Genomic DNA, 288,358 nt, shown 5'->3' on the forward strand with positions numbered 1-288,358 from the left:
CCTGCATGGTGTCTCCTCTCTCATACCAACCATCGATGGCATCTTACTCACAGAAGGAGCAAGGATTCCCCCGGGACCCCTGTCCCACCCACCCAGCACAAAGGGCTGCTCAGGCTGCATCAGGGCTTTCCCTCCAGCGACAGATGCTGTTGTTCTCCAGCACCGTCAATCCCTTTCAGGAAGGGACAGGGATTAGATGGGGTAACAGCTCTTAAGGTAATTTCTGTAAATGGTATTCTGCTGGCCAGCTTTACTGGCAGGAGCTTGCAGGGGACTGATACTGCAGCTCGCTCTGCAGCCCCAGTGAGGCCCTGTGCAGTGGCACACAGCTCTCTGCAATGCCACAGTGACTACAAAACCTGTACACGGCCCAAAGCAGATGGAAAGGTGACAGCAGGGAGGCTGGAGGCAGAGCTAACAGCTCTGAGATGCTACATAGGAAACAGGACTGCTATACAGAAGCACTGAGCTCAGATCTCTTCTATTATTCCACCACTTGCAAGTTATTGCACTAGATGAACCAACACTGTGGAGCACAAGCAGAACAGATGCCAGCTATGCAGAGGGGGAGGTGGCGACCCTAGGAAGACCCTTGGCTAAATAAATATTGCTAGGGGCTTTACTTTGCACAAAAAACACACCACTTAGGCAGAACACTGCCATTGGAAGATGGCAGGAAGAAAGTTCTGCTCTCCACAGTTTTGAAGTAGAGGGGGTTCCTCCACACCCACATTTATTATTGTTTTTTAATCTCAGCTCTCTCTGCGCCCCAGCCGAGAAGGAGGAACAGGAGGAACTTTTCTGCTGCACCTGGTAGCATCTCACTCAAACCTAGCAGGAACACAGATGCTGGGTTGAAGAATGATCCTGAGCAAAATCCAGCCCTCAGCAAGGTAGCTGTGTTCCAGACCTGTGCCATAGAGATAGAGGAGATGTCAAAATCTCCTCTGAAGAAGCCCCCATCTTCCACCACTCGATGCCAGTTCATTTCACATGAAGCTCAACGCTGGAAGCTCCTTGCTCTCTAGCTGTCCGAGCTGCTACGTTTCCCTCGTAAGCAGGCTTTGTGCACCCTATGGAAGCAGTTTTAACATTTTCTCTCCAGTGCCTTTCTGTAGAGGTTGGCCTGCTTCCTATATAGGGAAGACAGAGACTAAGGAACATCCTGGATCATAGATCTGCCCTTCATCCCCACGCTTCTACCGACGCAACATCCCCCGAGTTGTTACACACAGCTTCTTCCAGCTCCTGGACGAGTTTCCACCCAAGAACAGGTCTCAGCTGGAATAAGAGCACATGGCTGGCAATTTCAGGAAGGAGCTGCAGCTCACCGACTGCTCAGCTGTAGGGGCTCTTGCTTTCCTGCCTACAATTACTGCAGTAGAGCTACAGCTCTAAATTCAGCATTTACAGTGAATCAAGGGAAGGCTAGGAAGCACGAGTTTATAGGTCTGTGGCCAGGGATGGGATAGCTTGCATTATAGGCAGGTGATTACAGGCAATGTAATCTGTCCTAATTTGGAAAATAAAAATAAAAAATGCGAGCTTTCATTTTCAAGGTATTTTTGAAACTGTGTGGCTCCTGGGGTCATCAGGTCACTCAGGCAGGCTGCAGGCTCCAGCAGAAAGCCATTACAAAACCCCTGCTTAACCAGCAAACAGCTGCTGACTTTGGGACAGACTTCGCTCGAGATGTGGCTTGTCTTTTTCAGTCCCAACGTTCAGCAGCACTTTTTAAATACTTTTCCGTAAGTAGCAGGTTTTGACTTTTATTTAAACACTAAACTCCAGCTCAGAGGCATGTTTATACTTACTAGAGTAGCAGGGATGTGGAATCAGGGAGGGACAAAGAAAAACAGATTACAAAACAAGGTTTGAGAACAGCTTCAGACTTCAAGCTACTGCATATTATTCCCTACTGTTTACAGACAACTGTAGTAAAATCTTCCTGTAGTATTTCCTGGAAAAGAGACTAAGTAAACTAGTTAGCAAAAAACTTGTTAATGCCACTAATTGAACCGAACAAAGGTAAATATAGCGAAATAACCTCTATATGCAGCCATTCTAGGGCAGTCTTACATGTCCAAGGGTGATTCATTTACACAACGTGATTAAGAAAAAAAATATGAATTCAGATTTCTGAATTTCTGGTGGTATCTGAAGCATAAAAATATCCTAAATCTTTAAAGGAAAAAATAAAAATAAAAATGAGGGAACGGACATAGCTACAGACCACCTTTCAGCAAAAAATAACAAACATAAGGGAGGGAACATTTCTAATCAGACACTACATGAGCCAAGACCAGGCAGGCAGGAGCTGCACAGCAGCATTAACGCTGGATTTAAAGCTCCAGGTAAGCTTAAAGCTTGTTCTAAACACCCGTCCGTCAGGCAGTACAGCAAGCTATTGATTAGCTTCTCCTCTGCAGCTATAGCAGCTGCAATAGCCACCACAAATTGTCCCTCGCCCCCGCTATTATAAAAGGAGAATAGAGCAGACATCTGCCCTACTGCATACACTGGGGTCTGTTCTGCAACTTGCAGAGGAACAAGGCAAGGCCTGTACAGTGACACACTATCGGTTTTAGCATTACTCCAACACCAGCTGACGAGAACTAGCCAAAACTCGCAGGTCCTGTGCACGCTGCGGCACAGGGGGCTCCGAGCTTAAGTACAAGTTGACAAACAGCACTTAGCTTATCTCAAGAAGAAACTTGAGCACTCTCTCAGCAGATGGCTGGGCTCTAAATCATGTCCTGTATAGCCCTGAAAGTATCATTAAGACAACTTGACATAGTTTGCATTAGGTAAGAAAATGCGGGGCTTACAGCTGTATAGATGGAAACATCTCACAGTCCTGTGTACGTTCTGTGTCCATCTCATAAGCCTCTGTCTGTTTTAGAAGGGCTAAAATAAGTGTGTCACCCCCAACAGCCTTAAACTCAAGGGCAAGCTGCTTAGTTGTCTGTAAGAAACCAAGGTCTGAAGCTGAACTTTAAATATTAAGGGATAACTTTTGCTCTTCTGTCATATTCTGGTTTCCTGACACCAGAGTGTGACCAGTCCAGGGTGTGAATGGCACGAAGCTGTGAACTGGGAACAGGACAGCCTGTTGGGAAAGTAAAGTTACTTGTTATTGATGCTCAAGTCAACTATCACCCAGAACTAGAGTTTGGGGAAGGGGGAAGAATCTGAAAATTATAAAATCATATTTATAGGGCTGGAATATATAGTGCTTTTTTTTTTTTTTTTTTTGGGGGTGGGGGGAGGGGGAGGAGAGAGAGGGAGGCTATTCAGAGTTTCATTGATTGGTATTTAAGATTTGCATCATTTTCACTGGTGTTGACCACTAGTCTTTGTTAAATTATGAGCTTTAAGTTTGCCATAGAAAAGAGTGAAAAGGCTGAACCTCTGTAAACCTGAATAACAGGGGGTGTTATTGGAGCATGTGCTTGTCTTGGCCTCTTCAGCACCAAACAGTACATGAAATACCCACCTCAATTTTGGCTTGCAAAAGGAAATCATGCATGTCAGTGAAGAGCAAATAATAGGACAAAGACTGAGGTTACTGGAATCAGCAGATCTCTGAATGCTGCTGTGTGAAATACTGAGACAAGGTAGAAACAGAGCAAGAGCACCACTATTTAACCAGACTGCTTCTCCTGCTCCCTGGTCCACATTTCACTCCCCCTCCTCCAAAAATGTGTAGGCTATGCAAATTCAAAACCCCAAACTGAGCAAAATATTCCACGAAGAACCCAGGCGATGCCTGCACTACAGCACAGCGCTCAAGAAGCTACCTCATCGCAGCAGCCTCCTGAGCCCCGTGCTGTTGCAGTTACTATTTTTGATACAAACCAGACCTGATAACTCTATGCTCCAACTTTTCCTCCGGCTAAAGGATGAGAAAGTAATTTCAAGCGACTTGTTCGTTTTTGGAGCAGTTGGGTGTTAAATGAAAAACTTCCAAGCACCCAGCTGGGGGCAAATAAAATCTAGGCGCTGGATCAGACCTGAAATTCTAAGCAATAACGTCACCTCCGTCCGGGAAAGGTTAATACTGCTCCAGTCAGGCTGAGGGCTGCTGCTGGGTTTGGTTTTCCTGCTTACAGACTCACAAGGCAGAAAGGCAGAGGACCAAGCTGGGCAGCTCTTTTCAACCAGAAGGGCCAGCTTTAGAAAACAAAGACACACCGGGGTTTCCACGGGGCCTACTGAAGCCACAGAGAAAGCAAATTGAAACTCATGGACCAAAATGTTTCGATGCTAATTTTAGTAAGTCAAGTTTTCCAGAAAAAAAGGGGATTGCATCCATATTTAACAACTGTTAACACATTTAAATGGCACTACAGAAGGGGTGGTTTATAGTCAAGAGGAAACATGTCAAGTGTTGAAGTTCTACCTGTTGGGAATCCAACCTTTCTCCCTGGATGATATTCCAGTTGACAAAAGGGCCTTGGTTCAGATATCTGGGATCAACTGAATACATTTATTTAAAAGCAATTTTAAATATTAAAAAAGTAGAAATTAACACATACAGTACTCAAAAACTGTCACATTAAATACATGTGAATAGACATGTGTACTGATGTTTTACCTTAACATTCAATGAGAATTCAAGATTTTAACTAGTGGCATGATCAGATCTGATTTCTGTACATGTGATGTTCAATGTAATAAAAAAATAAATAGCAACTGTTGTTCAACAGTAAATAAGACATCTGCAGAGCATACTTCCCCCTCTGGGGGCACCTTCCCCTGGCCCTCCCCCCAGCCCCTATCAGCTAATTTTCCATAAAGATTTAGACTTTCCAAATACTATGTCATGTACAAAATCGCAGACAGTGGCTCATTGAGTTCAAATATAATACTGTACTTAAACTCAATCAATATCATACATTTTCAGATTTCTTATGACCCACAATAAGCCAGAATAAACAGAACTATTGTTCCCGATGGAACTCATTTAATTTTATAAAATGCATATGTATACTATTTTAAAGAGCATAGAAAAGAATAGACATTTGACTCTACATAATTTTACATGCCTAGGTTTTCTCTATATGGTTTGCTTTTTTATCAGTTTATTTCAAGATCACTTAAAAATACAATTGACCACAAAAGTGAATAGGTTTTGTTCTTTAATGCAACTTAAAACATTGTATTAATGGCTAAAATGGAATGCTAAATAAATGCTAATCCTGACTTCCTTTCCATAAAAAAACAGAGTAAAGTCTGAAATACTGGAACTGGTAATACTGAAGATTAGATGCCAGCAGGCTTGCTCACTCATTGTGTAATTTTATTTTTTTAATAAACTTTTATCATAAGTGATAAAACCATTAACAGTTGATAAATGTTTTTCCATTTTTTTCCATCTGGGGTTTAGACTCGTATTTGTTTCCATATTAACCACAAACAGAATTAAATATTCACTGACTACAGTCTTGTAAAACTGAATTAAAAATGAAAGCCCTCAGAGAGCCTGAGATGTGCTTTTATGAAATGAAAATCTTTCCATGCAGCCAAGACAATCTGCTTTGAAATCGCACTGCTAGGTACTGAAGCCAAAATAACATTTAACACAAGTAATGCAAAGCTACGTATGGAAGTTATGGAACCCGCTACAGACAAACCATGGGAAAAACCACAATTGCATTATGTTTCAAAGTTAAGAAATGATCTTGAAAGTGACACAGTTAATGAAAGTTTTCGGTAATGCATGTAAGTTTTTTCTGGCAATGCAGCTTTAAACCAACTTTCAAGAAACCTCAGGTCAAATGCAGCCTTCTAATGATTTTCTTACCAATTAGTTTTATAATAATGTTTGTTAGCTGGTGCTTTGAATTGAGACTACTACAGTTACTGTTTAGTGAACTTTACTAAAACCAGCTCGATACTTGTCATCCAAGTTATTAACAGCCTGATCAAATGCATGAAAGGTCGTATTAACTTCCACTTTCTAAAGCAATTAAAAATAATTTAAATTTATCCTTATACCACCACTTAAGAAATTTTATTTAGATAACTAACTTTTAGCAAGGTTGAAGACAGAGGAAAAAGAACCCACAAAATCATTTTTCAAAGAGCCAATTTAGCTATAAACAAATACTGTTGCAAGCTCACATTAATCTGAATAGCAATTAAGTTAAAATGTTCTCTTCTTCAAATGTAGCTATATGACTACAGTACTACTTTTGTACAAAGGCAGGTTTCAAGTAAGCATCTAAATGCATGCATAATGTCAACAGTTAACATTTTCTAGAAGTCCTTGGTTACTAAGAATTCAGTGAAAGAAACCAGCAAATTTCACATATATCTACGAAAGAACAATGACTAATTTTCATTAAAATAAGTTTTCGGATGAAATAAATTTGTAACTTGTCAAAGTGAGGTAATATCACAGGGGAACTGCAATCACAGTTTGGCATAGGTCCACATAATATAAACATGAAATGCTGTATGCACACCATAAAACATTACTGTTATCTGTAAAGTCAGTGAATATTTGTCTTCATAATTACACTTAACTGAGCACTATATTAAATAAATACCGAAGTGGGTTTCATAGCTGTAAACTGCATACACTTAGAAACTGCAGACTGATTTTTAAATTGTCCAAAACCATTCACTCATTCTAACTTTCTGCTAATTGTATATTGAGAATACCGAGTTATTAGGAACAGTCCTTTCTGTACAGTTACATGGTTGATGGAGACCACCTATGTTTGGAAAGCTGGCAGTTCATACATATTTTTAACAGCTTAGACAGAGATGTAAGTGCTAGATGCCGAGGATGGCTTCAACGAACCCAATAAGGCGTGCCAGGTTCCAAGGCTACCATAATACTGGCAAAGGCAGAATAACACAGTATATTTACAAAACATATAATTCAACCTCATGAGGTGAAACTTAAATGAATTCTTAATTTGTAACAGCAGCTATATATACAATTGTGCACAGGATTACAGGGAGGCAGCAGCGTTTGCTTTTGCTAAAAAGCCCGTCTTGCATGAAGAATGTGCAATGCTCAAGTTTAGTTCTTTTGTTGTTTGTTTTTACTAGTCTGACAGAATGTGCACAAAGGACACTGGAAAGACCCCTTTCCTCTCTGGCTGTCCTTCGATGTGGCCAATCTGCAACACAAGAGAAAAAAAAATGTAAATCTGCATACATATCTTGTTCACAAACAGCATTTATTCCATTAAAAACCAGCTGAATTGCATAGATACTATGGAGCCTCCGCAAGTTCTTTGATAGTTTAAGGCATACATTTGAATTTTGTAAAGGAGCAAAACAAAACCACACGAGCATATTATAAATAAGACAAGCCAACTACAGCTAAAGAGAGCAAAGCTACAGCTGAATTTAGAAGCCTGTAGGGGCTATATACACCACTGAATTTCAAGAACCTCACCAAAACTGAAGGCCGACTCTCTATTTTCTGACAGATTAACTTGCAGTAACAAGGCACGTGTCTCTCAGAAGCATTCATCTTAGTTAACTGAATAATGCTAAACATCTCACTTGAGGGAATGCCTGCTTACAATTGTGAAGTTACTTATGATAATCTGCATTGCTGGATACAATAAATCCTAGATAAAATTCACTTATTTGAAGTGATAAAGGCCTAGCTGTTTGCTCATTCAATTATAGCATGATTTCTAACGATTTATGTGCATAGTAGTGTTTGTAACAAACGACAGCATTGTCTCATTAAGCACTTTCCATATACAATTTCTTACATACTTTGAATAATAGTCATTTATAAAGAAATTTTCAAGCAACTTCTAACAAAGACAGCACTTTCTATATGAACTTTTCGCGTTCAAAATGCCTTATCGTAAACAATTGTCAAACTGATAGCACGGGGGTAGCAGTCTCGACTGACCACATAACCCTCTTCTCATCCTGCTACAGCACTGCTCACTACTTTCAGAATAATAATGTGCCTCCTTCCTCTTCCACGAACTAACAAAATGGGAAGGGGAAACATGCAGGGCTGGCCATTTCCTCTTGTGGAGCCAAATTTTTGAAACGTATGAGTCAACAGCACTCATTTCCCCCCTCAGAAATGCTCGAACCGGAGCGCTTCATGGAATTTGTCAGGCATGTGGCTTCATAAAACCCCTGCGTACTTCACAAAACAGAATCAGCAGCTAACAAAACTATAATCGTGGACTGAATGGTATGGCGAATACAGCAGCTTTTTGCTGCCTGTTGCCCCTTTGATACCATCTTTTCAGCTGAAACTTTTCCACATTTCAATGCCCTGCTGATCAGTGAGAGGAAACCATGCAGCTAGAACCAAAACAGCAAAGATTGCATCGCACTTAGATTAGGAAATCGTAGGCAGCACTGCAAGAAGAATTTGTTTTAATCAAATTGAAGGCAACCTGTCTCATTTTCCCCCGTAATAACTCTCAGGTGGGGCAGTTTGATGCAGGAGGGCTTTGGAAACAACAATTAGAGTTTCAAGGGAGGTTGGAGCCCCTGAGCAGGGCTGAGAAAGCCTGAGGTTAGCACTAAATAACCAAAGACAACAGCATAGAGAAGGGGGGAGGAGTATGATACAAAATTATGACACAGGATGGGAGAAAATGTTGATCGGCTACCTCTCATTTAGGGAAAAAGAATCAGCAACTGGGAGCACTAATTTCAAATAGTTTTTCAGACTCCCAGCAGCCCCTATAGATAAAAGTTATCATTTCTGGTGCACTGCAGATAATTACACTTCCCATTTTTCATGAAGAGCGTAAGCATGCTAAACAGGGTGAAGATATGACACATCCTCTTTACTTGATGGAAGGCTAGAGTATGATACAGCCCAATTTACGTAAATAAATAAATTTAGATGTGTTGTTATGAGCCTGCGATAAAGCCAAACCTAGTCAGAATGCTGCTAGCAGACTCCCAGGACCTTGCAGACCCTAAGAGAAAAAGGGGGTCTCTTCTAACATGAGTTTAAATGCTGGACATCTGTTTGTGCAAAACAACCTGCCCCTGCTGTGTTCCTCTCCTCTTCCTTCCCAGTAAAAAAAAAAAAAACAAAAAACAAACAAACAAACAAAAAACAACAGAACAACAACTACAAAAAAATATAAGAAAAAAGAGGCTGTCCTTTAAAAGTCGTAAGGAAGTTTTGTGGAGCTATAAAAGGCAAAGATACATACCCACCACTCTTGGTCCTCTTCACCAGTTACAATAATTACTTCTCCTTCAACAAATGTGAGCTCATCATCGTTATCTGCCTGGCAGTCATAAATGGTCTTCACTCGCCTAACCTTGTTCTTTCCCTAAAAATACAGAGAAGTTTTAGATGAAAGACATGAGGAACAGCGAAAACGTACCGAATGAGTTATACCTTCCAGTTATGCTTTGTGTTACGAAAATGTGAAGCCCACCAAATTTCCTTCTCTGTAATTAGGGCATGAAAATCTAAAAACTACAATTCAACAAGGAAAAAAAAAAAAGAGAAAAAGGAAGATACCTACACAGGTCTAGGTTTTTTCTTAAGATTCAGAACTCCCAAGAGACTTTTATACCTAGTGCACTGCATAAGTATCCTACACATCTTCCATCAAAGCTTAAATAAAGTCATTACATTCTTCCAATGCACAACCACCCTTTCTCCTACAACACATACATAACTAAAAAAAAAAAAAAGGCAGAAAATGAATTCCAATCTCCTCTGAACACTACAGGAGTGGTACAGACTGAGGAAAATGCTGCCTTTAAATCCCAGTATTCCTTTAAATTTGGGGTTTGGGTCTAGCAGGAAAATACAGTATCCTCTGACTTCAAATCTGCTTATAGTATTGAATCTGGAAATTATTTCTGAATGGGTTTTGATCCATAATGTTAGTGATTTCTTATTAAAAAGAATCACAATTTCAGATGGCAGCATTATTTTGTGATGATAGTTTCCAATAGATATTCTCACAGTTCCCCTGTTTTGAGTCCAAGTATTTTCTAGGTCATATTTTGCTGCATGCTGCTAATTCATGTGAAAAAGCCTGAGCCATGGACTCCTCCCTGAACATATGTTTCTCATGGCAGGAAAAATGCTTTAAATTATTTCCAAATAGACTAAGTAAGCAATGTGAACAGAAATATGCTGCTACTTTATATTCACAGAAATATGCTGCTGCTTGAAAGTCCTGTGTTTTTATACCCACACTTCTTCAGAAACTGCAGTTCCTCTTTGAACAGAAGTAGTCAGAAAACAAGAATGCAAAAAACAAGAAGAGCAGAAGGAGATGAGAAGCAGGAGGGCTACAAAGAAAAAGTCAGCAGGTTTAGAGGAATTTGCGCCAAAAGTAACTTCACTGAGGAAATTTCCTAGGGAGTCTTCTCTTTGCTGTTACCTACCCTCTGCGTTTTGGCAAAAAAAAAATAAAAAATGCTTGCAGTTCAACAGCAGAACAGACGCATAGCAAGCAGCACTCACACTGAAGTTATAGAAAAACAACAATTACATACGTAAGAGGTGATGCAGTGAACACAACGTTAAGACTAGAAAAAATGTACTCTTGAGACAAATGAATAGAAATACCTTAGGTGAAATTCATATGAGATCAAAAGAAGGTTTTTTTGTCCCCCTCCCCCCGAAGGATTTACTGCAGCAAGAAATTACTTCAAAAATGCTTTCTCTCTTTTTTTTTTTTTTTTTTAATAAATTCAGGTAATTTGAACAGAAATCTTAACTATCGCAAGGGATTGAAATTCAATTTTAATGGATATTTGGAGCCCGTCCCAGCTTTCAACTCCAGAGAAGCTTTGCAAACAGCTCCAATCAATGCTCACTGGATGAAGGGACACAACTACTTTTGACAGATAAAAATTGTATCATTCAGCAAGGAGACTGCTAGAAGTTTTATTCCTCTAACCTTAGAGGACTGTGTGCAACTCTGTTTGTAAGAACCCATAAAAAAAACACCTGAAGTTGTTCCTGGTTCTTTTTGCCTAGTACTAGAGACAACATTTTAATATTTTATTCCTTTCAGCTAGAAGAGAAGTAGAAAGAAGAATTCGAGCCTGAGGTGGTATTAAACTTGGGAAGGTTTACAAAAGGATGGATATGAAGAAAGTGTATGTTTTTAGAACAGAGACTGGGGTACTGGTGTGTGAAAAAAATGAAAGTAATTCCAGGGCATGTAATTTGCAACTATAAACAAAAAAACACACAAAAAAAATCACAGCCCTGTATCTCAATATTAGTATCTATTCAGAAACACGGTATTTCTGTTCAAGACCAATTATTAATCAGCTGTTATAGTCATTAAATAATCCCTTTATGTTCTTATTTCCACTCAACAATTGTTTAAAAAGCATTTTTTTCCTCTATAAAACACACACAAGTGTTCAATGTTATTTATGTTATTTTACAAGCATTCAGAATAGGCTTCATTTCTCGAAAAATATCCTTTCAATACCTTATGTGTTATCAGTGTTGGTATTTCTACCTAATAATTTTGAACAACCGGTTTTCTAAAACTTCCGAAAACTAATCTTTGCTCCTCTATTTGGTAGCTAAACAGGCAAAAACAAGACTGAAGTACCCACACGTACTTGTGGCTGTTCTCACAGGTCTTAATGTTGCACTGTCATGTAGTATTTCATCAGTTTGTGCTGAGAGGAAATAGCGACAGGTTGAAAGTGCAAGCAAAACACATTTAAGATGAACTCTTGCACATTATTGCTGGAGGAAAAAGAAGTGCAGTGGACAAGAAAGCTGTATGTGCATACACAATGCTGAGCAGAGGAGTGGAAGGTAATTATCATGGATACATCATCATTTTGATCACTCCAAAAGAGAGGAACATTTAATGTACTGAACATATGAAAACGGCTGAATTTGGAGAACACTGAATTTTTACTCGTGATGTTTCTGTATAAAATAGGGGAAGAGTTTAAAAAACACAAACCCAAAAACCTTATCCACCATTTGCTGTCATTCCCTCTATTAGAAAGGGAAAATAGCTGACCAGTGTCATTTGCTTCCTTGTATTTAAAAGCACATAAACAAACAAATCATAGTTGCAGACACCTTTTGATCAGATCCCTGGACTTTTTTATTTTTAATCTAATCTCCAGAGTGATCAGGAAGCCCTAGCACCAACTGTCTTCCTCAGCTCAGATAGGAAGTTACAGACAAGTCAAGCACAGAAGCCAGGCAGAATAATGGCCCTACACAAAGTGTTCTTTCTCAAACAAGCACACGAAGGGAGAAACTCACCCTCTGCTTTCACTACCAGAACGGAAGTCACATTTCCTTTCACATAAGTGCTTTGCATAGCCAATTTGACAAGCAAAACCAGCTCCTTTTTGATGTATTCTTAATGACGAAAATCTTGAGAGCACTCTGGAGTTTCATAAAACGATTTCAATATACATATGCATGAAAAAAAAGCCTCCGTTGGATGGAAATTGCACTTGCTAGCAAGATGAATAGCAAGATGAACTGGGGATTGAGCAAGGAGACTTGGAACCTAGTTATAGCCCCAGCTCCGTTACGGCACACCATCCAGCCAGGTCTATTTTAGAAATTGAGCAATATATCTGAACTTCTGTTAACCACATAAGTACACTTACATCAAATATTCATGACAGGAACATTCACAAGTTTGTCACAGTTTACCTGTAATTTACTTTTTTTTTTTTTTTTTTTTAAAATCTACCGATTAATATCGGTCAGCACTAATAGGTGCTAATATAATTTTTAACAGTTACAAAAATCAAATATATAAATATTCCAGTAATCCACAAAGCAGTCAGCAGACAGCAGAGAAAACCAATTAACTCAGAAGTATGACTTGCACAGATAGACATGCCCAAGTTCCCTAGTAAATCTAAATACATCAGCATGCTCCCAAGACTACCATTTTATATTACTAGTATTTGCTTCAGCATGCAAGAGGCCTTGTAAACCCCAAGGATTTGCTGAAGCTGCTTGGAAGTACAAAAAGAGAACCTCATCCCCCATCCCAGCCCATAACTTTACCAGCTTTGTGTGCTTAGCTCAAGGGCTTTCTTTTTTGCACAGATACTCCTATGAAAACTTCAAAGCCTTGCATGGAAGATTTTAACTAGCTGGAATAATACCTACCATATTTATTTTCCTGGGAAGTGGCACAGGGGTTTCTGGCAAGGTATGCGTTATGTCATTAGACTCTTCAGATGCTTGCTTTTGGACGGTGTCTCTAGATTGTACATTTGGAGAAAGATCTAAGGAGTGAGATTTTTGATTCGCCTCTGAGGGCTGAGGCTTTGGTGATGCTTCTCCACCTTGAGTTTTAGCCAACAGCTCTCCAAGCTGAGGTTTTGGAGGAAGGTCCTTCATTTGCGGCTTTGGAGGTAAGTCTCCAAGTTGCGGTTTTGGTGGCAAATCTCCTAGCTGAGGCTTTGGGGGTAGTTCTCCAGGCTTCGGGGGTAAATCTCCCACTTGAGGTTTCTGAGTTAGTTCCAGAGGCAGAGGCTTTGGGGGCAAATCTCCAGGTTGTGGTTTATGTGGTATATCGATGGACAGTGAGGGCTTAAACATTTCCGTGTGCTGATTGGATTTATCTATTGAAAGATGATGACTGGTTTCTATTTTTCTTAGTGCCACTAAAACAAAAGAAGAATGTTTATTCACAATCTCATTTTAATATTAAAGAACTGAGGTGCATATCAAAATCATAACGGTATAATGACCATATGTTCACCGAGCTCTGATAACTACCCATATGTCCTCCTAGTCTGTGACAAACGCACAACAACACAACTTCACTTAACCCTCTTTCGCTGAGGACAATGCTAGGTCTCATTTCATTGCCCCTACTGGAGGCCAGGAGTGCTTAACCCAACAGCTACTAGGTATCAATTTATAGATTAACCACTTGTGGTGAAATAAGGTGATTGGTACTTAGACTCGATACAAAAATATAAAATGCAAAAAAATATGCCTTTTGCAAAGAAGTCTATCAACCCGCTGATGTGACTGCAATAAAAATTCTTTTTAATGCCAATTATTCATACATACAATTGAACTTCATACAAAAACAAAATGAAGTCTCGGGATTAGTATCTATAAAATCTTAAGGAAGAGAGCAAGCGACCGTGTATGTGTGTACAGCCTATACAACAAACTGGAATATAGATTTTCAAACTAAAACTAAAGTGAATGATTTTAAATGTGTACAATTTACTAACGAGGAGATATTCTACAATAATGTATTTTATGGAAAGAAAATGAAAATAGCTTTTCCTCGGTGTCATGCGCTGATTCTACTGCTTATTCCCTTAAGAAAAATTCTAATGGTATAATGCTACTTGACTAAAATCTACCTTAAAAACTTAAATTGAAGACAACAAAAAGTCCCCAAGCCAAACAACCTCGTATTAAAGGAGATGCAAGGGAAAATGAGAGAAAGAAGAAAAAAGTTGTGATCCATAACTAAAGTAACAAATTTTGACTAGAAGAAATCATTTTATATTGTAATCAACATTGGTTTATTGTATTGTACCAGCCAAAAAAGGTGGTATGACATTTTACTAAGAAAGCAACACCACTCACTTTGGATATCACCTACTACAAAGAACCTTTTCATGCTGTTTTATGGTTATTTATACCAAAAGAGCAAAAATTTGCATAATTTACATGGAGAAACTGAATAGCTATTATCAGAAGCCTCAATTAAAACAGCTACTAGACTTAACTAGTAGGAAATGTACAAGCACTGATCATCCACATTGGTTTGAGACTTAAATAAATAAATAGTATGACAAACCAATGCTAGCCCTTATCAAAGCCTTATGCTTTGATTGATCCCATATTAAAATGATATAGATGGTTACAGGTGAAAATTTAAGTCAAAGAAATGTTGATTTCATTACTCTACTGTAATGTAGAGTAATACTACTTTTCATATGCTATCATACCATTAGTGTCTCTTTCAAAAGATGATGTAATATCATAATTATCATTTAATAATTTCACATTTGCATTTTCTGTTGAACTCGTTTGTGCTCTACAGTTCAGCCATCTAGTTTTAAAAGTTTGGACAGGCAGTATTCACCTCCTGATCTTCAGGCTCTATAATCCTGAGTAATCATCCACTCATACACGCATAATGTATTCTTGATGGATTCTGTATTATGAGGAAGTAGCAGGTATGCCTGCTTACTATTTTATAGTCTGATGCAGAAGTGCAAAAAACCTTTGAACTCGTAAGGCAGGTTTTATTTAAAGAGGATAAAAAAAGCATTTCTAAAAAGAAAAAGACCATAAGGTGTTGACTGGGATGATGATCTCAGCAAGTTTGTCACTGATATACATACGTATATAAATGAGCACATAAGAGTACCAGATTCCTTTCCAAGTAGTTAAAAAGACAACAACCCTGTTTTCCAAAACACGACAATGGACGCACTTGTTTCAAAGATATTAAGAAATTGGACACATGGATATTAGGCAAAGAATTCAATAATAACAGTTGCCAAAGATGAAAAAAGGAGTGCTGAGAGAAGTTATCCACCCAGATACTCAAAAAGTGGTTGCAAATGGCATTCAACAACCTGCTCTTGTGTCAAAAAGTTCATAGGATCGTAGAATCATTCAGGTTGGAAAGGACCTCTAAGACGATCTATAGTACTAGTTTAGTTTTTAAGTTGTCCCTGCTCTGAGTGGGGTATTGGACCAGATGACCTCCTGAGGTCTCTTTCAGCTTCTATTGTTTTGATTTTTTTTTTCCTTCTTTCACTACGTTTTATAGATCTAACTAACTTTTAGTTTAATAAAAAGTTTCCCAATCTCCAAAACCTTTTCAGTTAAAGTTCCATGTAAAGTTCCATGGTTTGTGGTGTTTTGGAAATAAAGCTTTTGCTGAAAAGACCAGTATATTTGACACAAACACATACTGTCACACACATTTAAGAGAGAATTATGACAATACCCACAAAAAACAGTCTTACCTTTCTGAGGTAGTTTGGGAAGAACTCTAGGGCCAAGTGCAGTCTTTGCAGTCCCAGTGCTAAATCAACAGATGTGAATTATTAGTGCAATTGTTATAAAGTGTATTTCTTCTATTTTTTTCCCCTACACAACCATAATTTAGAAAAATCCACTTTTTTTTTTTTTTTTTTTTGTATAACCAATTTGTCACCTTCTCTGTGCAACACTCCCAAAACTCAAAGTGCTGTTAAGAACAGACTGCTTTTCTAAACAGAGAAAGGGACACACAAACACAACTCAGCTCTACTGCTACAGGGCAGATTTATTCTATAAACAAAATGTGCAAAAATGTACTCTGAAAATGGATGAAGCTGAACGCCCAGACCAGCTCAGTGGAGAGACCCTGAACTTGAAAGAATCTTCAGTCTTTCAATATTAAAATAACTATATAGAATCATTTAAAATATCAACTGTCCTTTACGTGAGTGGTTTGAAGTTTTCCAGGACTGGGTCTATGCCTTGCATGAGTGTAACTGCACACAAAACTGCAACTGCATTAGGCAAAAACATATCTGCTACTCAAGTACTGGTACCTGCAGGCAAGCAACACCCTACATCATTGTCAACTTCTGAACTTCTGTTACAGCCATGTTAGCTACTCATAGTGGTAAGCAACAATACAAGCAGGACAGCTGGGAGTATTTCATTACAGTACAAAAATCTGAGATAGTTCCATATTATCAACTTTCCTCCTATGCTTTCTTTCCACTCTGGACTTTTTTTTTTTTTTTTCACCCCTGGAATTCATAACAGGACATCTCAACTTTGCAAAAATTGCTACGAACTTCAACAAAAAGAGAATCACAATCCTTCCAACAATAGCATACCTTACTCATTTTTATAGAAAAGGACTGGAAAAGAATTACACAAATCTGTGCACATACTTGTATGCTTTTTAGAACTACTCTTACACCAGTGAGTAAGAAACACAAAGATGACGTTTATAAGACCACCACACCTTGACTAGCAGATTGGAATTTTCATTTTTCATGTGGTCAATTTACACATCAATCACAGGCACTGAATTATACTTTCGTAACTTGCTGTCAGCAGCCAGGTCTACCTATGTCACAGGTAGCTCTCCTTGAGACACATACTACACTCACTGTCTTAGGACACTGAACCCTATGAGGCTTTGCAAATATCAGTTACAAGTATGTATAAATAAATGGTTGTGATTCCTTTTGCTTTCTATACTCAATTAGGAAGAGGCTCCCCAGAAGAGCTACTTTTTTATTTGTTTTAAAACAAACAATGCATTAAAATGAACTCTGATCTTTAAGGAAATAAGCTATTTGTTGAAAATGTTTCGCCCCTGATCCAAACACAACAGTGACACCTGTTTCCTCAAACAAGCAATCTTATAAAATACTTGCTTCCTTAACTCAGTTTAATCCTAAACTACCATCTGGCTTGGCACCAGCTGAACCCTGCCATAAAAGGGAAAATAATCTGACAGGTTGTTCTGCTTTAATGAAGCTACAATTCTGACGAGGTTTGTGCCTTTGGACTCCAGCCTTCTGAACGTTTTGCTAGGGTAACTTCATTGCTTCTCATTTAGAGGCTCTTTAAGCATAGATGATGAAGTAATAGCTAGCTCTGCTTCTTCATGATATATTTACGTTGATTCCAATTTCCTTCCCCAAAAAAGCATTACAAAAGAGACTCAAGGCATGAAAAAATTTGATCAATAAATAAAAATCAGTATAATTTCAGAGTAATTACTCAAACAAGGGAGGGGAGTGACGAGCTCGTCAGTATACATTTAACAAAGCAGAGTCTTCTGCTGCATCAGCAACCTTGATCCCAGTACTCCTTGTTTCTGAAGGTAACTTTTGAAAATGAGCACAATGGAACACTAAAGCTTAATTTCCTGGCTTTAAAAGCTAAAATACATCATGACATAAAACTGTAAGAGCCAAACTCAATCTTCAACATGTAATTACCCAGGCCTTTAACTAATACCATCAAGCACATCTCTCACACTTTTACCGTCACCTTACACATATCAAGTATGGCACCAGCTCCTTGCGATGCAGAACATCACCACTTTTTCTTTGAATACCAAATGACACTTAGATGGATTCAGCAAATATGGCAAGTCTGCTGTGCTACCAAGAACACAAACACAGCCTGTCCAGGCAAGGCAGATCTCACATTGAGCATGTCCACAAGCTCCATCTGCACATCTCCTGTGACGTGCATGATGTTACGCATCCATCTCCATGTCCTGACCACACACATCTGTGGCCAGAGAAGGATTCCATCATCCTGCTTGAGGCACGTGTTTGTTACCACTACTATGCTTTGAACCTAAGGACTCTGGAATTGCAACACAGATGAAGTAACGAACAGTGACAGGACTATGTGGCTATCCTTACTAGTCCATCTATTGAAAAAGACACTTAACTAGTGGCCAAATGAATGTTTTGTGTTCCTACAGACTTGTGTGTCAGCACATAAACCTAGCAGAAAGGAAGAGAGTCAACCTGGAGGACCGAGACGATCCCTCTCTGCTATAGAGCTAACTTCTATGTCTACCTATATCAAGAGTGACACTGTGAAATGTTTTGTTTTTCCACAGCTATGGGTATGAGACCTCACATTAAAGCAGATAACATGAAATGTCAGGAGACATGGAAATTAAACTTTTGTCCTGCCGGACTGTGATCCGAGGCAACATTCCCTAGCTCAGGCCTCGCTTCTGTAGGAGCAACAGGCAGATATTCTGGTACAAGTCATTCTGTCCATCCTGTTCAAAGGGTGAATTGTGTACGGGCAGCCACGAACGAAGCGTAGGAGGCTCGATGAAGCCAAAGTATTTGTATGGCAGTAATGCATGCAGAAAACTAATGAAGAAGCAGCTAGGATTTTACTTCATACAAAAGACTTTTTTTTTTTCCTAATTCACAGATTAGTTATATTTAGATAAATTTTCATCTTCCTTTTTATATGGAGATGTTTACCTTGACTGCTGAGACATCCCCTCAAACTTATTTGCAGCCTTAGTTGAAGGTGGGCCCAAATCATTACCTGAGGCGAAAAAAAACAATTACAAAAATGAACATTAGGATAACTGAAATACGATCAGCAGAGGGTGCAACTTAAAGCAAAGTCCAAAGTCTTTCAAGTATGCTCTATACAACGCCTGAAGATTTTAAAGATCATTCTTTGCTAACAATTTAGTAACTGAGAAAGCTACAGGGACCTCAATAATCCAATCTGACCTTTCATATAGCACATTTCAGAATTCACTGCTAGCTCACATCTGCTGTCAAGGGAAGACTGAATTACATTGCTGAGTTGATGCTGTAAGGCATTTGTTTTGAATACTGTGTTTCAATTTTCTCTGAAAGGGAGATACTGCAGGCCAGTATCCAAATATATTTATGGCAGATGTTTACATTTTGAATTATAAGGCAAACCGTTATAAAAATCAACGCAAATTTGATTTTATTCACAAAGTATCAACTTTCTAAGGACTGGTATTTTATCATACAGAGTCATTAAATCAAAGGCTATTCTTTAAGCCTTGTTACCATAATGTTACCATAAATTGAACGTTAACTCATGGTAAAAACAAGATCCTGGGTATATTCAATTATATCAAAAGGTAGTAAAATCCAAACCCACATTCTTCTCAGCTCCTTCAACAGAAAGCTTTTCTTTCATTAATCATTATCCAACTACTTTGTTTTAGTGTCTTTTTTGTTCCCCCTTCTCCCTTATGTTACAGCATATCTCAACAGCCTTAAAGCCAACTTCAAAAACGTTACATCTATTTCAGAGACAAAATTGACTAAAATGGCATTTAATGATCCGAGAATGCACAATACTTCCTATGCAAAAGAATGACATACCTTGCTAGATAGCATTCTTACTGCATTGAGGTCTAAATGAAACAGAGAAGGCTGAGCCTCCCTAAAAGTTTTTGTTTATATTAAAGAAAAAAAGAAAGGAGAAGTACAAAACATTTTTAAGACTAAAAACAAACTAAGCCTTTCACATAGAGATCCTATGGAAAATAAAAATATCTCACGGTTGCTATGGAAATCCAGCATCATCAAAAAGACATTTCTAGAACATATGTGAATTGTAACTTAATTTGCTTAGACATAAGCTAAGGATTGTTCTGCTTGAAGCCTCAGCTAATGCACAGACTTGACAAAAGCTGAAATTCAAAATTACAAGAAATATAGCAACACAGAAAAGGAGCTTCTGAAAGGGAAAGCAGTGAGCATCTTACAACATTCTTACACCAAAGCCACAAAGGCTCGTATCTACAAGGGCCTTCCTCTTTTATAAACACAAAACTTAATACTTGCTTCAAATCCAAATGGACTTTGAAACAAGTTTTGTGCAGTTCTCAGCTAAGAAAAGGAGGAGAAAATGCCCCTCTTCTATCCACTGAAGTTTAGTCTATGTAGCATAGGCAGAAAGACAGAAGAAGCAATGTTCCACTACAAAAAAGCCTAACTCCACACTTGCACCTTCCTGTATTTTGGTTTCCTTCAATGGTTACCTGGTATTTTTTAAAAGAAAAGTTGACGCTAACTTAGCATTGGCTCCCACCACACCTTTCATTCTGTTAGTGTTACATTATGTAATATTCTAGTGTATGGTATTCTAGGAGTTGATTTGGACTTTAAACAAAAAAAAAGTTTTTAAAGTCCAAGCTCTTCCTACGTCTTTACTTCCTCTGAAATAGTAGAGGACGACTATAGGAAACATTTTTCCTTATCCCAGATGTCTGAAAAAGTAGATAATCAAAAAGATTGCCATTTTGTACTCCTTGAGAAAAAAGTTTCACTTTTCATTGGACTCTGTATTTCACTTCATATTAAATCCTAGATTAAGTCAGATAACATTCTACACGTGAGCACTACAGGATTTAACACATGTAACTCACTTTGCTGGGGGAAGAAAAAGTGCTTTTATGCATTTATGATATTAATTTTGTGTTGACATGCAAATAGAAAGAGGACACTCCTAAGATACGAGTAGTGTATGAATGACCCCCTTATGGAAGTAGTAGATTCCAGCTCAAAAATCTATGCATTTATGAAAATCCTGCCAGGAAGACTAAAATTACAGAAAATTACATAGGCTTAAGATTGATAGCTATAGGGAGAAGTTGACGGCATACAGAAACATTTATTGCAAAGAGGAAGAATTTGAGTAGAATGGAAAATAATTTCTAAAAAGCCTGTGTCAGAAAGGTATCCTGTTAAAAAAAAAAAAAAAAAAAAGTGCTGTTTCTGTATAACTTCTGCTGGTAGAAGAACGCAAACCTATCCGTGTTTGCATACAGACAACATCACAAAACCTGAAAACGTAAGACAACACATCCCACCAGGTAGGTGTGAACACTGTACAGGAGAGACTTGGCACAGAGCCCCAGGCCACGAGCTGTTCTGGGAATCAGGTGAACTGCACAGACCCACCGGGGGGCATCCGCCCCCAAATCGAGATCCACCCAGACCAATTGGCTGGTCAGGGCAGCAGCAGGGGTGAGAGAACAGATGCAGAGAAGATGCAGCAGATGAGAGGGATGGGGTGAAGCAGCCTGGGAAGCTAAGGGTAGAGAGAGGGAGGCAGCAGAGGAGACTGAGCTGGGCCCCAGGGAAGCGTGGAATATTTTCAAGTTTTCTCAAGTGAGACTCAGATACAGAAGCCTGGAAGCTACAGTGCCCAAAGACAGAACTGTTGATTTATCTGAGCTGACATTACATCAAGCTGCAATCATCGGAAAGCAAGTACCAGGTGAAAGAAACCAAAGATCATATATCATCCAGCATAAAGGCTTTTCCCCTGCCCTTTTTGTTTTGCAGTTCAAAACTCACCCCAAGGAATTGGGCCCTTATTCTGGGGTCCATGAGGTAGTGGGCTTGGTGGGTCAGAGAGGGTTCTTTTGTGTCCTGGGGGTGGGGGAGGTGGTCTCTTCTTGGAAAGAGTGGAGCTGCCACTAGAGGTTTGAGTGCTTAGAGGGAGGGTTGAAGGAGGGCCTGCAAGATAACAAACAACCTTCTTACAAATACATGTGCATAAACAGCAAAGCAGCACCGAAAAAAAAAATCACAGTCAGACCACAGTGAAGTGCAGCAAAGGACTAAAATCAAAAGACGAGCCATGCCAAAACACCGTTTGGATTCAACGACACATTCACCGCATTTGTAACCAGGTTAGCTGTGGGGAGATAAGCAACTTGACAATAAAACAACACGCATACTTATGTTTGAAAATACAGGATTAATTGCTCCAGGATTTCTAATTTCAGGTATCGTTTAAAAAAGATCTTAAAATTAAGTAACATTTAGCAATTGGGGTTTCACTTACTATTTACTCATACCAGAACAAAATAGCATCCTAGATGTTCAATTATGTGACTAGTTTTGTTGTTGTTGTTTTTTACCTCCTTTCTCTAGGGCATGACATACCAACTCTCTAAGAAAGTGGAGGGGGGAGGAAGGGTAGAGAAATGTATCTTCAAATTTTCTTTGCTTTGTATTTTGAAATAAACCAATTTTTTTCCTACAGTTATTTCCCATTTTTTTATTTCTTAAACACATTCTTAGAGCAATGAAAATTGTTGAATGCTGCATATATATAAATATAAATGAGAAAGACCTTTTGATCAGGTTGAGATTAGATAGTTAAATTTGCTTGTAGGACCTTACACAGTCACCTAAACCCTGCATGTCCCCCAAATCAATGTTGGCACAACTATTAATCAATACAGCGTGTTCTACATGCCACAGGAGCAGATACTACTTAAAAGAAAAAGTAACCCCGGGGAAGACAAGAGTTTTCCCTATTTAACTTCACCATTCACCTTCAAAATATCTTCAACAAGAAACTGAAGGAAGCAGGCAGCACAAGGCACAAGCATGCAGCGAGGAGACAACTGCTCAAGTCAGCCATCATTACTGCCAAAACAAATTATTTGTGACACTTATCTAATTTAGTTCTACATTACTTTAGATTAGCTTAAAGTTCATTTGTTTTTTTAATCTTCTCAACTAATAACACTTCCCTGCAGTCATGATCTTGCAGTAAATTCTGCATGTAAGAGAGCTTTGTTATCACAGACTGTGGATAAATGCAGAAGACTGACCAGACAGCCTTAAAAGCCAAGTTTATTTATATCTGAAATTTCATGTCTGTCATTGCATGCTTTGTAGCACTATAAAATCAGCTTATTTCTGAAAACTCAGCTTATCTGAACAGCATTTGAGACAAGACTTTATTTTTTTTCATCAGCACATACCCTTAACCTGCATACAGAACTGGATTTGCATCTTTAAAAAAGATTTGTCTGATCTCTATAGGCAGACAGAAAAATACTGAAGTCTGCATTCCTTCCCAAATATGTACCATAAAAGTATTAAAATCAGTGAATTTTAGCAAAGATTATTCTTCATTAGCTGAAATACTGAACATTGAGAAAAGTAGCTTCAATTACCCCATAAACATGTGCACATTTGCCAAGTATTTTCAGCTGGTGACCTTCCTCTTTCTTCTTAACCTCAAATAAAATGTTAACAAGACTGCCCCTAACGATCCAATCTCTTCTAATCCAGAGTCAAGGCCTTTCACTGCTCAGCAGAATCTCTCACCCAAAACCCCAGCAGGTATTTTGGGCCTGGCTTTTTATTACTTGCTCTTTTGAATCAAATTATACATTTTTCAGTTATCCCTCTCTATTTAATATACTCCCAAGTTCACAAAATAATTAACAGAAGCAGCAAATGTAAATGCAAATTCGTAAGACTGTATGCTCTTTTTATTTTTTTTTTCTGTGACCTTAAGTTATTTAAGAATGCAAACTAATTTAAAGCATGCATTTGAATGTTTCTCACATAAATAAATAAAATAAAAATACTGTACTGAAATTTGACAAGCAGTTACATACTTTCAAAATGTCTGCAAGTAGCCCTGGCTGGCAATTCATCCATTCTAGCATGCCACCACCTGGTGTCCTGTGCCGGGAACTACACTACAGCCTCACCGCGCAATGCTAGTCCTCCCCGTCCCTGCTGCAAACCACAAACCGTGCAAAGTTTGCTTAAAGAGAGAGAAAAAGTGCAGGAAATGCACTGAGGTAGTATTGCACATTTATCTGTTACAATAAAAACCTTCAGAATTGAAATAAACTTTGTACTTATTGCCAACAAAATGAAGAATTTTTCACTGTAACAATAACATTTAGTAGGATTAAGAACTCTTTCACTATGTTTATGAAGACGTATTTTACTCTTTGCATTAGTAAGATGTCGCCAGACATCAAAGTTTAAAAACACCCTCCTCTCGTTGCTTTAAAGCATTCACACGGTATACAGCAATTACAGGAAAAGGTGTTAAGCTATTAAAAACAGGACATCTCTTCAGACTCCTGGCCTATGTTCCTATATTAATTTCACAGGCGAGTAAATAATAACTTCGAATTCATACACTAATGATCAGATGGTTGAAACACCACTTTCAAATGAACAGTAAACAAAGGAAATCTTCAAACGTCTTTTCAGAAAAAGGTATAAAGTCACATGATGTTTTGCATAAAACAGACATGGGGAATGTTCTCAGATCTAAATCAGTTTGGGGAAACAGCTGATGGAATAATAAAGAGATCTGATTCTGTACTGTTTGTAAAATTATAAAGTATTTCATATCACATAAAGAAAATCTCAAAAAAAAAAAAGTTATTTTTTAAAATTAGCCTTATCTAAGTAATAATCAGAGCAGTTGCTTTTCTAGATCAAAGATATTTTGTGATTCTAACCAGACAACAAGTAACCCAACCATTTCTTCTCCACAGTCATCATAACGATGTTTTCACACATCATTGTGAATTTCACGTTTCACAAAAAACATCTTCCTCCCAAAGGCCAAAAAAACAAAGAACCCTCTTAACCTTTAATTTTGTTTCCACCGGGCTCTCCCCTTCAGTGAGCTGGGCAGTTGCTTTCAGAATGAAGTACAAGCTAGTGGCAACTTTTATGACTTTCATCCATTACAAGAACCAGATTCACGTGTGAACAGACCATATAATCTTAAATATTATACTACAGGAAATAACTGGAAAGAAGTCTGCAATTAATAGTGCACTGCGCTTCAGCTTTTGTGCCGTTAGTGTATTATCTATTCGTGTACAGGTGAAAACATGCAAAGCTGTTACCATCCACTCAAGAAATGGTGGGTTTATAGCGTAAAAACCTCACATTTCTATGCGTTTTTTTTTTTTTTTTTTACCACTTAATGAGAGAGATGGAAGAACCAGTATTCCAGTTAATGGTAGAACAGGTACTGAAAAGGAAAGTAAGTTTATAGTAAAAATTGTATTTTTATTAACAAATGTTGGTGTTTTTATTTTTCAAGTTCTAATGATTGACACTTTTTGCATAGATATAACTAAAAGCCTTCTTCATTTTGTCTTACTTTAGACCATAATTAAAGAAATTGATCAGTCAATGCAAACAAGAAAGCTAGGAATACAAACTGATTCAATATTAGCACCTGAAAAGCCAATGCTAGAACCCATCCTGTTTAAAAAAAAAAGTACCAAAATTTACATTAAACAAATATACAGTTTGGGTTGCTGCCTGAACAGAAGAAAAGCAACACTTTTCAGTTATCTCACCCTTTTTATTATGGTACTAAAAAAATGCAAAATTGGACTGGAATAACTATTATTTGACTTTTTTTTTTTTTTCTTCACACTTCTGTAGATGTGTTGTAGTAACTTCTGGTTAAGTCTTTATATGCAAGAGACCTGTAGAATCTTGACAGCATTCAAAAGAAACAGATGAAACTGAATGACCTCAAAGGCTGAAGTAAGATTATTTAAGAAATATTAAATATAATAATGTAATGGACAATGTTAAAATTCTAGAAAAAAACACTGTCATTACACTTCCCAGTCCCTTGTAATCCAGAAGGTTTATTGAAACAGAAAGGTATAGAGAAGGGCTAGCATGATGAACAAACAACTTGAATTATAGCAAAATAAAAATACTCTATTAGAAAAAAAAGAGCTGTTAGATTTGCTTAGTCTAACAAAACAAAGACAGAGACTTGTATGATGTCTCTCCAGGCATCATACACATTGATACAGACAACGAAAGAAAAATCACTGAAGGTAAACAATAATGTTGATACATGAAGTAATCTACTGGGCTTCAGGAGACTTCTAATCTTATGAGCAATGCAGTCAGGCAACTTGTAGAAGTCACTACTGAGTTAATTTGTTTAGAAACGGAGTCTGATCAAGAAAAGCAGCAGATTATCTGACATGGTATCTGGAACCACAGAGGTGTCCTCCAGTTTTATGTACCTACTACTAGACCTGCAAGAGAGTGTAAATGCTTCAAAGCCTGCAAATTTTAAGATCCAAATTTCCTGACGTTAAATTGATCCCTGACCTCCATATTCAACCCACACGAGAGAAACAGGGAAGACCACTGAAGACCAATTAACTTTCATTTAAAATTAAGGAAACCTGGCTTAGGTTTTCTAACCCTTCTACAAAACCAGCAATGTTGCCCTCACTTTGGATTTGCAATTAAGCTTCTGCAAGGGTTTCTTTAGCTATTGTTCTGATTCATTCACCTACTTAAAGACATAATGCAGCCATAAGCTGGAAAGTTTAATGAAAAATATGATTTTCAAACAGTTACTGATCACAGATGACTGTCAAGACAACTAAGTTGAACCTCAATAAGGTTAAACCAACTACTGGAAAAGGCATAACCATGGTGGCTTATGCAGCTACCGTACTCATTCTGCATTCTTTATTCTCTTAAGATTAATTAAATCCATAGCAGAAAATGTGAAAAGTAAGATGCATTCATAAACAAGCTGCTTTAGTGTAGAATACATTGGCTTAGCCAATATTCGTTATCTGTTAAGGCTCACTCATCCTCCTTCGCACAGGTACAGCTGATAGGCAGGCACATCTGTTGTGCTGCAGGAGCCTTCACTTCAACACTGACAGCAAATGCCTAAGGAGCAGTGAAAACAATCATTCTGTCTCGCTGCTTTGTGAATGTAAATAAACCTGAAGACAAATAATCTTGGCTCCAGCAGTTGTTTTTTTGTTTGTTTGTTTTTTAAGAGTTATCAAACTAGAAAATTTGGACTTACATTACAATGATGTATGGATAAACTTTTAAAAAAAGTCCCATATACACATACTCCAACAAGTTTACTTCCATCCATACCATTTTTTGATGAATCAAACTATTTTTTAGACATCATATCCACTAAAAAACATGGGTAAGAGTGGTGTGCATTACATTAATTGCTTTAAACTCACCTTCTTTCCCCAACACAGAGTTCAGACTCGATGGCTTCCACTCCGCTGTGATATCTCATCAAACACCATGGAACCTTCCTACCAATGAACTTCACTGGCAAATGAAGCCAGCTTACAGAAGGCTAAAGGGAGGTGGTTTTGTTTAAATACAAAACATGTTCTGGAGAGATTTATCATCTGTATATCCCAAAGGATATAAGACATTATGAAACTTTCAAAATGTCTCCTTCTAAAACAGGGATCTCTTCAGCTATTAACCACCCCCTACAGACTGTCTCCATGACCTAGCAGTGTCCCATGGTATCTGTTGGGGCCTTGCAGCAGAACAGGAACAAGTAAGAGTTTACATGTGGGGACAGAAGGTAAGTTTAAATTTAGATTCTATATGGTAAAATACAGTAAGGTTTTTTTCTTAATCAAATAAGAGAAGATTTATTTCACCTACCTAACAAAACCAGATTTGATAATCAAACTTGTATACTTAACTTTGATGTAAGGGATACACTGTTACTACATCAAAAACCCATCAGATTAAATTTTGAAGGACTATTTTTTCCCTATAGAAACAAAATTTTGAAACAGTCTGACACAATTAAGATGTGTCAGTGTCTTATGAAGCAGAGATACTCTGATTTTTTTCTCTTGTAAGTGATGTGTTCGGGGAAGTGTGTGGGTTTTTTTTTGGTGGTGGGGGTAGATAAGGTGCAACGATACCACTAGAATAACTCTTCCACACAGATGAATGTTCTTAGTATTTACCATTTCGTTCCCCTGTCCTTTTGAGTCTTTAAGTTATTCCTGTAATTAAATTATTCCTACACAGACAGTGCAGATTTAGGTATTTAATGGATATTTCTAAACAATGATTAGATACTTTATGATGTTATTCAATGGAAACCAACCCCCAAAAAAACATTACTCACAGCCTGAAATTCTGACATATCTGAAGCAGAGAAGTCCAGTGACTTTAACTTAACAATAGTTCCATCTAATCTATCCCTCAGAAAGTAAATCTGGCACTTTCCACTTGGATGTAGTATTTAACATCACTATTATCATTAGAAGGCAATGGGTCTCTACTTTGTGATAATATCATATTATATTGTTGCAATATGAATAAGGATTTCTTGTGTATACTCCAAGACATGAAAGCACAAAAGAATTCAAATTGTCATTTTTTCATTTGATTTTATTTTTAGTTTCACGATTGTGTTGATGCACTCATCTGGCAAACAGTTTGCAGAAACACCTAGGAAAATACTTATTTCTGAAACTTGATTATATACTTGGAATGAAATATGCAGGCAAATATTCACCTTCCTGGAAAAAAGACAATTTTCTGAATACATCCATATTAGAGCTATAATGCTAAAGAAATTATGTTCTTTATAATCCCTTGAAGCTGACAACATACTAAATACATATACTAAGTAGAGACAGATGCAAGACGAGCTCCTTAACCTTCTGAAGGAAACGGGATTGACAATTAGTCAGGGTTCCAACTCTTGTAACTTTTATAATGACACACACACACAAAAAAGAAGTTATTCTGGGTCAGACTGAAGGAACAGCTATGCCAATATTCTGTGTCTGGCAATGGAAACTCAGTAGCAGTCATTAGACAGAGAATATAAAAAAAAAAAAAAAAAAGTGGGGTGGGAGGGAGGGGAAAGGTTATAAACTTGTAATGCCCACAGGAAGCTCAACACAGTGAAGTCACAAGCAGTACAAATGAGTCCCCAAATGAAACTGATATAAAGAAGTTCAGACTGTGAAATCTGATGTGAAAAAAGTATGTATGCCCTGGCAAAATTGCTTTGCCTTTTAATGGAAAACAAGCCTGTATAAAAAGCAGAGCCAAGGGATTCTGAAGTTGCCAGTACATGACAAAGACTGATGGTGGAACAGTAGTTCTTAAGTCCAGCATCTGAATTGTATAAAAACTGACATTTGATGTCAAACAACTCTGTTCTGTCCATTTTACTCCTTTACTTTTCTGAGAGCTTTTCACCATTATTTCTGAGAACAAAGTTGACTACAAGTTAAGAAAAGAAATATGAATTTACAGCAGTGCTAACAAAAGAGGCACTACCACTCAAGCCTTAAACTATGTTGAAGCCTTTGTAACAACCACTTCTCTCTAACAAGTCTACTACAGAAGCACAATTCAGTTATTTCTAAATTAAGAAAAATAAAAAGATGATTTTTTTCTCTAAAGCTATATTTGCATAAATTATGGAACAACACCTGTTATATTTCCTCTAACTTCAAAATTAATACTTATTTACAGATAAAATCATAGAATGGTTTGGGTTGGAAGGGACCTTAAAGATCACAGAGTACTAATCTCCCTTTTCCATGGGCAGGGACACCTCTCACCAGACCAGGTTGCCCAAATCCCCATCCACCCTGGCCTTGAACATATCCAGGGATGGGGCACCCACAGCTTCTCTGGGCAGCCTGTGCCAGTGCCTCACCAGCCTCTGAGGGAAGAATTCCTTCCTTAGAAAGATAGGTATGTTACAGAACCACTATCTACATGACAGAACCACAACAGCAAGACTAAGTCTCACGTAAAAGTAAATTCTCTTCCCTTTCAAGCACTACCAAAAATGTCACTATTATTAATCACAGGAGAAAATGTAACTCACTCATTTTGACTGAATGAAGATTGAAAAATCAACCTGTAGCACAAATACTCCTTATGGGTAATTCTACAAAACCTTCTTGCCCTCTGCAAGAGGCTATATCCTATAGCCTCTGCCAGAGGCATCATCCTATAGCACTACAAAACAGCAACCTTTTTCTAAGAGACCCATATTCTTGTGAATAAAACTGGTTTAAAGTGTTTCTCCAAAATATAAGAATAATTTCTACATAAAATGAATCAACTTCTATTTAGCAAATTATTATTTTATTATTACAACATACATGAATGAATGAAAGATGAATGAGTCCATCCATCACAAAGTGCCCTTTGATTTTGAGAACATGCATTGAATCATATTAAAACATCAACATAATAAGAGAACTATGCTACATCTTGAAAAACTGTAATGCATTTGATTAAAGGAAGGACAGCTGTGGAAAAATTACTGCTTGCAAACAGTTTCAGAACAGACTTACCTTTGCCAGCATTTCTAGGAGGAAGAGGAGGAGCATCTGCAGTTGGAGAAGTGGGTGAATCTGTGCTTGTAGAAGCAAAAATTTGATTGGTAAAAGCTCCATAGGAGAGTCTCTGTTTGTCTCTAGGAGTGCTAAATCCAGGAAGAGTCATTTTGTCTTGGGGGGAAATACTTGAAGAGTGACAAAAACTTTGGGGTCTTGGAGATCTTTCTTTTTTTATAGGACTAGGCTGTAAATAGAAAGACAAATATATTATACAGGTGTCTAAATACTAGATATAGTTCATATGTTCAGGAAAGAATAAAACAGAACATATTCTAACAGACACGAGCGTAACTTTATTGTACAAATAACCCCATGTTCCTTTCTTTCTCAGGATCAAACCTAGAAGATCCTTTCCTCTGTAACTGATAAAGATTGTAGAATCAACAAATCTATACACAGAATTATTACTAAAGCAGTAAATATATAATGTATTAAATAATACACTAATAAAAGCCCAGTAGTTTTCAGATTGTAACAGTAATTGTTAGTTCAAATAGCACTTTACTCAGACCAGACACTTAACTACAAAGATCAACAACACCCATTAATACATATTTAAAATTAAACAACCATTCCTGACACATGAGATTTGTTTACTGAAGCAGCAATATATTCAGTGGTATGGCTCATCTTTTAAGTGTATATAACTGTTCTTAACAGCTGCAAACAGAGCTACACAATCTGCCTCATTCTAGCTCTGGTTCAGGCAGGTTTATTACCTCCAGTATAGCATTAGTCATCCTCCTGAGGATCCTTGCACAGATTAACATTTTGTTCTCTACTGTCCTTGAGGATATGTAAATTATTTGGGTTTCTGAATTTTTCAGTCCCAAATGTGTTTAACTTTATTATCTGTGAAATTTCTTTCTACAGCACCCATGTAAAATATGAGAGGTGTATTCCCATTTACTACAGAAACAGAGCACAGAGTAATTAACTCACTTGCTAAAGTAGGACATTGAAGCTAAGTTTTGACATCTTCTCAGATGGCAATTATCCTATGCCCTCAAGTTCTGTCTTTTCATTACTTCTTTTTAAATCAGGAATAAATTGCACAGCACAGTTTTTGAAAAAATACATAAAGTTACTGATTCAACAATTAGGGTTTTTTTTGTTAACTTATGGAAGAAGTAAGTATGCAAGATGTGGATTTCCTTCAGCTAAAAATGTAAAACCTAGAATTCTGAAGGGAATAGTGACCACAAAGTAATCTACGTTTATTGATTTGTATTCTCTTGTATGTCTTGTCAAAGCAAAACTTCTGAACCTCAAGCCTAAAATAATTAGGTTGACAAAGTGCATTTAAAAAGCACTCTGGCAGTCTTTAAGCAGACCTTAAAACTAACTTCTCTCCACAGCCCCCACAGTATCTGTAAGGAAAAAAAAAAGTTAAAATGGATATCAAGTTTTCACTCATTTCCACCGAATGGAAACACTATCAGCTTTTTGCAAAGTCGTATCAGTAACTCATGTTTACCTTATCATCTAAGTCATCATCACTTTCATCAATTTCTTCCTGCCGAAGATTCCATTCATACTCTACGTGGACATGTGGGTTTAGCTTTCCTGCCTTGGCTTGAGAAAGCTGAAAAAGTAATTCATATTAGAATACTTGCTCTTCCTTCAGTGTCAATGAAGTTAGCTTTGTAATAGCAAGCAATTAATGGAAATATTTAGTTTTAACATTTCCGAGACACTACAAAGAAAATTTCAATCAAGGCAATCATACAAACCTCCTCCATTTATTTGAGGTACTGAAGAACTGCTAAAATCCAAAAAAAAAAAGGAGGATTTTATAAATATGTGTAGAAGATGTCATGTTTGGCAAGCATTTGAAAAGATGGTATGGAGAAAACATACATGCACAAAAGCAGTATGCATCTGGAGACTTCCTTTCCAAAACAGAAGGGCAAAAACTGTTTATGAAGTCTTGTACCTAAGACTACTACCTCTCTAAACTCACAGTCCTTGTGTTGGAATCACAGCAAAGGTACCTATCCTCATTTAAGTATTCAAATGTTCTTTACCTTCTCCTCACTGGGATTAGGCCAATTCCTCTACTTTGCCAGTCCAAACAATGTATTCACATTCTTTAAAAATCTACTACTACTTCAGTGATCAGAAAAAAAAAATGCAGTTCATGGTTATTCTGAGGATATAAATCTTCTGAAGTAAATTCATTGATTTCCCGTCATTATTTATTCCTTCACATGCTTTAAACGTAGGCTACTAAGAATCATAGAAGAGCTTGCGTTGGAAGGGACCTTAAAGACCATCTAGTTCCAAACCCCTGCCATGGGCAGGGATGCCACCCACTAGATCAGGTTGCCCAAAGCCCAATCCAGCCTGGCGTTGAACACTTCCAGGGGATGGGGCATCCACAGCTTCTCTAGGCAACCTGTGCCAGTGCCTCACCGCCCTCTGAGTAAAGAATTTCCTCTTAATCTCTAATCTAAATCTCCCCTCTTCTAGTTTAAAACCATTCCTCATTATCTGGCTGAGCAAAAAGTTGCTCAGTGTCTTTTTTATGATCCCCCTTTAAGTACTGAAAAGCTGCAATGAGGTCCTCCCAGAACCTTCTCTTCTCCAGGCTGAACAGCCCCGGTTCTTTCAGCCTGTCTCCATAGGAGAGGTGCTCCAGCCCCTGATCATCTTCGTGGCCCTCCTCTGGGCCTGCTCTAACAGCCCCACATCCTTCTTGGGCTGGGGGTCCCAAACCTAGATGCAGGGCTCCAAGTTGGGCCTCACAAGAGCAGAGCAGAGGGGGACAATCCCCTCCCTCTACCCTGCTGGCCACCCCTCTGGTGATGCAGCCCGGGACACAGTTTGGCCTTCTGGGCTGCAAGCATGCAGCTTGCAGTGCTTGGTACTAACTGATTCAGGAGAGGCTGTAGCCAAACAAGATCTTTTCTAAATAAAATTTGCAAGAGAACGTATCTACAATCTCTTATGCAAGTATTAGTAATTATCAGTAAGTAACTAATTTAGTTGAAATTTAATGTAATTACACAGTTAAGACTCCAAGCAACAGAAATTAGCTCAGTAGATCTATTATTTTGCAAGCATTTAGATATTTCTTATTTCATCTTTTGTTTTTGCCCATGGCAAACAAGATGCTCACTCATTTCTGTTTCACTCCTACCCTCATCTCATTGTTACTTCTGAGAAAAATGCTGATAATTTTGCTCTTCAAGAATGGATGATATGGAAATAATTAAATGAAGCAGAGCATTTACACTAACTATAATAGATTGAGGTATTTGCAGAATTTCAATTACAATAATCAATGCAATTATTTGCTAGATAAATTCACTGATAAAATCCATTTTTTTTTTTGTGTTTCTTCTTTAATACAATCAACTACTTCACTTTAATGGCAGATATTACTTTCTTAAGTATACTTTGCAAAGAAAAAAAATCCATTCCAACTGGATGTTGTAGAGCAGACCTGTTTTTCAGCTGCTGGAACACTCAAAACACTGGAAACTGCTTACAGCAGACATGGGAGTACTTGAGATGTCAGCAAGAGTACCACCTGATAAACCACTGGAAAATGTGGACTTGCGTATATAAAAAAAGAAAAGATTGTGAATTGTGAAGGACAAGCTCTCTTGATTGTGTAACAACTAATATATGACAAGAGCCTTTCATTGTCAAATGAGAGGTATTAAGTTCACTAGCTGCAGAGAACAAATAAATATCCTCTCTGGATTGTCAAAATGAGGCAGAAAAGGGCTGAGAAATACTAGTAAGCAGCCTACCGTTTTGCAAATTCTTCTGGCTTTGTCTTGTATGTGACATTTCCACAGTACTTAAGCTTTTAAATCCCTTAATAATACTTAAATTCACTTGCCTGCTAAATGCATGCTAGTCTGGAGCACATTAGAAGGCTAAGAACAAACAAGCTTGTTGCTCTGATCTAGAAACCTTATTCCTGGCTAACTGTTTCAGAAGAACACCTGGGAAACATCTTTTAAATCTAACACTTCCTTCCTCAAATAATTAAGTATTTCCAGTAGAAGTAAGTTTTTACCGAAACTGTTACAAAGAAAATGATTGTTACATTGCAAAGTTAAAAAAAAAAAAAAAAAATCTGTGGTAGGGCCTTCAGATCACAGCATAGCCAGCTGGGAGAGAAGTTTGAAATACAGTGAAAGGTATATCTTAAGTAGATCACATCTTTAAAAAAAGTGAACTTTTCCCCCACCCACCCCATTCTTACCAGTTCCTCACATTGGACAGCTTTCAGTCTTTTTGCCGTGTCTAGAGCTGTCTCTCCAGCTTGGTTTACTGCAAAATCAACAATAAGAAAGAGCAATTATTTGAGAAGTTTAAAGGATCGATTCATCATGTTTCGCTATTCTTAGCAGAGTAACTTCTAAAAGTTTTCAGAGCATCTATTTACTCTACAGCAGCTGCAGCTCTAAGACTCCACTTTAATTGCTCATGCATTTCATGTATCATCAGGTTCTTTCTGAACAGCAGCATCTGCTGGGACAGTTCCCAAATCCCTCCTAACCATCTTAACAGAGAATACACAGAAATTTATTCAAGTGAGTTTTACTGGCAAGGGAGTTGAGTGGAGCTTGAAATGACTAAGTAGGAAAAGCAAGCAGACAGAGTAAGATAGCTCAAAAGAGAGAACTTCTAAAATAAAAAGAAAAATGCCTATGTTGATCCAAGCACATTTTACTCAAAGTGATTAACACAAAGTGGTATGAAACCTGAATTTGCAGACAGAAGTTTTATTCTAAGTTGATATTAACAAATTTTCTAGCTATTTTATATTTATGAAGACTGTAAAATCTTTTACATTTTAAAATAACTCCTGGCAGAAAGGTGATTTTAGTGACTGAGCACTGGAAACAATCAAACTGAGGCCTCGTAGGTAAATATCTCTATGTGTTATGTTATACATAGAATGCCAATCATTACTTCTAGAAAATAAAAAGCAGTCAGCTCAAAAGGCCACATTCAATAACTATGCATTCGAGGAGGTTTTATACAAATTTGAAAGAATTAAGATCCCTGGAGGAAGAGAGGGCTCCTTACTGAACGATCTGAGATGGATCAAGAGGTTTAGCATACTTAAGTATGAAAACACAGTATTTCTTAACACATGTAGGTTAAGAGACTACATAAATTCTAAACTTTCAGACATTAAGAATAAACCTGTGCTTCAAGATATAAGAAAATGTGGTGTTCCTACTTGATTGTTCAAGGATTGGGGTACGGAAGGGACACCAGAAAGGTAAGGACACTTCTGAGTTCTGCTTAGGAGAGAGTGACCAGAATGACCAATATACACACTTAAGCTTGTTCAGTTAGTTTCCCCATTTTATTAATTAGGGACATACATGCTAAAAAAGGTCATATCAAGTTCTTTGACATAGTTTTAGAATCATTTCGTATTTTAAGGGTGTACTAAAAGGCAAAGATTTCTGCCATTGAGCTATGAACTTAACTTTAAAACAGTTTGTAGACTGGCCAGTGGAGGAAAATGATGTCAAAGATGAAAAAGGGAAAAATAGAAGTTCATGCTCTTCATCTTGTGCTAACTCTTGAGAAAGCTTCCTTCCTACAGCAAGAACTGACACAACACACAAGTTTTATAGAGAGATGATGACACAGCTCTTGAACCTAACAAGCTAGATTCAAAATACATTCCTACCCTCCAGCTACGACAGGGATGGGGAGCACATAGCAAATTGATTATATTAAGAGTAAGCAAAAGTTTACAGAGATTCCATTTCTTGTGAAAACTTCTGCTAAGACATGATGAAAAATGAACTGATACAGGTATAGAAAGTGTTGTATCTTGCACACAAAGACAGCAAATAGAGGAAGAAGAAAGGCAGCTGAGAGAGCTAATCCCTTCTCTGATCAGCTACTGTGGTGGCTTGGGAATGCTGGGTGAAGCCACAGTGCCAAGTGATATTAACATTAAAAACAGAATTAACTGTTGTGTACACAAAGCCCACGTGCATCTGGAGTGGAATTAATGTGAACAGCCATTTGAAGCTCCTTAACATACAAGTACTAGATGAATTTTATGATACAAACAACAAACCTAGAATCCAGAGTATTCACAGTGTGTCAGAATAACGAAGAAAAACTAGGGATTATCAATTAGTATATCGTATTAGAAATTTCTTGTTGCTAATCTTTTAAGACTAAGTTCAATTTCTTAACTGAATGCTTTCTTTAGGCTTGTTGGCGGGAAAATCTTCATCTTTAAAACACGGTGGAGGTTTTTTTGTTTGTTTGTTTTAATAAAAAAAGCTCAAAATACAGCGGGACATAAATAAAAGTGGTTGAAAATTTAAAGGAATTTTTAGGAAATCACTGTTTTCTAGTATTAAATAATGCACTTACCTACATCAATAGTTGGTTTCCCCCTCAAAAGCAATTTCAAACACTCAGGCTTGTTATATATACTGCAGTAGTGTAGAACCGTATTACCCAATGCTGTTTGCTTATCCAGGTTTCCACTAAAAACAAATAGAAAAAAAAAAAAAAAAGGAAAAGTACAGTACATGCAATTCATTTCAGATCTAGCATCTCTATAAATAATAAAATAGTTATGATTTCACTTAAATACTTTATTGGGTGAATATGAATTAGAAATAAAGGAGAAATGAATATTTTTCAATTAAATATTACTCCAAGACTATTAATAATTATGGCTCAAAGCATATTGCCTAAAATTCCTGAGCTGCAGTTGAAAATGACTGAGAATCTACAGATGTTCATAAGGGTACACAGTTAGGGAAAGACAAGCTGTGCAAAGGGCTTCACAGGGTTTTTTAATAGTGTCCTTCCTTCAGTTTTCAACTTCTAAAACAAAGGTTATCCAAAAAACTTATTAACATATATTTGGATCAATATAATACACATTTATAAAAATGAAAAGCTCAGGAGATGACAACTATTCCTCCACTCAGTATTACCCATATTGAACAGGAAGAGCAGGCAAAATGCTGAGCCCATATGGTGTAAAAGTCCTCTTACATTTGAGATTCAGACAAAAATATAGAATGCTGACAGAAGCACATATGAAATGATAGTTACCAAAAGAAACTATAAAGTTACATAAATAACATATCAAATTATAAAAATTTTAAAAAATAATCCAAAATAAAATTTTCAATAATACTCAAAATCATAACTTGGCTTCTAATACAACTATTAAATTATGGACCCAAATGGCTAGTGAATATCAGTTGCTTAGTTTTTTATTTGTTTAAATAACACTTTTATAATAGTCAATATTCCATTTAACTTAAACAAGTAGTGGCAGAATAAAGTTCAAGTGACTTGAAGGTTACAGAACTAATCTGCACAGTGCCAGAGATGATGCCAGGAACAAGGACTCTGAGTCTGCTGTTACTGGAGGACCAAACTTCCTCCCTAACGATGCCTAAATGCAGTGCGCTCCATGAACTATGGAAGGGAAGGAAAAAAACATTCACTCACTGCATTTCAAATAGCAGGTATGATTTCCTGTGCTCAAGGGGAAATAAATCATTCCTGAAATCAAACACCCAGCCCCTAGCTCAAGCATGCCCTGATGAATCTTTTAGGTTTTCCCTCACTGTCCAATCGCTCACCTTTCTGCAAAAGCCAAGCAATTACCAACTCCTTTAACTTAACACAGTTAATGAACTACTAGATTTACTTTGAAAGAGGTGTTCTAACTTCTATTCATCATTTTCTGATAAAGATCCTTGTTTTCCACTCTGTTTCCTTGTGTTTGTCCTGTATTTAGAAACTTGTCATCCATACTTTATCTGAACTATTCATTTTCATATGTTCTAAATCAATTATCTTTTTGCTCTACGTAAATGAAATTAAGATTAAAACAGAAACTTCCTTCTGTTTTTATTCTACTCTTCTTTCCTCCCCCTCTACTGACTAGGAACATAAAGGTCAACTCAAAGGTATTAAATTAAGCTTTTTTGAAAGATATGGAAGGATAATAATTCTAAGTGATAAACACCATCCAAAGCATTGCAAGGATGGCTTTGAACACCTACATTTTCTGTAATTTTATCAAAAATGTGCAATCCATACCAGTTTTGTACAAGGAAGTCAACCAGATGGAGAGAGGTTTGGTCAGCAGTCCGGACTGCTAAATGAAGTGCTGTTTCACCTGGCTCCTAAACACATGCAAATAAAAGTTAGATTTTTGCATTTTTTTTCCCTGCAGAACTTATATCAGACCTGAAATATGTCACTTTTTTACAGTAAGTTATTCTACAGAAAAATATCCAGAAATATCTCAAAAACAGACACTGCATGCTTGAAAGGAAATGGCATCACTCTTTCTGAGATCATAGCTTGATCATAACCAGTCCTCTCTTTGGGTGGATAATGATGGATAAAAAAATCCCCAAAAGCCTTTAACTATTGAACTTGCTAGTAACTAAAAGCATCCAAAAGTGTTTCCATAACAAGCATCCTGTGGTATCTCCAGTGCTGGGGCTATATTGAACTTAAACTCTCAATACCAGCAGGTGCTCTGACCTTTGCCAAGTTATCTGCTTTCACAGAACTTGCTGAGAATGTTCTGAGATCTCTCTATATTGAGTTTAAAAGTAATGGGAAAAAATTTGGCTGATCAAGTGGTTGCACAGCATTCTATAAAATCTCTACAACCTCTATAAAATCAAGTTATGCTGCTCTAGAGTAACATTTCTACATGGATACTTGAAGTGAAACGGGACTGATTTTCAGAGAAACCATTACTGACTTCAGCAGGAACTGTTAAGTATTCAGAACTGTGTTAAATAAATTAAAAAAAAAAAAAAAAAAAAAAAAAAAGCCTTTTCCTGGCTGATAGAATGATAGAATTATACTTTTGTAAATGTTTAATTATAAGCTGTGCAGGCATTAAATTTATTGCTTCCTCCTATAGAATACACAGAGACCTGTATACAGCCAGTAATGTATTCCTTCAGCAGCTACTTCAAATGCAGATGTGATACTGCCTGTGGCATCAGCTGACTCTGGGTTCTCTGGGTTAGTAATAAGCCAAACCCTCTCTGTCTGGTCCTTTTCCTAAAAGGAACATACTGCAGAACCCTGCTTTTCAACATACTAAAGCTGTACCTACAATAGTGTATCACAGTACTATTGCATCTCACACTCCTTCAAACTAACTGCTGGCAACACACACAGTCTTCTATTGTCCCCCCACAAGGGCATCACATTAAGGAAAGCCAGAAAAACATTTTCATCCATTTTTTCTTTTAGCAAAATAGGCAGCAGCCTGCAGTACCGGACATTTTACAGATATACTTTACTTAAAATACTCAGCTTTGTTTACCTGATAAGCTTACCTGTCCAGGCTCTAACAGTGGCTCCATTAGCTCTACCCCCTCTGCATAGACTTGAATTAGTGCAAGTAAATCCCTGGATTTGACAGCCTCAAGTAATTCACTCAGTTTAGCTGCTGAAGATGCACAAGTCTTCCTAGAGAACTTATGATCTACATATTTAGCAGTGATAAATTCTTTACGTGCAGTCCTGTGGGGTGTGAAAATAGAGCTTGGTTTAGAAATTTTTAGAAAAACGGGTCAACAATTTAAATTTTAAATCACCTTGTCTAACTCAGTTTTCCCCCTCCCTTTAGAGTTTCTAGCAGATGAAGACTTATTTATTACTGTAACATATGCTTTTCTTGTAAACAACCCTGAAATAACGTATTTGTTCAATTGTATCCTGCATTCTTGCTAAATATGAAAGTTACTTTCACTCTGGTAACTAATATCAAAGATAAAAACAAAGCCTAAAACATGATTTCTCATGGAAACACACCTACATATTAAAAATACAAGCATGAAAAACAGGCTCAAAGAAAAAAACATACGAAAGCAGCTACAGAACAGCCTAACAGATGAAAAGGTCTTCTGGCAAAACCACATCTGTTATGCTCTCTGTTCAACTCCTACACCAGGGAAAGGAAGAGAAAGCGTGTCACAACCTCAAGACAGTACTGAAACTAATGTCAGCGTAGTCCAAGGGCATTACCATTTGAGGTTGTACTACAAAATTGAAAAACATTCAAGATTCAGTAGCATGCTCTATAGAAGTCCAAACTTACAGTTTTCTATAGGGAAGCTCAAGTAGCTAAAATGCAACTAGATAGCAGAAGACTAACTTTTAAGAAACACCACAGATGGAATTAAAAAATAAGTTTTCTGCCATTGTAGTCTAGCTTCTAGCTTTTTTTAAGCTTTTTTTTTTTTTTGATTAGCCTCTAGCTTTTTTTTTTTAAATTGCTTAAGACATTTTACAAGCACGTATATATTCCATGGTAAAATTAATATTGAAGAATTTAGAGATTCAAAACTTACATATCACTTGATGGACTCGGTTTAGGTGAAGGACTAGGTAAATTCCCTTCCATAATATCATTAAAACTATTATTTCCTACATTCTTGGCCAGCTGCAATAAAAAGAAAAAAAAAAAAAAAAAGGTTTTTGTTGTCTTTTTTTTTTTTTTTTTTTTAAATACCAGAAAGCTAAAACCTGGACTAGTAATATGCACTTTCCACACTATTAACAAAAAGTAGAACACAAAAAGTTGCAAAATTAAAGCACAATACTTACGTTAAAATGGAAAGCAATTAAAATCAAGTGTGAATCAGGATTTTTTTGTAAAACAGACTTCTCAGCCACAGCTAATTATTTGTATTTCTGGATAAACTGCCTCAGATACAAAAACAATGAAAAACTAGCAGCATGAACACTGGAACAATGCTGGTACTCTAATCTGGAAGTTCTGGAAAAATGCTCAGACTTAACAGAAACTTATGCTTGGCAAAATTTGCTTTAAGTGAATACTAACTTTGTGAACTCACAAAAAAAAAAAAAAGAAGAAAAAATAAACTTACCAAGAGTTCAGACGTTCCTAATTTGTCTAATTCCAAAGACTGGATTCGAGAAATATGGACACCCATTTCTCTGTGTATTCCAGAACACTCTATGCAGGTTAAAATGCCCAGATTGGTTGATAGCCACGTTGGATCTGTAGAATTGAAAAACAAAATATTTAGTGGAAGTTCAAGAAAGGGTTTTCTATGGTGGAAAGAAATCCAAATGTAATCCGAAATAATTCCTCATTTAACCTTTTAACAAATGGAAATAAACTAAGAATATCTCATAATTTTCCCCAAAATGCAGTGCAAGTATAACCATACATTGTGACCAACAGAATTTGTTTTTTCAGATTTAGTGACAGTCCAAACGGCACTGAATTTAGACTTCTAAATCCATAATGTATGACTACGTTAACACGTATAACATTTGCTTCTTCTAGAAAGAGGGTTAGCTTTTGTTTCCCATTTCTAAAAATAACAGGCATCCTACATTCCACTGCTGACAACTTCTGAAGTCTTAATATTTACTTCTTAAATAGTATTTCTTCATAAAAAAATTGACCATAGCATTCTGCAACACGTAGAATAGTAATATGTTGTGGAAAATTTAAGGAACTAAGGGGTTAGTCCAATAAAAAGAAGTGCACTGTCGTGGAGATCTCCATCCTCAGATTACAAATGTTACTTAAGGAGCAAGATCAGTCTTTTGAAGGAAAAATAGTAACTGTAGACATACTTTGTATACATACGTGTCTTCAAATTAATCTTCCTTGTCCAAAATATTAACAGATAAAGCATTAAATCAAGACTTTAAAGCAGAGAGCTGGGGTGCAGGAGTGAAGCTTAAAACTCCACTATAAATTAGAAGATTAATTAGAACTGTAATCCAAAATTTCTGTAGCTTTACACAACTAAATAATGGAATGAACCAATTCTAGGACTTGACATAATTAATTTGCAATATTCTACTTTGTGTTTCTATCTAGGTATTTCTCACGTGGATCAGTTCTGCATCAGTGAGCATCTCCAAGATACATTCTATCTACTCAGTTCCCAGTGAAGATCATCTTCTTGAATTACCTCCTTAGATTTGAAAGCTGTAACAGCTACCAAGTACCATACCAATTCAGTAGTCCTATGCCAAGCTGCTGCTTCTTAAACTCCAAGTGACATATAACTGGCCTGTAAGTGTACTTCTGAAGATAAAATTGGATAGGATTCTAACTCTGGGTCTCATTTCTTTGCATAAAACTACTTATTCCATCTACAAATATTTTTTGATACTGCAATTCCAGTAGTCTCATGCCAAGATAAAACCTCAGAGTAAGATCTGGGCCAGGTCAAGTTTTCCACAGTCATTTACTAAGCATTACTCACTTCTACTTAGTAGCATGCACAGGATCAGTGATGCCAAGCAACTTCCATTCAAGTGCAACAAGCATCTAGAGACAGTGCAACAAGAACAGTTCAAACTCCAGAGGGGCTTGAACTGCTGGAAGTAAGCACAGACAACACACAAAAATATTTTAGTGAATTAAACAGAACTAACGTATGAAAGTCAATATTTGTTCTTTTAAAAGCAGGTTGAAGACTGATCAATATATTGCTTAAAAATTAGTTTGCACCTCCAAAGAAAACACTTTGCTAGCAACAAGAAGTTGATGACATTAGCAAATTGAGATACCTGGTGAGCCACAATCACAACAGACTTCATTGCCGGGTAATCTCTGTATGTCATCAATAATGGCTTTTGTCAGATCCTCTAAACTGTTCTCCCCTGTGCTCTGCTCTCCACGGAATGCCATATTTAATGCTTCTTCTTTGCTGTTAGTCAGTACTGATATCCATCTAGCACAAGATAAAGACCTTAATGAAGATCTGCATTTGCAAATACAAATTTATCTATAAACAGTAGAAAGTTTTCCAGGAACAAAATATTAGTGTTGATATAGAGGAAGAATCACATTTTGGGACCGAATAGGGGAAAAACTGAGACACAAAGGAAAAGAACTGAGAAAAGGTAAGAACAGAAAGACAGAGAGAATACAGGTCTCAAATCTAAGGTCCCTTTTGGCAATCAAATTTTAGGTTAAAGCAGTGCAGTTTTCAGTTTCCTCAAAGAAACAGACGCTGTGGAAGAGAAAGGCTGCCAATAAACTCCTGTAAATTTAGCTGTCGTAAGTAGGTGTCTTCCTAAAAAGTAGATTTTCCTAAAGCCTATCCCATTAGTAGAAGAAATTCTAACCACTATTTTCTTCCATGTACATCGTTCCTTGCAGAGGACAGAGCAAGCACATTTTGGAAGATGTTGATTGCCTTTCAAAATGCAAGTCTCAGTGCACTAACCAGAGCCAAGCATAATGGCCACATTAATGAAAATGGCCATGGCAACAAATGGGTAAGGAGTTCAAAAAGAGAAGATGACAGGAGAGTAACGATATTGATAACCAACATTGAGTTTTAAAAGCACCTGCTGACTGCAGCAAATCAAGATTCCCTAATGATATTTCAGGCATTAGATTTCCCTGTGCAGTCACTCTGCCAGTTTTTGATTACACCATAATGTTTTAATTAAAAACAAAACAAACCTCTGGCTGCTGCCTTAAAGGTCAAACCAAAGTGGAGAAAGTGATTACACTAAAGACAAGCACATTGCAGACGCAGCGTTACCTAATTTACAAGAAGAGCATGTTAAGAAATCCTCTGAAGTATAATGATTTTAGTTGGTTTTAAATCTACTTCTGCTGCAGATATTTTGCACAGAAATATTTTAGCAGTGCCCTCATTCCATTTCCTGTTTACAGCATTACAATCAGCTCCAACCATCATTCTGAAATGTGCTAGAATATCTATGATCATCCAAATACACTAATAAAAATTCAGGCTGAAGTTTATAATCTCTCCTTGAAATAATAATGCAAAGATAATTTTAAAGGGTTTCAGAGGTAAATTTATGTAAGTAGTCTTGCAATGCAGATTCAGAGCCTGAACAGGTATATGGGCGGCGTATACTATATACTTCATATAGACATGCTTCTGAAATATGTGGGCTGAGAATAATCTGGGAACTTGTACCTTAAAGAAAATGCTTTAAAGAGCTAGTGAAAATTTAATCTTAAAAATAAAAGAAATGGAAATGTTTGGAAATAACTTCGCTCCATAGTTTATAACCTGAAATCAACCTTCACATGCATTTCTCTCTCCAGTTATATGACACAGTATAAGGACCCACGCTAGATGGCACTCCTCTGCAATTTTTCTGATGAAATCTGGTGGTATTAAAATGTAAGAGGAGGCAGTGCCTTGCTTCTAATGATATAGTAATGTTGTGGTAAACATAGGAAGTAAAATAATCATTAAGCTTAGAGCAACAAAATTTATCCTGACCTTTGTTGACAGTTCTTTTCAGGGTTACGATTTCATTAGTTTGTTAAAAATTAAGAATCTGAATAAAACTCAATTATGCAGTAACAATTAAAAATATTAGATGTAATTAAAATAAACATGACTTCACTAAGCCAGCTGTTAGTTCGACACAGATTTCCATATCAAGAGCTTCTAAATTTTAAGACAACAAATTATTTTTGTTTAGTTTCCTCAGCTAGGAAGAAGCCACTGTCCAAGTCCGCATGTCCCTGGTGTCATCTGCGAGACGGTCAAAGCACGAGGTAACGCAGCGTCAGCAAGCCAATTTAACACAAAGACAAAAATAGACTTATTCTTAATAACTAATGCTAATTATACATGAAGTCCACAGTTGGTGGCCAGGCCTTCCTGGCATGCTGTACGTTCGGAAAAAAACAATTCGTATCAGTAACTATGCCATATTGAGTCAATGTCAAAAGTTATAAAAACTTTCTCACTGCTGTTCTTCCTCTTTTTCTTATCTGTACCAGTCATTTTTCTTTTCTTCCTTCCCCATTTTTTAATTTTCTTTCTTTCAATATATTTGCTTGGTTTCACAACACTACCAGCATAAAGCTGACAGTCAAAAAGCTTCAGCTAATAGCGTGGTGTTCTTTCAAATCATTTAAAAATTTCTCAAGTCTCAAACAATTGCTTTGCCTTGTATCTAACAGAATAAAATAGGTAGTCCAAGTTTTCTGCTGCACTTTTTCTGGACCACAATAGTTTCCCTTGGTCCATTTAGTTTGCTGGAGACTCCCAGATTCTCAAACTTGGAAGACTAAACAAAAATGAGGCATCATGGGTGAGCTCTGAATCCAGAGAAGGCAACAGAAGTATTTGTTAGCCTCAGGTACAACAGATTCTTACTCAGATTCCTCTTATGTCTTCAGTATTTCTAAGCTAATCGAAATCCAGAATAACTGTGTTAATAGTTTTGGTGGTGGTGTTTTGTTTTTTCAATAAAAATTTGTGTCTTCTGAAAATCTGTACCACAACATTGCTGTTTTCATGTAAACATAAACAGAACAAAATTAGCCTAGTAGTTTTCAAACTTTCAGGCACAAGTTTGTATGGAACTAGCAACAGGACCTTCCAATTCCATCTTCTCAGTGAAAGATTGAAGTTATATGTTTGCATAATAGCAGAATAGTTAATCCCACAGAAAAGGATATGCTCTTAACCTTCAAAAAAAGGTGGTAGAAAAGAACTAAAAAGTCATGCCTACTGTATATTTGGCCTTATCCACAATTATCAAAATTAGAAAGCATCTACTATTGTAAATGCTTTTTAAAAATCTGTTTAAAGTCAGAGTGTGTGTTTTTTACAATACACATACAAATACACACACAAAACCACTGCACCCCACCCTGTGCTTTATCTACTGGAGAAGTGAATAACCACCTGAGAATTCTGAAGGACAGTCAAGCAGTAATTAAAGGTCAGCAGACAGCTAGCTGGATAAGAATCAAAAAAGGCACTGAACTCAGGGAAGTATTTGAGGGAATACAGTAACTGAGCTGTAACAGAATGTGAGCTTCAATTACTTGTCTTTTAAACTGTCTGCTATTAATGTATTTTTATTTATTTATTTATCAGTGAAGGTCTATTTGGAAGCAGTTCAAAATGAACAGAAGGAAAAAGTATGCAAGGTCATCTAAATGTAAAGAAATGCATCTTGCTTTTTTTCCATTTAAACGTGAGGCTGGAAGGAAAGTGATTTGAAAATCTATTTTTACATTTATTTCTCTGTGGATGCACAAGGAAAAAAGGAGTAGTGGCAGCACTAAAATTAGGTGGGAAAAACGCAACGAAGTGGAGGAGAAAGATGAGAGAAGCACACATACAAATCAAGGGGAAATTGGAACCAGAGGGTGACAAGTATTAGCGAGGAACTGCAGCCTGTAGTACATACAGAACAGTCTTAAATCAACAAGTTTGGAAGTCAAAGGGTTCTGTTCACATGACATGTTAGATAACAAAGCTATTAAGCTCCTACTCAGTGGCTGCACAAGGAAAACAAAACATTTGGTTTTATTGTAGTTTTTCCATCAACGCATTAGCAGCCATTCTGGTCCATGAACTAAAACCATTGTACAAATGTTCTTACAGAAAAAAGTAGTGATTCCACGTGCATCTCAAATCACATAGCTTTATTTGGGGCACTACAGTAATTTTCTGAAACGGAACACTTGACTATGTAGCATTACAGTAACTTTTCGCTGGTGGCCTACAGTGCCAAAGTGCAGGCAAAATGCCCTTAGCTTCTATCAGTTTGTCAGCATGTGTTGCAACACTGGGATGCAAATAATGCCTCTTTCGCTAAATGAGACCTTTAAAACTTGCAGTGGAGTATTTTAATGTTGTTGCAAGTCCAATTTCCCAGCCTCTTTATTTTAAAACGATAAACTAGATTCTAGTGCAAAGTAGATGGGATTTATCCTTTTAATGGGAAACAAAACGAGCCTGGAATTTCAAGAGTCCAAGGGCAGCCAGCTAAACAGAGTTTATCAACCTGCCAATAATAAAAATTATTTTAGTAAGGTATTCCCCTGCTCATGCACTGAGGAAAAAAAAAAAAAAAAGAAGCTTCCTCTTGTAAACCAACATGGTAATTTATGGCCAAGACACAAAAATCTCTGCCATATTACTCATAAAGAGCATTACTGACCAGCAATATTTTCTTGCTTACTAATAAACTTACTGGAACAATTAAGTTCCAGAATGACTAAGCAAGTCAGCTTTGCACTGATAACTCATAACACACTAACTGCACTCTGCCAACATAAGGCTGTGGAAGACGCTGGGAGGAACCAGGTGCATGATGAAGAACTCTCCAAGCTTCTCATTTCACCTGCTCCTCCCAGTGCTGAGCTGTCGACATTGTTGCCTCCCACTACCGCCAAATACCTTGAATATCTATCAAACATTCTCCATAATTTTAAAACAGAGACAACAGTCTTCCATTAGAAGATGGACAAGCAATAAAAGTACAACAATCCTGAAAAACAAGGCAGCCTGGAAGGCTCAGGCTTGCTGCACTATTCACTGTAACTTTATTCCTAGGTTTTTCAGGTGATGAGCATTGGATCGTGATGTTCTGCACAACAGCCTTTTGATGACTGTGAAAGCAATATTCAAGGGAAAAAACAAGTGGCACATGGCTCTCAGGAAAAGGGGTTCTGGCATAGCAGGAAGTTTTTTTTTTTTTTTTTTTTTAATGAAATAATCTGTTTGGAAACATGCACTGATGAAGCAAGTTACTGGATTCTAAAGTACAAAATCTCAGAAATATGCTTTGTTACTTATTTCTCATCCTATTGTAGAAAAGACGCATTACTTCTAAATAATTTCTGTATGTTATATAGAGGTTGTTTATCTACTTAATGATTTTAACTTAGAGAAAAAGGCAGCATCAGAAGGATGTAAAAAAAGACATAAAAAAGGGAAGACGTAACTGCAGAAGAGAGTTGACAATTAAGATAAGAAGAATTTTAAATACTTCATTTGAACCCTAATAATCTCATCTACTGTATTAGCCAAGCAATTGGACACAAAAAATGTTCTGGAAGGGTACACAATCCAAATTAGCTCTTGATTGTTTTTGTTTATTATTTTAATGTTACAAGGTTTTCATAGCACCTTGTAGTAATACACGTAAATCTAAACACAACAGTTTACATGTATACACTCAACAACCAAAATAAGTGTGCATTACTTTTGCATTAACTGAGAAAAATAATTCCACTGCTACATACGATTTCATACACACACCTCTACAGACAGAAATCTTGAAAAAGTATAAACATTCTTACGCTACGTATTCTTGTTCATCTTCTGCTTGAAAGTGGTATGTTCTGTTATCTGAAATAAACAAACATCTTTTAATTTGACACATGAAAAAAAAAATATATCAATGAAACTGTTACTAAACCTATTCAACAACCAGAGTCTTTAAGAACAATATATCTTAACCTATGACAGTAATTCATGGCTGTGGAAGACAATTCAAAAAAAAACAACAACAACACACAGAAAGATGAAATGGTGAATTCTGATTTACACCAGGAATATGTATTTCAAAAACCTATGCTTCAAAATGTTAAAGAATAATTAGCATAAGTTGTATTTTATCTCACAATCCTTTCTGAAGTCAAATCTGATACCTCAGTAGCAGAAAATAGTTTACTCCTATCGTATTTTTCCTTCTGTCTTGGTTAAAACATTTTTCTGCTTATTAAAGAATGAGGTACAAACTGGGTATTAGCCCTCACATTCAAAGGTTTCATAGATTGTTCTTGTAAATATAGAATGCTGAACTGCTTGCTATTTAATAATGTATATGTAAATCTTGAAATCCATACTCATCTACTTCAAAAATGGTTAAAAACCTAAAGGATACAAAGACCAAAACAGGGAGAAGTGAAATCATAGAAGCTCTAATGCTGAGAATACAGAAGTTGCTACCAATTTTAGATAAAATAATTAATATTTTGCAAGGAGTATAAGAGAACAAGAGAAACTGGGTTCACCTTGCTGCTTCTACTCCCTCACCTTCAACCCCAAATAGTGCTCAATAAATCAAACAGATAACGAATTAAAACAAGGTCTTCCCCTTTACCAAGCGGATACAGCTTATGTTTAACAGCTTAGCACAACGTGTGTCCGTCTGAATTTAGGAAAACAGCACTGCATTTCATGGCTTGTCACAAATGAACAGTACTAATGTCACACACAACACGTTCTATATTTATTGGTCTTTTCAACCTGTTTTCAAAACTAGAGGGATCCAAACACTCATGAGACACTGCATGTATCTGGATACAGATCTGAATTTGAACTGTAGCCTCATTCTTGTTCTTAATGAAAGTATCTTGTAATCACAAGACTTCAAAACATTTTTAGAAATCCCACATAATGCAAGACGGTACTAAAATTGCTACATACGTGATATTAGATCAAAAGACTTCTTATCTTCTGCATTTGGCTTCACCTGGCAGGTTAATAAATTCAGTTTAGCTGGTTGCCTGTTGGACTAAAAAGAAAAATTATTTTACTTTAAATATATCTTGATTTAGGACTATTTTTCCATTCTGAGAAATGGGCATGTGTGATAGTAGTTTAAAGTTTGGACATGAATACATGTACGCCTCCAAAACAGTTGAGACCAGCATGATTGTGTCTGACCTGGCTTGTCAGAAGGGCCAGATTTAAAACAAAGCTAAAATCCTCATGGCAACTGTTCCTGACTAATTGAAAGGCATTAAAGGAATAAGCCTTAATTTAGAATAAGCTACTACTTATATCTTCTCCTGTACTTCACAAACAATGACAAATCTACTTTTTTTTTTTTTTTTTTTAATAGTCTTAAAAACTTTAAAGGGATGTTAGAAGCCGGAGATCTGGAGTTTCAGATCTTGGACTAAATATGGCTACTAAAGTAACAGCAGACAATATGACATGATAGATAAATATGACTCTAGAATAATTTTAGTATAAACAGGCTTAAAAACTATAAAGATACTGTATTTAAGTTAGCATAGCTGTTAGATATAAAATAAACATGAGACGTGTTATGTATTAGTAAATACTTCTGAACTGATTTTCGAAAATTGTTCATGCTAGAAATTGTGAAAAAGAAAAAAAAAAAAAGAAAAAGCCATGCACAAGAAACAAACTAAAAAAACTAGAAATGTAGTTCCCACATTGTCAAATGTTTGGCAGGACAAGATAATCAGCGCAGTCTTTTTAACACTCAAGGAGCAACAGTTCCTTGAAGGAGTAAATATACAATTGGATTCTCAGTTTTCAAAGTTTAGTCTCAAACGTACTGTCATGATCACTGAAAACAAGAAAATTACTTTCCACTTGGCACTACAACAGAACATAGGAAATGGACTGCTCTTTTTATACAGCTACATACAAGCAATGGAAAACTACAACTAATAGTGTGATTCAAAGAATTCTAGACTGGCAAGATTTAAGGTTCATAAAACATCTCTCTCTATATAGAGATGATATATAGATATATGATATATATGATAAACCTCTCTCTCTATATAGAGAGAGGTTTAAATAGAGATTTAAACTGAACCATTACTAACTTTACTAATTACTAAGGTATTGCTAACTACTCTCAAGTTATTTGATTAAACAACTCCTCAAATTAGGTGAGGATATATTCCTAGCCATCAGAAAAAAGCACAACCCTCCGGAGTTATAAATAACTTCCTTTTAACTTTCTTAAGAAAGGAAATTAACTTTAGACACTAATAGTCACGACCATCAGTGGAATTTAGGGAAAAGGTCAAAGAAGGGTGCTGAAATATGCCCATCTCCTTTAAAAAAAGTAACAGGAGTAAGAAGTTTGTGTCATGCTGCCCCAAGGTAATTTTAGGTATTTTTTTTTTTTGCCTCTACTGTGACATTGTTATTGCTTCCTCAAGATTTAGCATTCCTAGGAAGACACTTCAGATATATACCCAATTCCCCAAAATTCCCAACACTTGCTATGACCAAGATCCTCCACCCTCCTCTTTTTTAAATAAAAGTCTTTTTTTTTTAAAGCAATCAATATATTCACAATTTCCTTAACAAACTATTGATTAATACATTTTGAAATTCAATTAAATGTCAGAGTCTATAGAAGCAAAAAACAACAAAACATGTAGGAGCCTAAAGAGGAGTTTACCTACCGCAAATCTTCCACAGGAAGATTCGAACTAATTTCAAATTACTTTTTTTTCCCCCTTTTCTCCTACTGAGTAGTTGAATGATTGCAATTTATTTCTTTAAACAAAACCAATGTGTGGGCATTAAAGCGATTTATGTTTTTAATATCCTATGAAGGAGTAAAATGTCTGTAGTACAGACACCTATATATGAACCAGTTGATTAGTCATTCAGTACAGTCAACAGCTAGAATTGAGTTTATGACATCTCACCAAATCTGCCCAGACTAGTTCTCCAGTGGCTCAAAGAAGAGTCCATAGCATCTTGCTCTAATGCAGTCTCTTTGTAGACTGCTCATTTTAGATAGATGCTCATAACCCACTACCTTTAACTCTACTCAAAGGTAGAGTTAGAAAAGGTGTACTGCTCAAAAAAGAAAGTCCATCTAACTTGAAACTCTTCATACTAACGGTCAGTAACAGCCAAACAGTTTGAAAACAGAGCAACAATTTATAACCATACCTCCTTAACTCTATCTCCAATTTCCGATAACTCACAGAACTTTAACAGTTTGAAGCAGAAGTTGCATCTTTTTTGTAATAACAGAATGCAAACAGATTCATTGTGAAAGAGTAATCAAAATTTATTATTTTAATAAAGACGTATAAAAATAACTTACAGTTGCATGTGATATGGTAAGAATTCCATTTTTAACAGTGCACTTTCTTCTTTGCCATACTTTCCTTAACCTAGGTAAGAACACCAACAACAACAAAATCAGTATCTAGACATGATTTCAAAACACATATTAATCCCTTATATGTTTTGACAAGATTATCCTTGAGAAACAGAGGCAGTCGAAATTTTATTAAATGCCTTAACAAAACTAAGTTGGATATTTATGACAGGACTTAAGTGCTTTTCAGAGACTTATAACGACAACAGCTTTCTTTTTAATTTGACATAGGATTTTTGTTTTGACTTTTTTGTGTTTACTGTAATAATTTCTGATTGTGATCTGATTCAAACTGCAAAAATTCTTCAGTACTTATGGCAGATGTAATAGGTGAACGTGCCTTAAGCACCCAGAGTACAAAACAGTAAAAATCCATGCATAAACAAGAGCTCCCACTATGTATTATGCAGTCCAAGAACATACCCATCACTCTTCTTTAAAAGATAGCCTTTCTTCTCACTGCCATATTCCTTATTCCCCTGGAGCTGATGCATACTGTATCCTCCTTGCCTGCTCTGAGAATCCTAAAAAAAGAGAAAACACTGTTACTGTGCACATCAGGATACATTAAGTTTTCCCAACCTTCGCTCCTATTGACTTCTTGTCTCTACAACAACTTCACAAATGAATCAAAACTTAAAAAAGAGAGAACTCCTAACAGATGTTTTACATCCATACAAGAGCTTGCTTTTGCATCACCTGATCTTGAGCTAACTGCGCGCTCAAGACTATTACCTCATTAGGAGTGTTGAGTATAGTATGGATGACCAATATGTATCTAAAAATAATGCCTTTTTAAAATACGGGAGCATAAACTGCATAATCTTATAATTGAAGAACAGAAGACTGACATCAAATTTCAAAAATAAAGCAACTGAATAAAGCATGCATGTATACAGATATATACATATTTACACAAACAAAACCAAATGCTAATAACTGTTTTTTTTATCCAATTAAAAATACACATGTAATTCGTGAGTTTTAGTGAATGATGTCAACTGAAATAGCTTTTGACCTGACTTAGTGAAACGATTAGGTGGAATGGATTAATAAGAGCATCAGAAAATCCCCCAAAATTCATTAAAACATTGACTTACTCTCCTAGACTTCGATCACGAAAGGCAAAAGCAATAGAGGAAAGAGAAAGCACATAATTTTAAACAAGAATTATTATTTTAAAACATACTCCTTGAACATACATTTTATAGCCCCCATATATAACAAAACAATTATCTCCCTTTCTAATGACACTACTAGAAAGGTGGCCAACAATTCTTTATTAGGCATACTGGTGGTTTTGCTCATTAAGTAAAAAAAATGACAAAACTCTGCATGTTACATATATGACACTGACTTCATAAAAGCAACTAAAACCACTGCAGGATCAAATCCTACAAAGCGTCTTTGCATCTTTATTACATTTAAAGCGTCTAAAATGATAGCCATATTGTGTTCTCCAGCATACTGGAGCTAATTATGAACTTCTATTAAAACCCATGCCCAAAGTTAGCTTTTAATTTCTTGCAAAACTGTATAAAAAGATATAATTAAGAATACATTAATACTGTTTTACTGTAGCTGTGAAGCAATTATCTGCAAAACATCTGAAAAACACCTCCCTCCCCCCCCCAAAAAAAAAAAAAGAAAAAAAAAGAAAAAAAAAAGAATGGAAGTTAGATTACTTCCCTGGTTTCCCTGTCAGGGCACTTTTTTTTTTTTTTTTTTTTTTTTTTTTGGTAATTCATTTGTCAGATGAGTTTAGAGAGAAGTGATTTGGTAGAACTGTCAGTTGTGGTTGGAAGCATAATGAAGAGTACTACATGTAACGTGCTGCCACCAGTATTTACACTACCACAGTAAGAAGCTGATTTTTTTATACATAGACTTTGAACCCCCACTGGAACAAGAGTTCTATTGATATCAGCATTGGAAAGAACATAATTCCTGTTCTGAACATTCCTGAACATATAATTCCTGTTCTAAAGAGTGCATCAGATAAGAGATTTGGGGGAAAAATCAAAATGCCAAGAAGGAAAAAACAAAACAGACGTGAAACATGAGTCTAACAATTAGCTATACTGAAAGTAAAGCTGTCAGATGCATTTGCAAAAATAATAAAAAAAACATAAGAATACTAATAGACATGCATTTTAAAGGCTCAGTTTTCTTTGAAACCTAGAAGTGCTAAATGTTTTTAACCTAAATGTTAAAAAGCTTAACATACAAAGTATTTCACAGCATTAAAATTACACTATTATTGCTTAAAATATTTTTACCCAAGGATTTAAACCGTATTTATTTTACACAGATAGTTCTTATACAAAATTAATGAAACGATATTAAGACAGCACATAGTGGCAAAAGACATTACATGCAGCAGTGCCCTTGTAAGTTCTACTTCCCATTGTGAAGTTACAGCACCAGCACTTCTACACAAACCAACATTCACAGATTGCCAAGATATGTCCAAGAACCAGGTAACTCCAAAGATTACAGTAATAGCTTTTCACTGATGCCAAGGACAGGCACGCCAGCAAAATGTGTATGAGTGTTACAGATGTCTGTAGTGATACACAAACACCTTGAATGCAAGCAAAAGTTAAATGAGAGTTGTATTATAAAGCCTTGAAAGAGTAGGGAATACTGTTAAGTCACTTAGGGAGTTACTGTTTCTTCTGAAGTATGGGTACTGAGTGTTAGTTTCTTCATAGGTGTTATTTTAAATTCAAAATGACCTTAAATGCTTTAGTAGATTTAATAGCTATGCTATCTCTCATCATCTGTGACAGAATGTCTGACTGAGACAAGAAGGAAGTCTCATTTATCTAATGGCAATTCCAGAGAGCCTTACTGGCAGAATTTACAATCTGGATAGGAATCACAAGTTTGGCCTTCCCTTCTCTTACAACAGAAAGTCAAAGGAATTTAAACTTCGGTTTCAAACTGTTTCTCTGCCAGAATAGTTTTTAGAAGCGTACTTCTGAATCTTTACAAACCCACCTGAGAAAATCCCATTCATTTCATCTTCTTCAGCACTTTGATTAACTCACAATTGTTTTTTTTTTAATTTTTATTTTTTAATGGTGAGACTATAATGAACTAATGTAAGGGGGAGGAGGGGAGAGAATGTATTCTCATTCATAAGCAAGTAGGCCATCTGCTACAGCAGTAAATTCCAGCTTTGTGTACTTTAAGAGTCAGACACACTCAATCCTGGACAGATGACCTGAAATTCAGGCCACATGTCTTCAAGTTTCATTGTCACTTAGCTAACAAATAATGACTGCTGCAATGCTATACCAAGATTGAAATACTGAATACCTAGATAGCAGAGACATTGTTTTGTTGATCTCCTCAACGTTTGCAAGTATTATTTCTGAGTTAGGTAACGTAGCAGAATTACGTGAGTCAAAGTTCTTATGCTGATTTTGAAAGACATCTGTGATCAATTTTATCCAAAATAGTGTATTCCTGCATAAGAGCAGATTTATCTCTCTCCTGATTTGACTAAATATCTGAGAAACACAATACCGCTTCTTTTTCTTCAAAGACATGATTTCAATTCTCTTCAAGCCAAATATAGTTTTTACATTTACCATGTTTTCTATATAGATATCATAAATATCTAGTTGCAGTTTCTTAAGAGGCCTAGAACGTCTACATTATAATTTTATAGTTTATTTTGCTGATGCCTGTGAAGTTATTTCTATTACAACTTGTATCTAAGTTTCAGAATTTGACTTTTTATTTTTATTTTGAAAATGAGGTTACTTTCCACTGAAACAGAACAATTCTCGCTACACATTCAGGAAAAACATAACCAAGAAACTAACAGTACATCTCTTGTAATTATTCTACTTCTGTGATACCCTACAAGCAGTTTTTGAAGTTTGGCTCGTACAATATGCTGCCACACATGTACACTACATGGTACTTAAGAATAAAGACCTGTTTGTCCTAATTCTGAGATTCACTAGCTTGAACTTAGCACATGCAGCAGCCAGGAGAGAAGGGGTCATTCTTTTGCTTCCCACATAAGCAGCTTGTGCAAAGAAAAAGGTACTAAGAGGAGAACGGATTTTGTTTCCTGATCTTGTATCCTGAATTGACCCATAAAAACACTTCACGAATTTAAAAATTATTTCCAAATACCTTTTGAAAGCTAACGGTCTTTGTTCAATTTCTGGCAGTGAGCATGGAGAACAAGCACAAGTTACAGCCACAGCGATTCAGGTAGCAGGGAGATTACAAATGTAAGACATGTATGTGAAGTTCTGTATGTTTTGTGGAAAAAATCCACTTGGTCCATGTGCACATTGTTAGTTCTTTCCTCTATGTGCAGAGTATTGGGAAAGATAGCAGAGAATGAGATAAGGGAACACCAACTACTAGAAAGAGCTGGCACATCTTACAATAAGTTGGTATCTACTCAAAGATGCACCTGTTATCACGGGTGACATATCCAATAAATTATCAAAACCATGTTTTGAGGTTGCGTTGTCCTTCAAAGTGATGGGATTAAAGATGCAGGGAGAGACACAGCCTAGTTGCCAAGGTTCATCTGTTTCAGACGTACATCTATATTATGAAAGCACGCATATGCAAGTATTCAAAAGAAAAGAACACTAAGATAGTACTCAATCATTCCTTATTAATTGTGACTGTGAAATAATTCACTAACTTCAAGGCATTTATCTATATGCAATACCTAAAATTACAACATGCTACCTACAAAATTATGTTAAAACCCATAAAAATACTCATTTTCCCCAATTACTGAAGTCACATTTTTGATGAGGTTTCCAAAAGGAAAAGAGACATTTAGTAAGCTTTACACAACATGCAGAAAATTATGAAAATTAATATTAATATCCTTTATTATCCTTTCAGTATATATAATACTGGAAGAACTGCTGCAGCTTATGAAGAAAGGTTATGTCTTAAAAGTCTCCTGAAATTCTGTGAAAGAATCAGTAAGCAGACAGACTTGAGAAACGTGTGATACAGTCTATCTGGACTTTCAATCAGCACAATTTTCACTTCCAAAAGTGAAACAATTACAGTGCTACAGGAGCAAAGAAGTTAAAACCAGGAAATAAATGAATTTCATAGAAAGATGTGACAGGACACATGGTGTCAAACATTAAAACAATCTAGAAAAGGCTAACTGGCAAACTGGCTAAGCTGTCCAAGTTTGTTAGATGGTATTACATAATTCAGGATACCCAGGAAACTCTTTCATGAGGATCTCACAATCATGAGTAACTTGACACTAGATAGATGAAGATAACTGTAAATTAGATACTGTGAATTGGCTATTAACATTCAGAAAAGGATGCTATGGTTATAAGTTTTTGTTTGTTTGTTTTTAAATACTCTGCTGCATTAAGTGTTTGTGAGTTAAGTAAATGTAAGGACATCTATGGAAAGAAAAAAAAAAAAACATCAGAAAAGGCAGTGATGCTATCATAAATCCACAAGCACTGCTATCCTGAGAAGGGTATGCAGATCTAAAAGTTCAAAACAAATGAAAAAAGGTTGTCAGATAACATGCCATGATGGTGGGGAAGACATGGGTGAAACAGGCACTACTAGTTTACACTGCTTCAGAAAGCAACTGCACAAGTTCAAAGAGAAGAAACAATAGAAGCATTCTAAATATAAAGGTATCACTGTCAGTATGGAAACATGACCAGAATAGTCTTACTATTAACAAGAAAATACTGTGGGAAAGTATTAGCATTAATTGCTCTACATTTTACTCAAAACTCATGACTGATCACTGTTGGAGACCTTTGGCTCACTCAGTGTAACTGCTCATAAGTTCTATTCTCATGTATATTTGATACTAGTAGTACTCTCCAATTATATCCGTGCATGATCAAATATCTGTAATGGAATGATAACTGTCTAATGAATAATCATTAAATCCCTCATATTTAATAATAAATATTTAGTAAGATGAACAGATATTTGACAAATACTATTTTTCTATTTACCTAAGAAAAACATGAACAGAGGAGAATTAAGTGAACTTTTCCTAAAGAAAAGCAAAAAAATATAAATAAAAATCAGTTCTCAGGCATTATGACTTGTACCTGTTATCACGGGTAAAAACTCACTATTTATATCCTAGTTGCTAATTTAATGAGTATTCCAGAACACCTGCAAAGGACACTGCATGTTTTCCCTTCACTTCTGATACCACAGTGCAACTGATGATGTATTTTAGTTTTTAGCTGCCCTGTCTCAAGCACTTATCTGGTTCATACATAAATTTTCCTTATTATGATACAGCATTAGCAAAAGGGGTTTGGGGAGGAGTACAGCATAATAAAATCCACATAGTTGAGCAGATGAACAGTAATATGGAAACCACTATGTAAAGGCTATGTCCATGTCTACCCTGGACCACTTAAGTCAGGAAAATCCTGAGCACAACATGGCTGGAGGATGGCAGGATAAGAAAAGCATGCATCCCATCACTTTGCATTTTTTCCTGAACATTTATTCTTGATCATTGCCAAGGATAGGATGCTGGGGCAGATGAAGTATTTATATGATCCACTGTAACTGTTATAGTTAATTGGGTTTACGTGGCAAGGTTTTGGTAGTAGGGGCTGCAGACGTGGCCTCTGTGAGAAGAGCCCAGCAGCTGCCCCATATCAGATCAGAGCCAGCTCCAGCTGGCTCCAAAGGGACCTGCTGCTGGCTCAGAGCTGAGCCAGTGAGTGATATTTGCACCTCTGTGAGAGCAGATTTAAGAAAGGCAGGAAAAAAAAAAAAAAAAAAAAAAAGTAGCTGGGAGAGAGGGGTGAGAACCAGCCCCACAGCCCCCAAGGTGAGTGCAGCAGGAGGTGCTCCAGGCAGGCAGCAGCAGTTCCCCTGCGGCCTGTGGAGAGACCCCTGGTGGAGCAGGCTGTCCCCCTGCAGCCCATGGGTCCCACATGGAGCAGATCTCCACGCTGCAGCCCCCCCATGGGTGGAGGAGCCCCCAGTGGAGCAGGTGGATGTGGCCTGGACGCTGCAGCCCATGGAGAGTCCCCGCAGGAGCAGGCCCTGGGCCAGAGCTGCAGCCCGTGGAGAGGAGCCCACACAGGAGCAGAGGGTCTGGGGGGAGCTGCCACCCCACGACCCGTGCTGGAGCAGTTTGCTCCTGGGGGATGGACCGCATGGGATGGAGCCGTGTGGGAGCAGTTCCTGAAGAGCTGCTGCCTGTGGGCAGCCCCCACAGGCTCAGTTTGGGAAGGATGGCATCTCATGGGAGCATCCAAGGACTGACCACAGGTTCCCCTGTGCCACTCGGGGTCAAAAGGTGTTTTTAGTTTACTTTTAGTTTCTCACTGCTTTGTAATAGGCAATAAATTATATTAATGTCCCTAAGCTGAGTCTATTTTGCCTATGATGATAATTACTGAGTGACCTCCCTGTCCTTATCTCAACCCTTTAGCCCTTTCCCATCATATTTTCCCCCCCCTTTCCCTTTGAGAAGGGGAATTGAAAGCGCAGTTGTAGTAGAGCTCAGCCACCCAGCTGACTAAAACTACCACAACTGTAAATTAAAAGATACATGAAAATACAAAACTGTACAAAAAACATTGAATAATTTATTTTGATACATTAAAGTGAAACAGAGGATTAGTCAAGGTATTGGTTGTTGAAATGCTGTTGGACATTAAATGTTACTTTATGAAGAATGTGATGAAACTAAGTCTTCTGAATAAATTGATACACAAACTGAGAATGAATTAAACCAATTTATGAATTCAGAATTCATAAATTCACATTACCTCTGAAAATAGTACATCTAAATTATTTACCTCCTTTTGATCAAGCTGCAGAGAAGATTTTATCAAATCACGAAGAGCAGTAAGTTGTTTCTTTTCTTCATCTTGTGTCTGCTTTATCTATTGAAAGAGATTACCATTATAAACTACAAGTCGCAAGCTAAGGTAAATATACAGTTCTGTATACCCTGTTCTATTATACTTTAACGGTTCATTACATCTAACGCAACTAAGTAACTGAAATATTAATTAAATAACTCCAATAAGCTTCACAGATGACTTAAGGAATGGAAATACTGTTTAATCTAGACACAAACTACAATAGCAAATGGAATTATTGTAATTCCTATTATAGAATACAAAAGCACTTGGGTGACAAATGAGCTTTGATTCTACTTTACTACGTGACTTCCACAAACAGCACAGGAAAGTTAATTAACCCAAACTGTGGTGGTATCATCAAGCAGCTGTACATGGGAAAAAAAGTGAAAGTGGCAGCTCAAATTGGTGCTAGTAATGTAATCCAATTCAAAGATTCCCATTTTAAACTAGGTCTATTTTAAATGCAACATTAAATCAGTAGTAGAATGACAGCTGCTTTTCATTTTAACTGTAACAACAGGATATATGCTTTAAGATAGAGACAGGATGTTTTTCTTCAGTCTAGTTATACACATAGAATCAAATAACATAATTTATATGATACAAATATCTAAAATGTATCCATATAAACATACAAAAAAAAAAATCGATTTTCAGACATTCAACTATTTACAAGCAAACTTACGTTATATAAGTCAGCAGCCAACTTTTCAATATATTGTTTAAGTTTATCAGCTGTTTTCAAGCCATCTTGGAAGAAACTATAATGAAAAATACCTGTGATTCATCAGGAATACAAATAATTCATCGAATAAAGTATGTTGGTTTCACCTTTTTTTTCCCCCCTCCCATTATATTAAAAACTTAATCAGCTCCATGTTCAGAAAAAAGAACACCTCTATCCCAATGTGAACGGTTTTATTATCAATCTAACCATTTTACAGCACAGATTAGACATTCCTCTAAGAGCAGTATACTTTGAAAAGGCCTGAAGGTTGCATTTCAATCCAGAAATATTTAATTTACCTTGCTGAATTTAGTTTCACTATATAAAAATATGCGCCAAACAAGAATTTCATGTTAGTAAATGAAGTGGCAACACCTAAAGTACACATAATTCTTGCCAGATAGTAATCATAAAAGTTTAACAATTAGTCTTGTAAAATGTTACAAATGCTGCACATTCAATTAACTGCACTGCTGAATTCACTAGTTAACAGTTTATTGCAGGGCATACATGCTGTTGTAGATAAACAATTCCTACTCCTATCCTCGGGCATTTATTCTAAGTTAGAAGTGTGAAGGAAATCAATTGATTTTTATCACTGTGAAGCTTTTTTTTTTTTTTTTTTTTTAACCCCTTCAAGGGATAAGGATTTCCTTAGGAAGCTTTAGGATTTCAAAGAAATTAATGATTTTCACAACGATTTAATATAATTCACATGAGACCATTAAACAGAATAAACAAGCTACTTCTAAAATTCTGTTCTACCATGCCTCAGGAACTAAAATGAACTTTGTATGCAACATGTAGTGTTTTCCTTTGGCCTCTTTCTCTATCACTCTCCTCCACCAGTTACTTTTTACTCAAAGACTTCAGCCTAACAAATCAGCCGGCAGGTCACAATTGTGGTAAGAATTCCTAGGGTCACCAAAACAAATTCAGAACAATGGAAAGCAAACACTGATGTAAATTAAATATTGTAAATAAAGCTTAACAGCATTTCACTTACTTGCATTGTGCGTGATAATACTTAATGAGATTTTGCAGAAGGTCCACACCTTTTTTTGTCTTGATTTCATTAACCTTAATAAGATACTGTATGGACAGTGAAAAAATATGCTGATTATCATATGCCTTAGAACGTTCAACTGTTTTCAAACAATAAAACATCATTTGCTCAATTAATTAATTATCTTTGTGTTCAACTTGGGTGTTAACTCAAACTATCAGTCCACCACAGTTAAGCAAAATGTAAATTACGTAACACTTTATATGGTCATTCCTAAAAAAATTTATTCCTGAAAGCTCAACCATACACCTGAAAAATAAGAAAATACTTCTGTGGTGCATTTTCAGCCCACAAATCTTACCGTAACAATCTAAAAACAAAACAAAACAAAGAAAACCAAGTTTCAGAGTTGCTAAAGAAATTATCCTTATATTGCTGTACTATGTTACATTTAAATACACCCCCACTAAACGATAAAGTAGATTTCATCATACTTAAGACCCACAAAGCACTTCATGTTACAGTATCTTAATTAAAAGCTGAAACTTCTTACTTCACACATCTGTAGCTGAAATAGCCGCCTTTCCTTCTCCATTTCTTCTGCTATCTCAGCTCCTGTTATTTCCGTTCGTATCATCCCATGCTGTTTCGCATGCTCTCTTTTTTCCTTTTCAATTTTTGTACTGAAATTAGAATAGATTTTAGAGAATTTCTTCTACCTCGTGATCATTTGTTTGTTTTTGTTTTCTTAAGTAGAGTATTATATTAAAGAAGCCATTCTGAAGACGAGTACCCCTATAATAGTACATCCCCTCCCCCCCCTTTTTTATTATTATTATTTTTTATCCAGCCATGAAGCTGCCCTTCCTCCTTTAAATCCTTTAACTACATTACCGGGGGAGTGGGAGAATCTGTATGTAATTTTTTTTCTGTATGATGTTCTCCATAGCTGTCATCTTTATATACTGCAATGTAAATCATACATATAAAATATGTATGTATGAAAATACTGACTTGATAAGAAAATGGCAAGATATCTTAAACAAGTTTCTCATTTCCTACAGCAGGAATTAAGAAAAGCAAGATGACAGCATGAAGTTACCACAAACACCAAATGATATGACTTCCAGCCATTACATTTTCAGAGAAAGCCAACAGCGAAAGTCTGAAATAGTGAAATACAAATATAGAACTAAGACGCCATCCTGAGATTTTCTAATTACAGCTTTATCATGTGGCTCCCCTTATTCAGATTTCAGAGTAGTTTCTCTTCTACTGCTCTGTGTTTCTCAGTACAGAGTAGAAAAATCTGAACTATTTATTTCTCCTCTTTAGCCACCCTTTTGAGAAGATAAACACTGAACCTGTGCTTCTAAAACACATGACAAAGCAGTGTGTGTTTTAGACTGCTGCCCCTTGTTGGGGCAGGGAAGATAGGGGATGTGGGGATTTGTGTGTTTACTGATCTCTGAACTTTAAACAATAGAAAATTCCTTATTCCTTTCATTGATATACTGAAAAAAAAAGCAAAAATAAAGTTTTTTTTTCTTTTTTCCCCTGATTAGACGTAAGTGAAGCTAATAACATGATTATTTTGGTATCCTCTATTTCCCTTTTTAAACAAGCAAAAAAAAAAAAAAAAATCAACTCCTGAGACCTCTTTAGTTCTGATAAAGCAACTGTCGCTGCCTTGGGAGCATTCTGAACCATTCCACTAACGTTTCTGAAACTAAAGTGCTACTTGTTGCCAGCTTTCTATTTTTACAAATTATTCTTTACCCATAGACAGGTACCATAATAAGAAAACTGTATTTTTTTTTTTTTTTAAGCACAGATATTTCAGAAGTGACATTAACTTCACTAAAAAGTTTGCCTCTCAAAAATGTAGTTCTACAATATAGAATGACATAATAAATTATTTTTTTAAACTATCAATAGATTATATCCATGTGGCGTGAATGCCATCTGAAATCCCCACAATTATTTGCAGTGTTCAGTATCTAAGCATTAATTATCTTCCTTACACTAAAGAAATATTGGGTACTCTTACACAAAGAAAAGAAACTATTTTATTTCTATCAGCGCACATGATACTGGAAACACACAGATTTCTTGCTCATATTCATATTTATATCTGAAGACAAAGTACATAGCTTGGGACTAGGAGGAAAGGGAATCTAGAGAGAGGGAGGAAGGTCAAGAAACACTTACAATTTGGTTTCATAATCCTTCCAGGCTTTGTCAAAAGGCTTTTTGAGGTCCTTCGGAAACAGAAAAATTACTTAAAACATTTTTAAAACTTTGTTTTTAAAGTTAAGGTATCAAGTCATAAATTGTAACAAAAAACTTTTTTTTTTTAAATAGACTCTCTAATAACTATTGAAAAAAATCATTTCTGAACCTTGTGAATTATTGCTTTCTTGTGCATCTTACAACAAGCATTTACAATGAAATTCTAATGAAGCATCTGAAATTGTAGCCATGGCAAATTTTTATTTTCCTCTACAAAGATACTAATGGATGCCAACATAAGAAACAATCTCATGGTGAATGGAAGAGCCTGGATGACAGCAGACCCTAAAAGCATTTCCATAAATATAAAGCTCATTTTCAACACTTACCCCTTTGACACCTTTTAAGTCTCCTTTTAAGAGAGAATCCAGCGTGAAAATAACATTGTGGCTTAAGCCCTGGAGCTGAAATGAAAAAAAAAAAAAAAAACAAAAACATGACACAGCTGCTATTTAAAAGTTTATTATGATTTTATCAAACCATGAGACATGCCAACATGTCTTATAACTTCACTAATGAAGTTGCGACCATCTCAAATTTTCTAAATTAATAGGAAATGAAAGTCTGGAAAGAATTAATAAACATTCACTTGAATCAGAGAGAAAGGCTTAACAGTTAGCCTTTAGATATACAGGGTGATATAAAAACTGATTTTTAAAAAGAGCACATAGTTAAGTTCTGAAAACATCAAGATAATCTTCAGTCTTTTTAAGCTCATAGTTGAATACTGTTTAATTATTTAGGAAGCCTGTTAGCTAGGGGAGTAGGGGGGGAATTAATAATTTATTTTTTTTTTAAAAAAAAAACTTCTTGAGTAAGAAGCAAGGACCTGCTGTGCTACAGGCAGGTAATGTGCAAGGCACACGTTAATTCACCTACCAATTTAAATTGCAATGATTTCTCAGGTCTTCGACTGTTCCTAACTACTTGAACTACTTGGGAAAACTGTTCTTCTCCTTGCCTGGTGTAGAAATGTGGCATCTGCTTAGATACTCAATAGTTTGAATTTCACCCCATTAAATTACTGCCTGGTTGATTACGTATCAGTGGAAATGCTCCTGACAGTAGAAAAATCTATCACCATACTCCCATCTGAACACATGCAGGTATGTCTGATTGCTGAAAAATCAGATCAGTGCAAAGAGATGTGTATCAGTATTATTCTAGTCTAGTACCCACAAGAAAAGTGGGTTGACTCTCCTAGTCCACTGCTTCCTTCATTTCTTCCTAAATATATCTGTGAATTCTTCAGCTCCTTGCTAATTTTATAGTTTCCTCATGAGGGGAGCGGAGGGGCAGGCGCTGAGCTCTGCTCTCTGGGGACAGCGACAGGACCTGAGGGAACAGCATGGAGCTGGGACAGGGGAGGGTCAGGCTGGGTGTTAGGGAAAGATTCTGCACCCAGAGGTGGTTGGGCACTGGGACAGGCTCCCCAGGGCAGTGGTCATGGCACCGAGCCTGCTGGAGTTCAAGAAGCCTTTGGACAACGCTCTCAGACACATGGTCTGATTTTGGGGTGATCCTGTGTGGAGCCAGGAGCTGGATTCGATGATTCCTGTGGATCCCTTCCAACTCGGTATCCTATGATTCTATGATCTCAGAAATAGGACAAACAGGATGTTCTTCTTCATTGTCATGTAATGGCAACTCTCAGTTTCTTTTCCACTGGACCTCAATTTCTATTCTAGTATCGTGAACAACTTTTGTTGCCGGTGTAATTGTATTGTATTGATGCTTAAGCAGAACAGTTGGTCAACAAAGCAGACTTGCTTACAGAGAGAAAAGAGGTGAAAAGCTTTTTTGAAATGCTGCAATATTTGTAAAATAAGCTTGCTTGAGACTGGTAAATGAAGAAAATTTTGCAATAGCCAATTTTACAATCTGTCAACAAGAATTTAGGTAGATAATGTTTCATGGACCAGCTGAAATAGTATGATGTAGCCTTGAACACATGAGGTGTGGCTCAAGTTAAAGAGTTTTTTCTTCTTAACGATGACTACTTAAAACACCACCACCACAAAAACAACAACAAAACAAACAAAAAATCCTGTAATTCTTGCTTGCCAGGCAAAAGAAGATAAAAAAAATTCTGTAGAAGCCCTGCAAGAAATCCTGTGGTCCAACGGAGAGCTTCCAAGAAACGAGTTCTAGCCTCAAACTATCCAATTTAACACACATTTTAAAATACTGATTTTAATTGCATGTTAAAAGAAGCTTAAAGGAGACTAAAATGACCCAGAATGACAGAAGTCTTCAGAGAAGAAAGCAGGCCCCTGGCAGATCTACTGTTCTTTAAAATTTCCAACACTGAAACAAATGAGATGATCCTGGTAATAGGATCACTGGAATTGGAATAACTAAGAATCAGCTAGAAAATCAGCTGTCATTCCTCTTTAGCTTCTTCTGGAATCTGTAAATTCGTGGGAAAAATATGTTTTGTTGTTTTTTTTTTTTAAATCAGGTATAAGTTTTTGTTTTGTTTTGTTTTTGTTTTGTTTTGTTTTGTTTTTTTAATTAGATATAAGAATCCAGGAACAATAAATTAAACCATCAAGTTCAAAAGCAATAGAACTGATATTTCAAAGCAGTTAACTTCAGCACTCTGAAGGAACCCACCACACTCAGTGCCAAGCACAACATTCATTCAAGAAATCCTTAGACAAAGTAATGGAAATAATACCTAACAAGGGCTACAAACCAAAAGATACAGCCTCCAGCTCCAAAGTCTCAGCTGCAGATGGTTTTATGGTCACAGCACAGAAGTCAAAGCCAAGGTATCGGTTACATGGAGCTTTGACCTGACCTAAGGCAGCTGTGATTGTGCTGGGGGCTCTCAGGATTCAGAGACAGCAGCCACCAAATGCTGCAGGGGTTGGGGAAAGACCAACTCTTACGTGATTCCACCTTACACCAGCTGAAAGTCCCTGATGCAGAAATAATCGAGGACTAGAGAGAAACACGGAGTTCATTTGTGACGACAAAGAACTTCAAGCTATGAGAAGTTCTTCAAGTTGAAGTTCTTCAAGAACTTCAATGATAATTCAATCTGAATTATTTCTTAGGTGAGTAACATCATTCAGTGCTAAAAAAGTAAACAAAATCAGATGTCCCCATAACAAAGTATCTGCCTGTAACAATGATGTCCGTTTACTTGTGCCAGCCTGCACTGGTTTTGGCTGGGATAAGGTTAGTTTTCTTCACAGTAGCTGAAGAAAACCATAGTGCTATGGTTTGGATTTGTGGTGAAAAATGGTGTTGATCATACAGCAATGGTTTAGCTGTTGCTGAACAGTGCTCAAAAAGAGCCATGTTTTTTTTTCCTGTTTCTCATAATGTGGAGATGCATATGTTAGGAGGGGATACAGCCAGGACAGCTGACCCTAACCTAACCAAAGGGAGATTTCACAAAATTACAGAATGGTTTGGATTGGAAGGGACCTTAAAGATAACTTAGTTCCATGCCCCCTGTCCTGGGCAGGGACACCTGCCGCTAGGAGGGGACTGGAAATACTTCAAGTGATGCCAAGAAGGATGTCAAGAAAGCTCCTGGAAGTTTTACAGCTGAAAGAAAGGCTGCAACATTTGCTATACCTTGCATACCAAAAGACTTGGAGAGAGCCCAGCTACAAGAAAAATATAAAATTGATGCTTCCACTTTCTGAATATAATGGCAATTAAACCCATAAATTGCACATTCGCAGGAAATGGGGCTTCATTAGTTTCAGCGTTCAAAGATCTGTTTGCTGTGACTGGTTTTATTATTCATCTCTCATCAGAAGAAAAAGGCCTAATACTAATTTTAGATGAGAAAAACCTTTATTTTCATAAAAAGAAAAAAACCTTTACATCATCTTCAAAAGCCTAGTATTTAAGCAATGGATACTTTGTATACAAGAGGGAAAATGGAGTACTAACATCAGCTAAGCATCATCCCCAAATCATTAGTTTTTTCCAAGAGGTGAAAGTTTCTGTTTGAAGTAAGATAAAAACAACCATAACTAATGGTATTTTTAACCAGAAAGATTTGAAATCACAGAATAAGTTAGAATTAAGGTCCACAGAATACCTTAAATCACTTGAGAATGAAAGCTCAAGATTTTCATCTTTCCTCTTAATTGCCAATTAAAAATGAAACACAGCAAATTTCTAGTAACATTCTTTCTACAGATAATCTCTACATGTAGTATTTTGTTAGTTTCCGAAAAAAAAAACAGAAAGCATCTTTAAAATTATCAGGAACATGAAGTATAATACATAAGAATGTACTGTACCACCTTATTTTGAAAAAAAATAAAAAAACAAAAAATGAAATCTCTCACCAGGTTCTTCAGCAGCGTTGATAATTCTTTAGTAAGCGTGGAAAATTTTACAAAAGCTGTGCCAAGATCTGGATTATCCCGACTTAAAAAATTACTTCCAAATTTGTCTAATACTTGTGCATAGTTTTCTTCATTTTGAACATGATCTGCAAAGAAAAGTCAAAAGTTTCTTGTAAACAGTATTATTTTAATATAGCTCAAAATGTATTGCAATGTCGTAAAAAACAGCATTCTTTCCAAAAAAGCCACAAAATAACGCATTTACTAAAAACTATTATTTATTTATTTTTTAACTATTTAAAAGGATTAATAGGGAGACATATATGCTTCTTTTAAACCAGACACTTGAATTGGTGTGGAGTACTCGTATTAAGAAACTTCTGTGTCAGTCAATACAATAGTAAGATCAATAGAAGAACAACCAAAACAAAAATATATCCTCATTTTGTATTGTGTAAACAATTCAGAAATGTATAAAGTGCAGACTGAAGTAGACACTTAATTGCTTGCAGCACAGAATGCTTTCACAGAACAAAAAGTCAGTGGCATCAGATATAAAACCAAGGAAAACAGATCTGAGTCTGATAGCATGTTTAAAAGAAATTTGTCCTACAGGAAAAGATTCCCTTTTAACCTGCAGAACTGTGTTATCCCCACAGAATATATCCCACAGTATTTGGTATATAGCCAAATAGTTGTTTTAATAGCAAATTTGACATACAGAGAGGTCTGAACCAAGAAAATGAAACTGAAGCCAACAAAAACAAGAGAAATTCTAAACACAAAAATGAAAAAGAAACTCTGAATTACAGACCATTGTTCCTGACCATTGTTTCCTGCTTTTTTTTACCTTCCTGTCTGGTATCTCTTCACTTTTTTTTTTTTTTCCTTACTTCCATTTTAATGTCTTTAAATAGAGAATCTACTGCTACAGCCGTTTGAGTGACTTTATCATCTCCATCTCTCTTTGAGGAATTTGTTGGTATTAGTTACATAAGCATTTAACTTTAATGAGATTCCTAGTCTAGTCTTTTGTTCCGTAAGCCACAAAGACAAAACCACAGCTATTCCAACTACTGCCTGCTCTGTGCAGTGAAATGAATATGTATATCTATCTAACTGTAGTTGCCAATAGGTACTGTGTTTTTCCCCAAAGGCCCTGCAAAGTTTCATTTTCTGGTTGTATTGCCTGAAACTATCTGAATCACAAGGGAAAAAGAAGAAAAGGGAAAAAAAAAAAAAACTGAAAACACCAAAAAAACAGAAAGCTATAAATTTCAAACCAAGCTTAGGGATAATTTCCCACAGTGCATGGATCTACTTTGACATTAACTAAGAGCTGGTTAAGAGTTAAGGAACACTTCCAAGGTATTACAGACACATAAAATAGTCCACTAAGGGTCCAACAAAAAAGTGAATCTCCTATTAGAAGACCAAAAAAAAAAAAAAAAAAAAGTAAAACCAAAACCAAAACAACCACATTGCTTATTTACCAAAAACAAACCCCAAATCCCACAGCAGACAAGTAACATTCTAACATCAGTTATTAACACTGAGGTCTTCAAACAGACAAATATTTAATCATATGTTAATATAGTATCATAGCTCGAACAGTATGTTTTTAGTAGGATTAAAACTGTTCCAAAAGCATATGGTTTCGATCAAATAGGTTAGTATTAAAAGCAAGGAAAACACTATGTAAAAATAAAATATGCATTTTGTTTTGATGTAAAAGCTGCTGCATAAATATACACAGAAGGCTTGAGCTACGAAGGAGCTTTGGCTTATACAGTCCTGAGCTAATAAAAGCTCAAAAGTAACCTACTGCTTTGAGGGAGGAGGAAGGGTAATTCAATAAAGTTGGTAGGAAAGCTGTTAGATCATCAAGTCCCTGTGCTTGCAGGGACAGAGTGAAGCACTTCTGACTCCAGCATATCTCCTAGCATTTCCATTTTAAACATTGTGTGTTGTTTCACAGAGCACAGACATTTTCAAGAATAATTCTCAAGGAGACTGAAAAAGAACAAGCCCAAGACTATTTCCTTTATCTGTGGAAAGGCAAAGTAATTCTGCCAGAAAAAGGAAGCAGGAAGCAGATGATTGTCCTAGAACAATATAGAGGAAACTCTCCGGAATCCCATACCACAAGTCACCTACATATAGGCATCAGGCTGATTACAGAGGTATTCCTTTTACTTTGCACGCAACAAACACACAGCATTCAACTACTGTGTACAAATAAGGCACAGAGGTTTTTGTTTTTGTTTTAATGTAAGTATCAACATAAGTCCTGTGAAAGGCATAAAAATATTTTCTTTTTACTAAGATGCATTGTAGCTCTTTACTTGTCCTTAAAGACGCATTGAAAATTAAGTCTATAACGTATCCTATGCTAAAAAGCAGCATATGAAAACCCAGGATGCTTAGAGCAAAGACTGTTTGGAGCTCCAACTCCTCGTTCAAACACAGAAGTGACTTCCCAGTGTCCTAATGTAATTTCCTTTGCATAAAGTTTTAAGTGTGTAAAGTTCGTGCATGGCTTGATGTTTACTTCCTTAGACACAAGTGGTATAGGAAGGACTTCAGTAACCCCCCAGAAACGTGAACACTGACAGCAGTATACACAAACCATGTTTTCCTTCTCAAACTGGCTCATGTGTTCCCAATATTGTAAACAAAGCTCAATATTGTGAATATGTAACAGCTTCCCCAGACATCAACCCACTTCAGCAGCTCCCTGAGAGGTGGTACAAGGACCACAGACATTTTGGGGTGTGCTCTGCTCCCACTGACAATGGGAGCTGTAAGTGGGGTCAGGGGCTCACAAATCATCCCCTCCCCGATGTGTCCTGGCAGGGGAGCCAGTCGCTGAGCCCACATCTGGATCCCACTAATGCAGGTATGGAGCACTGTCTGTTAAGAGCAGGAAATAACAGACAAAATACAATGAAATTAAAGCCTTAACTCTCCTTTGTCTTAAAGGATTCTGTTCTGACCTGAACTTGTGAACACTGAAGAACAGAAAAGGAGCTAAATAGCTTACAGAAGAAAAATGCATAAACACAACTCCTTCCTTTTAATGATTTGACCTAAATTATGCCTGAAGAATATACAATTTACTGAATTAGATCTGCTTATCTGTTTGAGTCTGAAAAAGAGGAATCACAACTCAGAATCAACTTGGAATTGTTTTTATGTTGCATTTATAAAAGTGCTTTGTTCTCTGGGCAGCCAAAGGAAAAATAATAAAGGTCAGAGCCAAGCTGCATTTATGAATGGAAAAACACACACATGAAAAAGACTCAGAAAGAACAAGACAGCTGGCAAAGTTAAAGGGGATGGCAAAAGAAGATATTTGAAATCATAAAGCACGCTTTCTTATTTCATCCTTCAAAAAGCTGAAATGAAATGAAAAAGAGTAGAAAAAATCTTTGACCATTGTATTCTCATCTGTACTTGTTGATAAAGCCTTCTGGACTGAGATTACAGTATGCAAAATAAAGGTCTCTTTCAAAGACATCTAGAGCAAGGTGCAGCTCTGGGAGTTGCAGGTTCTCCACATCACCATGCTCTAAGAGCACCAAGAGAAGACGAGCCATACCAGAAGGGTAAAGGACTTTTTGTATTTGTGTTCATCACTAATGGGCTCAAGCAGCTCTTTGCAAGGATTTCCTTTCAATGCTGCTTCTGAGGGCTTGTATCAAATTTAAGTGCTAACAGGAGAATTCGTAGAAGCTGCAAAATATGAACAGCAGCAAATCACTTAGACCAAGATGCAGAAAATAAGAACATGTAAACTATATAGTTGTAAAGTAACGCCTCATATTTATAACAGCCTCAATATAACAGGAAAAATGAGACAAATCTAATAGCTGTTTTTAATAAGAGCTCCACAGAGAGCAGAGAATTCAAGTGCACACCAACAGAGCAGGAGCACCTATATATTACTCAGGCAAATTGGTAGGAATTACAGTGCAGAAAAGAACACGCAGCTAAATATAAAATGCTAAACAAGAAACACAGTTTTTTTTGTGAAATTTTATTTCACAAAAATATTTCCTCTCCCCTGACCTCAAGGAATTGACAGGCACGTAGGGAAAGGAATTACAAGTTCAGCATCCCATTTGGATTCCTGAAAAGATCCATCCCTCACCTAAACATCCAAAGGAACTAAGCAAAGGACAACAGGGACAAGCTGCACATACAGAAATAACTGGTCAAAAAAAGATGAGGTGGGGGAAAGGAAGGAAATCAGTTACTTTTCTCTGAGGGATGTCACCAGCGAAGCCCTTTATGAAAGGGCCCACATCATTTAACAAGATATAGTGGAATAGGAAATAAGCTTCATAGAGATAAACTTTGTTTCTTTTTTTAACATACAATACTATGGGTTATTCAGGGCAATAAAAACAAAAGCTGATTCCAGATGTGAAATTAATTTGTCTAAACAGATGTTTACAACAAAAATCCCCGTACTGGAGTTTGGCATCTACCCTTCCCTTACACTCAAGGCAGAAATTGTTCCAGTTCAGCTCATCCTCATGTGAACGCACAGGAAAGCAGATGTAGCTCACCCCAGAAGTCTATGATTTGATGGGCTGAACATCTGCATTAGGCAGCATAACGCACATGGGGAAGCCCCCCTAATTTTAAGAAATCATCATGTCTAGTTATACAACCAAGTCCTGGAGTAACAACGCCTCGACATTCAGCAACCAAGCAAAACAAAGCTGAGCCATGAGAAATGGTTAAGAAATATTAGAGGATGCTAATCCTAAAACTAGAGGATGCAACAGAGAAGGATAAACCATCCTTGTGTGTTTAAACCCTCCATACGATGCGTAGTTCCTGTCCCTGTCGCACCAAATGCTCTCTTCTTCCTTCCTCTTTAAAATGAAAATGTTATGCTGCCATTTTGGAGAAAGACAGTAAGGATGGTTGAACGTATGTGACAGTTTATGTAACAAAAACAAACAAAAAAGATATTGTGGCTGACAAGGCAATCCATATCGTTCAACAGGTAGAACAGCTGACACTGAATCTAATAGGGGTTCACCTGCAAAGACCAGTCCTCTAACACTACTCCAGCAAGTTTGGGTCTCCAAAATCCCCTACTAACTCTTATACCTCAAATTTTCCGTGGGCATTAAGAACATGGGAAAGTCCCTCAATTTCACATCAAATGGTCCAAAGGAGACATGTACAGGGCCAGTCTGCTTCTCAGGGGATTTGGGGCCTGAATAGGATGCACGGGACAGCTTTGCAAAGGAGCGAGAGTGCCTTGAATCAGACTGATTCAAGGATGTGAATGCTGAAGGTTTACATGAATTTATAATATTTTATTAATCTTGACTGAAGTAATTCCATATCTTCATAACATTGCAAGCTAAAAAGAAAAAAGAAAAGTAATGAATAACCCCCCCAATCTTTGCACTGTTCTGCTATTTCTTCAAGCATCCTCTATTTATCATTGCAGGAGACCTGATGAACTGCTTGTCCCACACAGTACCTTTGATCTTGCATGCCATTTCATGTTTTTATTTCTCTGTTGTTTAAATTCTTTTGACTATATCTGGAAGTCATACTGTAGAAATAGAACTATTAGTAATAATTAAAAAAACACTACTGAAAATCTACAGCAAAACTGACTGCAATCTACTGCTCTTAGAATTCAGACTCGATGTTATGGGGAAGCTAGTGAGAACAGATTTGCCATTAGTTCATGGAGCAGTCACATAAGATAGGTTCCTATTACACATTCCCTGTATCACGACAGAAATAAATCACAAGCTGTATATGAAAGAAGTGGTGAGAATGAGGTATTAATTTGTTATCTCTGGATTTCATAAAAAGTACTTTCCATAACAGTACATTCTGGCAGAAAAAAAAATAAATAGGAAGGGATCTTTAAGGGATTTCCACATTTCTGTGCTGGTATGATTTCATTTCCACAGGCGTAGTTCCAAATCTAAATCTGACAGATGGGGGAGGGCCAAGCACAAAAAGCAAACATCTTTGGGTGACATTTAAATTCTCTTAGTAAAAGAGGAGTGTCCCTTGAAGTTCATTATTCAGCAACAAAGAGAAAACCCAACATACCACAGGGCTGGAGTGCTCGGGTATTCTGAAGAATTGCGTATGAAACATTATACTGTGTAAATGGCACTATCCAAACGTTAACCTCAGGCAAAAACAAACAGACAAACAAAAGACACAGAAAAAATCAAATACCCACACCCTAATACAACCCCCCAAAATTCTAGCTATGACTTTTGGTAGAGTATAAATTGGTTTACTGATCTCAAAAGAGAAGAATCTGTATTAAAGCTGAATAACCATCCGTCATCAGTCTGGCTAGAGTTCTCAAAGGAGATTAGGAAGCACAGGAGATGCAAAAAACATTTCCTGCTCTAGAATTTTAGATAAGGTTTAGCAAACAATAAAGTTTTTAAACAAAACAATTTCAATTTCAAGTTCTCAAAAATATAGAGGCTTCCCTCATTGAAAATAGTCAGCTAAATTTTGCCTGAACAATGGGACAGAGCTCAATACATGACAATGCATTCCACAGCTGTTTCTAGCATGCTTTACATGAAGATAAACATCAGCAAAATCCACTTTCACCAGAGAAGCATAAAATAGATGCCTTAGCTATTCTCTTTGTACAAGCAGGAAAAGGGAGTTTGAGGTTTAATTAGCTCAATATTTTTATATCAACTTATACAAGCTTCCACACATATAATAAAAACTTCCACTTTTTTTTTCTCCTCTTACTAATCCTAGTTTATCAGTTACTATACAAATTGCCTCCTGTGCACATTTTCAAATTATACTGTAGCCTATTACCACAGCATTCTGAAGAGGGAGCTAGAGTATTAGGAACGGTATGAATTCTTTTGAAGAGAGCACTAACTTGTACTTTCAAAACAATACTTTTTAAAAAAAGAAAAAAAAAAAAAAAAAAGGAGAAAAACAGCTACCAAATTATCTTTTTAAGTTCTTTTTAAGTACTAAGACAGCCAATGGAAACCATTAACCAACCTGCTATTACTTCTACTCGATGCGACAAATTCATAACATAGCACGGCCTACTTACAAACACTTAAAATAATATTACTTTTGTAACAAAACTCAAACCAAACAATGGGTAAAAATCCCCAGTAACGTTTAAAACATGCAGAAAACTTGTCACATGTTCGATGATGCCTAGCAGCTTTAAAGTTCAGTAAATAGGTACTTTCAAATAGAAAGAGCTGCTTGGAACATCTGAGTACTTTTAAAAACATTAAAGTAAATACACATTTAATCAAGTACTATTCTCATCTTGTACCTGGCTTCACATCCTATTAGGAAAAAAACACTCAGCAGCAGAAGTTATAGAAAAGCTAATCAAAATATGATGCAAGTAGCACAACGTTAGTGATTAGCAGAAGCGTGAAGAACCTACAATTCATTAAAAGCTCACACACATCCATAAACTGGAGTCAATGGGACAACAAAAACACTGTCAAAACAACACAGGAACAGTCATTTTGGTTTTAAACTAAGGCCATTAAGAAGTGTCTCTGCAAAAGGAAAATGCTTGCTAAATTCATCATTTCTGCTGGGGAACAGGAGCTGGGATTTACTAAACCCCATTATTCACAACCAGATGGTTACTAGAAGATGTACAGCTCTGCTACCATATTTGTGTTTGACTTTTTTTTTTTTTAACCTTAAAAGAAACAGAGGTAGAAGACATTTAACACATCCTTAAAACCCAGTTTGTGTTTTGAGCGGTGTTTGATCATCATTTGTTACTGAACTCTGATTATTGATTCATACTCTAACCACCTATCCTTCCACCAAAGTCACTACTACAGCTTCAATGCAACATCAACAGCTTCTGCAAAAGTGCAAAATAATGGTAAGCCTCCACTATTTAGGCATACAAGTGAGATATGCCATTTTTATTGTGTTACTAGTAGAAAGCAAATGCTGAAGGAACAAAATACATCCAGCTGTAGATTTTTTTTTCCTACAAGTTTTTAACAAGTTATCCTTCTTATTTCACCTAGAAGTGTGCTCTATATATATTCAACCCAGGATACCACCTTAGGACACTGCCTTATAGCTGCTCTAGTTGAAGAAACCTGCTAGAAATTTTAAGGCAGCAGGAAAAAATTCCTCATAGAAATTCTCCTAGAGGCCTTTAGGACGAACTATGAGGGTGAAAGAACAGGAAAACATTGCTTCTGATTTTGCATCAAACCAAAGTAAGTTTTTAAACATTCAATCCCAACACTGGTAAACAGATAAGCATCCTACATGCTATGTACTTAAACAGCATAAATTGTAAGACACACTTTTCAAACTTGAAATCAAATTATTAGGTTCTCATGTAGAACTGGAAACAATGTCTTACCTTGGCCTGAATTATATATTGCTTTCACAGATTTTTTTACTTTCTGTAGTGCAGTTCTGTCTTGATCCAATGCCTGTGAAAACAACAAATAAAGGAACTTTATATATGTCCTTAATCAATCAAAAGAATACACTAAAACATTTAAAAACACAAAATGTGTAGTTTCACAGGCTGGAAAAAAATTGCCAATACAACACATGCAGCCTGCAGGAAGGTCTCAGGTCATTCTGCCCCTTCAAGCTGCATTAAAGAACTGATGTGAAAATGATCTGGAGGCAGAGAAGAGCAACAGTGACAAAACTAAAAGAAAAAAATGAAACTATTTTAGTTTTGCAATAGGACAAAGCATTTATTCAAAATGTAACATATTTCACACAAGAAACCACCACCAAACAACCAACAGTCAGAAGCTTCTACTGTAATGCTTATTGTTTCTGCTATAACTAAGCTGCTTGTGGACTCCATAGGTTGCCCCTATTAGCCCCGTTCCATCTACAGACACAAAATATATTCTCATATATAAGTACGTATATACCTAATGGGGGGGAATAAGAAGAGGAATGTGAAAGAAATCCATGAAAAATCCTTTTATTCAGTTATAAAAAATTTATAGCAATTACTTTGACAAATACCAGAAGTTTGCACAAGCAACCACACTAACCACTTTCCCCAAGCCCCACAACTTTTATAAATATAGAAGATGAAAATACCAAAGAAAAGGAGGTACGATCTGATTTGCACAGCACTGAAAAAGAGTATTTACAAGACTAATATTCAAATATACATTTTCAGGATCCCCTCATGGATTTGAATAGTTTCAAAATCCAGAAGATGAGGTCATTATACAATAATGATGAATTTAGATTAGATTTCTGGACACTTTCTTCTTTGTAAATAACTTAGCTTCCTTACCCTCTTGCAATCTGATGTAAGAAATCTAGTTAAGATAAGAAAGAACTGTTATGATATAGCAAAATATAAAATCAAAATAAACACTACTCTAGACTTGTGGAATGAAGACTTACAGCTTGATACTGGTGCTGTTTGCAGTGATCCAGTTAATTTTGCTTAAGTGTGAGCTTTGGACATCCTGCATGCACAGCACGTTTTACACAAGTCCTGCTGTACACGGAGAATATATAGAAAATAATTTCAACATTTCTATTTTTTCCCATTTAGATCATAGCTAATTTCCCATAAATGATGTCAGACCGATAATCTTATTTTTTAATCAAGCTGGCAGTGTTTGCCATATAATATTCCCATTCAAGTCACTGAAAATTGGATAACGCACTCAGAATTATTGTCAGGATAGCAGCCCAGCTAATCTGTCAGCTGGAGCAGACCACAAATTTCCCATGGCAGGGCTGCCTGGGTAGCTATCATTATCCACTGGAGGAAACTTGGAAGCCTGAAGCTCCTGGGGGTCTGGTATCTGAAGAGTGGTGAACTGATGCCGAACTTGTTCCTCAGCAGGCAGAAAGGCAGCCACGCTCATGGCATGATGCATCTTCTCAGAGAGGGTCACCACCAGCAATGGTATGGATGAAAACTTCCTAAGTTTTTACTGTCCAAACTGAGATGACTGCAGTGCACAGTGGTAGGCATCAAGAATCTCAAAAACAAAACAAAAAACACTACCACCAAACAAGAACCACCACAACCACCACCACCACACCACGGCAGCTGCTCCAGGACAACAGGAGCGCAGAGAATTGGAGGTGGTGGTGGTCACATACACCAAGGCTCTGGTTCACAGCAACAAGAATTTCAGTGTATGCATGAACCAACTGAGAGAGAAACCAGCTGAACTATCTCAGTTCTTTTAGGGTGGCCCAAGTTCAACAAAGCAAAGTGTATTACAATTGAACAATACATGAAAATCTGGAAGAAAAAGTAGAATTTCTGTTCTTTAACATGCAACTAAAAACCACCAGATTCTTAACCACACAAGTATTTCTACAGTTGAAATAACTAGAAAATTCGGAACCACAGAGTTTATAAAAATGTTTTCTAATACTGTTTAATCCACTTTCCATTTGCATCAGAACTAACTCAAACAGTCGGAATTAACAAATATTTCTTCTGCTCCACAATGCAATGCTTGCTTTTACTTGACTTCTAGACATCTAGACAGAAAGAGTTAAATTTTTTACATTTAATAAAATATTAAGAACTCTGTGTTCTTTTTCAAGCCAGTGCACAGCAGGCAATTCTTCTTAGATTCCTTTGCAAGAGCTGTCAAAAGCTTTGGCTTCTGTCTGCGTGCTATGCCAGACAGTCACTATCAGACATTTCCACTGAAATTCTCCATCTTCAACTAGCAGAAAAGACAGTATGATTCACTAATTTATTGAGTGTTTGAGTGCAGGGTAGTATAAGAAATCAAAATCAACATTTTGGAAAAGGACAACTGTTAAGGTTGATGAGACTCAGAAATACAACTCAGTGTGATGTTCTAATACTGAAGCAAACCGGACACCCAGAAAACAAAACCAAAGTGGAATCTTTCTTGGAGTTTGCTCCTAAAGATGTCAATCCGGAAAAATTAGAACAGGTAGGCTAGAAAAATTTCACAAATTGGACTTTGATATTCAATTACATTTAGTCACTAATATGGAGGGAAGAGGAAAGGGAACATTCATTACTTTGAGAGCAGTCACTGAGCAAAGCCATATACAGAGATGACATCCACTGCCTGAAGGAGCCAGAGACCTAAAATCGGAATGACACTACAGCTCTTTTTTTTTTAATTTTATTTTTATACTTGCAAACACAAGCTTTATATGAACTAATTTGTCACAGTCCAAAATTCTTTAAATAAAATAAATCCACACGCACTTGTAACTATATATCAGGGCAGCGCAGAAAATGCCTACCACAGATGGAACTCAATGCTACATAGGATTCTAGGCGTCCAAACCCTGTTATCTCGTTTTTGATTTAAAATACATATATATATATATATATATGTGCAGGCATTTTGTTTCTAAATAAATTACATTCCTCTTGAAGCCTTTTGCTCATAATTTATAGCTGCATTCTGCTGCCGAGGCAGTACGCTGCACTCAACGCTCGATTCCATTTTTATTCCCGAGTAATATAACCTTTGCAATATGTTAAACAAGGAAGACACAGTCTTGCTCACCCCAGTTACGTGAAAGCATGTTTTTGCAATATCTGTTCATTTTATTTTGCAGTATTTAGAATACTAGGTATTTTTATTCCCCAATGTGGAAAAGACAAATGACAATGTTCCCATAAAAGTGATGTACTTTTTTATTATTGAAATGTATCATGTCTTAGAGAACCAAGGAATTCTCTGACACAAATCTTCAGGTACTCAGACATGCTCCTGGCTACCTTCCTGTATACCTCAACTCTTCCTCATCACCATCCATTCATTCCTGGAAAATACTTCTTTCTTCATTGCTATGATATGATCTCCCAAGACATCTTTTTAACTTCCTTGGGAGAACATTTTCTTACCCTCTGAATACTTTGAAGCATTCTGAAGAGACAGATTATTAAAAGGTACCTGCAAACACAGGTTTGCTACCTCCTTGGTTGAATAATGCTTTATTCTCAAAACCAGGTCATCTTGGAGACAACCTCCATATTTATTCAAAAATAATGCAAATACAGCATTCATATAAAAAGCCTTGAGACACACTTGTGAAAAGAAAAAAACAACACACACACTCCACTTTCAATCTAATTATATAAAACTAAACAAGCAAAGCTGCTTGCTCTTCATAGCAGCAGATTTGCTATGCATGATCCCTGAGATATGGCCTGTTAAGGTTTCATCTTCCTTCACTCCCTTGGGTTGAGGCGTCCACACAGGCGCTGCTTTTGACTCTCTTTAGAACCTCATCTCTTCTGAATGAAGCATAGCTTATTTTTGGACCAAGTTCTATTTTAATAGCTGCTAAATATTAAACCAGAAATTACCCTACTGTGCAGTACGAGAAGTGCTAGATGCTGGATTTCTATCTTTGATGTACAAAACCTGCCAAGGTTGCATTTAGACAAACTACTAATTGTTTCTTTAGAAGCTTGGGCCTTTTTAGCACCCTTGTATACGTATATGTACATACATACATTTGTGTGCATGTGTGAAGATACAAATCTTTGTATCTGTATGCATATGCATGTCAGTCTATACACTAGAGACCATAATTACAATCATTTAAAGGTACTTGCTCCTAATAAGCATGAAGACATGGTTTGACCAACACAGAAATCTTCCTTTCTTGACTGACGTATAAACCACTCTTACAGGTACTGATCGCAGAAGCATTTCTTATATACACAAAATTTAGCTCTTCTAGACACTGACACTGTGACACATGGACACTGTGCTAGGGGCAGACATTTGCAGAGGATGCTGTGGCCCCTTACTTCCATTAAATCTAATAAAAACTCCAGTCTCAGTTGTTGCCTGTGCTTTGTGCACCTTTACAGATGGAAGACAAGACTAAAACTGATTTGTTTCAACCTTACAATAATAAAAAGTTGAGTGGCTCAAGATACTGACAATCACGTTTATATATCAGCAAATGTTATTATCATCTTCAATTAGACTTAATCCAGACAAAATACATTTTCCAGCTGGAACAAACTGCTCATCTATGTACCAGAGGTTTAGAATTTCACTAAATATTTAGGAGGTTAGCCCTAAAAATTTTCATGCCCAAAGCCCACCCACAAAAATAATATACCAAACCAGAAATGTTTTAAACAATTACAATATTTTGCTTAAGACAAACCCATGGCAGAAGCCTGAAGGCCATCCAAGCATGCATGTGTATTTGTGACAAAACAAAACAAAAAAACAAACAAACAAAAAAAAACAAACAAAATCCAACCCTCCATGTATTTTAAGAAATTAATTTCATATATAAAGTAATCCATGTGAAGCATAAAATATTTGAGGTCAGACATGCAAATGGGAATAATAAACACTTGGTAGTCACATGCACGTTTCGTCAGATACAAGGCGTTAAGTTATTTCACAGAAATACATGGGGTGATACATTGGCTTTGAGGGACTATGAGACATCAAAGTCTTTCGCTCACCAGCTTAACCCTGGCACAGAAGTGACTGACATTTACTTGTCTACTACAAATATGTTTCCCATCTGCTCAAGTCCCAGCTGGGATAGCCACGTAACCAAGCAGAGCAAAGGCACCTTACTGGTATTGGACAGGCATTTACCTTTTATATATATATATATATATATATATTTATTCTTAACAATAAAGTCGAGCCTTTGTGGGATGGTTAATAAATGTATATACATTTTTATATATACATATATAAATATATATATACATATACATATATACATATATATATATATAATATATACAAATATATATTATATATTATATAATAATTTGTATAATAATATATATATAATTATTATATGTATATATTATATACATATATATGTATATATAATATATGTATTATATATTATATATATAATATATAATACGTATAATAATTTGTATATTATATATACAAATATATATTATTATATATACAAATATATATATAATATACATTTTTATGTATATAAAATATACATATATATAATATATATACATATATATATATATAAATGTATATACATATATTATATATATATATATAATATATATAATGTATGTAGGTATTATATACCACTGAAACACGGCAACAAAAGAAGCCCTGATGATTTTTGATTTTTCCAGCAAAATATAACCAAAACAGAAGATGAAAGTAAGCCTCTTGTAGCCTTCCCCCTGAGAAACAGGTGGACTACCAAGCTCTCTTAGCTCTCTATATGGAGATGATTTGGGCCACCCTTCCTTGTCCTTGCCCCTCCACCCTGCTCGTGCTGGTCCTGCCAACCACAAGTTTGCCGTCTGTTTCCAATTGCTGCTCTCAGCACATGTCTAAACGACAAAAATAGGGGAGCAGTTAAGAATTTTCTAGAGACACTTAATCCCTTTGGGTAAAAGATGGATACAGAATGGTGTATTTGAACTCATCCTGAATTACTTAAAAACCCAAAGGGTCCAAATGAGAGAAAACCAAACATAAGTGCTTGATGATGTGTTTTTTCACTGTAATAACCAACACCATCATCATTTAGTACACCATTATTTACCAGCTACTCCCAAAATAAGATCAAGTTAATCTTCTCAAAAAATAAAAAAGAGAGTAATTTCCTTGAAGTTTTTACAATTTCCAGGTTGTGTTTAACCACAAACTAATAAAAAGAGCATTGGTAATCAAATTGAAGAAATATGTATCTGCAGAAAATATTTTCTTGGGGTAATGCAACGCTTTACAGACATCCCACCAACGAACTTCTCTTCTATCACATGCTGCTCGCGTTGCATTGGGCTGTGTAACAGCAGCCCCTCTCCAGGCTGATGTACATGGGGAACGCCATCAGCCCGATTGTGTTATCAAGGTCACAGCAGAGGAGCAAATCACTCGCACAGCCTCTAAAAAGAGCTGCAAAAATAACCGTCACTAGATTATTCTTCAAGCATTACTCACATGGCAGGATAGTCAAGATTGCTTATAAAATCTCTATAAAAAGTCAAAAATAGCTAAATTTTAATCTGTCTTGACAACTGCCCTTTGGATCCCCACAGGCAACCACACTCCTACCCAGATGCCTTTACCGCAAGGGCACAACAGCAGCTGCTAATTGCTATCTAGGTATGATTACTTGTAGACAACATGAAATTAGCAGCACGCTTTTCCTAACGAGCACGGAGGTGATCTTTAATCTCGTACATGCTAAGACGCATTTGGGAATATGTAACAGTATTTTGGGAACCTCCATCCTTTATGATGGATATTAATATTTGAGTTCAGCTAATTGTGTGCATAAAGCATCTTTAGAGCTAACTGAAAAACAGAACTATGACATTCGTTTCCAGATCCAGTGATGAGACAGGTAAGATTCCCTTTCTAACTGATGTGTAGGAGATGCTAAAAGCCCTCTCCTAGTGACAACACCTGAGGGGAGCCAGTGACAGATGCAAAATATTCCCCCAGGCACAAGCTCTAAAACAGCTCATGCTGGGGATAAACTCATCCGGATGATAAACATCCTTACCTTTACACAGGCATCCACGTGCCTCTGAATGTGCACTAATGATAGCACCTCTACTATCACTCATAATATCCAGATTCTCCTCATTATACCAGTCAGCTTAATCACTAATTATTACAAACCTAAGCAAGAACACTGAATGGGTTGGCTTGGAAGGGACCTCAAAGCCTGTCCATTTCCTACTCCCCTGCCATGGGCAACTTTAAAGGCCCAAAGGGAATGATGATCTTAATCCAAGAAAGAAAAGCCCATTCTCTGCTCTTACACACCCCTCGTTACACTTTTTTTTTTTTCTTTCCCCAAAGTCAGGTAGAAATGCCTGCGTGCAAATATTTTGAGTGTTTTGAACATCAGTACTGGCTACCAAATAATACTCAACAAAATGGTTTTTTTTCAGTATACAAATACGTAGTTCTGTAGAAGTAGTATATAAGTGAAGTCCTTAATTTATCAAAGATGCTTGTCATTTGGAAAAAAAACAATACCGTATAAAGCATAATTCTTTCAAAAAACCTAACCCCAAAAGCATATTTATGAAAGGCGTAACTAAATACAATTCACAACAGCCCAGAACGGAACAAGGTTATTTTCTAAAACAATCAAAAAATAAATATGTGAGATAACATCCAACAGTTGAGGCAAGGTCTTTCAAAAGTCAACTAGCCAAATAGGAGATAGCACGCAAACAGCACAAACCCAAAACCACTTTCAAAGAACAGACATGCTAGCTGACATGAATTTGTAAGGAAGTAATCTGATTCTTAGTAACTTGACTTGGAAAAAGAAAAAATAAAAGCACAAATGAAAGTCCCCAGTCGCTCCCCTCCCACCACACTTGACTGTAAATTTCACTAACAGGGGAGTCCTTCAGCTGCCCCATCACACTTAAATACCACAAAATATTTTCCTTCTTTGTTAGCTCTTTTCTCTTTTCAAACCACAAAATATTTTACAGCATGCGTTGTATTTAAACTGTTATCCCAGTAACTCACAGACATTATCTAGCCAGGGAAGCAAGAGAAACTGGATGTGGACGCGTGAGTTACGGTTATTACCACCTTCTCAGGCAGAAAAATTCTTCAAAGTGTTCTACAGAGATCCGATGAATTTTACAGGAGCTCAAAAATGACATTCAGGGATGAATAAAGTACTCACTCATTCAGCCATCGCCAGCATGACAGTGGTGTTGAAATTGCACAGTACGCTTACCCCTGCCAGCTCTAAATTTGAATCAGTATTATTATTTGTTGATATTTGGTATCAGCTAGCAGCAGAGATATGAAGGACACCAGATACACAGTTGTGGTAGACCAAGCTGTTCCAAAGGGTTACTACTCCTACTGTGGCCACTTTTTTCCCTGCAAATAAAATTGCATCAGCCAGTATTTCTTTTTCTTTACTTCAGAGCAGAAACAACCCATGTTCCTTTGCCTCCCACCTCTGAAGAAATACATAAATGCACACACTGATGTGTGATTGCAATGTTACATTTCAGCATTCAGAGAGAGAGGAAAAATATTAATACATTACAACAATTGTATATAATATTTCGACTTCTGTCTACTGATTCCTAACTATAGATTTCAAAAGTTACATTAGGTTAAAAAAAAAAAAAAAAAAAAAAAAAAAAAGGGAAGAGGAAGTAGTATTTCCATTACAGCATATCGTTGAAAACTACTGCAGCATTCTGGGACTCAGATGTTTGATTTTTGCTATTGGAGAGGACTATGAGGACAGATTCAATAAGACTTCATCTCAAGCTATGTTAAACTTATGATCACCAGCACGTACTACGAAATTCAGAGCTACGCCCAAATAACCAGCTAGAAGATTCCAGCATTTAATGCTTATCACACCCCATACAAGGCAGGGTGACATTGTAGGAGAGTAACAGGAGTGAGGGAAAATATCAAGTCCAGAAACAGTACAGAAAATAAGGACACGTTCCAACACACATTTAAAAAAAAAAAAAGAGGTGGATTACAAAAACAGAAGTAAGTTTTGCAATGTATAATGTTGTACTTCTAATTGCTATGATTGGTCTTGGGCTAGAGATGACTTACAAAACACCCAAGAGGGTAGGGGGCTCAAAAGGGGGAGATTTTTATTTTTTAAAATCTGAAGTATAATTCAGGTATTAAGTACTAGAGTTAATTTTGAATTTCAACATCATGTTCATCGATACAAACGTTCTCTGAACATACTTAACTTAATAAGGGAAGTTACACGACAGGAGAAGTGGCAATTTGAATAGCCATCACTGTGATACAGAGAACAGAGAAACATAAGGCAGAAAAAATACAAAAATGTGTTACATATGTAACAATATATATACACTTTAATTACAAGAATATTTCTATATACAATGTAAGATACTATTGAGAAAGCAGATCTCATTCAAAGGCAAGATACAGTGAAACAAGACGCAATCTCCAACCTAAAATGAAGACCTCTCATCCAATTAGGTTCTCTAGAGCTTACTTTGGAGACACAGGCACACATTGTGATCTGGCATTAAGCTTAGAAAGGAATCGCCAACTTACGTACAGAGGCATTCAGCTGTAGGGTGAAATGAAGGGTGAAAGAAAAGGGTGCACTAACAAGACAGAAATCCTATACTGTAAAGTAGTGTAACCTCCTTACAGTATGAGTTGCCCCAACTATGTATATGGCCTGACAAAGTCACTGGGACCACACAGAAACCACCGCTTTCCCTTCCATAGGAAGGGCACTTTAAATGTAGTGTTGATTTTAAAGGAACTGTTTGAAATTCACAATGAAACGTAACAGAACTTAATAGTAACATTTCCAGTATGTTAGGAAACAGTATGAGCTCTTTGTAATCTACCCATTACTTATTTCAAAGCAATTTTTAACATAGCACTGTGTTTCGGTAAAAATAGCACTACCCCATTTCTCTTTTAAGAACGTATTAGAGAACAGATGCTCTCACCAAATATTCTATACATTTTCTGAAGAATATGAGACAAGTTAGAGCCAAGATCCTAAACATGACTAAATTGTACTAGCGTATATTTAGAAGAAAATTTCTGCTGTCATATAGAAAAATAGCTGCATTGTATCCCATTTAGAAAATGCAACCATTATTTGTCTGATCACAAATTTAACTGAATATTGCTAACAGAAGTGACGTCCTATTTATAACATGAGTATACAGTTGTGACACTAACTGAATAAATAACTATTTTGTCAGGCACCACTTAACTTCCCCCAGAATATCCCAGTTTTATGATGCTTTTCAATTACAGATTAATAATTTTAGGAGGTATTATGAAGCAGCTTGTGCAAATTAAAAACAAATAAACAGAAGAGTCTATAGGATGAAGAAAGTCTTTGGAATAAGCTGGGAGATATGAGGCTGTTTGAGAACCTGGAGCTTTTAATGCATTCAAATTCTGCAGCCTAACCAGCAAAAGTTTTTCCAAGGTAACAACTTCCTCATACACACAGCACCCAAATACCACATTCAAGTTCCGTGGAGGTGAAGAAGATCGTATCTTGTACAGCCATCCCCATCTTCCTCAAAATAACGTGAAAAGATTTTTGCCCATACTTGTACAAGACTCTCGGGCAACATATCCATGCTGCATGTCAAATAATTATGCAACAAACTTTGCCCTATCAAATACTATTTCAATGAATTTTCATTAGATAAAACATAAGCTTTCCAGATAACTCTCAGATAGTAAATCATAGGCATAAGAAGCCTAAACACAGCAGTAAGTATTAACACCCCAGAAATCAATAATCTTGCTCTACTAATGGCAAGAACAGTTTTTTCCTTAACAGCCAGATTCTAGCAGCTGCTATTGATTTTTGGTTTATTTCACTTGGAGTCAAAAACAAAAAGGGAAGTCTTTCAAAATCTCATATTTTAATCACTTCCTTTTCATGCTAGATATCACATGGGAAGTAGGTTTTCCACCTGTTTACTCTCCTCACCCTTTTTGGAAGGGGCATTCCTATATCAGAAAACTGCTTCTTATTTAAGGGATTTAGAACACATAGGGACCTGGAGTGCCTCTCCTGCAACAACAAGTAGGCAAGGGGAAAGTAAAATTGGCTTTGGTAGATCATGAAACACCATTTCCAGCAGGTCTGGCTAGAATATAAATGCAAGCACTCAGGAAAAATCTGTCTGTAAATAATGCTTTTGGATACAGGACGAATCAGAAAACAGTAGTGACAATGAAAATACTGTAGGCTGCTTGTTTTTTTAATACTAATATTTTTCAAACGCATTCTTACAGCTGAAGAGGATGTACAGCACTTCAAAAGAGAACAGCTTGGCAATACTCTTTTCTCTAAAGCAGAGAGTGTAATTTACGATTTAAGACTGAAAAAGGAATCTGGGCAAGGTAATGAAAACCAAAACTGCTAACATGGAGAAACAACAGCACGTGGACAAAGCTGATCATTGCCATACAGCTGTTCATTGTTGCCCAATATATAACTAGAAGATACACATTACACCTGAGCATAGGATGAAGCAATGGCAGAGTTTAAAACCCACCCAAAATAATAGTAATTACATAATGAAATATATTTAACTTGAGACCACATCACTCATATTTTGGTCATTTTTTATTTATTTATTGTTATGTACACAATTCCCTCCTTCCCCTTTTTGAAGCACAAAATTAAGACTAATGCTAAAATCATTAATTGATGGTATTTATCTGAAAGTTACCCTGGTTCTCAAAAATGATTTATTCATCCCAGCTCACACTAAAAATTATAAACAGCTAATCCCAATGGAAGTAGTTAGTGCTTAACTAGAGCTAACACATCAGTCAGAGATGCTCAGGAAGCTCACTTTGTTGATGATTTGAAAGAAAAACAAGACAGACTGAAGTACTGAACAACAGTAGATGAATAGGCTGCTGCATTTTAATTTTAAATAATGTCACAGTAGATCTCACAAAGTTTCAAAGCAGCAGCTATGAACAGAAGATTAAATTCTAAACCTACGCAACAGCGTAGTCTTGACAAACATCCTTAGACTCAGGTGGTACGGGACATGATACAAGACCATCACCAATAAATGCAGAGCCTTATTATAACCACTTTTACTGGGCCAGAAAAATACTTCCTTCTGCACTCCCCTCCACACCCATCTTCAAGGTTTAAAGATTTTCTCTGGAATGCAGAATGGATGTATAATAGAAATGATGAGTAATATGAAAATTCAGACAGGAAAAGCTAAATGGTTAAGCAAATTAAGATCAAAATCAACAGCACTACCTCACTTATCCTTCATGTTCTGGCTGGTGTATTAGGACAGAAGCACCAGGCCAACAGGCAGCCCTGGAGATTTTTGTGAAAAGCTGGACTGCTCGTTTGCTCTGTAGGATCTGAAAGAAATGGTTTTCCTGTTTCCCTCTGCCAACCACTCGCTACCACTACCTCATTTGTACCTTCACGCTATAGTCGGAACAGCCACAAAGTCAAGAATAGAGATCAGATGAAAATTGCCCTTCTGCTGCATTACTGCCAGCACAAAGGAGGACAGCTACACACACAGTGGCTCTACCCCTTTCAGTGGATGCACAAACTTATACCAGATCAAAATCACTGTATGACTGTGACCTGACAAGACTCGTAGCATTAAATAATTTTCCCTGCACTGAGATCTGTTCCAGTGCAGCTGCATCCCTCGTAATCTACCTACATTTGAACCATGAAGATACACTTTGGAGTTGTAAAGCTTGGATCCTTAGAAACCAACTCTGAAAAGTCATCAGTCCACATGCATGCAGAAATGGCATTTACTCCTTTGCCAGCAGGGGTGACTCAGGCTACAGTTTTACTTCTCTAATCTCACATTCCTTCACTTGCTTTTAAAACAGTTATATCCTTCGGAAACTCAGCCGCTATTTAAAGTAGAGTAACTCACTGGAGTTCCTTATGCCTTTGCTTATGATCTTCATAAGTGCAGAAACTATTGCCAAAGTAGGAACTGAAGTTTTATGTTTGCAGTGAGATATGGAGCTGTAGAGAATTACTGCACGTGACAATACCAATCTAGCAAAACATGAACAGCATGGTGCACAACTTTCAGCGTGCTCTGTCGTTCACTCACTCGTAACCCAGTTTAAACACATCCTGCTACTTTGGTAAGAGCATTTATCCCCTGCACCACAGCATCACTACAGCAAGCAGCATCCCCTCTCAGCATGCTCCTCACAGAGAGGGAAGGCATTATTTAGTAAAAAAAAAAAAAAAGGCCAGAAGCTGGCCTTGGTAAGGTTTTCTTTCTGTTTAGGCCTTCAAGTGGAGCAACACAAATCACTGGAAATAGACAGCAGCTTTTCCAGAATTTGCCTTGAATTTCCTTTCACGGGGCAGCCCCCCTGAAGTCCTGCCCACTCCTTACTTACCTGAGCCTGCCAATGTAACCCCTGAGACCTCCAGAGCTCTGTGCCCCCAACCATTAAATGCAAGTGCGATCCCTTTGGCCTGCCTTGTCCTGAGCCACAAGTCCCTGGAGCTGGGAGATCGTATTGGAGAAGGTCTCCCTACATTTCTGCCCTTGCCATCTGCCCTCGGCTAAGTCAGATGAGATCCTAGGCTTTTATCAGCTTCTGTCTATCCCAGAACAGCTGTTCTTCTCTCACTAATGGTATTTCTGCTGTATAAGCTGCAATGAGAATGAATTCACCAGAAGATAACTACATAAGCACAATACCAAGCCACAGACAAACATCAATAAAAAATAAATAAATCAAGCAAAACAAACTAAGAATAAAAAAAAAAAAACAAAAACAAAAACAACAAAAAAAAAAACAACAAAGAGCCCTATAGCAGCCTATGACAATTTTTCTCTTCTTTGTGATCTAGGCTGTCATTGCAAAATCCTATTTAAATATAAACTTTTCCGAAAATCTTCCCCTTTCTAGCAATAGTTAGGTATTAACCGAACAATTCCGTTCACTGGTCCAGTGAAATATTTCATACGCTTTGGTTTTCAAACAGACACAGCCCTTATACACCAAACCACACTCCACGAATTACACTGATATGCTTTAGCAAAATCAAATGATTAAACTCACAACGGAAGAAACAATTTTTCAAACTTCAGTTTTATATTTTATGGTAGGTCTTAAAACTCGAAAGAAAACAAAAGCCTATTTTGTTTCATGTATAGAACGGGGAATGTTTGCTTTTACAGTCACACAAAAACCATAGCTCTGATTTATTGCCAGTGTTAACAAGGACAGCTGTTTGATATAGCATTTTTGCACTAAACCCACCAAGAGTTGATGTCAGTTAACTTCTTTTTTTTTTTTTTTAAATATTATTCCAGACCATCCATTCTTTATACAATCATAGGAAATTTACTGAACTAATGCATTTAATTGAAGTTCTGAGAGGACAGAGGATCTATTCAGCAAACCCTTTTGTTTTGATAAAATCCATAATCCTTTACACAAAAGATGAATTAATTGTTATCAAGCTGGTTGCTGGCTCCTAGACTTTTTAAAATACCATTTTTGTAATACAGATTTTCTTTATACATATACTGTCTTGGAAAGAACCTTGGGGCATCAAACACTGAAAAAAAACCACCAGGCTGATTCAGCCTTCATCAATCACCTTACCAATGAGGACACTTGGGGGTTGGACCCAATAATCTCTTCAGGTCCCTTCCAACCCCTACAATTCTGCGATTCTGTGACAACAAGGCATGGCGATTGAGAAGCATTTATCTTGACCCAGAATATTTTGACAAAAAAAGAATATTGGTGATTAATAATCCAATGTCTACCAGGCAAACCACAACCATATTCCAATTTACACCATAGATGGAGGGTACTGAAAACAGAAATATTAACATGAGACAGTACGCGGTAACAAGTCGCTGCCTTTAAAGTCCTGGTTCGATACACAACAGTGCCTATGGAATTCCAGCTCAAAACATCCCTGTTAATAAACCGGTGGAATGGTATAGCAAGGCAGATATCAACACATACCATTTTTGCACTCTCTCCATACGCATCCATCTCTCCCTTTGGTTAGAGACAGCCAGGAGCCTAGCAAGCAACAGTATTTATGGTCACATGAATTTAAGTCTTTCCATGTGAACTCACACAAGAATATCGTAGGATTCCATTTTTGCCTTGCCTCATTACAAGCTTCTAGTAGTTAGCAAGAACAGAGTAAATCCTATACCTGGCAACTACAGGCTCTGAAACTTTTCATGAATGTTGCATTGGCTGGCTCCCAGCTAGCAGTGCGCAGAATGCTAAGGGCTCCACTTGAGCAGGGCTGCAGGCAGGACACAAATAGGGCAGTAGAAAAGGAAGCTGTGTGCAATGATGCAAAAAAAATCCTATTGCTGATTTGTATTCTGCCTGAATAAGAGGAAGAAAGTAAGTAAACCTCCAGCTCATTCAAATGAGGAATATAAATAGAAGATTCAGTAAAGAACTATTTTTCTAAGCACTGGCATTTGGAACACATTCAAACTCCAGCTATGTACTGGATTATCATAAAAGGCAACACTTGTTAATCACAAAATTGGAGAGTCCCAAAATTTGGATATAGACTGATTTAATGCCAATGTTGCACAGTTTGTGTAACGTACACAAATAGGAATTAAAGACACGCAGTACAGTAGGCGATGGCAACCGTAGATAACTATCTCCCACGGTGGACGTGATTGTATGGTACATTTCACAATAGTTATCAAAAGATGAAAGACAGAGCTTGAGGACCATAAACAGGGGATTATTTTGCAGACATTCAACTGAAAAATCACAGGCACTGACGAAAAAATTGGTGTTAGGGAAATTATACAAACAGTGAAGCAAAATACGCTTCACAGTGGAAAAGCATTTAAATTACACCATAACAAGGAAATGACGAAGCAGAAGATTTGCAATCCAGAGAATTTTCAAGGGGTATTTATTACTTGCAGCTCACTTTCCAGGAGAGTGCACAAATACAAAGCTACCTCAGAGAGGGCGGGAACTCCTAGGTTTGCTGTTGTTTAAAGGAGGGGAAGAAAAAAAAATCAACAACAAAACCACACCACACATATTTGAGCCGTTCCATAAAATAGAACCCATATCTATAGTGACCAGCAGAGCACAGTATTAGGATAGGATCCTCTAAGCCAAACACACTTTATCCACATTAGATGCATCTCAGACAGGTTTACTCCCGCTCAGACCTAATCTGCTCTGTGGACTGAATGCTCTCTAGCAGTTGGAAGGCATCTTCCAGTTTATTTTTGTCCAAGAGCAACTCAGTTTTGTCTACTACAATACTCTGTGACATGAAACACATCGTAGCAAGGAGGATAACTAGGAAATTTACTTCAAAATAACACTCATGCTTCAAACATCAACCCAGCACAGAGTGCTGAAATCTGAGATTGCTACCAAAGATTTATTGTCAGATGAGGGAGATTTTCAGAAGATGATGGTTAGATTGCCATACACTTACTCATTCTCCAGTTCTTTAAATTTTGTGCTCATACCACACCAAGATATATCCATTCATTGCTTCTTGAAAGCGGGAAACAGGGGTTATAGACTGCACAGAACAGGTCTGCCATCACTAGGTTTATACGAAGAGTCTCTTTTGGTGTTAGATATGAGCCTTAGTACTCAAAAAACAAACAAACAAACAAAAAACCCTAAAGTTAAAAGTGATACTTGTTGCATCTCAATGGCTTGCTATCCTTAAGCATATAATTTGGTAAATAAACATCTTTGGAATCAAATCTATAAAAAACTTCATTGACATGTTGGCAACATCCCAAGAGCCACCCCAAAGAAAGCAGAGGAAAATGACAACCATACCCACAAACTCCATCCACATGGCTTATGGGTGGCTGATTCCAGCAGCTTTGCAGAAATGAGGCTGCTGCAGCTCCGTGTCCCTAGGTCCAGCCAGTGCTGAGGCTGAAAATGCATTCCCAGGATGCACACACAGCACCAGTGGCTTCATCCTGCCCTCTCTATGGCTGACCAGGACAAAAATGCATTTCTGCAGTGCAACGCGCCTCATGCAGAGGCACACGTGCAGTGTCCCAGGACACAGTGTCTCCAGTGGCCAGCTTGGACCCGCTGGTCCCTCCAGCAGCCATCTGGCAGACTTTCCAGTCCCCAGCTCTCTTACGGATGCTTCAAAACCTGCTTCCCAGGTGACTAACTCAATAGTTTAATACTAGTCCTGCTTAAGATTTGTTAGCTTAATATTGCACACTGCCATACATACCCACACAGCACGCATGCACTGCAGTCACTGGCACACAGGCCCCTATCATCCATGGTGTAACTCCAGTTTGGCCACCAACTAGTGTGGTCTGACACCAGCACTTAGAGCTCCATTTATACAGACACACATAGAAGAGCCCCCTCACCTAGGGAAATAGTTAAAAATTAAGTTTAAGGAAGTGATAGATAGACTGCACTGGTGAGACATAGGGCATGGCCAGAAAAACACGCTAACTAGCAATTTTTTGACATGCAACCAGCTCCTTTATCTCCTTATCCTTCCACTTTCCTATGCTTGTTCCTCCCCAAACCACCTCAAACCCTCCCGTTCCCCACCTTTGGTCCTGAGCACTTTGTAACAAGCCCTGTACAATCAATCCCCTCCATCCCACAAGCCTCGTGGTCCTGTAGGTACAACCCTCCCTCAGTCTGTAAGGTGATCTTAAGAGCCCTTCCCTTTCAGCATCCCGATGGGTTTCATACCTGGACAATGGAGCTGTCAGTCCTCCTGTGACAGGCTTGGGAAGAGCCAGGTCAGGAAGCTCCATCCCCGCAATTAAGATTTCCCCTGGCTCCCTTTGTGTTTGTGGAGAGGAGCATTTTATCACACAACCTAACGCTCCCCTCACTCAGGGGAAAAGCCATACAGGCCTGCACCGTCACACACTTTGTACCTCAAATACTCAGCAGTTACACTGCTGTAATATGACAAAATACTTAAAGCCTACAAATCGAATCAGAAATCTATTAGTACGCACATGCCATTTCAGATACCCTTAAAAAAAATTGAAGATAAATTAATTTGTAATGGGATTAGGACTTGCCCTATCCCATTAACCATTAATGACAGCTATCCCACAGATAGCATATTGTAATAATTCCAAAAATAAAACCTATGTCAAATCATCAGCTTCAGTAAAAGCTGAAATATTCTCTTATGCAACCGAAGTGCCCGACCACAAGCCGAGCTCCTTTGGGGTGAGAGCTCTGCACGCGCTGAGCACAGCCTTGCATCAGACGGAGGCAGCACATGAAAGGAAGCGAATATGCTTTCTTACAAAAAGAGGAGCACAACAGGACAGCACTTGATGGCATGACAGACAGCACTCTTTTCAAGTTTCTTCTGACATCATGAAAGAGAAGTACGCAACGTCTGAGCATGCTTAGGGGAGTTCCTAGCAGGCATAACAGGTATCACACAAGTCAAGGAAGCTCCTTTCAAGTTTACAAGCCAACTTCTTAGGCAAACAAGCAAAGGTAGCCAGAATCAAGGATGGATGAGAGTAGGAGACAGCACGTAAGAGACAACAGGTTAAGTGGAGAGCTCTAAGATTACTCCTCCCCCAAAACCAAACAGCTGACAATTTACATACAAGCCACCACAGCTATTTTCAAAGAATCACAAGAAACTCGTTCTCCATGGGAACGGTCTTTAAGATAAAGCACATTCTTCATCTGTATCCCACAGACCAATAAATTTGTCAAGGACCAGATTTTATTATTTTTTTTAAAAAGCATCAAAATCCCTGCGAAAGCAGAGGTTCTCACCCTTGCTAAGGTCAGACCTCAGCAAGACCCACAAACTCCAAGATACTGCATTTTACGCCCCTCTTGAAGTGCTACAGTTCCTGATGGCTGCCTGCTTGCACGCCATTCAAAATACACCACCTTGGGAAAAAATTGTTTTAACCTACTGACCTGAAGATCTGCAGTTTGCTCATGTAACTGTCTTTTTCTCTGCCTGTCATTGAGGTTTACTAGGCTCTTCTCTTTTCCAAATCCTTGATCAACTTAACCCAGCATGCCTAGTCTTTCTTCAATCTAGTCTATCTAGTCTCTTCCTTCTCTCATGTTCAATATTTCAGTTCTCCCCCAAGTCTCCATCGCTCCCATCTTTTCATTGTCACTTGATCAGTGTTTCAGACAGCGAGACCATTGTAGCTAAGCATGTTTTGTAAACTCAGAACAGGGTGAAAGCTCACATCCTTCCAAAATTGTATTAATTCCACTGCCTACCCAAACAGCTGATAGTCTAACCAACACACTTCAACACACTTCCAATAGAACTGCAGAACAGCCCGAGTCACTTACTCGAAGGCTAACCAGTTAAGGGAATTCATAGATTAACTCAGACCACAAATTTAGAACAAGCAAATGTGATGTAACATAAACCTTTACCTAAAATTGCAGTTAAAAAAAAAAAAAAAAAAAAGTTTTCCAAGGTACCACTACAGGAACAGCATACTAGCTAAATTAAAGGAAAAATGCAAGACTTCTTCAGAATTTCACATTTTTTTTTCAGCAGAACGATTTTCCAGTTAGACAATTTGCAGCCAGGAACATGCAGGAACACACATCAGCTTCAGCTGGTCCAGTGTCTCACTTGCAAGGGCAACTACTACAGAAATGTTCCCTGGGAACCTCTGAAAAGCCAAGATTTTGGTTGTGTCCTGACAGCACGATTACAAATTCAACAAATAATTACTTAAAACTTACACGTTTCATGCTGCTAATATTTACAGTGAAACAATTTTAATCCCCAAGACATTTAAATTGCAAGGACTATATCAAATTGTTAATTCAAGGTGGTTCAGTATAATAAAATCACACATGACAACAGGGCAAGGTCACTCAGGTAACAAGGCACGTTCATCTCTTGCAACTATTGTGTGCACGTTCTCACCCACAGGAACAGCAAAATTGAAGAGCTTCATTGCAACATTTCACAGCAGTTCGTAGTAACCTTGCCCCTCTGCTCAGCTGTCCACTGAGGTTAAGAACTAAAGATTCCTGTGCAATTTGTGGTAGTGCATAGCTTTATTTTGTCTAGATACTGAATGTACGAAGTGCTATTCCTGTGATGAAGCATCAGCAGATTTCAACTATGCTCACGTTATACAGTCTTTGGTGCTGTAAGGAAGAAAACCTTTCTGTGAGTTCAGCATGAGCAAGTACTTCTGCCTCACAAGGGAGCATCTTCCAATCCCTAAACGTCATTTAACAGGAATTAAACTATTACAAACTACTGGAGTTAGGTGAAGTACTAGATTATAAAGTGCGTCTGATTTCCTGGGTATCTTGAAAAAAAAAATCAGCTCTATTCAAAGCTTTGTGAAACTGGAAGAAAAAACACATAATAAAGTACTTAGCTGGAGGCAATTTTCTACTGCAGAAAGGATTTTCCAAGGATGCGCATACAAAAATACCACGGGATGCTCTTTTGGTATATATTTCTAAAACTTACAGCTAAAAAATCAAATACCTTGCAAACCTTTCAGTTTTACAGTTGAGTAGCTAATCTAAAAAATTAAAAGTTTGTTTTTCCTGGTTCTCCCAAGGCAAAACTCAGCGTTGGTTCCATTAACACCAGGGATCCAAAGTATATTCCTGCTTGGTAAGAGAGTGCTGATGCAAAACTGATACTCCAAATAAAAAGAGTTCTAATAAAACACTTTGCATTTTATAGTGATCCCAGTGGAAGGGGCATTCACATGGCATCCTGGTTTTCTGACAATGGGAACTTGTACAGACCCCTTATTCAAAGGCAGGCCTGTCAAAAACCTACCAGTACTGGGTATGCAGAAACAATGCTATTTAAAACCAACCTCTCCCCTTAATGTCTTATAGAACACAGATGTCTTGGCAAGGCTGTCACTACAAAAAAAAAAAAAGAAGAAAAAAACAAGCCACAAGCTATTCAACCAACTTCCTTGATTGTGTTACGCCTGAACAATCACATGCTCAGTTGAGACCTCTATTCTGTTTATGCCTCCAGTCAGTATAAGGTTGTTTATTAGCATCAGCAGCAGTTTTGGTTCTCTGCATCACAGGGAATCATTTGAAAACTCTTCCAGAATTCATCCATCCAAATTAATAAAAATAAACACAAGTCTTGAGAATCAAGAAATTATTAACAATTTACAAATGTCAAAACAAGTGTTTTTCTTTTTTTCCCCTGTTTATTTAAAAAAAAAAAAAAAACACACCTTAGACATACAATCACCATACAGCATCTCAATAAGTGAAAATGAAATATAAGCACCCCTGTGCATGCTCCCAGCTTGGAGCCCACCTTTGTACAGGTTACTTCCATTAACAACACTGCACAGCCACTGCAGCTGCCCAACTTACAGGACTTGACTGCATCTGTACCGCAGATTACAAAGGAATATTACAACCAGAAATCACACTTTCTGAATCATCTAGCAGTTTCCAAGCAACTCAACTGTTAGGAGGAGCATTATTTTCAAAAAGTACCACAAAACACACTAAAATGTATGTACCTGAAGGGTACCTTTTAGGTTTCATCTTCTTTGAGGTGTCTAAGTGCCAAATTGGAGCCAGATCAATCCCAACTGCTGGGAGAATGGGATGAAAAACAAGCCATCCACTGTCTTGCTCGCCTGTAAATACCATTGTCTGAGGTGTCTTAAACATTCAGGTAGAACAACACATCTGGGTGGTCTTTATATCACAGAAGTCACTCATGCAGTTACTGAACTCAAACAAGTTGTTTGCTTAACACTGGCATCAGTAAACAAAGGAGTAATGTATTTATTTTATTTTTTTTTTTAAAGTTGAACTACAACTCTTTCATCATGCACTACATCATATCAGGAATATTCTCAATAAAATATTTACTGAGATATACTTTTCTTCTGAATTTTGCACCTTATAACATTTAAAATACCCTTAGAGAATATGAGAGTTCTTCAAAGAGTAATTCTTTCCTAAGATTATGCTTTTCTTAAAAGTTGTATTTAAGAGAATTGAATGCACGTGATCCTGAGAAAAGACAGACAATTATGGATAAAACAAAGGTGTTTTTTTTGGTGGTGGTGTGGTGGTTTTTGTTTGTTTGTTTTTGGAGGGGGGTGTGGGTTGGTTGATAAATATAAGTGATAGGTCATTCCACAGACCCCTTCATTCTTGAAAAGCAGGAACAGGTTACTGTCCACTCTTCTCTTAAATTTAGGAAAAAAGGCGGAGATTGATTATCCCAAGAACAATAGATCTCATTGTGACTTAGAATTAATTCAGTACTAGTAATGATACACTTATCCCAATCAGTCATATAAATCATATAAAGTATGACCAACAGAGAATATAAAGTTCAATCGATTAAAAAAAAAAAAAAAAGGCAACAAAAACAACAACAAACAAACATTGCAATACTGCAATGCAACATGCTTAGGTGGTCACCAGAAGGGACAGGAAAATCTTACCCAACCCTCAGGCAAGTATTGGCCAATTAGCCTGTTCAACAGGCTAGTGGGCGAGACCTTGTCCCATATTTGCCTCTCCAAGGAAGAAAGAAAAATTTGGAGAAAGACTGTATGTCTAGACCTTTTCCCATCTTCTACCTTCAAGGATGAGATCAGTCACACGCAGACACCCCATACCAAGGCTGGCTGTGCTTTCTTCCAGGAGCAGCTGGGGTAAGAAGACAGAAAGAAGGCAGGACAGACACCTGCTTACCCAAATGACCCAATTGCTAACATGAGAGAGAGGGCAAGAACCCAAAGCGAAGTCTGGTGCAGTCCAATTAAGTATCACTTCCCTATTATTTATCTCACCTCCACCATTTAGAAACATTTGCGATTGTGTAGCGTAAATCATGAGTTAATGCTTTAAGATTTGCTCTCCGTTTGTGCCATTACAACAGAGGGGAATGCTACAAAACGCTCCAGCTGCCTGCTCTGTCCTGCAGAGCCCTCAAAGGGCTAAAGCTCCCACCTCAGCTGAGCAGGGCAGGCAGTGAAGGGGCAGGACAGGCTAAGAAATTCATACCCAGAAAAATTCAGGTTTTTCTGCAGCTCTTTGGATTTCCAAAGGCTTTGTGACCCAACATATGGGCAGCAGAAACTCCTACTGGGCCTGTAGATATTCAGGAATCTGGGCATCGGCACCCATGCATTATATCCAATCTGCAAGACCTACAAGGCATGCATTGTAACTCCTAAAAGCCCCGCATTTATTATCCGCTTGCAGACCAACTCCTACAAAAAGCCCATTTCTTTCAAAATTGTCAAACTTGCTACACATGCAATAATCCTGAAGAACTGATTTAAATGTCCCTTAAAAAAACTTCTCTGTAAAACTAGTTCCTGGCGAGTACTTGTAGGCGATTTCATGTCAGTCTTACAGAAAGCATTACACAAAGTGTGTGCTGATTCTGCACATTTTGATCAGCCTTTCACTATTCTGCTCTCTTATCCACATCCACATTTGACCGCCACTTGGCTACGGACATTGTCAAACTCAATTTTAAAATAACTTTACTGCTAAGTAGATGTCAAGCCTACTTGGCAGGGTTTTGTGTTTGTTTTTAAGTTACAAACTGAGTGTGGAATTTGTTTTCAATTTTGGAGTTTTTTTCTTTTTAATATTGTATTTCATTTATCATTCATTCTTATCATGAAAATTATCATTTTCATGAACTGGGCAAAGCTCTTCAGATACATTGTTTATAATCCCCCTTAATTAAAGGCTAACAACCAGTAAATGCTATTCATTAAAAAAAAAAAAAAAAAAAAAAAGAGAAACTGAAAAAATTACACACATGAAAATCAAGAATCCTTTGAAGATATGACTTCTCTTAAATAGCCCATACCGTTTCTGACTGGTCAAAACTGTTCTCAGCTGTCCCAGGCATGCACTGTGACCTGCTGAGGTTACCCTGGTTCATAATGATTACACAACCAGGAATCTACTTTAGCCATCCTCCTGTCACACAACCTAACCCTGGTATGGGTGCCTCCTCTGCTTCTGGCCCTAAGCTGAAACTGGGTAACTTCCTAGACACAGGATGATGCTGATCTTCATTGGTACTGTTGCAATATTCTGACCTTCTGGGTAAGCTCCTTCCTCTATGGCAGTTTCTTCTAACCTGTTCGGTAGGCATGCTTGACACCTGGGTGTGGTACCGGCTTGCCCACTTTACTGGACACAGAAGTTAAAAATGTGACGACTGGCGAAGAGTAAGTATATTGAGACTGGGGTATGAAACAGAAAGGAAACACCAGGCACACTTATGCAAGCTAAAAATAATGAAGTAATAGTTTCTATTTGCTGTAAGCAACAGCTTGCAGGAGTAACTACTTTCTCTCTTCCAAACTGGTAATTTAGTTTAAATGTGACAGCAATTGTGAAGTCCTGCTAATTTTACAAGGAAGAGGCTTAAAGGCAAATCCATTAGACCTAAAAACAAACCTTTAAGAATATTTGAAAGCCAAACACTGAACTACATAAAACATGAACCTAAAATTCATTTACAGCTTACTATCAGCAGAAAAAATGACGAGAACACAGAACACAGCATCCAGGCTGTAATGTTTGAAATACTGGCTTTAATGACTACAGGTGGATAACCTATTCATCCACATGCAACTTTATTATGTTGTTAATAATAATTACAGTCCTTTGAATGAAACAGAAATAACACTAACATTAGAAAAAAATCTCAATTTTTCTTTGTGTTACATTTATTCTCACATAACTTAGATTATAAATTTTCTAGTGTAGTAGCATGTCTGGAAAGGAAAAGCTAAACAAGAAACAATTTCTCCTTTTACTTCTAATAAGAGACAGTAAGACTGCAGTTTGCAAAGGAAATGACAAAAGCAACTTGATAAAGTAAACATCGCCTGGCACCAAAACAGAGCTACTCCCTAACGAACATCAAAGACCCACCCCAAAAGACTGTGCTTTTGGTATCTTTGGGCCTGACACAAATTCCCAGTTAAATCTAATGATACATTTTGCTATCTCTGAAGAAAAAAAAAAAAGCCATGTGCTGAAGATAACATGGAAGCATGACGAACATCATCTCCCAGAAGTGCATTACTTTACATTTCCAGCAAAAAGCCACTTCTGGGGCAGAGAGGATCCTTTTGGGAATTTTTCTAAATGCTTTAAAAGTGGCAGGTGAAATATCCAGCTCAGGAAACAAATATGCTGCTGGTGGAGACCTACAAACAGCCAGCCACCAGGAACAAAAACAAGCAATTGCCTTCTTCAGCAGCAAGAGCTGAGGAAGTTACCCTTGTTGTTGGACTGTCCAGTGCTGGCTGTGCAGGCGTCCAAGGAAGGTGAGAAAAACAGCCTGGGGAGAAATACACTGGGCACCCCAGCTGAACACACCACTACCACTGGCTAACTGGGAACTGTGTAACACCAGCAGAGTGGCTCACCTACCCTCTGACATAGGGATTTGTAATGAAACAACAAAGAAATGCCTTGGTTAGCGAGTTACACTTGGAGGAGCGCACCCTGTACCTCTTTCAGACCTACTACATGCAGATGTAGAAAAAGGGTAGAAAAAAGTAAAGGAAAATATGCCAAACGGGAACATGAAAAACCAAAGTCTCCTTTTTCTATGACTAGCAGTGACAGTCAGCTAAGTATTTTTAAACACACGGAGATTTTCTCCATTCAAAGCCTGGTAATCTAACCTTTACCCCTGCTGAGAAGCGCAGGGGAGGCTTGCTTTTTCTTCCTGCCGCGGGCAGAGAGCTTCACGCCAGCAGTGCCACCTCCACAGCCCGTGTCCCCGTGTCACAACGCTTCTTGCAGTGCCGCTGAGAAAGTTTCCGCTTCCTCTGCAGGCGCTGCTGCGGTTGATAGCGGCTCCAGCAGCGCAGGAGCTGCCTGGCAGCAAGGTGCCGAAGTGAGGAGGGGAAAAAAAAAAGCGAACAAAATACTCTGCGTAAAGACACAAAGACGACACTGGAAACAATTAAGGTTTTTTTGTGGTTTGCTTTTTTTCTTTTTTTTTTTTTTTTTTTTTTTTTTTTTTTTGTAATTTAACTCATCTACGTAGGTCAGAGAAAAAGCAGTTGGTGTTAACCTTACCCCTCGCTGCACCCGCACAATTCTCAGATGATGTAAGAAAGCCCTTCACAGCATTTGCTCTGCAGCAGGATATTCTAATGTGAGAAGTGCTGTGTAATTTTCCACAGGGAAAGAATAAGAAGTTTCCTGACATTTTCAATATCAGCTTGAAGGACAGGGCGAATGCACAGGAAGCATATTCTCTCATCCCATTTTGCTGGTGGATGACAGATGCTCTTCAAATAAATAATTAAAGGAAATTTAGATGCTGATGTCTTCAGCTTACCTCTAAGCTAAAACTCGTCCATAAGCATTCCACAGGCTGCCTGGTTAGAAGGTCTTTTTGCTTGAAAATTGGGTATTACCCAAATTGTAACAGTTCACTTGCAAACACAAACCTTTTGGAAGTACATTAAAATTAAGTTTAGTGTGAGATGAAACTCCTGCTGAAACACTATAAATATTTAGCTCTACCAAGTTAGTGCTTACATATAATTTTCACTGTATTTCAGCAAGATATGTTGAAGGAGGCTTTCTCCCTGATAAGCAACTTCAAATCTTTGACAACAATATTTTAAGTGATTGTACCTAAGTAAACGAATGGTTGTCATGTCAAAAACATATTGTCAGAAAGACCACAATGGCAAAAGAGCCAGTAAAGGAGACTACTAGAAGAAAACATCCTTCAACAAATTGTAGTCATGAACAAATAAGGAAATTACAATAGTACTCTGCAAATTAAATGTTAAAAAAAACACTCGGAGTGTTTATAATAACATTCTTCTAAAATACATAAACACAAGGATATTTTTCAAACACATTGGAAGCAAAAACTTTGCCTTAATTCTGCTGTGCATCTTCTCTCACTTCAAACCAAGAAAGAAACTGAAACACCATGGGGAGGCATGGACCAAAACCAAAACACCAAAAACTGGAGTTCAGTGAAGCGATCTCTCAGGACGTGAATCATTTAATAAGGTTGCCAGTAAACAAGCGGACAAGGCTATCTGACACGATCCATCTGAATTTCTAAAAATATCTAAGAATGTTTATTACCAAAGGATCTTAAAAAAAAAAAAAAAAAAGACAAAAAAAAAAACAAAAAAACAAAAACACACAAACAGACAAGACATGAGGAGAAGCCATTCTTCTGAAGCAGTAACTTTTTTTTTTTTTTTTTTTTAAAAAAAAAAAGGGAATAGATACTAGGAATAAACTGCTGGTTTTTTCATTCAAGCAAGTCATCAGGAAGTAGTTCTATGATCTGCGCAGCTCACTGTATTTGCAAGTGACCTAGAAAAGGCTGTGAATGGTGAAGTACTAAAAGAGGGTAAGTTCAGATTAGATATAAGGAAGAAATTCTACCCTCAGAGGGTGGTGAGGCACTGGCACAGGCTGCCCAGAGAAGCTGTGGATGCCCCATCCCTGGAGGTGTTCAAGGCCAGGCTGGATGGGGCTTTGGGCAGCCTGGTCTGGGGGGAGGTGTTCCTGCTCAGGGCAGGGGGTTGGAACCAAACGGGCTTTAAGGTCCCTTCCAACCCAAAACCACTCTATAATTTTAAGAGTTTTCCTGAACCATTCCTTGAATATTCAGGAGCTACAAGGACAACAAATCAGCATGCTGCAAGTCATCAGGGATGGAATAACAGCAGCACAAATGGCACGATTATACCTACATGCAAGTTCACAGGACATTTATAGTTTTTATCTCAAAGAGGCAAACAAAGCAGAATAAAGGAAGGCAGCCCGACTGACCTGAACTAGGGAGACAATTCCCAAGAGAGATGAGTTTACACATACATACACTAAGATTCTTCAACCTCAAGAAGAAATGTAGAACAAGAGAGGCCTAATATCTGGAAGGCATACAAGAAAAAAGGGAATGATCTCTTATTTTCACATGCTACACAAACTAGAGACTTCAAATGTTAGCATCAATATGCAGGCTTCATTTAAAAGTCCACCTTTTCCCCTAAGCAACGTCGAGGTAAGCCATGAAGTTTAGGTTGTCACAGACACCAACTAATTCTTTCTGAACCTAAGTAATTAGTAACAGTGAAATCTAAAACATCAGCATGTTGAATAGTTCATCACCTTCAGCTCAGGAAGTTTCTGATCTGAGAACTGATAGAAGAGCATCACAGTAAGTTTCTCTGTTCTTCATGTTCTTCACAAGGCATATCCTATTGATCTCTGATTGTCAAGAGGCAGGATACTGAGTTAGGAGAATTCATGGCTTGATTCAGCAGGGTAGCTATTTCCGGTGAAAACCTGACAACCTCGAAAACTTCTGAGAATAGTTTGTGCAAATAAATTGTTTTTACGCTTTCAGCCATAACAGCTCAAAAGTGTTTCTCAACTCACCTCCTGTATTTTAATTCTACCGATTCATTCTTGTTTCTTAACACAGGTGGATCTCATTTATGTAAACCAGTGAGCTTGAAAAGCTTTATGTTGAAGCAGCTTTGAAAATGGAAAACAGATTATAGATAACTATAGATAGACTATAGATAACTATATTCATAACTAGCACAGTTCAGTGAGACATAGATTGCCCATTAGAACAAACTGATCAGCAAACAGGATCTTCAAAGTTACAAATATTTTTAATACCTTCAAAATAAAAGCACTCTTTAAAGTGCTATATATATGTAAAGGGTTGTTATACAAGTATTTTGGAGTCCTTGCTACAAGGAGTGAAGCATTTAAAAGCCTTTCACATAAATTTGAGAGGGACCTGACATTAGGTGATATCAACAAGGATGAGGAAAGATACAACAGAAGGATGGAAAATTGCGTGAAAAACACGAACACCAATGTAAATCTAAGTCAGCAAAAGAAAGTAATTTTCTTCTTGTAAGAATTTGACTTTTACATTCAATAGCAAATCTACTTAAGATAAATCTTGCAGGTGTAATGAAACTGTTCACCACTGGCCATAAATTGGTACCTTCCAAGTGTTTCAGTCAGATCCTTCCTTTATATTCACCGCAATGTTCTGCCCCATGTCAAAGCAGAATTTCATATAACTTCAATATAGAGGAACGCTCAAGTTTAATACTGGTGAAGTTTTAAAATACAGCTTCATTTTTCCTTGATTAAAACTAAAATGAGGGGTGGGTGGGTGTTTTGTTTTTTTGCCTCTAACATCCTGAAGCAATAGCATGATGCCTCAGCTCAGTAAGTACTAAGCTGTATGCAGTCCCCAGCAGTTCCTGGAACACGATGATAATCTTTCATTCTCTACCTTTGCATTGTATTTCATCATCAACACCTCATGCAGAGTTTTTTGGAGAGCAGGGTTCCAGACAGCACAACCCATTATACCAATACATCACACACACTTTAGCAGTGCATCACTTGGTCTGCCTTTGACCTGTCATTCTCCTGTCTGCATTTTTGTTTTTCTAGACAAGCTATCTTTTCAACCCACATTTTCTTCCATTCCACTGTCAGCTCTTATTAAAAGAAAAGAAGAAAAAAAATGCTTCAAAGGCTGCAAACTCGATGTGGCAGAACAGTACATCCAAATCAGGCTCTAAAGGCCATCCACACACACAAAGTATGCATTTGTCCACGTTTATTTTTAGCACCTAAGTAGGGCTTCAAACTCAACTGGAAGTTTCTTATGAAGGCTCAAAACAGATTTGAAGGTTAAACCAAACACTGAAGCCCAACATAATAGTAACTAGTAATTCCCAGAAGCTGATCTGAGCCCACAATGTAAAACCGAGCACCTGTACTGCCCCAAACACAGACTGCCCTTAAGGTCCAGGAAGGAAGTGACATACCCAAGGCCACACTTACTCTTTGTGCACCAGCCTGATTCCAGCAAAATGCCTATTCCACCAAGGAGAGCGCGCTGATCCTCTGCTGGCCTTGCTTTAGCAGGCCAGAAACAGAAAAGCAGCAGTTGCATTCAGACGTGTATTTTGCACTCGCACAAAGGGTAGAAGAATGAGGTTAATGAACACAGAAGCCTGACCGTGGGCTCCATTCACATCTTCCTCATTACCACGTAACACACACACTGCCTCTGGGAGACCACGTGCCTCTATTTTAACTTTGCCCTGGCCCATCCTGTGTACAGGCTGGGTGGCGTTGTGTGAATGAACAGGGGTGGTTGTTTATAACCATTTTCCATCTACCCTGATCATACTCTCATTGGCTTGCCCTCTTCTTCCTTCCTGTTAAAGCTTCACGATATTCAAACCCTGCTCTGAAAACAGAAATATTACATTTCCTCTTGCAGTTTTAGGATGCTCCTGTAATCTCACAGCTTTACAAGGATGAATGAATTTGCCCGTACCTCTGTCAAAAACAGTAAAATGATAGCTTTGGGTTAAAAGCTTTCATTAATGTCAAGCACCGAGTACACAGACATTTCTTAACATCTCATGCTTTCAATTAACGCAATTAGTTGTCTTCAGGTGGAGACCTCAATATTCTCTCTGTTCAATTAAACTACTCAACTTTTTAGCAAACTCTCAGAAGCAAAAGAAAAAAATAAAAAATAACTGACACCTTGGAAGATGTCTCAAATTCGTTAACTGGACCCATGTCTCCGGCATTTGATTATTTTCATCAAGAAATCTTCATTTCTTCTTCCTGTACCTCTCTGCTTCACATCCAGGTTTTAAGGCCAGACAGGAAAAGACACTAAAAACCTCTTACTGCTTATATAAACAATAGTTTGTAATTCCCTCTATCAAAACATGGTGTTTAATCATTTTAGTTTACCTAAACCTGTGTTTAGAGTGATAAATCAAGATTATATCAATTTCTTTTTACATATGTTATATAATAGCAATAATAAAAAGTAATAAAGATTAAATTCTCAGTGATGGTCAAGCAGTAACTCCCTGTGTAAACGATTCCCACAGAAGCACCCTGAACTCTCCACGTGGTGGAGATGCCCAGCAGGTTGGCAGCACAGCGCATGCCCATGCTGACTGGGAAGTCCTTCAAGCCCTGCACCAGGTGATAACACACCCAAACCCTGATGCTCAGGAATCACAAGTAGCTATCACACTTGTATCACATGAAAGTAAATGGAGGTACCTGTAGAGAATGTATTAAAACCTCAAGCAAAGCTCCAGCTCTGCTTCATGCCGCCATACAACCAGCATAGTTCAGGTTTTCTTCCTCTGCCACACAGATGATAGGATTGTTTCATAATTAGTGGTTCATAAATCCACTTGATGAAAGATATTCAAAATGCCCTGTTAAATCGAAATCACTGCCTAAAGTTAAAGCAGAAGGCTAACGAACAAAGCCCGGCCTGCATGTTTATACACTGGGCAAAACTGTTTTGTCAGAGAGGAGGCATCCATCCAAACATCTCTGTCTTCAGCACAATACAGCTACCAGCAGACAGTCACCATCCCATCCAGCAGTTCACCCTTATAGTTTGAGTCATAAAATCAATGATTTCATGTTAACCCCCAAGTCAGCCATTATCTCCTCAATCTATACCATGAACTATGCTCAGCACCTAGCCAGACTCCCTGCATTTTCTCTCCTCATTTCCCTTTTGCTTTCCTCCCAAGGCAAAGGCACACACAGACAAAAGAGACATGGTTATATTGTTATAAAAAATAGTCACACTATGCAATGCTCCCTGCAAAACAAACAAGACCATCCTAATAAATACTTCCACACATTGATTTTATTGCATGGTTATCTTAGGATATGCAGGCAGTACACACATCTGGACCCAAAGCACCATTACTTGTAGGAATAAGCTATATGACATGAAGCAATATAGAGAGTGACAGAAAAAACGAAAAAGGTAAGACAGCTTTTTATTGTTACTGTCAGAAGACAGCAATAGAGAGCAAAAATAAATCCAATAAAGTTGAAAGGGAATACACAAAGGCAGATAATATTTGTAACTAGGTTTGGCCTGCCACAAAAACATTAAAGCCATAGAACAACGTCCACAAATGTTGTGAGATCCAGAAAGGCAGTAGCTGCTTCCATATTTAGAATATGCGCAATATTCACTGATTCAATTTAAAGGAAGCTGCTTTGCTGCAACTTGTTGCCCAATTAAATGAGAAAAACAGGAAGCTATACTGAACTACAAATGAGCTCAGCAAACAGACGGGGCTTTGCTAAGGTTACAGACATTATAATCCTGTTACAGATATTTTAACCAGAAGCTACCATATCCTATATGCATGGAAAAATAATATTTTTTGAAGAAGCTGTCCTAGACGTGCTGAAACAAAGCAAGCAAGGCAGCGTTCGAAGAACTCCAACTGGAACGGAGAGACAAGGAAAGGCAGGCAGTGAATCTGAGGGTCTGAGTCAGCAGCATCTATGACAAAGAGCTTAATTAACCTCCAAAGTGTCAGCAAAGAAATAAATCGCATTTCTTCTCACGTTTTCCTTGCCAGTTCGTACAGCAGCTTCTTCCAAGCACTTTCTGTGAAAGCAATACTAGTTTGGCAACAAGATCAGCACCAAAGGGCTATAAACATTTCTTAAAAGGGAGGCGTTGAGAGAACTAGCATCCTCTTCCCCACAGCTGTACTGGTGAACCAACAGTAGTTTGGTATACAAGCTTCTGCAGGTGACCCCCAAAGAGATGCTATTTGTCTTATATACTTAAATCACATCAGCTCTTAAACACCAGTATTTTTTTTTCCAAGTCTGTACAGACAGCCCTGGTATGCTAACACTGAAAAAAAAAATAAATAAATGAATAGGTCTTCACATCAAAGAGCTTCTTCTCTCAACCCTCATAGAAAGGGCTACAAGATGCAAAAACAATCCTCCCCCCAAAAGCAAACAAAAAAACAGTGAGAGTGCTGCAAACATGACAACATAGGACAAACTACAACACATATCCCTCTGCTTTGCAAAACCCAAAATGATTTTGCCTAAGTAATTTTCCCTAAGCCATTATCATAAAAGCCTTAATTTTTATAAGGTCTCATACCGAGAACTATTTGTAAAAGAAATCAAAGCATTGTTTAGGAGGTTAGGAAAATGTAGTGTGCAGGACCAGTTTTACAGTTAAAACCTTCAAGGCAACTTCATTCAACTTTAAAGTCGGCAGAAGCCTTAAGATCACATGATTTAACATCCTGTTAATTAGGCATCTGCAGTGATGCCTGCTGTCTGCTATACCGAGCTCCATTTGAATGGCTAACGAAAAGTGTCAACACTCTTCTAGGGTAAGAGGTTGGATTAGACAACAGACTTAGGATATTCCACTTGAGCTGGCAAAGCACCATCCCTCTTTTAGTTTCTCATTTCCCCCTAATTCTGACACTTAGTGAGGGACAAAAAAAAACAAAATGCAACCAAAAAGAACATCTGTATGTCAGTACACCTTACATTTACACCACCTCCTGAAAAACTCCTAGTTTGAAGCTTCAAGAATGCTTACAAGCAGCGCTGAGCGCTACAAGAACACGAGGACGGACAATCACAGCCCCGCACGCTCCCAACGTGGCACACACTTGCCCATCTGCTATACTTTTACAGACCACTTTTCTTGAGTTTCCAGACAATATCCTCACGGATTGCTCAACAAGTCAAGGGACTTGAATTTCCCAGACCCACCCCAGCCTCATTCAACTTCATGAAACTTGAATTTTAATAAACTGTCACTGCAATGGCTATTAACAAATAGCTTTTGAAGGCCGTAAGCAGGCACACTGTCACCACCAAATAAAAACATAGCTTATTTTAACCTCCCCATTCCATTTTTCTAGCAGCTGTCCACACTTCCTTGACGTCCATTAGAAAACCCAACAGCTCAACTACTTCCAATGCCCACTTAGAGGCAAGCAGTGCTACTAAAGGCTTCGTAATACTACTTGCCACCTTTAGGACTAAGTACTACCAAGATCAGCACTACGAAAACATCATGCAATACAAATTTGAATATGGCAAGAGTATCCCTTCTCCAGAAAATGTGTAATAACCCAAGTATTGCTTGGACAAAAACAGTCTTCATTAGCTAAAAGCCGAAGTATCTTAGAAACTCAAGTTTCTACACCAGCAGTCACACAATCTCAACCTCTTAAAACAACCTGAATATAACAAATACCAAATTCTGACAATTGCAGTGTACTCACTGAGGTTTAAAGACTGAAATTAATAAGTCAGATAAAGTAAAATACAGAACTTTGACATAGATATATGAGGAGCAGAGCAGAACAAAAATGTTACAGGAGTCTCGCAATCATTAGGGGGTTTCAAACTTGTTTTAAAGAAATGAAGACTTACCAACCTAACTCCTAATAGTGTATTAACAAGCTCAAACTCTCCTGGCGAACAATCTTGCTGTATTTTCTCCTCTCTCACCCTCCCACCTAAGAAGCTTTTCTGGAGTGCTGTGGAAAAGACTAAGTTTCCTAACAAGAACACACCTTCAAAAGTTTCCGTTTTCAATCCCAAATTCTTGCTTTGTGAGACTCAAAATCAAAAGATAATTTTCCTGAAAAGCAAATTATAACACAAGAGAAAAGGAAATTATTGAACTAATTCAAGGTTGGTGCTCTAAAACATAAAACCTAGATCATTTTATTCATAGAAGTTAAACCAGCAGAGAGATAATTAAGCTGTAACATAATCATTACTTTTTAGAATAAATTGACTTTCTACAAATGCAGGCTGATCATTTAAAAAAAAATAATCATATCTTTGTCAAACACTCAACAACTCTTGAAACTACTCTTAAAATAATCATATTCCCCTCCCCCAATTTCATAAACGTTGTGAAAAACAGATTCATAAAAATATGATTTCCATAAAGTCCTCTCCCCACTATTTCAGTAGTCCGTCATCTAAGGAAAAAGTTACCAACCCTGCTTCCATTAGTTTCACTAGGTTTAAACATGTTTTTGTCAAAAACAAGCTCAGCATAAAGTTTTAGTTGAAAAACACAAAAACACATTCATGAAGCTAAGTAACTAATTTATTCTGGCTACATATCTTCTAGAAGATTAAGTGATGCAGCCCCAAAAAAGTTAAGGAGGACTACATTTACCATCAAACACCTTTACGGAGGACTACTTTTACTATCGAGTGGAGTTTTGAAAGTCTCTGCCGCCAGAAATTCCAGCCTGTCCAGACAGCTGTTCACCAGATTCATGATTCAAAAAAAAAAAAAAAGACGAACAAATCCAAAAACCAAAGACCCCCCACATTAATCAGATTTCACAGCTTCCACGTTTCCTCCCATTACATCCCTGAAGACAGAGATAATGGCCTCCCCTTAGCCTTGTAAGTTTGGGGAGGCCAGCATGAGGATGACCTTCATCACCCCAAGAACGCAGTGATGACCCACGTTCACCTTGTCATCCATCTGTGTCCAAGGATTATTTTTTTCAAGCTTTTTTCTTGGAAAGCTGCCTCCTAGCCAGTCCCAGCCTGATCTGGTGCTTAGGGACATGGTTTAGTGGGTGACATTGATAGTAGGGTGATGGTTGGACGAGATGACCTTGAAGGTCTTTTCCAACCTTAATGATTCTGTGTATTTTTTTTTTTTTTTTCCTGGTATAGGACTTCAAGTTTTTCTTCACTCAACTCCCCCAGGTCCCTCCTGTCAGGCTCATCCAAACGGTGACTGCCTTCCAGCATAGCAACCAACTTGGCACCATCAAAATGTGCTTGTTGGAGACCACACTCCAGCTCATCATCCAGACTGATGACAGTCACCAAGTCATACTGGCCCCAGAACAGGTCCTGGAGCGATGCCACTCAGCCTGCCACCATAAGGACTTTGCTTCACTGACCAACAGGCCCTGGGCTAGGTAATCCAGCCAACTCCCCACACGCCCTAATGCCATCTTACCTGGTCCGTATCTCACCAATCTGGACAAGAGGACATGATAGCAAACCTGTCAAAGGCCTTGCATTCCTGCAGGCTTAGTTTGCAGCATCAAATTAGATTTTTAGTTCTTAGACAAGGGAAAAAAAAAAAAAAAAAAAAAAAAAAGAACAGATCCCTGGCACTGATATTGTAGAAATATTTCTAGCTGAACAAGCTAAGACTCCATTACCCTATTAATAAACACAAATTTGTGCACCAAAAAGACTTCTGTGTTTCTCCTGATAACAAATGCAATAAGAAGGATAAAAATAAGTAAGGTCAAGATAGAGGTGGCGATTAAAAAGGGGACAAAAAAGAAGCATACAACCTCTGGCTTAACCATAGGAATGACCTTCAGGCCTGTCCTTTCACCAGAGTGAAAGAGAGACTGTGTGTGTGTGGCCATGTGGTCCCAACAGGGTTTTGTTGCTTTTTCACAGCAGCTTTAAAGAAAAAGTTTCCCATATTCATCACAATTAAATCCACTGTTGTCCTCAAAAATCTCACTTGTCACACTGCTCATACAAAACCTCAGCATTAGCCCACAGGTATTAAAAAACCCACACATACAATGCAGATCAATACTGTCACTTCAGAAAATAGAATATAACTGCTACGCTTTTGAGCAGGGACTTGACTTTCAGCTGTATTCCTTCAGGAAATAAAACCCCTGCTATCATCTCCGGAGTTTCTCTTTCACACTTACCAATAACATTTAGGCCTCTCAGCCAGCATCAATCAAACCTGACAAAATAGTCCCCAAGATCAGTACCAGAGCACACAATATTAACTGGATTCTGAAAAGTTTCCCCTGAAATATAAAAATGTGCTGTTTGTTTATGGCACTTTTTCAGAGCATTTTTGTATCGCCTACCTCTGCACCTTACAATACTAACAATTAGTAGTTTGGGCTTGATTCTGCCTAATGATTTTGTTACAAGGTACTATTCAAGACTGAAGTTACATTCCTACAGTTCTCTCCTGTAAATTTGTTTCATATTTGTTTTAAAGAATTATTGCCTAACACTTCCATTCACTATTTCAGAAGTCACAGTAGTTAGCAAATGAAATCAGTCAATGTAATTCTGTTTCAAATTATTCACGTTCAGTCTTTCAGTGATGCCATGGCTAGATTTAAAACATATTAAAAACAAAAAGTGCCTTTTTTGTTTTTAGTAATAGAAGACCATTTCACTAGACTTCAGTCTGTATACGAGAACCAACTTTAAGCCATGTAACTTTAAGCAGCTCTTTTCTCAGTGAGGGCTCAATGTAGAGCCCAAGTTCCCATGACTACATGCTACACCCTCTGTTGGGATTTATCTGAGCAGCATACTGAGCAGAGGGCACCAAAAATCACCTTCACAGCTTCCTTACTGATGAGCAAACATGAAGGCGCCTGTTGGGAGTTCAAAAAAAAAAAAGAGGCAGTACTTCTCTAAAAAACATGTGAGCTACCTACCACAAAGTTATAAGTACTTTCGAAAGTGTGCCTAAAATGAATACAAAATCTCAGAAGGCAAAGCTAATTAATCTGCCATGACTGAGACTGTGACTTAGAAAGATTCTGTGATTCTGTGAAAATTTTCTTTTTTTTTTTTTCCCCTCGCATCAATCAAATTAGGGAAAATGATATTGCCTGCTTATTATAATCAATTGTTTCAACTACTATCAAATGAAGGGTAAAAACCGATTTCACACTAGATGAAAATGATCTGTAGCATCTAAATGTAAGAGCATCCTCAACTACATTTTTGTGAGACATGCTATTGTAAATATGGGATGTTGCTGTCAATATCATCTCTTTCTTCACCACATCTTCAGTATCATGATCAGGAGTCACTCCCCATGAGCAGACACTGTGGCCTCTGTTTACATTATAGAGCACTCATTTTTACTTCTTTGGTGCAATTTGCCATTCAGTGTAAGAACAGCAATCATTAGGCTAAACTTCATTTATTGGCCAAGAAACATTTTTTTTTTTTGTCTGTTTCTTCTAGGATGGTCTGCCACCGAAAGCATACTTCTTCAGAAACTGAAGATTGCTTGTGACCAGTTACACAAGAACCAGATCCTGAGTACAAAGCTCCCTGTGGTGCAAGACTGTTTCTAACTGCCATATATATTACATTACAAGGTTTGGAAAAGCTGGGTTTTGGTCTGCTGCTGGAGTCTCTAGGACTTTTTTTCATTATTTTATAAAAAATAAAGAAGCAGGATGTTATGATTTATCTGTTGCAGTTATACACAGGTGACCCTTCAATGGAAATTAAGTGATAGAAATAGTAGAAACAATCTTTCACTTCAGACATAAAATAGATCTTACCAGCACAGGCTAATGAACAAAATCTCTGCAGACTGCCAACTAAAACAGAAAGCTGACTTAGAAACAAAACGCTACTGCTCTCTTGCCTGGTTCCATCTGCCTCCCTTGATAGAGTATCTCTGCTTAAAAAGGATCTTACGTCAGAAAAGCATAAAATCACAGTAGATGAACTGACCATATAGCAGTTTCAGTGCTAACTACAGCTACATGTTTCAAGAAAATTGTGATCAGGCAAAAACCCAGTTCCCTTACCCTTGTTCTACAAGTTTTCCCACGCATTAGATTAAGGGAAATCTCACAGAAACTAAAGTATGAAGGGAAAGTTGCACATGGGAAACTACAAAGAAAGGCTATACACTAAAAACCAACCAACCAAAAAAACCCGCACGCAAATTAGAGTATGTTCCCAACTCTAACCTTACGTAAGTGTTCATGATGATGAAGCACACTGAGAAATCTTCTCCCTTCCAGTTATGTTATATTATACCAAACTGGCACTGTGAACAACAGAATTGGCTGTTTGGCTCCGGCTCAGCCTAACACAATTATTTCACTGATGTAACATGCATACATCTGTTACAAGACCAGTCCACACCAACAGATCTTCCAACCCTAGCAGATCAGCACAATGGAAAACAAAATAAGCAACAGACATTGGGTTATTTTTTTAAACATATCTGCAGCCATATTTTGTATTCCACTCACCAGTTAAATATTTATTAACAAGTGTATGACAAGAGCTAATTTTCAGACAGTGTGTTTTCAGTTTCCAACTTCTCAATGAAGAGCAAAAAAAAAAAAAAAAAAAAAAAGAAAGATACATTACTGAAGGTGATCAAGTAGCACAGGAGCACAGCAGTAAAACAAGCATCAGAAGTAACTGTGGCTCTTCCTTGTTATACCAGCAGCTTCCAAATGATCCAGGTACTGCAACTTCTTATCTAGCCAGCCTGCCTAAAGGGAACTTCAGCATTTAAGCTTAACCTCTGTATGTCATGACAATCCTACAAAACATCTGCTTTAGAACAGGCTGGTCATGATAACTGAGTTATCCCTCATGTGTAAAGATGTCCTTTCAGCTGGAGCTGGGGCACAGTGAAATGGTAATCAAGACAGTCTCGTGGAGATCCCACACGTGCAGCACTTATTCTCTGAACAGATGTCATCATTACCTAAAAATCCAAACTAGCTCACGCAGTAATATCAACTCAGGGATTAAAATCCACTCTTCAGAAAATCTATTTGAGTAACAAAGCATGGAACAACTGCAAATATAAAAACATGTTTGGTTGGACCAAAGCAGAGGCTATTACTTTAAGACGCTGCATCAGTGATCTGTCTATACCATCTTAGGATTTCCACAGTTTGATTGTTTTCTAAGTGATTAACCACCCATTTAGATAATCCACCTCTTTATGAGAATGGTATTATAAAAGCTTCTCCCACTTTCATGCTGAAATATGAATTTAAAAAATGTCTTCATCATACAAATGCAATGCTATCCTACAGAGAACAACACGGAAAGGAGCAAAGATTTCAGTTTCTCTTGAATTAGACTACAATATATGGTTTTGTTCCTTCCCCTTGGGGTTTGAAAAGAACTCATTATTTTAGCATTAGAAAGAATGAACTTTAAAATCTGTGTTTACTGATGACCAACAGATAACACTCACACTTATAAAAAGTTATGATTAAAATATTTCTTGTGGCTCTTTGGTAATTACTCAAGTAGTAGATTCCTAACCCCAGCTACAAAGCTGACAGGGTCTTTTTGTTGTTGTTGCTCTGGTGCAACTGGATGACAAAAAGAGTTTTGTCTCTTTAGAAGAAAAAAAAAAACAACTTGCAAATTTTCAAAAGTTTCAATAGTTTAAACAGTGTGAAACCTTTCTAGTCAATCTGCTACCTACTACCATGTACTTACTATTTTTTTCTCTGAGGATATTACAACAGATTTGAGTAAAGTTTAGTTTTACTATTTAAAAACAAGTCACACTGAAATCTGTTCAGAAAATCATTCCTGGGCTCCTGATTTTTTGAGGTCTGCCTTTGTATTTTGTTGGGCTTTCCAAAGACTTGCCAAAATTCTAAGGCATCTTAATTTGTGAAAATGCCTGCTCTGATACTTTACCTGAAAATTGTCCCAAAATTGCATCTAACTGGATCCCAAGTCTAATCTGAAAAGAATTATATCTGGAGAGAGTCGTAACTAGGAGAGAATATGCATCTATCTACCTAGAGAGCTGAATAAACTGTACTTCTACTGGAAGAAAAACAAGTGAGAAAAAAAAAGAAAACAACAGCAGGTGATTCCATCATCTACTTTATTATTTCAGAAAACTTACTAATTGTGATTAAGGAACAGTAAATTCACAATTCTGTGGTGCCTTCACAGAACTAGATACAGACGCACACACACAAACATGCAAACAACTATTTCTTTTTTGTCACATTCTTAATGAAAAGGTGGTTTAGTTCTTATCACTGGTCTGAGCTACAGCAAGAATTACCTCAGACTGAGAGGCCATGAAACAGATCCAACTTCTGTTAATCTGGTTAATTTCCCTAGTGTTTCAGTTCATACAAGAGTTTTAGTTCTGTCTCATTTAGAATAAAGAAAATAATTTGCTTATCCAAAAATGACCTTACAGTCTCTGGGGTAGGTGCAGCTTGTTTTGAATTATGTTCACTTTAACTTGAGCTAAGAGACTTCATGCTGCAGAGCCCTAACAGCACAGAGCTTGACATTGTCTGCAAAAGCCTACTGAGGCTCCAACCCACATGCAACATTAGGTTAAAAATCAAACAGCTGAAAGGATGGGATCATCCTGTTTGCCTTAATATAGTGGGCTCAGAATTGAAGTTCAGGAGCTGCTTGAAGAGCTCTTCAGTCATCCACGATGCACGGACAATAGCAGCTGTAATAAGAACCACATAACAGCCACTTCAACCGTTCAATTTCAATCCACTGTTCCATATGAATCACAGCCTTGGGTGAGCAGATGTACAGAAACCAACGCAGCTTTAAAGTAGCACCAGGAGAACTGTGTATGCAAGCTACAACTACAATAAAGTCATACAGCCAAAGACTGTAATGGAGCACATCACTCGCCACATTCTGCCCATCTGCATTTCTTCATGCAAATTAATACAGATGAATTTGGGAGAGTTGCAGGTCTTCTGCAGTACCTATCAGCAGCGTATATCTGCATCGTTTCCCGTTAAGTAAAACTTTCCTATACTGACATATAATCAAAAAAACACAACCCAAGTCCAGAATCAATTTAAGTAGCAGACATTAAATAGAGCACACAAAATAGTTGCAAAAAAGAAACATATGAAATAACGCAAGCACTAGAAGCACCCAGTATTCTCTTCTGCTCTGATTTCTTACTATCAAATCTACCATTAAAACTTTGAAAATACACACAATCCACAGAAATGGTTCAAAAAAAAAAAAAAAAAAAAAAAAAAAAAAAAAAAAAAAAAAAAAAAAAAACGCTGTATATTTATCTTCTATATTTAAACTGCCCTCATTTGGTTCTATTTGGAAGGGCATTACCACATTAGTACAGTCTGAGTGTATCTCCCAAATTATAAAAGCATTTTACTGTATTCTTACCCTGAAAGTCACCAGTGATGGGAGAACACACGTTTAACTCTATGAATGCTGTCATCAGTACGAGCAAATAGAGAGTGGCTGTACCTATTCCACATAGTTAAGACCAGGGGGCAGCAATACTGTCAAACACAAAACAGGTTGATTTCTCACAAGTCTACAAAAGCAACTACGGCCTAGTTACAAAAAAAAAAAAAACAGTTACAGGTACGGAAAAAAAGTTGCAGAAGTTAGTCAAAGTTATGTAATTTTTAAAAAATAAGATAAGTGATTTTAAATGCAATCTCACAGTCATTCTATTACCTAGTCAGTTTCTGTAAACAACAGCACTAGGAAAAATTTAAACATGGAAACTTTCTACCAAGCCAATATTAAGCCATTTTAGTCCTATGGTATCCGATTTCCCATATCCAGGACCACCAGAAGAACGCCATGATCGATATCCTTTCCTTGCATGCCAAATACTTTGCTCCTACCAACACATTCAGCAAAACTAAAAAGAATCTGAAATCCATCTCCAAGACAGGCACTGGCTCCTCAAATATCGACAGATACTTGTCAAACTGAGAGCGTAATCCAAAACAAGAACACATTGTGGTTTATGAAGCAACAGCAAAAAACTGTTTTCTTCCAGTGTCGTTAGGCTAGAAACCTTCAACTGAGTGCAGAGTAAGAGATGAGCTACACTTAAAAAGTCCTTTGGAAGACATTTCCTCTTAGCTGCTGACCTAGTCCCTAAGAAATCTCATTGAAACCTCAAATAGGAAGCAATAGCCTGATATCCCATAGAAAGCAGCTCTCTAACTTTGCCTGATGTAATACATACGTTCCCTGATAGTGAAGCAGGATGGACATTTAAATGACACTAATAAAAAGCAAAGAAAGACAACACCGAGGCTTCAAGGTTGAGACGATGAGACAATCTGGCCACTTCTACTGCCTTATTTTGCTCTCCTTCCACCACTTACTTTGCTTTCCTCTCTCCAAATTTACCCCTCCATCCTCCACCTCAGCCCTCAAAGTCCCCCTCCAGGTTTCTGCGGTCAGATTTCTGCGTTGCCTTGATCTAACGACACGGGGAAACCTCTCAGGCTCCCAAACCAAACTCAACCTCCAGAACACCCAACACCCACACTTTTTTCTCCCCTGCTGCAGCAGCCACCAGGAGCCCGAAGAAGTACGATGCTGGCCCCCAAGTTCCAGCAGCTGCTCCGTGCGCTGGTCTCGAGGATGTGAGGGCAGGAAAGCTTTCTGCAACTGGCTCCACACAAGCGCAAAGTCCCACGACTCAAAGAGCAGAGGAGACTACGTGCATACCAATGCCTCCAGCTCCCGTGGATTTGGGCTGCAAGCGCTGCCCCGTCCTGACGCTCCTTAGGGAAGCTAAAACATTAAATAAGTAAATAAATAAATAAAATGAGGGGGGAGAGCAGCGAGGCTCGGTTACCTCTTCCAGCAGCGTGACCGTGTTCCTGCAGTTCTGCAAGCGGGTGGTGAAGCTGGAGGTGGTCGGGGAGTTGTAATCCTCGGTGGTCTCGGCGATGAACTCCGACACGGTGATCTGGTCCGGCATGATCCTGGGGAGCCACACCGAGCCAAGTTTGTTTTTTTTTTTTTGTTTTGGGGGGGTTGAAAAAAGGAGGGTAAACGGGGAAAAAAAAAAAAAAAAAAAAAAAAAAGCAGAGGGAAGATGTTAAGAGGCGGCAGAGCCCCGCAGCATCAAGGCGGCTGAGTCGCAGGGAGAGGCTGAGCCTCCTCGCCCCCCACACCACCCTCCTCCTCCTCCTCCTCCTCTTCTTCCTCCTCCTCCTCCTCTTCCTCCTCCCGGGCAGGAGGTGAAGGGGGGCGAGGCCCCGCCGGTGGGGAGCAGCTCCCCTCGGCTGCCTGCGGGGCCGGGGCCGCCTGTGAGGAGCGGGAGGAGGAGGAGGAGAAGGGAGGAGGAGGAGGAGGGAGGGGAGGAAGGCGGGAGGGCAGCAACACCCGCCGCGCTCAGCCCCTTTTCCCCCCTCCCTCCGCCCCTCGCTTGTCCCCGAGCTGAGCTTGGGGCTCGGGCGGGAGGAGGAGGAGGAGGAAGAAGAGGAGAAGAAGGGACAGGGACAGGGGTATGGCGACGGGGGCTGGCGACAAGAGGGGGGGGGGCTCCGCCGCCGCTGACAGTCACCGGGGAGCCGCACGCGCTGCCCTGCGCCCGCCCGCACCCGTTACGTGGGCCAAGGAGGAAGTGCGCGGCGCAGGCGCGCCCGCCCGCCTCGCCCCCTGCCGGGCGGGGAGGTCGGGGAGGGGGGGGGGAGGTTGGTTTAAAATTAAAATGTTTTTTAAATTTCAAATCGGGATGTTGCTAACGTCGGTGTTGAACGAAAAGGCGGCGTGTGTGTGTGGTGGGGGGGGGGGTCGGGGGGGAGCAGGCGCGAGAGCGGTGGGTTTCAGAGTGAAAGGAAATAGTGTGAAAATGTGAACTGTGTAACTAATGGGGGGGGGGGATTAATGGCAAATAAATGCTAACTGTAAAAAGATAAACATTAACCATATAACTAATAGAGGGAAATTAATGGCTTGATATGAGCGATCGTTAATGATTTTTAATTAATAAGATCGATAATGAATGACTTAATTAATAATAATAACAACTGCTGTTGGACTGCTGAGGGCTGACCGGCTGTGACATCCCGCTCCCCATCCCGGTACCAGGCTTGGTTCCTGCATCCCGGCACCAGTGGAGATAAATCCCAGGGGTGACAGCGGGTTTTGTTTTGTTTTATTCTCCCCTCAGTCCATCGTAGGCAGTTAAAGCCCCGATTAGCACTCACAAGCCCTTGTACTCTGGGTGCTTTATGATACAAAGCATGAAGATACCAACTATCGTCCTGCAACTGCACTACTGATAATGTCATCGCCGTAAGCAACCTGTGCTGATTTTTCCCCTCCTTACAGCCAGGTACTTTTTAAGGGCCCCGCTCTGGCTCAGCACCACTCTGGAAGCCTCCAGCACCGAGCTTCTCTCCCAGTCCCACTTCTGACTGACTCGATGGCTGGGGCTCAATGGCTCTGACCCCAGTGGCAGCAGCACCAGCACCAGCCTGGAGCCCCCATCCCAGCCCCAGTATCTTCCCTTTGTGCTGCTCATCAAACCCGCACCCTTTCAAAAGCACTATTTCTTCATAAGTCAAACTATTAAAATGTCCTTTTTTTTATTACTGCATCATGGAACTCTGGGAATGGACGGACAGTGATAAGGAGGTTTTATTTTTCCATTTTTTTTTTTTTTTTCTTAAAGCTCAGATTCAGGGCCCCATATGTGCCTTTATAAAGAAGGCTGGGTCTCGGGAGACTCGAGTAATTATGGTCATCTGCCATTTCAGCCTGATTTATTTAATCAGAGTATGTGTTTTCCTTCTCTTTGTATTTGGGATGCTCTCCACAAAAGCCAGAAAATTCAGGACTGGTAAATGCCCTGACATCTGAATAATTGAAAATGAGCAATATGATACAGATACGTCCAATTCCAGGGTTTTAGCATTCTGTACGTCAGCACCTGCTCCTGTGCTACAGCACACTTAGGCTGGTACATGGTTTTCAATGTAATTCTAACAAAACACTCAGAAACAGCTTAAAATACCAACAAGAGGCTGCAACGCCTGAGTAAGCATTAAAAGGAGATACCTGCTTGGTTTATACCCATAAAAAATGATGTCACCAGCAGGATTTGCAAGCAGCTCTGCCAGCAAAAATATGACCAATGCTCCAGAGACATGGGCCTGGCTGTGGTTTCTGTGGCACAGTTGAAGCCCTGCATAGCCATGGGGTTGCTTTTGGGGCTTACTATGGCACCAGTGGCTGTGGGATGTCACAGGGCTATGAGAGGTAGGGTGGGCAAGGGGCGGAGGACACCAAGAAAAGAAGTGCGTGGGAGTTGCACTGGAAAAAAAAATTGAGCGGGTGGAAAAACAGACAAAAAAAAAAGATTGAGAAAGCGAATGGAGTAGGTAGGAAGAAAATCAATTGAGGATCGTGCTCGTAAAAGCAGTGGAGGAGGAAGAGAGAGCAAGGAGATAAAAATGGTTGACAAGATGAGGAGCAATCTGGAAAGGAGAGTGGAAAAGAATGATTGGGGGGTTTGGGCCAGGAAAGGGTTGTTAGAAGAAATAAAAAGAGCTATTCCAGCATGCCCAGCATGTCTGGATACTGGATAGCCGATGGATATGTCCCTGGGGCCAAACAGGGCCTCTGTGGTCACCCTGGGTGACCCATGGCACCCTGCGGGCCATGGCCTGTCATACAGCTCTCCTTGCCTCAGGCCCACTGCCCAGGGCCACTGCAGCCAGGGACCTGGGCCTCCCCTGACAGATTTCACATGAGGGTAAATCCATGACAGCATTTATCCGGGTTTGGTGAGCTGAGTGCTTCCACTGCAATGTTTTGCTTTGTTCTTCCTCGGGTTGATACTACTGGGCTTATGCACTGGTCTTTGGATGGTCTTTGCTCTCCTAGGCAGACTTTTGCCCGTAGAGTGTGTACAGATTTCAGGAGGGATGGGTTCTTTAATCCTACTGAGAGAAATTTAAACCTTGGAGCTGAAGAGCATTGAAGAGGAAAGGAGACAGGGCAGGGGAACTGTAGCAGCAAAGAGTGGCAGGAATGAAGGCATAGCTGGGCAGCTTATGTGTTTCCTCATCAGGCAAAAAAAAATGATCATCTGACATAAAATATTAAATATATAAAAAGCAGAGAGAATACAGAAGAATACCAGGAAATAAGGAGAAAAGCACAAGGCCTAGAGATGAAAAAGTTGCCACTAACGATAATTGCCCGGTAGTCTGTTTTTTTAACTGTTCTGAAATTGTTCGCTTTTTCCTTTATAAAGAATGTGGTGCTCAGTTCTGCTGCTTTGAAGCAGCAGTTGATATTTCCCCATATAAATGCTTGTATAGAAAATAACCCTATGGGCATGACCTCTTTAGGCTTAGATTATCTCCCCGCTTAAACTCAGTAGAAGCAGGATTAACTAATTAGTAGCATGTTAATAAAAAATAAATGACACAATTTGCCTATCAAAATGTGCTTATATTTAACCTAGTCAAATTATATAACTGTTTCAGATATCTTTTGGTGGATTTCAGATTTAACCATGTTTCCTGTTTTGAATGCGATCAGCATCTGAGATTTACTTCTAAATGTGTAAGATGCACCTCTCTATAAATTGTCACTAACTGAAATCACTGTTTCACTTCACAAATGCCAAAGAATAATCAGCAGAGTGTGAAAGTTATATTTCACGGCGTCTGCTCTAACGATGTCTGCGTCTGGGCTCCGGGGGCAGGCTCTGCTGCAGCCTTGTATCATGCAAGGCTTGCCAGCAGCAGTCACACTTATCTCACTCCTCTCAGTTCCCTGAAGGGAAAGGCATCACTGTGTCCATCCTCGGACATGGTAGCACAGGTAAGAAGGGTGCAAGCAGCCCTGGAAACACAGCTTTTTGCTGGATGATACATCACAGTCAAGGAAGTTGTGCTGTTCTGCCATCCCACCCAGTGATTCAGTTTGCAAATCCGTTTGATTCCTTTGGCCTTTCTTACCATGACTGCCACCAGGAGAGTTAATTACAGCTATAAGTGCATGTTAGCATGTTGATAATATTTCTGCAGGATTTGTGATACCACACAAATATTGCTTAGGGAGAGGCTGAACAACATAGCAACACCAGCAGAAATTACTAACGCAGGTGTTTTGCAATCAGCTGAGTAGCAACTGTGGCATTTTTCATTTTATAGTACTCCAGTCATCGTGTATTTAGATTGAGATCAACAGCTCATTCACAAGAGCCAAGCAGTAGTCATCAGGTGATGATGACTGTTATCATTGCAAACTTTCAACCACCACGGATATGGGCCAGGGGTGAACAGCCACACTGCGCTTGCACAGCTCCTCATGGCATCAGCCCCATTAACTGCTGAAACCACACAGTGGTGTGAGAGAGAACAGGAGGATTATCTTTCTACTAGATAGAGGAGGTTGTGGCTCTCCTGAAAGCAAGCAGGATGTATTTTTGGTCGTGTAGCCATGCAAAGTCAGCTCTTCAGCACTGCCGTGCTACAGCGCGTGGCAGGGCTCTGCTGGGTGTGATCATGCAGAGAGCAGCCCCAGGACCACCCCAAGGCCACTGCTGCCTGCTGCAGGGAAAACAAGCTGGCAAACACACCTCAGGTGTGGCAGCCTCCAGGTTTTGGGAAACGAGCTTGACCTGGGTCCCTGGCTGGGTGCCAAAACCTCTGCCGAGCATGCTCAGACAAGCTGCCACCTGCATCATGTGCAGCCTGCCAGCGTGACTGTGAGAAGAAGGAAATTGCTGTGTGCATGGCTGCTATGTGGATGGCTCTCCTTCCCCAGTATGGACACAGTCATGCCAGGATCTCACATGTCAAATCTGCTCTTTTTATTTTCTTTCCCAAAAAGATTATGCCACTTCGTGCCTACATTCGTTTCTTTACTTGTGAGTTTCCCATCTTGGCTATTACTGCTAACAAAATTAGTGTAGATCAGGCATTAATGTTAAATGAAAACATCAGATCATTGCAATGCGTATGTCTTTGTTAGTAAACTATGTCGTTGTTCTTGTTATGCTCCTTAGCATCTTCATGAGCACAGAGAGTATCAGAATAGCAACAGAAGTAGAAGAGTGCTAAAACCCATCAGGAAAATATCCTTAGGCTATATTACTATACTACACTGATATTCTGGACAAATCTGTGCTTTGGTGTTATATTCATGCATTTCAGCTAAACACAGCAGTCAGTATTACTTCTCATCTTCTTAGCTCCCCTGACTCCCTCTATGGAAGCACTGTGTGGACCAAGGCCACCATGGTGTCCCAACACCCAAGTGAATTGTCTCATAGAATCACAGAATAGTTTGGGTTGGAAGGGACCTTAAAGATCACCCAGTTCCAACCCCTCTGCTATGGACAGGGACATCTCCCACCAGACCGGGTTGCCCAAAGTCCCACCCAGCCTGGCCTTGAGCACCTCCAGGGATAGGGCAACCACAGTGTCTATGGGCAGCCTGTGCCAGGGCCTCACTGCCCTCTGAGTGAAGAATTACCTCCTAATCTCCAATCTAAATATCCCCTCTTTTAGTTTAAAACCATTCCCGCTTGTCCTATCATTATCTGGCTGAGCAAAATGTTGCTCTCCATCTTTTTTATGAGCCCCCTTTAAGTACGGAAAAGCTGCAAGAAGGTCACCCTAGAGCCTTCTTTTCTCCAGGCTTAAGAGCCCCAGCTCTCTCAGCCTGTCTCCATAGGAGAGGTGCTCCAGCCATCTGATCATCTTCATGACCTTTCTCTGGACTAGTTCTAACAGTTCCACATCCTTCTTGTGCTGGGGGTCCCAGACCTGGACACAGCACTCCAAGTGGGCTCTCACAAGGCCAGAGCAGGACAGACCCATGAGGGACACCACTTGTCACTGGCCTCCACCTGGACATAGAGCTATTGACCACCACTCTCTGGGTGAGGCCTTCAGGCCAATTCTTATCCACTTGCATTTTGTCAGTTGGATTGAGCCTCCCTGAGAGAACGTGTACGCCAATTGCTGTTGTTACATTTTTGTAAGTTTATTCTCAGATAACTTTTGACAAAATTAATTGGAAATGCTCTTTTAAATGTATGGCCATAAGTATTAGAGCAAGCACAAATATTTCTGATTCAACACGTCTTTGAGTTGAGTGTTGGGTTTAGGGGATAAAAGGAGCTTCAAATCAACAAGAATCTTAGCAGGGTGGGTTTGGCAGCTCACTTTGGAATATCTCCTGCATTAAAACTCAGGAATCATTTTTTGTTAATGGAACTCCCATAGCTTTGTTATAAAAAATAAGCCCACCCCATTTACGTAAGGGCATGTAACACCACCCCTTGGTACTTCAGCTGGAAACATTCAGTCAGGAGAAGGTTCACCTCCAGGAACAGCGTCCTCTCAGAGAACGGTCCCATCGGCTAACTGAACCTTGTATGAAGGGTAGCAACTGCATTTTTTAACCTGCAGCATGTTTGCACTTTTAATATCACATAAGTGCATGATGTACTCACAGGAAAAGGCAAAGTCTATTTTAGACAGCAAAGCCTACATCACACATTGTGATTGGTGCTAATTTGCTTGAAGGGAACTTGCATGGTAAACTGCAAGTGGTTTTACTTGAGAAAGAAGGCTGTTGAATTTGACATTTGCAAACAAATCTTTAAAATTATTATATTATTGGGACAGAATAGTCAGGTAACTTTCCGGTCAAGGAAAACCATTCATATCTAAATAATTTCTGTGCATGCAGAAAAGCAGACTCCAGATCCAGCAAACATGCTGATTGCATTTCTGTATTTTTAAGCTACAGTGTCCTTTAATTTGGCTCATGAAATACATGAGCTGCATCAACAATTACTGTTGTTGCTGTGACTGTTTTGAATACAAGAATCAGCTGATTTCAATTTTAATACTGGCATTTCCAAGCATTTGTCTTCATTTGATATTCAAAAGTAGGTAAGAAAAGATAAGCAACTGTCTTAGAAACTACAGTATTCATTTAAAAGTATGTTAGCATGAGCCCTGGTGGCTTAAACAAAAGCTTCATTCTGCATTCTTTCAATATTAATATGATAGCAAAAAGAAAACCCATTGTGTTCTCATTATATGTGACATTTTGGTTACATTTGTGTTTTTAACACTATATGTGCCAAATGAAAAATCCAAACATATAACTGAATGATATATTTTGCATCTTTTTTGCATCAACATTTGCATGTTACTTGAATGTCCTGTGCAAGGAGCTGAACTGAATGAGAGGTAAGCCCAAACAGCTATCTCAAAGGCCAGCTGAAAATAACAGCACTGAAAACTGAGCATAGCATTGAGTTACGCAAGATTAAACCAACTAATTTGCTGATTCAGTTTTGCCTTTGTTGTTTTGGTTTTGTCATGCAAGATCAAGAGCCATGCAGACAAACACGTAACAGCATTCTGGGCTCACAGTCACAACAAGAAGTTCTGGAACCTCTGCAGCCTCCAAAGGGAAAAAACAGCAAAATGTCAGCCAGCAGCAAGTGGAAGCAGGCTGATGATGGAAGGGATACCCACTTTTTGTTGCAGGTGTGCTGAATTTGATATTTTTGTTGCATGCAGGGTTTTTTGTTGTTAGAGATGCTCATTTATGAAACTTTACTCTAGTTCATCAGATGCATAGTACTGTGTGTGTTAGGAGGCATCAGATTCAAACACAGCCCTTAAAACATCTACAGAATATAAAAACCCAGCAGTATATTCTTACATAAGTACCATGTTTTGGAGAGTTCAAAGAGCTCAAACTCTTGGGAATGTCAGAGGAGCCTCTGGCATATGTAACCCTTGTCTGTGGTGCATGTGATAGCCTGCTCCTTGCTGATGGAGACAACCACTCTTGGGCTGCTGGCCCTATGGGAGCTGCTGGCCCAGCAGGACCTGCCAACATGTGCCAGTGAGGGTGAGAACCTGCAGGGGAAGCCTGTGCGCAGTTATCCTGACCATGACCGAATGCTTGGACGGTTTTTGGGAAGGGCATAGCAGACACATTTGAAGGCAGCAGGAGGAGTTAAATGTTGGTTAGCATGAGAGTAGGGGTTGCAAAGCACAAGACTAAGCCAGTGTAGCATGAAGGGGAACTCTGTGATTAAACCAAGAGAAATAAGAGTCTGTTCAAAGCAAGAATCAGTAGTAGCTGAATACATTTTTTAAATATGGGAAATAGCAATGACTAAGATCAGAGACTGTTACTGCAAAAAAATGAACATGTTGCAGGGCAGCTGGCATAACAGGCTCTCCAAAAGAAAAAGAGAATGAAAAAAAAGCCTCAACCCGCACTGCAAACATTTCAATATTTTCTGTTTCCCTCTGGAAATGATATAGCTGTGTCATTATCCAGGCACAGTTCTGGTTCTACCTAAGCTGCTAGATGTATACTGATGGCAGCATGAATCTTGCCTGCAGTGAAACTGGAGATTCAGGCCAAAATGAACCTGGGAAGCAGTTTGAGGACTAAATAAAGGCTCTGTAGACCTGGTGGTATCTTGTCCTTGAGCTGCCACTCGCAGCTGTGACATGGCATTTGATCACTGTGTGCATCATTTCTCTATCTGTGGAATGCAGACAATTGCATGTATTTTTCTGGGTGAAAGCACACTAGGCTCTCCAGCTGAGCAGTGCTATAGCAGGACTGAGTATTTTTATTGTAGATTTTATTGCATGAGTTTTAAAAAACAGCTGAAGGATGAGAAGAGCTCTCAGGCCAAACAATTTCATCAACATTTTATTGGACAGACAAAAAGGATTGGCAGGCAAATAAAAGGACTGCTTCTACTAGTTGTTCATGACGTGAAAACATAAAGGAAATAGAGAGTTTTATTTTTTTTGGGTGGGGGGTGGTGGGGGCTGAGCTTCTGCTGTGTTAATCAGATGCATCGAAGTCATTTGCAAATGTGCACATGTATGGACCTACTGAGCTGAAGTTCAAAGGCTGGCTTATAATGTTGACTGAACATAGTTTGTGTAATGCTCAAAGGATTGTCATCAAGCAAAAATGGCTCAGTTTTAAAATTAGGGTCTGGACATTTGTCTATTAAAACATACGTTTGAATGTCATCTTTGTGGGGTTCCCTTAAAATCCAGAACAGCAGACAAGTGTCTGGAAACTTTTGGAAGCTGGTCTTGCCACATGGACCTAGTCCCATTGATGCTAAACGAAATAAAGAACCTCAAAATTTTAGTCTGGAATTCCATCATAGCATCCCCTCTCTCTGTCTACTTATTTGCTTCTACTTTTACCCATTTTAGGTCACTAAAAAAGAGCTTGCTGCTTCCTAAGTTAACTGGTTTTCCATTGACTTCAGTGGAGCATGGTCATCAGCCCATCCATCCTGCCCCTAATGAGTTTTTTTAATGCATTGCCAATACCATAAAATTCAAAAAGGGAGCAGGAGGGGTTTCAAAATTCTTTTCTGACAAGTTTTGTGGGAAGATAAATGTGAGTGGAGAGAAAAAATATTTATTGTCTCCATGGACAGAAAAGCTTTGCCCTCATCTTGCTCTTTATCAAGAGAATGAGTATAGGAAGAGGATCCTGTGAATGTCTCAGTCATGAGAAAAGTCTCACTAATGGTTTGCAGCTTCCTGAGAGCTGCAGTCAAGAAACAAATCCTCAGGAAATCAGGTTTCATTAATTTCAATGATTTTACCACTACTTATTTGCTTGTTTGTGGTTGTACTTTGTTTTATTCCTGCAAGAAAATCTAGGAGCAGTATGACTCAAAAAAAGTAAGTCCTGTTTCAAAATCAAGTGGAAATATCAAGCTTAATAGCTTCATACTTTTCAAAAGATGATTGTTTGACTTCTGGACTCTTGCTTATTTAGGCATTATGGGCTTAAAAAGGAAAAAAAAAAATATGCATATGCTTTGTGTGACAAAGCAAATACACCAAAGGAAGATTTATTCAGTTTTCAGAAGATCAGCAGCAGTGATTCACCCTTCTTGGCTGGGCTGGAGTGCAGTATGGCCAACCTTTCCCCCAGGGACGAAGATAAGATGAAAGACCCACACTGCTGCCATCCCCAAGCGGGGAGCAGTGACCTGTGCCAGAAGAGCTGCATCCAGAGCACCAGGTACAAAGCAAACTAAAGCCTCCACTGCAAATGTTGTTGTTGTAGGGGGTTCAAGTCAGGCAATCCAAATGCCATTTTAGTGGTTCAATGAAATACAGTAAAAGCTTTAAAACAAGAGCACTCACCATCCAGAGACTGAATAAACAAAAGCATATTTAGACAACTGTGTGCTATTCAGCGTTTTGCATCACAAGAAGAAGAGAGTCTCTCCTCTTTCAAACCCCCGCACAAATCCTGCCATAGATTTTGCAGGCTGATCTCAGAGATGGGTTGTTTGCAAAGTTAAAACAACATCAGTTACCAGATCTGGACACTTGAAAGGAGTTACGGAGTGTCATTTTTATACCCTCCCCTCCGCATCCAACTTTGAAATCTATGAAAGCAAAGCAAAATACATAATAAATATTATCGTTTGCTCCAGTACTTGCAAAGGCAGTCAGTGTTTTCTAAGGATTTACTGATTTGTTTGATTTTTTGATCCTTTAAGGATCAATAGGTAAGATATTTTCTGAAAAACACTTTCTGGTAACATCCAAAGTGGCATTTAGCAAATAAAACAAAAGCAAAAAACTGGCAGGTATTGAAATTGATAAAACCAATTTCTTTGGGGCCTATTTTCCACATTTTTTGGTCTGCTTTTTACACTTCAAACCTGGTTACTTATACTTATGTCTTTCTTCTTCCTTACCGATTCCATAATGAATCTCTTGAAGAAAAACTTGAAAGCCTGGAAGCTGAAGATCTCATGTCTCATCTGTCACGACCAGAAACCTACCTAGATGAGGAGAAAAGATGGCACAAATAAATAAAATTGGCCAAAGCTGTGGGACTGACAAAGTCACTTATTCAAACAGTTTAAAGCCACGTTTATTAATTAATTCTTCAGGGACAGCAATTTATCCTATGGTATTTGATTACTGTATTTGATATTGTGAGTTTCATTAGAGTAAACAGACCCATTAGAAACCCGCTGAGAATAGCACCTTGTGAAAAGTGCTACATCATGAGAGCTTCGTTTAGCTGACTGGGGAAACTCTCAGTGTGTAACTAAAAGTGGCAGCACTCGCTCAGCTGCTGTGTGTGCATGGCAGTGAGCACTGCCTGTCCTGGCTGTCTGACACTTCCCTCTAGAAGACCCTGTTTTCAGCTATAACTTCAGTTTAACCGCTCAGGCTGAAAATTTCCATGTCAAATGCATGCAGCAAACTTTTTTTTTTTTTTTTTTTTTTTTTTTTAGTGGGGAGTAAGGGGCAGATATGATTTGAAGGACAAAGAGTTTGGGTGGAAAAGTGATGTGGAAGGATGGATGCTGCATGTAGGAGAGGGGAAGAGGGGATATGGTTGTGCCAGGACATGGACTAGTAGTTCCAGACCCTTTAATCAAAATTCTTCCCTGCCACATGGAAATGGTCCATACTATTTCCAGTTTAAGACTTGTGTTGCTCTGGGGGCAGGAAAGTGATGGAGATGCTGCAGAACCTCTGGAGGAGGTAGACAGGACGGGGACACTTCAGCCACTGGGCTGAACTCCACATTAGATCCAATAGAGGGAGGCTGCCCCAGAGCACAGCCTTCAGTCAAGCACCGAGCACAGCCATACATGACCAGACTGCCCATTTCCATACGAGCACCCCACTTAATTCCTCCGTGAGTCTTTGTTTTCCTCTCTGAGGGAAGTCTTGCTGTTGCTGTCGACCTATTTCCCTAGAGGCTGCTCTAGTTTGTTTATGGGTTTTGTCCTGTTTGTTTTATGTTTCCAAATTTGCTATGTGGGTCTGGAGGGCTGCCAACCCTTAACATTAAAAGCAACGTAGGATAATCCCAGTCTCCAAAACATATGGGATTCAATTAAAAATTGCGACATAAAAGTTCTTGGATGGGATATTACTATCTTTCTTTTCCCTTCTGTTTCTGAGCCTTTTTAGGATACTTTCAAGTGATGTGGTCAAAATATGTTTTGCCATTAGGAGGACTAGAGGCCTCATTAACCAAACAGGTTTCAGATTTTTACATATATACATAAAGGATTTGAGATTCTACCATGTGCCACCAGCTTGGCAGCACCAGAGAAAACATAGTTACAGCTCTGTCCATAAGACTGAGCAGTGCTTTAAAGGAAGAGCTGTGTTCTTTGATATGAAGTCAAGTATGTAAGGTATCTAACATACACAGAATAAGGTATAAGTTATCTACCTTATACCCAACAGAAGTATATGCCTTATGTCCAGAATATTATGCTTGAATTTATGAATGAATGAATAAATATTATATGCAGGGAAAAGACTATTAGAAGAAGAGTTGGGTGCTGCACTGTTTTTCATGGGCTGGGAAAGGCCTCCAACAGCAGATAACAGTACCACAGTCTTACAACAAAATCACAGCCACTGGCAACCTTGGATCTGGCTCAACCCATGATGACATGTCTGTTGTTTAACATTACAGCACATCTGTTCTTTTTAATGATATTAGCCATCTCCTTAGGCAAAACAGTCACCTTGATGATTGCAGGTTTATGCTATTCAAATTAAAACAATGTTAGATTAAAAAAGAAAAAAAATATATAATGGCTTGTTGTAGGGATCCACCTGGATCCCTACAAGTCCATGGGTCCGGATGGGATTCATCCCCGGGTGCTGAAAGAGCTGGCGGATGTCATCGCGGAACCTCTATCAATTATTTTTCAATGATCCTGGGAATTTGGAGAGGTCCCAGTAGACTGGAAGCTGGCAAATGTTGTGCCAATTTTCAAGAAGGGTCAGAAAGAAGACCCTAGCAATTACAGGCCTGTCAGTCTCACGTCAGTGCCTGGTAAAATCATGGAGAAGTTGGTTCTCGGACTTATTGAGGCGCACCTGGGGGACAAAGCAGTCATTGGTCCCAGCCAGCATGGGTTTGTGAAGGGTAGGTCCTGCCTAACTAACCTGATTTCCTTTTATGATAAGATCACCCGTATGGTGGACCAAGGGAAACCAGCTGATGTGATTTTTTTGGACTTCAGCAAGGCTTTTGACACGGTTTCCCATAGGATCCTACTGGACAAAATGTCCACCATACAGCTAAATAAAAACATCATACGATGGGTGAGCAATTGGCTAACGGGCAGGGCCCAAAGGGTTATGGTAAATGGAGCTGCGTCAGGCTGGCGGGCGGTCACCAGTGGGGTCCCTCAAGGCTCCATTTTAGGGCCGGTACTTTTCAATATTTTTAGATGTAGGAATAGAGGGTATTTTGAGCAAGTTTGCTGATGACACCAAACTTGGAGGAGTTGTGGACTCAAATGAGGGCGTAAAGGCCTTGCAGAGGGATCTGGATAGGTTGGAGAGCTGGGCGATCACCAACCGCATGAAGTTCAATAAGAGCAAGTGCCGGGTCCTGCACCTGGGACGGGGAAACCCTGGCTGCATGTACAGACTGGGCGATGAGACGCTGGAGAGCAGCCTAGAAGAGAGGGATCTGGGGGTCGTGGTAGACAGCAAGTTGAATATGAGCCAGCAGTGTGCCCTGGCAGCCAGGAGGGCCAATCGTATCCTGGGGTGCATCAAGCACGGCATCGCTAGTAGGTCAAGGGAGGTGATTGTCCCGCTCTACTCTGCGCTGGTGCGGCCTCACCTCGAGTACTGTGTGCAGTTCTGGGCACCACAGTATAAAAAGGACATGAAACTGTTGGAAAGTGTCCAGAGGAGGGCTACGAGGATGGTGAAAGGCCTGGAGGGGAAGACGTACGAGGAACGGCTGAGGTCACTGGGCCTGTTCAGCCTGGAGAAGAGGAGGCTGAGGGGGTACCTCATCGCAGTCTACAACTTCCTCGTAAGGGGTTGTCAAGAGGCAGGAGACCTTTTCTCCATTAACACTAGTGACAGGACCCGCGGGAACGGGGTTAAGCTGAGGCAGGGGAAATTTAGGCTGGACGTCAGGAGGGGGTTCTTCACAGAGAGGGTGGTTGCACACTGGAACAGGCTCCCCAGGGAAGTGGTCACTGCACTGAGCCTGTCTGAATTTAAGAAGAGATTGGACTGTGAACTTAGGCACATGGTCTGAACTTTTGGGTAGACCTGTGCGGTGTCAAGAGTTGGACTTGATGATCCTTAAGGGTCCCTTCCAACTCAGGATATTCTATGATTCTATGATTCTATGATTTTAAAATGAAGTGCTGACCCAGGTTCACAAGTAAGTGTGATTTACATTAGATTATGTTTTGAACTGATAGTAATTTATTTGTATTTCATCCATTTTTCAAAAGTCCAAAAAGTCACAGAATTTCCTTACTTCCGCTGTAATATGCTGAAGATTATTTAATTACCCATTTGCTATAGGCAGTGTTAACAGCATTTGCAGTTAGATCTCAGTGGCTCAGGGTGATTATATTCCCTTTCTAGGTCTCATGTTCATTTCTGGGCCTCTCAGTACTACACTAACTAGCAAACAAAGTGAAATGTGGAACAAATCCAGAAAAATATTTGTAAAGGAATCAAGTTGGTTGAAGTTATCAGGAGTGATTGATGAGAAACAACAATGAGAAGGAAACATACGTGGCTTCCCCAGAGAGAAGAGAGTTGGCCCGAGTTGAAGAAGCTCACGTGGGTCCAACTCCTTGTCTCAGTGGCCTTGGACAGGTTATTAGGCCTGCATTCAGATGGCAAATTCCTCAGGCCTTGAACGCACGAGAATGTTTCATCTTTCATAAAGTATTTCCAAGGCTAAATACAGCTTTTAATAAACTTGGCCCAAAGACAGATGACCTCTTGCCTCTCTACTTCTCGCCTGAAAAAAAGAAGGCTGCCCAACCATCCCTAGCAATGTGAGGGTAACGTTATCAGCTTTATGCAAAGTGCTCATATATGACAGCATGTGAGTGGGAGCAGGGAGTGAATAGGAAATAGAAGAACCCAGAATGGATGGAGAACAATGAACACCTGGAGCAATATGATTGCTTTTTGCCTACGGACACCCACAGCTGAAAAGAGAAAGACTAGTTGGGGCTTAAGTAAGAGAAAGAGGCCTAACGAGGAACAGGATGACATTAAAGTCACATGGAAACTGGGTGTCAACTGAGATGTGTTAATACAATAGCAAATTCTATTAGTCCTCAGATGAGGAAAGCATTTATTCTTGTGCCTGATTATGAGTACATGCAATCATATTAAATTAATTGGTGCAATCTAAGTGCTTGACTAATCCTAGCTCTTAACTAACAAGTATAATGAGTTGAATCCCCATATTTTTAAGCTTTTAGAACTGGTAAAATAGCATGGAAAGCCAATGAATACTCAGGGTAGAATATAAAAATTGCAATGTATATTGGATAACAGGCAAGAAGAAAATCTTATGCAAGGATTTTGCAGAGAAGAAGAAAATATCAGGAAATATTTTTGCAGTCTGTAATCACCTGCATTTGATACTGCTTAAACTCTCTGTGATTTCATGCATAAGTCATTTAATGACCTATTTTGGTTTGCTTTTAGTTATGGAGGATTTATTTTTGCTTTCATAATAGAATACACAGTCTGAACAACCTGGGGAGTATATACCTAAGTACATATTTTGCATGCCTAATGAATATTTTAGGACAAATATTAACCAGACGTTTTTCATGAATGTTTGAACTGGAGTTAACCCACCTAGAAAAACTCAAACAAGCAAAAGTTAATATTGTTTCTACAGTCACTGATGTAGCAATAATAGTAGTTGTACACCACCATGCTGAAAATCAACTCCCTTTATGTCCAAACAATAGCGTGAATCACAGAATTCTGACCTTGATATACAAATGTGATCATGTAGTAATTATAGCTCTTGTACTTTCTGTATAAACAGACTACTTCATCTGGAAATGCTGTAGAGTACTTCTTCATTCTGCAATTTACAGCTAATGACTGAGCAGAAAGCTTTTATATCCCAAGAAGTTTTAAAATGATGCAGGTAGAAAATATCTTATTTGCTGCAAATGAGCAAATGAAAAAAATAGGCTGGTTATTTTAACTACTGGGAATCAACTATTTGCTCTATCTAGATTCTGTTGAAAAGCATGTCTTGCAAATTTTATGATTGTTTTCAAAATCATGTTTTACAAAGATTATTGAAACTATTTTCATGACCAAAATACAGAATTAAACCACTCAATTCATGTAATAACTGACATTTGCTTGAATCAACTGTGAGATTAAAGAAAATATATTTTATTTTATGCCAAAATCTGCTATAGGTTCCTTTTGCTTGTGTCTATGTTGTTATCCTCCAAACAGCATGCAAGAAACCTATGTTCTCTGGTTTCACCCTAATCCATGATTTGGATAACGCTATTAGCATGTGGTCTAACATATGAAGGGAATTTGAGGGTATTTGTCTCTGGACATGTCACCTCAGACCTGATTTTAATATATCCTAAGCAATGAAAGCCCCATCCTGACCTCATACATTAGCAGTGTCCTCAGTGCTTCCATAAAAATACACCATCAAAGCACTGGCATGCTTATGGGAATGAGCTGAATCGTGAAAGAAGTAATAATAGAAAAGTCATCATTGAATTGCATGTACCAAGGCAGTACACATATTTCTTTGTTAAATAGTCTGTTTTACCCTGGATGTCCACACACAGCTGTCCTTACAAGAGGGCTCGAACAGGTTTTTAGGAATTGCTGTAATTAACCTCTGGGAAGCCAAGGGCAAGATGAGTTATGTGGTCACTGCCTGGCCTGAGTGCTCAAGGCAGGAAAAGTAGCACTCAGCAAAAAACACAGAGGCTGGCGACCACCAGGACTGGATTCTTTGTCAAAGCATCTGTCACTTGTCTTTCTCTTTCATCTCACAGCATCTTTCTCTTTCATCTCACCTTGTGCACTGGTACCTGCCTTACTGTGTGAGCAGATCACTGCATACCACCTGTCCTGCTCTGTGTTCACAGTGGTCTCCACTCAATTTCTGCTTGTTTTACTAGCGATACTTCTGCTTCTCTTACAAGTTATGGATGATGATGTAGAATAGCTTAGAGCCCAGATAAGACCCTGAAAAATTGAGTGACAATCTCTTTGAGTCCGTATTTATAATTGTTTCTGAGAACTGTCAATTGCTCAATTCGTAATCTATAAAATATTTACAATATGACTTTAAATACCTCTAGTTTCTTAATCAAAATGCTGCTTGGTGCCAAAAGCTCTACTAAAGTTCATACTTACTACATCAATAGTATTGATTTTTTTTTTTTTTTTCAAGAAAATATAAAACCTCAAAAACTATGAAAATAGCTTTCTTGAAATAAAATACATTTCCTTTAATTCCATCCTGGTTGCCATGAATTGCATTACTTTTCAATAATTCCTTTTGAATAGTGTCTGGAATTAGCCATTCCAGTGTTTTACAATGGATTGATGTGAGGTTGAGAGGATTATTAATCCTCAGGTCATTCTATTGAGCTTTAAAATATATTGGCAAAGTAGTTTTCTTCCATGAAATAGCCATGTGTTTGAATACATATTGAAAATCAACTTTTAAAATTCAGGTAATTCCTTGTACAGTATTCTTAGTAAAAACAAACAAACAAACAAACAAAAACTCGTTTTAGGAGATGGCATTGCTGTTAGAATGGAAAATCATTCTCCACATTCATCTGATGATACAATCCTCCTATGATTATGAAATGATTATATGATATCTGGGCTGTACAAAGGGCTATGGAATAGTTGCACTGGACAGCCTAAATCTGCTTTAGGAATTCATGCCACAAAAGTTGATAAGTCTAGGGTTTAACAGTTTTGTAATATATCACCACTGTACAATTTTACAACACATCGCTACAGCCAGCCAGAGGGTTTAAGTGCAATTGTTTGGTAATTTTCTGCAATCTTCTTCAAAGGTGAATTTTCAAGACTCAGGTATATGACACAGAGATTTGTGTAAGTATTTAGACTGAAGGACTCTGCAGTCTTTGATGCCTGTCTTTTGTTATTTGTTGAAGGCCTTCAGGACGGCGGTGTTGTGACTTAAACCTCTTTGGATCTACTTACGAGTGACCTTTTTATCACTTCCTACGATATCCATCAGCTGTTTCTTGGGCTTGGGGAAGATTTTTTATTTTGTGGAGGCAGCAGTTAATCAGAGTGCCTGATTCCCAGCTGCAGACCTCTAGAGAGCTCTCATAGATCCTGTCAAGGGTATTTTCTTATATTTGATGACAAGGCTGCCATCCACAGTCCAAGATTTTGAGTTACTTGCAATCTACTTCTGAAGCCTGTGAGAAGCTCATGACATGAGAGTGTTTTCCGCCTGCTCTGCAAGGTTAGTAACTGTTTATGATTAGTTCAGTATGGAGTCTGCAGTAAATAGTCCTGTGCACAGTATATGGATGATAGATTAATAATACAATCTGAATGTTACATCCTCTTGTCACTGTCCCCACTCATTTTCGATAGCTGTTTATTGTGGGCTGAATTCAATAACGGCAACTTGCAAATGGATTTATAGGATTGTACAAATCAGAAACGACTAAACCTGTTGTAGCCATGTTAAAAATCAGCTTCTCTCTGCATGGTGCATCTGAGCTTTCCGTATCATCCCTACTTTTCTGCTGTGTGGTGGCAGCTCTCAAGCAAAGCCAGTGGCACGCCTCCTGCTTCTAGCTGTCATCGATTGTTCAGGCACTCATCAGGTCTTGCATTGTCTGAACACATCACGAAAGTCAATGAACACATTTCCTCCTGAAAGGATCATTGCTAATTCTTCTCCAAAGACGAGTCCCACACAGACGGTCTGTAGCAGAGCCAGGAACCAGACCCCGATGTGCTCATCTCAGTCTGCTGTCTCCAGCACAAAGCCAGGCTTTGAGCAGAAGGATGACTCCACAGTGCCTTCTGCCAGCTCCTCTTGTCTCGGTACAGCTCTGCCCTTCAAACTGCCGTTTTTTTCATGCCTTCCCCTTTGGCACGTGCCAAGCAGTGCCACTCTCCTGCTTAGGGACCCTGTGTCTGTTTCACATCCTTTGGCTGGTACAGCACTGCTGGCCGTTCTGGCTTTCAGCAGTGCAGTCAGGCACAGAATTATCAAAGTCTCTCTATGGAATATCCAGAAATACAAGGCACATAGAAACCTCAATACAAGAACACAAAGATGTTCTTAAATATCCTCTCCTTTCATTCCTCACGTCTGTATCTCCTCCTGTACTGAGTCATGTCCAGATCCATGAGCATGCCTTTGAAATCATATGCACTATTTATATAGAAAAATGAGATTATCTCAAAGGAAGTGACAGAACAGAGCCTAAAACTTGATCCAGACTCAGTCCATGTTAATGGGATTCTTTACATCCACTTTAGTGAGCTCTGACTCAACTTTTAGACTTTAAAAGTGGGATGTATCTGACAAAGTGTCTTTGCCTGGGCTGTTCACCCCAGGCTCCCTTTATAGTTACTGATGATAGAGTCAATACTGTCAACTGAAACTAGGTTGCAGCTCACCTCATCCAACAAGGGTAGATGTTGAAAAAGACATGCTAAAGGAGATATCTACAAAGGTCAGATGAATCACAGCCTAAACTGTCTCTTCCATTTTACTGACTAAAAGAGAGAGTAGGGTGCCGAGCACAGAGGCAGACACCTCTTGGGGTGCTGCATGCCCCAAGTGCGTCACAGTAGGGCCCTCGTATTTCTGCCTAGACCATCCTGTGGGCATATACAAGGCTGTAGCCCTAGTTCTACATTTCAGAAGAGATGCCAAGACAAAGAAAAGAAAACTTAAAAACTAGGCTTTTTATGGAAGCCCCAGGAAATAGTATCTATTTGGGTATGCTACCATGACTGTACCTACCACTAGCAATCTGACGAGAAGTTTTAACTATCTTTAGAAATTTTTAGCTACAAGAAATTACACAAATAATATACAATAAAATTATAGTACAAGTTTATATTAATGAACTGTGATTATAAGTTTAGATACTTTGACCGAGAGAAGAATGATGCAGCTGAAAAATAAACCGCCCTTTTCCAGTTTCATTTGTATCAGTTTCCCTTTTGAGCTCACATGATGGTGGTGCTTGGACTGCTTGTCTTAGTGACAGCATGAATTTACTCTGAGACAGAAGCAATCAAGTCACATAGCTTTCAGGAAGATGGGAAAGCATCAAGACTGAGTCTCTCCAGGCTCTGATGGTAGTTAAAAATATGGAATAACTCATATTTTACCTCTCTAAACCTCCCCTATTACTTAATAAATCACTTCACAGTGAAATGAATTTGACCAATGTATTAATTAGTTAAATTGGTTAATGAGTTGCTACTATGTCAGCAGGTGACAATGAGATTATTTTTTAGATGCGCTTTATGGTTGGTGCATGTTGCAGAAAGCAGAGATGTGCATGGTGGGAAACTTGAGGTTTCTTCTGCTCTTCTGCAGCTGTAGAGCTGAGCTGCCTGCTAAGCGAATACTTGGCAAGTACCAATGTTAAAAAAAAAAAAAAAGAGAGAGAGAGAGAAGAAGAAGAAGAATAAAAAAGAAAGAGATAACTATTTCAAGGGACAATTATCTAAATGAGTTGGAGAAACCTGGAATGACTAAGTCCCTGATCTCTGGAGAATTTGTTCTGAGCACTTTGATGAATTTTAAAATGGTGTTGCATTCTGGGTTTTAATAATGTAGTCTTGCTCTTCTTCTCCTGGCTCTAGGCAACTGTTGTTAGGTCCATTTTTTACAAAAGCCTAGGGAAACTGAGTTAATAAGGGAAAGTCACTAAGCCAAGTGCTGCAAAGCTAGCTTGACAGGCACCTTGCCAGATGCCTGAGAACAGGCAACAAGGCAGGTGTCTGGTACCTTCAGCATTGCACCTCCTGAATGAACCTTTTTATCAGACATGTTACAGACCTGCTTCACTTTTACGTCAGCAAATAATATTAATTAAAAGGAAAACAACAACAACAACAAAAGTTTTGGTATCTCTAGCACAGTCAGTAGCTTAGGTAGCTTTGATTTCCTCCTCTGTTATATTCATGAACTGCGTCTGGTTCTTGACAAAAGAACACACATCTCTGATTAAAAAAAGCCACCAACACCAACAGGAAACTTCAGTCTCAGTCCGTGGCTTATAATTTTAAACTTGTCTCTTCAGTGAACAGTGTTAGAAACACAAATATTTTGCTTCTCAAGGCTGAAGCCACAAAAAAATCTGGGACTGAAACATCAACCCAAGTGTTAGCTTGGAAAGCCTCAGTCCCGGGGGGAAATTCAAAAGCCTGAGTCAGCTGCCCACGTTTCTCTTTAGCCCATATCGGGAAGGGTGGACACTCGAAAGCAGATTCACAGAAGAAAGCACAGGAAGAAGGAGCCACCTCAGCCACCTGACAGTGAACATGAAAGGCACAACTGGACTTTGATAGCAGTCTTCAACAATTCAGTAGGTATCTGTCTTTGAGGCAGACCTGTACTCATGAACCTGCCCCTGGAAGGAGAAACCTTAAGTGAGCCCTTAATATCTTGTAAAACTATAATGTTGTCTATAATACTTTAACAGTTAATGAGACTGTGTGCCATGGAGGCTCTGTGTTCAGTCTCTTCCTTGCCTGCTCAAGACCAGGTTTTCCACACTTCTCCTGTAGGCACCTAGGACCACTTCTGCAAGGTCTAGAAATTGTCAGTAGTTATGACACAATCAAGCTAAATCTTTCTTTGTGAAAAACAAAAGTACTCTGAATCTAACTCAGATTTTTCTGGGGAACATCTGATCCAATTTAATTCAGTAAATCCCATTCCAGTCATTAATCTCCAGCCATTTTTTTTTTTTTTTTAATTTTATTGCACATTATGATTTACTCCAAAGCCCTATGTTCATTGTTACGTAAAGAAGCAGTTGCTCAGATCCTCTTTCTCTTGATCTCCTGATTGGGAAAATACTGCACAGATGTAAGACTATTACTCCTCTGAGAGAACTCTTCCCCAATTAAAAATAGTGTCTCTGAGGGAAATTATGGTCTTGTAAATAGCTTCTGCTTCTAAGAAAGACTACATTAACAGTATAAATTAGGCTGGGTTTCTTTATATCAGATCTACTGTTTACTGCAAAACCAGTACAATAACAGACACAACTGATATTGAACAAATATCCCGGGAGGGCTTAAAAATGTTGAAATTGCACACATGTATCTTTTGGTACTTAAAAGAACCCGATTTGCCTCATGCATTCCTGAATGAACCTATTTCCTTTTTGGGAAGAAAACCCAACAAACGTCTTGTTTTTAACATGCACAGGAAAAGACAAAACAGAAACATAATTTTCTCATGATAACTACTGTCGAAATCAGAGGGTGTTGCCAGGGTTCACACAGATGCTGCCTGGTCACTGTTGTCCGTCCTCCTGTCTGTGGAAAACCACAGCAAAACCCACTGCAGTTTGCATCTGGAGTGGGAGCTGGATGTGACTGTTCAGTTCTGGTGTTCGTGACCACCACTCATCTCCTACTAAATCTAGTACACTAATACAAATTGCAGATGGCTAGAGGTGCTAAGGAGTGAAAACACTCAACTGTCCTTTCTGGGGATCTGAGTTTCTTTCCCTTCTAAGTTCTGGAGGGAGCCCAGCGTCTTTCTCTAAGACATGAATTGACTTGTCTTCAATGGTCTGGCCCAGCTGGTGATTTCTGTTTAGAAGGGATTTGGATTGAAAAAAACAAATGTTCTGCAGCTCAGGACTGACATACGTTGTCTTGCACTGGGAAAATCAAGTAGAAGTGCTGAACTCTTGTCTACTGAAACCTTCATTACTGGATTGAAATAATTGACCTCACTTTCCAAAGAACATTGATATAGTTTATCCAGGACTTTGGTATGAGCTGAGGCTCTGAATTTTAGGCAATCAGCTTTTGAAAATTACTGATTTAAGCATTATCTACAAAGGACAGCTTTAGCAAACAGGGTTCTCTCCTGGTACTGCTTGCCTAAGCAAAACTTCGCTACTGTACTGGCAGTCAGCACTCATAGGCCAGTAATACTGATGTTAGGATATTATTATTCCTAGGGAATGCTTTCCCTATTAATGTGGTGGATTAATGGTCCATGATATTGCAAACAGGCATGTCTTTCAAGGAGAGAGAATTCAAGTAGCGGGATAAATAACAACAGGTGTCTTTCACCTAACTCTTGTTGCTCCTAAAGCTATTCAGGTTTGCATGAACACGGAGAGAGGACTTTGGGTGATGAAAGCCCACAGAGGTACCCTGCTGCTCCTAGGGGAAGGCTTTCAAGTGGCAGAACGATGGGTGTATGGCTGCTTGTGGACTTGTACCTCCTGCGTGAATTTAGCTCTGGGTATAATGAAGTACAAATGCCTGTTGAAGCTTTTCCCACAGGTTGTAGTGAGCACAGTGCCTCACTTCCATGCAAGTTATGTCTTTCCTCTTTTTTCTCACAGTAGAAGTGACTTTTTCATTGGGGAGGAGGTACTCAAAGATAACAAACTGTTTCTTTATTCTGTCTATCTGCCTGTGTTCATGAAATATGTAGCATTTGAGTTCTCTGTTCCTCCATAAGAATTGACTGAAGGGGTTCAAAATCACAGAGGGGCACACAGTGCAATTGCCTTAGCCTCATTTATAGAGACCAGACTACGAACGTTGCAGATTTCTTAGTAACACATTATTTAATATCCATTTCAATTATCAAAGTCTCTGTGATTTATTTATTTTTTTTTCCTCCCAGAACATAAAACACAACAAGAATGTGATTGCTTTCTATTCTTTTAAATGGCGATTTGTACTTCAACATCCAGCATCATGAAAAAGCATTATCTAAGATTCCTTGTTTTCCTAAGCTTCAGCCTGGGGTCATGTTCCCTCTTGTGCATATCTATTGTAGGAGTTTATCTGTAAACCCAATTCTCTTCCTCAAGTTGCAGAGATTGAATGACTTTTGCCCTGATATGACTCATGGGACATGGGTCTACTTCAAATCCCAGCTCTCAGAAGTAGACACTTAGGACCTAGGGTCTCTTCTGGCTGTTTGGGAAAGGAATCAGTCCTAAAATGGGCAGAATTAATCTTATAAATGATCCTTGTGGCATGGAGCTTTCTCACTAAGAGGAACTTCACAGTCAGGCTGTTCTCTGAAGGCAACAAAAGGAATGAATTGTAAGAGTTTGCAATATACCATGTACATATATCTATATACTATGCAACAGTGGCAACAGTACAATTACTATTCTGAGCTTCCCAGGAACTCTAGGAAGAAAAGCATAAATCACAACTGTCAAGTGAATTCTCTAATTCAGACCAGGTGCCAGGTAGACTGTCATATGGCTCAAGCATACAGGAGCAAAACATGACTTACAATCACCTTTTTATCCTTATTCCTGCCGTTACTGACACCCATTAATTCTAATATTCTCAGTGGTATGGAAATTGGTTTCAACTGAACCCAATCTCATTTCACTGTCTAGGTGGTGAGAACAAATACCAGCTGTAGATCATCTTGTGTTAGGTGTAGATTTTTAACCCCAACATGACCAACGCAACAACACATGGCTCCTTCTCAACAACAAGTTCGTAAACACACAAAATAAAATGATAAAGTATAAATGATGCATGAGATCTAGGATTCTGGCTGACTCCTACCTTACCATTGATTAAATCTGGAGTCAGATTATGACATTAATCTAGGACAAGTGTGAAATCAAAATCCTACCTTGGTGGCTGATAAATAATTTAATGTAGAATTATAATATCCATTAGTCTTCATAAAATATTTTCAGAAATTACCAAGGTAGAGATCCCCTTTGTTCATGAATATAGATAACTGAATTGTAGGATTTTTGGATCCTGACAAGCTTTGCTAAATACTCAGCTACTAATTATGAACAGAAATAAAAGGACACCTGCTGAAATAATTATTAAAGGATATGCATCTATGACCTGCCTCTGATCAGATGGATGGAACTAGTATCCTACACCAGTAGAGAATGCAATCTTCCACATTTTATGGAGAATGTACCATTAGGTAAATGATTATATCAGTAAAATTGCTAATTTGGGTGACTATTAAACAACTGGTTTTGAAAGCAGAAGGAAAGTAGCAATATAGTTACACTCTAAATGAGATGAAATAAATCTATACACTCCATGGTGCTGGCATAGATTTTATTTACCCACAAATAAATCTGGAATATTTACACAAAACTCAATTTGTAGCAGCACTATAAAGTTACTAAATAGCTAAAAACCTCATGTAGGAGACTAGGATTGGACCCTGACTGTCAGTAATGATTTAACAGCTGTAAATTGAAGACATTTTTTTTTCCCCATGAATTTGCCTAATTGCATTTTGAACTCATATAAGCTTTTTTCATGGATGTTAAAAATGTCTATTAGTTTAAAGGAAAAATAACACATATCCATGCTGCAAATGTCTATCCAATACAAGTACAATGTAAGCATGGGCTTTGACTCCAGAAGTCTTTCAGATGAAGTGCTGGGAAACTTGGATTTTAATCTGAGGAATTATCACTATATGTAGCTCTGTTCGGCTCTTGCTTCCTACGTGTATGTTATCAGCCACTGCTGGACCAGGGTCTTGAAGCACTGGCTGGGATAGTTTTATCTTCTCATATGGAACCAGAGTATCATGCTAAGGCCTTGGTGTTATGCTGAACCTAGATACGAGAAGGTGTGTCCTTGTGCCTGAAATGTCCTGCTGCCTCACAGTCTGGCAGTTCTGGCCAGAACAAAATTGTTTCCTGTGCATTTGGCCAACTGCATTAAAAAGTGCATGCAGCTGCACCAGACTTGGCAGGAGACGTGTCCCTCTTCCTGCCCCAGTAGTTTTGAGGAGCACATTGTCTGTGTGCCCTGCATTTCCCATCTGCACACTCCCTTCTGGCTGCTCCAGGGATGAAGGGGAGGAAAGTGGGAGTGAGCCACACTTCTGCTGCTGATCTGGGTAGTGCCATGCAGTGACTTGCCTGTGGTCACACCATAACTCAGTGCCAGAAGGTGGCTGTCCCGTGGCTGTGGTTTGGCCACTAATGGCCGATTTCCTTCCTCCCCAGACTGGAGAATATAAATGGAGAAGCATGTGTAGTCGCAGATCCTGCCAGGACCCTGGGGACACAGCTTGGTTTCCAGCTGAAATCCCACCCCTACCTCTTCCACAAAGCCACAGCTCCAGCTGATGAAACAAAGAGGGAAGACCTGGCAAGGCCTCATTTGCCTTTTCTCCAAAGCAGGTTGAATTTTCAGCCTTAGGGCCTGACACCAAAAGTCATTTTCTTTCCTAGATTAAGGGCAATTCTGGTAATGGTTCAGATACTGTATTTTTAGCTGCTGAATTACAAATGAGGCTTATAGCTGGGTGAAGAAAATTAATTGAAGTTCAGTATTTGCACAAGTAACATTTAGAAACTTGTCTGCTTGTTCTCAAAGACGGGCCCTCCTGGATATAGGCTTGGGATGAACCAGAAATGAAGAGAAACTAAAAACCCGTGATCTTCTGGGAGCTGCAAACTCACTGAATATCTCACATGGGTCTCCTCCAGTTGTAGTCTTAAGATGTACTGGTTTCTTTAAGCACCAAATCCTTTAAAACTGGACATTATGTACCCCGACAGCTCTGTCCTGACAAGCACTGTGGCACGCATGGACGCCGGGCCATTTACCCCCACAGACACAACTACTCCCATCGCTTCTGTGCACATCCTCCCTCCAGCCTTTCCTCCCTGCCCAACAAATTCAGGCCTAGAGGGACAGAAGAGCATTTTTACCACCCCAAGCTACAGCAGGGCTGCTCCTCGCTGCCTTTTCCCCAGCGCCTCCTTGAGCCTCCTTCTCCAGGCCTACGCTTCCCTTGGAGATCGCCCTACAGTCGCAAGCGTGCTCTGCTTCACCGCAAAGGCCTCCCAGTTTGTTTGTTATTTTTCCTCCTGATTTATTTATGAAAGTTGTGTGCTGAAATGCTCTCCCACTGGCCGCCACCTCTTTTCTCTGCTGTGTGCTTCCTGCTGGGTGTTTCGCCCTGACACACCAATAAAGACGTGAAACATGACGTGGGGGACATCTGCCCTGTGCTGCCGTGCATCGACAGCAGAGAAGCTCCAAGAGTCACAACCTTCTTCTTTTTTTTTTTTTTTTCCCCCTCTTCACAGGACTATATTGCAGGATGTACAGGGCTTCCTGCTGCAGCCCGCCGTGGCCCGCAGCCCCTCGCTCTCGCTAACACCACCGCAGTCTGCAAACGTTTAAAGGCAGTTTCTTCGGAGTTAGCCACATGCTTCGAATTGTTATGTGGTTAACCACCAAGAACAAACCCCCACACAAATACCTACGGATCGACTTGCTCGAGCCAGGGTGGTAGCGGTGGGGGTGGAGGGGAGGGGGGGCTTCCTTGTTTCGTTTTTGATGAGAAGAAAATCAAGTTTTCTTGACTATTCCAAGCTGCTAGCAGCAGCCACATCGTGGTATGCACCGCTTGTCGTTTCTGCATTTGTTCATGTTTACTTCTGATGAAAGGAGCCTTGTTCGGCAGCCCTGGTCTTGTATGCCAGGGGCTGCATCCTCAGCTTGGTGTAAATAACCTTTCCTGGTGAATGGGAATGGAAAATGCGACTTCCTCTACGTGAGCACTGTGCGAATGAAAAGCCGGGAGAAGCCTTCTGCGCTTTGACATTGCCCTATCCCATGTCCCTTAACTCTTATAAAAGCTGAATGCTTTTCTGCTGACTCACAGAGGCAGATGGGTTTTGTTAACTCCAGCCGAGATAAGGGAGAGTACAGGGAAAGCATCACTGCCTCTCTGGCTTTGCATTTCGGGGGGATCAAGCAAGGACCCTCAGTGTGGATGGAGCTTGCCTTGTGGGTACCATGTGGATGAGAACCAGGCTGGATGGGGCATTGAGCAGCCTGGTCTAGTGGTAGGTGTCCCTGCCCATGGCAGGGGGTTGGAATTAGATAATCTTTAAGGTCCCTTCCAACCCAAACCATTCTGGGATTCTGTGTTCTACAAGGGCAATACCTGCTCCAGGCTGAACCCTACCACTTCCCATTCTCACACTAATCAGTGTCTGAAATAACAGGGCCTAGCATCCTTCTCTCACCACCTGGTGCCCTCTCCCTGAAGCACTGCTCCTCCCCAAAGCACAAGAGAGAGCCTTAAAGCACAAGTGCAAAGAGAAAAAGTGCCCCAAAACAAGAACACACCTCCAAAATCCTTGGTAATTCCACTGTGCCTATTTAAGTCTTCTTGAATTATAGAATTATGTAATGACAGTTCCCTTTGCTTGTATTTCCATCTGTTCATGTAGCACTCATGATAGTGGACCCAAATGGAAATAAGAATAATCCTTTTGCTGTGTACCTAACTTTAAGATCCACTTAAAGTTCATTTTCATTTAAAAAATGGCTGACAAAAGACCCTACAAGGTGGGTAGAAGAGGCTCAATGAAACAATTTTAATCCCAAAGTGATCAGGTAAGGAATTGCATTCTTTGCTTTTTCCAGAAAATAGCGTGGAAAGGAGGGGTTAAAAGCTTACATTGTGGGGAAAAATTTCAGGGAAAGTGGCTTAGTTCCTCTGGTCCATTCATCATCTGAGCAGAGAAATATCACTGCATGCATGAAGTTAGCTCTGCAGGACTCTCTGCCTGTCAAAACTGTTTATCTGAACTTGCCAACAACAGCAAGAAAGGCTGGAGGACTGGCGGCCGTGATGGTGAATGAGTTGGACACATGTGGAGAAGGTGCACGAGCTGAACTTCCTCACTGATGCAGAAGAGATAGAAGAAAAAGGGAAAAAAATGTGAGGTATCTAACTGTAGAGAGCTTAACAGTGCAATTAGTTACGAAAAAGAATTGGTCTTTTGCCACATTTCTCCATGGGCAACTGGACAGATAGGTCTTCGTGTCCAATCAGCCATCAATTAGCTGCCGAAGGTATGGGGACAAATGCCAACATAACCAGTTGCTGGAGGATACTGGCCCATTAACATATAGCAGTGGGGAGTTGAGCTGGGAACATTGCATTTAGATAATACAGAAATAATCTGATAATCATTTATTAGGGCACTATTCAATGCTTGGTACAGTTATATAAGAGGTACCAAAAATTCCCACAGTCTAAATCAAAGCAAGCCTTAAACCTTTGTGAGGGCTATTTGGACAAAAGAAAAAAAAATAAGAAAAAAAAAAAAAAAGAAAAAGAAAAAAAAAAAAAGGAGGGTGGAGGGGGGGAGGGAAGCGAATTCACATTTATAAAAAGAAATCCGCACACAATGAGCTGAAGGTTGTGCTTCTGCACTTCCTGGTCTGGGTGTGAGCAGAAGAGGAAATACCAAAATACCACCAGAAAAAACTTCCCACAGCATTTCCAACCTGACTTAAACCAGAAAGCTCTGACCATCCTGCAAAAAAGAGGGAAAAAAGCAACTGAACCAGTCCCAAGGCTCCTGCTCATCAGACAGCCAACCACATTTCCAAAGCTAGGGGATCTGGGTAGACTTAGAGAAGTCTTCACATTTCCCCTCAGTCTTCATCTGTGCTCTCTATTTTCTGCAGTTCACTGATCATTAGTGATGTTCCGACTCTTCTGCCAGCTTTGAGAGGAGCACGTTTCTGCTTTGGCCACTTCAGTCACAGCCATGGACAGAGCACAGCCACGAGACAGGACACCAAGGTCTGGTCTAACTCAGGTGAGGAACTCCTTGTCCCCACTTTCATTTTTTGGGGATCCCCCACACTGAGAATACACACCTATGTACACAGCAAGAACCAACATTTAGATGCATAAAATACCATCAGTTTCAGTGTTGCCCTGTGTTAATAATTAAAATCGAGTTCCTGAAGGCTTGCAGGCAAAAAGACGCCAGTTTGGTCTGGCTGGTATCACACAAACCTTCTGCTGATACTGAGGAAAGAAGAAAAGCTTGAAGAAGAGCAGCAGGATCACATTCAAAGGGTTGTGCAGAAACCCAGCACACTAGGCAATTGTTAGTTTAAAACTTCAAATTTGGAAGCTCTGGAAAGAATTTGGAAAATGTATTTTTCCCTTTATTGGTATAAAAAAGTAAGGTATTTTCTCCTGCTAAACCCCAACATTTTAAATGATGATTGATGTGCAGTATTATATGCTAGAGTTCAGGACATTTTCAGTAGTCTAATGAAAATCAGAGCTAAAGTAGAGAAAGCTGTTTTCATTATGTACATTTCCTAGTATCTAAGCAATTTCTGAAACAAGATTTTTCCCTAAAATTAGAGAACCAAGTCCCTGGAACAGGTCCAAGGAGCAGCTCAGGAATGTGCAGTGCAACCACAGCCTGCAGCTAAGGGACACAACAAAAGCTGCAACAGTGATGATGTTTTATCTTCCACATCTGACTCCAAAAACTCTTCCATGGATGCCAGCAATGAAATCTGATTCAAAGAGGTCTGAAATGAAGATTTTTTTTTCTTTTCAAAGCTGACTCACTGATTTTGAAACCAGTCAACGTGTTGCATTTGTGACCATGGTTTAACTAAAAACACCTCAGGCTAGTAATAATGCTGCCATGGGCTCTTGCATCCAAAAATGAAGTTAAAACCTTAGCTAAGCCTCATGTTTGAATATAGCTTTCCAGTTTGGAGCAGCACAGCACTCAGCATTTTCCCTCCAACAACGAAAGCCCCTTTCTGGCCTCCCGGAACATTACTGCAGAAAATACGCTTTCACTCCTACTGCAAACTTATTTAAGAGACAATAGGAGAAATAGTTATCACATGGGTTTTTCTTCAAATTTAAAACTGGATCAACAATAAAGCTTAAAAGACCAAGGAAGCATACAATGACACTCATAAAATGATCTTTTTCTTTTACGATCAAATTTCACGCAGATTGAGTTGTTGCAATTTGCTACATGTGGCCCCAATTCTGCAAGCCTTCCCTTAATACGAGCTCTTTTAAAAGCCACTGAGGTTGTTTGTGTGAGTAGAAGTTACTCACATGGGTAAGGACTGGTAGAATCTGGCCTGATAGATTTAGCTACGGTAAAGTTTACCTAGATGTTATCTAGGCTGTAGAGCAGTGTGTATTTTTAGCAATGAAAAATGGACTTAATTATTTCTATTTATTTATTTATTTATTTTTAAGAAAAGTTTTACCTTCAGCTATACCCCTCTGCTTTTTGCAGTTTGCTCAGCAGCCACACTCTGGCTGTGCTCAGCCTTTGTCCTTGTCCGAGAGCTGTACGGGACTGAGCACCCTCCCAGCCGATGCCCTGTAACTCACCAGGACTTGTGCAGGCTGAATTCCCATTCCAGATTTGCTCTTCAAACCTAAGGCCATTGTTCCATCTCAAACTAAAATGTATTCTCCCATGGGCAGCTGGAAAAGACCATTTTTCTTCAAGTTTTATTTCCCAAAAAAAAAAAAAGGAATAAAAAAGAAAAAGTCAAATAAAATTAAAAACAAAGCAAAACAAAACAAAAACAGGAAATCCAATGCACGGCAAACCCAGAGTTCTGCAGTCTAAGAGTGTTGATCTGCATCCATAAATGTCCTGACCGGTGAGGAGACACAGGCACTACAACTGGAAAGAGAGCAGGAAGGAAAGCCTACCATGTGAGCAAAGTGAAAAAAAAAAAAAAAGTTTAAAAAAAAATGTGAGAGAGAAAAAGGTCTGCTCAGTGGACAGCACTTGGGCTGATAGCAGGGATTTCAGGAAATCCAAACACTCAGACAGGAAATCTGAACACTGGATAAACACACCATAATCTCCACAGATACAGCTAACGTGCAGCCTCTCCTGTTAACCCTTCGCCTGCCCATGGTGGGGGCTGCAGCCAGATATGTGATGCCTTGTAACACAAGCTGCCGGGGGGGGGGGGGGGGGGGGGGGGGGCTCAAAACTCCGAGCCCTCCTTTCCCTGCATTATAGCATTATAGCAGGGAAAGGAGGACTTGTACCCAACCTTGCTGCTCCAGCATCCTGTTTTCCTCCCTTTGTTCCTAGATACTGATGCTTTAGCTAAAAAGTGTATAATTTTTAGGTAGGGTTTCCTCCTCCGAGATGGAGTTGATATTGCACTCGGTGCACACTCTGTGCCATCAGCTGTGGCTACCTGGGACTCCTGAACCAGTGTTACCTCTCTCTCTGCTTTCCCCCCCTCTCTTTTGCTGTAACACAAGATTTATGTGTCTGTCTGTGGGACACTTGCAGGCTGCCAGTGATGATTTACTGTAGGGTTGGTGCAGAATGGGAGGGAAGGGAACCTCCAAAATTAGAGAAAGGTCTTAAAGGAGAAGCAGAGTCTGAAAACTCCCTTTATGGTATTTTGTCAAGGAATTTAGGATTGAACTCTGCAGTCCTTAGCAAAATTAAGATTTAGCCTGCTTGGTTGCTTGTTTCTAGTGAATACACTCTCATCACTTTATTTTTTGTTTGAGTCTTCTTAATTGATTTAATTATTTCTATAATCTACCTTGGTTGAACTATAAATGTAAAAATCTTTGTTAGCTACAATAGAAAAGGAAAGCAATAGCACTTCCTATCAAAGTAGGTGTAGAACTCCTTGCTCCCAAAGATGTCATTCATAAAATGAAGTTTTTGTTGGAGTTGTCCCATTGAAATCCAAAGGGCTATGAGCACATGCAGAAAACTGAGCCCCAGGGTTTTTGCAGGATGCAGACTGCTGTGTTTTTGTAGGAGGACAATTGCAGGCTTCACCACTTTTCAGAGGTTACTCACTCCTAAGGCAAGGGCCCACTTCCAAAAATGTGGCTTCTCTGTAAAAATTGACTCCACCTTTTTGACACAGCCCTGACTATAGTATGTTAGAAACAAAACTGGTGTCTTCAGATTTTCTGATTCTCCTAAGACCTAATGATTAAAAAAAAAAAAAGTATATTGAGTTTCACATGCCCGTTTGCTAGAGAAGTATTTAGACACAGAGGTAATCTCCACTGGCCGGTGCCCTGGCTCAAGGCAAAGGCAATTAGCTCCTCTGAAATAACCTTAATGTAAGTCCCACATGCAGTACGAGCCTATATAATTTTTTAGGGTACTCACCAGGAACAAAATATGAGCACTAGAGGCAAACAATTCCTTCATCACTTTCTGCTAATTACGGCAGGTTTCTGCTTCTTATTTCAAAGAGAGAAGCTCTGGCAAAAATATAACGGATTACAGTGTTCCCTGGAAGTGGCCAGGTTTGGCAATCATGCCCGGTCTACTGAGATAGGTTGTGTTGGCCAAGTGGTGCTGTGGGCAGTCTGGCAGCAAAGTTGGAGTGGAAAGTGTGGATTTGGGGGCATCTCTGCCTTGGGAAGTCTGCTCTGGTTTCCAGTTGAGTTCTGAGTCAGGACACAACTTCCAGGTTGGGTCCTCTCATTGCCAGTCATCCTCCCACTACTTTTTAGGATGCGTGAGGCCAGTGATGGAAGTCAGTCCCTACAAATGCAGCTGGAGCGCTGGCGGCAGCATCTGTGCAAGTGGCTGGTAGAACAAAGGCTTTGCTTTAGAGGCATGAAGTCATTCCCTTTGCCTAGCACGTGCTACATGAAACAAGTACCAAATGGTTGCTTGATGATGTCAGGAGAGAACTGGTGGAAAAAAACAGGGAAAAATTAAAACATCTGAGTTTTTTTCCCTTCCCATGTATTTTGCCAGTGAACTACTTCAGTAATTCACTTTTTTTTTTTTTTTTCCATAGAAGTTTTTCTGTTGTCACTTTTTTCACCTTCCCTCTTGCATTCTCCTTTTAGTTCCACTTTTCCCAGTAGCAAAAGGAAAACAAAAACAGAGAAAAAGAATAAAGCACAGCCTTTTTTTTTTTTTTTCAGTTTAACTGGAAAAAAAAGAAAATATTCATAACCTCTCAAAATATACATTTTTTAAAAATTTCCTTTTAAGATTAAGAGACTTTTCATTTGAAAAAATTCAAGCAGCTCTACAAAAGAAGAGCTGGGGGAAGCGGGATATAATTTATTACCACTAACATCTGCTGTAAATCAGTTAGAGGTAGACAAACATTCCCTGCCAGGGCACAGTTAGGTCAAGGTGAGAGGGGATAAAGCAATAATTAAAAAGCCTAGTGTCCTCTGGCTACCTTCAATAGGCTGTGAAGAGAAGAGCAAGTGCTTGCTGCAAAACTGGCTTTTGTCTTGAAAAATTTCAAAGAGAAGAAAAAAATTAATTGTTATGTTCAATGGACAACTATCAGTTTATAAATTTTTCCAAAAATTTCTGTACAGAACTGCAAAAAGTGGTTACACTTTTGTGGTTTTCTAGTTAAAAAAAAATGACAAAAGGTTGTGTGTACTCTGAAAAGTTTCACTTGATGAGAAATTTCTATTGAAAAATTCTACAGAAAGGAGTCTTTGTCAGTCCTAGTGAAAGGGAGAAAAGGGACAGCATGGCAGGTAGTATAACAAAGCTGACAAAAATAAACCATACAGAAATACTCAGCAGAAACAAAGTAGAGAGAAAACTTCAAATAGGCCAACAATCATCGAAACTAAAAAAGTGAATGAAGATTCCTGAAAGGGCAAAGCAGCTGCAAAATCCCCACTACCAACTGAGAAAAAAAAAAAAATAGCCAGTGGCCTTACTCAAGACAGACGTGAAGATGCTTGCTTTTAAACTGGAAGAAAACAAACAAACAAACAAACAAAAAAAAAAAAAACAACAAAAAATAACAACAACCCCCCACCATGAACAACAACAAAAAAACCACCACATTAATCCTTGACGTATCCACAGCAGCTGAGATTTCTGCTCACTTGTTCTATATCCCCAGAATATAACTTTCTGTAGACCTCCAGCTGATAACGAAATTCTCACTTTTTCAACAAAGAACTCGAAAGCTACTGAATTAAGACAGATCAGTTCATTAAAGATTAAAAGGGTTTAGCTATGTATGTGAAAGATAAAGCACATGGAATTATAATTGAGATTGTGAACAAAATGCTTGTGAAAGAGTTATCATTAACCTGCAAGGCCCCAAGCTCTGTTATTCTTCATGTTTCAATGACAAGCCTTATTATAAATAGTTAGGAAAATTTTTCAGTATAGATTTGAAACAAAGATCTGTTCTTTATTTTCCACCACCCTACTTATTGGATTTGGAAGAGACTTCTGCTAAATAATGAAAACATTTGGATACAAAAAGTGATGGTCCCATTTTTGTCATTCTTCACCCTTCAGTCTCACGGAGGCTTTATACCCTTGAAATAGTGACAATATATTCACATGAAACTAATTTACCCTTTTGAGTGGAGCCAGCCCTGTGCACTCAGCAGTCCCACATCCTTCAGTAGCTACCAGAAACTGGATGCCAGAGAAATATTGTGGCACGCTTACACCAACTTCCACATTCACACTATGGCTCTATCTGGATTTACAACAACATATGCTTAAACTTAGCAAACATTAGAGAAAATGAGTAGAAAACACTAACCAAAAGGATTTCATAAATACTGACATAACTTCCCATAAGCTATAAACACTATTTTTTTTCCACAAAACTTCAGTAATTAGCTGGTTTAGAGACTTCTTGCCGTGCTACAAAACATATCTCTTTGTACACTGACTTTCAGTTTGAACATGTTTGCTTGGAGATCCCTGCCAATTTTATTACAGTCCATTCCTTCCTAAATGAGCAGCCAAGGAGGTTTACTTTTGAGATCAGCATCCCTGCTGGCACTTCTGCACCAGCCAAAGCACCGAGCCCCCTTCATCCAGCAGCAAGCCATGTGCTCTTACATTAAACAACAAATGTTGCTGCTTTCCCCACTGTTCATTCAGTGAAATACAGCAGAAGCTGTGTTTTAACAGGTTTAACAACATGTTTGTACATTTATTAAGCAAATAACACCTCTTGACGTTATGAAAAGGTCCAGGAATTGGAAACTGCCTTGACAAGAAGCACTTGACCCTTGGTGGTAACTACAGGCTGTACCACTGCACAGGGGGCTGTGCACATTTCGTTTTTAACTGTTTTTATGTTGAATAGTTTTTTATAAGGAAAAAAAGACCAAAGCATTTCATTTTTTCTACTTTCCTTTTCATTCCTCCTTCCTAGCTGTAATGGCAAAAGGGGGAATGTTTTCATAGTCCACTTTTTCTCCCTTACATATATTTTTTCTAAAATGGTGTGTGAAAAGGGAAATTAAAGACAAGTTCAAAAAAACTTTTTAAACAGTTCTGCTCAAAATATGCTGCATAGAAATGCAATCAATAAAGGGCACTAAAGAAAACAGCTGTCACCTAAAGACATCTCCATGGTGTGAACATAGCTGCAGGCTCCATTGTTTGCTATATGTGGAAAGTCCAGATAACACTGAGAAAAAAACAGAGGTTGAATTATACACCACAAACACTAGCAGCAATAAAATGCTGCCGCACAAGGAACAGGCTGATATATGAATTTCCGAGAGTCACTCTGCATTGTTCCCTGGAGGTTTGCAGGCTGGCAGCTGTGCTGAAAGTGCCAGGTTAGGAGGACACATTGGACATGCTGTGAGCATCACTCTAGGCTTGAGTTGCTCTGCTTTTGCCACCAAAGACTTCCTCAGCTTCTTTTCTAAAAACTGAAAGAGATGCCTCTTCAGTGTGTTGTCATAGGTTGGCTGCAGGAAATTTAAATGACAAATGTATCATGTGAACTTGTGAATAAACACTATGACAAATGCCCAGATGATCACCAGGTTGGTTTGGCAATTAGAGATTTCTTAAAAAGAGAAATAAACTTCTCATGATCTCAGCCTTTGGAAGTCATATGAGAAATAATTTTAAACATTTTTTTTAGGAATGAAGACCAGACATACACATAAAATTAGTGCTAAAAATCTTGTAAATCCCTTATTACTACGAGTTGAGTATTTAAAAGTATGGGTGGGTGCCAGGAGACTTGTCATAGAGATGTGAGAGTCAACACTGCTATAAATGGTACAAACTTCATGTGCTATAAACACTGTATATTTGTATACAGCATAGACTGTATATAAGAGCTATTAGCCAAGGAATCTTTAGTGGGATCTGGAAAAGGAAAGGGCATAGGGAAAAAAATAAAACATATTTACAATACCATTCATGGCTTTTGTTGGGAAATAGGTGATGACCATTGTGACAACATCTGTAACTGGGAAAACAGTGCAGTTGCCTCCATTAGATCTGATGAGTCAGAAAGTGCCGTATCTCATGATCAGAGGGGCTGCAGCTCCCCTCCTCTCTACAAAAGCATGTGGGACCATCACCACAGAGGTGTGATGGCTCATGGGGAGAAGAATGCAATGATTAGGAAAGAGACTTGGTATTGTCATGGAAGGACTGCAGCACTTCCCCAAAGGAGGAACATGCTCTGCAGATGTCTCATTGCCATCATAATCCCCATTGCTTCACTCTTGGCTGGTTATGCTCTGGTTATAGGCTTCTCCTCAGGAGACATGCCTTCAGCTCTTCTGTGGGAGGCAGTGGCTGCCCACATCTCACTCACATGCCCCCTGGGAGTGGGCTGAAGCATTCATCCTGGCTCATTCAGGATCACATTCCTCTATCTCACTTCCACTCTACCATGTTATCATCAGAAGTTTCAAACACTGCAGCACACTATGCTCACTGCACATCTGCTTTAGGGCTACACAGCACACGTGTGAAGGAGGGTCATACGACATCAAGCATGAATTAAGTCTCCTGTCTGCTTTTTACTCTGTTTTGCAACCTGCTGTTCCAGCATGTTTGCTGGTGGGCAACACAGTGGCTCCTTTTGGAGTAAATGTCTTGCTTTTGTGCCTTCTAGTTGCAACATACACTGTCCTGCTGGCTTTGTTTTTCAGAAGGAGGTTCCTGTATCCCTGGTGCTCAGGCTACTGTGGAGTAATGTTCAGGCAGTGCTTCTCATACAAATGAGGGATCATACACTTTTCATCACGTGGTGGTCAGATGAGTGATCTGCTGCTTGATCTTTGGTTACTCAGTGACTAAAGGCTTTATAAAGGTTTTATAAAGGCTTTAAAGGTTGATAACCTGTTCCTAGCAGCCTCACACCCACAGACCAGCCTTCCTGCTGCCTGAGGCCTGCACCATACTCCAACCCAGCAGTGCTGATGAAGTTTGGGGTGGCTCCCTGCTTCTGATCTCTCTCCAGTCATCTTCCCATACATAGGAAGCAGATTCTGTTGATGTTATATAGATTGTAATTCAGAATAGTTCAGCTGGACCTTCAAAGATCACCAGGTCCAACTGCCTGACTTCTTCAGGGCGAACCAAAACTTAAAGCATTATTAATGAGGGCATTGTCCAAATGCCTCTTGAACACTGACAGGCACGGAGCATCAAACATCTCTCTAGGAAGCCTGTTCCAGTGCTTGACCACCCTCAGGGTAAAGAAATGTTTCCATATATGCAGTCTGAACCTTGCTTGGGGCAGGTTTGTGCCATTCCCTCATGTCCTGTCACTGGTTACCACAGAGCAGAGACCAGCACCCCCTTCTCCATTTCCCCTCCTCAGGAGCTGTAACATGCAGTGGTTATTTAGTGAATATTACAGAGTTCAAGCTCTTCTTTTGGCCTCAGGTCACTCACACAGGCTTCATCTAAACCAACAAATCTCAGGTCACTTCCAAATTTCTGTGTCTGGTTGTGTTTTGGCTTCATCCTAACCTGGAGCCAGATCCAGGGATATGCACTAACCCCACTTTCCTCATACATCACCCCATATCTCCGGCTCAGGTGAGACACTGCCTTGGTCTCCCTGACTGTGTCTCTTACTGTGTCTCTTACTCTCAAACTATGCTTTGGTTTGGGGTTGATTTTCTCCATACAAGCCTTATGTTTGTTATATTTGCACTGTCAATTTGTGGTTCTGAGCCTGAATTCCTGTGGGTAGTGAGCCCCCAGTCTTCCTCCAGACTGAAGCCTGTGAGCAGGTCAACATCTCAGTGATGTAGATGATCAGAAGTGTCACATGCAAGCTTGAGGCCTAAGCCAACACAGAATTAAACATCTGTCTGCCTGAAATTCTCCATGTACAAATGGGGAAAATGACAGTTCATGACCTTACAACACATCATTCGGATATGGTACATGTCACAGGTTGCTCCAGGCATAGGATTTGTAAGGCCTGAGCATGTATGGTAAGCATGAGATGCTTACGATATCTAACATTTCCACTATTATCACTCTACTGGTCAACTGATTCTTCACTGTATAGGAAACTAGAGAAAATATCATAAAAAGCAGACTGGATGACATCAGTTTTCCCCCTCTTTCTTCAGCACTCTGTATACATTCAATATGAAACCCTGGTTTTGTCTCGTAAAGTGTACAATAAGTTTAGATGAGAATACATTCTTGTCTAGGGGAGCTCCAAATTAAATGATTTCTAAAATGGGCCTGGAATCAAGAGCCACTGCTGTTTGCTATGTGAAAAAGAAGAGGAATATTAACTTCTGTGGGAGGAGGAGCTGTACCTTAAAAAAAGAAGTTGCTATTGAACGCAAAGCTGGTTTGGAAAGCTCGGATAATTGGAAACACATGTTCCTGGCTGCAGGCATACAGCACATAAACTGCAGAGAAAAAGTAATAATAGAGAAGACATAGACTATTTGAATATATAGTGAGAGAAGTCAACATTTTACAACTTGCTGATAGTGACTATACCTGAAATATTGTTTTGCTTTGTTATTATTTGCTTAAGAATACAAATATATCTGTAGACTTTCTGGTGTACATGGACTTTATATTAAAATAGAGGTCCCAGGTATGTTGGATGATAGTATTACATAAGGAGAATATTTTAGTAAACTATCTGAGCAAAAATGACTCATAATGATACAGCTGAATATTTTATTTTAAACACAAAATGTGAATTACTTAGCACCTAAAAATAACACGCCCCCCTTTTAACTTTCAATGAACTGTGTTGACGTTGCAGGAGTTTCTAACTTTTTCAGTGCAGCAAATCATCCATCTTTTGTAGTCTGTTAACGCAAATATCTCTTTTCAGGCCAAAGCTTTGAAACCAAAGCACACATAAACCCCCTCACACCCACACTCCCTTCAGTTTTCAGCTTTTTGTTCTGCCTCTCCAAGACAATTCCTTCTTGGGTAGTAAAAGCCACAGGAGGAAGGAAAGGCTGTGAAAGTCTGCACAGAAAAAATGAAGATTTGATGTATGCAGTGGAATATACTGAATATTACAAGCCTGCCTCTTCCCCATCTTTGACCACTGAGTTTCTTCCCTTCCCTGTAGGATATGTGTTTCTCACTCCTTGTATCATCTGTGATTTTTCTTCCCTCACTTCTTGGCAGAAGTGAGCTTTGTAGCTCTCAGACAAGTGTCCAGCAAACGCTCAATACCAAAAGTATTTGGGGCAATTTTGGTTGCTAAAGCTTAATTTTGTCTACATTTATGCTGGCATTCAAAGATATGACAAAAGGCACACTTCTGTCTGAAAAGCCATTTTAATGACAAGTTTCAAATTCTTTTAATGGATGGAAGGAATGAAACTCCATGAAAAAGGCCTCCACAATGCTGTAACATGGGGGTGGGGAGAGGAGGTGGAGAGGGAGTTTTCTCTGCAGCTTCATCATCTGGAATGACTCAAGCCTTTAAACTTCCATAAAGAAATAATTATTTAAAATAGGTCAGCCTGAGACAGACAGCTAATGTATATAATGTGGCAGTTGCAAGCAGATGCAGTTTAGTGTGATAATTTTCTCTGGGTTTTGACATGGTTGAGGATATTTCAGTAATCAGTGGTGCTCCCTGCAAAAATTGCCATCTGAAGGCCACTGGAATGAACAGAAAACTTTCCTCAACTTCTATGATTTTCAGGTCAGCCATGTGAAGCCTTCAGTGCTATGCTTTTTATTATATTCATGGGCAATATGCCAAATATGGTGGTTGGGGAAAATACCTTGGTGCATCGAAAGCCAATTCTAGCACAACATCTCAGGATTAGCATAAACTTGCATTTCACACATTTGTTGCCTCACTTTGCTGATGTCATTCAACTTATCTTCACTGAGGACCACCTTAACTATGTGGCTAAATGTTTTCTCTTCTGCTAGTAGCCACATATATTTTCTCAGCCGTGAAAAAAAAAAAAAAAAAAGAAAAGACTTTTCAGAGGACAGACAGAAATAAATGTTGTACAGTGGGACCTTAAAAAGCCTGCACCATGTCCAGGGTGTATTTATTCCAGCAAGATTAGAAACTTATTCCCACGCCTACAGGTGTTTTCCAGCTTTTCTGCGATGAGCTCCACATCTCAATAAAGAAATTGCCTCACGGGCACTTATCCTCCGAGTCATTGTGTAACATCCCTGTGGCAATTTACATTACATGGAAAACCATACTGAAAAAGCATTTGTGCCTCTTTTTAAGAGGCCTTTAGAGGAATATGGGTATTGACCTTCCTGTAAAAGTTGACCATGGTTTCTGCTTTTGCTGTTTATCTCATCTCTTCTCCTTCCCTTGGCTCTGTTCCTCCCAAGTAAAATCCAGGATGAAAGCCAGCATACCACAGGAACAGTGAGCTCACCGGTACGCTGTGGACCACAGCTAAGGAATCTCCATCCCAGTCCTTTTCTGGTGTGAAACTTCCGTGTGACATGCAAAGTGCTAACAGGATCACAGATCATATTTAATAACCAAAATAAAAGAAAGGCAAGTCAACACCCCCAGTGATTACTTAGGAGAGGGCTTTACAGCCAAGTGTAACACCTCTCCCTGATGCACTCTGCTGTATTTTTCCAGGATCGTTTGCCCTGTTCTTGCAGAAACAACAGGATGGCACTGGGACCTGAACTCTGACTCTTTGCTGTTTCTGCTATTCTGGTTGCTGATGCTGCTCTTTCACAGCAGCTGAGTTGGATCCAGATGGAAATGTGAGTTGTTTTTTCTCTGAAGACAAAACATTAACAAAACCCCTGCCACTTTTATATAGTTAAGAAGTTGTTTCTATCATTTCTTGGCATGATAGACTGTAGACTAATTAACATAGTCTAATTACATGTGGAAATACCATATTGTTTCTTGTTAACATAACAGATTCACATCAACCTCCATCCATTTTAAAAACATGATTTTTAGCCCTTTTATGTATTTATGTAAGGAAAGTGTAAAAAGAAAAGGACCCATCTTTTTCTTGGACTAGTAGAGATGGGCATGTTGGAGATTTCAGAGTGGAATGATACATAAAGTTAACATTAGCTATGACTGCCCAGGATAATATATTAATACATGGAAATGTATGTAACTTTGTGAACATTATTCTTTTCTTACAACAAAGGCAAATCTTTAATGCCTGGTCTATTCTAGAAGGTTTCTTTAGGACCTGTCAAATGTCTGTTCCTATCATGCCACGTAGGACAATCTGGGATAAGAAAATAATGTGACAGTGATTATAGGTAGAACTACATGTAGTAACAGCAGGAAATTCCTATTAGCTGATGTCTGCTCCAGCTCCCCAACTACTTACTGTCAACTTTCATTGTCAGCTTTTAAAAATTTATTTATGTTTTCAAGAAGAGTTGTTGAATCAGTCAAAATGTGTACCTGAACGGTTGGCATAAAGCAACCATTGCTGGGAGCAACCCAGTCAAAGTTTTCTCATTTGGGACATTCTCTCTAATTAAGAGGATGTTCATGATTTCATAATAATAATTAATAATATGAGAGTTCATCTGAGCATTCTTGATCTAAGAAAAGTGTTGATGGTTTATAAGAAGGTTACAGAAAACAGGAGAGATGAATGAAACCCTGGATAGGTTTAACTTCAGATAACCTATGACTTAAGTGACTGACTCCTTATCTGAGCTCTTCCTTCCGAGGAGCTCCTGATGCTCATGACTTGGTGTGCCACAGGGCATCAGGCAATGGCCATGTTGACTCCAGAGCACTGGAGGAGGTTGGCCAGCTCCCAAGAATCAGAAGCCTCCCAAGCATGCTGCATGCTGATAATAAAATGCAGCAGAGAAATTTTCCTCTTTTACGTCCATGGGCAGGAAAACACAATACGTGCGTTACCCACATAAGATGCTGTACCATGTTCTCACCTCTTCTCTGAGCTCAGTTAGAGCTGAAGCTTTTGAGGGGATTGAAGGGAACTGTTAACATGTAATGTAACAGTTATTCCAACATCGATGAATGCCAGGGTGCCATTTTTTTTTTTCTGGAGTTTGGCATGCAGAGCAATATCTGATTTTAATGAAAATTAAAGCACTACTCAGTGCAAGTGAAGGAAGCAGTGTTTCTTCACATCGTACTCATTCCCTGATTGATCCCAGGTTGTCCGTTGTGTGTACAGAGGCACCTTCCCTCACCCATTGGAGCCACTGCAGCTGCTTATTGGTGTTCAGAAATCCAGCCGAGACCAAGAGAGAACAGGAGCCCATGTGGGGAGTGCAAACCAGAAAGCTGAAATTACAGCAGCTGGATCTTGGCCAGCAACACAAGGGCTAAAAACTGAACTCTCTGAGAAAGCTGCTGAGACCTTATGTGGCAGTCATGGGCAGGATGTTTGTTTTCCATCTCCTCCAGGGGACGGCACATCCACCAGTACTTTCCCATCTCAAAGCCAGGCTGGGACTTTTGTTCAGGACTGACTCAGAGGAAAGGGTGCCACTCAGTGAATCACCGTGCGATTTCCCTCAGTTTTGGGGTTTTCCTTAGAGACCTTAACGCTCACGCTGGAGCCATACTGCCTGATGGATGGAGCCACCAGGACGGATGCACAGAGAGCAATGCTGCAGACAGGGCACTCTGCAAGCACGCTTGTTGCCCGAGGCCTGCACCAGCAAACACATACACATGTGCTTAACTCTACACTTCTGAGGCATAATCCCATTAATTTAAATGGGATTACTCCTGGGCTTAAATTCCTGCAGGATCAGCACTGAGGTCTGTAGCTGCAGCTGCTGGGGGTAGCACAATGAATGGTGTAACAAGAGCTTCAACCGTTCTGTAAGGAAGAGCTGTTGTTGCTTCACCATTTGGGCAGGGTGGTTCTTGGCTCTCCCATGTGGGTGAAATTCAGGGAGCACTGAGGAGCCCTGACTGGCTGACCATTCCCACTGCTCATATGCTCAAGCCCGACAAACGAGCCCTTCCTCAGTTCCAAGGTCTCCTGAATCTTAGCTTTGCTTAACCTTCCTTTACCTGCAAACCTAAATTGAGCTCTCCTGTGATCTCTACCTCTTCTTTGTCATCCCCAGGCTGCACGGAGGATTTTTGTCTGCCACTGTTCATGGATCACCTTAGCTGCTTTGATCAGTACAGTATGGGGAACCCCTCCCCCTTGATTATCTTCTCTAAACAAGCATGTTTCCTCCTGCTTAACATCCTTCTGCTAATCTCCTCCATCCTGCTGGAGCAGACTGCCCCTTAAAAGAAATAATGTCTCTGCTCACCCTCGGGTCATTTTGGTCATTGGACCCTAGTGCCAGCGCAGGAGTGAACACATTGCTTGCAAGAGGAAAGTTAGTTACAGCTGGGGGTGAATAAACGTCCTAAAACTACTGCTGCCCCAGCATGGATGGATTTTTTTCTATGCAGTTGCTGGTTTTTTTTTTGTTTGTTTGTTTTTTTTTTTTTTTTTTTTAAATTATGATTATGATTATTATTTTGTTTTGTTTTTCTATCTGAAATCACCTGTCCAGTTGTTTTTGGTTTTATTTTTATTTTATTTTATTTTATTTTATTTTATTTTATTTTATTTTATTTTTAAATAAATCAGTAAGCCTGTGAATTAGTGACTTTATTTCAATAAATAATCAAATAAATTAATTAATAAATAGTTTACCTTTAAAGGTTGATGCACAATATATGTACATATATGTCTAACACATACAGATTTGGGAGAGGCAGTATCCAAGAGAAAGTGAATTTCTTTTGTTTAACTGCATGTACTTTAACATTTTAGTTTTAGGGGGGGAAAAAAATCTCCCACTGGAGACCTTTTATGCCAAGTTTGAGCCTGGAGCAACTTTTTATGGCTGAGTTGCAGTAACCCCTTGAATGTAGTGGTTTATAATGGAAACTCTGACAAACCCTTAGCTAAAGTGCTTCTAACAGATGTTTCTGTAATGAAAGGGTTGTGCAGAACAGGCAACAGAGAGCAAACTGTATTTTGTATTTTGCAAATATTACGAGTGATTGTGCACAATTTGTAAAATGATGGTGGCTTTAACCCAAAGTCACAACTCTCACACCAGGCTGCACACCGGGTGTGTGCATAAATTAACAATATCCCGTTTTGGTAAAGCAGCCAGCTGTTGAACGTAACTTGCTGCCTCATTTGTACGGATTTGAAAATACAGGTCATTTTGCTCTCCTGAACAACAATTCAACCATCTGGTAGTGGTGGTGGTGATAGCTATGCTCTTGTTCATGCCCTGGAGATGGATGCCATCAGTGTTCAATTAAACAGCTGGTCTGAACAGAAACCAAATGTACTCCTCCATAACTGAGAGCTGTCTTTCTTGTTTCTGCATGCTGCAGCATCTTATGCAGGCCCAGACGTGGCAGACTGGACCTCTTGGTCTCCTTCTCTTGGGGGTGGATGAGTAAAAGTAGGTTGAGATGCTCTGGGGATGCAAATGGGCAGAGAATCAGGCAGCCATGTCCTCACAGCACATTGCTAACCCCAGATATCCAGATGCCTTGGCCCATGGTCACTGAAAAGTTGAAGCTTTGCTAAAAACGGAATTAACAAGAGAAAAAGAACTCGAGCATATAGCTTCACCAGAAGGGCAGGTTTTAATTCTAGAAAAGTTATCAGAGGGTATTTTGTGTTTTTGTTCTAATCTTCCTGTCAGCACTCATTAAGTGGCAACCAGAGCCACTGGACCGTCACCTGAGGGTGTGCTTGATGGTGCTGCAGAGACCTTGGCAGCCAGCTACAAGCCACACAAGGCTTGCATAGGCAGGATAGAAATTATTTATGTATGTCACATGCATAGATTCGTTCCTAAATGCCTTCCTTTTTATGATGGTGTTTTGTCAGGCTGAATTCCTTTTGGGTGAGTAGTAGTGGCAATATGTAATTAACGTTTTCCTCGTTAATGCTCTGTTAATACATGGTACCCAGAAAATGCAGTGCTTGTGGCTGTATTCATCATAGCCTCGCAGGGAGTTTGTGGAAACTCCACTCTCATCCATCAGTACAATGAGCAAAGGCATATGCAGCACCGAAAGACTGAGAATAAACTGTGCTTAATACATCTTCCAAGCAACAGTGGAGAAATTGGGCCCCCGAATTACAGAATCACAGCATCACAAAATGGTTAAGGGTGGAAGGGACTTCTGGAGGTTATCAGCTCATGCAGGGCTACCTAGAGAAGGTTGCCAAAGGCTGCATCCAGATGACTTTTGAAGATCTCCAGATTGACTTTATCAATTCACTTTGAAGATCACTGTCACGTTACTTTTAAGGCCTTGATAACATGAAAGCATGTGTGTTCAGGACTGCTTGCAGGAGTGGGCTTCTCTATGCTGTTGCATTTGCTGCTGTAGTGGATGCAGGACTCCAGCTACTCACCATGATCAGGCTGCTCTACCCTTGCAGGGTAGTTTATGGCATCAGCACATCATTGTCTAAATTAATATGTCCATTGAAAGTTCTGTTTAGCCACCTGCTATTAACTTCTCAGTTATCTACTCCTTGGATGGGACTTGGTTGCAGCACTTCACAATTTTCTTGATTTTCCATCTTTGATTTTTATTTGTCATGGTCCTGACACAAGTCGAAGCAATGACCTTCTCAAATGCCACCTTTGATGCATCAGAGCTGAACTGGCGTGCCAGTTGCTCCAGCTTCCCCGAGGAGAGCACAGCCTGCCCTGGGGCAAGGAGCTCATTATCACCTGCCTGTTTCATGACCACAGATTCCTCTTTTCTGAGAAGTTCAATGTTTTTACCAGCCTTCTCTTATCTTTCTGTGGTGGAGCTGTCAAGAAGCAACAGATACAGATATTTTTTTTTTTCTTTTCCTGAGTGAAAGAAGTAAATTTGTTATAATGGATTCAAAAGTGGGGAAGTTATGTTTATCTTAGCTGAGGGACAAATAATACAGTTGTAACCATAAACAGAGAGGAAAGGAAAACCAGAGAAGTGCAATACAGGAACAGTCTCAGGAGAACACTCTCAAGCTTACCCTTCATCAATCACCATGGCTTAAAGGGATAAACATTTTATGCCTTCCTTCGCCTACGCCACAGCCACCTCATCTGCTGGCAACTTTGGGCCTGTACTTTCCTATCCTTAACAGACCCCTAATAATCCTCCTCTGGAGAACCTATTTTGATATTTAAGGGAATTACATTCAGAGGAAATAAATTGTAATCAAGTGTTCATTACTTGGACTTAGGAACTGCTGATCTCCGATGTGCCTGCCAAAATTGACTCCCTGCAAAATCTTGGGCAGAGCACAGGTGTGCAAATTTTAGTTGCCAAAAAGATCAATAGTTATTTTGGACTGAAAATTTCAGTAGGTCTGTTTCCATATCTGAACATATGGATAGCCAAATATAAGCCCACTAAAGTATTATGGTCATTAAAACACACAGACACTATGTAAGTGCTATATACATTACTTTAATGGGAAACACTGAGCAGTGTATTCTTATTGTTTAAGTGAAAGTGAAGTGAAGTGAAAGATCACTCCATCCTGAGTGATCTCTACTAGGTCAAACATGACCCATGGCAGTGAATGACTTTCACTACTTACATAAATATGTTATATTTATTTCATCCAATGCAATCCTTCCTCCCATGCTCTGTATTTTGTCCTTCTCTTCCACTGGCTTCTTGGCAGAATGCTCTGCAGTTTTCTAGAGGATTGGAGTGAACTGAACCATTCATTTGCTGACCATTTGAAATGATGTCTATCCTCCAGTCATTAATCTGTTCCTCACACAGGTTCATGCATAAACAATAAATTAGCTATGAGTGAGCAGTGATATATTCTGAAACTTTTATATGTATTCATATTCAAAGCCATCCATAAAAAGATGTTAGAATATTGCTGAAGTTCAGGATCTATTACTGTGTTGTCTATACAAAGGGAGTCTAAGGTGGTAGAGAATCACACCCTTTTAGTGCTCAACCTTTTAAAGCGTGAGTGGTAATGACAGATTTTAGTTAGCAACATCATCTTGGTTTGTGATACCATTATCTTCAACAATTTATTGTATTGATGCAGTTCATGGTAGCAAAGTGGCTATGAAAAATGAGGACCAAAGGTTAATTTCTGGATGCCTTTAAATTGATGGCAGAACTCCCAATGACTTCAAAGTGTGAAGATCTCACCTTGTTTTTCAGCTGGTGTAAGTTGACATACCTCCATATACTTCAATAAAATCAATGAAGCTCTTATGATTTATTGCAAGTGAGAATCTGGCCCTCAAGCTATTAAGGCTTGTAATTTATAAAGCTATAATTATGGAACTATAATTCCATCAAGGGCTTCTGGCAATATCATGGACCAGAGTTAAGTGAATTGTGCAAATAAATGTAATGGTCTTGAAGTGCAGTAGAAATACTGCTCTCTTTTGAGATAGGACTCTTAGCACAAAGATATTAAAATATATTTTATCCGCTCACAACAATAATTGGAAAAGAAACGCTAGCTGTAGACTGAAGATACCCAGGGCACTGAATTAAAACATGCATTTTGAAGCAGCCACTCCAAAACTGTGGAAGGTCCCCTACACTGCTGGGATAACTCCAGGCGTAAAATCTCATCTTGAAGCTGATTTTTATGTTAGTTGTCATTATCCACCACCTTTGATAACAAGGCTCTAGTTTCAAAGCTGGACATATCCAGATAGCACATAGGAGTCTGGACTTGTATTACCTAGCAATGTACACCTGTGTGCATGAAGACGTGCCTGAACAGCAGGTGTGGATGGAGACCCACAGTAGGGAGGGAACAGCATAGGTATAAGAGATTCAGGAACATAGACTGTGTATGGAGGAATTTATATTCCCCTTTTCTGCCTCTTTTTGACCCTCTTTCTCCATTCTTTATGTAAATCAGTATCTGGATAATTAGTCACCCAATTAGGCAAAGGCATATACAAAAAATCTATAATGTTCTTGCACATAATGACTAGGCCTATAAAGCTATATGTGCACCCTTGAGTCTTCCCCGTCTAAGAATCTGCATCTGCTGGTCTCTCTGCTGCCTTTTAGGTCTCTGAAACCACAATGAAACCCATATGCAATTAATCTTCATTAGAAAGATGAGTCTGAATCACTGTCCTGAATCTGAAAAAGTCTGGGGCTTGGAGAAAGCACATGCACAGATCAAGATTTAGTTTGGACCAGATGTGGTAATTTTGAGGATACAGCTCTGTTTTGACTAGCAAAGACATACTTTTTGTGAGTCAACCTTTTAAAATCAAGGCAGACCAATGAAGAAATTAAAAATAAAAGTAATAATGAAAAACTTTGAGTAACACATTGCCCCCTTCTTATTTGCTCATGTAGCACAGGATTTTTCAAGAAACATACTTAGCTGTGGGCATGAGAGACCAGTCACAGCTCCAGATGTTTGTAACATCAAGTAATTGAAAAGTGACTTAAAGTCTCCTTTGTGCCATGGTAAACTTTATTTTCTCTATATTTGCTCAGTAGGTACCGTAAGGAAAATAAATGACAGATTTTCTCTGTGGAAAACTCCCGCTGAATTAAATATTGGTGAAACTAGAGGATCTTCAAGGATAAGGGACTCTAGATAAAAACATAACTTCCTCCTGAATTCAACAGATTTTCTATTCATTAAATAGCATTTTATTTGTAACGTCCTGTCAAAATTAAAAGTATTCCTCCTCCACACCCTCCCAAAGTCTTGAAAATGAGGTACACGGTTAAAGTTAACTACCTGCTTGAGCAGTGCTTTGCTGTACCAGGCATAGGCCTGATCCTAAAATCAAAGCATGGCTTTTTGTTGCCTTCCATGGGCTCTAGGGAAGGTGCTATGACAATTTCTCCCCCGCACTAAGATACAGAATGTGTTATGCATCCCAGTGGATTTCTCTCAGGATGCAGAAAAAGACACTGTAGTTTAAGGCTAAAGTCGTGTGCTAATGAGATAAGGATCATATCTGTATTTGCAATGATACTGACCCAGTTTATACAGCTGAAGATCTAATCCTTGCTAATAATAAAACAGTTAATCTTAAAAATCTTTTTGTTAGTCTATGCTGAAGGAACCCCAAGCTGGCAATTAGCTCAAGATTTTAAATACACCAAGAACACATTTTAAATACATGCACATAATTCTGGGGAAATGATTCATAGAGAGGCAAGCAGACCTGAGGTGAAAAACATCTCAGAATAACTTGGACGGATGATGGCATTTATCAGTTCCTTGTAGGAAAAGGAACCTAACTTTTATTGAAACCTCAAATAAGGAAGCTTCTTCTTTATTTGGAAATCTTACCAGAACTGAGTGGCACTGCCTGCTTTAGTACAGGCTCTTTGATGAGTTCCTCTTACCACAGCAGACATGACTGCATATTGTACCACACACCATATATTACTGTTTACTGTCATTCTGTTGGTTTAATTGACTGCAATGTGTCATCTGATTTATTAAGCTACAGTAAGGCACATGGATACTTAACTGAAGTATATTTTACTTTAACATAGCTCTAAATGAGTGCAATGACCAGACTCCAGATCCAAATTTTCCTAGCAGTTGCAGTGATCTATTTTCCACAAGAAGCAATTTATAATGTGTGCAGGCTAGGATTGCTTTGGATTTCTGGTCAGCCCTCTCCCAGGTCTAGCATGCAGTGAACGCACAGGCACTTGCATGGGCAGTGCAAATGGGTGGTGTGGGAGGTGTGGGCATGACAACAGCGTGCAATGTGTTGTGATGCTCAGTGGATGTGTGGGTGTGCAGTGAGAGCCCCATGGCCACTGATGTGATGGAAGTGGAGGTGCTGAGTAGACTCATGCTCACATTCATAACGTCTTTGGCTCATGCAGGGACTGCTTTCCCCTGACCAGCAGCCCTACACAATTCCCCTACACTATTAGTGTTGCGGAGCTGCACCTTCAATCACAGAAGTCCTGTTGTCACCTGAATGTACTGAAGACATCTTATCTACATCCTGACTAATAAATTTAAAAGTATCGGGGGATTTCCCAAAGGGTTGGCACTTTTCTGCACTGTTATATTGTTAGAAGAAGTCTCCAGCATACCTCAGGACCCAGCATGGACCAGACACCTTTCTCAGCAGGCCATCTAGAAGATATTACAGTATTTTGGAGGGAAAAACTGTGGGACTACGAGTACAGGTTATCCCAAATCAGTTGGCCTCAGTGCTAGAGAAGTCCCAGGCACAACACACTCTCTCATTCAGAGTCGCTAAAAGAACCTGACACAGGGCCAAGCACAAGGGTGGAAAAATCACATTTTTAATGAGGGGGCTCCATGCCGGGCTGCAGGCAGCACTGGAGGCCTGAGGCCTGGCACAAAGGGGCATGCAGCCTGGGGGATGCTGGGCCTTCTGCTGAGGCAAACCTTGTGGGAGTGCTGGAGGATTACCCAGCCCCACTTGGGCAGGTGCCAGAGGCTGAACAAAGCCACTCGAGCAAGCTCAGGCTGCATCCCTTGTTTAGATTTTGTCTGCTTTCAGAGGATTAGTGATGATTTGCCGCAGGGAGCACTAGTCTCTCCTGTGCTGTCTGGATGCACACCGGCTGCCCCAGCTGGGCTCTCTCTGGGCTTTCAGGTCACTCTCAGCCCCAACAGAGCTGTGTGGACACTTTCCTACTTTATTCTTGCTGGGGAAGCCCCTGAAAAGGGCTGAACATGGCCAGGGGCTGCCCACCCTTGGCCCTCACATGAGCTGGGGGTGAGCAGGCAGCTTGGGGTGGCTGGAGCTGTGCCCCTGCCTGTTCCCCATTGCCTGCTTTCCTCTTTTTCCTGCTCTGAGGCTGTGCTCTAAGTGCAGTAACCATTTTGGTTTTAATTAGGGCTCGATACTAATTGCCTTCAATGAAGCTATTTTCACACCACAGCTGACCAAAGCCAGAAGACGTTAAGTCTTAATAAATCATTCCTCCTGCTCCCCAGGGTGGAGACAAAGAGTGAATAGGCAGTAGGCACTGCCTTAGCCTAATTGTCTCCTAAAATATGCAGGCAGCTCCTGCAGCAGTCAACAGACAGGCACGTGTGCATCTGGGAGGGGGGTGTCTCATGTTGGTATCGATGCCCTTGTGCCAAGGGAAAATTGCCAGCATCCCCCACCTGCCCCGGCCCTGGCAGGAAGGCCTGCATGTGCTGCATGCTCAGGAAGAGGAGGAGGCATCTCCTTAAAGTCAGACAAAAGAAGCCTCTCCTCACCCCAGCTGTAAAACAAAGGCTGGAAATAAATCTTCCTTTTCCACTGACTGGGCAGGTTTGGGGAGAGAGATGCCAGCTAGGGAACTCTGACACAGTTGAAAAATAAAAAGGATTCTGTGAATCAACAGTCTTGGCACTGCAGCCTGACAAATCCTCCCCTAATCCATGCAAAACCTCCCAAACCAGCCAGCAAAATGCAGGGGGAAATTCAGCTGGCCTCAATTTGTCCATCACCTTCATCATGCACTGATGAAGCTCCAACTACCCTGGGAGCTCCTGGTCCCTCCATAGCTCCTGGCCCCAGAAACTGAACTTCATGCTCAAAACCATGCCATAAATCGAGCCTGCTGAGCTCTCTGCTCCTGTAACACACACTGCCTGGCCTCGGGTGGTATAATTTGTACCAACAGGGAAGGCTTGATCCCTTGTTAAATAACAGACATCACAGAAAAATAGGGCAGGGAGGGGCTCGGAAGAGCTGTCTAGTCTCTTTCCATCGCCTCCGGTTAGCATCAGTGGGAACAACCTGCTCCTGGCAGATCTGTGCCCTGTGTCACTGAGGTGATACCCCTTGGAGCCGAGACGAGCAAACACCTTCCCTTTTGGCAGCTCATGCAGCTGACAGGTCTCTCTCTGCTTTGTGATAAACGTATTCTTCATCTCTGAATGATTATGATAATTAACAGAGGCTGAGGGCCAGATCCCCACCTGGCAGGAACTATTAGGGCTCTGGACAGGCAGTGGAGCTGTGCTAGATTAGATCAGACAAAAGCCCAACAATGCTCCTGAAATCAGTACAAGCCCCTAGAGTTGGTAATGACCCCAGACTTTGCTCTGGTGTCTGTAGAAATTGCTTAATCCAGGAGCACAGAGGAGGAAGAGCATGGTAGGTGCTCAGCACTACAGCTGATACATTACTCTGCCTTGGAGCAGGAACAGGATTAAGGCAGTGAAATCAAGGAGAGCGTTACTTTTCCCAATCTACCCCATTACAATGGAAAAAAATAACCCTCCTTTTTAAAGAGACGAAGGTTAAATACACTCACGCACACACAGAGACACACACAAAAGAGAAATATTAAAAGTACCTTCACATTTTCACAACGGTGGGATTAGATTTTCTGATTCTCTTATTTCACAACACTGCAAAGGATCTTAAAGGGATTGATGGCTCTGCAGGGCAGAGGCTGTGCCTTTATTTTCTTTGGGAAGTACCTTGCTCGCTGTTCCTTCTTGCTACCAGAGAGAAATAACAAAAAGCTGAAGGGATAAGACAAATATGCTTCTTCAAGAGTTTCTAATAAAATGATAACATTGAGCGAGGCTGCCAGTATGTTCTGTGTCCAGATGCACTGCAGCAGAAGGGAAGAATTTAACATGTTTTGAAAATGCCAATTGTCTGTTGCCAAAGATGCATATGATCCCGCTGCCAGCAGGGTAGGCGGCGGGGATTAAGATGTCAGAGGAGACGTCATTCTACCTAGGCAACGTGGGTTTCACTGAAGAAGACAATGCAAAGACAGTACTGTTTCCTGCAAGGAAGATTCCTTTTTCCCTCGTGCTTCATTCTGAGTTCCTCATCGTGGCAAAGCTACTTTTACAGAAGCCCTTCATATTCTCTGGAATATCCTGAATATCTTTACAGTGATAGCAACCAGGACATAGGATGGAGGTACTTTTCTACCTGTAAAAGGGACTTCTCTGGTCCCCCATGTCTGTGAGCATCTCCTGGTCCTCCATTTCCACCTGAGAGGCTGGGATGCATGCTAGAGTTACTATGTTGCAGAAGGAATGTAGCCCTAGGTCATGTCCAACATGTGAATCAGAACAACATGGATCTCCTGGTGTCCTCAGCATTCACCTGCCCCAGCCTGTAAGCAGGGGATTCATGCAGAATGGTGAAGCCCCCCGTGTCCTCATCTTCTAGCTGCACTGCTGCATCCCGAGGATGTGTAATCACCATGTCTCACATGCAGGGTGAAACCCAGCTTTCATGTTTGGCCCTTCTGAAGCGTCTCCTGATCATCCCGTTTCCTTCAGACTTTTTGTTTCCATCCTGGCTCTCTCTGGCACTTTTGCTGGAGGCTGGGTGCAAATTTGGATCACCGGTCTTGTCAGTGCAGACTCAGGAGGCCTTTAGGTAACCCCTGCCCAGTTCAGAGATTTTAAACATGTGCCTAAATCCCTCCCTGCTGGGCCAGCATTAACCACACTCTTAACCTCAAACGTGATTAGAAGCTGTATTTCAGTGGGAGTTAAGCATATGCTTAAATTCTGCTCCATTCTAAATGGATGCTTTCTTGAACTGGAGCCTACATTTTTTGTATGATCCATCTTTGCTCCTCCACATACCTCTCGTGCAAATTATTCTGCAATACACATATGGCTCAAAAAGTATATCATTCTATGGCTTTTACACAAAAAGCCCAATTGATACATCGCATACTTAACCTCTTGAACAAAGGAGTTAACTTTACAGGATCAATTTACATGCAGGGGCCAAAGCTTTTGGATGGAAACTAGCTGTCATGTGGTGTGCAGTCGAAAGAGCAAACAGCTTATTCATTATGATAGCATTGGATTCAGAAACAAAACACAGACGGCAGAAAGAGCCTGCCCAGATTTCCAAACATATCGCCTGTCCCTGCACTGAAGCATGTTTATTTAAACCTTCTCTCTGTGCTTGCAGTCAGTTATTAGACTTAATTCCCAATTTCCTCACATTAGGTGGTTCAAACTGGACCCTACTGCTCACATGCTGCTCTCCATCACGTACAAGCAGCTCCTACCAAAGCGAGCAGGAATTTCATTTCTGTGTCAGCATTGCCACCAGTGCTCAAATGGACATCAAACACTGGGCTCATTTGTCAGTGGAACGTGTTTGTGCAAGAATACACAGTACTCACTGGACCCACAGATTCCCAAACTTTGAGCGTGACTCTTTGAATGACATTTACATGTACATACTCTTCATATAGTATCTTCACTTTACCACTCAGTTGTCTGCTTTTTTTTTTTATTAATCATTTGCAACTCTAGGCACCCAGATGTGCTCATTTCACTTTCAATATAATGGATGTGCAGGCTATTAAGATGATGACTTAAGTCTGTTAGTGCTTGGCCATGGAAACTTAACCCCTGTCGGCAAATGCTTGGTCACAGAAATGGCCTCATTAATCTGTTGCTGCTGCGTGCATGTACTTGCTCTGTAAAGCTCATGTGGGCTAATCCCACAGGACTTGATCCAAAATTTGCTGAAGGGAGTGGGAGTTCTTCTATCAGTTTATTGAGCTCAGCCCCAGGATTTTAAGGAAAAGAGAAAACATTATAAGAATAAATTAAACTGTTTTAGAGAGAAGCTATTTATAATGTAACGTGGCATCATCAGTTGCCTCCAAATTTAATCCAGCAGGACACCTACATTTTTTTGCATGTCCTCCTACAGTAGTATCAATCGGAAATTCAAAACCAGAAAAAAAAAATGACTTATGTAGATTATTTTCCCTGTTTTTTAAAGATGTATTTAGAGAGATTTCTATCCATGTCCTTTACCACATACACAGTCTTGTGTTGCTGGTTCGTACTGCTCTGCAGTGGTGTACTGGATCAAACTCAGGTATTAAGCCTCGCATTTGTGGCTGTCTCAGTACGTCTACATGACTGCAATAAGCAGGGAGTCATAGTCGGGTGAAGCAAACATACAAGTGGCAGGGAAGGAGAGACAAAAATAGGGAAAACATGTTTTATATCAAAACCAGCCATCTGGGCTCACTGCCTGTCCAGTGAAAATGGGCTGTAAGTGGGACAGTACACGGTCTCCAGACTCCCTTGTTAACTGCAGGGGAATTCAGGTCCCATTGGGAATTCCCAGTTTAGACTTACAGGCTCAGCACAACCCGCGGTGCTGAGAAAATTCAGCTTTGGACTTGACTCCCAAGTCAGCCCCTTTGGCTACAACTAGGGAGACGCACAGGGCCAGGGCACAGGCTAGAGACCCTCCTTGGTAAACCATTAATTAGAATATTGCCTCAAAGGTTTTTGATGTTATCCAACCAGCATCGTCCCAGGAAGCCTGGCAGCACTGCTCAGAGGAAACCAGGACCAGCAAGAAGCAAGGAGGGAGGTGTTCTGGTTTGGGGGTGCAGAGCTCAAAGGACATGATCTGCATCACTTCATTTGCCCTTAAGCAGATGTAAATCAGAATCATAGAACGGTTTAGTTTGGAAGGGAACTTAAAGATCATCTAGTTCCAACCTCCCTGCCATAGGCAGGGATACCTCCCACCAGACCAGGTTGCTCAAAGCTCTATCCCACCTGGCCTTGTACACTTCCAGGGATGGAGTACCCATAGCTTCTCCGGGCAACCTATTCCAGTGCCTCACCACCCTTATAGTAAAGATTTTCTTCCTTATATCCAATCTCTTATATCTAAATCTATTGTATTTTAGTTTAAAACTTTTACCCCCTGTCCTATCACTACAAACCCTGGTAAAAATTCTCTATCCTTCTTTCCTATAAGTCCCTTTTAATTATTGAAAGGCTGATATAAGGCCTCCTGGGAACTTTCTGTTCTCCAGGCTAAACAATCCCAGCTCTCTCAGCCTTTATTCTTAGGAGAAGCGTTCCAGCCATTTAATCATTTTTGTGGTTCTCCTCTGAACCCAAAGTATCCTGGCTTGTTTTATTTACCAATTCAGATTTTGCCCTTGACCCTAGCATGGTTTTTTTTTTTTTTTTTTTTTTTTTTTTTTTTTTTCCTAAGGTTGTGTAACAGCACCGATTCTAGCTGCCATGGTGGGTCTGGCTCCTCCACTCCTGGACATTAACCTAAGGGGTGAGGAGATAGACCAGGAGGGATGTGTAGCTCCCTCCATCCATATCTCCCTGCAATACACTGAGGTCATCATCTGCCTACAAAGTCAAAGCACTTGCACTGGTCCTGCTCATGACAAAGCCCATCACCTAGACACAGTTCAGCTGATAACACAGACCCGGGCCAGGAAACAGGCACACTGCTTCGACAGAGGAGGTGTAACACAGTAGGGGCAGATGAGCCAGTTGGGTTCTGCTTCCAGTAACAACACTTGGGATCTTCACTAACAGATGGAAACTAACTCTAGATGCCTCTATGCATTTCTTTTCAATGCCGGATGAATATTTATACATATCTATAGCTTGTTCTTTTTTAGGATTTTCCTCCTGCAGAACAAGAAAAAGTATCTGCAGTGACTTTGGCACAAAGCTTACATATATCTTGTCCAGGGCCACGTGATGAGTAGGGATGTAGGTATGCTCACAGAGTTCAATGCTGTATGCCTGAGAGTGTCCTTGTGACACACTGTGTGCAGAGACACTCTATCCTTACAAGTGAGCGTAACTAAAGGAATTAACTGTCCTCTTCCTGAAAATCTTTAGGAGGTGGGTGCTTAACCCCTTACGCATTTGAAAATCCCCATCATGGTACTCAACAGCACCACTTCTGGCAGCATAAGTGGTGGTGAGGGTCAGATCTTCCAGGACTGGGAAGTGCTCCAGAAGTAGCCAAGAGCAAAATAATAGCTGGAGCTGTGATGTGTTGAAAAGCATGCCTACACAGGTAGGGTCCAGACACTGAGTCCTTGGGATGAAGAGCAGCCTCGCTCAGCGAGCTTTGAAATGTTTCAGACTGTCATGCAGGGTGAACCAGGAAACCACTTTTCAAAGCAAGATTTCTGTGCCCATCAATGGATTGGAGAATTTTTTGGGGTGCTGTATAAGGTGGGGTTTGCTGCAGCAGTCTCATTTGATTAACACCTGTGATCAGGGGTAGGAGCTGTACGCAAGTGGGGGCTGCTCCATATGCTCAGTGTCTGTGTATGCCATTGTCCCCTCATTTTAACTACAGCATCACCCCAGCCATCCTCCTCTGGATGGACGTAACCTCATGACTTAGTGTTTTTGAGGGGTAACAGCTCAGATGCTGCCCTCTCTCCTTGGTCTTGCTCTGCCCCATTCTGCTAGAGACATCTTTATTGGCAAGGTCTCCTCCGTGTCAATGCAGAGACATAAATACAGGCTGAGCTGGCTGCTGTGATTTCAGATTTGTTTGCATAAATATTCTGAAATTATCAATATGTTCTGAGCAGATCCACACAGCTTTTGTGATTGGGAAGGAAAAGAAATGAACTCCAGTCATTAAGTGATAATCACACAATTACTGTTTTACATAGGCAGACCTGGCAATGAAATATCTGTCTCGCTGGCTGCAAAGAGATCACCAAATCAATTATTTGCGTTAACATTTTATTCCTTCCCATACTAGACATTTGTTCAGCTTGTTTATACTCACACCACATGGCCACAAGCTGTGTAGTTAGTAATAAATGAGTGAATACATTTATCTTTGGAAACTTAGGCTAAGCCAAAAACTTGATCGCTTGTTTTTCTAGGAGAATAACACATGTGAGATTTAGTCAGATAAATCCCATTAGCGGTAATGGGATTGCCTATGTTAATTGCCCATATAATAAATTCCGATAAAACAGTTAGGATTTTACAGTATATGGCAGGTTTCTAGCATTAAATAACTGATGATCACAGCAATGTGGGGAAGTACCAGGACTTTATGTCTCCCTAATGGAGGTGAGTCTTAGAGGTGGGTTCTGCCCGTTGGACACCAACATTTAAACCAACTTCTGCTCATCTCCTTCATTGTCAGACCATGACACAGCTGCCACTTCACTGCCTTAGTGCTGGTCACTGTTCTACCTACAGGTGTGAATGTCCCTTCAGAAAAGAGAAAAAGGACAAGTCTTCCACCTCATCTTCTCCAACTATTGCCAAAATTAAACCCTCTGCTGAGGCTTACTAGCCATGAGAGGTCGCCTATAGGGGTGACAGTTTTTTGTTGTCACTGCTGAAGATTACTGATCTTTTTCTCTTTCCAGTTCTTGTTTATTGTGCATTTTGGGTTAATTCAGAATGGCCAGGAGATTTGGGGATGATAGCTGGCACAGCCAGATGTGGCATGTGCCTGACCAGCTTGATGTCAGTCTTGCTGCGTAGACGAATGGAAGAATCTCAGCAGTTTTGCATGTAAACTGCTGCCGCGCATGCTGTGCTTCTGCTACCCCTCTGCATTTCCCTAGGGCCTCTTCCCCCTTCTTATTGGGCTTGGCTTCGTTGTTTACCTCTCTGGCCCTATCCCATGCAAAAGGAGGCTGTAGAAGCACAGAGCAAAAGAGTCCAGTACAAGTCAGATACTGAAAGCTTACGTAGGAAAAGCATTATGCAATTTTCCCTGCCTAAGCTGCTTAAACATTGTGAGAACAAACACATTCCACTAACTTTTTTGGAATAAAACCCTATGATTGAGAGTGAGCACAACGAGCAGTTTACGCACACAGACCCCGTGTTGTCTCCAAGCTTGTTATTTTGTTGGAGTATGGTTGAACTGAGCCCTCCAGAACCAATGTGTCTTTAGAGACACACATCTTTCCTCTTCTCCCCTTCTTATAGCTTAGAGCAGCTAATCTAAAATTTAATTTCCTGAAAGTCACCATTCTCACAAACACAACCAGAATGCCCACTCTACAATAAATCTATTTATATCTCCAGCCTGAGTAAAATGAAGCCACTATTTTAAAATCTATAAGGGTAAGTGGATCCAATACTCACATGGACATGCTCCTTTTCTGCTGGGAAGCTCTTACACACAGAAACGTTAACAGGATTTACAAAATCCATCTGTTTGCAAAACCAGCATCTCCAAGTGCATTCAGATTTGTAAGTCACAGCAGGTGCACAAACTGTGGCTGACTCATGCAGCATGCAGATAGACTAGTGCTGCTCCCCGTTTCCTCTCGCTGACAAAGATCGCGTTTTCACTCCTCACATCACTGTGAACAGCTGATTCGAATTTGCCAAGTCAGAAAATTTAGAGCTCAAACTGTTTGAATCAGTGGATTCAGTAGGGAAATTTTGAAAGCTGGAGCAGAGTGACAAGATGCAAAGCGTTTCTGCTGGCATTTCCAGAGCCCCTTATGGCTGAGGATCTCTAAGCTCCTTATAGATATTAATGAATTAAAGCTGCAGCATTCCTGAGTGCTGGGTAATTTTATTATCCTTTCTGCTAAGAGGAAAATGGAGACACAGAGAAAGTGGCTGGCCTGCGGTTTGTCTGCTCAGCTGCTGGAGGAGGAGGCTGCAAGATTTCAGCCCAAACCACATGGCAGCAGCAGTAGAGGAAAAGCTGTTGCCTCTTTTGGGGAGTGGGGAAAGTGTCTAGAGAGTCCTTCTCCTCCTGGGCATACATGCAGCATATTCTGCCATCCTAATGACAGCAGAGGTCTTCTCTCTTCTCTCAGTGTGATTCCCAAAGGATCACAGTAGTTGGCTCGCGTTTGCTCTGCACAGACTCCTCAGAGAAGCTGTAAGGATAGGGGTCCCCTTCCTTAGACTGTGTGCTTACATGAAGGACGGCTGGCATTTATTTATACTTAGCTCAGGTATAGGGTAAAAAATGCCCTTTCCATCTGTTCAGCACTCCAGAACTGACTAGGGAATTTATCTTTGCTAGCACAAGTGTGAAAAGCTCAGGGCTGCTGAGGTGGTTTCATTTTGCTGTTTTTCTGAACACTATTTTCTTTCCCCTTCATATCTTTCCACTGATGTTTCCTTCAGTCAGTTGCTTTACATGTTGTATTTTGGATGGATGTCCCATGCCAGACCCAGTAAGGGAGGGGAAACCCCATTGCTTGAAGCAATATAATAATGACAAAGCTTAAGCTGAGAGAAATATTGGGAAATTATGGAATCAGACCAATCTAGCAACATATTTCAATTGCTCCAGATCTCTGTTGATTTTGATTCAAATGAAAATCTGGTGGCTAGCTTCATTCTGGAAATCACCAGATCTGGGCATCCTCAGAGGAAGAGTCAGGGGTTCATAGCTGTGCTGCAGTGTCCAGCATGTGGGAACGGGAATCGTCTCCTGTTCGCCATCTGTAACTGAGCTTGTGAGGGGCCTCCCTGCATTACATTAATGGGGAGACATCAACTCTCCACACTGTCCTGGGTTTGTGTGGCCAGGTTTTGGTAGTGGGGGCTGCACAGGTGGCATCTGGGAGAAGAGCACAAGCTGTGGGCTCATGTGGGCAGAAATTGCTCATTGCTAGACAAGAGCCAGCAGGGCAGGAAGTGCTTGAGGCAAGCAGCAGCAGTTCCCCTGCGGCCTGTGGAGAGGCCCCTGGTGGAGCAGGCTGTCCCCCTGCAGCCCATGGGTCCCACATGGAGCAGCCCGTGGAGGAGCCCCCGGTGGAGCAGGCTAAAACAGGGACCAAATTTTTGTATACTGCCAAGAGTAGCACTGGCCAGATGTAGCTCTTTGTGGCCACTGCCCATGCGAAGGCTCCAGGCAGGGGTTAGGGTTTGGCAGAGGCATTCAGCTTAGTTTAACTTTGCTGCTAGCAGGATATAAGTTGCACTGACACAAAGCTCAGAATCTCATTTACCCTCTCTCTTGGATGCTTTTTGCAGGTCACTAAGAAGTTTGCAGTGTGAATGTGGCCTGACAGACACCTTATTAATAGCAGGCTCCTGTATGCTGAGATCCACTACTCTTGCAAACACTAACTTGCATCGCATTGTGCTGGTGTCTGTGTTTTCAAAGCTTCTTCACAATAACCTTATGTAACAATATTGTAATGAAGAATTGTAGATGTCTGTAGCAGACAACTGTTTTTATATCTCTGGTCTCAGCTTATTTTCTTGCTGTTTCTGAGGGTTTCTTCTTGCTCTACTTCCTCTACTTCCTCTTTTTTTTTTTTTTCTTTATTTCTCTTTTTTTTTTTTTTTTTTTCTTTTTTTTCTTTTTTTTTTCTTTTTTTTTCTTCCCTTATTCTTATTCTGGAAAAGAGATTTGTGAAGAAGGTGAGTCATGTGCCATGCATGCAGAGAATGGTCATGCTCACAGGCTCCTTCTGTTTTCCTGTCAGGGGTTTTGAGTCAAGAAGGAGTTTTTTGCCTGGAAATGTTTTGTCACCAGCAGAGCTGGGTCAGCGAGTCCTGAATGGAGAGGCTGCTGAAGCAAGAGCAGATCCTTCATTTTTTGCCTGAAATGGATTGGAAACAGCAGACCACTTGGGTAGTAACCTTATACAAAGGGTCTTTGGCCCTTTTTTTGTCACAGGCCAGTGTTGCTCCTGGTTGTTCCACAACCACAGATCTCAATATGTTTTCTTTTGGGCTATGGCTGGGGGTGTGCACCCTGATGGAAACTCTGCTGGGACCTCCTCTCCTGCTCTCAGCATGACCCAGCTTCCCATTCAGGGTGAAGAGGAGCAGTTTCTGGTTGAAGATGTCAGGGACTGTTTCTCAGGGCTGCCCTGCACCATGCAAGATGAGCCCAAGGCTTGGAAGGTCTCATGATGGTTTGCTGGCTGCCAGGGGAGAAGTGGAGGCCTCTGATGAAGGAAGTAGCTCTTGTCTGGTTTGTGCCCTGTCTGATGTGTCTTGACTCATTTTGAAGAAGCTGATTTTCATCTTGCTGGAAGCTTTGTGGTGCAATTATTTTCTGAATTAAGTGGGTGATATATGAAACCAAAATAGAGAACAACTGAAAGTCTTCTTCATTTTCTATTGCTCTTTGCTAGATGCAAATCAGATCTTTTGGGAGGGCACCTCGACACAGCTCTCAGAGCCAATTTCCAAAGGACAGGGAAGAGAGACATGCAAATTAAAGGTCTGTAGACACTTTCCCCCAGCTGCTACCACTGTCTACTGTGGTACCCACATGAATATGGCTCTGCCTCTGCGTCATCTTCTCCCCACGCTGCCTGGAAGTACCACAGACTCCTACGATGCTAAGTAACATCTGAGGCCTTGCTCAGATCTCAGAGAAACTTGACCCAGTTTCTCTATCAAAACACCTGCATTACTGAGCTTACCTAAGTTGCAGATCACAGACTGAGCAAAATCTTAAACATTAAGTTTTTTTTTTCTTCACAGAATTAAATTTAAAGAAGCATGTGGTTGACAAACAAAGCCTTATTTCAGCTTGATTTATTCTAAGGTGCCCTAAATATTTTGCTTTCCACTTCTGTTGAGTGCAGTATTTTTACTGCAGGCTCATGGTAACATTGCAGAGATCTGGGGAAGACTGGGATTTCTGGATGTGTGAAAGCTATGAGAAGAAATTAGGTGGTGAAAAATATTCCCATGATAACAACAAAATTATTAGGAGGTGTCTGCTATGTTGGACTGTGCAAAAATAATTAATGGAATTGACATTTATGTTAGATGTAACTTAAGATTTGATTGCAATGAGATTAAATAAGGAGAAAATATTTCTTCTGAATATAAAATGCAGTCCAGCTAAGGGGTTCATATGTAGAATGTTTTTTCTTTCAACTGACTGGGCTAGGATCTTAGTTTCTTTAAAATTATCACACTTAAGGTTCTGCACTCCAGGTCAACAATTTGTTTTTTCCTGATAATGTCCCAAGTCAGGGAACTGCAGACCAGTGAGGACAGCAGGTCCTGTTGTTATGGGATATTTTCCCCAAGATGTTGTCCTGGACTTTATTTCAAGCAATGAAATTAAATAGTGACCCATAAAGAGGGGAGTAAAAGAGGTAACCTGCATATTTACTTGCAGGAGGAGTAGGCATTCCCATTCATATTTATGCAGGACTTCAGAAAGCACAGCACTCATCAGTTTTTTCTTTTGACCATGTTGGCCATGTTGGTACAGCCCCAACATTTTCCCTGGGGAAAATGGGTTTCCTTGCCCCAGTTGAAGAACATCCTAGGTAAATTGTATCCCTCCCCATTGTGCTCTTGTGCCTGCTTAGTTATGTCAGGGCTGGGCACAAATGTTTGACCTTAACAGCTCTGTTCTCCTGCCCCATGTTATGGGAATTCTTACTGGAAAAATCAAAATGCAAACACAAAAATCAAAACCTTCAAACGGCATGGCTCTTTCCCTCAAGGAATTGGTTTTATTATACCAACATAAAGATGACTTTGACAGTATAGCTATTTCATGGTTTTGGGATAGAGTTAATCTTCTTCCTAGAGGCTTGTGTGGATGCTGTGTTTGGGATTTTTGATGAAAATAATGGTGCCAGCACATGGATGTTTCAGTAGTGGCAGAGCAGTGCTCACCCAGAGCCAAGGACTCCCCAGCTCCTTGTGCTGCCCTGCCAGCGAGGGAGGGCACTCCCAGTGCCCCAGGAGCTGGAGGGGACACAGCCAGGACAGCTGGCCCCAGATGCCCAAAGGGACATCCCACACCATGAGGATGCGCAGTGATGGCAGCTGGGGGAAAGAATGAGGCAGGGGTCACTGGGAGCAGTGGCGTTTGTCTTCCCAAGACACTGCTACATGGGGAGCCCTGCTGGCCTGGGGGTGGCTGGCATCTGTCTGCCAGTGGGACAGGTGAAGGGATTCCTTGTTTTGCTTTGCTTTGCCTGTGTGTGTGGCTTTTGCTTTACCTGGTGAACTGTCCTTATCTCAACCCATGGGTTCTTTTACCTTTACATTACCTTGCTTTTAACTTTCTGATTCTCTCCCCTACCCTACCTGGGGAAAATGAGTGAGCATATGTGTGGTGCCCAGCTGCCTGCCACAACAAAACCATCAGACTAAGAGGACTTGACCAGCAAAGCTGTCCTGGGGTAGAGGTAACCCAAGACTCTGCTTCTCTTACAGCATGATGTACTACGCACTGCAGTGGCCTGGCGAGGATGCTCGCTGATGTTGCATATAACTGCAATGGACACACAGAGTATTCAACCTTGGAGAACTTTTCCTCATGTTCATGTTCATGTTTTCCTCATGCTTTATTTTGGAATTTGCTGCTGCCATGAAGATCTGCAATGTGTCCATAAGGTTTCTAAGGCAGATGCGGGATGTCTACAGCCATCATTTTCCTTATCTCATGCACCACCTGGTGTCAGACATGGCCTCTGAGGGCTACCTTTCTGCAGTCTGCTTATATGGAATGGTGTCAGCAGTTATTTTATTTGGTGAAAATTATCTTGCCAAATAAGAATTATGGCAGAGGCAAGGAGCAAAGGATTATTTTTCTCCATGTTTGTGTGACAACTCTGCCCAAGGCTATCTGGCCACACTTCACAGCACAGCTGAGAGAACTTCCCTCTCGCTCACAAATTCAGCCAGTTGTCCAAATTCTTCTCATGTTGTCCCAAGCTAAAATACTTCCCTTTTGTCTTTAAAAAAGGCAGGAAGAATTGCCAGTTCCACACATGTGTGTACTCACACTAGGACGGAGAAAGCGCTATTTAATACTCGCATTATATTTAACAGCTGCACTTCTTCAGCAAAACAGGAGTCAGACCAAAATATAGCTCATTGTTTTTAATAAAAGGAATACCAGTCTTGCCAGATGTGGTGTATGTTTTTCCAAATGAACTAGAGCAGTGTCCACAGCTGGGTATGATATGGGCTTGTGCAATAACATCACTTGTTTTTGCATGCCTGTGAATGGCAAGGCACAGACTGGTGTTTAAGAGAAGACACAAAGGGTTTTCCTCATGAGAACAGAGTGAACCTAACAGAAATGGAGTAAAGGCTATTTGCTGTACTGTTGACCCTACTACGGCAGTAGTCAGCCCTTGGATTAAGGCATGTTTCTCCCAGCAAAGAGAAACAAGGCTGACGTATCCCTTATGATGGCTATTTTCCTGTCACACTGATGAAAGGTGATAGCACTGAAATACAGAGGGAAAGCTGAGTGTGTAAGATGGGGAAGTGGTTCTGAAGAGGCCTGTTGTGTTCTTCAAGCAAAGTTATGAACACCAGAAACTTAGAGATGCACAGAGTACAGGGTAAGTAAGGCAAGCATATCGGTTTATAAGAGCATGTGAAGCTGAACTGGTCAGAGCTTTCCTTAAACCAAGAGATGAGCTGGGAAACATCACTGATGTAGGACCAGGTCTCCACCAGGTGTAAACTGTAGTAGCTTCATTGACAGTGCCTTGTCTTCAAATTCTATGGCTTTTCTAATGATTTTATATATTTATTTTGTGCTTGTGCTATAGAAGACTCTTAAGTCATCCTGGAACTCAGTTTGCATCTGCATGATGAACTCTTGTCCCAACACAAGGGGTGGATTTGTGACTCCTCCCATGTGACTATTCCTGCTACTGTTTGACATCTTTCACTGACAGTCTCTGACATCTGGAATTTGTTGGGAGTGAAAAAAGAAATGCTCTAATAACAAATAACCTCTGAAAAGCTAACCAGCCTCATTTTCTTTCCTGATTGATATTAGGATTTTGCTAAATGAAGAGGAAAGGAAGGATGTTAGGGTCAAGCAGACTGTTTGTCCTCACTGAGCAGTGCTGCTCCCATGCTGAGCTACTTTAAAACAGTTCTGCCCATTGCAGAGCAGATGGCTCCTGGAAAAGGGCCTACGTTCAGGGGAGTCCAGGTACTACTGTGCTGTAAACAAACTTCCCTTTTAAACAACTTGTTTCAGTGCTGGCTCTGGATAAACATCATCTTGTTTTAATCACTGACTCTTATGGCAGCAGCAGCACCACTCCAGGTCTTGCTCATGACATCATTAAAAAAATAAATATTCCCTCTCCTTGCTGATGTGGTGGCACTGACTAAATAACTTCACAGCTTGAAGAGGGATGTACTTAATTCACTTATAGCTGGGTTAGTGATATCAATAGGCTAATCTGGTTATTAACATTTTTTTATTTTTATTTATTTATTTATTTTTTAAAGCTAGTTGCCATAAGGGTAGCCCAGACAGGCCTGACCACAGTGATTTCAAAGGCAGAGAAGACAACATCCCTGTGCAGGCAGGAGCTAATTGCTTTCAGGCGGCCTTGCTGCAGACTGTGGTGAAGCCTCCGGGTCCTAACTCCTCTGGCTCCCCTTGCCTTTTCCTGCATGGTGTGATTTCTATGATCAGCCTTTGCATTCTGTGTATGCCTGTGAAGCTGTTTAGTGGATGAAAAAGGTGTGTGTCCTATATAGCAAAGGCATGATTATTTTAAAAATGGAGTTTTGGACGGACATGTCCTTCACCTGGACAAAGGCTAAGTTCAGTATTTGGCATGGGTGCTGGACAGGTGAGTCCCCAGACTACAAGTTCAAACTGTGCCCAAGCCAAGTGATCCCTCATATAGAATTTAATTTCTTCTGTGTTGTCCAAGCTCCTTGTTATCAGAGGCATAATCACATAAAACTCCTCTGTTCTGGTCCTCTGTGGAACCTGGGTGTGGGCTTTCCATTGCTGTCATATCGTAGGGACATTACCCACCAGAACAACTAGAAGAAGTTTACAGGGAGCAGGAGCATGGGTTTAGAGATCCCCAGTGGCCCTCACTCCCCAGGCTTTGCTTTGAGTGCTCCCATGTAGCAGCACCAGGGAAATGTTTCTGCCACACTGGCATGCTGACAGTGCAGATATGAGCTGGCCTTTCTCAGGGGAAGAAGAAAATTGGGTTATACAAGAGTTGGCTGTTCTCACTGATGCTGAAGGTTTCTATATTCATGTTGTTTCCCATGTCTCTTCATCATGGCTTGACAGACTTCAGGTTTGCTCTACCAGGACTGCCTTGAGAGATGCTTGAATCCCAGGATGGATGATTCTGCCCTTCACCCACTTTTATTTCTATTCTGCAGGCTGATGTCAGTATGAGAACATTTTAAATTTGTGTTCAGGACCCAGAGGCAGGTTTTGAAATGAGTTGCATACACAACTTTCTCCATAGTAACTTATCTATTGTCCAACTCAGAGCAGAAATTAGCCTTAGGTTGTGTATGTTTCTGTTTTATGGCAATGAAAGAGGCAGCAGTGATAAAAGCTACTAAAAGGTTTTTAGAGCAAATGTTTCATAATTGTAGGACATGGCAAAATAAAAGTCACTAAAAAATTCAGACTGCATAATCTGAACTGCTCAGAACTCAGCAGCTGCCAAACATGGAGGGAGTGAACGTCTCCTGCACAAGCAGGAGGCTGGTGTGATTGAATGATCACATAACCACAAAAGGTAGATATATTATTTTAGTTTAGCTGCAGATAACACCCTGTAAACTTTTCCTACTCATTTGCACTCTGTTGTCATAGTAGTCTATTATCTGATTAATAGCCTAGCTTTTCTTACATGTGTTCCTATTCAGGGCACAATACATTTCTAATTTTGTTTTTGGAGTCTATAATTATTGCTCATCAATTCCTCTCACAGAAGACCACCCTTCTTTTGAAAATTCTTGGAGTGGATTTGCACATCTCAAAGGTATGTTACATCCTCCTTAAGTATACCTCTTGACATACATTTGGTCATTGGAAAGAAACTCTGCAGGAGAAATAGGTCTATCATGCTTATGTGCTGAGCACAGAAGGGGAAAATGTATGTTGGTCAAATATGAGAAATAACCCATGTTCCAGACCAGTGTACAGGAATATCCCTGCTGTCCAGGTAAAACACACACGTGTCGCTTCAACAAGGTACACGTTAGTGTTGATATTTCAAGGATCTGTACAATGAGAGTATAATTTCTTCTAAATATCGTATGAGAACAAAGTGTGGGAAAATTTCAAAGGAAAATGTATGGTGAACAAAAGACAACTCTGCAAGGAAACACAAACTGAGCTGTAGTAATGGAACAAAAGCATTGCTTGAGAGGTATAACATGATAATGTAGGTAAAGACAAAGCCATCTCACTGACATTGCACAGAGTTAAAAGTGTGCAGCTAAGCTTTACTTTTATTGTAGTCCTAAGCTTTTTATTTTTAATTGTGTATCTTATTAGTTCATTATTTAAAAATGAGTTAGGTAGTTCTAGGTAGTCCAGATATTACACCGCCTACTCACAGAGCTTTCTTTTTCTTAAGTATCTTTATGGATTTTTGTAACAAACAAAAACAACTCAGGACAGATGTCTTGGAGCCATCAGTGACAGCTCTTTGAAATCACTGACTTAATGTTAAATAGAAACCAAGAAAGTCAATTAAATGGCATCATAAAAATAAAAGGGCATCATCAGGAAGGATATTGCAGACATGGCAAAGACTCTTCTTGCTGCTACACTGTTGGTGCTCCCAGCCCCTGAGTCTTGTGTGTGATCCTGGTTTCTGCATCTCAAGGCCATTAAAGAGTTAGGGGAAGTTCTGAGGAAGGCAGCCAAAATAGCATCAGAGAGGCCAGGACTTTTCTGTCTGAAGGGAAGGCTGAGGGGGAATCTGATCGGGATTTACAAATTCAGGAGGTGGTAGGCAGTGTGACTGCAGAACTGGTACTGACCACATACCACAGTACTGGAACTACTGGGCACTCACTGAAAATGGTGAAGATCTTTTAAAAACACATAAAAGAAAGAATTGCTTTACATAGGATGAAGTGAACTTCTGGTATTGATGTTAGAGGAGACTGTGAAACAGGCCGTGAACAGCAACCAGAGGGAACAGATGGGGACATATCCTTAAACATCCATGTTCCAGTGAGAGTAGAGACTGGGGAAGTACAAGGGAAATAAACCACAGGCAGTATCTGGCTGGTGTGTTCTCCCTGAATAGCATCTCCTACTGTCACTGGTGGAGGAGATGGATGGCAGATCTGACACAGCAGGGTATTTCTAATGAGCTGATGCTCTTGTGCAGAGACAGCTGATTCATTTTGACTTCTGATTAAAACCAGGGAATTTTTGAGCTAAATGGAAATAATTTGAGGGAGAATTTCAGGGAGTTATTGGTGATTTTAAATAGAAGCTGAGTAATGAAGAAAATCAGACATCTTTAAAAAGCGTGTTACCTCTTAATAGACATTCTACATTTTATTTTTATATATCGTAGAACAATAGAGTAACATTGGTGGAGACCTCTGAAGGTCTCTCAAAGCTGGGCCAGCTTCAAAGTTAGATCAAGTTGTCTCTTGTCCTTTCATCATACACCTCAGAGAAGTCTGGCTCCATCTTCTCTGCAATGCTTCTTTTAGGAATATAATCCTTCAGCAAGCAGTATAAAAGTGGATTTTGTTTCCATGTGTATTTCAGCAACAGGCTGTGACCTTTCATTAATACAAGCTTCCCGTGGATGGATATATATTCTCTGAGTGTTCCCTTCCCATCTTTCTTCCCCACAGGACTTTCCTAGTGCAAGTGTTGAGTGAATAACTCATTCCCTTGGAAAATGCACACCCCTTTCATAGGAAATTTTTATAGAAATAAAGAGGAACCTCAGGTCTCAGAACTATTTCCTCTTTTCTCCCTGACTTCTGCTATGAAGGTGGTTAGAAAACACGGACTGATTCTGATCTGCTCTGATCTGCTCCATATCTTCTTTTGCATCCTGGAAACTATGATGATTGTGCACAGCCTGGTTCATTGCATATGCAGGAGGGAAAACTGCCAAAGGTATTCTGTTAAGTAATACTCTGAGGAGGGAGAAGTGGAGAGTGGAGCTGCACCTTGCTGGGGTCTTACCAGGATATCAGTACAAACAGGAGTTCAAGGTAGGTGGAGAAAGGGGAACATGCACGTAGACTGCAGATCACGTCTCATGAGTGTAGGATGTGATGATGACTGGCTTTTGAGTAAAACAGGCAAGGACAGAAAGGGCTTTTTATGTCTTTCCACTGTACGAACATATACATGCACTTCTGCAGAGAAAGATCACATTGTCCCAAGGACTGGGAAAAATGTAAATTATTCTCTTTTGGATTTCTCATTAGCCACTGTTGGGGAGCAGGTATTTTTGACCCTAAAATCTTGTTTTCTGTGACCAAGCACTAGGGTACTCTGCAGGGAACCACAGTCATGGCCGAATCCATACATTCATCACAGGATATACAACAGCTTTCACCTTAACATTTAGGTGTTTCTGGACTCCCTGGCTATGTGAATTCCACAGGAATCATATAGGGTCTGATTACACAGGAAATGGAAGATGAAAGACCAAAAGCACTTTGGGCAGCTAGCACAGTAGAGAGGCAGGATTTGGTGTATCTGGCTTTGTCTGTTGAGGCCTATTCAGTCTGTTGGTGTGCACAAAAAGCTATATATCCCACCACGTGGTGTTTTCCACCTGTACCAAGCACCCCTATCAACAGCTCTGTGGAGAAATGGCACGTGCTGGAGCAGAGGGCAGGACATTATTGCCAGAGTTACAAGAAACACAGAGACATTGCAGAAGTGCTGATGTTCCTCTCAAAGTTGTTGCTTGCACTCATTGCAGAGTGGTGCTACTGGAAGCAATAACACAGCACTGACACAGCACTTCATGCAAACGTTGGGTAATTAATCTGCAAAGCAGCAGGAGATGCTCTTTGCAACTGGTTCTCTAAGTACGCCTAACGGACTAGAGTGAAGAGTGCTATTAAAAACCATGCTTACTTCCAAATTGTCCCTTGGCAACTAAAGAAAAACCTCCAGAAGTTGCCATGTCCTCATTGTTTTATTAGCCCTTTTAATACTCAAATGAAGAGAAAGTTTTCCAGAGCTGGTCCTCAGCCTGCCCAGCTCACAGAAGCTTGGCAGACTTCAAAGAACTGCAACAATTTATTGTGGTTCTTACTCCAGATATTTTGTAAGAATGAATACATATTCTAGCTGGAAAACATTTGTCTTATAAAGATTATAGGATATCCCAGTTAGCAGAACACTGCAGATTATCTGTTTTTATAGGCTTACCCTCTTCCCTGCCTTGACCCTTTGTAGTTAAAAGTTTGGAAACAGACTTGCTTTCGCTACTAAGTTCATTTTCCAGTTATTGAGCACTTACAGCTTTTTTCCCTTCCCCAGTGAAGCTGCACAAGAGCAGCTGTGGGAGGAAGGAAGGATAGTTTTGTGGTTACAGCTTATATTTGGGGGATGCCAGGGCTCTGCTGCTGGTCCTGCCTCTGGTTTCCATGCGACATGGAGTAAATGTCTAACCTGTTTTCCAAAGTGCTCCATAGCATTTAGTGTATCATGCCACTCTATCCTGCAACTGCATCCTCTGACTTGTTAAAAATAAATAAATAAATAAATAAATAAAAAAAATTAAAAAAATGTGATTACCTCCCAAATGACCACAACAATGTTTTGCCCCAAAACATGCAGGGAGGGTAATTATTTGCCCTCATAAGGAAATGCCACTCTTACTCTGGTAAGGGTGCATCCTTGAAAGCTTGAGCTTTAATTCCCAGGTGTGCAGTCCAGAGTGCTTTAGGTTGTGATTCTCAGCATCCATGGATGTGGGTGACTATTATTGTGCATTTAGAGCTACTTAAAGAAGGAGAGTAGCTGTGGCAGCCCTTGGTTTAGGCATTCAAGCTCTTATTACATGTGGGCAGGTATGGAGGGCTGGCTCCTTGGGCAGAGCACTCTCAGAAACCTTCCAGATGAAGCCTCATCTCCCTGCGGTGAGGACAAATCTCTTCAGGGAAATCAATCACTTCAGGGAGCTTCATCCCTGAACTTCCCTGGGGGTAAGCACTGAGTTGCAGCACAGCACAGTCTCATAGGAAAGAGAAAGAAGAGGGTCTCTGCTCCAGTAACATTGAAGCATGAATTCAAATCCTTGAGTCAAGGTGTGCCGTTATTTACAGGTAGAAGTGTTTCAGACAAGAGGGGTTGAAGTTGTGCTATCCTAGGAGGCTTTATAGATGGCTGCTCTGGTTCTCTTCTGGATGGTGGGAGGCTGCAGCTCATAATCGCCCTGCTAAACTGGTAATAAGGAAATGTGTCAATAGGGAGATTTTTGCCACCTGCCTTCATGGCAGCTCCTTGAGCCACTAGAGTTCAATTGAAGGTTTCTCTTAGGGTTTTGCTTCTTAATATGATCCTCTGAATTTTACTTGCTTTTCAAGCTCTACCCTGAACATATATTTTCCTTCTGCTTGTGTCCCTGACACCTTTATGGATTTAGCAAAGTCCACAAAACCTTTATATTAACCTTTCTTGGGGAGAATATTTAGAAATTTCAATAATACTAAATTAGTCCTTTTCAGTCCCTTTGTGTTGTTGTCATTTTCTGAATTTCCTTGTAATTTGTCAACACTTCCATTTTCCATTACAGCTCTAATGATATCTAGCACATATAACAGTCACAGAATAATTCAGCCAGCAGAATAATTCAGGAGTTATTACTCCCTCCCTTTTTCACCAAACCCCAAATTAAGAAGAAAGCTACTGAAAGCATCTCCCATTAAAAGAGCAGAGTAACAATGCACAAAGTGCTACACAGACCGTTATAAATGATCCAGGCATTGCAAGGACAGCTATTGATGTGGTTGAGATAACGTTGAGCTTCAGACAAAAATGAGCTCTAAAGGAGATAGAGAGAAATGGAGATCATTAATGGTCAGTGAAAGAAGTGGAAAAGAGAAGGACTTGGGTTCATGGTGAAGATGGCATGTGGATTGGCATTTGGGCAATTGTAGTGAAGCACAAGCAAACCACATATTTTTGGTGGGAATGAGTGTAAATGTAACTCAAAAGCAGGCCCCAGGAGCTGGTGAGGGAACTGGGAGGGGCTGAGCTCGTCAAAGTGAGGAGATGCAGAGACAGGTGAGGTACAAGCAGGATGCATGTTTGATTGGCTTCTACTTTCAATTTTCCTTTTTCTTACATGTGTCCAGAACCATGAAAATGTCTGTCAAACGTGGCTCCCCTGCTCCCTGCAGGGACAGAGCTGCATTCCTGTGAGCAGAGTTTGTTTTGATAAGCTTCCTGATGTCCTTAAATGGGTTGATAATTTCATTTTAAACTTTTCATTTGCTGTTGCTTACTGTTTCTTTAAGAAGAAAGCTATCTCTGTGGTTGCCATGGAAAGCCCTGCATATCTCATGAGACTGAATCACAGAGTATACAGTGCAGCCACAGAAAATATCTGGAAATATGTTTGCCCGAGAGCTGCGGTCCTCGGGAGCTTGGCAGCCTTGTAAATGGAGATGCCCCAGCTGGGAAAGGGGATTTCTTTTCCCCAGGCAGCTAATGTGGGCACTGGGTTGGGATGGTGCCTGGAAATCATTTGCCTTCATCAGGGGGCAGGGGAGCACTGGGGAGCAGCTCAGGGATGTTGGGATGGCGTGGTGCCATTGCCTGGCTCGAAGGCAGAGGCTCTCTGTTAAGAATGGAAAATCAAAGCAACCTGAAAATGAAGCAGATCGCAATGTGGCTGTAGCTCATTTTGGGTTTGGGGTGCGGGAAGTGGGACCCATGCAGGGTCCTACCCTGTCCAGTGAGCCTGCGTGTCACCAAATGGAAAGACTTCATCCTCCTGTCCATGGAGATAAGCTTGAAACTACCTCCCTCAAAGCATTTTCCTCCAGATGAGTTGTATTAGATCTTGTGGTTCCTCAGTGCTTCAGGATGGGGCTCAGCACGGGTGGCCCCATCCTGGTGCAGCGCCACAGGGACTGATGGGCCCAGGGCAAGCGGCTGCCTTCACATCCCGCTCACCTCCGCCGGGTAACAACTCTGAAGAGCTGGCAACAAAAGCACACACAAACAACACATACAAGCCCGGCTGCTCTGACCGCCAGCTGAAGAGCGGATTCCCACACCTTCCTCTAATCTAAAAACCACAGTTTCCCCTCACTCCAGCTGCCAAAACCTACAAGTTCCCCCACAACTTCCTTAACACAATGCCGTGTTTCATGCAGAAGTGAAACTTGGAAGTGAAAATCAATTGGGATGAATATTGAATTAAAGATAGTGCATTGATTGAAACATCCCTTTTCATGTATTTATTTTTTTTTAAAAGCCCATTAAAACTACCTCAGTCAATGATGATATTAAGGGGTCTGGAACAGAGCTGAGGCCAAGATATGCTTTAAGGCTCCCAAACTGTCCTCCATCTGTGCCTTTTTTTTTTTTTTTTTTTTTAAAGTGAACATTGCTGGTTTATTTTTCCAACTCGGGAGTTAAAGAAAAAGTTCAGGAGGGAAAAAAAATCAGAAGACCAAAATTCACCTCTAACCAATCTCTTTCTGAGGATGGATCCATTAATGTTTTAGTGTATCTGCTCTGGATGACAAGCAAAATTTCACTTTAATGAACAGATTTATGCAAAACTCAGGACACCCAATGCCCTCCCTGGATCGTGAAGCTCTTGCAGGAGTCTATACAGACAGAGCAGTTGTACAGTCTTCTCCTGCCCCTGCAGCACAGCTGCCTCCAACCACGCTGTGTCTCGGGTTTCCAAACATTTCCACTGTAAGACTCTGCTTTTAAAATACAGCTGCTTTCACTGAGGGTCCACCTAAAATGACATTTTCTAAACATGTCAACTGAGGTACTTCTGCTGTTCCCAGAAATTATGCTGGGATATACAGCATGACCTGGGTGCCCTTCACACAGATCCTCTGCCCCTGGAAGCTGTTTGAGATGCCTTGTGCCCACGGAAGCATGAACTGGGGCCAAATGAGAGGTCTGAAAGGGACTGGTTTGCTCAGAAAAAAAGACATCTTCCTATTTCTGCAGCACTTAATGCTGTGCACACAATGAAAAACTCCACCTGCAAAAGAGCCTACACAAAGAGCCTACACTCCTACACAAACCACCTCTGTAGGGTTGATAGGAAGTTGAGGAAATTACTTGTAAAAGATGTCAAAGTTCCCATTACTCTTCTTACTCCTTATCTTAAACCATCTGCTGAACTATGAGAGGCCTTTCACACACACATGAAGGTCTCCTCAGCGTCTTCTCAGCCCATGTCAGCTCCTGCCCCAGCTCTCTTTCTCCTTCAGGAGAGCAGGAGGCTGTAGAAAATGCTTTGGTGGAAAGCAAACTTCTCACTCTTGGGCTGAGCTGACCAGGCTTTTCTGCTGGTGCTTCTGTGGTGTTTCTAGATCTACATCTAGCCAACATGTACTAGTTTTGGTCCTGAATTCCCTGAAGGCCCTCAACCCCTGCAAACTGCCTTGACTCATTACATCTCTTTGGGAGTGGCTGGCCCAGCTTCTGGACATGAAAGGACTGTTTTAATTTATAGTTCAAATTACCCAATTTCTCATCCGGACTGAACATTTCACCATTTCCAGAGCCCAGATTTCTTCTTCACGACTTTCTCCCACCTTCGGCTGTGGCTATTTCCAGCCAGCCCACAGCATGTACAGCCTCCTTCCCCTGGACTTCCAATCTGTTTTTCTAGGCCTACATCAGTCTCTGTCAGGCTTGCTCCCAAAAGGGCTTTCCTATTAAACCAGCCAGAAAGCAGAGTTTTTGCGGACCTGGAGGAAGGACAACAAAACTCCTCTTAATATATTTGGTCTGCTGTAATCAGGCCCTGCTGTTACATGGCACCAAAGTCACCAGCTGGAAGGTGGGCAAGTGAGCAGAAGGGGCTGGACACTGCTCCCCCTCCAAGGATCGTTTACCACCCTCAGTTTTTGGAAAAAGAGGAAAAAAATATATGTTCTGAAGTTGGGTCATGACAGTTTAGTTTCATTTTCTAAAGAGTTTCACTAAGGAAATGCTTCACTCTGAACCTGATAATATGACAGCATTATGAATGAAGCCTGAAAATCATCTCCAGAAGTGCTTTAGATTTAAAAGCAAACAGAAACCATGTAAAATTTTGCAAACATTATCATCATGTGATTTTCAAACTTTGAGTTGAAAATCTTTTGTGCTTGAGGCCTTGGCTGAATCACCATAAAACCATATGTGGTAGCCAGGGGTAGTGCTACCTACAGTGTGACACACAGGTTTGCCCTTTTGGGTACAGCATCAGGCTGCAAGCCTTTGCAAATTGAGAATTCTCCTTCTTTTGCATTTCAATAAATTCCCTTCTTGTTTCCACCTGCTGAGTTTGAGTTTGCTTGTGGCCATCACATTTATATCAGAAATCCCTCTTGTAGGAGCCTCTGGCTGGCAGGTAATTTTGATGACATTTAAAGCCACTTGGATGACTTGTGATCATAGTTCAGCTGCTCTCTCCATTTAGCAGCACTGATAACACCTTGGAAGTCCCAGCAGAAATTAGCTGTGTGGGGCTGTCTCACTCCCAGGTCTGACAGAGCCTTACCAGAAGCATGCTTCATGGTGGAGTTCAGCAAAAAAACTCCATATGTTGTATGCAAAGAAAACATTACTTTTGGCATGATTTTTTGTGCCAGAAGCCAATTGCCATTTGAATACAGATGCAGAAGTTGCCAGAACAAATCTAATTGCAATACTTAGGAGGTGTTTTATATTTTTCTTCCTAACTGGGTCCAGGTGTGTTGAATTGTTTGAGGGAAATTCATGGTGTTGGGAAACAGAAAAAGGCTAACTGTTTAACTAATAATGGGAGCAACACATTCTGCTGATCATGAATCCCTGAGCTGATGTTTTGCTTTGTTGTTTCTAGTTTGAGTAGCATAAAACTAAATAAACAGCATTACACAAAACAGCTACTTCTGAGGTGCTTGCTATTGTGGTTCATGGAAACATTACATATATGATCTAAGTCATTAGTAAAGCAGCACTAGTAGGTAAAAAAAAAAAAAAAAGATCAGGATTAAAAAGAAAAAAAAAATTCATGTACTTAAAATAAGGCTTTTGATGAACTCAAATAATTTTAGGATTTTTGATCTATGAAATATTTTAATTATTTTAACTTTTCATTGACAGTTTCATTTCATTGACTTTTCATTTTGGCCTATGTAGCCCTATACAGCTATTTTTCTGAGTACCTGAAAATATTTGAGTGAAAGGGAAGTTTTCTCTTATAATTTATAAGTTACTACAAATAGGATACCTGAGAAATGAAATATCCTGAAAGTAAGATATAACCCTCCAGTGTTACTGTCCTATAGTAGTTTCTTCATTGGCAACATGGAGGTAACCACAGACTTTTTCCTTTGCCAAATACTTTGCAATTTGCCAGCACACACAGAGCTCTACTTAAGAACTGGAAAGCGTTGCTGTTACCAGCCATGTTTGAAGAATAAAGGAAAAGTAAATGCTGTGGCATGGGGCAAAAGCAGTAACTAAGAGAAATGTGGAAGGTAGCTGTTTTCTTTATTTGCATGTAGATACACAGGTTTGTCTTGCAGGGACTGTGCACACACAAGCACATTTCACAAAACCTACTCAAATCACATGAAGAACTCACTGAGTCCAATTGCACATATCAGTTTCATTCGCTACCAAAAACACACATTCATCTCCCTGGAATGGACTGTTCAAAGAGCAAGAAGCTATTAAAGAACAGTTCCTAACTCTATTAAATAGGTATTGTGACTTTTAAACTGATGGTTATCTTTTTTTACCTGTGGAATTTTCTGCTGGCAGGTGGCTGTCAAATGCAATTATCTGCATTATCTAAGAAGAAACCCTGCATCCTGACAGGCAAAAGGAGAAGAAATGAACAACCTCTGACATTAAGACACCAGATACAGAGGAATATATTTTAAAGATAGCAAAGAACTCCTGTTTTCTCACACATAACTGGTGGTTTTGGTTATATATAGTTGGCAGACAGGTTGGTTGCAAATAAAATCCTTGGACCTCAGCGGAGAAGTGGATAATTGCCTGTTGAGTCTCGGGTTATCTTGTTTCCCAAAATGGGTTATGCTACCACAGGGGAGCAAAAGGGAGGAAAATTGCAGGCAAAAATGGTTAAAAAGCTTGTTTGAGAAAAGAGAGATCTTCTTCACCTTCTCTGTCCATGAAGCTGCTGGCTGTGTTTCTCCAATCACCCAGTAGCTTGGGCACATTAACAAGGATGCTGCAGAAGTGGCTTTCATTCAGCACAGTGCCAGTGAGGTGGCCTGGTGGTAGCAGACATGACCCCAGCTTTCATATGTGAACTGTCTGGGGGAAATCTGCACAGCAGCCTTGCACATCACTGCAATATAGACCCTAGTCAAACTAAGCTAATATTTTGGTGATGATGATTGGTTGCTGTTTTGGCATTGATTTACTTTATCTTTCTAAAGCATTCCTTGGAAGAAAAAAACAAAACAAAACAACAACAACAAAATGAAACAAAACCAAACAACGCTTTCAAACCACAGATAGAGGTACGAAAGCACAGAGACCACAATCCCATTGCTCAGCAACACCAATTTTGATTGAGATCAAGCATAGAGAGACAAGCATGAGAAAGACTTTTCCATTGAATTAGGTGAGCACCCACCATGAAGTTCAGTCTGGCTTTGTGTTTTCATGCTGGGTTAAAGCTTGGCTTGGGGATGACAGAGGTCTATCATCAAGTTAAGCAGTGGAAGCAATGATTACTTGTTCTAGCCTAAAGTTTGTCAAGATGAAATTAACCTGCCCACATTTTTTTGAAGAAATTTGAGATGGCAGAGTGAATTTTTATCAGATGTTTTGTATTATGAAGCTACAGTAGCCTTTATTTGGTACTAGGTGTTCTAAAGCCAGATTTATTTATTGTCAAACCCATACAATTTGCAGCTTTTTCCTTGTAATTCACAAGGAAAATAAAAAATTCAAAAGTTCTGGTTTTCTCTGAAAGCTCAATAAAACCTCTGGTCCAAGTAAAGACCGATCCATTGCAGCTTGTTACCTCTTATAGTAGTGTCTCTACATGGTTTGGAAAATGTCTTTGCAAACTCATTAGTTCAGGAGTAGTGTTGTTTAGTAGAAGCTGTGCTAGCAACATCAAAGCCTGTGACAATCCCTCCTGTGGAGAGATGGAAGGTTTTCAATTGCAAGGCTGTCTCTGCTATGTTTCTCTATCATTAAGTCACTTAAAAAGACAAGCAAAATATTGCTTCTAATTTTTCTTAAATACAGTTGGTGCATTTATCACAACATTTTGCCTTTTCCTCTTGTTTGGTTTCGTTCCATGTCTGTCTTGGTTGCGTGGGTTTCTGCATTTCTACGGGCTGTCCTTTGACTAGTGCTGTCACAAAAACTCCAGCTCATTCCTCCTTCAAGAATAACTTCAGATATTTATACCATAAAACAAAGCTTATGTTGTGAGTGCCAGTCACTGGTTCAATTTCTACCCAATACTCATGGTGTTGAATCAAAGAATGAACAGATTCATGGTTTTTATTAGACATTTTGTACTATTCTATAAACCAGATAAAAAGCTTTATTTTATATTTTTTTTAACTTTCTTCCTCAACTCAGAATTTCCTTTCCCTTTTCACAAGAAATCTCTTTAGGGGAAGGTGAGTAGAAACCCAGCTGTCTCCCTTGTTTCCCTGGAACGTCTAAAATACCATGGTATTTCAACAGATGATACCATGGTAACATTTAGCATAATGTTGGGGTCCAGACAAAGAGACCCTGCTGTTCTCAGTCTGAATCAGGCTTTGGGGTTCCTTGCTTCCAAGCAAAGGTGAAGGAACATCACCAAGGATGACCACTGAGTTACAAAGGCCGGGAGTGGACCCCTACCAGTGTGCAAGCTCAGAAAACTGCCCAGACCAAGTTATTTCCTTAGAAGGATGTGCAAGGAACGTGGACATCTGCACTGTACCTCCAGAAACCTACTGTGATGTCTCCTCACTGGTTGCAGAGACAACAGCCTGGTCTCTATACGTTATAAAGGAAGGATAGCACAGAAAATCAAAGTTGCAGTACCCATGGGAACACAGTGAGATCTTATTGAACGTGTCAGAAAAACACTATGATGGAGGGGTGCACACACTTTTGAGACTGGCAGATGTTCCTCAGGACACATCTTCATGTTGTTTTGTTCCTTATCTGACAAATCCTTGAGGCTACTGAGTTTCCTTTGCCACTCACTCGGGGTAGCATGGACTGAGTCAGAGTGTTTTGCATTTTTTCTCTGCCCTGCTGCTTGCCAAAATATTTGAGAATATTTTGAGAAGAGTTAATGTTCGCAGCACTGCTCGGGCGTAGCGTCCAGGATGTGAAGACAAGCAGGCTGGATAGGAACTGACTTTTTAAAAACAGCCTACTATAATTTCATGGATATGTAATTTGAATGCCCAGATACAGAGAAAATCTCAGCCTGGGTGCCAATAGCTTTCTAGAGAATTATTTTCATCTCAGGAGAAAACGCTGCTGAATGGAAGTGAGGTCTTGCTCTGAGTGTATCTGACTGGTTCACCCCAGCGATTCCCCACATGCTGAGTAAAAGCTGTAGCTCTCCCTGCAGAGAGATATCATTCTTTCCATTGACTCTCAGCAATCTGGTGCATAATTTAGTTGCTTGGAAACATCCTGTTGAGGGCAGGCACCTTCTGGACAAAAGGATCAGTGCCTTCTGTAGGGCACTGAAAGCAGGGAGAGGAAAACCCTTGTTACTTACTTAGTTTCTCTCTTTTACCACTTTGCCACTGGGCAATAGGTAGAACATTTGAAAAGGAAGTGTGAGGCCTGGGGTGATGAAATAACTGCAGATGAGACAACAAAAAGTGCTGGGCTCTGGAGTGACCATCTGTAATCCTCCCCCACACTGCCTTCCACTTACCTCAGTGGCTGCAGGAAACGGGATGCAAAACATCAAGGGAAGTTGCAAAGCTTAAAGAGCTAAAATCTGGAACATCTTGGATATTTCAACAATGTTAGATGAGACTAAAACTAAAATGTTGACAGAAGAGAAATATTCATTTGTCATCCTCCCTAGAAATATTTCTGAAGAGCAGATTTCCCTTTCACAGAAGAACAGGAAGCCAAATGTCATCCCCCTGGGGAAAACGAAGTGAAATATCCTTCAGATAAGCCTGGAGAACTCCAGAGCCAAATGTATTGTGGAAGTCTGGGTTCAAGGGTCTATCCTATTTGCCTGTTTTTTGTTCTGCAATCAGTCTGGTGCCATTTGGATGGGCTGTGGGGTTAAATGCTGGCCCTGCAGATTTTGGTGGCAAAGCATGCCCCAAAACACATGCCCCATGACAAGGAGTGTTGGAGGATGGGGGAAGAAAAAATTAAACTGCTCTTGCCATCACAGACACAATCACACATCTCATAGGTGAGCCCTGGTGGGTCTGACTTTGAATGACTTTTTGAAAGCAAGTCGTTGTTATCTCAGGATCAGAAATGATGCAACCTGAATTCCTCTTCTGCTTTGAGGCTTATTGATGTTTACTTCATGATGCTGCTTCAAACATTGATGAGATCTTCCTCCTGTATTCAGCAAGGGCTGAGCTTGCTCTGCAGCCTTCTCCTGAGCTGAGTGTCTCACCCCTAATGTGGAAAACACTTCAGGATGTTATGTCCTCATCCAGATTTCATTGAAATTGCCCCGTGGGTTCAGGGGATGCACACAGAGACATATGAGAAAAGATATGTCCTCAGAAAATCCAGTCATAGTCATTAAACAGAGCTGCCAATGCTAAAGCCCAGCTGGTTCCTCAGGAAAACGCAGCAGAGATGGGTGTTAACAGGGGAACTGATGGATAAAACCAGCCTGAATGTATGGATAAAGGCAGGGAGGATGTAGAAACAGGGCAGGGCAGGCCGATGATGGAGGCTGTGACCTTGGGCTGTGGCTCCTTTTCTCTCTAATCCTTTTCTCCCTAATTCTCCACCACATCCATCAGGCTCCATGGCACACCCCAGCTCTCCTCCATGTGTGATGGACCCAAATGCTGACAAGCAGGAAGCTGAGAAACTGTTGGCACATCACCAGCATGAAAGAAGTGTACGATCCCACACACAGGAGTGAGAAGGGGATGTGCCAGGAGGAAAGACAAGGTTTTGAAGGTTGAATTTAATGTAGGGAGGCAGGAAGACAGAGCTGTGACACCCAGCGAGGGCTTGTGCAGTGAACTGCCTTGTTGTTTGCTTTCTTGCCGATGTGTGAAAAATGGGAACGCCGCAAAAATGACACCACCTGAGGTAGTGTCCTGAGCTGTACTTTGCACTTGGAAACCCATTTCCGTCTGGGGCTGGGAGAGGGCTGCGAGAGCCCGAGAGAGGCTCATTTTCTGCAGCTGCAATCCTACTCACTGCTCACTGGGAAAGTGGTGACCAAGTACTCCTTCAGCTCAGCAGTTTGAAGAGCACAGGATGACCTTGCAATGTGGGGAATAACCTGCCAGAAAAATGACAAAGCTGTGGACAACGCAGTGTCTGGGGCAACCTCTTATCCACTGCGCTGAAAAAAAAAAATAAACATGCAAGACAACCAAAATAACATCCTTTGGCAGTGTGTGACCCAGAAAGATTGCAAATGAAGAGAGAAATGGGATGGAGACAGAAAATAGCAGCAGTTTTGAAGAAATTCATTAGTGGTGACTTTTGATAGTTCTGAGCTGCAGACAAGCCCGTGCTTACATGGCTGGGAGCAGAGGCTGCTTTGGGAAGCGGGCACAGCCTGATAGCAGTGTCAGGGCCATTTTCCAGTTCACGGTTCTCCTGCTTCACAGCTGAACACAAGCTTCCCCACAGCGCTCAGAGGCCCTGGATCATCACTTTGGGGAGCAGGGTCGCCAAGTCAGAGGAAAGGGATTTGTTTGCCTGGGACAACCAGCATCTGTTCCAGTTCACAGACCAGTGCTTCTCACTGGGTGTCTCTCTGAGCATCCTGGTCCTGCAGTCTGAAAGTGAGCCTGTGGCCATGGGCTGCATTTCCCCCCTCACTCAAGGTTATTCTTCAGCCCTGACTTGCTTCACCACCCACCAGCACAGCCAAGTTGGCTGCTGACTCTTTAATGCTCTGAGTGCAGCCATCCTCCATGAGTGGCTGCGGTGATTTCAAAGGAGCAGACGTGAGAGTGGCAGGATCTGTTCCTGTGGGAACAATAGGAGCCGCTCCATTTTCTTACTCTTAAGTCAGCCGTGCTCTTGGCAGCTTTGAAACCATCTCTCCTGGCCATCATTACAGTGATTTAACACATTGCGGAGTGCTTACTGTTGTGCCTTGGGAGACACTGATTTCATAATTGATCACCACGGCAGGAAAGCAGAGCAGGGCAGCCCCCTCGCTCCCCCCTCTGCGGCTCTCCGTGCCATCAGCAGTGCAGTGGGGACAAGAACGCTTGTGGGAGAGCTGTGATGGGTACTGAGGGGCTGAGGAAAGCCCTCTGCCTGAGACACAGACTTGGGGATTGCTCCTGTGCAATTGCTGAGCACTTACTCTTGTGATCAGGCATTTCAGACAAGTGGCAATTTCTCCTCTTGCATACTCTGGGGCATGAGTTTCATCAGGTTAAGGGCCAAGTTCCCACCACCCTCCCAATGAATGATATTTTTGAGAAACCACAAGGGCTAGAAGGAGCATTTCTAGGCTTTTTACCCAAGGCCAGAAGAGGTTTGAGGACAGCCTGGCCTTTGCCACCTCCACAGACCAGGAGAGGCAGCACGCTGGCTACATTGCTCTCAGCATTGCCTGCTGATAGGGCAGCACAAACCAAACCCATGCTTGTGCAAGATACTCAGAGCTGTTTTCATAAGATTTGTGCCTTTTTTTTAATTAATTAATTAATTAATTAATTTATTTTATTTTCCCTGAGGCAACAGTTTGTAGGCGACATCTATATTTTTGACAGAAGCCAGGCAGTCTCTGCACCACAAGGCAGAGCTGTACCTCAGCTCTGTCTGCTGGACCTGAGCCCTATTGTGCTCCAGAGCCAAACACCACATCTGGCCACCTCCCCTCCCACTCCACCACATCTGAAGCGAAAAGTGCGAGTTTTTCTTGAAAATAATGATCTCTTCCCCAGAAATGCATATAGAAAGTGACAATGATAGAATAGCTGATGTCAAACCAAATTGTTTTCTGAATCAGCCCATTGGAAATCTTTAATAAGAAAGAGCTGTTTCATCAGTAACAGCAATGACCCTTAGCGTGAGCACGAGATGACTGCTGGAGGTATGGCGTGGGGACCCTGGCCACCTGCCCTACAGCCAGGCCTACAAGCAAGCTGTTGGGCACATCGACACCCTGTCAAAACCAGAAAAATCCCACATTAGTCGCGGCAGGAAGACAAACAGAACAGCATCAGAGTGCTCTGATGTATCCAAGTGGTTGGTGACTATTACAGGCTTGACAGTCTTCCAGAGCAAAAAGCTGTACGCAGCAACAGTGCAAGCCCAAGACAAGAAAAGCAGATGTTCCCAGCTCCTCCTCCATCCTTGTTCCCATATGTTGACTAAGAAGGTTCTGTAAAACAATATGCTGTAAATCAGAGAGGGGCAGAGTTCACCAGTTGGGTTGAATGTGGCTCTTCGGGGTGCACAAGTGAACCACAGTAATTTAAAAATAAGCTTTAAACTTCTCTGAGTGAACATGGGATTAAAGTGAAGTATGCTTCATAGACCTAGTCTTTACACTTTCAAGACTATTTCTATGTAATCTACTTTTACTTGGGTTGGCTGTGCACTTGATTTGAGTAGGGATCCTGCTCTGTGGTCACTTGAGCCAGAAGTTTCTCAACAAGAACTTCTTGATCCTGCCTGCTTTTTTTTTTTTTTTTTTTTTTTTTTTTTTCCCATGGCTCACATTTTGTTTGTTTGTTTTCAGGATCAAACCCTCTCATTTTGCCTGTTTAGTGTCAAACAGTTCACGTTGTTGTGATTTTGAGGAAGACCAAATTAAAAACAGTATTTGAGCAAGGACTTACTCTTAGGATGTGTGCGTTTGTCTCATCAATACCAGTTTGCACAAGAGCTTTGGTTATTTAAGGATATTAGAACAACAGAAAATATTCCCAGACAACTTGAAATCTTTGTTTAAAAGGCTTCTTTATTTATTGTTTTAGTGTTCAGGAAGGTGCTTTCTCCTGTGCACATCCCTTGAAGCCCCTAGCTTCCTGTTGAGTTGTCATATCGCTCTGCAGCTTGGACCTTTTTCAGACGGTCCCATTGGCATCTCTGCAGAGAGGGCTGGAGGGGGAAAAATCCCATCCAGGAAAATCAGGCAGGGAGAAGACCCATAGAGCTTCTCCTGGCTTCACACAAAGGTCTTCCACAGCCTGAAGACTTGTTTTCACAGCAGACTGGCCTGGGTGTGATGCTGGAAACCTGCAGTCTTGCAACTCATGCATTTGAAAGGGCTTCTTCCTTTGACTGCATTGACTCCATCACTTTATTAAGATTGATAATCCTGTATTGAATATATAATTAGTAGTTGAAAGATAACTTCATAAAATCAATACACTCTAATGTACTTCAGGTAATATACTGCCTTTTAGCTGTATATGGATTTTCTTTCTTATGAATGTTTTATCCCTTGTATTTCCCTTTTGCATATTTTAATGAAAAAATTAGAAACTTTAAAAATTAAAGTTTCCTATGCAAGGAAAATCTGTTATTGAAGATAAAAGTGAGCTTGATATCTTCCAGTATTCCTTTTCTTTTCTTATATATCAACTGAAAAAGAAAGCTGTTTTAGTAAAAAAAAAATGAAATCATTCATTTAGAAGTGTGATATTGAAAAGAAAAAAAACTGAAAAATTCTGAAGGAAAATATGCTGAGAGTGAACAATTTTAGTCTAAACAATGTTTACTTTAAAATCATGTATTTTCATAAACAGATTAAAACATTAAATTTTAAATGAAAAAAAAATCAAAGTGACTGAGATCACATAACACATAAAATCAAAATCAATTTGTATTCTAGTGTCTTAGTGACAGGGTTTTTTTTTTTGTTGTTCATTTGTTTTTTTCCAGTTCAAGGTGGGAACATATTTTAAATGCTGCTGATTCTCATGAAACAGAGAATCTGCTTTGCCCAAATTAGTTTATTTTTTTAACTTACAATTTTTTATTTACAATAGACATTTTATTACACTTAATACAAATTAACTTATAATTTCATTACAGAAACACATCAGTGGTATTTTAAATGGTGTATAAACATTCCTTTATAACCTCAACATGACCCAAATCACAGCATGAAGCCAATGTTTGGGAGAATGAGAGAAAATTTATCTCTTAAACAGGCGAAAATAAATAGCAAAAATATTGTCCACTTTGACCTTGAAGTTAAAGAGACACAAAAAATAGGGTCCATTATGTTTGGAATAAATCAGAATTATTTTTTTTCTGGTTTTAAAGCCAGCTCATACCTGGGACAGCTGTTTGCACACTGGTGTCTAACTTGTTCACCACCAACCTAAGTAAGGTGAAAATCACAGAATCACAGAATCACAGAATTTCTAGGTTGGAAGAGACCTCAAGATCATCGAGTCCAACCTCTGACCTAACGCTAGCAGTCTCCACTAAACCATATCCCTAAGCTCTACATCTAAACGTCTTTTGAAGACTTCCAAATGATATATTTTGACCTGCTGATCAGAGGACATTGGTGTGCTGATGATCTGTACTGCAAGGCCTGAAGTTTGGGTGCACGTTCATGGGCTGAGCAGAGCTTGGATGGAGGTGAGGACCACTCCTTCACTAGGATCCAGTACAGCTTGGACATCTGCCCAACCCTTATGCTGTGTCTGAAGCTGTGTCTGAAACTGTTACACAACTCCTGGGTAAGAAAACTGAGGATGGCATGGGCTCAGCACCGTTTTCTGCTTGTGGGCTCAGGTATCTGTGTTGCATTTCTTCCTCTGGAAAACAAGGAGGCTGGTGAGCGTCAGCTCTGGAGTGGCAGGAGAATTGCACAAGGGCAGGAGACACGGTTGGTCGGAGGCCTGCTGTTAGCTCTGAAGTGAGATGTCTGTCTTAATCAGTGATACCTATCACATCTCAGTCTGTGAAGGAGTAAAACACACTTCCTCATCCATCCTGGGTACGTGGGGAGGAATCCAGGTCTCCTTGTCTTGGGATCCTTCCCTCACTCCCCTCCATGTTGCTGGATCATCTCGATCTCCTGTGGGAGGCTGTGTCAGTCCTACCCTGAACCCACAAGTCTGGGGGCTGTTATTTTAAACCAGATCGTGGGCCTCCTGGCATGCTGAGGGGGAAAAAAAATCCATTTCTGATAATGAATCTTGTTATTTTCCTAAACTCAGAGGAAATCTGCAGCACAGCTGGTGGTCCTGGAGGAGAGTGAAGAAATACTGCTTAATGAGAACCTGGTGGGTTAATTAGTCCGTTGTATGATGTGGTTAGTCAATAGGAAAGAAACACTTGGAAGTTTTAAATGACATAATCATGAATGACCTTAAGGTAGCAGCGGCCTAATAAGCAGTTAAATGCGCCTGAGCAATAGGGGATGTTTGAGCAAAAGAGGATTAGGGGGAACTGTGCTGATGTGCCTCTGCACAGTTTGAAGCAGAAGAGCTACGAGAGTGAATATATTAGTGAGGCTTTCAGCATCAGAAGTGAGATGGCTGGCAGTGTTTCCAGCTCAATACGCTGAGTGCTGACCCACAGAATTTGTGGGTGCACACAGTGAGGCAGCACGTGCTGCAATAGCTGGGAGGGAATATGGAAAGGAAGAAAAAAACCAGGCAGCTGAGCTTCAAGTGTATGCTTCCTTTTGGCATACTCAGAGGTCCTGAGATGGTTTTGTCTTCCCCTTTTTGTCTTAACACCCCAGTCATGTGCACCCAGAGTGCCTTGAGTGACTCCTCAAAAATGTGTGCTTTTGCAATCTGTACTTCTCTCTTTCAACTTCATAACAGTTGTTCCACTAATGACTGATTAACAGCTAACGGTTGTTTCACTAATTTGATAACCTGGGGTTTCAGGTATATGATTATTCCATTTACAGTCATTTTGTTGTAACCTACTAAGTTACATCATCCTTCTCCCGTGTAGGTCTTTGATGAAAGCTGCTGCTGTCAGCACATGCTTGCTGTGAGGGCAGGATTTGCCCTTCCATGTCTGGCTGCCCCCAAGCAGCTTGGTTCTGGCCCTCCTTGGGACACGCTCTTCTCATATCTTTCATTTCCTCTGGCTCAGCTGATTGCTGAGCATCTTGCAGCACTTTCCTGGCCGTGGCCCCAGCTGTACGTGGGCTCAGCTCTCTGCCATTATGCCGCTGTTGCTACTGGTTTCATTTCATCTGCTGTCCTGAGCCTGTTGCTGTTACATATAAGCCTGCCAGATTTGCCTGCGCGATTGTTCTTTTGTCCAGATGGATGTTTAGCTCATGCCATTTAGTGCTGATCTGGTTTTCCTATTGCTTTCTGCCTACCCAGGGGAAGAGGTTTTGTATTAAAATTCTCCTGGAGTGCTGAGTCACTTGAACTCTGCTACTGTGTCATGTGCTCGGCTGTCTGAGTACGGGACCTGGTTATGTCATATCTAGCAAAATGTGTTTTCTGTTTCCCCATCAGAGTTTGGCCTGAACGTCTTCCAAATTATCCACCTACTAGAAACTGGGAAAGTTCTCCCTTATGATGTAATTCCCCTCTTAGAAGTTTGTTTTGATCTTTTCCAAGAACCTGGTTAGGATTTTATAGCTATGACGCTTTTTGCATTCTTTGCTCTTTCTGTATATTCTCATGCAGAAGGGGGATTGCTTCTCGTGATTTGGCCAGCCACGTAATTGCAAAATGCCAACAGTTTGTGCTGTTGCCCCCTCAGATTATGTTACTGTGTTCTCAGAGATGTTCTAATCCAGAAAACTCTTGGTTGCACTCTTAAAGACATATAAACGTTGCTGGTTGGGTTTTCTCTAGTGACTGACTTGGTGTTCACCAGACCCTCCCTGGGGTGGCTGAAACTAAGCTTGAGCCCAAAGAAATTCATTATCCACAGCACATCCCCAGCAGACTCATCCTGATGCAATATTCAGCAGACAGTTCTGCCTTGAACAAACCAAGTGCTCTGGCTTCACTCACTTGTAATCAGCAGTGACATTTCTTTTGCGATGCTGCTCAGTGTTTGTGGGCTGATGCAGATCCCTAAGCATCTGCAAGGCTCTCAGTGCTATCGGACTAGCGAGCCAGTCTGAGCAGGTTTCGAAAGATGTAACGAGCCATTTTCTTAGCAGCCTTGTAACTTCCTTCCTCAGTGACTGCCCTCTGCATTTCTCATCCCTCATTGGCTGCGTATTTCCTATTTATAGCTTCACTTCCTTGTCTTGTGTCCTTGTGCATTGGAGTGCTTGACCTACAGTGACTGCTGTCTCACCCTGAGGACATTTTCTGGCTCTGCTGTACCACATCAGGGCTTACATTGTCCTGCCTCCTGCCAGGTCTTATGCTTGCTTCCACAAACCCAGGCAATGCACCTTGCAAGAATTTCACATTGAGGATTTGTCTTCACCTGGTAGCTTTAGAACAGCTTTTGGTATGTCACCAGCACACAGGCACATTTCTGCAGCCAGATAATGTTCATTGTTGCTGTGATGAGCACTGCAGCTGCCTCCACTGTTTGCATGGAAATGAATCAGTTGTTGATCCTGCAGCCTCTCGGTGGGTGTACTGGTTCGTGGCTGGCAGCCTTCTTTTGCAGGCAAGGCGAGGCCACTTAAGACAAATGAATTGACGACAGTCTCTGTTGTGTGCCTTAAAGACCTTTAACTTTAGTCTGTCCCTTTCTGTCTTCATACCTGCTTCTGTCTGGTCCTTTCCCTCAGATAAATCAGCAGCCCTCACAATTTTCCAAGAATTGCACCAGATTTATGTTTATTTCTCCAAGCTTTTGTTTGTTCAGGCTGAGTTCATCCCTGAAATAAAACAGTTACGTGTGCACTATGTATGTCGACGTGTGCATGAGGTGTCTAAGCTTCCATTAGAGCCAATGAAGGTCCAGTCCACAGAGACAGTGGAGCCGAAAGAAGGACTCAGGGGGCCAGCTTTGCATGACTACTTTGAGTCTGAATGGCTGAATTGTAATCTCCACTTCAGTCCCTATTGCCTGTAATGACAGATGCGGGAATGTCATTACCTAAAACCAGTCTAGTGCTGCCTGAGATCCCCTAGGATATCTGAAACATCTGCAGTAGATTGCCCAACATGACAGAGAGCAATAGATGGAGACCAGGCCAAATATTCCACAGAACCTGAAATGACACTGGATTTGTCGGCCTCCACATACAGAACTTTAGACATCCAGCGTTCATGTAGACACCTAAATTTGGATATCTTCCTATTAGAAAGGTGTCCGGGGCTGCTTGAAATGCCCTTGGATCCCCTGCTTGGCCTCCAGTTGCTGTTCCTGTGCATCTCAGTTTGGGCAGCTGCATCTATCTCATCATGTTTGCATGGTGACAGAGCATTGTCTCCGCTGATTAATCTGCCACATACCTCCACAAACACTGTTATTTGTTTCTGTGGTGTGTTGTTTCTTCCCTTCTCCCTACTGAGATAATAAAGGAGTTTTCCATGATTATCTCATCAGTATTCAACAGTCAGATCTGAACACAGAATCATTACCAGCTTTCACTCTTTTTATGCCTGTGCTTTTACATTGTACCTTAGTATTTTCTTTCTAGAGGTCACACCTGGTCCTGTATTTTCCTGTTTATTTCCCATTTTGTCCCCATTCTCTGGCCAAAAAGACCTCACCTTTTTATGGTGTGTCACATCTAATAACATTTAGCCCCCATACTTTCAAACAGCTATTAGTAGCAGAGCTATTTGAGAAAGTGCAACTCATATTCTACCATATGTACTTGGAGATGGCTTGGAATGCCTCCTCCAGACTTTTTCTTCTTCCAGCCTGTACTTCGTTGCCCAAGACTTGAGTACATTTATGAAGAGGTAAAGTAGAAATATTTTTGCTACGTTAAAGAAGAGAGATAGCTGGCAAACATCCTGATAGCCACATTCATGAGCATTTTTTTTCTCACTGTTAATACAGTGTCTCTAGATTGCATGAAAATAAATATTTTCTTATCACAACACATAGAAAACATAAGAGTAAATATGTACATATAATGCTTGAACACTTAAGTGTTTTATTTGGTTTTCAATAGCCTCAAATGGAATAAGTAATTGTTCCAGCCATTTAGAATTAGTGTCTGACCTACATTTATGTCAAGAACTGCACTAAAACACATAAAAGTAAAAGAAAAGATGGGTTTAGATAGCTCTTTCCAGTTATTATTTGATGAATAAAATCTCTCACCCGTGCCCAGATCTCCAGTAGGTGTAAATGTGACTCACAGAAAGGGGGCTGAAAGTCTTCAGGTAAAGGCAACAACTCTTCCCAGCCCACTCATGTATGTTAATTTAAGAAAAGCAAACATTTGTAACAGAAAGCCATCCAGCTAGAAACGTTAAGAACATGTGTTTTCCTTGTTGTAGCACAGCCAAAAGAGACAAACTTCAATTTACACAGTATCACATTTTGCCAAATTAACAATAAAAGTAGTATTAATATTTAATATTTATATGACATTGTCATCAGGAGGCCAGTTGGGTCTGATCCCTATGGTGTGAAATGTGTGGACACTGAAAATGATTTTGATTCTTTTTGTTTATGTTGAGGAGCCACTGTGATGTTCTGCAACCTCATTGTGCCTGCCAAGATGTGGGCCCCAGCTCCGAAAGGCTCATGAGTATTTTAGGACAATTTACTTTTATAACTGTAAGTTCTTTCTTTGTATCTTTTTGACTTAGTAACAAAAGCTCGGTTGTGAATCAGAAAATTATGGGATCTGATTCAAGTAACACCTTTTCAGGATGTTACTGAGTAAGGAAAGAGGATGTTTCTTATGGCTAGAACAGAGTTGCAAGAGGAAAAATGCATGTATTTTTATGCATGACATGGAAAACTTTAACACCATAGTTGTTTTTGTTGTGGTTGTTGTTTTCTTTTGGAGGTTTACAGGTGTCTAAACAGACTGGTTTGGAAGCTGGTGAGAAGTTTTGATTTATCAAAGACACATAATTTTCTTCAAAGGGTTGGATAACCACCCACAATGAGGATTCCTGAATATTGTCTTATGACTTGAATGCTCCATCTCCCTCTCCTCAGGCATTACAGGGAAGGAGCTGTTTGCCAATGCATGAACTGCAACCTTCAACACAACCACTAAATAAGTAATGATCAGAATATTACTACTACTACCACCACCAATTTGCCATCAGACATCTCTCAGGTAATTGTAATATACTTACCTTAAATTTTAATAGCTTCTCTTTCAGCATAGGCGTATTTGGCCTGAGGTTCATTTAGATATTCACTGACAAGAAAATCATTCTCTGGCCAGCTGGGATGGTTGAGCCACCAACTCCACACAGCTGGATAATCATAAAAGAGTATCTGAACTGCTTCTTCATTGTGATGTGTTGTCTCCAGCATTACTGCCATTTCAGCAGAGATCTTTGCACTAATGCATTCACCTGGTCCTGCCTGGGGACAGAGCTTGAGCAGACACTAGAATGGTATCCAGCCCAGCTGTGAGCCTGTAATGCTTCAGGTGCCATCACAAAGTCATCCAGGAGGGCTCACAGCTAGCATAGACAGCTGTGCCTGGGGCTGTAAGGGCTGTAAGCTCACATCTAACATAGACAGCTGTGCCAGAGCCATGGTTTTGGTGGCTTTGGAACAGTCTTTGGTTTTATTCACCTTGGAGAGGCAGGTGATTTGATATTCCTATGAAGGACACAGTTTTTTTTGAGTTGAAAAATAACAGTATAGAAATGACAGGTTGGAAGTAAAGAATAAGCAAGCTGGTTTAAAAAGTTGGATGCATCCATTTTAGCTTTTTAGCTTTAGCAGGTGCATGCTTTTAAGTCTCTTTATTGTTCCCACTCTCCGTACTTGGATTTGTATCATGAAGATCTCTGAGTTCAAGAGCCAGATTTCTTAAGAGTAAAGTAAACCAAAAGATGTGCTCCAGGCCAGCACCTAACATGCTCCAACAACCAGCATCCTGTCCTGAGGACCAGGTTAGAGCTGTTGTGAAGTAAAACCACAACAAACATGCAGTGTGGTTATTAGGTCCTCAGCACAAACGGTTTTGCTCCAATTGCAATCTGCAATAGGATAATCTGATGCTCCTGTTGCACCATTTCACTTGCAAATGCAGACATAGCCAGAAGCTGTGTATGCCTGTAAAGAGCTCAGACAAATGTGCAATCTCACTGCCTCTATGTGACAGCCTGTCTCTCAGAACATCAATGGTTCCCCCAGTATTTATGAGCCCAGGGATTGTTTGGTGAATAAATTGCAGCAGATAGATGTGTGTGAAATTTCTATCATCTATGATTCTTAGTAAACTCTCTGAGAACTAGATGGATATATCTGAAAAGCCTTTCTTGGAGCTATATGGGGCAAGAGTTCACTGCATTTATATCATGCCTTGAAGAATTATTTTACTTGTATTACTTCCAGAATGCTTGCTACACAACAAATTCTGACAAAATAATTTGTCTGACAAAACCAATCGTATAAATAGTATATTTTCACACTGAGATTTTCAAAACATTATTTATCTTGGCCAGATAAAGAGAGATTCTCAGCTCTGAAGACAGCAGAAGAAATGTTGTCCTGATCTATGTATGCTTATCACTCGGGTCCCAGGGATGTTAGAGCTTTGAACATCCAAAGACTCTGCTACATCCTTGGCTGTTCTGCTTCTTACCTGACTTTATTTATGTCTCCAGGTTATATTATATAGGCATAAAAACAAGTTTCACAACCAAATTAAATGGTCGGCCTAAAATCTAACACTATTAGGCTAGCTACTTCATACTGGGTAGGAAAGGCACACTGTGAAGAAATACCATGCTGTGGCTTTAATGTAGCCTCATGCATAATGCAAGAAGCTTTGGTCATCAGACCATGTTGATTTTTGTTTTTATTTTTTTTAACAGAAATGCAATAGTGGCTAGGAATTTTTCTGAGGCACTTCACAAGAATTTTTCCTCTTCAGCTACTAACACCGTGGCTTTAATACATCATGGACCAATTACAGCTCCTGGCACTTTTAGTAGTAACTTTCATCTTTAAGTCTATAATCCTGTAGAATAGAAATGTGGTATGTATGTACATATATATATATATATATATATATATGTTCCATGAGTGCCAATTCTAATAGACCTCTATTTACTTAAAGTAAGATGTATTTGAGAACTTATTTAAAATAGTGCACCACTTTTCTTCCCTTGAACCCATCCACCTACTTCTCCAACAAATGAGAGATTTGCACTTCCAAATGGCCTTCTCTGGACCATTTATTCCTTCCATCACTGTTCACTAACCTGACCTGCAGTGCACAGGAAGATAAGGCGTAAGACATTGTTCAAGTTGCAGGAGGCATAGAATGAAGCAGAAACAGGATCGGTGGAATGCTTGAGTTGAACCCAAAGCTCTAAAGAACATATAAAGAACATCAAATATGCTCAGGTTTGAGTGAGTTTTGGTTAAATATTCTGCCCAAACATGACATTTCAGTGGACTTAGAACTGTTTCAGGAGTTAACATTCATTTGTCATTTTTGAAGGGCAGAGGGAGAGAAAAGTAGAGAGATACATGATGACAGATTATTTTGATTTAAAAGCCACCTGTCCCCTTTTCTTTCAGTAGTTCATTGGGCAAATGTCTCATTTAAAATGCAGGAAATAAGGCTTTAGTTTCCTCATCTGCCTGAGGAGATCTGAGCTTGCCCTAATTTCCCAGGAAGGGCCCCTAATCACCAGACTGTTAGGTATCTCCTGGTGCAGAGGGGAGACAGAAGGAAGGTTGTTCTTTCAATACCTCCAATAGAGTGTGTTCTACTTTGTTTACAATATTGAAATATTCATGAGAGCAATGTCTTGCCTCTCCACTGCAGAGCCTAAACATCATGATATAGAGCCATTCTCTCTGGCTTAATGAATATTTCAATATTTTATATACAGTGGAACAACATTAATAGGGGAAAAAAAAAACAAACAAACACACACACACACACACACACACAAAAACAACAAAACAAAACAAATTATTTCTCAGCAGAATATTCCCCTGTGCAATAGCTGTAACTTCTTTCTCTAGGTTCAGATCTCAGTGTAAAAAAATAGGAATTGAACCCCAGGCTTCTACCTCCTGTCTGGACTCTGAATCCACTGAGTAAAGTGGTGGTAGCACCTGGCAGTGGCATTTTTTAAATATTCATTGAATTATTTTTTTTTCCCCTTTAAATGAAGACAAAATAGAAGGTTTTTTTTTTTTTTTTTTTTTTTTTTTTTTTTTTTTTTTCATTTAACCAGGAAAATCTGTAAATCCTTCTTATTAGTTCATGGAGCTACACTAGGTTTTGTTCCCAAACTTGTGAAGTCAGTAATTTGTGTGTCCCCTGACTTTTAATTGTTAGAGAAATATCAGGGGAATGTAAGATAAATTTGCTCCTGTCTAATGTGAAGATCAAAAAGCAATGGTTGGAAATATAATATTAGCAATTTTGGAATTGCTTTCTGATTGTCTCTTGATGATATAAGATCAAATATAATCCATCTATGAATGAAAAGTCTTTTTCTTTTCCCCCCTTTTACTGGTAGATACAGAAATTCCACATGAAAGCTGTCGGGTTTGTGAATATGGGGAGCAGACTTTTCAAATAAAGGTTCTTTCTGAACTCTTGCTTTTCAGAGTATTGCTGGTGTTTAACAATGAGTTGTTGGATTTACTTCAAACCCCTTAGCAGAAAGATCTCTCCTGGCCATACACCAGAGTACCTGAAATTTCAGGCTTTCAGGAGGTGTTCTGCCTCTATTGTCTGATCAAAGTCGGGGTAAGAGGTCCACAATCAGATTTATTATGAACAATGCCTAACAGCTTATATTGTAACCCCCTTAATTTTTTAGCATTCTACTTTTTTTTTTTTTTTTTGTCTTAGGATGAGTTTCAATTCATGCCAAAAATTGCCCTGCCAGCACGCCTGCACTGAGGCTCCTGTTTCATTGCTTTATTAGGTCTTGAGCTACATGATTAGCCTGAGGGATAGATCCACAAATAACAGCTGCTCAGCTGGGGTGTTTCCTTAATCCATGCCTCTCCCTTTCAGAATCAAAGACATACAGAGGTATAAGAAAATTATCTCTATCCTACAGAGCTTTACAGAGCGAGTGGGAAGGAGAGTAAATGGGCATGTCTCTACTGGAAATCTTGTAGAGGCTAAGAGGAGGCAACTGCACTTCACTGACGGAAATACTCTCTGTTGACACATTTAAGCTAAATTAATTTTTTCATCTTTATGCAGCAAACTAAGATCTAAACTGTCTGGGGCATAGGAACAAGTGAACCCAGAAAGATAGCTATAACCAAGCTGCTGTGTGAGCAGCACCATGGAAGTGCTGAGGGTGTTTTTAGTGCTAATTATTGTGCATAATAAAACTTATTTATCTTCTTACTTAAGAAATCCTGTGGATATGCTGTATTCATCCATTCCCACCTCTTCTTCAATAGTTTTCTTCATTTCTCTATATATATATATTGAAATTCAGGAAATTGTACAAAATATGGAACTTGATTGATGTTTTATTTGCATTGAGGTAAATACCAATAGTTCCACTGAGATAATTGACCAAAACCTCAATTGGTGAAATTACTCTGAAGTTATTGGTTGCAATAGAATATTGTTTATTTATATTAATTTAAAAAAACCTGGTTAACTGAAGTTAAAATGGTCCAAAATTAAAGGAAATCAGAAGAGAAGCAGTGTTCATTTACTGATTTAATACCTGTTGTGTTTTTTTGATAGACTGTTGTCTGAAATAATTGAACGAGTCTCTTATAGCCAACTAAGAAAAATCTGATTTAAAAAAGTGTATTTCTTAGCTGTAACAAACCAAAGTCCTTTAATATAAAGACACTTCATCTCTGTCTGAAAACTTTAAGATGGGCTTAGGATAAATTTTGAATTATAGGAATTATTGTGCTAGTTGCAGAAAGAGTTTCTGTCCCTTTACCAGCCTGAGTTTTTAAAGCAGACCCATAGGGTAAGTAGGCATGTATTAAATCTGAAAAACAAAATAAAAGGGAAGAAAAACATTTCTCTTAATTCTTGGCCTATTGGACTCAAATGTACCCTCCATGCACACAAGTGCACTTTTGCATGTGTGGAGCTCAAGAGAAGGCTGAAAGAGCTGATGCAAGATGAATGGTTCCCATAAGAGCAACATGCCCAGTACTTTCTTGAAATTTTAAAGCATCTCTCTTCTCCAAATAAATTATTGTAGTTATTGGCCCCTCATTACTCTTGAGATCTTTGAGATTTTTTATTTATTTATTTATTTTTCCTGAAAGGATTTGGAATAAAATATACCACTGCCAGTGACATAAATAGTGTTTTATTTCTGCTAGTCATGCAGACCACCACTTTAGGGAGAGGGAAGCAGCATTCTGCCCTTCCTTTTGACTCATGCAGAGAATATCTGACTAGTTTCCCATTGAGACTTCACTTTGTATAGCTATAAAAGTGGTGAAATTGCACAGGTTGATTTCAGAGAGTGATTTGAAGCTTGGCGTAGGTCTAAGTCAGAACATACCTTCTGTCAGCTAGAAGAGGGCTGGGTAGGAATCAGCACCAATATGAAAAGTCTGAGGCAAGTCTGTAGCATTCATAAAAAACAACTATAGAAGTTCACAGACCTGAAGGGAGGCTATGTGCCTGCTAATATGTCTTCTTTTTACTCATTATCCTAACTGTTTTGATAAAGGATGTAGCTTCTGCCTGTGAAACTTTCAGTATCACCTGTCTAGAGCTGCTTTCATGTCAGATACACAGGTTAAGATTTTCTTCCCCCGAAGGTGCTACAATTTAACTGCTGACTGCTATATTTTACCTTTTCTCTGTACTTTCTGCTGTTATGCATTGGTAGTCAGGTTGTTTTCTTTTTATTATGTCCCAGTCTCAAGGAGCAAATTCAGTGCTTGCCTATTTGTCTTCTGGTGCCCCATTACTGTGGTTGTCACAGCCTGATGCCTGACTCTGTGTGGTACTCATTGTGCTAATTGCTTCTCCTCTGCATAAAAGGAGAACTTCAGGTAATTCAGTGCTGCCTCAGAGATGGAAACATTAAGAAGAGCTGAGGTTATTCTATTTTAAACATTCATAGCTCTGAATTCGTGCATTGAAAGAGACGAGCCTGATGGTGATCCTCTGGGCTCAGTGATCACAGTGGGAATTTTGCCAGTGGTGTTAACAAGGTCCAAGTCTCCTCTGAGAGCTCCAGATAGTCCTTGCTGAATTTCAGGTATTTACCCAGTGAGGCGTCATTTAAAGATAGATCTGTTTCTCTAAATACTCTTTGTTACAGACAGGCAGAGCTGGTGTATAGCTTACAGTGTGCACCTCCCTTCTACCCTGCAGCACCTCTGCGGGGGAGCCGTGGGGCTGGATGGGCATATGGTAAGAGATTGCCTTCTTCAGGGAGGCTGATTCACCTAACCCTTAAATGAAACACCACATAGAGAAGGATTCTTTAAGCTGCACATTTTTTGTGCCTTTTAATTTACAGTTTACAATTTTAGCAGAGCATATGGCAATGCAGATGAGCAGTCAAGGTCTGGACCCCTGGGATGAGTGTAGCTGCAGTCCTACCTGAGTGAAACCCAATGACTTCTGCCAGGAATGACTTGGTCCCAGGAGCCGTCTGCTTCCTTGTCGGGGAAAAGCTGTTTTGGCTGCATGGAGCTAGCTGCTCAGGAAGCAGAGCACAATGTCCAGTGCAGCCACACAGCCACCAGCATGCTCGGAAAAACAGGGAGTTGCACATGCCTGCTTTTGGGTGTGCCTAGATGTAGCTGAACCCAGACTACGTACTAATGGTTTTCTGCAGTCTCCTTGGGCAGAGGACAGGAGAATAGGCCTGTTGTTGAGATAGTCACATTTTCTTGTGCTCCTACTAAGCAATTAAGAGTATAAAGAGGCAGAAAGCCATGTCTACCTACTCTGTTACTCAATGTGCCGCCATCTTGTTCAGTCAAGGAGTAATGTGACAATAAAATAAAAATCTCAGGTTTATGCTGCTGGTTGGGGACATTTGTTCAGACAATTTACACCTCAAAAGGGTATTTGCTCCGATACTTACCTATCAAAGAAAAGATCTCCATTTGAAAATGCATATACCATAAATCTGCTATCAGGTGAAAAAAGCTGGCATGGGTTGTCCAAGTGCCTTCACTGTCTGTAAGAACTGTCTATCAGCTCAGTTTCTAAGGACAACTGCTATGTCTGCTGTGGTTTTGATCCCTCAGTTCTGTTTCTCTGTCATCTCTTCAGTCTTGCTACAGACTTTAATCTCCTACCAGTTTTTAATTCCTGTGCAGTCCTTGGACATTGTTCTCCTGCCACTTGCCCCAGCATGTGCTGAGGGTGACACCAGTTGTGCCAACATGCCAGAGCTGTTCTTCCTCTGAACCCCTGCCCTCAAGGTCTGACTTTCCCCTGCCACGTGTGTAAGAGGTAAGAAGGACCCTCAGCTCTTTCTCCAGTGCTGTGTTTCTTCTTACTACTGCTTTACGCAGTGCAAGTGGCTGGAAAGGTGTGAGTTGGGGAGGCTGAGTGCAGATGTTTTGGGGATCATTGGAACCTTGAATTTGTCCTGCGTTTATGTAAATGGCAGCAACTGCTCGATGGTGCTAAAGGACAGAGTGGTATTTTCAGAGCAGAAGATTGCTGAGACTGTAAATCCTACAGAATAATGGGATTTGTATGGGAGAAGTACCTAATCCCTTTAATAATAAACAGATCTATGAATGACAGATGTGGACAAATAATGAATGCTTCCAATTCAAGATCAAGGATTGAGTGAACACAAGAAAATAAGGTTGCAGCTCTGGATGAATTTTAAACACTCTTTAACATCTCAGAGTTCAGTGTTGGAGAAGACCTATCTCATCATTCAGTTCTGCCTGTGTTCCTTACTTTGTTAAACACTTTCAATTCTGCAGGCACTAATAAAAGTTGAGGTGGGCTGAGAACAAAGAGATGCAAATAACTACTAAGATTTCGTGCTATATCCAAAGTGTTCTGTAAAGGTTTTTCACTGTGAACACTTGAACACAAACAGTAAGTGTTAATTGAACTGAATTGAGTGTGAATGCACATATCAGGCTTGTCAACAGTAATAAGTCCAAAGAGACAACAGTGAGGATTATTATACCCAAAGAAAAAAAAAATAATTCAAGAGGCACTTAGGTTTGGACAAGTTCTCTGAAGTGTGTAAAGTGCTTGGGATTTGAGCACATATGGTAAAGTCTTAATACAAAAATTAGAAAAGGAAATAACTTTTTCTTGCTAGGTCATCTACTCAATCTCCTTGTCAATGTAGGATCTTTCTCCAAGGTATTCCCTTTGGGGTTAACCTTCTAGTGTTTTATTAATTCTAATTTTGAGATTGTGTCTGCACTGATACAGTGAATAATTAACTCAAGGAACTCCTTGCTGCAGGCTAGCCTTGGAGCAAATTGTTTGGTAGCTTTTGTGAAAATGCTCTGATGCATTTTGTTAATAGCATCTGCACCTGCGCTACTGGCAAATGAAACTGAGACTATCAATCTGCAGGGTCTGGTCTCAAGACAATTTCCTTAATGGTATGCTAGAGCTGGATTATAAGGCATTTGTATCGGCCTCTGAAGGACCTCTCCGTTCACTTAGAGACAGGAAATCAGGTTTTCTAACCAAGCTAATGTATGAGGTTTTCTAAGGCATCCATCAGCTATGTAGCTAAACTGCCTGTGTCAGTGCAGCAATAAATATGAGTGCAATCATGTTAAAGGATGCACGGTGTGATTAAACTGGCTGCATGCTCAGCACAAAAGATGGCCTCAGACCAATCTCGCAGTTGATGGGCCACATCTGCCATATGCTAAGGCAGGAAATTATAGACAGGGGCGCAGGCTGCAGGTGAGCTCCTCATGGCTGTGTGTCTGAGCATCTTATTGTGTATAGAGCAAGGTGAAGGGCTGCTGTATTCACAGCAGTAAATTGAATGGTGTTAGGGAATGTATCTGGGAACTGGGACTGAATCATTTGTGCTGTGAAACTGCCAGGTCAGCCTCAGGCACCCTGATGGTTCAGTTCAAACTGGATCCCTTGTAAACCTCTCTTGGCCTTGTTCTGGGAGACAGTACGAGACAGGAGTCATTCCCTGTGGGCAGTTGGAACATGGTTACCTTACTCTGCAGGGCAAACACAGATTGCTCTCCAAAGTCTGGTGAGAAATAGTCCTGGGAACATGTGGCATGCTGATGCTGCTAAGGTTTGGGGTACCCCGTGCCCACTCCTGCGAGCTGGGGCCTCTGTTTCTGGGTCCAGCCCTTGCACTGCTCACGCCAGGCTTGGGGCATCCAGTGGCAGAGCATGTGAGAGGCAAAGCCTAGGAGGGTTCACAGGAGGATTTTAGATGTGACTGCTGTAAGGAGGGTGTTGCCACCATTGCACTCAATGTTCCATGGGGCCAGCTCCTGCCTCATTGTCTTTTCACAGAGCTTTTCACACTTGCTTGCCTGCCACAACAATCTGCTCTCTTCATCACCCTTTGTAGTCTCCAGGCTAGTGCCCATACAGCTCCCTCTGCCAAAATGTCATTGCTGTTCTTCCTTTCCTCTTTTCTGTGGCCTTCCCTGAACTGCACCCTTTCCAAAAATGCTTGTGAATCCCATGTATATATATTTATGTACATAAATTTTTAAATATATATCTCCACATATATCCATATATATATACATAGCAAGGTAAATGAAAATCGATAAGACAAAACTAATAAAGTATTTTAGGTGCTTCCATGGTCAGCTTCTCCAACAGCAACTGAATTCCTAACAAACTATGTGTTGTTATCCTAGTGATGCCTCAGTGACAAAGGGAGAGGAAACAGGCAGGAAGAAACACAAGTTGGCGCGGGAACTCGGATCAGATCCAACTTGACCGAAGCCAACCCAAGGCCTTGGGACCAGAGCATGGCACATGGGGTGTCCTTCACCTGCATACTTCTGGGTGCTGTGACTGAGTGAACAATAATAATAAAGAAAGACCCATACATCCCTCAAACCTAATGTCATGTAGATTGATGTGTAGGACCAGGAAAAATAGTTACCACTGAAGTGATTTAGGGTTAGTAACCCAGACCACCTACACATTATTGGACTGAAAAATGTCCAAGTTCAGTTTTCAAAATGCTTCTCTAAGTGTAGCCTGCATGCCATATGTCTGCAAATGTTGCCTTCTACAGTACGTACAAGGAAATCCAACAGCCTTGGAAAGCTCATATTTCATTTGATGCTGCTGCTGTGTTTATAAGAAACAGAAGAAAAATAATGATCTGATGGCAGAATATGATTTATAGCTTTATGCGTAGGAGAGGGATGAAAACCCTGCCTCCTGGCAGACAGCCTCCTGTCCTGCATCTTTCAAGTCAATTTCAACTCTGTGACAAACATCTAAAAGGAGCGGAGTTCGGGCTGACTGAGTTTTCCATTTAGAAAAGGCTGGGAAGTGGCCAGATATCTAAAAATGATTTTTGACTGAAGAATCTAGGAGCAGACAGAAGCATTTCCGTTAGCATTTTGCATTGCATTGTGCTTTGAACTACATTTTGGTTTTGGTTTAGGATGTAATTTCTGACTTTCTGAAGAGCTGACGGAGATGCAAAGTCAAACCAACATCCTGGAGAGGACATTTCACATGTGAAAGTGGCACCACACATCAAAAGAGAAGCAAATACAAGGAATTTGAGTGGCAAATAGTGGTAGTACAAGTTTCTAGGACTCCCTAAGTGGCCCAACCTTGAAACTCTATCCAGAACTGAGGCCAGTTTACACCAGCTGTATATTTCAGAAAATGAAACCACATAAAAGGCTGAACATCTTCACTACAAGATATCAAAATCAGAGGGGTTTTATTTTCACTTTTCTAATGGGGAAAGTGCAACTGACATCATTTTAGCTCAAAGACCAATTCTTGCTGACAACAGGATAAAGCTAGTTAAATAGTTTCAGTCAGAAGCAGAAGTCATTTGCAAGTCCAAATCTTTGAATTTGAATAAGATGTAAGATCCAACACCTTTGAAGTCCAGAGCATTCAAATATCTAAGACATCCTGAACCCAACTGCCCTCAATTCATGTTAGTGGGAGCTAGATGCTTATCTGGTTTTGAACATCTGGCTGGAATGATATATAAAAATTGGACTTCAGTTCTGAAACATCTTAAAGAATTTTTAATCTTTCTTTTTCAAATTGGGTAGCATGTAAATGTGGTTTGGCAAAACTTTGCTGTAAAATGAAACCGAAGGATAACTTTGGATTTTATTTTTTTCTGACTTTCCAGCATCGAAGGTGGCTTTGGTAAGTGGATATGGTTTGGCCCCATTCCTAATTCTGACACAGATCAGAGGGTACTTGATACAAAACTGGGAACTATTTTTAGAGAATATAAAAGAAATTAGTTACACAAAAGGCTCCTGTGCAGCAGAGTGCACTAAAGGGTCTTCTACGAAAAAATGCTGAGTCTGGAGGAGGGAGATATATCTTTATGACTTGAAATCCCAGTTACAGCAAGGTAAGTGTCTCCTTCACATCCCTTATTGAGGCCCTAAATAGGTGAATCACACTTGGCCATCTGTATGAACAGCCACCAGCAGATGAACAGGACAGGTCTTGAACATCAGCTGAACTATCTGTCTCTGGAGGAGATGCCATAGTCACTGCTTCCTTAAAATCCAGCTCCCTTTTGCAACCGGTTTTGCAAACTGGCTGAAGGACACATTAAGCCTTTCACAGCATTGTGAAAACAGAAAAGAATTGTTCATCAGCTCTAAAGAACATTTATCTTTAATATTGGTGCTCATGGTGCTTCAAGCCCAGATGCAGCTGTGTATAATATGCAAAGTATGAAGCCCTGCCCCATACTAACACAATACAATAAATAAACATTTAAAAATCAGCAATGACTGTAGGAATCTCCATTCTCAACTAAATCAAGTCCTGAGAGCTGTCTCCAGCTCTCAGCTACAGAGGTGTCCAGACAAGACCCATGAGTCCTCAGGCAGCTGGAAATGTCCTACAAACAAATCTCATCCCAGGCCTGAACTGCAGAGCAAGGGGCTTTGTTTGCTGCTAAATGGCCTTTCTCTCCTTGTCTGTAGTTCAAGACCAGAGAAAACACACAGTGATGCTGTCAATGTCTGCTCAATGACCTATGGTAGCAAGTCTCGAGTAAACAACTACCTAAATCACAGGTGCTGTCACGTTTGGTGGTATGAGCCACAAGACCAAAGATGCAAATAGCTCGAAGACAAAATGCTATTTTCCTGCACTGCAGTGTTTTCTGCAGGTCAGAGTGAGGGCCCATCAGTATGGGCAGCATGGGTCAGCCACATGAGAAACAGTTTACACCAGAGCAAAACCCTTGCAAAAAGCTGACTGGTACAGAACATCAGAAGGCATTTGCACAAGTGTTGTAAACCCTATTCCCATCCATCCAAAATCCTCCTACACAGAAATTCGCAAACATGCCAGAAAGAAAACAGGGGCAACATAAAAGTAACAAATTAATGTTTAACATTTAGTCTTTTTTTTTTTTTTTTTTCTTATTTGGCTGGAAATGAAAACCATTGTGACAACACTGCAGCAAGCTGTCTGTGATTTTTTTTTTTCTTTGTACACTTTGTATTTTGTTTCCAAATGAACAGTGCATCCTTTAATTAACATGGGTGAGAAACATAGTCCTGAAGTCAGAGCACTGATAAAGGGCGCACAACTCTGGACTCTGAGACAAGACACAGCTCCTCCTTCTGCCAAAAGCCTACACGTGACAGTAGTCAAGTCACTTCACAACTCCCCTCTCTCTATGGCACATTTTTCCTCTTCAGCATTTAAAAATACACTTGGGGCATCAGAGGAGTCCTGAACCACAAGCACAGTGTCATGTTTAAATCGTCACAAAAATATATATGTGTACATAATGGCTGCTGTTTGAACCACTGGTCTGAAATTAGACATGTCCAGCTATTTAACATTTAATAGAGATCCCCAGTAAGCATAGAATAGGATTTTTAAGAAGCGATTCTTTCAGAGATGAGCTATAATTGATACGTACTCTCCTTGGGTATGCATAATTATGAGGGGAGGATCTTCAATAACTGCAAAAGGTAAAACACTGGCCAAAAACACATTTCAAAGACAATGTCACCAGTAAAACGACAAGATCCAATTATATGACTGAGTGGTTCAACTAACAGCTATTTTACAGAAGTCAGATAAATGACCGAGAATGTCCTGAAAATTAAATAATTAAAAAAAAAAAAAAAAAAAAGGAAAGAAAATAAAAGAAAAGATCTCAACATATTTTCTTGTTGTCGGAAGACCTCTCATCCTTTTGGTTTAATGCAAGACCTTTCTGCCCCTAGAGGACCCCAGCATCACCCACTAGCACTGAAGAAGCAAAGGTCATGCCTGTGTTTCCATTGCAAGCCCCTCTGTCTCCCTCCCCTTTCCCTCTTCCAGCCTCTCTTTTTCTTCCCAGTTTTATAACTCAGCTGTAAGAAATTGCTTCTGGCTGAAAGCTGGCAGCAGAATTCTGGTTTCAGGCCAGGAATGACCCCCCCCTCTCCCCTCCTGATTTTCAAACCCTTTTCTTTTGGTCAGATTTAATCCACAAAAGTATGGGGTGGAGGGGGAGGGCAGTGCTGAGTCTTCTGCACAGAAGCTGGCTGGCCCTGGCTGCTTTCATAATGCTTCAGTGGATTTTATTTTTCCAGCTGAAATAAGGGTGATTTCTGCATAATGTGACGGGGATATTTTTGTGTATGTTTGTGTTTAAGCAGAAAATGGCTGAGTCATTTCAGCTCAAAAATTATTTTGCTGCGTGAGACGCTTTCTTTCTTCCCAGTTCTCCTTCATTTTTCTTTGTGTTTGAAAGGAAGGTCCAAAATAACATGTCCCTCTTTGGGTCAGCAAAAACTGCCATCACAAATGTCTGTGTGTGCTTCTGTAGTGTTGCAGCTGAACAGAAAAATGACAATGTTGGGGCCATTGTAATGGTGGAGGCATCGTAAACAACTGGCAGCACTTCAAACACTGTTCCTTGGATTATAGGAGGGCTTGAAAACCCAGACTAAAATCACATCTCATGCTGTGAAAAGGCAGCGAGGATGAGTTCTAATTTGTAAACTACCTGTCTAAACAAAAGGGAAAAAAAAAAAATATGAGGAGACGAGCTGCAGGGGCTCAGGGTGATGGCCTCTATCAGGTTCCTTGGTGGCTGTTGGCACTTTCCAGCCAGCCGGCAGCAGCAAGGTGAGCACCGTGACACATCTCTGCTGCATCTCTTCTGCTAATGTTGTAGCCAACCCAACAATGTTAAAGGAACGTGGCAGCTGCAGGTGGTGATCACAAACGGATAAGTAATACCCATGGTAAGGGTACCTGCAAAAGCTCTTCCCTAACAACTGTATGGGTGTGGATTAGGGTCCTGTGCTGGTCCACTGCCAAGGCTCCAGCAGATATTTTATCTGGTTCGGGCAGCTTGAAACCCCACTCCGAAGGCATGCCACCCGTCCCTGGGGTGACTTGTAATGCTTCTTTTCCCTGGAGCTTTTTTAAGGATTTACCACAATAGTCCAAAGCCTGCTCTTATGTGGAAGAGGGAACTTGAGGTGGGTCAGCCTCAAACCTCAGGGGATCCCACTGGCTTCAAGGCCCCATGTTCACCTCTGGACCCTGGAGTATTAAGCCATATCCCCAACAAAGGACATTGATTAACAACCAGCCATGACAAATACAAGAATCAATGATTTCCCTACGAGGTGTCAAAGAGCAGGTGAAAAGTCCTGTCTCACTGGATCTGGGGCTTCACATTCCTCAGCCATAGGAGCATCTGCTCATAGAGTCCTGCCCTGCTATCCCGGCCATTGGCACCAGGACTGCTGGGGACATCAGCCTTTGTCCCAGCACCCCACCCAGTCCCTGCACTGAAAATGATCTTTAGGTCCCAGGGAATAAATAGCATGTGGTCATCTAATTAAAGACCGTATCTTAAAGCTTATATAACATGGGGACAATTATGGTTGCCCTGGTAACTTCAATTCTGGTATTTCCAAATTTCAGGCTTCAGAAAGTTTTTTCCTTCTGTTCAACCTCTTGGCATTTGTTTGCTTGCATCTATGTATTGCCAGATCCTCTGCTTATGATCACACAACCCTCCTCCTCCCAAACACCCTTGTGCCTTCTGCAACCTCTTTTCCTCTCCTTTTAACTCCTACCTTCCAGCTACCTTCTCCTCCTTAATGCTTGGACATGGAGAAATGGATGGTTCTTTTTTCCAGTATTCAGAACCACAAATATTTGGGGTGGAACCACAGGGAATAGTTTGGTCAGCCTCTGCATCTGCTGCCCAGAGCCTGGCCTGTGCAGAAGGAGCTGTTTCTGAATTCACCTGACTCAGCAAGTCTGAGAGGAGAGTGTGCAAAAGGAGTTTTTTTCATGGTGAGCAGCAGAAAGGCACGTTCTCGCTATCCTAGTGACCTCTGTGTCCAAGTCCCTGCTTCTCGCTGTGAGGGATACTGCTTCTCTTCTTCTCAACACACTTTGTGGCTTGAAACATCCAATAAAAAGGGCTTTTTTAAAGGCACTTCTGTTTGAAGCCATGTAGGCTTCATTTCCCCATATGTTTGCTAGTATGTATCTGAAGGCAGAAGGGATGAATGTGGGGGATTTTCTAATTCATATGACCCATTTTGAAAAATAAGAGCCATAGGCTGGGTGGATTATCAACATTCTCCTGTGACATAGGCTCAGGTAACTGCTCCTTAATGCTGCCTCTTATTTGCAGAATCATTCCATGATTGCAGTAAAGATCTCTGCAGTCCTCGCTTTTCCAAGAGGCATCCCCAGGACATGGGGATTCAGCCTGCATTCATCCCATCTAAGCTGGGGCACTTTATTAATATGTCTGGATTTGGTTCACGGAGATCAGAATACTTAGTCTACAGAAAATGGAAACACCTCTGCAAAGCTATTGAATTTACATTCTGGAGAGGCCTCTGCCTCCCTCTTTAATGGTTACATAGGCGAGGCTCCTGACTCAGGTGCATTTGCTAAATATTGACAGAGCCTTCCTGCTTGGCTCATGCAATCGGACACCGAAGGGGAGGGCAGCCTGGAGGGAAGCTGTCAGCAGACTTAGCCTAGCATTTGGTTTCCAAGCATGTAAGGAGTCGTCCCTGTGGACTGAAGTTTTGCATAGCTCAGGGTTGCTGTTGTGTTCATTTTGCCTCTCGCTCAGAACTGTGAGGCTCCTTGCTGGCAAACCTCCCATCTGGGGAAGTGGGACTGCCAGCCTCAGGCACTCAGAAATCATGAGTCAGGTACCAGAAACACTCTGTGACAAGCTTAAAAGCAAGGAGGTGTTAAAAAAAAAAAAAAAAAAAAAAAAAAAAAAAAAGATGGTTCTATCGTTCTGAATTTCCGTCTGGTTTCTCAGGCTTTTAGGTTTGACTAAGATTCATGTTTTCCAAGCCTTGTCCTGCAATAGCAAGGTCTGGAAACTTAATTTTCTGCAAGAGAAGACTGAGATTCTTATGCAGAATATGTTTCTAGGAGCCGTGTCTTTAAGAAAAAAATTGAAATAATGTGAGATGTAATAAAAAACATCGAGGTTGGCAGGATTGCAGAAGAGATGGTAGGCTGTAGCTGTGAGAGCAGTGACGATGAGCAAAGTATAAAGTGTCGGTCTGAATCTGAACTCTTGTGCTTATACTGAGCTTACGCCAGCCTGGGTCTGCAAGAATGTTAAATTTCCTCTTTTTCTATGTATTTAAAACCCTGATTTTTTCTTCAGATCCTATGCAGCAATCTCAACACTTTGTTTTCGATTATTTAAAATAATTGTCACTAAAGCAGTGCTGCCCTATCTCAGAACTAGATGCTGCCATCTCAGAACTATTCCCTCTTCCTAATTAATTGACATTGGCATGACATTTATTGGATGTGTTTTTAATATTCCTCCCCCTCCCTCCCCCCCCCCCCCTTTTTTTTTTTCCAGTAGGAGTGGCCAAATCAGCCATCCTCACTCTGCTCATGTGTCGTTTGTGGGTGGAAATTTACAGCTTCTGAAGTCGAGCAGAGATGAGGCAGGGAGAGGAGTCAGGATGCAGCTGGGGAATCACGTCTTGGGCGTATCTGCTCCAAGCAGTGATGCAAAAACAGAGTTGTCCCCAGATGTGATTTGCACTGCCTTGATCCCTACCCCACTGCAGGACAAATTTCCTGGGGCACGAAGGCTAGGAGGAAGAGAAAGCAATAGTTTAATGGGATTTCATCTGCCTGTCAGCAGCACTCAGTCTGATGGGAGAGGCAGCAATGATGCACAGTCCCCAGGAAGTTTTTGGCTGCATTCACCCCTACTGTGCAGTACAGCTCTATAAACATCTCTTCCCTGGCATCTCTCAAACACTAATTGGCAAAGAGCACTTTAAAACTGCTCAATGGGCAAAAAAATCATACATATATATATAATGTATTTATATATATATATTTGAAGGAGCAGCTTATTTATATGTTTTGAACACTACTGCATAAGTGATTGTAGATACTTTTAAGAAAAATTACATTGTATAAAGGCCCCAGAGAATCTCTTCTCTGAGACCATTAGGATTTAATTGTGGAAGACAGAAGAGGAAAAAATAAAAGGACAACAAGTAATAGATTGTTATGACTCATGCTGCCTCAAAGGCTTTTTTTTTTTTTTTTTTTTAGATGGTGTTATGTTTATTTTTATTATGTTATTTTATTATTAAATATGGGTTGACTTCTTATGGTAACTTCGGGCTTAAAAATTAACAGCCTGGTACCCATGAGAAGTGTATGAAAGGTGTAAAATATTGGTAAAGGGACCCATTAAGGAGAATAGAAGTGTTAAGCTAACATAGAAGTAGTTTTTAGACATATGTTAAAACTGAAGATAGACAAAAACTTTGGGGATTTACCTGGGAAAAAAAAATCTCATTATCAAAATGGCAAAAAATCTGGCCTGAAGAAAAGCAGTCAGTTTAGTTCAATTAAAAAAGGAACAGATTTTGGGCTTCTGTACACACATAAACACAAAAGAAAGAAGGAAAGCGAGAAGGAAAGGAAGGAAGGAAGGAAGGAAGGAAGGAAGGAAGGAAGGAAGGAAGGAAGGAAGGAAGGAAGGAAGGAATCCAACAGAAAATTAGGAATACTAAAATCTGGAATTATTGTTTCAGTCTAGATCTATATGAAATGCATGGTAGTCTTACCACTGTTTACTCCCTCTGCCTCACTTCTGATTTTAAAGCAAAGTTTTGTCTCTCTTGGTGAATCTTATTTTGTGTCCTTTATTATTATTGTCCGGCATGTATTCTCCATTCTTTGGCCTCCCCTCTGAAGCTCATACATAGTGTTTTTGAGGGAAAGGATTGTCTCTCATTATGTGCTATACAGATTTGAACACCACAGAACTCCAAAGGGTCTAATCCCCAAAGAAAGATACTGCCAAATTCTTTCCTGGTGGCCCAGTTCTGATTTCAGTTTTTGGCTTGGGACTTCATTCCTTGTTGCAAATCCAATGTCTGGAACTATCTGAAAGCTTCCCAGGAGTTCTGTAGCCCTGTGATGAGGAGCGGAGGTCAGGCTACAGAAAAAAAAACAGAGATGGGAGAAGGGAAAATGTTGAAACTGAGCTGGAGAGGCTGGGAAAGCTGTACAAAGGTGATGGGAGGAGAAAAAATGGTAGGGCTTCCTCATGAGACAAGATGATAGAGTCATAGAATCATAGAGTGGTTTGAGCTGGAAGAGACCTTAAAGATCACCCAGTTCCACCCCCCCCTGCCATGTGCAAGGACACCTCCTACTAGGTTAGGTTGTCCAAAGCCTCGTCCAACCTGGCCTTCAACACCTCCAGGGACGAGGCCTACACTTTCAGGGATGGGGCAAGATGTTCTTCTCCTTTCTACTCTCTGTTTAGTAGACACTACCACCTTAACATCTCCCAGATCCTCATTCAGTGCAGCAAGTAATGGTAGTAATAACAGCAGTGATAGCAGTAGCAGCAGTAATAACGATAATGATAATCGTAATAATAATTTATATTGTCTTCTCCAGAGGCTACCCATCACCAGGTCAACATGAGTAGTCTCTCTGTGTTACCTTCTGGGGTCCTTCTGTAAAGTGCTTTCATAATACACTTAAGTGCCCCATCTTATCTGTCTCTCTGTCAAGCAAAGTCTGCATCAGTGCTAATATGAAGGTTAAAAGTAAAGAAAGGAGCATTATCTCAATTATCATTCCAGGCACGTGGTGTAATTGTGCTGCTGGCTGCTGGCCATGTGGTTCTTGTGGTAGCAAACAGTACTTTCCCTCAGCGGTCCCAACTGTGCTGTTTTCATATGGGCTGAGAAGGTCAGAAAAATCAATTAGCAATATGGGATGTTAAAGAAAGCCAAGTCCAAATGTGACTTCAGAAACACTTTTCTGAAAGATTAATGTATCTTTAAGAAACAAATGGACATCTGTATAATTTTTCAGAGCTGCTTGTGTTTGCTGCTCCCACTAGAAAAAGCCAATGTTCTCACTCTGTACAGCAATGTTGTTATTTATTTCCCATATAGTCACAGCTTGGGAATCCAAGGAGAGACAGACTGCTGAACTTGTTATAATCCAGGCAAAATCCACAAAAGCTAACCTCGGTCCATCTGACATGATGTTTAGGAAACAGACACACCAATTAAGTCAGCTGAGACAGAGGCAGAAACAACTTGTGTCTGCAGGAGCCATCCACCATATACACCATGATATGGAGGTCTGACAACACCACTGAGTCCCAGGGTGAGGGACCAGGTAAGTGGGCTGCCATAGTTCAGGTTTCATAGTTAGATCAGGGAATATTCAGATATCTGAGGTTTATTGCCCATGTAGTACTACCTTGGGCAAGTCACCTTCCTTTTAGCAGCCTCTAATAGCAATACCTGGCAGGGGCATTGTAAAGTTTAATGGAGTGCTTCACTATCCCACTGTTAGAGATGTCAAAGACTGTAAAGTATTATTAAATTCATTGTCATCTGGCACATCAGTCTTCAAATGGTTTAATTTAAATTGCATCTCTGATAGCTTTCTAAAATAAATATTTTATTTCTCTCATGCAGGAATGTGCAAAGTAAAATACAATCTTGCTGCCCACATGCACAATTTAAAGTCATATGTAATATATTTGTTAGATATTCATACTCTTCCTCAATGTTTCTTTTTCTCATTATAAGGGAAATAATTTAGAACAGTGAAAGCTACTCAAGATGTCCCCTGGGCTCATCTCTTAATTTTCCTATCTAGCTGTATCATTCAATTAGATTTTTGCTCTTTAGTAGGTATTTTATATTTTAATGTGATGAATACTAACAAAACCACACTGGGCAAAATGACAAAGACTGACAACTCCCTAAGAAAACAGTCCTACGTTTCCTAGGCTGAGACCACAGTAGCTACACAAACCACATGCACTCTAATGACATTAATGCCACTTACAGAGCATGTTCTGTAAAGAAGGCAAGAAAAATTGCCATCCAGTTGATGCGCTTCTTTTGTCTGATGCTTTGCAAAAACAAAAGCAAAAAAATCAGGTCAATTGTTTCTACCATTTATTGAACTAGGTGGAAATATGATCTCTAGTGAAGCAAGGGAGGAAATTTTGAGTAGGTTGACCCATGGGAACCCCACCACAATATTTCAGATCCCATTGTGCTGAACAATGGCTGAATGTACCCTGAGAAGTAGAAGGCTTGTTTTCAAATATGAAAACACTAGCCATACTAGAATTTAGAAGTTCTCATAGGAAATGAGTAAGCATTATACAAATAACCTGCTGTGTTTTGAAAATGGACTTTACCCTTCTTCCTCCAGAGTCTGTGATCTGTTTAAAAAGTGTGGGATTATGGGGGCTGGGGAGCATACGTCACCAGATACATCTGCATTCCCCCTGTCACTGAGGAGGAAGGACATATTAGACAGGTTAGCTAAAGTAATGCAAAAAGTAATTCTGAAGTCTCCAAGGAGAGGAGAGTGCCCTTGAGTACTGGGCTTTTAAATGTGTCTCTCAGTGAATATAAATTCACCATGAACTTGGCACAGTCTAGAAGAAACTTGCTTTGGGAAAGTTTCACAGGAAGATCATTAACAGCTACCACTAGATGGAGGCTAAGAATATTGCATCTTCTTGGAAAACTTTATTATTATTATTATTATTATTATTATTATTATTATTATTATTTTCAGAAGAATTCTTTCCCCTTATTTCTTTTTTAGGGAAGAATGAAAAGAAAAAAAAAAAAAGAAAAAAAAAAATCACCATCTCAAGACACTTAAAAAGTGTGAAGCCTCTTCCTATCTCAAAAGCTGGAAAATGATCATTAGGAACACTGATAATTTCTGTAATGTAGGGCCAGCCCTGATGCTTTGTTATAGATGACATTATCCTGGCTGGGGAGATGGCAGAAACTGTATATGACAGCTAATTATTTTAAAAATGTTGAAAGTTAAATTTTTCTCCTTACCAAACATGCAGGTACTAGGAGAGACCATCAGATCAGGGAAAGAAATGCATCTAAAACTGAAAACAAAAACAAAAACAAACAAAAAAAACAAAACCAAGACCAACAGAAAAAAAAAAAAAAAAAAAAAAAAAGCAAGAAAGAAGAAAGAACTATGTCATTTACAGCTGGTATGGTACAGATTGTCTCTCTGCTTTGGCATCCCTGGTACAATTCGATTTTGGTCAGTCCAGTAAAACAATCATTCCTTTAACTATAGCAAAGAGCAATTTACTGATTATCTGTTTCCTAAAAGCATTAAATACTGAGTATCCTGTTCCATTTCCTGTCAGATATTCACATGCAATTAGATACAGGCAGTGGGAATGTGATGTGAAATGGGTATTTTGTTCTAAAGCATGGCACTGTGCCTGTGCTCTTCCCCATCTCCTTGAGCAAAGTTCAAGTGCCAAAATGAAAGGCATGTTTAATGCCAAAGGTGATTCAAGTTCAGTCCAAAAATAATTCCAGACAACTCAATTCTGAATTCTTTTCCTTCTAAACATTTTTTTTTTGAGGGGGAAATGGAAATACTGCTGGGTGTTTGAGGCTGGGATGCTAACAGCAAAACTTCTTGCAAGCTATTCAAATGTCAGCCACTATTGTGTACAAAATCCACCATATCACTGTGGAATTTGGAAAAGGAAGCCAACAGGGCAGCCACATTTACTATGTACTTGCAGAGTTTTCCAGAGACTCTAATTTTCTCTTTAAAATATAAAAATGCTGTGAGAATATTTTCTTCCGATAACATTTTATTCCTTGCTTCCAAGAAACAGGAAAAGGTGCCCTCAAAATTTTATTTATTAATATTTGATTTTTTAAGACAGTCTAGACAGCTTAAACATGAAATTAAGAAATAATGGGTTAAGTATTGGGTGTGAAATAAAGCATATTGAAAAATCGGATTTTGTATATTTGAAGAATCTTGTTTTTTCTTGCATACTGTTGCAGAACGCCCTTGGACTTTTTCTCTTTTTATGTAGCTTCTCAGCCTAGTTATTTCAAATTATTTCTGAGACAAAGCAGATTTATTGCTCACAATGATGATATTTTGAAATATGGAGTCCAATAGAAATGAAACATGAAGCCATGGACTTTTTTGCCAGCTTCTTCAATGTGAATTTTTGGGTAAGTCCTTTCATCTGAATGGACTTTAAAGACAGAACAGCTTTCAAGACAAACAACTGATATGTGATATAGGCTAACTGCAGTCCATAGAGGGCCCTCAAAATTAGATTCAGAGTTTTGAATTAGATTATATAGCACCATGGTGGAGTCACGAAATAAGCTGACAAACCAATCTTTTTCCCTAGCTGCCCAAGAAAGGTCTTGTTGAAGATAAAATATCTGAAGTTTTCTGAACAGTTTATTTGATTTCTGTGCAATGGAATATTTGAGCAAAAAAAGTGGGAGGAAAAAGAAAAAAAATAGTCTTTTTTTTTTTTTTTTTTTTTTTTTTTTTTTTTTTTTTTTGCAGATTCTTTAACAGGGAGAAGTGGAGCCTTCTGTCCACCTGAAGAGACTTTGACTACTGCTTATTTTATCTGAAATACAAGAATAGAAGGAATCCAACGACTTTGCACCATCTTGATTGTGGTAAAGTGTGAAAATGAAAAGATACAGAACTGTGATGGGGAAATGACTCCTTTCAAAGACTTTGAAGAAAAATGCACTTGTAAGCCTCTTGGGAAAGAGAAAAAGGAAGAGCCAGTGGGCCAACCAAAGCAAAATACTAAATAAACTTAACTAGGCCAGAACAGAAGGTATAGAGGCAGCATGCAAAAAATATTCTTGCCACTTCACAGAGGTAGAGAAGCAAATAGAATGGTAGTTTATGCAATGTTGCTTAGACACCCATTTCCTAGAAGAGTCTAGCTCTGCTAATGCTATGGGGATGTAGCCGTGCGGTGGGTACAGACACACCACTCACTCTGACCCAATTCTGAGCCAGCTACATCCAAGCAACTTCCAGCAAGAAGCTGTGGAGCTCTGTTTAACATCATGATGAGCCTGACTCAAGATGCAGTATTGAGCAATTGGGCTCCCATCAAGCCCAGTGAAACCAGCCAATTTGTGTGCTGGAACCAGCTTGTCTCTGGCTTGCTAATGTGCATCCTTCTACTTCTCTGAGACATAATGTCAAAGCATCTCAGCAGGGAGACCTGTGAGAAAGCTTCATAAATAATAATACATGAAAGAGAGATAGAAATCTATTCACAAAAATGGAATAGTGAGCATGAAACAAAAATTCATTAAAAATGTATGACCAGAGTAATAAGACTAGCTTTGTTTTGGCATTGGCTGCCTGCAGGAAAGAAAAAAAAAAAAAAAAAAAAGGAAGGAGAGAATCATATTACAGAGATGAAAAGCAAGGGAGGCAGAAAAGCGGATTAAATAGATAGCTATACACTTTAGTTTTAAGGACTATCATCGAGAACCATATAAATCTGAGCACATTAAAGATCAGGAATGGCAAAAGGGGCAGTTGGAGGATGTAGAATTAATTAATGCACTTCACAGGAAACAGAAAGGAGTGCAAAATCTGCTGACTTTGGAGAAATCAACAACTGGATCTCCTTGCCAGGAGGACAGAGACCAGGGAGAAGGGTTGTGAACAGCTATCTGGTGGCCCTACATGGGCAATATCACACTGTTACTGTCAAACCTAACAGCACTTCACTTCTTCCATAGTCCTTCGGAGCAACGTTTCCCAATCTTTTGAGATCTGAGGCCCCCTTCAGGAAGACGCAGCTACCCACATCCCCATCTTGTAGCCCAGCCAGGTGTTGTGCCAGATGTTTTCCTATTAGCATCTCCCTCACTAACCTTTCCTTCTTACTGCAAGGAGGGCTGGGGGAGCTAGTGAAGGTATTTTATGATTGCAATACTTCCTCTGATTTGTTTATTTGAGGACAAATAAGCAACTAATTAAAAAAAATCAGAAAATAAATTGTCATCCATGTTTCCTAGGTGGGAAGGTCCTTAATATCCTCTAGACTGACCTTGGGCATGCTAGAGGCCACAAAACACTGCTGGTTCTGCACTAAGCGCATTATGTTGTGCAATGCTAATTGGCATTTCTCATTAGCTCTGCTCCCAGGCATTCTGGCTAGCCTCTGTTTACTTCTGCCTATCAGCACAGCGGAGCAGGCAGACCTGTTTTACATGGCACAAAATCAGCTTAAGAAGGAATTGGCCAGTAAACCCGGATTATAGCTACCACTGGGAAGTGCCAACTGGTGGCTTCTGGAGAACTTCTTCAGGCACAGTCACTGTTAGTTTGTCATGCTCTCTGGTGATTTGAATGAAGCAGGGGATTAAGACTTGAGGCTTTTTTTGCATAGGATCAGAAGAGATCCCTTTCTGTGGGCTGCCTCCCTGATTCCCAAACTCTGAGCACCCCAGGGTGGGTTAACCACCCTGGCACTAAGGGCTGAAGACTGCTGAGCGATGTGAACTCTGCTTACTTGAGTAAGCCCATGATAGATGAACTCATGGTACTAAATGGTCCGGAAAATAGTTTCTGTCCTTCACTTTTTTGGCCTCAGAAGAATATAACACAGCAGTGCCCTTTGCTGTCCTCTCCTTCACACAGATCCATTCATTTCTGAGTTTTGTCAGGAGGGCAGATGAGTATTTTCTTAATTAAACAAGAGCCCAAATCCAACTTTGCTCACATGGACAGAGATTAAAACTGAACAATGGAGGTTAATAACACATTACCTTGGTGTGAACTTGAGAAATGAGCTAGCTTGGTTCCAAAATACCTTGGTAATTCTTTGAATGGATTACAGCTTCTTTTTAAGACAGAAAACAAACCCAGATCTGCCTTGGCTAAGTTTTGCTCAGTGTGTCACATTCTACAATCCTAAACCAAAACTTCTAAGTTTGCAGTGGTCAGGTTATGGAAACTAGCTTAAATTTGGATCTGGGATGTGAAGTTATCGTGTGGCTTTGATCTGACACTGAACTGCCTAAAGTTACTGAAGACTGGGTACTGAAGAACAGAGGTACAGCAGATATCAAAAACTGCAGCTGAATTGAACTGTGAGTCCAAAGATAACAGTGCCTGAACTCAGATCTGTTCTCACCATGCTTGTCCTGCTGCATGAGGCTGAAGTCAGTAGTTTTCTGGTAAAGTATCCTCAATAAAAGCTTTGGGGCCTGACACAGACTGAGTGTATGGAGGTCACTAAAAAAACACTGTTTAAGATATTTCTGAAAATATATAAGGTTCTAGAGTCTGTGGTCTGTGTCTAGAGGAAGAAAACCTCTAGAGGATGTAATGAATTTCAGATTTTTAAAGACCTAGGAATTACCATGAGGGTTCTCGCTTAGCCAGCACCCAGCTTAAATGTTACATGCTCAGGCTGCCTTAAGAAGAGCAGAATAATTGAAGTCAAATCCAATCCTCATCTATATTCTTGAAACGAAGTAGCACCCTCACTCTTTCCTCGTAGGGAGTCCTCCTGCTGCAATAGCACCTGCAACCTTGTCTGCCTGAGGGACATTGCCAGTCTTTGCTCCAGCAGCAGCCAGAGCAGCTCTCAACAGCACACTGCTTCACTCTTCTGAGCATCTCAGGCCAGCACAAGTCACAACTTAGCTCAGCATGCAGCCAGCAGGTTGACAATAGTTAAAAATAAATGGAGATGGATGTGATTGCTTATGAAGTAACACAAGTCAGAAGCCCCAGTCCAAATCCAGCCCCTGTTTTGCTGCATGTACATGGGTAGATAATCTTTTTGTTTTGGAACATTTACTACCCAAATAGGAAGTCAGGCAAATGGGGGAGAGGAATGAGGATTCATCTTTTTCTCACAAGTTTGGAAGGGCTGAACCTACTTCCTATCACCGGCAGTCCAGGCTTTTGCCCCAGCTACCGGGGCCTCAGAACATCACTGTAGTTATTTTTCTTCCAGTTTAGCCCAGATATTCCACATAAAGGTCTCAAAACCTTTTCAAAAAAAAAAAAAAAAAAAAAAAAATCCATCAATTTCCTTGTTAAGTTTCAGTTTCATTTAAATGACATTTTCTTCGTTTCTTCGTACAATGGGAGGGGGAGGCTGGGGGGAAGAAAAAAGAAAAAGCAGAACTCCTCAGTCTCCTCTGGCTAAAGCTCACTCTGCACTAGGAGCTTGGAGCTTGATTCAGAAATGTTTCCTGAAATCCCTCCATTTCTGCTCTGCTTTCTGCTGCACGGCCTCCTGTGAGAAGCATGCTTGTTCTCCAGGAAGTTTTAACTAAATCAGAGTAGGCATTTTTGAGCCAGGACTATGAAAATTGAGAGGTTTATATTCTCTTTTTGGTTTGGGGGGATGGAAGAAAAAGAAGGAATTAAAATTCTGAGTCTCAGTTTAGCCTAAAATGGAAAAAAAAATCATAATTATTTCATTCCTGGCTCAGGAGGCTAGCTGATTCATTGTGATGCAATCTGCAGCAAATATTTGGACCTCTGAGAACTTGAAAACCCACTAGTATTTGTAAACGTTTTCATAGCTCAGGACTTGTGGATTTTGTAATTACTGCTGAGATCTCTGGTCAAATTTGTACATTCTGCTAGACAAACTGCTTTGAAGCTCTAATTTCCTTAAAACTTACTAAAATAGAAATTGAGACAACTGTACATAAGATCTGGTACTGATGCCACCTGTGTAAATTTTATGGCCAAGTTTGAATACAATGAAATGAATCTCTGATTTATTCTCAGACTTGTGAAATAATAGCCAGACATTTAATTGCACAATCTTTGCAGCAATTAATTATTTCATCATATCGTGCTATAATCAAGAAGGAAGTCAGGGAAGGAAGACTGTTGTATTTTCTGTTATACTTGGAAATGCTGCAATTAGTGGAGACAGAGGCTCATGAATAAATAAAACTTTACTGATGGTCTCTCATATATACATATTTATGATTTGAAGGAAGCAATTGATTTAGACCCAAGTGAAAGTCTGTTATGAGGACTTCTGAAATATCTGCAGTGAACTTCCAGCTTTACTCTAAAGCACAAAGTGATTAATCACAATTTACGTGTCGTAATGTTTTTATTACAAACACTTGGCTACATCTCAGTAGCTTCATCTAAATAAACACTTTTATCCTTTGTGTGGTGACTTTTTAGAGAGAGACAGAAAGAGAGACACTCAGTTTACTGAAGAAAAGTTGTGCATGTAGGTGGTGGCTCCTGTGACAATAACCTGTGACCGTATCCCCTCCAGTGAGCTGTGGTGGATGATCGGGTTCCCAGGTGAGATGTTGGGCTCCAGGTGTGGATGTAGTTTGCAGGGAGAGAGATGGAAACACTCTCAATTGTATTTTGGGACCAACCAGGTGGCAGAGGGATGCATGGAACAAGCATGGCAGCTAACAGTGTCCTGGAGCCATGTACAGCTCCTTGGACAGTGAAGGACTTGAGGACATGTTGTTCTCTTTGTTGTTAAAAACAGAACTTAGGCATGTGTTTAGATGTTTTTTTAGTCAGGATTGGATTTCATTGCATGCTTTGTCCAACTGAGACCTAAGGTCATGTAGATGTGGTTGATAGGACACAACCTATAAGCCATGAAAAGCCTGGACTGCAGGCCTTGTCCTTGAGGCTCTGGTCATGCTCATTCCCAAGTAAGCAAAGGAAATAACAAATGTCCAGGTTTTTCTAGGATTGGGATTTTAATTTTTCTTTTGTTTATTACATGCAGGCAAGTGTGTGTAAATATAATAAAGCATGGAAATATACCATAATGACTGAAAACAGAAATATTTAAGATGATCATACTTTAGAAGAAATTCATCACAGTAGTGGAACTACATTCAGTTTTTAATTCAGTATAGACTGTGTAGAAACCAATGGCATGTTAAGGATAGATGTTCATCTTACATTCCATGGATTGCCCCAAACTAGTGCCGTAAAGTGAGGTTTTTACTTGCTAAATCTTTATCATCTCTTCATTTTGACAATGTTACTCTTTGCAGCTTTAAAGCTCCATTTGTCTGTCCTCTATTAAATTTACCAGTGGAGAAAATTGATAATCTGTTATTATCCTGATGATCTCTTTATTATATTAATAGAAAATGCATACTCACAGGGTTATGTACATTATGTGCACAAGGGCGTGTGTACATTTGAGATTTCAGAACTACCAAATGTCATTTCAGTGTCATTTGCACCAGGTATTCAACATGTAACTCCCCCTTTAAGTAAAGATCAATGTAGTAATGTAGTGGTGGGACTTTGGAAGTGAGAAATGATAGTGCTGGTATGCAGTGTCTTAGTTTGGTTGTGGTATTCCTGAAGGAGCGATCACTGGTTATTGTTCAAAAATGCAGAGAGAGACCTTGCAACAGGGGAAGTCCAGATGGATGAGCTCTCTGTTCTCTCAGGGCACCTGAGAGCTTGGTGCCTGCAGCTTGGTGATAGCCAGACCTGGAGCTGAGAGGTAAAGTATTGGAGCCCCCACAGATGTCAAAGTGAATGGAAACAACCCTACACCTTCCGTGGCTGCATCACTTCACGTCACTTCCTTCACAGGGAGTAGTGACAACCTTCTTTCCTGTTTCCATTTGCTCTGACCATTTGCCCCAGCATTTTATTTTATTTTATTTTTTTTCCTGTCTGTGCATTTAATTCTGTCTGTACATTGAATTTCAGGAAGTGTTTTTTTTATTGCGTGGGCGGCAGAACTGGTACAGGGTGCCCAGCAAGGTTGTGGAAATTGTATCTTTGGAGATCTTCAAAAGTTTCTTGTACGTGATCCTGGTCACCCTGCTCTGGGTGTCCCTGCTTGAGCAGGGTAGGATCAGTTGGACCTCAGAGGGCCCTGCCAGCCTCAGCCAGCCTGTGATTCTGTGAATACCCAGTTCTGCACAGCTTTTTCATGCAGGGCTCTGGTAGGCATCTTCAGCAGCCACTAGCAAAGAAAGCATAGATTTTTTTTCACCCACAAACACTTTACCTTCTATTATTTTCTGTCCCTTCCTTTATCCTTAAAAGTGCATTTTTCTTCCACAGCTTCCATTCTGACTAAGCAAACCCCAATGCTCTGCCTCCATCTCAGCTCTGGAAATGGATGCCTTTTGGGCAGTCGCTGCATGGCTTCTTTCTTACACCGTCTCATGACTGAAGGAATGTTAAATGGTGTAACTGGAAATTAGATAGGGGAAACAGTTATTTCAGTCTTCACACTTCCCCTTCCCTTCTCAACTCAACCTACTGTGACTCATCAACAGAATGAGCCTCCTCCTTCCCATAAGTGAGTGTGTATATATGCATATAGATAGATAAACACCCAGTTTTTCTGCCTCCATTCAGCACACTGGGCAGTGGGATATAGAAAAAAATAATCAGATACTGTAAGTTCTCTTCCTATGTACCTTTTCCTACATAAGCATGAGACTGTTTGGATCATGGTAGAAAAAAATCCTGCTTATGCTGCTGTTTCCTATTGTTCCTTGGAGAACCCTGACAGATCATATACTTGCAAATAATATTTACTCCAGGGAGAAAACATAAAACATTCTCACCAATTATTACCCACAATGAGGTTACTTGACTAGCTGTGGTTATAATGAAATGTTTCTTGGTTAAAAACAAAACAAAACAAAACAAAACAACATAAAACTGCGGAAATTTACCAGAAAAATAGTCAGAAGTTCACTCAGCTGGAGACATCAGACATATGCCAAAACCAGAAGCTGATATCCAGCACCCCTCACTGAATTCAAATAAATAAGACTTCTCTGAACTTAAACTAATTCATTTAAGGATGTGGATCCAAACACCCCTAATGGGTATTTTCCACTGTGCTCGATGTCCTTAACTCCTGTTGAGGTCAACATCTGCATTTTCTGCCTTAATTTGGATGTCCCTCAGTCCTCCACTCATACCAGACTCATTTCTGCACTTAATCTAATTCCATTGATCAAAGTGTTTTGATTTGTTTGATTTAAGTATTTGATTTCAGTATTGCTGGGATGTGCCTGCCAGAGCATGTGGGACTAAGTAGGCAGGCTTTTGGCTCACATGTTGCTGCTCAGCACTATTTTCTCAACATGCATGAAATAGGCTATCTGCAAGGTTGCAGTGTGGGTGGAAGGCAAACCACACACGGCTATGAATATGGACACAGAATCCCAGAAGGGCTGAGGCTGGCAGGGCCCTCTGGGGTCCATATAGTCCCACCCTGCTCTAGCAGGGACACCCAGAGCAGGGTGCCCAGGACCACATCCAGATGGCATTTGAAGATCTCCAGGGAGGAGATTCTACAACCTCTCTGGGCAGCCTGTGCCAGTGTCCAGTCACCCATATAGTAAACACACAGTTAGTGTTGCTTAGACACAATTAATTAGATTTGGGGGCACACACTGAGGATAAGTGAAGAACAGCTATTCCTTCCAGTGACTAAATTTCTAATGCATAAATAATATTTGGCCAGAAAAGGAGAAAGAGCTTGGCTGAGTCTCAAGCCTTGTTGTTTGGACTAAGGTTCAAATTCCTACACCAATAATTATTCAGAGAATGTGGAACAGCTTTTGCAGGGGACACTGAAACACAGTCATCTCAGGACAGAAAATGGGCTGCTAAACTACTCAACAAGGTAACTGAGCAGCCAGGTCTAAGGCTGTGGTCTGGATATAGATTTAGGGCTGGATGTCCTGACTTTGGCAGATATCTTAACCGTAGCAAAAATGACTTTTCTAGAAGAGAGATAAGTGTCTGTCATTTTGACCAGAAATACAACCCCACCATGGCAACATTTCTTATGAAAATTTCATCAAAATTGGCATATTCCCAAGAAAGTATCCATTTCAACAAACTGGCATTTTCCAATGATAAACTGCATTTCTGGAAAATACCCAAATAACTCTACTGCTTGGCACCTGCTTAGGTTGATAAATATTGAATCAAGTGGTTCACATTACTGTGGAACCCCATGGCATTTTTTGTTACATGATACTTGGAAAAAAGGCTGCTGTATCAGAGGGGAATTTGCACTGGGAGTCTCTCTTTTGTAGTGCCAAAGAGCACTGTCAGCAGGGTGAAAGCTTAGGGATGATCAGACCGTTGTACATGAGAGATGTATGTATTTGCCCACTGCATGAACAAAAACTTTGATTTTTTATTGCCCAGGATAAAGCATGTCAGCCAAGCCTTCCCAAGGTATATCTGTCCTTTTCTGCTCTCTCTCCCACATAATCCCTTACACTTTCACCCATCCTTGTGAGGAACTCTACTAGGAAATTTAAGCTGACTTGTGATGAACATTGTTAAGGAATTTGAACCAGTTTTAGAAAAAAGTCCAACAGGTTTCTATGGAAGTGGTTTTGGCTCATCACAGCTTCAACAACAATTCGGCCCACATAACCGTGAAAGTCCAGCAATGAGTTAGGAAAGAATTCAGGTTTGAAAAGGGGCAAAGCACTTCTATGGGGGGCATCCTGGCTGGAGGCAATTGGCAAGTCTTTGCGATGGAAGACTGGAGGCAGACTGTGATGTTGCTCCTACCTCAACTAAATATTGATGTGAATATCTTTTTCAGCCTCTGCTTGAAGACTTGACTCAAAACCTACCAGTGTCCATAGGAATCCCTTTTACTGACCTTAGGAACTCCAGTCTCTAAAGTTATTCTGTTTTCTAGTCTATCAGTAAGAGATAAGCCAAATTATGTTTGCCTTTTATAGGACAGAAATAGCAAATCTCTGAGGATATTTTCCTGTTTTCCTTGGAGATTATGAGAATTTCTTACTCAGAAGTAAACCTTGATGGTCAGATTCATTGCTCCTAATTTTATGTCTCTAGTGCTTTTACATAACTAATGACTGTGCATGATTCATCTCAGCTACCTGAGATGCCTGCTTTGGGATGAGATTAAAGGCATGCCAGACACACCAATTCTATTGATCACCTTCCCTATGACCATTACAAGTGAACTCTCTTCCAGGTGTTGGAAAGAGAAAACAACATCTCCATGGCCATGTTAACATTTATGCCTTGGAGCTCTTAACAAGTTCCTTCATGACTCAGACAGCAGAGATTCAAAGCGGTGAGGCATAGCTAGTCTGAAAAGCTTATTTTCTCTCTGTTTATGCATACAGAGCTACTTAAAATACATACATGCAGAAAGTGCATGTTCTCCCATAATCCAGACTCTCTACTACAAAGGCTGGGCTCCCTGATACCCTTTTGAGTCCATGTGTCTGCTTACTGCTGTTGTATGTTTTGCATCTGCTTGACGCAGCTGTGGATGGCCACATTTAACACAGGGTGGCAAAGAATGTAGTTCTCAGGAGTTTTATTTCCTTTGACTGAAGATTTTTTCTCCCCTCAGTGCACAGCTACAGTGAGGATTTTCCAACAGTCAATCAAAATGTGTGCTCAACCTCCCAAAAAATTGAGTAGAGAAACTTTCTCAATGACAGCAAAACATACAGATAACTCAGGGCAGGTCTGACAAACATGTCCAGAAATCACAAGATACAGGTGAATTTCCTTTCTCCTCTCTCCCATTTCAGCAGCTACAAATTAAATGTAAATGGTTATTTTTTTCTTTAAAAATCCTGTGTGACATTTATTGACTGCAGGGCAGTTGGAGGCTAACGTTTTCTATTTATTCCGCACAGCATATGGAAGATAAACAATGGCGCAGCAGGACATGGTGCTGTAGAAAGACCCCCTGCCATTTCCAGCTGGTACCTTGGATCAATGTAAATTCATTGACCTCTCTGCCATGGCTGTTAATGTGACTTCTTACGATGTGGGTTCCTATTCACTGGAAATGGCACTCTGCTATTCGGGGTGGCATATTCTGTAGTGCTAGGATGTCCCACTGAGCAAGAAATAAATGAATGATTCTCCCATAGTTTGTTCTCTCTCTGACTGCTGGTGGGATAATTACAGTTTTAAATTACTGTTATTACCTTAATGACCTGTTGCTTGGTGAGGAGAATAATATGAGGAGTTGTATATTGGTACTGGCAAACAGCAAGTGTTCAGTCCATCTCAGGTGCTGGAGGCTGCAGATGCACGGCAAGGCTGATGAGAAAGCCCTCATGTTAGTGGACCTTCATGGTGATCAGGTTTCCTGTTCTCTTGGCCTTCTTCAGTGGCATCCCAAAATATAGAAATCTGGATCTTTTAAGTCATGTAGGCCTTTTCTGCTTCATTAGGATAAACACAGAGCAACTCAGCTACTCTTTAGGAGCTTTATCAAAGAAGCCATCAGGATTTAGGGGTGTTGGCAGAATGGAGATATTAAAATATTTTTTTACAATGCTTTTCCAGTATGTTTAAAAGTGGGTTAGTAGTTAGAAGTAAGACAAAAAGATCCTTGTGCCCTTCTGTAAGGAGGAAAAGTCAGGGGGGAATGAAAAGCATCATAAATGATCAGTGAAGAGATGGCAAGACTGGGGTTCATGTACTTAAATTAGAACGTGGTATCTTTCTAATATGACAGAGAGGACAACAACTGGGTTCGTCTCTGGGCCTTGACAGGTTTATTTTCCAGTTAAGTCACCTATTCCCAAATGCAATTAACTGCTTCATGGAAATTCTCATTTCTGCCCACTGACTATGGAGAGAGGCTGAACAGCTCAGCCAAAGCCACCTACACTGCAACCCTAGGCAAGATAGAACTTAATATAACAAGTAAACTAACAGAGGAAGCAGCTTATGGAGAAGGGAATAAGTTCTAAATTAACAGTATTAATACTAACTCCAGAACAAGACCATAGTGACCCATTTCAAAGGAAACATCACTTTTTACTGCATGAACTGATGCAGAAATGGATCAGAAACTGATGCACCACCCTTGTAGCCAATACATGTATATCACAAAAGCTTCCTGCAACAGCATGTAGATAACACATCGAATGCAGGGAAGGTCTGCCCATGGGCAAGTGCAAAACTGCTTTCTGCCCATGATTTTCTGCAAAGAATACAAACCAGGTTAAAAGTTGGCTTATTTCCAGTTAGGAATTTATAGCAGTTGAGTCATTGCTGTCAGGGCTAAGTCTCAACCTGAGGGAAGTTTTTATTCAGAAGGATATTCTTATCACTATTGAAAAAAACTGTCTCTGCAAAAACAAAATCTTTTTAAAAAATACATATATATATATATATATACATGTATATATCTCTATATATTTTTTTTTCTTCTGGAGGAAGAGCAAGGGTTAAACATATGTGGATATTTCTTTGTCACACTGCTTTCTTTGTGACTCTCACTTTTCTTACCCTTTCCAAGGTCCTTTGGGAAGGGCTGGATGCATTTCTTTGGAAATCAGGGCAGACACTTGAAAGTATGAGCATAAAATGAAAAGCTCTTCAGTCAAAGGGTTAGTTCACAGTGAGAGCTAGTGGAGTACATGCTAAACATATAAATATCAATGAGACCTCTCAAAATGCCTTGATATGCAGTTGTATGCCATCTATCAAAGGTGTTAAAGAGACAGCTAAAGTGAGAAGAAAAACCCTTAAGTTGAATAAAGTAAAAGTCACAGATCAAACCTTATTAACACCTGTCACTTACAACACCCACGTCAGAGGAAGAAATTAGCACCTCCTGACACAAATCCCACGTGTACAAAAACAAGTAATGCACACGAAAAGGCACAAAAAGGGATGAATATTAAAGCAATCACTCAAAGGGAGGATTCATCTTGCTTCTAACTACACATGAAGCAAAAAATAAAATGCATACAGAGAAATTTTATAGGCAGAAAAGCAGCTGGGTACACCAGGGACCACAGTCAAAGCGTGGAAGCTGTGAAGAGCATATGAAGAAGAACTCAGTTTCATCAAATGTGGATGAATAAATATCAGTGAACTGAGAAATAATGAGTACTTAGATGAGTAATGGGGCTAAACACTGATTTAAAACCAAGTGTCTGTTTAGAAGGAAAACTGTTCCTTTTAAAGTACCGACAAAAAAGCAAGAGGCTGAAGCCAGAACAGTGACAAATATTTCTGCAAGAGAAAGCCCCTGCAGTACTCTGTTTGGCTAGAGATAACAGAGGTAAATAACTTTAACGTCATGAATTTAAGAGATGTGCGTGTTTGATTTTCTCTCTCTTGCAGTACAGGTCAAAAGGACTGGAGTTTGCAATCATGTTGATGGAAATGAAAAGACGAGAGCAGAGCTAGGGAAAAGGAGAATTGTTCTGTGTTTAATTTACCGTGAGGTGAGGGAAAACATAGTGATGAGCCACGTAGCCTTGCTTCACCGCTTTGTCACAGTCCAGCTGCGCTAGCAATACTGATGTCTGGTCATCCGTTAACTTTTGGTGGCTATAAATATACTGCTGCCCCTCTCTAGCAGCAATGATCAAATCTCTGAAATCCTCCTACTCTCAGTTGCCCACTTAAGGTCGATTCTAAGGGCACCCCACTCTGCTCATCACCCCATTTTGATGGGCTTTGCAGACAGACACCAGTGCAAGCACAGATCAGTAATATTCTGTTGAGTGTGGGACCTGACATCCACAGGGAATCAGCTTTTCTAGCTTGGCATGGCTCTGTCTGCTGGCAGTGTCTCTTGCCCAGGGCTCAGTCGCTCCTGGCCATGTGTGCCAAGCATGACTATGTAAGTGTGTGCATGCATGTGTGTGTATAAAGCGAAGGCTGCAACCATACTTTCTACTGAGGGAATTACAGATGCTGCAGCCTACTCACTCTCTCTCTCTTCCCCTCTAATACTCCTACCCCCTTCAGGAGCTAGAAATACTCCAGAGACTGCAATAACCTACACCAGCTGGGAATAGAGCCAAAGTGGCTGTTGGCTGAGAGTAGCTGGAGTCTGCTTCAGCGTGGCCTTTCATACTCTTTGCACGACCCTCCAAAACCCTGGGGGATTAGTGCCCCTCTGAGCCCCATTATACCATCTGTCAAAGAGTTCCCCACATGAGGGAAAATCTCTGCTGGCCAAGAAGAAGGCTGGGCAGCACAAAGAGCTTCGTTCACTCCCCAGTCAAGGCTCTTAATTTTCAGGCTCGCTGACTGCATATATACAGTGCAAAATGTTCAAAGTGACTTCTTCCTAGGATTAGGAATTTAAACAAACAAGTAAACAGAGAAGTAATATTAGCTTGCTCCTGCCCTACTATTAAAAACAGTTTTATGACCTGAAAATTATACACCAACAGATTTTGGCAGGGCTTTCTCAACTAATATGCTCCACACATACATGCATCTGTCTTCTTACTTATAGCATTAGCTGTCACCATGGGACTCTGTCTTTATTTTCTTTAACAGATTTTTAGTGGGCTCTTCAGCCCTAAAAATAAACATGATCTCCTGGGGGATGTGTTTGTCTCCTCAGCTCCCATGTGCAGGTTGCTGCATGATTCCTGCTGGCTGTGTGGAGATTTATCTCCCAGAGCTGTGTGCAGACCTGCCATGTGGCAGAATGAGAGTGGAAGCCAAAGATGATTTGTGGAAGTTGCTGTGTATTTGCAGCAAAGGGAACACTGCTTTTTCTAGAAATATGGCGACTGATCTTGCTTATCCTTTTGCATTTGATACCAAAATGGTCAATCTGTTGCAGGGTACAGTGCCTTCAGCACTGTGACAGCTGGGGCCTCAGGACCAGCTCTTCTGCAAAACCTGTTGAAAAATAAAATTACCTGAGTCACTTTTTGTGCACCTGTCTCAAGATCATTCCTTTTTGCACTCACCTTCGGTTCCCTATGATTATCAAAGCCTTTGAGCCTGCAGAACTCGGAGCATTTGGATACAGGCTACAAGCCCTTCATCACCATCTGAGCTCAACTTACACATTTAGGGGGATCTATTTATTTATTTATTTATTTATTTTCATTACTGAACTTGGAAAGTTGTCCTACATGAAGAGCTCTGGATCAATCACAGAATCACAAAGAAGTCTTGGCTGGAAGAAACTCCTGGAGATCATCTGTCCTAGGCTTTTTTTTGGAAAGCAGGGTCTTAGATTAGGTTATTTAGGGTCTTCCCAAGCCAAGCCTTGAATATTTACAGTGAGGAAGATCCCACTGTTTCTTGGGAATTCTATTTCAATGTTTATTTGTTCTCATTTTTTATATCCATGTGGAATTTCTCTTGTTCCCATTGCTTCTTGTCCTGTCGTTGTGCATCCTTGTGAAGAAAGTACTCTGATCTTTATAGCTACTTTTAGGTATTGGAAGTTTGTAATTAAATTTCCCCAAGCCTTCGCTTCTTGAGACTGAACAAACCCAGTCCCTTCAGCCTTTCTTTATATGTCAGGTTCTTCAGCCTTCTGATTATCTCAGTGGCCTGGACTCTCTCCAGTTTTTAGTGGCTCCAAGGACCTGCATTGGTGTTCTTTTCTGTACTCATCTTGGCACTTACATGCTGTGTTGGGTCAGGCACAAAACACAGCCATGCATGAATATACTGTGGAAAACAACCTGTCTCCTTCTTTGTAGAGCATGAGGCACCTGTAGAACCTGTTCTAAGTCCATAGTGGATCAGTCCTGTACTCAGGTCTCTGAGAAGACAGACTAGTACACAGTTCATCTGTGCTAAACATACTTAGAAACACACACACACACACACATAAAGTCCTTCTCTTGGAAAGCTGGTTTAACTGATCTGTTTGGAATGCTTAGGCCATATGGTCCTGATTATTTATATAGATAAGTGTGTGTATTTTTCTCTGCCTAAAAATAACCAGACTTAGGGAAGGAAGATGCTTTTGTGTAAATTATTTAAAATGGAAAAGCTGCTAATCCTTTGAGAAAATCCTCACTAGCGTTGCACGCACTGCTACGAAGCCCCTAAGATGTGGGGTGTGGGGCCTGGTTGATTAACCATGATTCTCTCATGTCCTTTTACACCCTTAGTGTGACCAGCCCTGTTGCTCCCTCTTGAGATAGTGCACATTCCTGCAGAACAGCTGATGAAATACAGCTGCAGGGCAAATATAATTTGTGGCCTTCTGTGTTGTGGCTTCTTTCTTCCCTCTGTGCTCCTTGTTCTCAACAACCCTTAATAAACTCTCATCGAGTGAGATTCTCATGAGGCTTGAAGGCCAAATACTAACATATGTGACAGCTCACAGTCTAAGTTGCATCAGTGGAGACTGATCTAAACTGCCTAGCAGTCTTGTGCAGAATGTGCGTTAGGGATGTATGTGGTGAAGGATCTCAGGTCTAAGTTTAGACCTATCTAAGGCCTAAATTAGGTTGGTTGAGTGGCCACTGAATAGGCTGGAAGAATATGTTCCATAATCTTCTTCTCTTCCTTTTTGTGCTTTGAGGCTGGTGTCTTAAGCTGGGCAAAGTGTTGTCCATGTCTCCTTGCAGCCATCATATTCTCATTCCATCTATGCCATCCTTGGCTGGCTGTGCTGCATCTTGGAATAAACAAGCAAGGCAGCCATGCCATGGCTGCCTTTCAACTGAGGATGTTTGTTGTTCTTGGCAGTGAGCTGTCCTAGAAACCGTGTCCTTCAACTGCACCTATGGCTACTGAAGGATTTCATGAGGTTAAAAGCACTAACACTTGACAAGGTCTCAGATGTGTGAACATGAGGGAAAATGTGCATACTGTTCATTTTAGGACAAATAAAAAAAAATAAACTTTTAGTGTCTCCTCAGAAACAGCGTCATTCCTGGTGACATTCTTCATAGAACAGTGTTGCTTTTTGGCTAATGCTGGGCAAAAATTCTATTCGCAGGTTTTATATAGAACTCTCTAACAAGGACTTTACATGGTGCAATTCATGACCTTCCTTTACCCTGTCCCATCCCCAGCCTCATTTTGTAAAAAATTGTTTCTTGAGGGTGAAATTGTGAGGGGACCAGCTATTTCTGTCTCCCTGACATTTCTTGTTACAATCTTCCTCATTGCCCTAAACGGTTTGTTTCTGACTGTCAGCATTGCACAAACTCTTTCATTACAGTGGAGGAGAACTGACATTTAGCTGAGCTTTGCATTGGTTATTTGGGTGAAACAGGGAAGTGGATGGTATTATTAATATTATAATTTTCTGGAGTTGCTGTGGGAATACGAAAAAAATTATCATTCTAACTCTCAGCTCCCATCCTGTGGTTAGTTGTGTCCCGGCAGACTGTTGACTCACTCCATCTTCCTTGAGTTTCACAGAAGATCCAAACTTGTTTCCCATCCAGGGCTTCATATCCTACATGCTCCTGTGGCTGTCACTGCTGCAGTCTCAGAGTTTCTCCCTTTCTTCATACTCATGACATTTCTGTGAAGTGGAGAAATAGAATTATGCCCGTGCTGTACATAAGGACCTAAAACATAAGCAGACCATATAATTTGCTTTCAGTTCTGCACTGGAAGTCTGTAGGAGGTCAAAAGCTTAGCTCAAATTCCCCCCTTGGAAGCAAACAGTCTTACCGCTGGATGACCTCTTCATCTCTACAGCTACCTCCTTCAAGCCTCCTTTGCTTCTGTTTCTCAATCAGTGTTTTCACAGCAGAGCTCAACCTCAGAGCTTTGCTCTGGGCTGCCTTAGAGAACACTGAACTTGCACTTGATTAAAGAGATGACTGCCAAGCAAGCAGGATCCAAAGATGCTCAGCATCCCTGTAAATGCCAGCCAATCCCAATTCCCCAGACACACAGCACCTTCTTCCCTTGTTTAGGAGCAACGAGAGTAGATGAGACTTCCCAGATTGCTGTCAGTTGACCACAGCTATGGAAGTGATCTCATTCATGTCCGATCAGTGACTAAACCATGAGAAACCAGATCCCTCTGCATCCCATTAGAGCTCTCTGGGTTTAGGTCCAGAGGACAACCTGCCCTGCCATAGTACTGGGGTATATACATGCATAGCAATGATTACTTCGGTGTGCAGAAGTTTTGAGATAAAAATCTCAGACTAGGGTTTGATCTATGTTAAAAGATACCAAGAAGTGATGAGTCAGGACCCTCTACTCACAAAAAACAGGGTGACAGGGCAAACTGTCCCACCTTGACACCTTCTCTTCCTCTGGAAGACTCTACGATTAATTACTGATTGAGTAAAGGTAAGAAGAAAAAGCGATATCTTCCCTGCTGAACAACAGCTAGACTCTATTTTGATTCTAGCTGGCAGAACTGGTGGTATTGCTTCAAATCCTTCAAGGATATGTATTAATTAATAGCAACAGTGACTCCAGAGTTCCAGTGCTCAACTCTGGCCCAGTTCTCCAACACAAAAAAGATCTCCTGGATGAGAGAAGCAATTGTTAATTGTCAGAAATCAACTTTTTGTTGTTGTAGTTGATTTCAATGACTAAAAAAAAAGTAAAGAATTTTCCTCCAGGCAAAGAAAGGTAGCTGTAGATTTACACATGTTTTCAGTGGAAGTACACAAAATCCACATGGCTGCATTTGGAAGCATTCTCTATTGGTTTTGGACATGAAAATAGTGAAGATAAACTTTCTGTTTTACAAAAAATAAAATATAATGGAAAGAAGTCAGTTCACATATCCAAATTTGGATTTATTTTTATGTTTATTTTTATTTTTTTTTAGATTTAAAGAACTTTAAAAGGTAGGTTATCTCCAACCCAGAGGAGATGAAGAACCCTAAAAAATTGTATTCTACTTCTAACTAAATAAGAGAAAATATGGTTGTCTTGTTTCAGGTTTGCACCCAAAACATTTCCCAATTTACTTTTTTTTTTTTTTTTTTTTTTTTTTTTTTTTTCCCCCCATATAATTTGGGATATTTTTCTTTCTTGAATTTCTTTCTTTGTAGAAATGCTAAAGCTTATCACTGCGTTTAAAAGTAATATGGTTCTGCTGTCTCCAAGGGAGCCTGAGAAGCTTTCCTTAAAAGATTTCCTTCTGTTTAAAGGTTAGTCAACTGCAGGGTCTGTAGGCTGGGAAGAAAATAAGCACAGAAGGATTTTTCAGAAAGTATACCAACAAGCTAGGTTAGAGCTGAATTTAGGTTCTGTAAAATGGAGATTCTAACCAATAGAAATGTTTCTGTATTTAAGCATTCCAATGAAAACAATTTTGATTGGAATTATTCCCTTGCTGGGTTTATAAGCCAAACACTGCATCATTTTGCTAGAAAAGAAGAGCCAGATTTGTTAGCTTCCAGTAAGTTTCACAGTCTATTTTCATATTTTATGTAGAGTGAAATACAGAAAGCAAGTATGGAATGACAAAAATTGAAATGCAAATTAAGTTTTAAAAATTTGCTGTAAGTGACAAAGAAATGTAAATGCACTGAAAAATATTATCTCAAGGTTGAACATTCCCCCTGCTCAACTTCAAATCAGAGAGCAATTTCTGTACTTTCAAATTGCACCGTGAGGCTGATGTTTGCAATGCTCTCCCAGGTGTATAATACAAAGGAGTGTTAATTATTTAACGATGTGTACTGGCAGTCTGTGGGAATGGGGAGAGTGGGAAATAAACATGATGACTGTAAGGAAACAAATCTAATGTAAATAATGAAACTTATAGAGCTCTGTCCTAAAACAAAACAAAACAAAACAAAAAGTCAAAAAACAACAAACAAACAAAAAAAACAATCAACCAACCAAATAAGAACACCAACACCAACCAACCAACTAACCAACCAATCACAAAACCAAAAAAACAAATCATAAAACCAAACCAAACAAAAAAAAACCCTTCAGCGTTACCATAGCAACAGAAGACAGAAGACATGGCATGGGCAGCATCTTCTTTGTCCTCAGAGACACTTCCTTTCAGAAGTGAAGTGAACTTCTGCAAAGAGCTTTACAGACATTTCTTTTTGGTGATCCTTTGCCTGGAAGGCTGGAATCTGTTCCTTTAGATTCAGATGCCTTCCAGGAGTTGCATAAATATCCCTTCTGGCTCTCACTCCTGTTCTTTGGCAGCGCTTGGACCCTTTCCAACCAGTGACTGCTTCCTGGAAGAGTGCTGTCTACCAATCCTGAGGAATGATCTTTCATACCTACTCCAGGCTTAAAGCCAAGATAGACCATCACGGCATGTAGTCTCTACACTCAGACCATAAATATCATACCAGTGCCTTCTCACAGACCCCAGGCTCTAGCCTGCCTGAATCAGAGATGACTGGACAAGGTGAGGTTCCAGCAGTGGTACAAGATCCCGCAGTGGCAGGAATTGCTTTGAGGAGTTGCACCAGGATGTTACTTGGGTGTCTACACGGGCCTTGAAAGCCAACTCCTTAGACAACATTGTAAGTCCATTGTAAATCCATTACAAGTAATGAAATAATTTCCATTTAAACAGTTCTACAGGTTACTGCTACTTTTATGTGAAATAGCCAAGGGCTGGGTTTATGTCTTCAGTGGAAGCAAGTCTTGACCCTTACTGCTTCTCAGATTTTTTTTTCCATACATGCTAGAGCTTTGAAGAATTAAATAATTCATATACCATATTGAAATAATAAATAATCAGTAAGGGAGGCTTAAAATTCACAGTACATAAGAAAAGATGGATCATTATAGCTTATTATAAAGCTCCCCTCATAGCCAAGCCTTGGGGTTCAGTGCCATAACATAATAAAGCCAGTGAAACTGTAATTAAACTCAGCTTCCCTAGTTCCTTGAAATTCATGCGGGAAAAATGCAGGAAGGGGATATGATTCAAATGGTGATGGGAGGCAATGGTAATAACAGAGTCAAAGAGAGGTCATTCTGAAACACACCTTGGGGACAGCAGGTGTGGTAATAAATTAACTGTATATACTTTTCAAGGCAGGGCAAAAGAGACGCTGAGGAATTCCAAGGAAGAGTAAATTGCACATGGCAGAGCCTGCCAAGCAATAACCTGCTGATTTAGGGTCCATTCTTGGAGTGGCTCCATGTTCAAAATGTCTACAGACAACTGAACAAACAGGCCCAGGCTTGTTCTTGCTCTGTGGCCCCTTTCCTACACTGGTGCCTTTCCAATGCAGTGCATTGATCTACCAGTGGCTCACCCTGGCTGATGAAAGCCATTGAAACACAAGGTGCACAGAGAGGACTTTTGGATTCAACTCTCCTTCCATATGTACACTGAAATAATTACATTGCCACCTAAACTACTTAGTGGTTTATGGGTGGACACCTGACCAAGCATTCTAGAAAATGGCTCTTGGGGAACTACAGCTGCCTGCCCTTCCCAGATAATCCATACAGGAGGACATTTTTTCCCTTTCTCTCCCTTATCTCTCCCTTGATCCCTCAGGTTCTGACATACAGTAAAACTCATTATTCCCCCCTGTATGTCCTCATCCTAATGGGTGAAGAGCATAGAAACGGTGTTGCAGACATTTAGAAAGACCTAAGAATGCAGTAGTCTGGTTTGGTATGTTCACTACAAACTCAAAAAGATCGTGTAACTCAATGATGTGCACAAATAGGCTCATTACTGCTTATTTCATCCTCTCCTATGATTTATAAACTAGGTATTGAAAATCAATGTGTAAATGGCACCATTTTGAAAATTGTGTGGAGAAAAACCCAATCAATCAGGAGAAAACTATCCAGAATGAGTAATGGTTGAACAGACAATTTTATGGCCACAGCCTCAAGAATTTGGAAGAAAATAAAAGATTTTACTCATGGAATTTGATGCAGTTGAATTTGTTTATCACCCCAGACTATGAAGTTTTGTTGACATTTGTAGGCTCTGAAATTACCTGACCTAGATTCTGCATCTTCTTCTCATTTCAGAATTCCAGATTTAAGAAACATCTCTCTGTGACATTGTAATGATCTGCAATTTACACAAAAGAATGGAGAACTCAGTAGACAGCTTTTGACATTACATTTCTTGGTAGGAAGTTTTACTGTGCACTCCCTCTTTTGATCCTGTGTCTATATGCTGAAAATGTATGAATCTTTGTGTTTGCAAGGATGGTAGGATTGAATCTTTAATGGAAATTGGAGTGCTTCTCCCTTAGCGCATTTTGTTTATATAGATTCTAAGGCAAACTCTAACATAAAGGTATCTTCTTCTTGGTAGCATTTACAAACACGTCTCAGCTGAACTGAAGGAAAAGGTGGGTAATTTGCTTGTTTATATTTCTGGAAGTCAACAGTGAAACAAACTCAGCACCTGAATAGCTAACATTCCCCAATGAGCTACATTTTCCCCAAAGTCTGAAATATCAGTACCTTGCTTTAATTCTTTTTTGAGAGGGGCTAGCACATTTGTCCAGTCTCTCCCCACTGAAGCATATAAGGGGCTATGGGAAGAAAATCGTCTTTAGTTAATGGATTTTACACAGAAATGTAAAATGGGAGGAAGATTGATACCCTTGCTTTCTAGGTATGACATTAATTCACCAGCAAGTATTTGTAGAGAAATCAAAGATCAAGATATGCCTTGGATATTCCAGCCTGAAGAGAAAGAGCCTTCACCTATAAAGTATAGAAGTATTATGGTTTTGAGGAATAGCTGATCATCTTGGTATGTTCTAGGAGCAGAGCTGACATCCTTGACCTCCAGATCCAAGCAATGCCACTGCACATCCTGTCAGACAAATAGAAAACATATCAGGACAGGGAAAAGAAGGCAAAGAGACAGCTCAGAGAATGAGAGAAGAAGAAATGATGTCTCTATGTGGTTAGACAGCAGTGAACAATACAAGAGAATGAACAGGAAGACAGGTACAATAAAAATAGAAAAGAAAATAAATAACTTCTGGCTGAACTTAAACTGGGTAGCCCAAAATGTAGCTATACCTGGCCAAATACAGAGAAAAGTCTTAGGAAAATTGAGTAGGTCTCCTGCAAAAGAATGTATACTAGCCCAGCTATTTTTCAGGAGAAAGAGTAGAAGCTTTTATTATCTACAGATGAGACCCCAAGGAAGTGAGAGACAGTCCCCCAGCAGTGGCCTGTGCTGGAACCAGTCACAACATTGGAAGCCTTATTGTACAGATCCTGGGAGACACCGCAAAAGGGAAGAGAAAGGTCTCTCAGGAGTAGAGGAAGAAAATGTTAGGGTAGATAGGTGAGAAATATAGAAGGGTCCATTCAGTTCTGTAACTCTGGAAATGAAAGGAAAAAGAGAAGGCATTTTTCATCACATCTTATTTTACCATTATGAGTCATATGTGATTCCAGGTCAGAGGGAATACTTAAATGTTTATAGTTTTGAAATACTAAAGTATAAGATGTGTAGTAGTTACTAAGACTACCCATCTTTTACAGTATTCAACTGACTTCTCTTTAAACATGTATTTGCAATGTGGGAATGTAAGGAGCAGATCTTAATGAATGCTGTGCTTATCTGAATACTCCTGACGCCCCATAAAATCATGAACCTACAAACACAAGAAGTTTGTTTTGGGGGAAAAAAAGCATCCTGTAGGGGAAAGCAACAGTGAAGCATAAAAATTTACCAAACTTAAATAACAAGTAAGAAATGAATGCTAATGCCTATGAATATAAGTGACAAGATTTAAAATATAAGTCATTTCACAGAATCACAGCATTGTTTGGTTGGAAGAGACCTCAGGATCATCGAGTCCAACCTCTGACCTAACACTAACAAGTCCTCCACTAAACCATATTGCTAAGTTAAACATCTAAACGTCTTTTAAAGACCTCCAGGGATGGTGACTCCACCTCTTCCCTGGGCAGCCCATTCCAATGCTTCACAACCCTCTCAGTAAAGAAGTTCTTTCTAACATCTAACCTAAAACACCCCTGGCGCAACTTAAGCCCATTCCCCCTCATCCTGTCACTAGGCACGTGGGAGAATAGACCAACCCCCACCTCGCTACAGCCTCCTTTAAGGTATCTGTAAAGAGCAATAAGGTCACCTCTGAGCCTCCTTTTCCCCAGGCTGAACAAACCCAGCTCCCTTAACCTCTCCTCGTAGGTCTTGTTCTCCAGACCCATCACCAGCTTCATTGCCCTTCTCTGGACTCTTTTGAGCACCTCTATGTCCTTCTTGTAGCGAGGGGCCCAAAACTGAACACAGTACTCAAGGTGCGGCCTTACCAGAGCCAAGTACAGGGGGACAATCACTTCCCTAGACCTGCTGGCCACACTGCTTCTTATGCAAGCCAGGATACTGTTGGCCTTCTTGGCCACCTGAGCACACTGCTGGCTCATATTCATCTGACTATCCACCATCACTCCCAGGTCCTTCTCTGCTTGGCAGCTCTCCAACCACTCATCTCCCAGCCTGTAGCTCTGCTTGGGGTTATTGCGCCCCAGGTGCAGGACCTGGCACTTGGCCTTCATACAGTTGACCTCAGCCCATCGGTGCAGCCTATCCAGATCCTCCTGCAGAGCCTTCCTACCCTTGAGCAGATTGGCACACACACCGAACTTGGTGTCATTTGTTAACTTACTGAGGGTGCACTTGATCCCCTCATCTAGATCATCAATAAAGACATTAAACAGGATCGGCCCCAGTACTGAGCCCTGGGGGATGCCACTAGTGACCGGCCTCCAACTAGATTTGGCTCCATTCACCACGACACTGGGCCCAGCTATCCAGCCAGTTTTTAACCCAACGAAGTATATGCCAGTCCAAGCCACAAACAGCCAGTTTCTTGAGGAGAATGCTGTGGGAAACGGTGTCAAAAGCCTTGCTGAAGCCAAGGTAGACCACATCCACAGCCTTTCCCTCATCCACCAAGTGTGTCACTTTGTTATAGAAGGAGATCAGGTTTGTCAAGCAGGACCTGCCTTTCATAAACGCATGCTGACTGGGCCTGATCACCTGGTTGCCCTGTAAGTGCCACGTGATGACACTCAAGATAATCTGCTCCATGAGTTTCCCTGGCACTGAGGTCAAACTGACAGGCCTGTAGTTTCCCGGGTCTGCCCTCCAGCCCTTCTTGTAGATGGGCATCATGTTTGCTAGCCGCCAGTCAACTGGGACCTCCCCCAGTAGCCAGGACTGTTGATAAATGATGGAAAGCAGCTTGGCCAGCTCCTCCGCCAGTTCTCTCAGTACCTTTGGGTGGATCCCATCTGGCCCCATCAACTTGCGCACATCCAAGAGCCGTAGCAGGTCGCCAACCATTTCCTCATGGATAGTGAGGGCCACATTCTGCTCCCCATCCCCTTCCAGCAGCTCAGGGTACTGGGTATCCAGAGAGCAACTGGTTTTGCCGCTAAAGACTGAGGCAAAGAAGGCATTAAGCACCTCCGCCTTTTCCTCATCTTTTGTAACTAAGTTCCCCCCTGCATCCAGTAAAGGCTGGAGATTCTCCTTAGTCCTCCATTTTGCACTAATGTATTTGTAAAAACATTTTTTGTTGTCTTTGATGACAGTCGCCAGTTTGAGCTCTAGATGAGCTTTGGCCTTTCTAATTTTGTCCCTGCACTGCCTCGCAACATCCTTATAGTCCTCCCGAGTGGCCCGCCCTCTTTTCCAAAGATTGTAAACCCTGTTTTTCCTGCTAAATTCAAGCCACAATTCTCTGTTCAGCCAGGCCAGTCTTCTTCTCTGTCGGCTTGTCTTTGGGCACATGGGGACAGACCGCTCCTGCACCATTAAGATTTCCTTAGGGAAACCAAACCAAGGGTTTTGGTCCTATATGTGTCTCTGGAGGTTGTTAAGAACAGATGTCAAAGATATCAGTAGTTTGGATAATGCCAATCCATTTCTGCAGCAAAATGGACAGAGACTACTCAGGGTCCCTTCCAGCCCTGTCCTCTATGACATTGCAACATGATGATTATAAATTAGAAAGAGGACACAATTTCCTAGCTGAGGTTAATTAAACATTGGAACATCTACCAGCAAAGGTGCTGAACTCACCCTTACTTGAAATCATTACAAGGAGATTAGTTATCTTTACTAAACACATGCTTAATCCAGCTTTTTGGAAGAATGCAATGGCCTGTGCTACTCCACAGGATGCTGGTGACCCTCTGCCCCCCAGCCTTGCACTCTTTGAGACCTGGCAGCTAGTCTACAGAATGAAAATATTTTTGTTAATCCTAATCTTTGTTAACTGATCAATTTTTTAAGGAGTACCTGAGTATTTCACTGTCTTCTATGAATTTCATATTCACAGCCCTCACTCAGGTTAAGACTCTTCATGACACTTGTTAAATATTCAGCACCAACTTCATAAAGTTACCTTTGACACCATGAGTCCTGACTTTTCTCGGGGCTAGAGAGATTTTTATGTCATTCAAAAAGCCTTGTGGGATGGTGTAATATTCAGCCATGTCTTCAGGCTGAGGTTTTGGGCACATCTCAAATACATGTACTCCCCTCTGTCACCCTTAGTATACTACCTCTTCCTCATGTCACCTCTGGCTTGGATCTTCTCTTTAGGTAGCATTGCTGTTTTCTTCCAGTGTGCTTGTGTCAGGGACATCTAGTCACTGCTATATGATTTAAAGTGTATTGGACTTTTTACTTGGTAAGAAAAGAACATAATATTTTAACCTCTGTATTTAGCTGAAGGGCAAACAGAGGGGCAGGCTGTGTGCAGACCTGAGCAGCAAGGAGGAGCTGCAGCCAAATGACTGCTTTGCACGTTGCAGCCTCTCCGTGTCCCTGCAATGGGCCCCCACAGAGAATCAGTCCCAGTGGTTCTGGTTTCCCAATTCTCATACCCATTCCTGCAGTACGGGCTTATCTCTATGACGCTAAGAAAAGCCAGCCATCCTTGGTAAAATTCCAAGAAACTCAGTGTTCTGGAAGAAAATTAATATGTCTTTTCTTCTGAGCACTCATGTAATTATTACAATACAATCTTCTTTCATATTTGCAGCTTGTTTAATGTTTATGAAACATGTTGGAAGTAAAATGCACACTTTTATTACCTTGCAGAGCCCAACAATCAGAAATATTCTTTTAGTCTTGTTCCAAGAAATAATTAACTGCTTTTGGTTTGTTTGGAAATAATTAATTCCTAAATTATTGTTACTTTTACACCAAAGAAACATCTCTTCCTCTTGTGCTTTTTCTTTGTTTGTTTGTTTATGTTTGTTTTATTTTGTTTTTGTGATGATGTTCTTAACTGTGTCATCCTGTGATAATTCAGCAGGATAGCAAGGCTGGACTGTAGCACTAAGAGAAACATATGACAGGTTTAGATAAAGTCTTGAAATGTCTTACATAGAGTACCAATAAATAAGTAATTATTTTTGCCCTCTCTGCAAAGACTATTTTGCAAAGTTTCAACACAGGATTTCCTGAAACTGATGTATTTGTGTGGATATCCCTATTGACTTATGAGAACCAGCAGGCTAGGACCATTTTGTTTTCAGTGCAGTTCCATTTAGCTCTTCTTACTCATTGAGAAAAGAAAAAAAAATAAAACAATAAAATAAAATAAAATAAAATAAAATAAAATAAAATAAAATAAAATAAAATAAAATAAAATAAAATAAAATAAAATAAAGTAAAATAAATAAGAAGAAAAGAAAAGAAAAGAAAAGAAAAGAAAAGAAAAGAAAAGAAAAGAAAAGAAAAGAAAAGACAACAGAATTGTTGCATCAAGATCTGTTATTTGCCTTACTTTTGTCTGTCCTTTTGTCAAATTGTATTTTTTGCTATTGTACACTACAAAACCTCAGTCCTAGTAATTTCAGTGGGAGCAGGGTAGTAGCAGTCGATTGTTACTGATTTCAGCAGGATGCTAAGAGTTGTCTCAATAGGAATTAGGAACTTAAATACTTTGTTATAGCAGGGGCTTAGGGAGTAATAAGATGGATTTCTGCTGTAAGCTGGGAGTTCATCAGCAGGAAATAACTGAGAAGAAGAGAGACTCGTGCAACAGTCAGATAAAAGCTGAACATGAGCCACAGAAATGACACAGCTGTGAAGAAGGCAAAGGCAATTCTGGAATGTCTCAAGGAAAGTGTTTCCAGCAGGAAAGTGTTAAGTGTCTGCACACTGCACTGTTCTCACCACCCATTTGAAAAGAAGGATGAGTTCATACTGCAGCAGTGACAGAGAGAGGTCATGGTGATGACCAGGGGAGGGGGAGTTCATCATTGGGAAAGAGTCTGACTGAGCTTGGGGCTTGTCTGGTCTTGCAAAAGGAAGAATGAGAAGGGATGTGGCTGTCACCTATAAATACACCAGTGGGTGAACACCAGGGAAAGATCAAAATGAATTAGTTTAAGGGATACAACTGGAAGAGCAATTAGATGTCAACTGCTTATGGATAAATCCAGGCTGGAAGGTAGAAAAATGTTTCTAATTGTCACGGCAGTGAGATTCTGGAAGACCCTTCAGTAATGCAATGAGGACAAAAATCCCTTCTCCTGTTTTTTTTTTTTTTTTTTTTTTTTTTGTTTTGTTTTGTTTTGTTTTGTTTTGTTTTGTTTTGTTTTGTTTTGTTTCTTTCTTTCTTTCTTTCTTTTTAAGGTGAAATGTGATCAGTTTATGAAATTAATTCAATGATAAGTGGCAGCTGGTGATGAGACTTGGCTCAGGAGATCCTTCCAGTTCCTTATTCCTGGGGGATGTTCAGGGTTGTTTAAACACAGGACTGCCCTCTATATCTCAAACAGGCACAGATTATAAGTGGCAGCTAATTCCTGTCAATACTGTGTATGTGACAAGAAGAGCTTGGGTCACAACAAAGCCTTCTACCATCTCCATTTTGCCCAGCACAGTGCTATCTCCCATTTTTCTGGGGTACAGAGTCATTCCTGAGGAGGAAAGCTCTGGAATGTAAATAGAGGTCAGTGCCATTTTTGAAAGTCTCAGCAAAGATGCTGCTGCAAGAAGTAGGACAAATGAACAACAAAAAATGATGAAGCCAGTTGTTTTGCAAGAACCAGGAAAAAAAAAAAAAAAAAAGCCTTCTGTCCCTTTGAGGATTTTCTATCTGCATGTCCCTCTGGAACTATTTATCTTGTAAAAACCTGGTGTTTTTTTCTTCTCATTTTTATTACTGCTTGTTCCTGAAATAAGTAATACTGAATCTGGAGCTCAAGGTGATATAAAACTTTGTGCACATTTGAAAGATTCTGAAAGACTGGTACCTTGACTTGCTGGGTCTGACTGCCACTTTAGAAACATGTTCCCAAATGCCCAGGCCAACCATGGCTCCTGGGCTAGCTCACTCATCTGCATGTGCCTGGAGGGAGGCTCCCTATAGCTTAAGGAGTTGAATAGAGCTTGTGAAATCTCAGCATTTCCACTCAAATTACAATGCTTAGACTTTTACAGGTTAGGTGCCTGTCAAGTGAGGTTTTAGGCAGATTTGCTAACCACTTAGCTATGATCTCTTAGTTAAGGAGAGGGAGACTGAGGCGCAGTGGTAGGTTACAAGAGCCTTCTTTAATTAAAAAATGCCTGTGTGGGGGTTTTATGGTGCTTGGTGCATTGATCAGATCTATCCACTCTACTCCATTCTTCTTATGACCCAATGCTATATTTCAGGATTTTCTGCTTTCAAAAGCTGAAATTTGACTTCAGTAATAATGGTCAGCTAGCTTCTTTAGTATTCATTACAGGAAAGACATTTACAGAACTTGTTCATGCAGTCAGTTGATCATACAGTCAGAAAAGTACCCATTAGGTTTAATGTGCTGGGCCACTTAAATTAAGTTCTATGAACATTTTCCATGAAAAACAGCATTCCATTTTGTTCTGATATTATTTCTTAAGCCACACCCAGGGTTCCGTAGGCACACTGTGCCAGTTATGCTAGGTTGTGCATTCAGGCAATGCAAGAGGCAGAAGTCTGTCTCAGAGGCTCTCACGATCAAAGCACTAAAAATGTGAAAGTGGGTCAGAGACATTGAACACTGTAATTAGCCTATTCTAGGAACCTCGCTTAGGCGCTGTAAGCATTTCCTGCTGTCTGTGCAGATCCTAGGAAATGTGTCCTGATCTGAGTCGTTTGTCACCCCCTTCTGTTTCAGATGTCAAAGTAGCTGCTGTGGCTGAAATAAGGTATCTATTGCACCTGTACCTGACTCTGAATGGGGCTTTAGCAGTGGAGAAAATGGGATTCATCTCACCATCTTTTAGACATCTACACTGTAGAGTCTACACCAGAGAGGCAACCTCCTCTCCTTTCAGTTAGTGAAGAGTTTCAGCATCTTTAGGGCACATCACGATGAAACAGATGCCCAAAGCAAACCAGACAATACTCTCACAGAAAGTTCTCATTTCTTTTTTTTTACTATAACAGGCATCTGGGTGTTGATACCCAAATGGGGATGTCCTCTTTTCATTAGATGAACACTGTGTTGTTGCAGGGCTGTATCTAGACGTGGTTTGTTCCTTGACAGCAGATGCATTTTGCCTTTGTTCCTTAGAGCTGACTGATTTTTATAACAAGGTGACTGCTCACAAGATCTGGAGCAGCTAAATACAGCTCTTAAATGGACTAAAGCTTCTCTGCTTGCTAACAAAACCTGAAAAAAAAAAAAAAAAAGACACAAAAAAACAGGCTAGAAATATGGAAAAAGTAAACAAATAAGTGTCAGAAAAAATTCTAGTTGGCATCATATAATGTGGGGAAAATAATTTAAGTACGGGCATTACGATGATGGAGGACATATAATTTGTCAATTTGATATTATCAGCAAATAAAACCAGGCAGAATTGCAGTTAAAGACCAAAGAGGTAATTGAAGCTCTTTGTAGCTCTTAGAGACTTTGCTGTAACTGCACTGGGCATATTGCTTTAAGTTCTAACTACTGGAAATTATAAGGCTTCAGGAGAGCAATAAAAATGATTAGGGGCCTGAAATTACTGACCGAGGAAGAAAAGATGAGGTAGATTAAAGCACATCCTTGAAAAGATGAAATGATGAGCTAATTGCTCCATGAAGGGCTCCACATGTGGTTTTCCACACCACCCAGAGCTTCAAAGGACCACAGTGTAGGTGAAAGCCAGTTCTGATATGTTAGTAATGTAAAAATCCATTTTAATCCAGAAACACAAGCTTTATTCATTTCTGATGCCTTCTGACCCTGAAATGCTGCTTTTATAACCGCAAACCCAAGAGCTGGAAAATCTCTTTGAATTTCTTCTTTCAGACTCTTCTTTTCCAAATACTCAGTGCTTTTCTCTTAGGACAGAAACTCAGATCACATTGGTGAAACACAATGCTTTTAAAATCTTTATGCAATACTGGCACAAATGGTTATTCTCTCTTCAAGGGCCCTTGGGCAAACTTCCTGTGTATGTCAATAGAAATTCAGTGAATAGATTAAAGTGAAAATATTTTCCCGAGCAAAGAAACTTTTTTCACAACACCAAATTTGTCACTGCTCTATTTTGAGGTTTAATTGCCACCTAAAGCATTTGGCTGCCAATAAAAGTAAAAGAATTCATCTGTAAATGTTTCACCAGTGCCAGTGGCAAGAGCCTCTAAAAATATACAGTAGAGGACAAAAGGCTCAGGCTGAACATCAAACTTATGTCTGAAAATGCCTGCCACCAATAGAATTAATTTCCTGATTGTTGGTATTGTCCTGATCAACCTGCAGTGAATCAATCAGCAGAAAGTGCATAGAACTCGGTATTGTCATCTTGCACGCTTGCCCCACCATGGCAGAAAAGTGAACACTAAAACAGACAATTTTTCTGGAGGGTAAGAACAGTAGGGACAAGAACTTGAAACTAGCTACAAACTCTTTGAAGCAGGAATCATTATTCACAAGAGCTGTCTGCTATAAATAAACCAAACCACATCAAAGATGCTGAGATTATGTAAGGTTCCTAACGTACGCTTTCCAGAACACACAGGATTGGGACTGAGCAGACCTGAGTGGGCTCAGGCTGCTCTTAATGATCCCATGGTGTTTAATGATGATGCAGCAAAAAGAAAGAAATTAGGATCCGGTTTGCTGACATGGTGAATCCTGCCTTTGACTTCAATCCAATTCAGACAAACTCTTTTGCATGTACTTGTGCCACTGTGGAGTTACAGAATTTAAGGTAGAGTCATTTTGCAGAGTAAGCATATGGTTTAGTGCTCTCTGAAATAGAGATGCTTTCCTAGAACAAGATTAAAATTGGAAGGAGAACATACTAAGACTGAAAAAAATTCATTGTGACAAAATAATCCAATCTTCTCTCTACCAGATGCCATAAGATACCACCCATGGGATCCTGCATCACATGCATACATCTGTGGAGAACTGGAACATAATATACTTCTTGATTTAAAGATCTGCTCTGATGATGGAGCTCTGGCCCAGAGTTTGCCATACCAGTGGTTAGTTATGCTGTCAGGGCATTTAAAAGTGCCTTAGTTCAGCTGTTGTTCATCACTCTGATTATTAGAAAAAGAAAGTGTAGCAAAAATGCAGTGCCTTTTAGGGACAAATGCGTAGGTTAAGATGAATTCCTTGAACACAGAGCCCATTAACCTATCCTTCTCTCCTATTTCCTCTCTGGTCACACCTTTTAAAATCATTAACTCATTAGACCTGGGTCTGTTCCTCTTATTTCAGATATAAATCATCCAGCATGGTTGGGCAGTTATGTTAATAATGGTTGATATTAAAATCCAAGGCTCAGTGCCATAGTTCCAAATCAGGAAAACACCTGAGGAGAGCAATGATATGAAAGAACATTAATTAATGGGGTAGTGGAATTCTGCTGAGCTCCCAGTAACAGCTACCAAATATTTGACAGCTTTACTCTAAATGCGATCCACATTGTGCTTGTTCCACGTCTGCTGTGTGGAAAGCACAGGCTGGCAAGCTTTTCCCAGGTAGTTAAAATTCAATATTGTTCTATAAATTTGAAATGTGAAGTCAGATCAAAGAATCTAATGCTACCCAAGGAGTGTGCTACAAGCACTGCATGCTAAGCACCTGCTGGTTCTCGCAACCTGTCAGCTGGATAGCTTCTACCTGTGCATGCACCCACAAAAACCAGAGAGTCATTAAGGAGACGGGCAGAGGGATAATTCTCTACTGGATCATTCATTCTCCAGTGGTGACAAATTTATAGGTTGTATCAGGAGATCAGCTGTCTTCTGCCGTATCCAGTGATGGGCTTACTGACAGCGGTCAAAAAAGCAGCATATCACCGCAGTTCAGCATCTTTAAAATGACACCTGCCCTGCAGTCCTGTGGCACTGAATAACAATGAATGCCAGCGGAGGACAAATAACAAAGAGTCCTTGTGTTAATGTCACCCCTGAGCTGGCTGTTCTGCACTGTGTGTACTCAGTGGACCTGCTCCTATTCCTTCTTTGGAGACATCAGCAGAGAACCCGTCTCATTTTTCTCTTTAGAAGAAGACATGGTGAATTCCTGGCGCCTCTGAAGCCAGTGGGGACTTTGCCAGGATGCCCTGCAAGGCCTTGGGGCTGGGAGGAACAATGACCCGATTCTATCAGCTGTGTCTTTGTAGGTGCACTTCAGAGATTGTCTTATACAAGTGTACCAGGTATCAAAGAGCTGCTGCCGACGTAAATGGTGTTTGAAAAGTGACCTTTACCACTGCATCCGCTGAAAATGGTCTGGGTGACTCACGTGGTGCTTTGGGAAACCACAGCAACTAATTTTTAGGATGACAGAGTAAGTCAGATTCACAGGTAACCTCTGTCCCTTGATGTGTCCACAGAAACTGGAATGATATGTAAAAGAAAATCTATTTTCTCTAGATTAACATTTCTTTTTTATCTTCACACACAGAAGAAAATTTTAAATTGATTGTGATAAAGAATGTAAGTTATTGAGATGTTAGTTTATGTGACACTCAGTTCCATCTCATCTCTTCTGTTCCTTTCCTGCCCTGTTCTTTCTTTTTTCTTCAGTTGCTCACTGGATTTCTCCTTTGATTCTTTCCCTGTTCCTCTTTAAATTCTCCCCAAAGTAAAGATTGAACACCAAAGGTCCAAGTTCTAATCCAACATTTAAAATCACCACAATGACAAGAAAATGTTCTGTGAATACATTAGAAATATAAAGATGGAAAGGAGAATACGTAGCTGCCCACTATTTAATGAGAAGAATAAAAAAAAAGGAGTTACGGTAGAGAAGATTGAAAATAATTGCCATCTTTGCTTCACTTTTCTCCTCCAAAAAGATTACTTATGTCTAGATACATGACAAAATTAATTTTAACAAAGAGATTGAAATGCAAATGAGATCAGGGAGTGAATGAAAAGTCAACGGTTATTTATATAAAATAGATGTGTTCAGCTCAGCAGGGCATGATAAAATTCAGAGGATTTCAGGATCCAGCCGAGGCAGCTCTGAATTGTTGGTGATTATCTCTGAGGACTCAGCAAGGGCTCTGGGGTCCTAGAGGACTCGGGAAGAGTATGCATTTTATCAGGGATTTCTAGATCAGATGGTTTAACTCTGTTACACAGGTAACAGCAAATATTATTAAATAATCAATTTCTGCAGGTTTGTCAAATAGTAAAAAGATGTTTAAAAAGCAGTGAGTGTATGTGTGTCAAGAACAAATTTGGCCAAAATACTTTAATTTTTTTTTTTTTTTTTTTTTTGAAAGAGAGTTGGAGAATTGTGTAGAAGCAGGAGAAGAGATCTCTTTAGTAAATTATGGATCCAGCTTTAATGAAGCTATTGATGGTATTCCAGTCAAGAGTCTCACATAAGCTAGGAGAATACAGTTTAGATCCCTGACAGCCAACATCCACCTGCACAGGAGTAGGGCGGAATAAATAACAAACTTTGTTAGTTTGTTCTTCATCTTTCTTAGTTTCTGTTCAGAGGGTTCTAGCTTAGAGACTGGGAGACTTAGAGACTTAGGTTCTGTTGGATCTTCTTCAGTGCCAATTTTGAAGAAGAGTGGGACAAAAAATTTTCAGAGACAATCTGGATATTTACCTGTCCTTAGGGTAAAATGGTCTATTGGCATTTCTTCTGGTCCTATAATTTCACATGTGTCTGGTCAAACAGTGAAATGAATCTACATATTCATGGCACCTGCATGCAGGATGGGCTGATGCATGAAAGAGGATGGAATGACTACAGTGCAACACCAGGAAGGAATTGGTTGCTCCCTGGCTTGTAGGGATAAGAACGACAGTGCTCCACGTCTTGAGATTTTTTAGATGTGACTTATATGGTGCAGCTGGTCCTGTCTCTGTAAATATTCTATTAAAGCTGTTGGGCTGGGACTGAAAAAAACATGAAGTAATTTGAAGTAAGCCTTAAAAGAATAAAGGAAATGGGAGAAAGCAGGGGACAAGAGAGGAGGAAAACTGACCTTGTGGCTATCAGCTAGCAGTCATGAGAGGCCCAAAAGGAGACGTTATATCCATGTTTCTCCATAATGGTAATTCATAAGTTAGTAAATAACTAATTAATACAATGAAGTAAAATCACTCAATCTTTTCTTATAGCTACAGTGTTCTCCCTGGTACCCACCTTTACTCAGCACCCACACCTAACACTGGAGTTCCTGATCCTTTGCACATCTTGGCTCTCTGCACCTCACTTTGGAGAAAGGCCTAAAAAAGCTTGGAAAAAACTTTTCAAATATATGTCTATGCTAACAGCAAAGAAACAAATACTGTAGCCATCTCTTGAATCCAGTATTCCAAGCTAACGGGGTGTAGTGTTAGGGTTCTGAGCTATGAGGACCCCTTTGAAGACCATCATTCCATCCATACTGATGGCATCTAAGGTTTTAGTAAGTAATCTGTCGTAAGCAAGTATATAAAGTTAAGAAGGCCTTAAGTCACTTGTCACAAGACAGTCTAGAACAGAACATGGATCACCTTACATCAAGGTTTAACACTGGTTTTACACTTTAATCTGTTGTGAAATAGACCACATCTGGATTTTTATAATGACTTTCCATTCTAGTGCATCATCAGTGAATATCCTTCATTACTGAGCTCTATTGACCTAAACATATTAAAATGCTTTTTCTATTTAATTAACTAGAAAGGTATTATTGAAGTTTTACTGTCTCTTTCTTTGAAAGACTTATGTTTCAAGGCCATTTTTGAAAGCAATTTTTAATCCACCGCATTCCATTCTTGCATACTTTTTTCTTTCTCTAATGAATACTAATGCTGGCAAAGAATGCAAGGCTTGACCCAGAAATAAATTTATGCAAAACCAGACTGTACACTCTTCCTTTAAATCTAAGGGGACAACAGTCAAAGTCACTTCACTTCTATTTTCACTATGCAGATTAATTCATCCGTGTTCATAAAGTGCTCTGAAAATTTTGGCTGCTAGTTCTTATAAAAGTGCTAATATTGTGAAGAACTTATTTATTTATTTATTTATATCCTAGGCTGTTTCAATAAACATCAGTACATTAGTATCAGGAGGGAAACCCACTGAAATTAGTGACTAGCTTGCTGGCATTCTGGAGATAATTGGGCAGAAGGGTTAGATGAAGTTTAAATACTTTAATTTTTTGATCATTATTGACATGACTGATACAGCCATAATAAAGGTGTGAGAGGCAGTAGAATATCTGAGTGGCTCATGTATGCCAATGTCTCACATAGGTAGCACTTGGGATTGGGCTATTAATCTTCACTTATTGTTTTGGGGTGATATGGAGTAACTTATAAAGTCCTTGTCATGTTCATCTTTTACTATCCACAAACGCTGCACAAAGGGCCAGACAATATTTTTGCTAGTTCCAGAGGATTGGAGTTTAGATGTGTTGATAGACTATCATTGTTGGGTTAAAGGAGAAGGGACACTCCACCCTGATGCTTCCATTCCTCAGCATTCATTAGGGAGATTTAGTGTGAGAGACTGGAGAAGCTGTTGCTAGACTCTGTCTTTACTTAGGAAGCCACTTGTTCCTTTCTCCAGTCCATAGTCAGTTTCCAGGTGTGCTATATTTTAAGTCTCTTTAGAGCAGTAGTGTCCAGCTCTTGCAATGGTTAGCTCCAAAGACCACCCGGGCTGTGGAGAAGTGGTGGAAAAATAACATTTCCTTGGGCCTCTCAGTAAAGCAAGACAAGCAGCTCTGTGAAAACAAACAAACAAAAAGCTTCAGTGCATAACAAAGCTGAAGAAAAACATCACTGGTTTGGACACAAAATTACCTAATTTATCATTTTCACAAATCTCTTGTGTATCAGACCTTGTGCACTAGGTTATGGGATTTGGCCACCAAGATGGGTTTTGTGATGCTTGGCCTGGGCTGCCTTCTAGTGGTATATGTTTGTCCAACCTCCGTGGTTTTCTTCAGCTAGGGACTTTGACCCTTGTCACTAGGATATCTGTGTTTTATGTTGTCTGTTTTTTATTTAAACTGTCTCACAAGCCACACAGTACTTGCAAGCAGCTGGTCAGAAACCACCCATGAAGCTACAAGATTACACGCTAATGTACAAAGACTATCAGCTCTGATTTCTCTTTCTCATTGTCCATTTCACTGTGTTGTGCTGCAGATCAGCTAATTGAATTCATAGTTTATTCCCACACAATGCAAATTATACTTTTGGTATGTGCCCAACGGTACAATGGTTCTTACCATCGTTTCAAAAAGCACATAACAAGATAGTTGAATTCCAGGTACTCTGTATCTGCTAGGCCCTAAATTATGGGTTAAGGCCTGTCCCAGCTGGACTTCTCAAATTTTATCATCATACCCAAGAGCTGTGTAACCAACTTCCCTGTTTGAAGAGTTCATGAACAGGTTTGCTTATTGCTATGACTCATGCTTGTTGCCAGCTTTCCATTTCTGTGGCACATCATCAACTGTGACACAGTTCTGGGCTTCCCTTCCTCACTGTGGTGGAGCAGCACATCCTGCACTGTTCCCTTCCCATGCAGAGAAGGACCTGGGAGGTCTGGTGAAGGCAGTGGCTGGGAAGTCCTGGCCATGATGCCATGTTTGCCCAGTCTGAAGGGAAACATGAGGCAGAAGACAATCATGAGCTACATGTTCAGTATTTGAGGCTCTGCAGGTCTGTTGTAAATGTGTATGCATTTGCAGTACCAGCGTTACTGCACCTGCAATGATTGTTGCCTGGTCTAAGTGACCTGATGAAGCTCATCTCCTTTTTCTGAACTTATGCTCTGACAGAGGATGTGGCTTCTTCCCACAAACTTTGCTTCTCCCTATGTACTTATTTACACAGCTACTTTTCTATTTATGACCCTAAGTGCTGTATGGCTAAAAAGCCTTACAAGCATTTCTGGCTCATATTTTCCTTGGATGTAAGAGTGGTCTCCATCATGTAGTATCTCCAGAGAGCTCTGTCATGTGTAAAGACAAAGATCATTCTATTATTACTGTTTATCATCAGGATATAGACATTAAAAAAGTATTAAAGTATCAGCTTTAAACCATCCCAGTGATTGTTTTTTCACTGTAAAACAGCAGTAGGGGACAAGAGACTGCAAGGAAGGAAACTGCTGGAAAAAACTACAGAATAATTACATATTTTTTTATATAAGGAAAAATGGATTCAGATGACAGTGTGCCGTTTATTAAGAAGCATCTTTTTTTTTTTTTTTTTTTTTTTTTTACCATTTATTTCAAATGCTGAGAAACCTCTAAATTGGTGGCAATGAATGGAAGTTTTCCGGCATGCAGCACTACTGAGTTCAAAAAGAACAAATGTGATCAAGCCCAGTAAAACATATTCCCTGCTTCATTGTATGCAACCTCTCTTGTGTATTTATTTAACTTCCCTCTAGTCACACAAGACACAAATGATGAGATGTGAGGCTGCCTGGTAGCGTTCTTGCAAAAACATCACATTTTGACCCATTTCAGCAACAATGATATCTTCAAAACAGATCTTTGGCTTAATACAATCCTTTCTTTCAAGGTAGGCCAAGGTTATAACAACAATGCTTAAAACCTATACGATGAATTATCTCCAAGCCTTGAAAGTACTTTGAAATGAAAGGTTCTTAATATTAGTAAATCTGTTTTCAGATGGGGACAATGAAGCAAAAGTGAAATAAATTTCTTTGGTAAGCAAGTCAGTGGCAGAGCCAGGAATAAAACTTATTAGCATTACAATTTGACAGATCTTAACCAACATTAAAGTATAAAACTCCTGAAAAGGGAATTTAATTTCAGTAGAGCTCTGATGTTTTACAATAGCTGAAGAGAAAAGAAGAGAAAGGCACTCATACAGAAACATTTATTCACAAATTGAAGTTAGTGAACAGCTGGTTAAATAACGTCTCTGGTGCCTGTATGAGTTGTTGCAAACTTATTAAAGCTTAACCATTCCTGAATCTCAGCAAATTAATAAATAGGTGTGCTGGAGTAGCTTGGCCATGATCTGATGGGCATGGGCTGCCCTCAGGCAGAACAGCCAGCCAGAAGGCTTTTGGCTGCTGTTATAAATAACAAATATTATTGCAAGATGTTCTCTGTGTTGTTTATGCATGAATGCAATACTGTTAGGGTAACAGTCCCACTCTGAGATAGTCTTCTATAATGCATAGGTATCAAGCAATACCATCCCATATGCCTGTGAACGTACTGGTGTGCACTACATCGTTGGAAAAGGAGCTAAGTATTAGCTTTCACCTGCAAAGGTAAGGTGGTGGCCTTTTTTATGGGATCAGCATCCAGACAGTATAGCCTACTGAGAAATGAGAACTTCTAGTATGAAATTAAATGTTTCACAGGTGAGGAGTTAGAGCTGAGCTGTTTCAGCTCTGAAACAGCTTCCTCCTAAACAGTGTGAAATGGCAGGTCCTTTAGAGACGAAGTTATCTCCCTGACAGTTTAAAAGCTACATTTAACTAGCAATTGATGGGTACTTTCATCCTTGCTGTGCATCCCCACCCAAGACATTGCTGGAAAAAATGAGGAATTGGCTTGAGGCTACCCCCTGCCAAGCCTGTGGCAAAAGAATGGAGTGACAGAAGGGCATGGTTAGGATGTCCCCATGCAAAGCCACTAATTGCTGGGCTCCAGGCTACACAAATATTTTCTAAAGGCAGCCATAATAGTACAAATGCCTGGAGCAGGCAGTGAGAGAAGGCCTGGTTATATGAGGGGGATTGACTGCCATGGAGAAAGGGCCCTGGGGGGACTACCTTGGTGCATCCTTTCCCAGCCTGTTTTATCCTCTCTCTGCACTGCTGTGGCTAGCAATTAGGCCACAACATCCTGATGGCTTTTGGAGATGGATTTTGGGAAGGGGTTGCTGTTTCCAAATCTAAACCTTGCTAAACTGAGCCACTTCTATGCTACCTCATGCATATCCCCAGGGGAAGGTGGCAATGCAGCATCCCACAGGCATGTACAATATTCAAGGCTGAAACTGTGCTGTCCGGCCACTGGCTCAGCCCATATTACATCTCAAAGGGCTCTCACGATACCACAGACTTATGTTGTTTGGCCACTTCATGTTTAATTTTTGTATTAAGCAATATTTAACAAACCCTACCAGAAGTTAACAAACATCGTTCAGTCCCTCAAGTCCATAAAACAGGTTCAGTCAAGGCAAGTTATTTCTTAAAAGGGCTGTTCTGGCTGTTTCAGAGGAAGGTTTAGCTCTGAGGTGGTCACCTGAAAGTCCCTGTCTTCCACCATCTGTCCCCTGATCTCTAACAGCCAAATTGTTTCAAATCCTTAAACAGAAGTTAATTGGCTCTGCCAAATACTCTCTCTTTAGTCAGTTTGGGACAGCCTGGATAACAAGACTGCACTTGTGTACATTATGATCTTGATGGGTTCCAGGACTTGACAACTTGCTGTATTACACAGAAAACAGCCTAATTGCATGTGATGTATGAAAACCCGTTTTTGAATTTTCTGTGTTTAATTTCAGTGAATGCCTCCTTGTTCTTGAAGGAGAACTGGCAGAACAAGAACCCTCTAGCTGCTTTGGATGGCACATTAATTTTACTTTTCACCAGGAATGAGTTTACCAGGGACAGAGAGGCTCTAGAGAAGAACTGGCTCTCTTCTGGCAGCAGCAGCTGGTGCTGCAACTCATTCAGGGTCTGCTGATAAGCCTGCAGTGTAGCCATACAGGTACCTCTCCCATCCAGCCGGGAGCTCCTGCAGGTTAACAGTCCCTGTCCTTCAGAATATCTTCAGATTAGGTTTTGACATATATCCAAAAAGACAAACTGCTAAGAGAAGCCAATGTTCCCAAACCTCTGCTTGGGCACAAGGCAGCAGGAATGAGCAGCAAATCACTGCCTGATTTGAGCAAGCTGAAGGAGAGGAATATGAGCAGGCCTGCACCCTGCTGTCACCCTGGTTCACCTGCATGGGCTCTGTGCATGGTGGCCTTGTGGCTATGCATCTGCAGCAGCCTTGGGAAAACAGCTGGGACATGACCCTTGTAATAACAAGGCTAAAGAAGAAGAGAACTCATGATTGCCATTCATCATGGGGGGAGGAGAAAAGTGTTTCTTTATAAGGAACCTCAGTTGGTCTCAGACTGCTCTGTATTTACTAACTACAAATGTCTGATTGTCTTTTTTTTTTTTTTTTTAATATTATTTTTTTTTCAGTGCTTAGGAAAACTGAATGACTGTCACCAGAAATGCTCTAAAAATATCCAGGCAGATGTCTGGACTGCTCAGGGAGGCCATGAATACCCTGCAGGAGAAGACTGACCAGACTCTGGTCCCAGCAGATCCCCAGTCAGGGCTGCCAAGCCTTGCCTCCCTCATTGCTTGCAGCATGCTCGCAGTTGAGACGTGCTAATCAACACCATGGACCAGTAACTTGTCCTTCAGCTAGGTGGGAGGAGATGAAAGGAATAAATGCATTTCTCAGCCCATTTTTCTTATTTAGGCAAATTTTGATCTTGTGTCTATTTTTTGAAAAGAATGCCTAAGTAACAGTGACTTGTGGTCTTTGTGTCTTCGGTCTTTGCTTTTTTTCCCTCACTATGCCCCATCACTCTCCTTCTCCCTGAATGAAAGGAAATAAGTTTGCCCTTAAAGGAAGCTAAATGTCAACTCATAGCTGTAGTTGTTTGCCCCTTTGTCTTTCTATTGATTCATACCAGCTGATAAGTTGATCTACCTTTCTAATTACTAGATTTAGTTACTATACATAAAACCAGTTTGTGAAGAAAATATTTTCCTGGATTATGGTCATTTGGGGGGAGAACAAGCTTTTGATTTTACTTTCCATATCATCAGATCTACTTTTCTCAAAGGGTAGATTTATGCTTGCACAAAACCACTTGAAAATTATCATAAAACATGAGGACAAGAGAGATGAAGGAGGCAGGAGAACAATTTAGCATTGGGGATGACCAATGTATGTGTGCCCAGAGACAGATTTCTGCTTCTCCCTGCCCCTTTTTATTCTGTCTCTTTCTCTCTCTCTTTTAATATTATTATTTTCTCTCTCTCTTTTTATTATTATTTTCTCTCCCTCTCTCGCCCTTTTTTTTTTTTTTTTTTTTTTTTTTTTCCTTTGGTGGCTGATGTACTAAGTCACAGACAGCCTGACAGAAGTGGCAAGCTGTTTCACATGATCTCTAAGTGATGCTCCATGTAGTATTCTGTTACTCCTTCAGCTCTTCTAAAGAAAGTCCTTTGAAGCCTCAGGCAGTCAGATATTTGCATCTTTTAATCAGACTGGGAAGGTGAGAGCTGTGGGATTCAGCTGACAGCCCTAGGTGAACTGGCAAACATTAGAATCCCTCAGGAGTAAGTGGAGAAGTGCAGGTCTGGGAAGGAATCACAGAAGTAAGTTTTCACTCTGGTGCCTGGTCTCACTTTTCCACCAATTCAAAGGAGCCTGGAGGTCGAGATGGATGAGTAAATGGGAGCTGAATCTCACTTTTGCCACTAAGGCTGCAAGAACCTTAATCTGTCCTCTAACCCATCTTTCCACTTGGGAAGGCAAATTCCCACTGCCTCAGGGATGACACATTCTTCATTAATGTGCTGAACCTCTCCCATGAGCAGCCACCCATACTCTCAACTGTTTGCATAAGCAGAGTTCAGAGATCATATATTACTCAAAAAAAAGCAGAACATTCTGTATTATGGACTCCGGATAGCTTTGTTTTAAGTATTTATTTTCTTATGGCTGTCTTGTCAGTGTGCATCAGCTTGGAAAACAAGAAGTCATGTTGAACAGAATAGCAGTGTATGTAGATTTTGAAGAAGAATACCTAGACAGATGGTTCTGACCCAAAGTGACTAATTGATGGTGGTAGTGGAGTGGGAGACATTTGCAACACTGGTTTCAGAAGCTCTGCTGTTCCTGACATTGTGCTGACAGGTAATGAATGAGGATGCTGCTGAACAGGGATGTAAACAAAAAAGATGGCAATTTAAACTTCATCTTGATTAAAAACAAGGAGAAATAACAAACAGAAAGCAGTGCTTCAGAAATGGAAAAGGACAAAGGTGTGCAAAGCAAAGAAATATTTCTGTCTGGTTCCCAGGATAGCAATAAAACAAGTGATACAATGCACAAATGATGTGTCTTTAACTCAAGGCTTAAAGTGCTCTACAAGCATTTTAATTAATAGCTTGAAGAATCACTGTTAGTGAGTAAAATAACACCAGTCTTTCCTAGCCCACATGGACAGGAGAATTCAAACAGGTCTCTGTAAAAATGCAGAGAGGTGACAAATTTTGATGAGATTTTGTTAATGTACAAAATTCTGGATTCCTGAAGACAAGAACAGAGGAGAAAAGAAACAAATAATAACTTTATTTTCTTTCCAAGAACCATCCCAACTCTGAACACAAAAGTTCTTAATTTTCTCTTCATCTCTTTGACTCATTCAGGATGATTCCTTCACTTTTTTATCCCCCTGGGTTTCTCCCCCTGATTTCTTGCTCTTCTCTGCCTCTTGTGCAAAGAGTCCTGATATGGAAATTGGACAAACCACTTCATGTGCACCTATTTTCGTTTCATACAGTGATATATCCCAGGTGGAAGTCTTTCTGTTTACGCCTATTTACACTAGTTTTTCCTACAAGTGGAAAGGTGACAAAAGCTCTATATTTCTTGTCTAGGTCAGCTGTTTTCCTAACTGCTCAGGCCACCAGCAAGGTACTTGGTTTTCAAGTGGGTGGGAGAGATTCTTCAGGAATCAGTAAGCAAGCCCTTGGAAGGGTCTTCTGCAGCTCTCCACCCTTCCATACTTCACCTTAGTCATGCATCTGTGACTCCTGGTGCTGCTGGATATTTTCTGCTTTTCTAAATCCCTCCTTCCTGTCCTTTTATTTTTTATTTATTTTTTATTTTTTCCAGGAGTCATCAGATACAGCTCTTTTTTTTTTTTTTTTTTTCTTCATTGAAAAATGAGGTCACGAGGCATTAGAGATGTTACCCAACAGGTTCAGAAAACCAAAAATATTCTGACTCCTTCACTAACTCAGAACAAGCTAAGGCAACCAAAATTGAGCCTGGGAAAATGCAGTCTCCAAGAAACCTTGGTGTAAAGGTCTTCAACGTCAGCAAGAGGTTTTCTTTCAACAGAGCTGCAAGGCCATTGCTTTGCCCCCTTCTTTAAGGCAGACTTGAGCTCAGACTGAGTTTTCTGCTAGTGAATCATCTATGTGCTCCCAAAGGGCAATTTCAACTAAATCAAATGTGATGAACAATTTTTAGGAATGACAAAAACAGTGCTTTTCCTAAGGGCAATGTCCTCATCTGAATGACAGAGTCACAAGGGGACTGATTCTCAAAACAGGGATGAAGACCTCATGTGCAAAATAGGCTGTATGAAGCAAACGTTTCCCCATATATTATTTTCAGGTATATTTCTGAGAGCTGCACATTATGGGAATGTAGCTGAGCAGCTGCATAGCCAAATGTAAATGAGATGTTAATTAAGTGGGAGTAGGTGGGAGAACTTTTCTCCTCTTTTCTTGTAAGTACAGTATGGCGGCCCTCATCCATGGTGATGCCATGGCAGCTGCCATTCTTCATTTACCCTTATGTAGCCTGTGATGAAATGACTGGTATTACACAGGCTCAGCACCTGTGAAATTCTGAACCAATTATTTCTACAAGCTGGCAGTGAGTGCATATCAAAGAGCTCTCTGACAGCGGCTGTGTTGTTCAGTAAAGGCACTGTTGTTCACTGTGGCACAATAATTCTGTCAAGCCATCCCAGCCCTGTATAGACAACACAGACAGAAATGGCTTTGCATGTGCTTCAGAAACACAGCTGGTCACATTCCCCTTCCCAGCAGCGCTCTCAGGGGATGCTGGAGTGGGAGGAAGATGACAGCAAAATGCCAGTGCTGGTGTCAAGGGCAATCCACACTTAGTTCACATTGGCCATGGTGCTATCTGCTATTCCAGGAGAAGTCATGTGATTAAATATGAAATGATCACAGGTCATTTCACTGCTCAGGGGTGTTTGTATGGGTGGAACAGTGTGGTTGTTTCAGAAAACTTTTTCCCCTGCTCTGACAAGGCTTGCATGGGAATGAGACTTAAGAAAAATATATCATACAAGTGTTTGCCTGTAGGAGCTCACAAACAGCACAGGAGCAGTAGCTCTCCGCCATGCAGACTGCCTCCCAAGGGTTTCCATCTCTTCATGGCAGCAGACTGGCACATTTCGCTGCCTTAAGCCTGGGCTTTGCCGAAGAGGAACGATTTCCACGGCGAGCCAAGGCTGGCTCCAGCAGCTCTCTTGCGAGCCCTAGTGACAACAGGATCTGCCTGCAGACAGACAGGGCCTTGAAAGAAATATCTGTTCTAGCAGAGGGAGGGCGCTTGCTTGGAAAGAAAGGAAAATGTTGCATTCTTCTGCTAAAAAACTTTATTTTCCCATTCTCTTCATCTCTCACTCCTCCCCTGAGAAGATCAAAGTACATCTCTGACCTCTGCAGAGTGTAGAGACTTGTCTTGCATTAGATCCGAAGACAGACATAAAAAAGGGTGAAGACAACTTAGAAAGTGAAAGCAGATCTATTTGGAATTTATACATGTATGCATTTCTTCCAATGACATCCCAAATGCCAGGACGTTTGCATTCAGGAGGCTGTGGACCTGATAACAGTGCCATACAGCTCCCCTTCCACCAGGCATTCGAATGCATGCTTTAATCCTATGGGGAGCTGTTGTGAGGACCAACAACAGACACCTAACTCTTGTGGACACCTTGATGGACACCTTGGCTTCAACCAGGACATTCTACCAGATCTCAGAGATAAAATATCCTGCAGTTTTGTGAGTTCTATTAATTCCAGAGGCCTTTTTTCCTACTTTTTATCACATGCACATCTTAGGCCTGAGAAACCAGGATGCTGGGCATCGATGCACACATACTGGAAGCCCAGGTGGCTTCTTTCTCAGGTAATGCTTTTAGATCTGAAGTTTTTCTTTACAGGCAAATCTGATTGAACGGAGAAGCTATCCATTGGTTCATAACTAGTTTCATATCCACCAGGAAAAATGGTGAGGGGGAAAACAGAATGTATAAGGTATATCCAAATTCAGCAAATGTCTAATATAGCACCCCTGGATTAGATCAGAATTGCTTTCTCAAACTGGAATTAGTAACTTAGTATTGCTAAGGTTGCCTTGTGCATGCCCCTGCTAAATGCGTCCTTGTCCTATTCAGGTCAGCTCAAAAGCCAGTTTACATTATCTCTTTGAATCCAGCACCAGCTCTCTTCTCAGGATATCTTCTGGACATTCTGAACAGCTAACATTTAATTAAAACTTTTCTATTCCATCTGATGAAGCTAGAATTTATGTGGTGGGGGTAGAACAGAAACCAGAGACAAGAGTCTGAAAACATGTGTGTACATGTGTGTGCATGTATATGTACACACATACAGCAATTTTTTATATTTACCTTCAGGAGTTAATTTAAATCTTGCTCATTTTGCTTGTTGACATGAAATGGATTCATTTTAAACCCAAACTTGCAGCTGATGGGGCAAATTCTGGTCTCATATATTATTAGTTACTATATTTATAGATTTTTAAAACTTTTTTCTTTCTTTTACAGAATTAAGCAAGTTTATATATTTATACTACATTAGAAATGAAGTCTGTATTCACAAAAAGATGTACTCTGAATGTAAGAAAATGTCTCTCAGTCTTCCTTAAATAGCCTTTTTCCATCTGGCAGGTACTAGGTCTTAAAGTGTGGTTTTTGTCACGAGAATCTTCCAGAATCGATAAGCCTGTAAGTTCAGAGTTTCCAACTTCTAGTTTGCCAGCTCCTTTTCTTATTGACAGTGTCTGGGCTAGCAGTGGGAATAGAGCAACAAATCTGTTCTTCCTGGATTTCTAATTGCTGCAGTCTTCTAAAAAGGTGTTTGGCAAGGGTAAGGGATTTATCTTCAAGAGTGAAATTTAAGTAGTTTGGAGACAAAACAGTTGAACACAGACGTCATTCTTTTAGTACAGGCAGCGAGTAGTTTCCCACTGATTTATAAACAAGGAAAGCTGGATCTATGCAGAGCTTTGGATATACCTCACTAGACTTAGGCACAAGTGCCCAAGTAGACAAATCATCATTCACAGAAAAATCACCCAACTTACTCCAAACAGAATGTGAAAACGAAAACAAGGAGATAAAAATGTCAATTTTACCCTGCAACAAGATGATCCTCCTTGTGGCTGTGACTGTGCTGAAGTTTAACCAGTGATAATCCAAATCCTGGTACAAATCATTCATCTGGGATGCTCAAAATGTTTTAGAATGAAATGGAATGGAACGGACTCGAACAGAATGGAATGGAATTGAATGGAATAGTTCAGTTGGAAAGGACCTACAAGGATAATCAAGTCCAACTGCCTGACTGCTTCAGGGCTAACCAAAATATAAAGCATATTAATGAGGGCATTACCAAACACCTTTTAAACACTGACAGGTGTAGGGCATCAACCTCCTCTCTAGGAAGCTGGTTCTAGTGCTCGACCACCCTCATGGTAAAGAAATTTTTCCACATATCCAGTCTGACCCTCTCCTGGTACAGCTATGTGCTATTCCCACACATCCTGCCATCAGTTACCAGGGAACAGAGACCAGCACCTCCCTCTGCATGTCCTCCTTAGGAGTTGGAGAGCAGTGAGGTCACCTCTCAGCCTTTTTTTTTTGTCTCCAGACTAGACAATCCAAATGTGATCAGCTTCTTTTTCTGTAAGCATTCATTTTATCTCCCAAAACCTGTGTAAGGAGAGCATAAAATAACATGTAGAGAAAATGGGAGCATAGAGAAATTTTAAGTTCCATAAGATATTTCCTTGCTCAGCCCTCAACCCCTTGAGCATGCATGGTTGTATCAGGCCTCTGGTCAGCACTTGGAGAAGTAGCTTCTCAGCTGATGGCTCAGCCAGAGTGACCATGGAGAAAAAGATGTGAAAGGTGTCCCTGCCCATGGCAGGGGAGATAGAACTAGATATCTAAAGGTTCTTTTCAACCCAAATCATTCTGTGATTCTGTGATCTTCAAGTAGTTCTCAAACCACTTTTATCCACTCTGGTGAAAATATTTTCATGATACGATATATAACAGGACTGAAAATGCTCATCTGATGGCCAGTCACATTTTAAGCTGAACTAAAACCTTTGACATGCTGATACAAATTGTATTTAGCATCTAATATAACACTTTTGCTTTCCGTGCACTTCTGTAATATCAGCTCATTAATCCTCATAACTGACAACTAAGTGTTTTACAGATGAGAAAACTCAGAAAGAGAAATAGTTAAGAGGCCAATTTAAGGATATAAGATGACTTTTGGCTCCTACAGAAGAACATTAAATACTTGAGGTACTGTGGCAAAATCTGGGATTTACTGTGATTGAAAATCTTTATATGTATACAGAGAGCAGAGAGTCTGAGAAGGGGGGAATAACACATAGCAGCTTGCAAAACTCCTACCTAAATGTATATGGCACTGCCACCTGCCTGGTGGCTCGTTTGAAGATGAGCGTTACAAGTCCATGTCCATCTTTATTTTAAGCAAACCTAGAAACTGCTATGAAATAACAATAAAATGTCCATTAGCAGATAAAATTAAGACCTGTTCACACAACGAGCCTGTAGTTTTAAAATAGTTTTTGGCTTTGTTCCTATTGTGGGATTCATGGTTCTACTAAAATAAAGACTGACACAGACACTTTGATATATTGTCACATTTTTTTTATAAAAGTACCATTTCCTCTTGCAACATATGAAATATTGCCTGAGCTACTCCTGTTATCATTCATTATTTTGTCTACTCGTTAGCAAAAGGTTTTATGCGGTTATTATGGCCTGTCTCACAGACTTCCAAGATGTCAAGATGTTTTGCTGTGCAGCTTTAGGCCTGGCCAAACTTTTCAAAATCTCTTATTTCACCGAGGGTTGAGGGGGTGGGGGAGATTGTTAGGAGCTTGAGTGCCTTTTTTTTTTTTTTTTCCCAACAAATATGTGCTATTTCTGAGTTCTGCAATTTTATTCCTTTCCCTTCTGAGCCAGGTTTTCTCTAACAGCCAGATGGCTGCTAGAAAACAGGAAGACCTGTAGGTGGTCTTTATGATTAATATTTTAGTGGATTGGTACTGCTGCGTATTCAATGGTCAAATAGAGATTTTGTCAGGCTACAGAAAACATGCAATTAACTCATAAACTATAACTGTAAATATAACTGTGCATTTAAAAATATTGTCTTTATTTTGATATGCTGCCTATAGCAGGAGCAAGAATAAAGGGTTTTTTAATACGTATCTTTTTGAAGCTGAGTATTTATAATCTTTTATAACGTCAGTCAATAAATAGAATGAACCAAGTTGGTCTTCAGAAGTCATATTTACAAATTAATCACTAATCAGAAAGCTGTGAACAACTCTGAAAAGTGAGAATTACTGTCTTAATCTATTTACAGGACCAGAAAGTGATTATTTTACAAGTAAGTGTTCACAACAGTACATGAACTTTGCAAATCAGTTTAATAACCTTCCCCTGCATGCTTACTCACCCTCTGGAGCATCTAACAGCTGGCCAAATGAGACCCGTGGCCAGCTGGTCAGTCTCATAAGTAGGCAGCATAGAAAAATACTGACATGTTTCAAGGAGCGAAGTAAAACAAAATTAAACAGATTGGATAAAATATTTTCACCTTGCCAGAAGTTTCAAGTCAAAAACAAAATAAGAAACTAAAACAAATTGCCCTCAGAGCTTTAAATGAATCTAATTCTGTGAGACTGCAAAACGTAAAGCCTACACTATTATAGTGTACATATGGATTCTTTTTGTAAAAGTAAGAATTTTGGAATGACCGATGTGTTCATGTATGATTAAGATTAATGCATGTGGCATTCATTTATATAAAAAGTCTCTCTTGTTTAGGAGAATACATGTTCCCAGCATTTCTTTTACAATACTTTCAAGGATGATTTGACAAAACAAATTGTACAATTAATGCTGGCACTAAAAAGACACCTAGATATAGCAAAACATTGAAACAAGCAAACACACACAAACCCCATTATTATCTTTATTATTCACTAACTATGCAGCTATGGACAGTGAACACCACTGTTATCACAGAATCATAGAATGGTTTGAATTGAAAAGGACCATAAAGCCTTTCTAGTTTTAACCTCCAGCCAAGGGCAGGGACACCTCTCACTAGACCAAAGTTGCTTAAAGCCCCAACCAACTTGGCCTTGAACAGTGCCAGGGATGGGGCAACCACAGCTCCTCTGGGCAACCTATTTACCACCCTTATAGTGGTGAACGAAATTCTTCCTTATATCTAATCTAAATCTACTCTCTTTTAGTTTGAAACCGTTACCCCTAGTCTTATGACTCCACTACCTGACAAAGAGTCCTTCCCCAGCTTTTCTGTAGCTCCCTTTAGGCACTGGAAGGTTCACTGTAAGTTCTCTCTGAAGACTTCTCTTCTCCAGGCTGAACAACCAGATTCGAATACAGTGCTGCCAGTGGGGTCTCACTAGACCAGAGTAGAGCAGGACAACCACCTCTCTCAATCTGCTGGCCACAATTCTTTTGATGCATCCCAGGATATGTTTGGCTTTCTGGGCAGCAAGTCCACATTTCCTGCTCATGTTGAGCTTCTCATCAATCAACACCCCCAGGTCCTTCTCATGAGAGCTACTCTCAATCCATTCCATGCCCAGCCTGTATTTGTGCTTGAGATTGCCCTGACCCAGATAAAGGGCCTTGCACTTGGCCTTTTTGAACCTTGTGAGGTTTGCACAGGCCGACCTCTTAAGCCTGTCCAGGTCCCTCTGGATGGCATCCCTTCCCTCCAGCATGTTGACCACATCACACAGCTTGGTGTAATCGGCAAAGTTGCTGAGTCTGCTCTCAAGTCTCAGTTAGAATTGAGGTTGTTAAAGAGGTCCTTCTGAGACATTTAGCTCCACGTAGAATTAATGCTGTTGCCTATTAAATGTAGTTTCATATATTCTTTGTCGTTAGACTACAACTGAGATTAGATTGCAGTTAAATTTAATGTTAATCAATAATAAATTGCTATGCTGTCTGTGGACTGTAGTTTAATGAGGGACTCAAACATGAGCAGTTTTAAATGGAACAGTCAGTCTCACTGAAGCCAGTGAAAGGACCTGTGTGCTAAAGTAGGCATGTTTGTAACAGACTGAGATATATCTATAAAGAGGTATGACATCCATTTAGTTCAGTGGATTAATCATGTTTCTGGCTTGCCCAATAGCACAGATATTCTTTACAGATGCTTGCTCTGAGAAAGCAAGCTTGACATCTTGTTGAAGAATAGCATATAGATGCCATCAGAGAGCAGGCTGGAGATATCAGCTTTGATGTCCTTCAACTGCCTTCTCAGCCTTCTGGAATAAAAGATTGTTTATCCAGCAGCTATTTGAAAATTTCCAGGTTTTCAGTGTGGGCACATGCAGGCATGCAGGAGTGTGGAGAAAAACAGGCAGTCCACAACCAAAACCTGAGGCAGCCATATGGAGGCAGTGCACTCCTTGATTGCACCTGCACCTGGATCATCACTTTCAGAGAATAAACTTAGCCACTGATACTACATACTTACTTGCATAGGCAGGTTTTATCAGAATGCTTAAGAATACAATAAAATCAGAACCCTAGGGTGACTGGTGTATGAACTAGAAGCATCAATTGAATATGACAGCATAGATCTCAATCTGAAACCCACTTTTTTTTTTTTTTTTTTTTTTAATATATATATTTTTTATTTTAAGAAATGACTGCTTCAGTTCAAATTTGCAAGCTGCCAGCTTTGCTGGAGGAGTCCCTTTCTTGGATGTTCTTTAGCATATCATTTTCCATGACATGTGTTGCACTGTAATAGTAAAAGTGCTATCCTGAGAACAGTGTTCTGTGGGTGCTCTCCTGCAAAGTGAATTTTCCTCATCTTCAGTTCTGCTGTCACTTAGCAACCAAGAGGACAACCAGCAAAATTCTAAATATTATCTTGTCAAGGAGATCAAAACACAAAATGCACACTGAAATTGTTGGGGAAACTACCTCTTTTTTTTTTTTTTTTTTTTTTTTTTTTTTTTTTTTTTTTTTAGCACTCTTACATCAGCATCTCTGAGTGACAGATGCACAGGAAATTGTAGTCATAGAGAATTTATACCATAGTCTAAGGATCTAGAATATGCCTGCATGGATGGATACTTTTGTAAACGCTTTCAGTTAATGATGGTCCAAGGAGATACAGAAGAGGATCTGCTGAA

The 288,358-nt window shown here is 39.9% G+C and overlaps 1 protein-coding gene and 1 long non-coding RNA gene across 6 annotated transcripts; one reads left to right on the plus strand and one right to left on the minus strand.

The window, feature by feature from the left end:
• Positions 1 to 4,470: 4,470 nt before the first annotated feature.
• Positions 4,471 to 180,547, minus strand: ASAP1 (ArfGAP with SH3 domain, ankyrin repeat and PH domain 1). 5 transcript variants are annotated; one of them, XM_084508987.1, is made up of 31 exons: positions 151,679 to 151,914; positions 131,154 to 131,240; positions 120,240 to 120,369; positions 76,813 to 76,885; positions 68,409 to 68,554; positions 64,419 to 64,493; positions 64,009 to 64,058; positions 62,351 to 62,480; positions 61,798 to 61,883; positions 60,750 to 60,825; positions 59,996 to 60,082; positions 52,596 to 52,696; positions 52,116 to 52,185; positions 49,712 to 49,799; positions 48,580 to 48,628; positions 43,044 to 43,207; positions 41,375 to 41,508; positions 40,835 to 40,926; positions 39,818 to 40,004; positions 38,550 to 38,635; positions 36,852 to 36,967; positions 34,699 to 34,766; positions 31,954 to 32,061; positions 30,432 to 30,660; positions 25,244 to 25,297; positions 21,838 to 21,999; positions 18,961 to 19,027; positions 15,955 to 16,013; positions 13,109 to 13,608; positions 9,174 to 9,296; positions 4,471 to 7,136 (listed from the first exon to the last, which is right to left on the minus strand). In XM_084508987.1, the coding sequence occupies exons 2-31, from the start codon at positions 131,210 to 131,212 to the stop codon at positions 7,062 to 7,064; spliced, it is 3,444 nt and encodes a 1,147-aa protein (XP_084365113.1). In that variant the 5' UTR covers positions 131,213 to 131,240; positions 151,679 to 151,914; the 3' UTR covers positions 4,471 to 7,061. The 5 variants fall into 5 exon arrangements, with proteins under 5 accessions (XP_084365113.1, XP_084365111.1, XP_084365110.1 ...); XM_084508985.1 differs by lacking the exons at positions 25,244 to 25,297; positions 151,679 to 151,914 and adding an exon at positions 180,410 to 180,547; XM_084508984.1 differs by lacking the exons at positions 25,244 to 25,297; positions 151,679 to 151,914 and adding an exon at positions 173,842 to 174,063.
• On the plus strand, positions 120,112 to 164,912 carry LOC311431479. Its single transcript, XR_014689480.1, has 4 exons — positions 120,112 to 120,391; positions 149,974 to 150,107; positions 162,151 to 162,281; positions 163,936 to 164,912. It is a non-coding gene; the product is annotated as an uncharacterized lncRNA (long non-coding RNA).
• Positions 180,548 to 288,358: the final 107,811 nt, after the last annotated feature.

The sequence above is a fragment of the Aythya ferina genome (genome assembly GCF_964211825.1).
Source record: "Aythya ferina genome assembly, chromosome: 2".
NCBI classification, from domain to species: domain Eukaryota; kingdom Metazoa; phylum Chordata; class Aves; order Anseriformes; family Anatidae; genus Aythya; species Aythya ferina.

Excerpts from the sequence above, each read along its gene's own strand:
- ASAP1 (XM_084508987.1), bottom strand. The coding sequence starts at position 131,212 with ATGAGATCTTCAGCTTCCAGGCTTTCAAGTTTTTCTTCAAGAGATTCA. Across the intron at positions 40,005-40,834 it reads CCGAGTCCATCAAGTGATAT|GACTGCACGTAAAGAATTTA; the intron begins GTAAGTTTTGAA and ends CACACCCCACAG. Across the intron at positions 38,636-39,817 it reads CACTGTTAGAGCCTGGACAG|GAGCCAGGTGAAACAGCACT; the intron begins GTAAGCTTATCA and ends GCATGTGTTTAG.